The following is a 288,358-nucleotide window of genomic DNA, read 5'->3' on the forward strand; positions in this document are numbered from 1 at the left end:
ACTAGGTTTCAATCAGAAACCTAAATCTGATCAAATCTTTTTTTTTTTTTTTTTACTGTTCTCTAGTACAGGGGGTGCAGTATAAATACTGTTTACAGTAGACTATGATAGAACAGAACATTTGTACAGCATTGCAGTGAACAAAATATCAATGAAACACAAGAGCATTCTGAACAAAAAACAACAGCAAGAAGCCCAAATAAAAAGGAGGTGAACAAAAAAAAAGCACAATATTACTGTGTCTAATCTCTGCACCTGCTCCTCTCAGTGCTCCTGCACCTCTCACTGCATCTCTCCCTGGGCCTGCTCTTGTCCCTGGGCCCCTTACTCTTACTCTTCCTCATCCAGTCATTACAGTAGCCTATTTGTTTTTTTTCTGTTTCTGCTTCCAAAAACATCACCTCCTCTTTTTACTGTGTAAGTGTCAATGTAATAGAGATAAATAACCCCTGCTAAGATAGACTGGAATCAGCTGTGGTTGGCCCAATTTACCCAACATAAATCATCTGTGTGTCAATTATTTGATTGTTTGTTTATTATCAGCTGAGATATATTGCTTTTGAATTGATAACATTGCAGAGGCAGAGGTTTTTATACTGTATCTAAGGTTTGGAATATTGTTTTAACTATTGTGGGATGTTGTGTGTGTTACAGTTTTTCTCAATTGTTTACACACAATTTCTGGTACTTGAGACACAATTCCCATAATATGTAGCTCATGCACCAACCTCCTGAACCGATTTTGCTGAACTATAAGCACAATTCCGCTTTACACTCAAATTGCAGTTCTATAACACACTGATTTCAAAACACTACACACAATTCTGTGCATTAGACACAATTTTCATGAAGAAAATCTCTTGTTTTCACAAAGAACACACTGCCATTCAAATTCTAAAGCTAACTGCCCTACCATGCACACTGAGTCATCAGATGGGCAAACTCCTGTCACACAGCCTTACAATTATCAATCAGAGCATTAGTATTATAGTAGTACAGGCAGAGGCAGAGCCAGAGGAGTGAGAGTAAGAGGAGGAGGATGGGGAGGCCAAGGACCGTAATCTCTGATGAGATCCGAGCCTAGAACATTGCAGTGCTGCGTATCAATACAGTACAGTACCAGACAGTACAATACAGCTCAATGAGCACAGAAGTACAGTATTGCCTGTGGGCTGTTCTGTAAGACTGTAAAAATAAAGTATGTTTCAAGTATTTGGGGAAAGTAATCCTACTTTGTATTCCTACATAGTTTACAGTATTTTACTATTTGTTTGGCAGCCGAAAGATTACCAACACAAGGGCTTCTGTCTCCTGAACAGGAAACTGAAATCATGAGCATTGTCATAGAAAAAACGGCATATAACATTACAGCAAATACAAAGAAAAATAATAGAAAACAATGAGATACTTCAAAATATTGATAGGGTAAGCATATCAACTTACTGTATCAGCTTATCTACTGGTTGTAGTACTGTTTGTAGTGTAACACTGAACAAAAAGGCCCAAGTCATTATAATGAATGAAGAACAAGTGTTATTTGAATTCATCGCAGTGTTTTACACTGAGCACATCAGTGTTCAACTGGTCCTTATAAATGTCTTGATATATGATGGTTTGTGTGTGTCTCTTGAGAACAAAAGAGCATTTTGAGGAGAAATTACATTGTTTTGAAGGTAAAGTGTCATTTTGCAGGAGAATTGTGGAGTTTTGCCCATTGTGTGTGTTGTTTTGGATTTGTGTGGAGAGTTCTGAGAATATGAGGCATGTTTTCAGAAAATGTGTGTTAACAATCGAGAAAAACTGTAACATTCGAAAATAATAGCCTACAAAACGATCCATTATTTTGTTGGGAGGTAGGCTATAGTTTGTCTGTTCAGAAAATGTAAGCATTCTGAAAATGTATTCATTGACTGCATACTGTGTGAAAACAACATGAAATGTGTGAATGGTATGGCCACAAAAGACCGATGCTGTGCTAACTGTGTTTAGAGTTTTGAAAATGTGTCAAATGAATGGACAAACGCTTGTTAGCGATTGAAAAAAACTGTAATGTGTGCTGGAAAACCACTAGAGGGTGACAAATCTGTATTTAAATGCAACTGCTCAGTCTGCATGTGCCATTTCATTGGTGTCCTGTCAGTATCAATAGACCTATCAATAAATTAGGAAACTTACCAATGTGGCATATTGATTTATCTAAATGCATGTGAATTGTCACCATATAATAGGCTACCACCAGTATAGGCAATGCCTATTTTTTTCTTTCTGCTCTTTCATTTCTGTAGGCTGTTGGATAGTCTGCATAACATTAATATGTCACAATGTAATTTGTCACAATGTAGCAGCCTATGACCACGCAGGATTAGCCTATAGTGGGGGGTGTTAAATTGGCTATTCAAAATCTACTTTTAGCGAGACCATAGGCTAATTTTAGAAAATGACTTGTCAGGATTGGCTAGGCAACAGAAACTCATAGCGGTGACGACATTTGCAGTAGGCTAACCATATAGTTCAACACTGGTTTAAATCTCTAAAAGACGCCACAACTTTGTCAATATCAGGATACATTTTACCACATCTACCAACCATGGCCAGGTCGCAGTGAGCTGTCAAAATACCCTTACCCACGGTGCATTGCTTTCCCTTAGCCTCCTGCAATCGGATGGAGCTCATAGACAGTGAAAAGAGGTAGGCTAGTCCTACGTCCACATCCCTTTCTGCCTCCTCTGCCTCCCTCCCCCTCCTCGCTCAGGCGCTGCCTTTCCACTCGGCTTGTTATTACGCTGAAATCGGGATCTTTTTTGCTACAGTACAAGGTTTGCATTGACAATGACGCAATCAGCTGAGGATATGTTATTATAATACGGACCTGTATGTTAAGAGTGTGTCATTCAAGACAGCGATAACAAGGTAGGCCTAAGAGTTTATCATTAATCCATAATTCAATGATTTATTTCTGCTCTCTTTAATCTTAGGATAGCCGTCTTGAGAGTGGCGAGTGATGTAGCGTAGGCTTCAATGCGTGTCATGCTGCTGATGATCTGGGTTTATAGACAGGCTAGGCATAGATGGATGCCCAGTGAAATAGGCTAATGACATGAAGGATGCTCAGCAAAGCCACACAAGCCAGAACTTTATTACTATTATTAAATTATCGACGGTGAACTTACGAAACGGTTGTAGCCCACAAGCACGAATAGTATACAATTTTAAACACCGAGCCAATCCATTTATGGTTGACGAATGAAAACGTCTATACGGCTGTGAAAGACCCGGGTAGGGTTACTAAACAAGTCCCATGAATCCGTGTCAATTTATCAAATGTCTTCACAATAAACTGCAATAAACTGCAGTGTCTATAGCTTATCAATTGCCGTAAAAGATGGCATTTAAGTCACAGGACATTTTCATTTTCAACAGTCAATTTCTCGACTCCTTAGGCCTTACGTGCGCCCGTTACCGGTGCATTTGAACAAATAAGCATGAAAGACTCGTGGTCAAAGGCATGTAGGCCTATTGTGATCATACTAAAGCTGATAGTCAACAGAAAAGTTAGGAGGCCTAACTGCTTCGGACGATACATTAGGCTACGTCCCATCGTCATTTGAAGATGCCAGGAGGTGCCACTATCAGCAAATGTCTCATTGTGGGGAAGCGCACACTTTTCTGTCTCTCTACCACCGACATCCTATCTTTAACAGCCATTTGGCCTAGGCTTTGTTAGCTCTTATATTGTTTACACATCTTTACAATCTTGTGGCACTTTCCTCCTTGATTGGCTGTGACATTTCATCAACATCGGATGTGCATATTTAGTTCATTGCATAGTTCCCTCCAGGGAGGTGAGTGTGAGGCCATATTTTAAAGGAGTCATGTGGACACTTCTCAATTATTTGAATTAATGAATTATTCCCTGAGATTGCATTCCTGAAAAAAAAAAAAAAAACAGGTAAATAACCCATTAATTCAGAAAAAGAGGGCTCTGTTTTTCTGAATGAACAAGCTATAATCTTGTTTTAACAAGATTGTTTTAACCCCCCCGACAATTAACCTGTTCATTTTAGAAAATCAGAGGGCTCTGTTTTTCTTTTACTCAGTTTTTCTTTTATTATCTTATTCATTCAGAGAAAAACGAATAGGCCTGTGTGGTCATTTTGTAGCATCAGGTTGTGCTTTGCTTAATGGATTTTGCTCATAGACATAATGCAGGCTATATCTGCTTTTGCTGTGCACTGCAATAGTAAATCCAATCCTTGTTAACTTCTCAATCGCTGAAGGCAAAAGAGAACAACCATCTTTGTTTCTGGTTAAAATGTATTGTTGTCCGCATCCTTGTTGCCTGTAACAGCAGTGAATGGAGTGCTGGCTGAATCAGAGGTGGATGGTGATCAGTAAACATACATTAATAAAACTGTACTACCCCTAATTAGTGGTCCCATCAGCTTAATTACTGATATGAATTGTCTCTGCCACTGACTTGCCATATCTAAAGTTATAACTGGTCATGCATGGAAACGTTCAAGATAATGTTCAGTCAGAGGCTGTTTTCCTGAATTAACGTCATATTATATCAATAATTCATAAAATCCGAGTCAGTTCTGTTTTTCTGAATAAATGAGATAATAATTTTGTCCGAAAGGTTGATGTTGTAGCACGTGATGAGCATGCTTTGACAGTCTACAATTTTGTAGCTGTGTTTTTTTTCAATGTAGGCTACACAAATTATTTTGCTCTGATTGGCCAACATCTTTAGACATCTTCTAGGTATATCGTTAGATTTCTGATTGCTATTGTTCCATCTTCTAAATTGCTAAGGCTGTTACTATGAAGGTGCCATGTGCTTTTCTAAGGCAGGGGATCACACTGACCAGTGGCAAGCAGTACTGTAGATATTCTACATGTTGTACATGTCACGCTTATGACAGAGGAGCTGAGCGTTGAACTAGGCTCATCAATGCCAGTTTGATGTGTTTTAGGCAGGGATTTGTAACGGTTCTAAAAAACATAACCGGAAACGGGAAAGTTTTAGATAATTGGTTAATAATGGTGTTAATCACCCCCATTAGCTTTTCCTTGACTATTTTTCAAAACTCCATAGGCTTGGAAACTCACCTGCTCACACAGTAGCCACATTTACACTTTTAATCCCATTAGGAACAGAACCACGTCATTCAAGATAACGGACAAGTGGCTTATCAAATCACATGCAAGGATTTTTTACAAGGCCCGCCTTCAGAAATACATCTTCTATCGAGAACAGGGGGTCAGGATTTGGAGGGTTAGCTTCAGCCAGTTAGCATGTCATTTGGCCGCCGACATCTTTGAAAAAATGGCGTTCCAATAGACCTCTGAAGTTCGCCTACAAAAAAGCTGCCATCTTTGAGATTCGGTAGGCCTATCTGGCGATTTTTCCTATGGGAAAATAACATGGGGATTTTGAATTATCGCACCTGTTAAACTCACGCGGGGACCATATAGTCTTAAATAAAGACGTTTTCCTGAACACACTTTTGTCCTCTGCCTTCTTGTGCATTCTGTGATCTCCGGTACGTGAAGTCGGCACACTTTGATTTTTGCTACCCCAGAGCTAACTGGCTAACTAACTTAATGGCAAGTTGCATTGCAAGTTAGCTCTGGGGTAGCGAAAATCAAAGTCTGGCGTCTTCGCGTACCGGAGATCACATATTCCTCTCGAAGGCAGAGGACAAAAGTGTGTTCAGCAAAACACCTGAATTTCCGATTTTGTCATCCCCGCGAGAGTTTAACAGGTGTGATAATTCCAAATCCCCATGTTAATTTCCCATAGGAAAAATCGTCAGATACCGTAACTCCATATATGGGCAAAGATGGTAGCTTTTTTGTAGGCGAACTTCAGAGGTCTATGGCGTTCCAAGCTCATGCACGAGCTGTCTCAGCTCATGCACGAGTTTCGAGTTGGGCACGAGCTTCGTCGCGCGTCCATGTTGATAACGCATTCCAGAAGACATAAATAAAATGAGTGACGACTTGAATTAAGTTACCGATACTTGACTTAATGCCTGTGGATTAGACTGTATCATTATACCAGGCTTTGTGAATAAAAAAAGCCAATGTTGTTCATTATAGTTTACTATTATTTGCATTAGATTATGTATGAGTTGGCAAGGTATTATAAGATATTTTAGGAAATGCGAAGCAATTCTCTAAACCCAATTATTAACCTACTCACTGTCGTGTAGGCTATGAGGACTATTTTAAAACGCTCAGCTGCAGTTCCTACCTGTAGTTCATAACAACGCAGCGTTGTGGGGTCACATAACCTACATAACGGCAAAAGTTTCCGACAGTGACAGCAGACTTAAAATGCATGCTGCTCGAAACACAACACATGGATGCGCGCTTCTACCGGTAAGCCTATAATATGCGTTGGCTTCATTTCGTCTGTCTACAAATGTAGGTTTAAGCTGCAAATTCACACTGGGTGCAGCACAAATAGCATATCAGGTATCCACACGTTTCTTACATCCCATGTCTACTTATTAAGAGTCATTTTCGTCGGGTAGACAGCCTATATGCGCACATAACATCCTAGGCTACAGTCAGTTCAAAGCATTTACTGTGGGAATCATATTTATGTGTATGCTAAGTGAATTCTTGCTCAATATTGACTCGCCATGTTTATTATGACATATGAATATCACATTAGGATTTCGAGACAAGGGGCAAATTTCTCCACCACCATCCCAACTCAAATAATTGAATACATTTGCGCCTGTAACGATAGGAGCGCGTTCACGAACCTTCTCTCACTCTCCAATCTTCATCAACGATGTACCTTATGTTGTCTCGTTGTAACGTGGAACATAATTGGCTCATTCTAGCTGGTGACGGAAATGAACACCCATGGAACGCCATTTTCTCAAAGATAGCTGCGGCCAATTTCAAACTTTTTTGGCTGAAGTAGCTAGCCTAGCATGGGCCATTGAAATGAATGGGGGCGGGACTTAGTCGCTCTCTCCAGTTCTTATGATAGGCTACCTCCATGATCGAGAAGTCCCAGATCCTTGTGTGAAGCTCAGCGAACTACAAGGATCTGGCGAGAATCAGGTTATTCCCATTCTGCCTTGCGCGGTGATTTCATTCACGCTGCTAAGGCAGTCTGGAAACTAATACCCAAATTTTCGCCTAATGTTGGCAACCAATCACAGAACAGGGGAGAAAGTAAGACCATGATGAGCTATGCACAGACTCATTTGATAGACATCCGTGGCGCCCAATGAACGGATCTGGGCATTTTTTCAAATACGAGAAAATGAACGTCTGGTTGCCAGACCACGTCTCATTTGAGAATTGGTAGGCGCTAGCCAGGTTAAAATTATATATGAGTTTCTTTGAATTTCATTGAATTTCATTGAATTTCATTGAATTTCAATTTCCTTTCATTCAAATTCGAACTGTAATTCTACATCCTGTATTTGACTAGCCTGGCAAGCCAAACTACACAGAAATGTATAGTCTGGGGTCGGACCATTCACAGAGTTGAAGCCTGTGGGTGGGATGAACAGTTATCTTTCAAACTGCCTCTGCACGTAATAGGCCAGCATTTGTGACCAATCGTAGCCGGTCGGCAAAACGGCAACAGGGCTGCCAAGTTTCAGTAAATTGCAAGCGACAGTGAGATGCGTTCGTCGAACATTTTTTTGACTGTTGTATGGTAATTGCACAGTAATCGTCTTAAAATTACCCATTAATTATTTGTAATATGTGGTTTAAAAATATTATTACCATCAAATTGCATACATATTAGCCTACCATAACATTACCCACTTATTACCGATCTGTAATGTAAAGTGTTACCGAAAACGCTATGTAGCCTACTGTATTATAGTGTAAAGCATTACCTAGAGGCACGTAAACCTGATTAAAAACAAAACTCCATATCACGAATGTCAAATTTCCGTGTTACCCATCTATCAGACCAGTTACAGCAAGTTATAGGATGGCTAAGGTCACAAAGTCTGCGCGCGAACGATGGGAAGTAAACTGAATTGTTTTCAGTCCCCTCCCACCCTAAATATATATAGCCTAATTGCTTTACATCGTCAGACCATTAGGGACACGACATCAGTTTAAATAATAGTTATTTAGTAGGGTTATTTCCACACTTCACCGAAGGTAGTCAGAAACAAAAGCATGTTTGATGCATACGGGATAAGAACCTTCAATGTTTCGCTTAAATGCCACCTGCCACACAACGTAAATTTCGCCTCGCTCTCATTGAAAATGAATGGGGAAGCGAAAATCGCTCCGGTAGGGCGAAATGATGCGAATTCGCCTCTTCGGGCGAGAATCAAACTTGGCAAACTCTGAACTTCATGCAAATTAGAACCGTTCTGAGCAAATCAGAAGCCTGTGTTGTACACAGAGGCGGTAACAAAAAAATCAGAGAACAATAGCGGTGGCTCCAGGGGTCGTAACTGAAAATATTAAATGTGAATAAAGGTCTCTTGACCACTTTTAATGGTTTATTTTGATACAGTTGTTGTTTATATAAGATAAGATAAGATCAGATAAGATAAGATACTTTATTTGTCCGTAAAACGGAAATTTGGTTTACAGAATCTGCAAGACACAGACACACAACATATCAACATACAGTAAAGATTCATTATAAAGGGTAGTCTGTAATCTATTTAAAATGTTTTAAGTGTTCAGATGATCTCCTCTAGTTTAAGAGTGTGACGGAGTGTGGCACAAAGGAGTATATGCGACGTGTGGCGTTTATGTGGTGTTTCTGTAGAACATGAATTGTTGTCAACATAAAAATATTAAAACTGATTGCTGTATGTATGCCACTTGAACATACTTGGGCTAAATAAACCACTGGATATAATCTGAAGCACTGGACTGACTCACTAACTAACCACTAAGCTAACCTGTTGAGCTACCGTTGACTACCATTTTCAACGAAGGTATCCTGCCTGTCACTCAGCCAAAACGCTAGGTGTGTGACCACTCCTCCTGGGCAAAATGTTAGCAGGCGTTTTTCGCGTGGTGACATGCTCTGTCGAAACCCAGCGTTAGCCATAGTACCAATGATCAGGATGTACACTCTCAGGGTCTGTGAATACCATAATAGTAGCCTACCAAAACCGACATGCAAAGTAACACAAGTAGCAAGAATGAGCCCAACAGGGGAGTGGGTCTTCTAATTAATATTAGTTAACAGCATCATACCGAGCCCGCCGGGGGACATGGGGGGGAAAAAACATGGGTAAAAAAAAAAAAGAAAGAAAAAGAAAAGATCTCGCAAAACCTTTTTTCTACTTTTGGAACTTGCTGGGGCTGGACTTCCTACTTGACCCCAATAGGCCCACAAAGCACTACCGCCAGATGGCAATCATATCAGAGGGCCGAACGAGTGAACCGGGAAGAACAACTGTCTGTCTGAGGTTTCTTCCTATATGTATCTCCAATTCTAGGGAGTTTTTCCTTGCCCCTATTACTCATGGGCTCTCTTTGAATGTTTAACACTCTGTAAAGCGCCATGAGACATGTATAATGTTTTGGCGCTCTAGAAGTAAAATTAAATTGAAATTGAAATTGAACAAACGTCCGTTAAATTTTGTCAATAATTGCATAGATCTTTGATCATACCGTAGCGCTGAGCTTAGTTGCATTGTGATGTTCCTGTATGGTGTGTGTGTGCGTGTCGCAGTTTTCGAAGGGACAGACATACCAACAGAGAAAGCACCGACAGTCTTCTGTCGTGACGTGAACATTGCCTAGGCTTAACTGCAATAGCCTAAACTATGAATTCACTGCTTGACACTAACACACATGGAGAAATATCACGTTAACACTGGAGAGAATCTTTCAGAATTTATGTTTTGTGTGAACGGATTAGCAAAACCATACTTTTGGTAAACGGAGATACAGACTATTGCCCTCATTCATTTGTTTAAAGCAGTCATAGAACACATTTTTTGACCATTACAAATTGATCTTTGAGCCTAAATAATGTCATATGTAAATTTGTGGGGCTGAAAACGCCCCAGGAGCACTGCTAGATCGCCTAATACAAGGTCATAAATAAGCCTTACAATGAAACAGTTTGTTTTTCCCGCCCACTCAGCAAGTTCATGAATATTCAAATGAGATGCGCGCTGATTGGCCGATATGTCCTGAAAGTTGATTGGCTCAATTCACCGGTCTGAAGCTAGAGCAAAGTGAAACTACGTTTACTGCTGGAGTAAATAAAGCTATCAACTATGGATTTATATGGAATACAGCCGTACATGTATGAACCTGAGTCAGAGGAAGGTTCCGATGAAGATGAAGTGCAGCAGATTCCCCAACGGTTGGAAATGAATGTGTTAGATTGGTAAGTTTTATCAGTACATTTCTTAGTATAGTAACTCTCCAAAGTTAGCTGTAATAACGCTAGCATTAGTCTCTGCACATATCTAGATAGCATCGTAAGAGCAGTTTAACAAGAATTACTACTCAAAGGTATGCAAATGAGAAGGGGTGTATTTAAAGGGGGATGGGCGCCTATTACGTGTTATCTGAGCTCTGTTCAGATTGGACCATTTCAACACGGCTGTTTCTATTTTCCAATTTGCATACGAAAGCAGGCGGGAGACGCGGTAAAGTCTTTGGTGTTGTCCTTTGGACACTGCTTGCAGCCTAAATTCAACAGGAACAAGGTGAATGTGGTTTTGAATTCTAGGACTCCTTTAAGCAACAGGCAGCCCATGTTCTGCGTTCAAACCAGCGAGAGCGAAATAAATGTTTTAAAAGTGGTGTCATCACCATAGGTTATTTGCTACGACATTCACTTGGCTAGGCCCATTTCTATGCTGGACAGCAATAACCCGCTTCGATAGATGTTTTAAATTACGTTGTTTGTTGCTTATCCACGTTATCTCGTTATTCTCCTATGTTGGCGACTAACTATTTTTTCTCTCGGTGTTCAATTTGATGACTTCCGATGAAAATCTGTTAGATGGCACTTGTAAATCAAACTGAAATCTTCTAGTTTGCCTTAATTTTACGGCATATATCCTCTTTTCGTCAATCTACGGTTTTGGTCTACTTTTCTACCTTGTGCGAGCAGACATGAAGCTGATTTAAGCCTCGTTTGAGTAAATGAGAGCAAGATGCAGCTAAAGCCTACCTTACGTTGACAGACTTTGCAAAGATTTGGAAAAGATTTTTGAAAGACTACAATCTCAGACCCTCTCACATCTAAAGACAATTCATTGAGTTTCCAGTCACAGTCTAGTCACAGGCCAGTCTCAGATTAGGATTTTGCAAAGACTGTGGGTCATTATTTACAAGACTGCTACTAGATTCCTTCAAATTATTTCCATCGTGCACTAGGCTACCCCTCATCATCAACAGGAACTCATGATAGCCTACTCATATCAAAGTCATTTTTCCGCGTTTCTGCAGCATTGTTTCATGTGTGACATCCCTAACAGATGTCAATTTCAATTCAATTTCAATTTAATGTCGCTTATAGAGCGCCAATACATTACACATGTCTCAAGGCGCTTTACAGAGTGTTAGACATTCAAAGAGAGCCCATGAGTAACAGGGGCAAGGAAAAACTCCCTAGAATTGGAGATACATATAGGAAGAAACCTCAGACAGACCCACGACTCAAGGGCCCAACCCATCTGCCTTGGGTCAGTTACAGTACAGTCATTTGTAGTTTGAAAGTTACAATGACAATGAAAGTTCAAATAGTCCAGTGTAGGGAATAAATTGTCCAGATATAGAGCTGTTCTGTCACGTAGAATAATTAGACTAATCATTTATAAGAAATGAAATAACAAATAATCATATAAACTACAGCTGTCGCCTATTTTGCCCCTTCCTGTTTCGTGTTGGAGCGAGGTCACTATTTCCATGAGCCACGACTGAAAAGACTTCCGATAATATCAAACATGTTTGATATTGTCGTAACGGCAAAACTAGAAAAAGACTGACTCCGACAGACTTAAAACCGCTAAGATTGGCACCTCACACTGAACGATTTAATTGACGGGAGTGTGCCGCGATTCCAGTACAACTCCCATGATTTCCGCCCAATTTTGGAAATTTAGTCACCGACTGATAAAACAGACCAAAATCTTACAATGTAAGCCAGGCTTAACTTGAGTTAATGGAACGGCTTCAGCCTCAAGTGAAAGTTTACACTAATTCAAGCCAGGCTATTTCTGTTGAGCGCCGCCTTCTTTAGCGAGGTTGATGGAATACCCCCCAAGTAGGCTACATGAAAGAGGACAGCTATATTTGCAGTAATGCACTTAGCATATAAGGAAAAGAGTAAAAACAAATCACTTACACTGCAAACAACTGTCCAACTTCTCCCTCTCCTGAATGTATATCCAGCTAACATCATCGGTGTTGTAGCTTTATGTTATATATGTAACTGCTATAGTAATTACTGTTTGTGGGTTAGGCAAATGTATCAATGTACGGAGGCAAGGCTGTGGTACAAACACGTCTTTACCTCCAGACTTCAACAGTCCTAGTAATCGAACACAGCACACACAGGTACAGTAGCAACATTGACAGTGCAACACAATCGAGCACCGAGTGCTCGATACAATATACCACATCCCTCTTTTCCAAGAATAGGAAGCCAGCTACCTAAACTCTAGCCATTAACTCTTATGTCTCAACATTCAACATGTCTCAACATGTTGTCAACAAGGTTTCAATAAACCAATGGCTTCCAATACATCATCACAAATCATTTTTCTTTTATGTAATCTGTTGCGTAAAGCATATGAACATTTTGAACATTCATACAACATTTCAAGGTAAACACTCTGTCTCCCCTATTTCAATTTTTTTTTTTTTTTTAAGTAACAAGGTACATTTATTGAATAACAGCACAAATTGTCCATGAGATCAGTATCCATACCTGGCAGGGCGCCTGACCGCTCTACCACTTCTGGTGTAGCATGTAGGTCTACTGTCCATACTCACAGGAGGAGGATCGTGTGGTGGTGGCTCTTGTGGCGGTGGGACTTGTGGTGGAGGGTCTAGTGGCGATGTCTCAACTGTCTCTGATGTCTGAGAAGTTTGTCCCTCTGAGTCTAAGTGTTCATCAAGGCCAGTGTCTCTGAAGAGACTCGGGAGTATCTTCCTCAGATGTCGCCTGTTCCTCCTGAGCATCCTTCCTGCCAGTGTCTGCACGGTGTAGGAGGTTCATCTCGTTGTCCGATGACAACTGCAGGTTCCCAGCCGCGCCGTGTGTGCATGTGTACAGTGTCACCTGAGGTCAACGCCGGCAGTGGCTTTGCATGCTGGTCATAGCGTTGCTTTTGGCGTGACTGCAGGTCCTGTATTTTGTCGTGGATGTGCTGTGGGGTTGACTGTTTCAGCACGACACTGGAACACAGAAGTGTGCCCGCAAGACTCTTCCCATCAACATTTGGGCCGGTGACATGTTCAGTCCTGTCACTGGTGTGTTCCTCAATGACAACAACACCAGTGGATCAGTGCCGGTCTGCATGGCTTTCTTCAGTGCATGTTTTACTGTCTTTATGGCCTGCTCAGCCATTCCATTTGAAGAGGGAAAACCTGGGCTTGAATGTGTGAGCTTGAATTCCCATGAAGCTGCAAATGACTTCATTTCATAGCTGGCAAATAGGACATGATCACTCAGCAGCTCTCTGGGAATCCCATACCTGGCGAAAACTGACTTCATCTTCTGAATTACTGAGTAAGCTGTTTTATCAGGAAGATTGAGGACTTCAGGATATTTGGTCAGATAATCAACTAACAGAAGGTACGACTGACCGTTCAACTCAAAGATGTCAGCTCCGACTTTCATCCATGGCAGGTCTGGGATCTGATGTGGGACAAGTGGCTCTGCCTGGTGTTTGGGCTGTAGCTGCTGGCACTGCGCACACTTCTCCACCATTGTCTCTATATCTTTCCCCATGCCTGGCCAACAGAGGACTTTTCGTGCTTTGGCTTTTGTGCGCTGCACTCCTTGGTGAGCGAGATGAAGCTTCTCCAAAATCTTTCTCCTGAAGCTCTGTGGTATGACAATGTTGTCTCCGACCATCACAATGTCATTTTGTATGTTGATATTTTGCCGCATTGGCCAGTAGCTGTGTAGTTTCCTGTCCAGACTACGCCTCTTCTTAGGCCACCCTGTCATGTGTTTCTCACACACAGCTTGTAACACACTGTCTGCTGCAGTTGCCTCTTTCAGCTGGATGAGTGTTTCCTCACTCAGGGCGTCTGTGGCCTCCAAGGCATACACAACTCTCTCATCACAGGGGTTCTCTTCAACATTTTCGCCATCCCTGCTCACTGTATCACGTGGGAGTGTCGGCGATGTACATGTGCTTGCCTGGTGTGTATGTGATGTTCAGATCATACCTCTGTAGTTGTAGCAGCATTCCTTGCAGCCACGCTGGTGCTTTGCTTAGCGGCTTGCGTACGATGACCTCCAGAGGCTTATGATCAGACTGCACAGTTACCGGTCTACCATAGACGTACTGATGGAATCTCTTGGCGCCAGGAATTTTGAGAAGATCGATTTCCCAGCTAGTCTGCTGCGCACGTCTTTCGGGAGTAGGGATCGAGTAGTGCTGTCGTTTGACTGCGTGATTCAGGTCGCAAGGGTCCAAGCACACCCTTAGTGCACCGTTTCTTTTCTTTGTAGCAACAAGACTGTTGACCCAGTCTGTTGGCTCATTGACAGGCGTTATCACTTTCCTTTTCTGTAAGTCTTTCAGACCATGTCCACGCACAGCAAAACAAACTCCCCCCCCTCTGTTTTACCTGGCAGCGTTTCAAGAGTATTTGCGTCCAAACGGATCCATCTCAATCGATCTCAATACGACTCAACACGCTACTTCATATTCCAGGCCTTTACGTGGCGCTGTTTCAGTTCACCAAATCACCAAAAACGGAGAGGAAGAAGAAGTTCTATTAGGCGCGTTCAAGTTGGCTGCGCAGCACAAAAACTGCGCAGCACAAGATGCACATGGTTAAAAATGGGAGCAAGGCGTGGCCAGGCGGCTGCTCCGCAAAAGAGCAGCCGCTCTGGAGGTACTGCGGAGCGCAGCAGAGCCTAGACCCAGCCTTCATGACGTCAGGTCTTTGCCCTAATTGGCTTTTACATCCCTGACGTGTGTGCAGGTGTTTAGATGCCTCCTCATATCCACAAGAGTCCGTGCGGGTCCGTGCCTCGTGATTCGTCACATGGTCAAGTCTAGACCACGGGAAGTAGAGAGTGTACAACTTCATAGCAGCGTTTGTATCCCTGCCCCTGCTGCCGCCGGCAAATCTCGCTGCTGCAAAAGGTCAACTTGAACGCGCCTAATGAGACGTCGAGGTGAAAACTAATTTTACAGATTATGAGTGGAAGGCTAGAGCACCTGCCAAAAACTCCTGTTTCCCCCTTGTTTCTCTCCTATCTTAAGGTCATCTCCTGCCGCCCTCCGGTTTTGTTGTTTCTCCCGAAAAACTCTCGTAATTTGCATGGCCATCATACTTCATTCGAAAATGACTGATCCATTCATTTTCTGACAACAGGTTGCCATACACCTGACACAGGTCCAAACGAACGCTAGAGGGCTGCGTATTCGAACTTATGCACTCTGGGACCCGGGGCCTATTGCACAAAACTAGGATAAGGGATTAACCCGGGATATCTTGGTTATCCTGGCTCAATTTATCAGTGATCCAGTTGCACAAAAGCGGGATAGTGGGCAGCAGGATATGTTATGGTATAAGTTACCATGGCGATTTATTCTGTGGAGCTAGCCTGCTCCTGACCAGGCTAACATCCAAGATAAGTTGATTCTAATGGTAATTACATTATCTGATTGGTTCAGCTAGCTGTTATTCAAATGAGACCTCCAGGTGATTTTTTTTAAAGAGCTGTAGATTCCATTTATATATTATTTGCTACATGCATTTACTCGCAAAACACAGCAGAATGTCTGCCTAATACCATATGGATGTCATTTAAATTATGGTGGCCTTATAATTAATAACATAGCCTACTCGTTGTTTGCTTCTTTTTTGACAGATGTTTGATGAATAGGCTGCTGTAGGCTAGTAGTTGATTGGAAGTGGAGGGGACATTTTTCGAAGGTGTTTTCAACTAATTCGGCTTTTAAGACAAATTAAGATACTTTGTGCATCTTTGCGGTGGCAAAGCGCTTCCTTAATGGCGTTGCGTGCCGAGACAAGGAAGCTCTCACACGTGGGTGCATACGTACATTTGCATTCAGTTGATCTGCCACACCTACTCCCGCTATGTAACAGAAATAATCATGATCCCCCATCCAAAAAAGTAAAACTTTTACCTCGTTGTTAGTCTATATCAAAAGCGGTTGTTCACTTTGTGTGCAAGACGCTATTTTTCGCGTCTTTTTTATTCCAACCTCGAGTTATTTGGGGGAGAAACGAGAACGCGCACACATACCGAATAACTTACACCTGGCTTGATGAATCCGTGTCTGCTCATCCTGGATTGGTCTTTGTGCAACCAATTCAGCCGGTATGCTCTTGTTTAGGATTCAGTGATCGCAGCTCAGTAACTTATCCCGGATGTCTTAATTCTGCTTTTGTGCAACGGGCCCCCGGTTTCAGATCGATTCGTTTTAGGGCTATGCGTTTGCAGTATTCGTTTGGACGAACGGCCAAAACGAAGCAAAACAGCTGCGTTTAAACCCAAAATTCGTCTCCGTCTGGACAAGGCCTCAGTGTCTCTTTCAGTGAGTCCATGATAGAGAGGGGAACGTTTCTGCAGGTGTGAATCAAAGGTGTGGCGGTTGGGTCAATGTGTATGTGGTGAACTCCAGGAAACTCACCCAGTCCTGTGAAGACATCTGCGTACCTTTCTATCAGCTCCTCTTTGGTGGCTGGAGGTTTTCCTGGCTGCTGCAACTTTGCTGTGAGCGCCTCCACCCTTTTCACTAGCTGCAGTTCCTCACATGCATCTCCACCCAGAATCGGCTTGTCTGACTGGCTGGTCACATGGAAGTCCAGCACTGCTTCACTTTTGTTCGTCCTGCATTTTAGAGACACAACACCATTCGCAGGTACGCGGGCTCCACCAAAGGCAATCAACACTGTCTCTGTGGGCCGCATTGGAATGGGACCTGGTAGCTGTCGACATGGACATGGGAAGCACGTTTGTGTCGGCACCTGTGTCAAGCTTGAAATTAATCGCAACGCCTCTAATTGTTGCTGTTTCGTGCCACACAGTGCCTTTCGTTCGATGTGCCACTTCTTTGTCATCACTATGAACCATGCCAATGAATAAAGAGTCCACTTCACTCTCTATATTGTGTACAGTGTTTGTCTTGTAGCTGCTGCTTCTTTCAAAAACTGATTTACATACCTTTGCAAAATGGTTGTTTTTTCCACATTTGTGACACACTGCACCATAAGCTGGACACTGACGAGGCTTGTGCTTTTTTGCCACATGTATAGCAGGCAATTGTCACTTGTTTCTTGCTTGTTTTGCTTTTGTTCCAGCTTTCCGTTCGTGTTTGCCCTGTTGCTGTTCTTAATGCGTCCACTGATGTGTCATGGACGACAGGTGACGTCTGCATCGCCTGTATCTGCGTTTTGGCAAGCTCTGCAGAGTTAGCTCCTTATCATGTAGCAGTCTCTCTTTTAGACGAGTGTCATTTATGCTAAACGCTAACTTATCCCTAATCATGTCATCTTCATTTCCACCAAACTCACAATCTTTGCTCTTCTGACGTAGCTCTGTGATGAATCTGTCCACCGATATTCCCGTTGACATCGTGTGTGACCAGAATTGATGACGCTCGAAAACAACGTTCTTTTGCGGGCTGCAGTAGTCCTTGAATGCTTTCAAAACTTCCTCCACCGTGGCGTTAGAACCGGCTGTGGCAATTGTGAGTGTGTTGTACACTTCTAGTGCCTCTTCGCCAACAGTGTGAAGTAGAATGGCTACTTTGACCGTCTCTTCTGTGTCCACTGTACCAGAAGCAATCATATACAGCCGAAACCGTTGTTCCCATCTGCGCCAGTTTTCAGCTATATTGCCTGAGAGCAACAGTGGCGACGGGGGTTTGAACTGCTCCATGTTCGCGCCACCTGTTCGCTGTTGGCTAATCTTCAGTTAGCTTGCTCACGAGAGTACCGTCAGAGAATGTCTAATAAGGGGAGAACTGCCACTGTCGTTATACTTCTGGCTTTGAAATGGTTGCAGTTCCACGCTGGTTCCATTAGAGGCGCTCACATTTGGAGTGCAGAATGAATGGAGGTCTATGGAGCTATGGAGCTTTGTGTCAATTAATTTGAATGTTGTTTTCGAAAGGGGATGCAAAGAAATGACGTATTGCGTGGTGTTTGATTTTCTAAGATAAGAGTAAGAGTCACTTATTTGCTTTAAAACGTCTTTTAAAATGTAAATGACGTCATACACTCAAGCTTCATTAGCAGAATGCTAGCGTGGTATGGGCAACAACAACTCAACCTGTAAGAAATCGGAAGGACCTAAGTACTCGTTTCTATCAACTTTTGACCTATAACCCATGTTGAACTTGCAAAAACTACAATCAAATCCGAGATTTCTCAATGACAATTGGGTGAAAGAGACAAATTTAGCCACCTAGCTCCATAGATTCCCATTCATTCTGCACTCAGGCGATCGCCTCCAGTGGAATTCTGGTGGAACTGCAACCAAAAGACGTTACAATAGCATTTAATAGCGAGTGGCAAGGCTCTCCGTAGACGGGCTCTGGTACCGTCCTCTTCTCACTCCGAATCGCCAACTTCTGACACCATGTTGTAGCTTTATGTTATATATGTTATATACTGCTATAGTAATTACTGTTTGTGGGTTAGGCTAATGTATCAATGTACGGAGGCAAGGCTGCGGTACAAACATGTCTTTACTTCCAGACTTCAACATCAGTAACAGTCCTAGTAATCGAACACAGCACACACAGGTAGCAACATTGACACTGCAACACAATCGAGCACCGAGTGCTTGATCCAATATACCACAATCGGATGTTGATTAGGCCTAAGTGCTCTATTATTAGGCCTATACAGTAATTGTTTACCACATTTATAGCTAACAGGTTAGCACATACCAAGCTGTCAGCAAACTGTTTACCCTAGTTGTGTGTTTTTATCCCAAATGCATTCAATCTCTTTGGTAAGGATAGCTTGGAAACGGCTTGACAAACGTATGGTGGTTCATTTGCTCCGCTACATGGGCAACGGGCTCATTGCAAACTAACTGTTCTTGGGTTCGATTGGAAACGAGCCGAGACCACCTCCTCTAGGGGCGCTTTCACACCCTGGCTATTTGAATCGGAACTGGGAGCGTTTCCCCCAAATATCGGTTCAATTGGGTACATGTGAAAGCAGCAATCGCACTCCGGAACAAAACAAACAGGCCGAGACCGCCTGGAGGAGGTGGTCTCGGCTCGCTTCCAATCGGTTTTTGCGAGATGAAAGAAAGGAGTCTGCTCTTTCTTTTGGTGGTTTCAGTGTTTACATAAAACGGTGAGTCATAAAACTCACTGTTTGGTGAATCTTGGAAAACCAGTCAAAATGCTGTAAAATAATGTTCACAAGTTATACCAGAGTAAGAATATATAGCTAAATCAATTTTGACAAAAATGTCAGATAGAACCTTAGGTCAGTGATTCTTAACCATAGGGCCGCGGCCCAAACCTGGGCCGCCAGCAACCCACTGAGGGCCGCAACAAACTTTCAGTTTTGCATCTGTGGGCCGCAAGGGCCGCGGGACTGCCTTCAGGGGTGTCCAAACCAACTGCGTTCCGCCACGGACTTTAATTCGGCCCGCCGAGCATGCATTAGTTTATCATAGATCCGCCACGCACTTAGGTTATCATTGGCTATTCGCTATTTATTTCTTTTTTTTCAGCAACGACGTTGTGCTTGACATTACTGCAAACTGCCTTACACTCTTCTTAGAGAACGTTTACATTTACAATATCAATATCAAAACAGCATGTATAGAGATGTTTTGATACATAGAGATGATGATGCATAGAGATGTTTGAAATCTCTATTGCAGCAAATCTAATTATGTTACTCATAACGTTACTCATAACGTAGCTAATTGGGGACGTGTTTGACCGCGCATGAAAAGGAGAGAGAGCGCCAGCTGGCTTGTCATTGCTGATAACTGATATCTCCTTTTTATAAGAAACGAAAAACGCGAAGTCAACATAGTTTCACTCCTGAGCAATCTACTGTGGGAGGGCACTGCAGCCACTGAATGGAGCCGGCAAGAGTCTTAGTGATAGATAGATAGATAGATAGATAGATACTTTATTGATCCCCAAGGGGAAATTCAAGGTCCCAGCAGCTTAAGACACCACACACAACATACAGTACAATGTAAACAATGTAAACAGGAAGATTAAAAAGCAAATCAACAATCAACAATCAACAATGACTAAAGGAGCAGTAGAATACTATAGATAAGGTATGCATGAATGTACTGAGGATTGGTACTGTGATCCAGTCTGAGGTGTGTGTCAAGTTGGTAGTGCAAATAAGTCCAACAGTGCAACAGTGCAAGATAAAATTCTAGTGACCAGTAATAAATATGTACAGTACAAAATGTAAGCATAGTAATAATAATAACAGTAATAATATAAATATATGGACAATTAAAATAAACTTAACATAGTAATAATATAAGAGTTAGACATGAGGGTAGACATGTAAGTCATGCCATGTAAGTGTATAAGAGGGTGGAGGTGCAGATATACTATGCATAGAAGTCCAACTCTCCTTTTCCCTTCAGTGAAGCATTGTACAGTTGTATGGCCCTGGGTACAAATGACTTTCTCAGTCTGTCTGTTGTGCATGTCATGGAGCGTAGTCTCCAGCTGATCAAGCTCTTCTGCTGTATGATAATGCTGTAGAGTGGATGACAGTCATTGTCCAGGATGCTGTGTAGCTTGTTCAGGGTCCTTTTGTCTGATACTAAAGTGATGCACTCCAGATCAGCTCCCACAACAGAGCCAGCCTTCCTTACCAGCCTGTCTAGTCGCCCAGCATCCCTCTTCCTAGTGCTTCCTCCCCAGCATGCCACAGCATAGAAGAGGACGCTGGCAACAACAGACTGGTAAAACATCCAGAGGAGCTTGCTGCAGACATTGAAGGAGCGCAGCCTCCTCAGGAAGTACAGCCTGCTCTGCCCTTTCTTGTATATTGCTTCAGTGTTGACTGACCAGTCCAGTTTATCGTCCAGATGTACGCCCAGGTACTTGTATGTGTTCACCACCTCCACATTGACCTCCTCAATGGTGACTGGCAGCAGAGCAGGCTTAGACCTCCTGAAATCTACCACCATCTCCTTGGTCTTGGTCGTGTTGAGTTGTAGGTGGTTGAGTCTGCACCATTGCACAAAGTCCTCCACCAGGCTCCTGTATTCCTCCTCCTGCCCATCCCTGATACATCCCACAATTGCAGTATCGTCTGAAAACTTCTGCATGTGACATGACTCCGTGTTGTAGCAGAAGTCGTGTACAGGGTGAACAGGACTGGAGAGAGCACCGTTCCCTGTGGAGCACCTGTGCTGCTGATTACAGTGTTGGAGAGGCAGTCCTTCAGTCTGACAAACTGTGGCCGCTCTGTCAGGTAGTCTGCAATCCAGGATACTAGATGAACATCCACACCCATCTGCAGGAGCTTGTCACTCAATCTGGGGGATTGGATGGTGTTAAAAGCACTAGAGAAGTCAAAGAACATGATTCTCACAGCACTTTTCCCCTTGTCCAGGTGAGAGTGTGTCCTGTGTAGGAGGTAGGAGATTGCATCGTCGACGCCCACTTTCTCCTGGTATGCAAACTGTAACGGATCTAGTGCATGGCGCACCTGTGGCCTAAGTATCCCCAGAATCAGTCTCTCCAGGGTCTTCATCAGGTGTGATGTGAGAGCAACTGGCCTGAAGTCATTCAGCTCACGTGGATGTGGTTTCTTGGGGACGGGGATAAGACATGATGTCTTCCACAGTGTTGGGACTTTCCCGAGACGTAGACTTTGGTTGAAGATATGCTCCAGTGGCTCTCCCAGTTCAGCAGCACAGGCCTTGAGCAGTCTTGGACACAGTCCGTCAGGTCCGGCTGCTTTCCTGGGATGGAGTTTCTTCAGCTGTCCTCTAACGTGATCTGCCGTTATGATGAGGGGGGAGGGGAGGGGAGGGGGTGAGGAGTTACCAAGGTCTTGGTCACTCCGGGGGGTAGGGGAGGAGGGGACGTGCTGCACTGGGGGTGAGGGGGGAGGTGTGAGTTGGGCAGTTAAGCCAGCAAGAGCAGTGTCCGTAGTTGATGGTGCTAGTGATGTTGATGGTGATGGTGATGGTGGACGACCATTGTCCACTGTAGCAGTTGATGGTGCTGGTGATGGTGATGATGGACGACCATTGTCCACTGAAGCAGGGCAATCAAACCTGTTGTAGAACTGGTTTAGCTGGTTTGCCCTGTCCAGATCGCCCTCCACAGAGCTGCTGCTTTTCCTAAGTCCAGTGATGGTCTTCATTCCATCCCAGACCTCCTTCATGTTGTTCTCCTGCAGCTTCTGTTCTACCTTCTTCCTGTAATCCTCCTTGGCCTCTTTCAGCCTGACTTTGAGCTCCCCCTGCACTTGCCTCAGCTCTGCCTGGTTCCCCTCTTTGAACGCCATCTTTTTCCTATTTAGAAGGGCCTTGACATTGCTGGTTATCCAAGGCTTGTTGTTTGGAAAGCAGCGCACAGTTCTTGTGGGAACAACAACATCCATACAGAAGTTCAGGTAGTCAGTCATGCAATGTGTGGCCTCCTCCAAATCACCATTCTGTAGTACATTCCAGTCAGTGGACTCAAAACAGTCTCTCAAAGCCTCATCTGCTCCTGGGGTCCACTTCCTGAAAGTGCGTGTGTCACATGGTAGCCTCTGCACTTTAGGTATGTACATTGGTTGCAGGTGAACAAGGTTGTGATCTGATTTTCCGAGGGGGGGAAGGGGGGTGGCGCTGTATGCATCCCTCACGTTTGCATACATGAGGTCTATTGTCCTGTTTTTCCTAGTCGGGCAATCAACAAACTGGTAGAAATTTGTGAGGGTAGAATCCAGTGTTATGTGGTTAAAGTCTCCAGAGATCGCAAAGAAAGCATCTGTGTGCTGAGTTTGGAGTCTTGCGATTGTAGAGTGAATGATGTCACACGCTACGTCCTGTAGGGCTCGTGGTGGGACGTAAACACAGACAACAATGGCATGCGTGAATTCCCTCGGCAAGTAATACGGTTGAAGGCTCACTGCTATTAACTCCACATCCTTACAACATGCAGTTTCTTTAACTGTAACATGACCGGGGTTGCACCATCTGTCGTTACTGTAAATCACCAGTCCACCGCCCTTCTTCTTGCCAGAAAGTTTATTGTCTCTGTCCAAACGGGCCACGCTAAAGCCAGGTAGCTCAACGTTAGCAGTAGGGATGGAGCTAGTCAACCACGTCTCCGTGAGACATATTAAACTACATTCCCTGTATAGTTTCTGATTTCTTACCAGGGAAGCCAGTTCGTCAGTTTTGTTGGCCAGTGAGTTCACGTTTCCCATCACCATTGACGGAACTGCGGGCTTAAATCTCCACTTCTTCTCCCGTATCTCCCGTCGCCTCGTCTTCACTTTGAGTCCAGCTCTGCAGCCCCGAAAGCACCATAGTTCCTCCGGGATGTTAGCGTTAGACTCACCGGCATGTATGCGTAGTGCAAGCAGCTGTTTCCTTGTGTAAACAAATTTGCTGCCGCCGAAACGGTGTTGTTGGTCCATATCCATAGGATAGAAATAAAAAATACTCCTTAAGTGTGTAATCCGAAGTAGGAAAGTATGTTTAAGTAAACAAAAAAACACGTAAAAACACGTAAAAACACAAAACGCTACGGAGCTACTAGGTTGCTGCCACTCTCGTCGGCGCCGGAAGCCTGACAGTGCACCATTTATAAATGAATTAAACAGCATCATATTAACCATATTTCTTAACGAATTAATTTTCTACAACAAAGAATTATAATTATTTATACTGCATTGTGTGTGTACAGTTCGGGGGGGGGGGGGGGGGGGGGTAATATTGAATGGGCCCCGGGCCACTTTGTACTTTAAAAATTGGGCCTCGAGGTCAGAAAGGTTAAGAACCCCTGCCTTAGGTTATTATTCTAGGGTAGCGATTATGTTTGTTGTGTTTTATGTTGTGTTTGTTGTGTTTTATGTTGGCTAGTTAGATTAATTATTTAGTAATAACTGTGAACTTGAATTTGAATGCTGTTCCAAGTTATTACGAGTAAATACAATTAATAATGTTAAAGGTATACTATGCAGGATTGGCGATTTCATCGCCGGTTTCGCTTTTCATTTTTGCTCGTTTTATGCTTGCATATTTCTCTGCAGAGCTTCCCCTACAGTATTAGCGTGTATATTTTACAAAACTCCTCAATCGGTCAGTCTGCCGTGCCTTTTCATGAGACTTTACATGACACTTCCTGGAGTAGAGCATGGGTGCATGCCCGAGGTCTCCTGAAGTTGCAAGCGTGGTTCTACCACTACAGACCACTAGAGCGGCCAAAAAAAACACTGTTTGACCGGTAATGACTCATTTAATCATATATAACAGTATGGAACGAATTGATTAACTGAAAAACGTTGCATAGTATACCTTTAATGATAATGATAATATTAATATATTGCATTTATACTATTTGAACTTGCTGATACTACAAATTACATACTGTACTGTAACTGATCCTAGGCAGATGGGTTGGGCCCATGAGTCGTGGTTTCTTCCTATAATGTATCTCCAATTCTAGGGAGTTTTTCCTTGCCCCTGTTTCTCATGGGCTCTCTTCAATGTTTAACACTCTGTAAAGTGCCACGAGACATGTGTAATGTGTTGGCGCTCTATAAGTGAAATTATATTGAAATTGACATTTATATATAAGTGTAAGACTTGTTCGATTTTTGGAAAGTAATGTTTAGTTGGGGAAAGAATGCTAAAGTCAAGCCTGATGCCTTTAGTCTTTTCCATATGGTGAGGTATACAATTTATTAATTCAACAATGGTATCGTATTGTCATTGAGTATCGACCGATACACAGAGCCCAGGCATCTGTATCGGTATCGAGACTGAAAAAGTTGGATCGGTGCATCCCTAAGCCAGTTGATGTTTCGGCCGGAAGTGATAGGCTAGCGACAAACCGCATTGAGAAAAGTGCCTACTTTGCCTATGTCTGTTGCGTTCAGCTTAAAGATTAAACACAAAGACAGAACAAAACATTTTTTTTTTTTTTACAAAAAGTCAAACATAAACAAGAAGCTAGACAGGGCGGTGTGACTTGCCAGCGTACCCGTATCCTAGCAACTCGGATATAACATCACAATTGGCATCATATGAAAGTACACACAAAAGACATAATTAAAACACACAAATAGCATAAACATAAAAGAAAACATCCCTAAAATGTGGCATGTATGTCAGTGGTTTTGAAGAGTTCTAGAGTTAACCTGTTTTCAAGTTCTTCAGTGTTAAATTATAACATTTTATCCTTTCTTAGTCACAGATTCTCAAAGAAATAAACCCAGTCAGGTCTAAAATTCACAGTGCAACTTAATAGAATACCTTTTTCATTAGGTATTCACAGCTTTATCCTTAGGGTTAGCCGGGAATTGCACAAACTTTGCATACAACTTCATGTAAGTATGCATTTCTTTGCATTTTCCATCTGTCTTTTATTACATAAAATGAACATTAATGGTGGTCCCACTCAGTAGATTTCATGTGGCATTGTAAGGCAAAGCACACTTTGGCCTCTCTGAGACAACAAAATGGAAGGCCATAGTGGCACATACAAAGAATGTTAGGCAGACAGCAGTAGGGGTTTGCGTGGGGCCTTACACATTCATCCATGCATTTGGATTCATGTGTTACAGAGCTGCTACTGTGCAAAGTCCTCCACTCTCATTCTCCCTCCTCACAAGGGCTAGCTTTGTATCACCAGCACTGCATCCTTGGCATAAAGATCAGCAAAAGCTGAAGCCAACATGGCATGCTGGGAAATGGACAGAGAGAAACGTATCCTCTGTTTTCACGCCACCTACTAGCAAAACAGCACATGGAAAGCCGAGTGAAGAGAGAGCAGGTGAAAGAAACAGGAGAAAATTCAATATCTTGATGTGACCTTGTTATCACAGATATGACAAGAAAGCGAAGGAGTTGCTTTTCAGGAATGAGAATCAGAAAGCAAGAGAAAAGCTGGGAAGGGCCTTAAATATACCTAGAACTGAAATCGTTCTGGAGAAAAGTCCTTTACTAGGAAAATGGTCCCTTATTCTGATGTAAAATCAATACAGTTTATTTTCTCTTACGTCCCCTCGCAATACCCCCCTTGTAACTTACTGACTAATAATGATGTGGCTTCTTTTGCAAGACCACCTCTGGCCCATTCACCATCTCAGTTAGTTACTGTCCTCTTTATCTCTATGCATGTGAGTGAGTGACACCTTTCCTCAAAGCTCATGTCAAGATGTGTTAGTGATGCAGCAATTATTTACTGGTATTTGTTGACAAATGTGGTAAATAATTATAAACTCAACCGTATTCAGTTCAGGCAACCACTATGGTGATTATCCCTGAAATCTGCAAGCCAGTTGCATGATCCCTCACAACTGGGATCATCAATTTTAGATGCTTTTTAAGCATTTATGTCACGTGCAGGTGAATGTATTATTTTGGTGAACGTGATGCTCACATATTTTAACAAATTGTGAACGAAATCCAAGAGAAATAAGCCTGTTGTGTGAATAGTAGAAATGCCAGAATATTTTACTTCAGTTCATGAAAAATCCAAAATTGAAAAAAAGAAAAAAAAAGAATTCCACAACTCTATACTCATGGGGATTTAGCAGCACTAGCTGCTGCTATCTTTCAGGCATAGACATCCCCTACACATCAAGATAGGGGAATTTTGTCCGTGTTTATATCATCTTAGCAGCTTGCAATATACCTGAGCCGCATCACTCTCTTCTCTCCCAGATGATTCTGCCGTCTAAAGCCTACCTTACATTGCCAGACTTTGCAAAGATTTGGAAAAGATTTTTGAAAAACTACAGTCTCAGACCCTCTCACATCTAAAGACAATTCATTGAGGTTTTAGTCACAGTCTAGTCACAGGCCAGTCTCAGATTAGGATTTTGCAAAGACTGTGGGTCACTATTTACAAGACTGCTGCTAGATTCCTTCAAATTATTTCCATCGTGCAATAGGCTACACGTCATCATTCACAGGAAATCACATGATAGCCTACTCATATCAAAGTAATTTTTTCGCGTTTCTGCAGCATTGTTTGATGTGTGACATCACTAACAGATATAGAGCTGTTCTGTCACGTAGAACAACCGACTAATAAATTATAAGAAATGAAATAACAAATAATCATAAAGGCTACAGCTGTCGCCTATTTTGCCCCTTCCTATTTCATGTTCGCGCAAGGTTACTATTGGTTTTTAATGTTCACGTCACTATTTGCATGAGCCACGACTGAAAAGACTTCCGATAATATGATATTGTCGTAACGGCAAAACTAGAAAAAGACTGCCTCCGACGGACTTAAAACCGCTAAGATTGGCACCTTACACTAAACGATTTAGATGACGGGAGCGCGCTGCGATTTCAGTACAACTCCCACCGATTTTGGAAATTTAGTCGCCGACTGTTAAAACAGACCAAAATCGTGCAATGTAAGCCAGCCTTAATCTGCTAAAAGAAACCGTTCTCTGCTGGTACGCAAGACATGGGCAAAGCACAAGACATTTTAGCCAATATAATTTTCATAAATTAGCATTAGATGTGCCTTCACATCAGGTTAATGATATATTTTGTAGTTTTTAAACCATGGCATACATATTTTGGCAAGGTATGCCAACCAAACAACAACAAAAAAATGCCATTGAATTAAGTATATGCCTCTTTATCAGAGATTTTCACAACAAAACATGAAAGTTTTGAGAGGCCACATTGGTATGGTATGGTATGGTATGGTACCCTCAACGTCACCCACTGCCTGCATATTCATAACCTGAACTTTAACCTGAAGAATAAAACCAAAGATTTTAGAGCCCAGACTCAGATCCATGCCAGCTAAAGCAAATCATTAATAACCATATTTCAATCACTTATAAAACAATTCAGGGCACTGTTTATTCCAGTGTCTGATCCAGTTTTTACTGTTGGTGACCCCCTGCTACTGCTTAGCAAGCGGTCGGATCAGATTTGATTCCAAAGATGTAAGTCTGTGTTGCTTTAAGCATCTGATAAAGCCTACTCACATACACAACACTGTCCACTGTCAAATTTATTTTTCTCAAAGAGGTAACTTAAAATTCTGCCCAATTCCACATCTAACTATGATTTTGTTTTAAACTGGTGTACTCTATGTTTTCATCTTTAAGACCTACAATGCATATAATATACTATTTCTGTGTGTGTGTGTGTGTGTGTGTGTGTGTGAGAGAGAGAGAGAGAGAGAGTGTGTGTGTGTGTGTGTGTGTGTGTGTGCATATTATTTGGTACTATTGGTAAATTCGAAGACTGTATGTTTATGATGCTAATTCAGGTTGTGTCTCATGGTTTGCTGTTGGCATCTTTTTTTTGTTTGTGGCATTAGAAGTTTTTTCCCCTTCTGCTGCTTGCTGAGTGCCTGAAATATTTAACAAGGCTTTTGCTATTTTTGGAATTAAGTGCTCTCTCCCTGTCTCTCTCTTTCCCTCCCATCTTTATTTTTCTTGCTCTCTCTCCCTTCCGTTTTATCTCACAATGGCTGCGTCTTACAGATTGTCTAAGAAATGTATGCGTTTGTTCACATAAAGGAGCAGGCCAATTCTGTCTGTCATATTGACTCCAACCAGAGTAAGCTGAGGCTCTTATGAACATTTGTCTGATTTGTGGTTGAAGAGCCTAGTGGCACCAACATGGTGCTATCATTCGGTCCAAAAGCAGAATTCTCTAATCATCATCTTAGAAGCCTGACATGTTATTGACCAGGATCTATCAATGTTGTTGAAGGCCAAAAATGAAAGATGATTCAATTGATTAAATCTGATAGATGATTATGACCTCCGCCAATATGTTTTCATCGGGGTTTGTTTGTCTGTCTGTCTGTTTGTTCGCAAGATAACTCAAAAAGTTATGGATGGCTTTCGACGAAATTTGACTGGAATGTTAGTTTCGCCTTTTTGCATCAGAGTTGCGACTCGTTTCATTGTTGGGAATGCTGTAATGAACCCATTGCTGCCTTTTCAGCATGCAACCAGCCAAATGTATTAACAGTAGGGATGTCAAACGAAAAAAAGTTGTAACAAATTCATCTTATAGTTAATCGTGATTAATCACGTCTTAAAGGACATTTGCGGGGGGGGGGGGGGGGGGTGGAGATATCAGAACAAGATATAGGCTACATGAGATACTGTACATGACAGTTGATTATTTAAACAGTCTTTGCCGTAGGTATACCCGTCTGTAGACTGGTAAGCAGTGCGGGGAGCGAGGAAGGGAAGGGAAGTTAGACAGTAGTTTTTAAAGAAGCACATTCACTTCCTATTGGTTCATAGGGGAGTGTACCTATGTTCCCCAGGTCCTATGTTCCCCGGGTCCTATGTTCCCCACTTTGTATGGGACCGGGGAACATAGGACCCTTTTTTTTCTTAATTTTAAAAAGGGTCCTATGTTCCCCGGTTTTCCCTTAAAGGGTCCTATGTTCTCCGGTATGTATAGAGATCGCTAAGACATGTGACCAATGTCATCAAAACACAACGAATTATGGGTAGGTTTGGCTCGCCTGATGCCAGCCCATGTAAACTAGTGTTCTGGGTCTATGATCTGGCATGATAATAATGAAAACTAAGCGTGAAAAAGTTGTGTGAAAAACAGAACATAATCTTGCGCTTCCTTACTGCTGCTATCCATGCCATTCCTCGCCTTTTTGTCACCTCTGAAACATGGCGTGTACTATTATTTTTCCACGCTGGAAAATGATAAAAGATAAGCTTCATGTTACTCTATTGAATTTTTTTTTTTAAGTATATTTTTTGGGCTTTTATGCCTTTAATGATGGACAGTAGAGAGAGACAGGAAGTGAGTGGGAGAGAGTGTCAGGGTGGGATCCGGAAAGGACCACGGGGCGGGAATCGAACCCAGGTCGCCGGCGTGCGGTGCAGGTGCCCCAGCCAGTCGCGCCACGGCTGGGGCCACTCTATTGAATTTTATAACACAGCAGGTAAACGGCATTTCAACAACTGCACTTCGTTATTCTCGCACGTCAGTAAAACAACTTAAGTTTTGGGCCACCTATTCCCAAAATGCGTTGCGTTTTACGTCATGTTCTCAATCTCTATTGCAACCGGGGAACATAGGACCCTTTTGGGGAAAACCGGGGAACATAGGACCCGGGGAACATAGGGATGACCCCGGTTCATAGTAGGTTGATTGCATGAATGGGAGGCATTGGCAAAGAAACTGAATCGACTATGATTGGCTAGGAATGATCAGATGACGTAGCGAGCAACTTACTAGTAGTACTTCTCCTGAGCTGTGATTGGTTAGTGATTTATGAATGAACAGTGACTATGAGTCTTTCCTGTAGAACTTTGCTAAAGCTACCATCTCTTGTTTTCACTTACAGTTTACAGCAGCACGCACACAGCGCACTACTGTCCGTCTAACTCAAATTTCTGATCCAATTAACAATTAAGAAGTAATGTTCAGTGCAGTGCAACTGTGTCATTCGCAAATCATCTTTTTACAATATGAGTTCTATGGCAACATAAAGAAAATTGGGGCATATGTGTTTTGACAAGCGGATTGCATATTCACTTATAGCTATATTAAAGGAGACATGGAAATCATTTTTGTCTTAGTTTTTATGAATTAGGAGAGGTTGTGCATAACCAAAGAGCTATCATGAACATGAGGCATGGTTGTGCCCTCCTTCATATAAAAATCTTGAACTTAGAAATAGCCACTAAAAAATTAACAAAACCTGCTTGTGATGTCAGGTATCACAAAGCCATTGAAATTAAATTTTTGTTGCCAAAGAGGGCGCCATTTAGTCAAACCATTTCAATACCCAGCCTAAATATAAGGTTTTAATTGGGCTTGTAAAATTACAATTGAGTTTATTGAATATACTTTTTTAACATCAGAGAACACAGTGCAATACTCAATTCATCCATTCTATGCCCTCATTAAAAGGATATCCTAGGCTGGACAAAAGGATACATTTTATTTCAGCCTATTTATTTGCTAGTGTTCATGTGCCTCTGCTACAGACAGGTAGAGGTGGCCACAGCCTAACCACAGCAGTTAGTGAAACGATTGTGAAACTTGATAGCCATGATAGCCTACTTAGAAGGCCTACTGAATGGCTTGGGCAACGGTAGCAAGATAACTTGGTAGCCAGATAACATGATCACCCATGTTAAGTTGGTACACTCATAATAACATGAGTTGACTTCTTTTAATGGTAGAAGTTACGTACACCTTGCCATGTTATCAGCTGGTTTGTGGCATAAGTTGGTATACATTTGTTATCAATCTAGCAATTTCATTTAGTAGTGGTTCGTTACCCATGTGAAGTTAAGATTTGTTAATTTAGGTTCATTTTGGTGGCATATTCAGGACCCAGTGCAGGTATCATACTGCAGGCAATTTTGACATTTAAAGATGTCAAATACATATTTGAGTTTGTTCATCTCCAGTTTATATCAGAAAGTGACAAATCTGCAAGTGGCTACATCTGTTGAAGAACCGTCATCAATTGTGAAACGTTGTCAACGCAGCCAGTTAACACAGGAGCCATACAACACCAGCAATGCTACAGTAGACTTAAACTGTCACCTCGTGCCAATAAGTTGTATTTCATTTCACGCAACTGTGTGAATCACAGAAAGCGTGATGAAGTAGGCACTTCTAAATGGGACCCACTGTATCATTATTAAATATTATTTCAATATTTATTTAAAAATGAATAATGACATTAATGTGTTCATTTTGACAGCCCTAACTAACAGCATAGTTGTTTTATAAAGGGGTAAAGACTATCAAAATGGTATAGTGGTGGCAGATACTCAAGGTTGGCACATCGGTATTAGTATTTGCCATCCTTGGGGAACGATCAGACAGGACCTGGGTTTTTGCATCAAGGTGCGGCTTTTTTATGTTGTTTCGTATTGGCAGTAAGGATTTTGCACGCTGGTTATGCGCCCAGGGAGCCCCAGGGAGCCCCATTTTTTGCATCTGATGCGCCATGTGTTTTTGCAGAGGCACCCTGCAAAAAGGCGCCTTGAATTAAAAAAGTTTAAGTCCAAGCAGAAAAGTGCCCGCATTTTTATGAAAACATAGTGCATCCCACAGTTTATAAGGGGCAAAACATGTCCTGTCTGATCGTTCCCTTACAAAGGAGACATTATTTTTTTTTTACGACATCCTCCTTTTGTGATGAAGCTTTTGGTTAAGCAACCAGTTGACTGATATTGTAATTACACTTTTTCCTTATGTTGGCTGATACTGATGACTGCTGCCAATTTTGATCTGGTGGAATCACTACAAGCAATCACATTTTTCTATTTTTCTGTGAAAACAAAGCTATTTACTTAATCTCTGTCAGTCACAGTCAGTCACTGATTTTGCAATCACTAGTTTTACAATTACACTTCAGTGTTTATATTCGAATAGACATTGCAAAAGCTCTTGCATGAAAGGCTCCTTGAATAAAAAGAAGTGGTGTATCACAGGACTAAGAGAAGGAAGAGGAGCCTGTAAGATAAACGTAACTGGATTAAGAATGAGTTAAGCTTGTTTTAACTCATTTAGGACTGAGGGCAGATAGTACAACCTAAAACCAAAACGTATTTGCAACTTGTTCATGCTTTTGATCATTCCTCAATGTTAACAGTATTCGTCAAAAAACAAAAAGCAAAAAGCAAAAAAAACGACATAAAGATCAACCATCTGGCTATCAATTATTTGTTACTTATTTGTCTGATGAATATTGCGAAATTGTGTTAGACAGTTCTTTAGCATCACTGTATCAACCTCTTCGGTTAACCGGAATCAAATTCCTTGTTCGTTTATGTAAGCCTGGCCAAAAAAGCTGTCTAATTTATCTTGCCAGATAAATATAGGGTATTTTATAATAATGTGTTTCTTTTAGTGCTGAATTATGAAGTTTATTTTCTTGTGGTATTTTCTAGACATTTTGCCTCAGATAGGATAGTGAAGAGTGGGGGAGATGGGGTGTTGGGAAATGACTTGGGGTGGGATTGAACTGAGGAAATATATTAATGGATAAAAATATCAGACAAATATACAGGTCACATTATAAGTGATTACAGAAGAATTGTATCAATAGCACAATAGTCTGAATAGCTGATATTCACAAATGTTTACTTTTCAAAACAGAAGATGTGTTAAATAGGTAGTATACCTTTTTTTCTGTTCAGGACTGACAAAGATTTCCTGTAAGATGCAACTGCAACCAGTAACCATAACCCTCCTGATTGTTAAAAGCTATTGATCCCTGCCCATCCTCTGCTCAAGCTGTCTGCTCCAGCTGCCTCTCCACACCATCTGTCCCTTCTCTATTACAATTCTCATATTCTCCACCCAATCGTTTAGAAAGAGGAGATGAAGGAGTGAGGCGAATTGAGACAATATAAAGATTCACGCGTCCTATATCCAGACAGGGAGGTCACCAGATGGGGTGAAAGGAAAGGTTAACTGATCAACATTACATAAGATGGGTGGCTTACTTTGCAACCACACCCAGTCAACAAGGATATGGGTTTTACCAACGCAGACATCTACATTCAGGTTTTTCTCTCTGTCTTCAGAGGCACAAACAGGTTCCATAATAGCACATCAGGATAGTGAGCATACACTTTTTGAGTGATCACCAATACAACATCATCGTATGACTTTCCACAGTCATACGATTACTAATAGTCATACTTTTTATAGCCAGTCAGGAACTGTAATCCCAAACATCAATATACAGCTCTGGAAAAAATTAAGAGACCATTTTTCTGATGTCATACTATGGTTGCTAAGTGTCATTTGAATGAGTTGACGGTCATATTCAAATTTGCAGTGGTCTCTTCATTTGGAATAAGACTCATTTGAATGTCACTCAGCAACATGCATGACAGCAGAAAAAAATGTGAAGTGGTCATTTATTTGTTTTCCAGAGCAGTATTTTAATTATACAAAATATTAAGTTAAATAAGTGCTATTTCTAGAAGATATTACAGTGCCCTCCATAAGTATTGGAACACATGCTAAAGTTGACTATATAGAGGAATATAAAATCATCTTTTGGAAATTGATCGTAATGCCTTAAATTAAAAAAAAGAAGGAAATATCCAACTTTTAAGGACATCAATTTCTTTGTAAATGAATAATGTAAGTATTGGAACACATGCTAAAGTTGATTATAAAGAGGAATATAAAATCATCGTTTGGAAATTGATCGTAATGCCTGAAACGAAAGAAATAGGAAATATCCACTTTTAAGGACATCAATTTCTTTGTGAATGAATAATGTATTGTAAATAAATAAATATTTTTCTTAAAATACAACCCCTATGTTAAACCTATGTGTTGAAATTTCCATAGAGGCATATTTTGAAGTACACTGTGATACTGTATAGGTCGTTTTTCATCATATTTGATCCGGTACTTAAAGGAGAATTCCGGTGTGAAATTGACCTTAACTGTACCGAAACATGTTGCGAAGTACTTACATGTGTTGAAGAGCCACCTTCACTCACCCCCTAGCATTCCGAACTCCGCCGTTTTCAGCCAAGCTTGCAGTAGGCTTGAATCTATTAAATTGGGCATAACGTACCCAGCTATGCAGCTAAATTGCTATTTTTAAACCATTAAAAAGGTTCCAAGTAACTCCACACTGCATTGGTAGACTTCTGAGGGTCCTGACATTTAAAACGAGATACTTAGAACTTTTGAAGTGCACAGGAAGACCCTGTTGGTGGTCAATATTAGTATACAATGCCTCCTGCCTGATAGACAGAGGCAACTAAATCAGAAGGAGACTTTTTGGATTTTTAAGCTGCAGGCCACTAAACATCCAGGCCTAAATGAAGACCTGGACTTCAGTGTCTTCCTTTGATTGTGTCTCTGTTGGCTGCTTTCTTTTCTTTACTTTTCTTTTACTTTCTGCTCTCGGTAGTGTTTTCTTTAAACCTGTTTACTGTGTTTATATTTGTGCCATATGGACAGTATGTATGTATGATATTCAGTGTGTTGTATGTACGATGTTTATATCTCACTGTTTAGTAAGGATGACACCTGCTGGATGTTTGGCATACTTACACTTGTCACCTGACTAACACATCTGCAAGGTGGAGCTTTCTGATTGGTGAATTTAGATGTTAAGAACCTCTCCTTACCTGTGAGGAATGTTTGACTCCCTGATGAAGGCTACATGGCCGAAACGCATTGGAGTTTTTTAAAGGTTTAATGTGACCGAGCCGCTACAATAAAGGCTTTTTAACTTTTGTTACATGAGAGTGCCTTGGAGTTCCTCTGGTTTTTCCAACTGAATTTTTTCCCTTCCAAAGAGCACCTCAAACAAACTTTTTCTGAGTCCAAGAAGCGCTCCTAGACAAACGTTTTCTGAGATAATATATTATCTGTGCTTGAAAGGGACTGATTTCATTTTCACAATTATTTGGAATAATATTACAAACATTTGAAAACCTAGTTGTTAGATACAGATTTTAAAAAACATTATTTACAAGTGAGGAGCTATGTTAAACAAAGCTTAGATAAAGAAATAACACATGATGTATTACGTTTTTTATTAAAAAATCAGCGTAAAACTATCAGACGCTTATAAAGTAATGCAAAAAATATAGAATACATAGTAAAACGAAAAATGGAAAAAAAGCTCCTTATGAATATATCCAATGAGTCCTGGAATAATTCTATGAAGGAAAACTTCAAAATAACACAGTCAAAATATTGGAAAGAGTTTGCATGCAAAATAAGTCAGGATTCAGGAGCAGGAACAAATTGCTGGAGAGGATGTGGTGAAGATAAAGCAAACCAGACACATATATTTTCACTTGCCCAATAATACAACCCTTTTGGAAAGAGGTAGACAGAGCTATTAAATATATTATGGACATAAAAGAAACTTTAACAATAGATTTTTTGTAGGTATAAGTAGGCCTATACAAAAAAAGATGAAAGCAAAACATTACAAACTATTTAATATGGTGAGAGTAACTGCGCAGCAGCAACTGACTAGGTTATGGAAACAACCAACAAAACCAAACCATGTGTTGTACCATATAAATGTATGGTACAACACAATACAACAAGTTACGGAAATGGAAAAAATTACACTAATAACTAGGAACTGTTCTGAAACATGTTGTGTGTTTTGGGTATAACAATAACTTATACCCAAAACATATAATAACTAAAATTCATAAGTACTTTGGGGAGAAGGTATAGAATAGATAGCTTTACACCACACATTTTCACCACACATACACATTTACACACACATGCACACATGAGGAATGAGCTATATCAAGTATTTATTTTACTATTATTTTTATTATTTTTTTACAGTCATGGATGTGTGTCTACATTTTTTCCCAAACCTGTTATTTTGTATGTATTCCACCCTTTATATGGCATATGTACTTGTCATATTTCTTATATGTGTTTATCAAATAAAAAATAAAGTAGAAAAAAAAAAGTTAGAAAGTGCAATAAGACAAACTGAAAATGAAACCTGATGATTTTCTAGGCTGATTTGACATGGAACTACACTCTCATTCTGGCGTAATAATCAATGAAAGTTGCAAACGTACTGTGGGCACAATGATATCACACACTACTACTGCTCGTTGCCTATGGGGACTATTTTCAGGTGCTACATGATATCACTGCGCCCATGGTACGCTTGCAACTTTCCTTGATTATTACCCCAGAATGAGAGTGTAGTTCCATGTCACATAGAATAAGATAAGAGTGATATCAACCAGAAACAGACAGTAAGTGGTGTGCTTGTGTGTAAGAGAGACACACTTGTGAGAGAAAGAGATGTTTGAGGGAGGTGTATGTGAGAGAGAGATATGTGAGGGAGGTGAGGTGCTGTGTCTGTCTCTCTCTTTCTGTGTGTGTGTGTGTGTGTGTGTGTGTGTGTGTGTGTGTGTGTGTGTGTGTGTGTGTGTGTGTGTGTGTGTGTGTGTGTGTGTGTGTGTGTGTGTGAGTGAAAGATATTTAAGGGGAAGATGCCATTGTATACCATGTTCAGTCCACGTATCGATATTGTTTGACAAAATAAATATCACCACTGCTAATGCTAGGAAGACACTGCGGTATCACATGACATAAGCCAAAAGCTTTGATGTAGGGCTATATGTTTAGCCTATTGAATAACTTCGATGTGACGATATGACAAAAACTTTGGTAGTGTAAGTAACATGTCGCTCTGTCTGCCACTTGTTGTCTAGCTGTGTGGCATTCTGAAACATACTTACATTTGGGACCATTAGCCTATCACTCTTTTCAATTTGGGACCTTGCAGTTGGAATTGTCATTAGTTTATTCAAAGGCTTAAGTCCAGAGTAGCCTGGGCTATTCAAAGTGTCAAAGATGTGTTTATTGCACATCATTTTGAATGTTTGTCCACGGAGTCATTTTATGCAAGCAACTGCATACAAGAAATCTTTATTGTTGATGTCAGACATGATAATCATCCAGACATCTTGCATCTTGACCCGTGCTGTGCCCTGATTCAGTGCTGCCAAAACTCTGCTTACCCTCTTTGTCTCTGGTCCTTTACTGTGCTGTGTGAGAGGGGGAGTGGTTAGAGCAGTAAAAGCCAACATGTGCTTCTGATATAGAGATATTTCAATAACAGACAGACAGACAGATGGTCTTGTAATTTATAGATAGATGTGACATAATATTCAGTATTCATTATTGAATGCTTAGCTGAAATGATGTTTTCCCATGTAAATTATGATTTATATTTTTAAAGCAGGCCTACATGCGGGCATGTAATTGGTATACAGGTTTACCTGTACGGGTCATTCCATGGCAAACGTACAAATGTCCCCACTCGACCATCACAGATTTGGCTGAAAAAAATCAAGGTTATTCACACACTTCTTAATATATGCAGTCCCAAATATTAGCACTCTACTCCCAACAGTTTTGTCACAAAACATGTTTTAGCAACTACTCCCTCCCTGCATTTTAAGCAGCGTTTTCTGAAGAGCCATTTGGAAATTGCTAATACTATAAAAGTGTTTAAGCTAGCTCATTCAAACTTTCCAGGCTTAAAATATGCTATCATGACTTGAGGAATATGGATTTCCAAGGGGTGTGGCTTAGGTAGCCTATATCATAGTATTCGTGGTGCTTGAATTTGCTTGAAAATTTTACTCTATGCTCTGTGGCAGCATCTTTGAAGGCCTGCGGAAAGCTTAATGTTAAAGCTAGAACCTTGACTTTGAAATACAGACCTTCCAATGTATGCTCTGTATATTGTGTTAAAAACTGTCTCTGTGTTGAACAGCATGAAAGATATTAAAGCTTGAAAATGGATGAAAACCCATTTTGTGCCATTTTTGGCATGCTATTGCAAATAAATGACAGTATCTACCAACATGAAACATTTTTTCTTTGAAAGATCCTTAAAATATCAAAAATTGTGATGGTGTTCTGCCTCATTTTCTCAAAACGATTTTTTGAAAATGTGGTATTTTTGGACACGCCCAGCATTCAAAGGCCTATGGAAGCATATTCAAATGCAAAAACCTCCTGGTCAGTGACTTGACACCTGGCAAATATGTAACCTGTGTTTATGATGGTCATTGGTGGGTTGGAAGCATCAGGGAGGCATCTGAAGGCCAGCAAGATGTTCTCATTCAATTCATACATCCTCACGGTCTAGCAAAAAGTTTCTTCCGACCAGGGAGAGAAGATTTGTGCTGGGTACCTGTGCATCACATCATTTCTAAGGTTGACGTTCCTAACACAACAACTGGACGTAGATATGTACTTCAGGAGTGTGATGTCAAAGCAGCTACATCTTTTATGAAGGAGTTCAAATAAAGTCTTTTGTGCAGTGTAAGCGCTGTGTCATAGATTTTTTTGCACTATGCTTCCATAGGCGGCCTATGGAAGCATAGTGCAAAAAAATCTATGACACAGCGCTTACACTGCACAAAAGACTTTATTTATTTATATTATTTATTTATTTTTTTGAAAATGTGGTATTTTTGGACACGCCCAGCATTCAATGGCCTATGGCATAGGCCATTGAATGCTGGGCGTGTCCAAAAATACCACATTTTCAAAAAAATCGTTTTGAGAAAATGAGGCAGAACACCATCATAATTATTTGATATGTTAAGAATATACATCTAATCTTTCCCAAAACAAATGTTTGATGTTGGTAGATGCTGTAATTTTTTGCAATAGCATGCCAAAAATGGCACAAAATGGGTTTTCATCCATTTTCAACCTTTATTATCGTCCATGCTGTTCAACACATAGAGACAGTTTTTTAACACAATATACAGAGCATACAATGGAAGGTCTGTATTTAAAGTCAAGGTTCTAGCTTTAACATTAAGCTTTCCACAGGCCTTCAAGATGCTGCCACAGAGCAAAGAGTAAAAATGTCAAGCACCACAAATACTATGATATACCTAAGCCACACCCTTGGAAATCTATATTCCTCAAGACATGGTAGCATATTTTAAGTCTGGAAAGCTTGAATGAGCTAGCTTAAACACTTTCTTACTTATAGCAATTTCAAAATGGCTCTTCAGAAAACGCTGCTTAAAAAATGCAAGGGGGGGGGTAGTTGCTAAAACATTTTTTGTGACAAAACTGTTGGAATTAGAGAGCTAATATTTGGGACTGCACCTATTAAGAAGTGTGTGAACGACTATGATTTTTTTCAGCCAAATCTGTTACGGTCGAGTGGGGACATTTGTACTGTACGTTTGGCATGGAATGACCCGTATACATTTTCAGCTATCTACCTAATATTGATAGCCATTCCTTTACAAATGACAAAGCATTTTCCTTTTATTTAAATTTGCAGATGGTACGGGTTGAGAATGCTCCTTTCTTTGCCGCACATCGGGAATGCCAAAGGTGCGGCATTTGTAATTAGAACTGCAACCGCAGGGGGGCAACATAAGACCGCCCTAATAACATGCAGGTTCGGCTCATGCCAGAAAAACACTCTCTGGTCAATGGAGAGGGAGAGAAATGCTTATTAGGCCTACCTTCTTTCAATGAATCAGCAGTGTCTGCTCAACTTATCACGGATATGCTTCATAGTCACAAAAACGAACGCAATGTTTAGGACAGTTTGCCATTAGCTAAACGGGGGTGCCTTTGCTAGGCAAAAAGTAGGCTAGTTATTTTGAACATCTCCATTTTTAAACCACTAACATTGCTCAAAACAGCGCCAAACCTCATCAGTAGCTTGCTCTAGGTGTCTACACATAAAACGAAGCACCAATCAGTCTGTAAACTTTGGAATAGTCAGTATACACGTAGAATCAATTCGAGACCGCAACCCCATCTGAAGCACAGAAACTTTCTGAAACTTGAAACCTTCTGCCACCTGGTGGTTGTTTGGGTACATTGGGTACAAAAAAAATGTCTTGACAGCTTACGGGATTTCTTGGGGATTGCCACGGCAAAAGGTGCATTCTCAACTCGTAACCATGCACTGTAGTGTATTCTCTTTCTCATGATTGAAAATTACTGGGGATTTAACACTTAATTGTCATACTTCAGTGTAAAAGACAGTCATGAACTACTGCTAAAAGTTCACAGACACTGATTAGCTTAAATAAGTTGAATATAAATGGAAAATTGCTTCTATTACATTTTGTATGTAAGATTTTCTAGGGGTGCCAATAATTGTTTAATGTGTTTAAAAATATGTATATCTTGAAGAAAAAATCATTTTTCTCAGTATAAATATATTTTCCTTCAATGTTGTATTTTTCCATATTGTTTTCATTGTGAGACTACAATACAATACACCTAAAGATGTATTTATAGTGCGAATAATTCTATATGCACTGTAGTGTAATGTAAATACTCGAACTTGGTTTGAAAAAAATGCTATCATTTAAACTAGCAACTAGTTTCCAACTAGCTAGCAACATTTAAAAATACATCTGGATTGTTTTGCATTATGTGACTTTCATAGTCTGGCTATTACCATACTAAGCTCAATCTTTTAAGATTGAACATTAGCATGGGGAGTTGCACTGCACGAGAGGCGCGCTCTCTCGGAGGAGGGGGCGGGACTGTCGAGCAGCTCTTTTGGCATCGTTCAAATCATGACTCCAGTACCTTGGATAATCCTTCAACCAATCAGACCTACGATCCGGTGCATCCTTTGGATAAGCTAGTTTGTGATTGGAGCTAAAGGCTCTGGCAGGGAACAGAAGAGATAGATGTGCAGGTTTCCAATCTGAGCTGCCGGGCGAAATCCAAATTCACCGGCAGGTCAGGCAGGTTTCACCCAGCCTATGACTTTCAGACAATAAAACCATTATCATTGAAGATTAAAATATTGTCTAGTTTTGTACCCAATAATGTGTATATTGTGACATGGTCTGTCAAAAAGTACATCTCACTCAATGATATATCTGTGTTGTATGTCGACAGAGTTGTAACGGGAAGACAGAGGTCCCCACATTGTACCCACCAGTTCACCTGCTGACCAGGCCACTTACATGCGTCTCCCTGTGTCAGACTCAAACACTAGAATGAACTGTGAGCAGGACTTTGGAGAAGGGGGCATGAATGTGACCCTCACTCTCAGGCTGCTCATGCATGGGAAGGTAAGAGTAATCCGTTGTGGATGTGGAACTGACCACTTGGTCCCATTGTAATGGCTGTTTTATTTTAACGCATGATCTAAAGCATGTGCCACCAGGGTCTCAAGGGCATTTCCAAATTCACTTTTGCTATTTATTTTTATTGTTATCAAGACATTTATTTTCTGAACCTGGACTTTTACACTTCTGATTGAAGGAGCAGATGCACATCAAAAGGGTTTTTAAGCGGTGATTTGGGGGGGGAACGCTTTCTAGGGCACTGGTGCATCAGTACAAAACATAATGAGCTGTGGCGCAACTGGCTGGGGCACCGGCGGCGACTGGTGTTCGATTCCCGCCCTGTGGTCCTTTCCGGATCCCACCCCTACTCTCTCTCCCATTCGCTTCCTGTCACTCTCCACTGTCTCTGTCACTAAAGGCATACAAAAAAAACCCAAAATACAAAATAATAATTTAAAAAAAGCCACAGTGTGTTTGTAGCCCAACTAGGTTTATAATGGCAATTCGATTTTCACATTTTTCTGGAAATGCAAATGGAAAATTTGCATCACTACCAATGGCCGCGTTTCCCAAATTCGTTAAGAAGCTCTTAAGTGCTAAGAACTTCTTAGGAGCGTTCTTTGAACGTTCTTAGAACGCTCCTAAGAAGTTCTTAGCACTAATGAGCTTCTTAACGAATCTGGGAAACGCGGCCATTGTCTCTGGGTGCATGCCAAATTTAGTAAAATTTCATATCAAATTTCATTTCAAATGTGCTGCAACTGGCACATTTCAATGTTGCTTGGACACGGATGATTGAGTTTGACACAGATATATTTACATTTATGGACTCTTGACAAAGATGGTAGACTGGTTTGCTGCATCTTTCATTGGTATTTGTACATGTTGTAACTATACAAGTCACAAGTAAATAGGAAGATGTTAGAGTTATTTTTGTCACTTTTGGAGTCGTAGGCTAATTGGTTCCCCATCATCATTAGCCCCGTTTATACTACGGGCCATTGGCCCAGGAACTTAAGCCCAGGGCACAAGCACCAGGGCTAGAGTTCTCGGTGTGTTTATACTGGGGTGGCTCTGGGGTGGGCCATGTATAGGGTGACCAGATTTCTCTGAACTAAAACCGGGACACTTTGTGCGTGATCAAATGTAATGTCAACATGCGACAGGTGAAACTTTTTTTCGTAGCCGTCCTTAAGCCCAAATACAATTGGGGGTTCGGGGAATATTTATATATAAATATTTATATATAAATATTGCTGTGTAAACGCACAAATTCTGTGCACTTTCAGTCAGGGGCCTGCACTGTCTGACTCCTATACATTCCTAACCTGTTATCTAGCCTATGCATGAAAACATTTTTTGAAAACGAAACTCAGCCATATTATTTTCTCAACCTTAGTTTACATTATGTGTGATAACTCTAAATAGCTACTCTTGTCAGATGGCCATTATACATCATTAAAAAGCTGAGATTCCAGGCTTTCAGTAAAGGCATGGTTTGCCCCCTTTTTGATAACGACCAACCCCTCTGGCTCACGGACTAATAGGTTATTGAGAATGATGACTTTCTCTTCAGCATTGTCGTAGCGTAACCTGCTAGCCATTAAAACGAGGCAATGAAACAATGTAACGTTGACTTCAAAGATTGTGCAGACTGCGATTGACTGGCACACGATCACACACACACACACACACACACACACACACACACACACACACACACACAAATCATACGTCGGACGCTTTATGCTATACTAGTTTCTACATGGGTTTAGGTAGTGATCGGGCTATATTAAAACCACACTTCAACAGTGGTTGGTGAAAACCGGGACATATTAGCGTCCTGACGGCTTTTGTCGGGACTCGGGACACGCCACTCAAAATCGGGACTGTCCCAGGAAAACCGGGACGTCTGGTCACCCTAGCCATGTAGCCAGCTGTCAAACTTGGATCCATAGAAACATGAACAACATTCCAAAAAGATTATGTAAGCTAGAAAAATATGCAATCATATATTCCCACTTATATACGTGTTCTGTCTATGTCCGGCGCTTCAATGAGGTTGAATTGGACTGTAATTAAGATATCTGAGAAGTTTTCTTAGAGGTACAAGAATATTGTAATATTGTTAACTATGGCAGAGTATGGAATGGCACACTAGACTTTAGAGATATGCAAACTGTGCAAGGAAAATTAGCCATTTATTAGGCATTGAGCCTTTGAATGTAAGAGTAAAGTAATCAGTAAGTATCCTTAAGCAAAGAAACAAAGGAGAAAGTAAACTTAACCTCATAACAAGCAGTAAACTTGAACTTAAACCTTAACAAGTTACCAAGTTACAATGTTAAATACACCAGATAAGACAATGCATCAAATAATGAAATTTACAAACCATAAAGAAACAAAGAGAAAAGAGAGAGAGAGAAGGAATGGGGGAGAGAGAGAGAGAGGCCGAGAGGTCAGCGTGACCTCTTGCCAAGAGCAGAGCAAAGAAGAAGAGAATGAATGAATCGGAGAGCTTCCCTTTTCATTCATTCCACCACCCCCGACTAAGCAGGACTTCTTTACCTGAGAGTGGGTGTGGTGTGGGTGTGTCAATCACCTGTAGTCATTATTTTACAACTATGTATACATTAGTATTAATTATTAATTGAAGACCAAACGAAGAGTTTGATTCCAAAACGCTATATATCCATTTTTGAAAACATTAAAAAGTAATGTTATTTAATTGTGTATTTTAGGTAATATCAATAAAAATGCATTTTTTTTTTTTTTGATTGAGTAAAGATAAATCAACTAAATATAAACCAATACAGTTCCACTGTAAGTACTTGCAAAACAAAATGTAAAAAAAATATTTATGAAAATTCATTGAAATGGTGGATATAGCGTTTTGGAACCAAACTCTTCAAACATGGATGTATTATATTCGCAACATACAATTTACAAGTATTTCAGAAGTTGTCAATTTGACTTTCACTATATAGATGGAGGAAGTGGTGATGGCTGCTTGGTGGGGTGTCGGCCACAGCCAGCTAAAACAATAGCGAGCTATCAAGTATCGCATAGATGTAAATTAGCAACAAAAGGCATTCAGGTCAAATCTGTCTCAAAGAAATGTGAAAATCTGGCTTTACAATTACAAATAAAGAAAACATCACAATAGCTAAAAATAAAAATGGAGCCAAATGAGATACCTCTCATAATTATTTTGTTGCTTCAACATATAGCACATCTCGTCAAATCCAAGACGAGGCAATGATTTGAGGATAAGGAGACGGCGTATGGCGTCTGCTAGCTTGCAGTCTAGTGGCTCACCAGAAATTACCAACGTCAATATATTATTTTACGAGTGGTATAGCGGTGTTTGTTTCTCATTGTAAAATAATTGACCTAGTTTTAATCTATAGGCAATTCAGGGGTGGGGAACTCAAGGGCAAGTTGTTGCAGCTAACGTTAGTAACGTTACACACATAAACTGACCTCTTTCATCCGTCGACAGGAACTGTTCCTCTCTGGACAGCCTTCTCAATATCCATTTTTTGTATCAAAGCTGCTTGTAATACATGCTAACTTCACAGAAGAGCGTTATTATCCATGCGAATCTGCCCCTATGATCTTTCCTGTTAAGTAGGCTACAGTAGATCCCAAACTGTTGCCAGGTGTCAACTTTCTTTAGGCTACTGTAACGTTATCCTGATATTCCAGATAAACCCTTTTACTGTCTATGGATAAACCTCGCATCCCATTTGCATTACAAAGAACTTTCCTTCTCTTCAATAATAAAATCGTCATGCTAAATGTTGATCCTACTACAAGCGTGACACCATGCGTGACACCCACCATTTTTACAGTAGGCTACAGATACGGGCAGTGACCCGGACAGAGTAACAGTCATACAGTGTTGTTTTGGGTATAATCTGTGTATAATAGTCTACAAGTATTTACAAATTGTTTTACAACTGAAGTAATTTTTCAACCTTTTATTTCCATAGCTTTTCAAACGTTTAACCTTTACCTGTGCATTGTTATGGGGATGGGGTGTGGGCTTACAAAAAAAATCCTGTTTCAAAACCGCAGTCTTCTTCAAGTTTGCAAACTCCCCACCTCAAGCTCTTATGCTTAGGCTTATTGTCTGTGCCATCTAAATGTGGCACTATTTGAGCCCATGGTGACGTTTTTGTTTCACTGAATAGGCCTACTGCTGTTGAATATGGCTGAAATTACAATAAAACTGTCCTTATTAAAGTATGCAAAAGAATACCACACGCACATCCAAAAAGCAATAAAAACTGGGTGCTGGACAGACAAGCATAAGTTAGGAAAGAGAACAAGAAGTCCTTTTAAAAGTGCAATGACTGCAATTTGGAAACAGTGAAAGATATAGGTCAAGGTCAAGGTCAAGGTCAAGGTCCTGGCCTGTTGGGTTCTTCACAACCTCTGTGAAGTGTTTGACCCCGAGTGGACTGTGTCAGAGCCACAGTCATAGGCCAGCTATGCTGGATGACGTGCTGGCAGGAGCTGCTTTAATTCAACACACAAAACTCAATAATACAGTTTTTCTCAAATGCTAAAACACATTTCACAAACGTTTCCTCCATGTTCCCCAATGGCCAAACACAATACCATTTTCTAAAGCTACATAAGCACAACCACACCTTCTCACTTCAAAACTCAAACTTTCACACCAAAAGAGCAGCTCGAAGCTTTCAAAAATGTTAACACTATACACATCATTACACACTACAGCAAAACAATTGAAAACACAATGCTCAATTTGTGAGAAGGTTCTTTGTTTCATAACTGCCAATGCATATTTTTAAAAAACTTTAGAGTAACGGATCTTCTTAGATCGCTGCAGAGGATTAGGCATTTGAAGAGTTCTTTTCCAAAACGCTATATCCACCATTTTACTAATGAATTTTCATAAATATATTTTTAAAATTTAGTTTTTCAAGTAATCTCAGTGAAACTGTATTGGGTTATGTTTAGTTACAGTAATTTGTCTTTACTCAATAAAAACAAAACAACTGCATTTTTATTACCTGAAACACACAATTACTGTAAATACAGTAACATGATTTGTTACAGTACAGTAATGTCTATAAAATGGATTTATAGCGTTTTGGAGAAGAGCTCTTCATTTAGAGTTGTGAGTTTCATATGAAGAGTACAGAAAATTCTCCAAGTACACTACTGTAGCACAACTCAATGCAAAAACAGAATCTATTGCACACAACAGTACACAACAGAAAACGTGATCAGGGTGTGAAGTTCTTCATTCACACCACACACACACACACACACACACACACACACACACACACACACACACACACACACACACACACACACACACACACACACACACACACACACACACACACCATAGTCACTGTGCGCATTAGCAACAAGTGTCTTCATTTTTGAGTCGTTGTTTGTAATGAATGATGCCAGGTGTGTTCATTGTGTTCAGTTATTGCTGACTGTGGCAAGCATTTTGCATCACATGAGCTTTCATTTGAGAATATGTTGTGCAACATGTGTTTTCGCAAGGAAAAATGTGCTTAGATTTATGAGAACGGAGGACTGTGTTTTGTGAATTGTGTCTTCATGTGAAATGTGTTTATGGTATTGAAAAATTGAGGCTAGATTTAGTAAATGTGTTTAGACAACTGGCCATTTGGTTTAGAGGATTGGCTTTTGTGTTTTAGCATTTGAGAAAAACTGTAAGAAGGCTCACCAGCATCTCTTCTTCCTGATGAGACTAGAGAAGGTCCACTTGTGTCCTCAGATCCTGGTGAACTTACCGCTGCACCATCAAGAGCATCCTCACCAACTGTTTCACAGTTTGGTATGGCAACTGCTCTGCCAACAACCGTAAAGCATTGCAGAGGATGGAGAGAACCACCCAACGCATCACCCGTTCCTCACTCCCCTTCACCTAGTGATGGGCAAATGAAGCCTTGTGAAGCCTCTGAAGCTTCTTCCAAATTGCAAAATGATCCGAAGCATTGAAGACAACACAGTGAGATCTGATGGTCAGCAAAAATGACCTCAACCCAGCTAAAAGAAGCTTACAACATAAACATAGGAGAGACAGAATGAACACATACATGTATGGCATGATATGACTGAAAATTAAATACATTAATTAGAACTAGGGTATTATGTTTGAATATAGCTGTAAGGCCTGACACTCCAATCTGGCGCAGCTTCCCCGGAGTATTAGACGCGTTCAAGATGTCCACGATGGTCTAGATGGGTGTGTTTTCGACTTGGCAGTCGGTATCACATGGCCTCAACTTATCGCAGGAGCAAGGCGTGGCAAGGCGGCTGCTCAGCAGCCCTCTAGGTACTGCGGAGCGCTGCGAAGCCTAGACCCTGCCTTCATGACGTCAGGACTTTGCCCTAATTGGCTTTTACATCCCTGACGTATGTGCAGGTGTTTAGATGCCTCTTCATATCCGTAAGGGTCCATGCGGGTCCGTGCCTCATGTTTCGTCACATGGTCAAGTCTAGACTACGGGAAGTAGAGAGTGTACAACTTCATAGCAGCGTTTGTATCCCCTCCCCTGCTGTCACCGGCAGCTCTCGTTGCTGCAAGAGGTCATTTGAAGTTGAACTTGAACGCGCCTATTGACACCTGTGACTTGTAATTTGTAACTGGTGTTTGCTCTATAAAAGAACTCATTATCTGTTGCCTCAATGTGAGGTATTGTTTGTTTGAAGAAACTATAATATAAACCTTTGAAAAATTGACCAGTTAACTACGTTTTTGGATTTACGTTTTGGATTACGTTTTTGGATTGTTCACCTTGCTTTTTGGACTATGGCCTTGTGTAGGCTACTCTTTAAGTAAAGAAAAAACAAATTGCACTTAAGTCTGAGAAACTTTATTAAATCATCACAATAGCATAGTGTTTTCTGCGTTGGAATTTGCCTGTGTTCAGTTGGTTTTGACAAACTGCTGCAATAAATGCAGCTTTCTACTGCTATGAGGCAATATCAATTTCCTTAGTAAGTAAGGTAGGTAGAGTAAAGATAGCAGTACCCTCCAGAATTATTGGCACCCTTGGTAAAAGTTGACTAAAAATAGGTATAAAAAATAATCTTTAAGTGATTTATTGTACTCCCACAATGAAAACAATGAGGAAAAATATACCCTGCAAGGCAAGCAAATTTATTCTGAGAAAAAGGAAAATCTCATAAAGAAATAAATATTTTTAACAAAAACAGCTTGCTCACAATTATTGGCACCCCTGAAACATATTATATACAACATTTAACAGGAGCATTTTCCTATGTAAATGCAACGTTTTAAAGTAAATCTGTGAGTGTCTGTGAACTTTCAGAAGTAGTTCATGACATTCTTTTTCACTATGGTATGAAAATGAAGTCCCTCAGAGGCTAAATCCTCTAGTCATTTTTCAACATTGGAGAGACAAGAGAATACACTAAATTGAAATAAAAAGAAATTGTGTTGACATTTGTAAGTAAGAGAATGTCTATGGAAACTAGGTATTTAGTTGAAAATGCCTATATTTCCAGTTAAAATGATGACTAAAAGGTTCTAATCATCTGGAAATGTGGCAAACATGCTTGGACAAAGACCCATGGCTAGTTTGCTCCCACGCACAGTATGGAGGATGGTATGATAGGCAAAAAAATCCATAAGAACCACTGTTGAGAGTTACAGACAAAGCTATCATCTTGGGGTCACCAAGTTCCCCCCAAAAATCTTCAAAAGTGACCTCACTGCTAATAGATTATTTAGACAGCATGTCAGGTTAAAGCCAGTAGAGTCATTTAATGAACAATGTAAATGGCAGGAGTTACTGAATGGTACCATGACATGTCTGGGAGTGTGGTCCATTGTCAGATGAAAATAAAATTATGCTCTTTTGCTAAAAACACTTAAGGTGTCTTTGGCGTACATAGAAGAATGACTATACTAAAAAGAACCCCATGCCTAATCAGAATTATGGTGGAGGGGCTGTGCTATTGTGGGGCTGTTTTAATTCCCAAAGGCCTTGGGAACCTAATTAAGGTGCATGGCATCATGAACACCAAGAAAAACCTGAACATTTTCGAAGGAAATCAAACAATCTCTGCCAAGGCCCTAAAAGTTGGTCATGATTGGATCATTCATCAGGTCAATGAACCAAAACAAATGCACAGATCAAAACAAATATGGTTTACTGAACACAAAATCAAGCTTCAGACATTGCCATAGCAGTCCCCTGATCTAAACTCCATAGAAAAACAGTGGGATGAGTCAACAAGAAGAATGCACAAGTGTGGACCTAGCAATCTGGACGATCTGGGGAGGTTTTGTAAAGATGAATGGTCTTAAATCCCTTACTTTGTATTCTCAATCTTTATGGGGTGTCAGAGAAGAATATTACATGCTGTTTTGTTGACAAAGGGAGGTTTAAGAAGGTATTACAAGTAGGGGTGCCAATAATTGTGAGTGACCTGTTTTTATTAAAAACATTTATTTCTTTATGAGATTTTCCTTTTTCTCAGAATAAATTTGCTTCCCTTGCAGGGTGTATTTTTCCTTATTGTTTTCATTGTGGGAGTACAATAAATCACCTAAAGATTATTTTTTAGACCTATTTTTAGTCAACTTTTACCAAGGGTGCCAATAATTCTGGAGGGTACTGTAGCGTTAAGGATCACAGCTCTAGCGACTAGGGTTCAAACCCCTGAAATGCTCTATAAGTGTTCAGGTATGAACATGGAGTTTCAATCTAGTCAAACTACTGCAATTAAAATGTTGACAACCGCAAAATATCCATGAACAGCATAACAATGACTACTATCCAAGCACGAAACTTTCCGCCCATATTTGCGATTAAACATTCAAACTACCCTTCCAAATCCAAGAATGACAGTTTTAATGCTAAATATTGCGATGGAAGTTAGCCAACTGCCTTTTCTAGCAATACAAACATCTGTCAAAAAAAGAAGCAAACAACGAGTATGTTAATGATTAAGGCCACCATAATTTAAATGATATCCATATAGTATTGGGCAGACATTCTGTTGTGTTTTGTGAGTAAATGTAGATGGCAAATAGTATATAAATGGAATACAGCTCTTAAAAAAATCGCATGGAGGTCTGATTTGAATGACATCTAGCTGAACCAATTAGATCCTGTAATTACCATTAGAATTAACTTAGCTTGGCTGTTAGCCTGGTCGGTACCAGGCTAGCTTCAGAGAATAAATTCCCATGGCAACTTATGTAGCATCTCTTTTGTGAAACCAAGTCAAGGGTAAATTCATCCAGGATAACCAAAAAATCCCGGTTTAATCCCTTATCTAGGTTTTGTGAAATACCCCTCTGGCATTTGAGCTCTCAAGAAATGACAAAACAAAGTCTTACACTTATTTACATTCACTATTGACTGACAAGGGGTTACAATAGAAAAACACAGCTTGAAAAAAGCAACACTTACCCCAACAATGTTCAAATGACTGAATAAAAGCCTGAAGGGCACCATCCAAGCAAACCATGTGTTGCCTGGGACTCATTGCTAAGGGCTAGCTTACATTTTGTGACCTGTGCTTTTCACTTTAGATCAAGTTTTCAGCATTGTGACATTTGTCTTGTTTACCTTTCACAGGAGGTTGGAAGCATCATAGGGAAGGTGAGTATATCAATTTTCTTTTTAAGAATATCATTGTTTCATTGTAATGTTATTGTTCATTTCTTTTATCTATTTCCACATAGATTAAAGGATAAATCCGGTTTTAAATTGTTTTAGATATGTTATGAGTATGACCATAAGCTAGAGTAATGGACGAGGAATGACTCTTCAGACTCAAAATATTACTACACACACACACACACACACACATGCGCACACGCGCACACGCGCACACACACACACACACACACACACACACACACACACACACACACACATTATCAACAGTACATTATTGTCTGCAACAGATGTGCTTTATAAAACTAGTTTCAATTTACTCAGTGTAATATTGACATTTTTCTACTTTTTTGGGAAATGTTTTTGAGTGACGCTTAAACATTGAGGTTGGGCAACATAATTTCTTGGGCAACGTTTTGAGATCATCCAATGGAAGTGCTAGCGACGAATCACATGACCATCTGTGAGCCTCTGAACATTTCAACAAAGATGGTAGTGTCAGGACAGTGAAGTGAGGAAAAAGAGAGGCTTCTTTTTACTCCGCTAAGTGTTTATGCTGGAACCTAAACTGGCTATTTTACTCTACCTCATCAAATCCTTAATAAAAACAACTAAAGCCTACTGTACCTTACACTGACAAGATTTGGGAAAGATTCTTGAAAGATTGTAGTCTTTTAACTAATGCCCCTCATTCAGACTTCACTCAAAAGACAGTCTTTCAAGAATCTTTCCCAAATCTTGTCAGTGTAAGGTAGGCTTAAGAGTCATTGCACGAGAAAACCAGGCAAAACCAACAGGAGGTAGGAAGATGGGGGTCGGTCAAATCGGCTCATACTTTGTATATGTGATAAGTATGTGGAACTATGAACAGCCATATACTTAAAACCCTCTAACTCTTTTTTGTTGTGGAGTTCTGGGGCCCCTCTCAGAGAACCTCAAAAATCCAACAATTCATGGCTGAAAATGACTGAAATTGCCATTTCTACCCTGATTATCCTGATAAAGATATGAACATGAGCTTTATGTTTCCATAGAGCTTAGGTAGAATAGTTTTAAAGACCAAAAGGTGCATTAGGGGGTTATCTGCTAACCTGACTTTCGCCAGATCCTGTAGTTCGCTGTCTGCTTCACACAAGGATCTGGGACTTCTCGATAGGAGATGTATTTCTGAAGGCGGGTCCTTGTAAAACATCCTCGCATGTGATTTGATAAACCACTTGCCTGTTATCTTGAATGACGTGCTAGGCTTCTTCAAGTTCTTGCCAAACCCGGTCGGAAGAAGAGTAAAAACATCCTTGCCACCAATAAATGTCTTCAAAACTATTCTCTGAAAGAATGAATACTCCATAGATTCGACAAAACGGTTGAAATAGCAGAATCAATGCCAGCACAAGACTCCTCGCTGCGTGCCGCCATTGTTATTTGAATCAAACACTCGCTTCGGCGCTCCTGATTGGCTGCTCATTTTTTGAGCACTGGCACAGGGGTTTGGATTGCCCTCGCGTCCAGACCCTTGTGTGGAGCTCAGCGAAACGCCTCTGGTGGAGCATGGCGGAACAACAAGGGTCTGGCGAGAGTCAGGCTAGTTATCTGCACCACTGAAAGCAGAATTTTCATCCCTCTAAAATTGGTCATTTTTAGGAGGCATTATCTCACATTCGCAGTGGCTTTGGTGGATGGTTTTATTGTTGCTGGACAGAGGAACATCTTCTGATTCAAAAACAATTGTCGTCTAATTGGGCCACACATAATGTGCGCCGTGTCAGGAGGGTCTTTGTGGGGTTTTTTCGGGTTTTGGAGTATAATAAACCAGGCAATAATATCTCACTATAGGGTAATTTATGGTAAATTTTTGTGTCACTGTATGACAAATTGTTAAAGAAAGCTTTAATTAACTAGAAAAGCACTCAAAGAGTGCAGACCTCTAGCCTGGTCCTCACCATCCCATAATACTACCATTTCATTTCGTATTATGGTCTGGAATTTCTTTGCTCTGAAGCGCTTGCAGGAAGCGGGAAGTAACGCCCAGTTCTGGTTTGAATTGATTGGACAGCTCTCACCCAATCGGCGATAGTTACTCATAACAACATAGCGCAGGCGTTTAACGTCATCGTCACGAGCGCCCTCCCCCTTTCGCCCCCACCAACCCGTCTCTTCGTTTATTGGCTGCTTTCTGGAGGGGGGGCGTTCTGTTACAATTCTACCGAGCAGAATGCTCCACAGAGGAGCACGGCCAGACTCGTAGTGGAGGCAATCCTTGGCCGGAAGTACGTGGGTGGCTCGCGAGGCTAGCAGACCTCTGCATGCAATGTTGTTCTGGGTTGTCATACATTTGAAACTAGACTATTCAGATCGCCACCGAGTGGCCATACCATGCCATTACATCGCAAACATCTGGCATTACATCTGTTTGTGATGTAATGCCATGGTATGGCCATGTGATGGCGATCTGAATATGGTTTATCATAGGCCAAAACACGACAAATCCTGCTAAAGACCCTCCTGGCACAGCACACATTATGTGTGGCCCAATTAGACGACAATTGTTTTTGAATCAGTAGATGTTCCTTTCTCCAGCAACAGTAAAACCATCAACCAAAGCCACTGCGAATACGAGATAATGCTTCTTAAAAATGACCGAAATTTAGAGGGAGGAAAATTCTGCTTTCAGTGGTGTAGATAACCCCTCGGTGCACCTTTTGGTCTTTAAAACTATGCTACCTAGGCTCTATGGAAATATAAAGCTTATGTTCATATCTTTATCAGGATAATCAGGGTAGAAATGGCAATTTCAGTCATTTTCAGCCATGAATTGTTGGATTTTTGAGGGTCTCTGAGAGGGGTCCCAGAACTCCATAACAAAAAACAGCTGGAGGGTTTTAAGTATATGGCTGTTCATAGTTCCACATACTTAGCACATATACAAAGTATGAGCCGATTTGGCCGACCCCCATCTTCCCACCTCTGCCTGGTTTTCTCATGCAATGACTCTTAACATGTATTTTTATGTGCTGAGGTTGTTGAGAAGACATTGTATTGTTTCAGTAAACTCTTAGCTACCATTGCTCTATTGAGATTGAATGAGATCTAGCATTTTGCAAACAAAGTTAACGCAAGCAAGTTGCAAGTTGTTTGTTGCCCCCCTGCGTCTCACCTCTCACCTGGTTGTCTGTTGCCGACAAAATTGCCACGTGCATCATCAGCTTTACAGTTAGCCATCACATTTTACTTAAAGATGGAAAATGAAATGTCTCATAGCCTATTTTAGTTAGAGGCCTGAACATGGTGAGTGGCACAGAGCCATGACTCATGGGTAGCCTATGAATACATATTATAAACTCATAGAAAGCATGCTTTCTACATTATGTTTATGTAACCTATCGGATGTGTTTCATTTTTGGAAGAGGAAACAAATGCTTCAGATGAAACTATGACACTAAAACAATGTTATCAAATGGAGAAGTAGGGAGCATGCCTATGTTCCCACAGCCCTTTGTTCCCACAGCTCTATGTTCCCACAGCCCTATGTTCCATTTCCAAGGGCTTTATCATCAATTTGTCTAAGATTTTATCCCCATTTCTTGCTAGTCACTTACACCCCTAACCCCATCTTTGAAACTAGAAACATCATGAGATAACATAGGGCTGTGGGAACATAGTGGGAACATAGGGACTAATTTTCACAATTTTCAGTTAAAAAAAAAAAAAAAAACAATCTTAGAAATGTGGGAACATAGGGCTGAACCCGAAAGGATAAAGTTGTTCAAATATTGTATAAGATGTATTTCATTTTTCTCCACAGAAAGGAGAGACTGTCAAGCGAATACGGGAAGAGGTAAGCCTATAAAAACCTTTCAGTATGTAGTGAATGAAAACAAATGTTGCTAGGGTAATTTAAGTGGTTGCTAATGTGTTGTGACTGCCTAGGATCAATATTCGTTGTTCAACTTTCTTTGTTTCTATGTTAAACGTTTATTTAGTGATTGCATCTATCTATTAATGCAAGGAACGTCTGTCTGTGTGTCACTCTGTCTGTCTGTCTGTCTGTGTGTTCCACGCATAACTCTCAAACCACTCATCCAACTGACCTAAAATTTGACACATGTATTGCTAATGACATGCGTGAGTGCAGTGCAAAGTTTGGTCATGTTCGGACAAAAAATGACAAATATATCGTTAAATTAAACAAAATACAACTCTGCCGCAATCCCACAATTCTACCACTCTCTGCACTAGCCACTCCCCCTCACTCTCACTTACTCCAGCATAGAAACAAAAAAGCCCATTTCGCTGACAAACTCCGTGTTCATGGACATTACGATGTCTCACGTAAACAACGGACCGTTTCAAGATTGTTCATGTTGGATAAACATGCTGAGTCCGACACACATGCACCCATGTTGGTAAGCAGGCTGTTAAAGTCACGTAACGTTCACTTTTTTATTACCTTGCAAAGAGTAAAAAGCTCTAACAGCACGGGCCTGATTCTCATCACCAATCTAACATGATCTACCTGCATCAACGTCATTGGGCAACACGTTTCTTGGAAAACATTGTTTGCACGGGCACTGCACTAGTACCGAAAAATCCCGGAAGAGAGTGAGGAGACATGGGGACATTAACCCCATTTATACTGTGGGCCAAACCTGTTGCTGAACTTAGTTCCTGGCCTAGGAAAACATTTACACTTAAAGGAGAACTGGCTGTTTTTAACATGGTGCCCTGTTGCTTGAGGTCACCTATATTGTTGCTAAGAAAAACAGTAAAACAAATTGGTGCTACAGTACGTAATGTGAGTTGGCCTGCTAGCCGCTATGCAGCCAGGCTGCTACAAAGCCATGCTCTGGGGGCATCGCTTTAAACTGTGCCTTTGTGACTCAAAATGTCATCACAAGTGCTGAAGAACATGAACAGGGTCCTTACATGACACCACTATCAGTTTATCAGTTCAACTCAGTAATTGTGAAGAAACAGAAAGCATACAGTGTTTGTACAGGTAGTCACATATAGTGCAACCGAAACGTTTCAGACCCATTGAGGTTTTCTGCATTTTGTTATGTTTCAGACTCATCTTAAAATGGAAACCGGTATTACTATCTCATCAATCTACACATAATACTCTTAATACTGCACAAAAATAAGGTGTTAGGAGTGTTTTATACATTTATGCAAAATAAAAGAGTAAAGCATTCCATTTACACATTCAGACGGTCCTTGAGATGCTTCTACAACTTATTTAGAGTTCACCTACTGTATGCCTAAATGAATTCACTGGACATTATTAGGAGAGTTGATGGTGTATGTGAGAGTGAAAAGCAAGCCACAAGGTTGACAGAACTGTCCATAGACCTGCAAGACAGGATTGTGTTAAGACACAGATCTGGAAAAGGACACAGGAAAAGTTCTGCAGCATTGAAAGTGCCAAACAGAATGGTAGCCTCCATCATTCTCAAATGGAAAAGGAACAACCAACAGTTTAGATCTGGCCGCCCAGCCAAACTGAGTAATTGGGGATGAAGGGTGTTGCGTTTTGTGTCTACTCTGGTGCCACGCTCCCTTGGAAGAGTTGAGATTGGTTGTCCTGTGTGTGTGTGTGTGTGTGTGTGTTTAAAACCCAGGGTTGTGAGGCTCTCACAGCACAAAAAGAGGAGGCACTTTTTCAGTGTATGTATCTGACGCAAAGGCCCCATTTTGACGGGTTTGGGATGTACGAGAGGTTGAACTCGACTGAGGGGCTCTCTATCTGAATCAAATTCCCTAATCTGGGGTTTGGGGTTAATAAGGGTGGATTGACTGAGGTGCTCTCTCTATCAGTATCAGTTGGTCTGCCACTGTGGTTAAAGAGGGGTTTAAAGGTACAATTACAGATATTTGTCTGCCAGCAGAGGTGAAGGGGAGGTTAAAGTGTAACTGCACCCTAAAATATGTTTTTTGAGCTGTTGATTGATTGAAATTACTCATAAGTGGTGACCTACACTATTACCTGGGTTAATATTGACAAAAATCGTGTTTCTCGACAAAAGTAACATTTCCTATGATTTTGTATTGGAGATATTGCTCTCCGCGCCTTCTACAGGTTGAAACATGCCATGGCATGTTGGTCCAAAATGCTATTGGAATGCTGACGTTGTCCTGCAGTTCTCGTCCAACACTACGTCACCGGGTCATTACAAATTAGGAATGAAACGCCCCAACACCTGCTGACCTGATTAGCCTACCTGTGAAAAGCCATGTCTGTAGCATTCCCAGATTGACACGAAATCACCATGGTTGATTGGCTGCAGCAGGGCTGCACTCCTTTCCAAATAGAACGTCCTGCCCATTTTGAAAGCCTTTTTCAGAAATGTGAAGTGGGTGGAGTTATGGGGTGAAGTGACACTGTAAAGGTCCAGGGGTCTCATGTACAAAGCTTGTGTATACACAAAAATGTTGCGTGCACCATCTTTCTCGTTCACGGTCGGATGTTTCAAGGGTGTCTAAATGCCTAGCCTGGCACGCCCTCCCAGTGACGTAACACCTTCGGCTTTTGCTGTCGCTGGTCTGGTCAACTGCTAATCGGGAAGGATTTCTGAGTTGCCGAAATCTGCGGAACTGCCCCCTTTGGTCGAGAACCAATCAACTTTGAGCAGCTCCAACGGCTCTGGGTAGAGGCAAAGATATCGATGGCTTTGGGTAGAGGCATGTTCAAGACAGAGGAAAGAGTGTTGTTATTGGTTTAAACTCGGCAAACCGCTTTCTGACATCGACCAGTAGCAAATCGAGGCACTTAACTCATTGGCTGCCAGCGATTTTCAGTGCAGAGCGCTCCATACTGCCAGACGTTTTACAGCATTTTGACTGTTTTTCCAAGATCCACCGAACGGTGAGCTTTATGACTATGTAAACACCGAAGGTACCAAATGAAAGATTAGACTCTCTTCTTTCACCAGGAAAAAACGGCTTGTTTCTATCGTTTTCCGTTCTTTAGTAATCGTCAGTAGAACATGGGTTAGTTTTGCTAAAAACACCTGTTTTTGACCAAAACATGGAGAAAACGATCTTTTTGTGAAAATCAACTTTTTAACGTTAGCGTTTCAGTAGTATGTCAACCACGATTGCACTGTTATCTCGTCAGTCTTGTCAAGGTTGCTAGGGACTCTGATGGTCGCTAAAGACTCTGAACAGGATGCTAGACTTAGCAAGCTAGCACTAGCAAGGTTGTTGTTAGTCTATATCGCAATATCCAATGTAAATGGATCATACCGTTCACGTGTTTTCCATCCTTGATGTAAGAAGTAAGCATATTTATTCCCTGCATCGCGTGCAAACTAGATCCACTGTGGTCGATCTTCAGTGTGTTTGCTAGTTGTCTCTGTATGACTTGTGCACTCTAGGCAGATACTAATGATCCAAATGGCACTGTTGCCATCTAGAGGTTCGGATCGCTAGTGCAGTCTGTTTACAAGCCTGAAACTCTGCCAGATCGTTCCCAAGCCCACCCAGGAGCCCTCCCCATTGAAAACGGCAATTGACGTCTATAGACGTCAATGGCAGTGAACGCATGTGTCTAAATTGACGTTTAAAGACGTCAATGGCAGTTAATGAGTTAAAGGAGGTGGGTCAACCAGCGCTTGGAGAAACCGTGTTAGCACAGGCTCTTGGTGACCTACACTATTACCTGGGTTAATATTGACAAAAATCGTGTTTCTCGACAAAAGTAACATTTCCTATGATTTTGTATTGGAGATATTGCTCTCCGCGCCTTCTACAGGTTGAAACATGCCATGGCATGTTGGTCCAAAATGCTATTGGAATGCTGACGTTGTCCTGCAGTTCTCGTCCAACACTACGTCACCGGGTCATTACAAATTAGGAATGAAACGCCCCAACACCTGCTGACCTGATTAGCCTACCTGTGAAAAGCCATGTCTGTAGCATTCCCAGATTGACACGAAATCACCATGGTTGATTGGCTGCAGCAGTGCTGCACTCCTCTCCAAATAGAACGTCCTGCCCATTTTGAAAGCCTTTTTCAGAAATGTGAAGTGGGTGGAGTTATGGGGTGAAGTGACACTGTAAAGGTCCAGGGGTCTCATGTACAAAGCTTGTGTATACACAAAAATGTTGCGTGCACCATCTTTCTCGTTCACGGTCAGATGTTTCAAGGGTGTCTAAATGCCTAGCCTGGCACGCCCTCCCAGTGACGTAACACCTTCGGCTTTTGCTGTCGCTGGTCTGGTCAACTGCTAATCGGGAAGGATTTCTGAGTTGCCGAAATCTGCGGAACTGCCCCCTTTGGTCGAGAACCAATCAACTTTGAGCAGCTCCAACGGCTCTGGGTAGAGGCAAAGATATCGATGGCTTTGGGTAGAGGCATGTTCAAGGCAGAGGAAAGAGTGTTGTTATTGGTTTAAACTCGGCAAACCGCTTTCTGACATCGACCAGTAGCAAATCGAGGCACTTAAAGGAGGTGGGTCAACCAGCGCTTGGAGAAACCGTGTTAGCACAGGCTCTTGGTCAGACTAAAGTCTCGCAGAGCCTTTGAAAGTCGATGGTAATCAGGCTACTAAATGCCAACTCTATGTATGGCATACACACATTTCTACTGGTCGTTGCTAGGCGACGTTGTGGCGCTGCTCTTGTGGTGACCGGCTGTGTTGGCATAGTGTTTTTTGTTATATTGTTTGTGTCACAGAAGACGAAGGAAACGAGGTAGGAAAGCTGGTGTCAGAACTAAACTCAAAAGAGAAAGTAAACACCGAGCGCTACCCTCCGTCATCCTTAGTAATGTACGTTCCTTAAGGAATAAGATAGACGAGCTTCAAGCAAATGTAAACTACATGCATGAATATAGGAATGCTTCCATCTTAGCGTTCACGGAAACGTGGCTTGATAGCAGCATAGATGACCATGCACTTTTTATTGGAGGCTTCAACACTCCGTTAAGGCTGGATAGAGACAAATGCAGCACTGGAAAGGCACACGGAGGCGGAGTCTGTCTTTATATCAACAACCGCTGGTGCTCTACAGTCATCATTCGCGAGAGTCTATCTATGCCTGATATAGAGCTCCTGGCTAGGGATGGGCATAATTAATCGACGATCGAGGATTGATCATTAGGAATTTCGTCGATAACATATATTTGTAATCGATTAAACAGTTGCACGTTGCGTTGCGTAGTGAGAGTCTTGAAACAATGATATTAATTTCACTGCGTGGCAACAATTAAACATTTTACCAGTCGGGGGAAATGTTTGACGCAGTTACTGTAACTGCAAGTTTCTGTTTTGATTTCAGTAGTAGCCAATCATGAAGGGGTCACAGTGAAGTGTGGCGTGGGACCATTTTAATTTTAAAAGTGACTTAGTACACTGCAAGCTCTACAACAACATGTATGGTTATGCTATTTAGCATACGCCTTTGTCCAAAGCAAAGTACAACACCGCCACACTCAAACTAGTCTACCACTTGAATATAGCAGTGCATCCTGTAATTTTATTTAGCCTACCAAACAGGTAGAATCTTACTACGAAGAAGAGAAGCAGTCGCTGTAGTGAGACACCAGTCTGGTGATAGTAGCCTAGGCTATGTCGTGACGGCATGCGATATGCTGGATTCAATAAATGTCCATGCTAAATTCGAGTTGATGCTAGGTTGAAACTGAGCGCAATCAAAACAAACTCGCAGGTAACTGAGAGTGGCTTGAAATATTGCCCCTGATTGGTAAAATGTTTAATTGTTGCCACACAGTGGCATTGATTTAATTGCTTCAAGACTCAAACTACATAACGAACACGTTGTGGTTTTGTATTTTCATTGCATTTTAAATAAAATAATAATTCATTTTAATATAAAAATATTAATGATTAAATGATAGTTGATTGTTAATTCTCCCGACGATCGACTAAGAAAATGTAATCGAATGCCCATCCCTACTCCTGCCCGTCCTTTTTATCTACCAAGGGAATTTCCCCAACTATTTTTTATTCTTGTGTATATTCACCCCAAAGCCAATGCGAACACAGCATCTGAAACCATCAAGAACACTGTAAATAGACTTGAGCTAATTTCACCTGACTCATCCAAATTTATTTTGGGAGATTTTAACCACTGCCCAATGGACAAATCATTGAAAAAATGCCAGCAATATATTACATGTGCCACACGTTTTGACAGAGTTCTTGATAAGTGCTATGGTTCTATTTCAGGGGCTTATAAATCTGTACCCCTTCCTCCTCTTGGAACTGCTGACCATAACTCTATCCTCCTTGCCCCTGAATGAATACATAGTAGTCAAGAGAAGAGACAAAGTGGTTAAATCTGTAAAACAGTGGAATGAGGAAAGCATTGATGAATTAAGGGCATGTTTTGAGTGTACATCTTGGGAGGCCTGGCAGGGTATTAAGACAATGGCAGCAGTCAACACTGTGCGTGACTTCAGACCTGTGTCTGTGGCTGGCAGCAGTGATGAATCCCTCCCCAATGAGCTTTACTCTTTTTACACCAGGGGGGTATTTCACAAAACCAAGATAGGGGATTTAGACAGGCTTACTGGGTTATCCTGGATGAACATAGCCTTGACTTGGTTTCACAGAAGAGATCACATATAAGTTACCATGGGAATTTATACTTGGAAGCTAGCCTGCTCCCGACCAGGCTAACAGCCAAGCTAAGTTAATTCTAATGGTAATTGCATGATCTGATTGGTTCAGCTAGATGTCATTCAAATCAGACCTCCATGCGATTTTTTCAAAGAGCTGTATTCCATTTATATATTATTTGCTACTTGCATTTACTCGCAAAACACAGCAGAATGTCTGCCTAATACCATATGGATGTTATTTAAATTATGGTGGCCTTATAATTAATAACATACTCGTTGTTTGCTTATTTTTTGACGGACGTTTGATGAATAGCCTAGTAGTTTATTGGAAGTGGAGGGGACATTTTTCAAAGGTGTTTTCAACTAATTCGACAAATTAAGATATATATAGTCATACTGTGTGCATCTTTGCGGTGGCAATGCGCTTTCTTAATGACGTTGCGTGCCGAGACAAGGAAGCTCTCACACGTGGGTGCATACGTACATTTGCATTCACTTGGTCTGCCACACCTACTCCCGCTATGTAACAGAAATAATCATGATTCCCATCCAAAAAAGTACAACTTTACCTCGTTGTTAGTCTATATCAAAAGCGGTTGTTCACTTTGTGTGCAAGACGCTATTTTTCGCGTCTTTTTTATTCCAACCGTGAGTTATTTGGAGGAGAAACGAGAACGCGCACACATACCGAATAACTTACACCTGGCTTGACCTAGCCGCCTCAACTCATCTGCGCTCAGCATTAGTGAAACGTGTTTTGCATGTTTACTTTGACCAGGCTTGGTCAACCGCGTGTGTCGTCACTTATCTTGGATCTACTTACTCTGGTTTTGTGAAATAGGCCCCAGGTTTGAGAAAGATCACCAGTCTCAGTTGGCGGATATCATCACTAGTTTGACCCCGAGTGACCCTGTCATCATCACAGTTGAGTCTGTGGTGGAGTGTTTGAGAAGGACACAGATCAAGAAAGCCCCTGGTCCAGATCACATCTGTGGTTACACACTGAAATACCGTATACACCCGAATATAAGACGACCCCCATTTTCCAGATTTATTTTATGAGGGGAAAAAATATGGTTTTCAACAGAAAATCATTTTATTTGATTCTAGTGATAATTCACTGGAAAAAAACATTTGAACACCATTCATTAAATATTTGGATTAATGTTTCACAAAATAAACTGCAATCTGTCAATGAATGAGTTTAGAAATAAATGGATGAGGGAATGAATGAATAACCTTTCCACAAAAATGCATTATAGGCTGTATGTAACTGTGGTACTGTGAAGATAGAAAATAACCATCTGCTTTTAATCAAACACATCTGACATTAAAGTCTTCAGGCAAACCTGAACAGCAGTGCAAAGGGCCTTTATGCTGCACATTAAACTTGGCCTATTCCTCACATCCCCTGCCTCGCTATAGGGAGGGAAAGTGAAAACCAGCGCCCCAAGTGGTTGCGTTCCTATCGAAGAGCAGCTCCAATGTTAATTCCCATAGACCGACTTTTCAAATAAATACTACACAGCTATACCAGCGATCTTATCCACCAAAAATATTTTTCAGTCTTCATACTGTAATAATCTACTAACTGTGAAAATATCAGACCCTATTTCGCCTTAATTAAAAAAAACGTAATTGCTCGTTTCATTTCATAAATGGACTACAACTACAAGTGACGTGACACCCTTCCACGACATTACTCGCCTAGCATGGTTTGTTTATTAGCCTGTTAGCTAGTTGGTTAGTTAGTAGACAATCACACTTACTGCCAGCTCTTGTGTGAGTAGGAGCACAACACAAGTTATCCCAACATAAAGGTAATTACCACGCGGTTTACATCGCTCTCTGTTATTACAAAAATAAAGCCAGTTCAGCAAATTGCCGTTTTGATCAGTTGGAGATGAAGCGCCCAAACTGGTGACGTCAAATGCTACTGTAGCTAGTACTGTAGTTCGTTATCACCATGTTACAGACAAACTCAAAACAATTAAACTGATCCTAAAAAATAAAGTATGACCACTGGAAGCAATAGAGCTGACCTAAATGCATAGCATATTGAGGGCGTTTAACTAAGTTCCCATCATGGGCTGAGATATATTTTTTTTTAAAGAAAATCCCATCCCCTCCCGCTAGCCTCTAGGAACGCAACCACTAGATGGCGATGAGATTACTTTCCCTCCTATGCTCACTCTCACTGTCCTCACTATCATGATGCTCCACGAGCCCCTCCCACAGAATGTCATCCTCGCTCCCATCAAGGGCATTAATATGCAGCATTTTCTTAAACCCATGAACGATGCTCTCCTGGCTTATGGCATCCCATGCTTGGAGGATCCAAGTGCAGAGCAGATGCACAGCTGGCTTGTGAAGCTTTCCCGTAGCGTAGGCGTTAGTGCGTGATCGTCTGACAGGAGCCGCTCAGTGTAAGGCTGGGATTATATTTGCTGTTAGACCAAGCGTAAGCGTATGCGCCCGTGTGCGACCTGCTGTGTCCTGTGTACAGACTCGCTGCAGCATTATGCAGCCAACTTGAGGTCTTCACGAGGGGGAGACTATAGTAACATCAGATGTGGATGTGGCCATGTGCCATTGTTTACTCTCATGATTGCCCCCAGCTTCAATGTCGATAATGCATCTTGCAGTCACCTTTTTTTGGAGTGATCGCCCCCTACTTTCTTATCAGCATTGCATCTCGCGGACGCGTCATGTTCACTTGCGACGACGTGCACGACCGACGCACCAAACGACCGCAAAGTACGTGAGGCAGCCATGATGCGAACACGAACGCGAACACGTCACTATTTGCATGAGCCACGACTGAAAAGACTTCCGATAATATCAAACATGTTTTATATTGTCGTAACGGCAAAACTAGAAAAAGACTGACTCCGACGGACTTAAAACCGCTAAGATTGGCACCTTAAGGCTGGCTTACATTGCACGATTTTGGTCTGTTTTAACAGTCGGCGACTACATTTCCAAAATGGGAGTTGTACTAGAATCTCGGCGCGCTCCCGTCATCTAAAGCCTACTTTACACTGACAGACTTTGACAAGATTTGGGAAAGATCCTTGAAAGATTGTAGTCTTTTAACTAATGCCCCTCATTCAAGCTTTACTCAAAAGACTACAGTCTTTCAAGAATCTTTCCCAAATCTTGTCAAAGTCTGTCAATGTAAGGTAGGCTTAAATCGTTTAGTGTAAAGCTTACACTGGCAAGATTTGGGAAAGATTCTTGAAAGACAGTAGTGTAAAGTCTGAATGAGGGGCATTAGTTAAAAGACTACAATCTTTCAAGAATCTTTCCCAAATCTTGTCAGTGTAAGGTAGGCTTAAAGCCTACCTTACATTGCCAGACTTTGCAAAGATTTAGAAAAGATTTTTGAAAGACTACAGTCTCAGACCCTCTCACATCTAAAGACAATTCATTGAGTTTTTAGTCACAGACTAGTCACAGGCCAGTCTCAGATTAGGATTTTGCAAAGACTGTGGGTCACTATTTACAAGACTGCTGCTAGATTCCTTCAAATTATTTCCGTCGTGCACTAGGCTACACGTCATCATCAACAGGAACTCACGTGATAGCCTACTCATATCAAAGTCATTTTTTCGCGTTTCCCGTCATCTAAATCGTTTAGTGTAAGGTGCCAATCTTAGCGGTTTTAAGTCCGTCGGAGGCAGTCTTTTTCTAGTTTTGCCGTTACGACAATATCAAACATGTTTGATATTATCGTAAGTCTTTTCAGTCCTGGCTCACGCAAATAGTGACGTGAACATTAAAAACCAATAGTGACCTCGGTCGACGAACACGAAAACGGAAGGGGCAAAATAGGCGACAGCTGTAGCCTATATGATTATTTGTTATTTCATTTCATATAAATTATTAGTCTAATTATTCTACGTGACAGAACAGCTCTATATCTGTTAGGGATGTCACACATGAAACAATGCTGCAGAAACGCGAAAAAATGACTTTGATATGAGTAGGCTATCATGAAGACATGAATTGTCTTTAGATGTGAGAGGGTCTGAGACTGTAGTCTTTCAAAAATCTTTTCTAAATCTTTGCAAAGTCTGGCAATGTAAGGTAGGCTTTAAGCCTACCTTACACTGACAAGATTTGGGAAATATTCTTGAAAGATTGTAGTCTTTTAACTAATGCCCCTCATTCAGACTTTACACTACTGTCTTTCAAGAATCTTTCCCAAATCTTGCCAGTGTAAGCTTTACACTAAACGATTTAAGCCTACCTTACATTGACAGACTTTGACAAGATTTGGGAAAGATTCTTGAAAGACTGTAGTCTTTTGAGTAAAGCTTGAATGAGGGGCATTAGTTAAAAGACTACAATCTTTCAAGGATCTTTCCCAAATCTTGTCAAAGTCTGTCAGTGTAAGGTAGGCTTTAGATGACGGGAGCGCGCCGAGATTCTAGTACAACTCCCATTTTGGAAATGTAGTCGCCGACTGTTAAAACAGACCAAAATCGTGCAATGTAAGCCAGCCTTTAGTTTGGCCAGCGCAGTTGTCTTTTTAGCGACTGCACAGGCTGAAAACCACCCCAATGACGTCAGTTCACAGTTGTGATAGGGCCGTTTGGAAGGAATCTCCCCATAACGAGTATGACAGGTGTCTCGTTCTGCCTCCTTACCAAAGACTCTAGAGCGGACCAAGATGGATCGATCCATATATTACGAACAGCACTGTAGCCAACGTCTGGGACGACGCTGGAACTTATCCCTATGATCCATCTTGCTCTGTTCTAGATCCTTTGCTCCTTACGTTAGAATGTGCCAAAATGAACAGAAATCGAAGGGATACCTTCTTATTTGTGATTTCTGGAACAGCGGTAGGCTAGCCTACTGAAAACGTGAGGATAGTATGCTATTTTTTTGCTGTTGGTTAAATAGACGAAAAACACGAAAAAACACTTGATATTTAATTAATGTGCTACAATGCAGGCCTGTTAACTGTATGACAACAGTGGTTTATTTAAACACATCATATCAATTTATTCATTTATTCATCATGCTCATTTTAATGAGTAAAAATGAAAGTTATACTATATTTAGTACAAAATCCCGCGATATCCCCCGCGAGGTCTCCCGCAACTGAAGTCAGGCACACGGCAGCTCAGCTGGACTGTCCGGGGCCAGCTGCGTGTGATATTCGATAAGACTCTCAAGCTCTCGTTGACGTAGGAAGCAAGCTTAAGTCAGCCGCAGCTCATCGTGAACGAGCCTATTATAAGAACTGGAGAAAGTGAACAAGTCCCGCCCCCATTCATTTCAATGGGAATGCTAGGCTAGTGAAAATTGCCAAAATTGAATGATTTTTTCAGGCTTCAACATGGCGTTTCAAGGGGCTTGTTTCCGGTGCCGTTTTACTTAGCCAATTAAGTGCCAGGTTACTGATTGACATAAAGTACAGAAGGAGAGCTTGTGCCCAAGCTAAGTGGAACAGCCACCAATCAGCATGAGGAGAATATAGGAGAAACGGCACCGGACATGATGTATTTCTGGAAAATGGCGACGAGTTATTGCCTTGATAATCGGTGAAGCTAATCAGTCAAATCCTGACCCCCTGCTCTCACTAGATGGGTACTTCGTTTGGCGTGATTTCCAAGCGTGCATCGATGCATCTTTTTGGCCTCAGATATCCCATAATTCATTGCGCAGCGCAGGTCAAGCTCCATACGTCATGCAAATCATCAACACACCCCCTCCCCGAGTCAGGTGACGCAGGTAACTAGTTAGTGCTGTCCAAATGTAGGTAGGGACGCATACTGAGGAGCAAGCTAACTGAGGCGCTACTGGAAAGAAGGTACGATCCAGCGTGCACGCTTGACTTTTGGACACAGCCCTAGTCCCGTCCGAATTGGACATTTGCATTACAGAGGTTATGTGATAAACCTGCATTAGCCTACTCTACATCCCCCTGTAAAATAAGTCCTGTCCGAATAGGGCTTTAGTCTCCTTTGGCATAGTCTTACGTTTCAAAATCACATATTATTATCACATATTACATGGGGGAAGTTTGGTCCCATCAGCGAGACATGTCAACATTACAGTGATTCGTTTTTTTTTCCATTTCCAGTAGATCGCACAATAACTGATTTGTACCCTTTCATTGCAACAGTGACAGATGTTGGCATGTCAAAAAACACTGGTGTTTGGTCAGGATTCTCTATCTGATCCAGGGGGTATGAGTGAGTCTTCCTCAGTTTAAAGAGAAACTATGCAGGATTGGCGATTTCATCTCCGGTTTCGGTTTCGTTTTTCGCTCGTTTTATGCTTGCATATTTCTTTGCAGAGCTTCCCCGACAGCTTTAGCGTGTATATTTATACATATGCTATAAATATATAAATTGCAAGCGTGGTTCTTATTGTTCCTTACGCGTTTCAGCCTTCCAGATGTAAACAGGAGTGATCGCCTCCTGAACAAACTGCAAGGTTGCAATAGCGGATAAGGACACTGGGGGCAGGAGCAAATATTACTGTTTTCGATGAAACTGGTCAGTCAAGCAAAACAACGATTTCTTTATGACTATGAAAAAGTTGCATAGGGTCTCTTTAAGAACATATCGCTGAAAAGACAGCAACTTCTCCTCGAAGTCTGAGGGCAGGCGCTGGGCCAAACTTGTTCTACAACGCAGTGTCAGCCCTTTGCGCCGCATCATTTGTGTACACCACCCAGTGCCAGCTTTGAGTTCATCTGTCAGTATGTTCAGCTCCTTCGCAATCTCCAGCCCTCAGTCGAATTATTAGGGCCCGAGCACCGAGGTGCGGCCGCTGTAGCAGCGGCTGCACCGTAGGTGCAAGGCCCTATTGTTTTTGCTCAGATTATCATTATTATTACAGTGCATGGAAATGCACTGTATTGTTATTCCTAGGCTTTTTCTTTTTATTATTTTTATTTTTATTATTATTCTTCCAGGCCCTAATTTGACTCTAACCGCTTATCGTAGGAACTTGGTTCAAACTTTGTCACGTAGCTCTTGCATCAAAGTTTCGGCCTATTACTTTTCATATTTCTACGACTTTTACTTTTTGAAATATTGAATAAAAACTAAACTTAATTTTGCCATAGACTTAACATTGGCTTTGTGACATCATAATTAGCTTTTAAAGAAATAGAATGGAATCAACTTTGCCAGTGTTCTCTCACTGACTTCAGCAACTTCAATGGAACTTCTTCTCTGTGTGTCTCTCCATTGAACTGGATAGCTCACTTGTCATCCCCACTTTCTTTCACTTCTTTTTCTTCACTTCCTCTCACTTTCTCTATCACTCTCTCTATTTCTCCCAATTTCAATAACTTTATCAAACTATATTTAAAATAACACTTTTTATAGCAAAGCAACCACTAAAATTACTTAGTAACAACCTAGCAACCACTTCCATAATGACACCCTGGCAACCACCATAGCAACCCACGTGATTTCCCTAGCAACCAACTTGATTTCCCTAGCAACCAACCTAGTAACCACTTTTTATAGAATAGTAACCACTTTATTTAGCCTAGCAACATCTTAGTAATCACTTTAAGTACCCTAGCATAATCCTAGCAATAACTTTCCATGCACTGGTATTTCCTTCAGGAAATGCTTTTCTAGTTATTATTATTATTCTCTCATCCTCTTACCCGTGCCACGTAGGCCTAGGGTGTGGCTCAGGGACTCTATACCGCCACCTACCTCGCTGGCTGTTGTGGTTGACACATACATCCACGAAAATGAACCATATTTGGTGGGCATGTGTGTGTTATTAATCTGAACAACTTTTACATTTAAACTACATAGTGAAGCTTAGACAAATTTGAGTTATGATTATGATTATGAATTTGGCAGCTACATGTGGAATTGCTACCGTTAGTCAGAGACAGAGCTTTGGCCTAAGGTGTGGCTTTGGGACTCTATAGCGCCACCTGGCAGCGTGTAGTCTGTTGTGGTTGACACATACATTCACGAAAATGAACCAAATTTGGTGGGCTTGTGTGTTATTGCTATTGCTAGTCAGAGACAGAGCTCTGGCCCAGGTTGTGGCTTAGGGACTCTATAGCGCCACCTAGCATGTTGTGTATTATGGTTGACACATACATTCACGACAATTAGGTAGGCTTGTATGGTATAAAATCCTCGCCAAAAGTTTTGTGTGTCTGTAGAAATATTTTGAGTTCGTAAACATGTTTTGTGCACCAGCAAAAATATTTTGTAGTTGTCATTTTTTTTTGTGCATGTAAAAATTATTCGTACATCTGCAAATCCGTTTTGTCACTGTGTGGAAAAAAGTTTTGTGAGTTTGCAAACGTTTTTTGCACGCACAGATTTTCCCTTTGCAAGTGCGTATCTGTTTTCTACAGACACGAAATAGATCTGCGGGTACGAAACGAATTTACAAGTGTGCAAAACTTTTTTACCAATCGCCAAAAGTCATGTGACCTTTGCTCATCTATGCTTATTCATCTATGCTTTTTTGTTTATGTAAAGCACATTGAATGACCTCTGTGTATGAAATGCGCTGTATAAATAAACTTGACTTGACTAGTCAGTTTGAGAAGTGGGAAGTTAACTTGGCTAGGCTGCAGCAAGAGTTGCAGTTCTGATGACTGATTTGTTTATAGTCGTGCATTATTAATAGTTTGTTGGATAAGTTAACAAAGTTACCAGTGAGAGTTGCAACAGTAGAAATTAAGGGGAAAGAACTAGGACCCAGGCTTATAAGCATTCCAGCAAAAGGTCATTTGAGAGATTAAAGAAGAGATTTATTTTCAACCAAAGGATATCTTTCCACTTAGGGAGATTGCACAAACTCATCTCATGAGCTAGCTGCACACACCTTAGAAACTAGATGGTAATGTCCCCCAGTTGTGCAGAGCAGCAAGCAGTAAGTCTGAAATATCATCAAAGAAGCTAGTTGCTACTTCCATTAACGTCAATGAATGCCCTGTGAGAACCAACTTTTACTGTCTGGAACGAACGACACACAAACGAACAATGTCTTCTTCAGGAACCCTCTGACGATCAATCTGTACTGTATTATATTACTAGACTGTTTGCTTTGTCTGTATTTATTTATTTATTTATCTTTCGTCCTTCATGGACTTATGCCTGTGTCCTGGGAACCATTGACGGAGGTCAATGAGAAAGAAAAAACAAAAAAGATGTTTGATAATACCTAAAGCACTAGTTGAGTTTATATTAAGATCAGTGCTGCAGGATTTACAGCAAAGCACAGAGTCATCAATGGCTACACTGGAGGAAAAAAGAGAATGTAATGGCACCTTTCTCACCCTTGCCCCCGCTTTCAGAATTTGTTTTCATAGACTATACAGTGAGGAGAAAGTGTATTTGATACCATGCTATAGTTGCCTAAAAAGAGGAATATAAAATCATCATTTGACAATTGATCTTAATGTCTTAATTAAAAAAATGAGTAAAAATAAAACCGTTAAGTACACCAATTTTCTTAGTGATTGAAGAATGTATCGTAAATAAATAAATGTTCTTCCTAAATGCTAGGGGGAAGGAAGTATTTGACCCCCAATGTAACCCTATGGGAATTTAACACATAGGGTTAACAACATAGGGGCAGGCAGTTTTTTTTTAAGGCCAGCTATTTCATGGATCCAGGATATTATGCATCCTGATAAAGTTCCCTTGGCCGTTGGAATTAAAATACCCCACATCATCACATACCCTTCACCATAGCTAGAGATTGGCATGGTGCTTTTTCCAGTAGGCCTATTAGCCTGTTTGATGCTCATTGAGCTCAATGCAAATCAAACAGGCTAATAGGCCTACTGGCAAAGGGAACTTTATCGGGATGCATGATATCCTGGATCCATGAAATAGCTGGCCTTTGAAAATAAAAATCTGCCTGCCCCTATGTTAACCCTATGGGTTAACTTCCCATAGGGTTACATAGGGGGTCAAATACTTCCTTCCCCTAGCATTTAAGGAAAACATTTATTTATTTACGATACATTCTTCAATCACAAAGAAAATTGGTGTCCTTGGCGGTTTGATTTTTACTCATTTTTTTTTAATTAAGGCATTAAGATCAATTGTCAAATGATGATTTTATATTCCTGTTTTAGCATGGTATCAAATACATGTGCTCCACACTGTATATCTGAAAGACAACAGACAAAAATACAAGGACATATCAGCTGAGCATGACATTTTGAGCTAGAATAAAGACACACATGTACTCACAAATGAATTGTGTTTGTTATGTCTGTACAGAGCAGTGCCCGCATCAACATTTCAGAGGGTTCTTGTCCAGAACGGATTATAACCATCACGGGCCCCACTGAATGTGTGTTTCGAGCCTTCACCATGATCACAGTCAAACTGGAGGAGGTACCTGATGTACACTTACACACAAACATGCATGTTAATCTTTGACAGGGAATGCTACGCCATCAAGGTATCCTGGAGCTAAGCATACTGCCCAGTACAGAGAACAAGAGTCTCAGTGACAAGTCATGGATCCTCCAAAAGGATAACGACCCAAAACTCACACCTAAAAGCAACTAAAAATGGCTAAGTAAAGCAAAAGCAAAAAAAAACAATGGCCTATCCTGAATTGGCCCTCTATGAGCCTTGATCTGAATCTCAAGGCTCTTTTCCATTGCCGGACCTAGAACTTGATTTTTACGATTTGTTTAGCAAAACATTTCTATCAGGACCACTTAAGTCAAAAATACACAAGAGAGAAATATCTTTAAAACCAGTTCTATTTTGTATTTGCCGGTATGGCTCTGTTCAGAGGAAGTTCCCTGTCTTTCCATGAGCTCCATGGAAAAGCCTAGACAGGGAACAGCAGCCTCCTCAGGGGACTACCCTCCCAGATTAAACTGGGAGAGTAACTATATTTCCCCCAAACAGAGCAAGCAACAATGACAACAGTGTGTCATTATTTTTAGTTAAACCACTTTGAGGTGGAGATGGGGAGGAGGTGGGTTGCAAAGCAGCGAGCAGAGAAAGCAGTCCAGACTGACGCAGCTTAAGGCTGGCTTACATTGCACGATTTTGGTCTGTTTTAACAGTCGGCGACAAGGTGGAAATCTTGGGAGTTGTGCTAAAATCTCGGCGCACTCCCGTCATCTAAATCGTTTAGTGTAAGGTGCCAATCTTAGCGGTTTTAAGTCCGTCGGAGTCAGTCTTTTTCTAGTTTTGCCGCTACGACAATATCAAACATGTTTGATATTATCGGAAGTCTTTTCAGTCGTGGCTCATGCAAATAGTGACGTGAACATTAAAAACCAATAGCGACTCGGTCGAACACGAAACAGGAAGGGGCAAAATAAGCGAAAGCTGTAGCCTATATGATTATTTGTTATTTAATTTCTTATAATTTATTGGTCGGCTATTCTACGTGACAGAACAACTCTATATCTGTTAGTGATGTCACACATCAAACAATGCTGCAGAAACGCGAAAAAAATACTTTGATATGAGTAGGCTATCATGTGAGTTCCTGTTGATGATGACGTGTAGCCTAGTGCACGATGGAAATAATTTTAAGGAATCTAGCAGCAGTCTTGTAAATAGTGACCCACAGTCTTTGCAAAATCCTAATCTGAGACTGGCCTGTAACTAGACTGTGACTAAAAACTCAATGAATTGTCTTTAGATGTGAGAGGGTCTGAGACTGTAGTCTTTCAAAAATCTTTTCCAAATCTTTGCAAAGTCTGTCAATGTAAGGTAGGCTTTAAATAAGGCGCCCTTATGAGAGAGACTAATTGCGAGCGAATGAAACAATCAGCTGAGTGGAACAGCTGATGTGGGCTGTGTTGTATCCTTGTTTAGTTACGTATATAGGGTTTGGGGTTGTGTTGGAGCGCCCTCTGCTGGTGAATAATATATGTGAGATACGCTACACCCTGTACGTTAGTTCAATGAGTGTGTTGCTGGAATAAACAGTGAACTGAATGCCGTCTCCGTTTCTTCAAGTATAGAGAAATATAACAGTGGCGACGAGGATGGGATTATTGTGCAAGTAGGCTAAAGAAAACGAACAGTACTTGATAAGGAAGACGGAAAAAAATCTTTCAGGAAAGACAGCAAAGAAAAGTTCAGCAGTAAGAAAACTGGGAAGCTAGCGAAGTGGAATTAGCAAAGTAGCATCATGGCATCTTTCCAAATCGGGAGTATTGGAGAATATAAGGAATCAGACGAGGACTTTGAGTCATATTTTGAACGTTTTGAACAGTGGACAATAGCAAATGAAGTGCCCGATGACAAAAAGGTCAGTACATTTCTGTCTACAATTGGGGCAGAAACTTATCGTTTATTGAAGAACTTAACAGCTCCGATAAAGCCTAGCACAATGACGTACGTGCTGCTCTGCAAGGCGCTAACAGACCATTACAAACCAAAACCAATGGTGATCGCGGAGCGATTTCGTTTCCAACGGAGAAATCAGCAAGAGGGAGAAAGTGTAGCTGAATACATTGTGGCGCTGAAACAGCTTTCCAGATACTGTGAGTTTGACGGATATTTGGATGAATCTTTAAGGGACAGATTTGTCTGTGGTCTGAAAACAGAAGCCATTCAAAAAAGACTGCTGACAGAGCGTGACCTAACTTTTCAGGCTGCTTGTGACATTGCGAGCTCAATGGAAATGGCATCTAAAAATACAGTGGAAATTGCGGGGAAACCAAAGGAGGTGTCAGATGTACATCAGATATCCAGACAGAAAACAAGAATTGATCACCAAACTAGACGTTCAGTTCCAAGTGGTAGCCAGCTGAATAGATCGGTGGTGGACATGGGAAGGCAGCCTTGCTATCGTTGTGGAGGCAGACATACAGCCACTGCCTGCAGGTTCAAAACAGAAAAATGCCACAATTGTTCAAAAATTGGACATATTGCTCGCATGTGCAGGAGTGGAAAAACTGTGACAACACAATATGTTGAGCAGGAGGAAAATAACGAAGATGAGGTTAGTGAGGGTGAAAATGAACTATTTGGTGTATACTCAGTCTATACAGCTACAGATGGAAAAGATGGCATTGGAATAGACTTAAACATAGAAGGTGCCTCAGTCCGAATGCAGTTGGACACTGGAGCTGCAGTGACCTTAGTGCCAGAAAAAACATACATAAAGACCTTGTCACACTTACCCTTAAAACCATGCAACTTGACATTGATCACTTTCAATGGGGACACCATTCCTATAATGGGCCAAATGACTGTGGCAGTGACATATGAGGCTCAGAGACAGACATTACCACTGGTCATAGTGAAGGGTGACCGCCCTGCACTGCTGGGGAGGAACTGGCTGAAGAGGATTAAGATAAACTGGGCAAACATATTCACAGTGCAAAGCAGAGGGGACAGAGAGCCGGAGGTATTGGCACTGATGCGACGCTACCAGTCAGTGTTTGACGAGGGGCCTAGTACAATCCGTGGATTCAAAGCGCACATCAGGATTAAGCCAGAGACACCGCCCATCTTCAAGAAAGCCAGACCCCTGCCCTATGCTTTGAAAGGGACAGTTGAACAGGAACTGGACAGACTGGAGGCAATGGGAATAATTTCAAAAGTTGATCGTAGTGACTGGGCCTCCCCTTTAGTTGTCGTCCCAAAATCTGACAAGAGCATTCGAATTTGTGGTGATTATAAAGTCACCATCAACCAGAGTGTAGAGGAGGAAACCTATCCTCTACCCAACACAGAAGATCTCTTTGCAACATTGGCAGGGGGTAGATGGTTTTCGAAGCTGGATCTGTCACATGCGTACCAGCAACTCGAACTAAGCCCAAATTCAGAGAAGTATCTGACAGTCAATACTCACCGTGGACTGTATAGATACCATCGCCTATCATATGGGGTCTCCAGTGCACCTTCGATTTTCCAAGGGGTGATGGACCAAGTGTTGCAGGGTCTGGATGGAGTCACCTGCTTTTTGGATGATATATTGATAACGGCAAGCACAAGAGAAACACACTTAAAGAGACTTGAAGAGGTCTTGAGCAGGCTGGAGAAATATGGAGTGAGAGCCAAACGAGCAAAATGTCAGTTCATGAAGGACCAAGTGGAGTACCTGGGACATCTCATTGATGGACAGGGGCTACATCCCACTGAGGAAAAAGTGGCGGCCATAGTCAATGCACCTAGGCCGAGCAATGTGACTGAGTTAAGATCGTACTTGGGCCTCTTGAACTACTATGGACGTTTCCTAGAAAACTTAGCCACACTACTCCAGCCACTGCATGCATTGCTGAAGAAAGATGCTCCATGGGAATGGACTCCAGGCTGTGAGACTGCCTTTAAACAAGGCAAGGAACAGCTACTGAGAAGTAAAGCACTTGAGCATTATGACACAAAGAAAAGGGTTAGGCTTGCTTGTGATGCATCACCTTATGGGGTGGGTGCTGTGATCTCCCATGTGATGGCAAATGGGGAAGAAAGGCCAATTGCATTCGCATCCCGCACTCTGACAGAGGCGGAGAAGAAATATGCTCAAATCGAAAAGGAGGCGCTGGGGATTATCTTTGGGGTTAAGAAATTTCATAAGTATCTCTACGGGAGGAAATTCACCTTGATTACAGACCATAAGCCATTGTTGGCCATTTTAGGGCCCCATTCAGCCATTCCGACATTGGCGGCGCTGAGGATGCAGCGCTGGGCACTGATCCTAATGGCCTACACCTATGACATAGAATACCGCAGATCAGAGGATCATGGAAATGCTGACGCATTGTCTCGGCTGCCAGAAACAAAGATGGATGACACAGCTGCTGAACAGGGGATCTTTTATTTCTCTTATGTGGATGAACTCCCGGTACAAGCCTGTGAAATAGCAGAAGGCACAAAGAAAGATTCAATTCTCAGCAAAGTGCAGCATTATATTTTGGAGGGATGGCCGGATGAGCTCCGGGATTCTTCACTGAAACTCTTTTTCAATAAGAGGACAGAGCTGTCAGCTGATCATGGATGCATCCTATGGGGACTGAGAGTAGTCATTCCACCAATACACAGACAACGGCTGCTGAATGATTTGCATGAGGGACACCAGGGCATCTGCCGTATGAAGGCGTTAGCCAGAAGCTGTATGTGGTGGCCTCAAATTGATAATGATATCGAAAATAGAGTGCAGGACTGCCAAGCTTGTCAGGCGGTACGACACATGCCGGGAGTTGCACCATTGCACTGCTGGAAGTGGCCTTCCCGAGTGTGGCAAAGAATCCACATTGATTTTGCTGAAAAGGATAAGCAACATTTCTTGGTGGTGGTGGACAGCCACTCCAAATGGCTTGAAGTTGTGCACATGACTGTGACAACAGCATTAAAAACCATTGAAGTCCTCCGTGGTCTGTTTGCTTCTCATGGCCTGCCAGAAGAATGTGTCAGTGATAACGGACCTCAATTCACCTCATCAGAGTTCCAACAGTTCTTGAGAAATAATGGTGTCAAGCAGACCTTGGTTCCGGCATACCATCCTGCCTCAAATGGGGCAGCTGAGCGGTCCGTTCAGACACTGAAGGCATCTTTGATGAGGCAGGTACTGAGTGAGGATCAAAAAGGCCCAAAATGTTCCCTACAGCATCGCCTAGCAAACTTCCTCCTTATGTACCGCAGTACGCCACATTCTGTCACGGGATGTACTCCAGCCGAGCTGTTTTTGAAACGTCAGCTGCGGACCCGTTTCAGTCTCCTCAGGCCGGACCGTGCCAAATTCATGGAAGCCCAGCAGGCAAAACAAAAGGCACACCATGATCGGTCTTCCTCTACCTTGCGGACCTTGAATGCAGGTGACTTGGTCAGAATGAGAAACTTCCGTGAGGGGAAGGAGAAATGGAGTAGGGCTACAGTTGTGAAGCGTCAGGGCCCTGTGACCTATCTGATTAATGATGGTGTGAGAGAGCGCACTGTCCATATTGACCACCTGCTGTCCTCCAAGGAAACCATGGACTTTGCGCCTGTTGACAATGACCCCCCTCATGCCCAAACACCAGAGCACCAGACACCGGAGCACCAGACACCGGAGATGAACTTACCGGGAACTGCAGGAGCTACTGAAGCCATCAGTAGAGACAGGATCATGACACCAAGACAACAGTTGCACACACACACGCCTGCAAGTGCAGTGATCACCACACCCACAGCATATCGAACGCCACTTTCAACACCAGTCAGAGCACCCACAACCGAACCTGAACCAAGAAAATATCCACAGAGATACCACACAGCTCCAAAGAGACTGGACTTATGATTTCTATGTTTCCTTTAAGTGAATGGCCTCAAAGGCCAGGGTTTAGTCATGAGTTCGTAGCCTTGAAAATTAAATAAAGAGTGTGAGGTTGTTTAGTTTTGCATGAGTTAAAAGGCAAGCAAATTATTAACATTATGAGATGCTAACCTGTATTCCTGTTTTACAGTAATGTGTTTACAGCATTTTTATAGTAGATGATTTAGTTACTAAAAAGGGAGGAGTGTTGTATCCTTGTTTAGTTACGTATATAGGGTTTGGGGTTGTGTTGGAGCGCCCTCTGCTGGTGAATAATATATGTGAGATACGCTACACCCTGTACGTTAGTTCAATGAGTGTGTTGCTGGAATAAACAGTGAACTGAATGCCGTCTCCGTTTCTTCAAGTATAGAGAAATATAACAGGCTGGGTTTGGCATAGCCAATAAGAAACTGACAGCTGACAGCGGGCTTGACTACGCGGCCTGCCAGAACTAACACTAGTGTTGCCACTAGTCCCGGTTTCACCTGATTGTCCCGGTTTTTAATGGTCTGTCCAGGGGAAAAATAATATTCTCCCGGGACATTGAATGTCCCGGTTTTTCTATGCTGTCCAAACTACGGCCCGCCACGCACTTTAATGCAACCCGCCGAGCATGCATTAGTTTATCATAGATCTGGCCTGCCACACTTAGCGAACAGCCAATGATAACCTATTTCTTTCCAGCAACGACGTTGTGGTTAACATTACTGCAAACTGCTTTACCCTCTTCTTAGAGAACGTTTACAATGTCAATATCAAAACAGCATGTTACATACATAGAGATGATAGCCTACTCGTTGAAATATCTAGTGCAGCAATTCTAATTTGCGTTATGTTAGCCTACTCATAACGTAATTGAGAACGCGTTTGAGCGCGCACGAAAGGGAGAGAGAGCACCAGCTGGCTTGTCATTGTTGATAAGATAACTGATATACATATACCATAAAAAACGTTTAAAAGAGAAATGTGAAGAGTAGTACTCCTGAGCATTGTAAATTGCGAGCGCCACTGACTGTCAAGAGTCTTAAGGTGGCAGTGCACCATTTATAAATGAATTAAACAGAATCATAATAACCGTATTTAACCAAATTAATTTGTCATTATTATCTATATCATTTGAATAATATATTCATATAGCCTATATAATAATAATATATATTGGACAACCCAATCTATATGATGCGTAAAATTAACCTTTTACCTGTGCCCACCAAATCAACCAAAATAATAAAGATTAGACATATTGAAAGCAATTAACTCTAGCAGATGAATAGTATTACAATTATATTACTAATAAAAACAAAATAATATAATATAATATAATAATAGCATATAGTAATAATATTTAGTAAACAATCTGTTTCGCTGCAGTGAGGCAATTTTTGTCATGGGTAGATGTGTGAAGGTCCCGCTGCTTATAAGTAATAGGCTTGATTGGGTTGCCCAAATGTCCAGGATTTTGGTCAGACATAGGTGGCAACCCTAACTAACACAGAGTGCTTGATTAGGTGGCAACCCTAACTAACACAGAGTGCTTGATTTGTGTCTCCGTGCATGCATTGCTGTAGTTCGGCAGCACCCCCGCTAGGTTACTGTAGCTTCAAGCAAGATGTTGATTTAGTGTATTCTTTACTGAACGTAGAGTTGTATACAGAAGGTTTAGCTGTGTTTTTAGTGTCACATTTTCTCAGTTTGTGTACATTAGACACAATTCAATTGAAAACAGTTGGAAGCATCTTCCTTTTCATATTTACTCCTCTCTGCTTCTGTCACTCAGGATCTTACTGCTCTTGTGGCCAATGGTACAGTCTCCAGCAAACCTCCAGTCACCTTACGCCTGGTTATTCCTGCCAGCCAGTGTGGCTCACTCATCGGAAAGGGTGGTTCAAAAATCAAGGAGATCAGGGAGGTGAGTTGTGAAGAAAATGTTTATTTTTTTCTCCTCCAGAAGACCTCTCTCTCTTTTTTTCCCTAATTGTTCGCTGTGCTGCATAGTTACATTGCATGTAAATGCAATGTACTGTTATCCCTGTTCTTCTTAAAATTATTATTCTTCCTCCGACCAAAATCAACGATCAAAGGCTCTAAAACCACTGAACCGTTTGACGTCGTTCAACCACTCCTACAAAGGTCTTGAAACGGAGATTTGTTCTATGTATTTTTCACATTTGTGAACTTTATACATTTTGAGATATTTACGATAAAAGTGTTAAAAACTTCCATAGAGTTAACGTTGAGACGCTTTGGCGGCAAAGATGTATTGTTACGTAGTGCTCATTAAGCTGTAGGCAGCTGTAACAAGATAGGCTACATGACCTTCATATCCTCCGCTCCGCTTTAAACTTTTCTGACTGTAACGTTAGTGACTAGAAGAAGCAATCTAACAGGGGAGCTACACCAGACACGTAACTGAAGCGTTCCGTTCGCGACGCGTAAAATCCATTTTAGAAGATGGGTCTATTTTTTTCGAATGTACGCGCCACTGTTGCGTCTGGTGTAGCTACTTCCATTGACTACAGTGATAATTAACTGCTGCGACCGGCTGCAACATACGCGGCGCGAACGGAACGCTTCAGTTACGCGTCTAGGCCCGATCACATTACAGGCGGCATGCGCTATGAAACCCATTCATTTCAATGGGTTGAGAGCGCAAAAACGGGTCTGCCGCTGTGCTCAGCAAAGCGCAGCGCCGGCGGCATTTTGCCGCTTTGCCGCTGTTGCGCTTGCCGCGGTCAAAGTTGAAACATGTTCAACTTTGACCGCGGCGCGCTGTAAGTGAATGGTCTTTTGCGCGGAGCCCAGCAGTAACCATAGAAATAGCAGCGGTAACAGCAACAAAAATCGTAGAACGTTATCTCAACCAAGAGCAACCTAGCGGTGAGCGCAGCGCATGCCGTCTATAATGTGATCGGGCCTTCTGGTGTAGCTCCCCTGTAACGTTGAAACCATGCCACAGAACGTTATCGTCTTATCTCCTGCAGTAGCCTACTCTCTTGATTTGCTTGTCATTACAGTATCCGGTTAGCTCTCGGTGACGTTATCAATCGTTATAAAGACAATCAAACTTTACCTAACGTTAACGTAAGCACTATATTTAGCTAACGACAATCAGCTCGCGGCTAACGTCCTAACTCAGCGACCTAAGTGAAGTCCAATCTGATAGATGCGAGTTGCACCATTTAGGTTTAAAGCTGCATTCACATACGTCGCTACTCGCCCATCTCTGAGCGAGAACTGTCAATGTAAAGTGAATGTGTTCTAGCTGAATGTGGCCAGGACAGGCGATGCGAGGACTAGCGATGCGATGTGGGCGGGTACAAAGTTAAAATAATTTTAACTTCCAGCGATGCGAGTGAAGCGAGTGAAGCGAGTACCAAATCAGAATGTAGAATAGAGATGATTGACAGTTAACGAAAGCGAGGAGCGATGTGCGAGTAGCGACGTATGTGAATGCCCCTTAAGCCTTCTTCTCACAGTCGTTTCTACAGTAGGCTACAAACTACATTGCTATCATTCTCATGTTTGTTGTTAGCAAGCTAGCAGTCGTTATGTAATATGTTTGTGTAGCCTACATTAAAATATCCTACCATAAGCTAACGTTACATTTGTTATATAATTTCCTAGGCCTACCTGTTGCTGCATAGCATCATCGTTGATTGTATTCCGTATTCCAATGGGGTCTAATCTCTTACACCGTGTCCTAACCGGATCCAAGCGAGCGACTGTCAATATTGTCTGTCTACACTGAATCCGTTAAATATGCCATTGTGTTGTGTCACGGGATTCCATATTTCTCATTCAGAATAGTAGAGCAATGCGAGCGACAAAAAGAAAATAGAAACGGGGCGTCCGACAAAAGTTCTCTTAAAAACGTCGCGCTGCTCGCGTCGCTTCAGTCTGGACACTCCAATTGAAAACAATGGAATTAAATGGATTTTATCGCTAATGTTCGCTCGCATCGCGTGTCCTAACCGAACGCGATGCGAGCGAACATTAGCGATAAAATCAGTTTAATTCCATTGTTTTCAATTGGAGTGTCCAGACTGCAAGCGACGCGAGCAGCGCGACGTTTTGAGAGAACTTTTGTCGGACGCCCCGTTTCTATTTTCTTTTTGACGCTCGCATTGCTCTGCTATTTTCAATGAGAAATATGGAATCCCGTGACGCAACACAATGGCATATTTAACGGATTCAGTGTAGACAGACAAAATTGATAGTCGCTCGCTTGGATCTGGTTAGGACAAGGTGTTACACTGTCAATATTGTCTGTCTACACTGAATCCGTTAAATATGGCATTGTGTTGCGTCACGGGATTCCATATTTCTCATTCAGAATAGTAGAGCAATGCGAGCGACAAAAAGAAAATAGAAACGGGGCGTCTGACAAAAGTTCTCTCACCGTGTCCTAATTGTAAGCAACTGCGCGACTGTCGCGTTGCGCTGGATAGTTTGTGTCCACATTGTAACACCGTGTCCTAATTGTAAGCGACTGCGCGACTGTCGCGTTGCGCTGGATAGTTTGTGTCCACATTGTAACCGTTAACATTCTTTAATGAACCTTTGTTACGTCGTGAAGAAGTTAATGTCAAGGCGACGCGACGCGACTAGAAATAGAAACGGACAGAGCGGCAAAACAGGGTTGAAGAAGTCGCGTAGCAAAGCAACTTGTCGCATTCGGTCGCATCGCATTCAGTCAGGACATTCCAATTGAAAATACAGTAATGGAACTGAATTTGTTGCGCGCATCCGGTCGCGTTGCGTCGCTTGCAGTTAGGACACAGTGTTAAAAACGTCGCGCTGCTCGCGTCGCTTCAGTCTGGACACTCCAATTGAAAACAATGGAATTAAATGGATTTTATCGCTAATGTTCGCTCGCATCGCGTTCGGTTAGGACAATGTGTTAGCCTATGTATACTTTTTACCTGCATTAAAGTGTAGATATTTATGTAAGCTTAGCTATCCTACCAGTCGTTTCACTGTAGGTGAACTTCAGTAGCCTAAAGTGTCAGTGCTTGCAACTCATCTGAAGTTGGCAACTTCATTTCAGTCTTTTATTCTAATAAATTAAGAGTTATATTCCAAAATAGGGCCTAGCCTACTGTCCACAATTTGCCTTTTCATAAATCACTTTTCAAGTAATTAAATAATTCAAGTAATTTCAGTGGAACTGTAATTGGGTTAGGCTAATTATTTATCTATTCTAGCCTACTGTGTCATATGTTGTCTTTTTAACAAATACAATGTTTGACACACAGCAACCTTTTTACATTTACATGTAATGGTAATTCCTTCCATGGAATTACATTTTCTAGTTTATACATTATGATGCCAATAAAGCCTAATTTACTTTATATTTATTGTTCTATTTCTGACAGTAGGAATGAGGTAATGTGTAATGTAGTGTCAAGCCAACTTTTCAGCTTCCTCTGATGCAGGGTGTGGTGATACTTATCTAATCATGAGAGTGGTTTTGCACAAAATGCTTTTTTTCCAGTGCGAAAGCTCACCAGACCATATATCTGCTCTTCTTTCTGGCAGAGCACAGGAGCTCAGGTACAGGTAGCTGGAGACCTCCTTCCAAACTCCACTGAGCGAGGTGTCACAATATCTGGCACACAAGACGCAATCATCCAATGTGTCAAACTTATCTGCACTGTAATATTGGAGGTAGGATTTATACACCTTCTAGACATTTTTTTTTATCAAGAACACATAGTTGGTAGCATGGTTTACGTGGCATGACCAGAGCTGTTTATTGGGCTCTACGAATGTCTTATCAAATGCATCTGTATGTATACAGATCATAGCCAATGGTATTAATCATACCAGGTGACATATGTGTTTTAATACTTCAAAATAACATTTGATAAATTAACATTTTAGTTTACACAGTAGTGATGGGTGTGTGTAGATTTGAACAAAAGCTGGCTTGGTTCTTAACCAAAACACAAGCTTCGGTGTGTCGCATAGACGTCATCACCGTCTTGCTGTATCCCGTTCTGTAATTGGTTCCTTTGCTGGGGCGAAAATCAAGTCCATGGAATGCAGGCTGCCTAGCAGCGCAAACAAACTGGTGTGCAAGGCAGCATGGGTATACCCAGGCTAGAATATTGCATACTTTTGTTCTTTATGCTTATCTCTCGATTTGTGTTTGTCTTCCAAGTCCCCCCCAAAAGGAGCTACTATTCCATACAGACCGAGCCCAACACCTGGAGTGCTTCTTGCTGGAAATCAGGTACAAAGATTTTACCAGGTTTATGGTGGTGAAAGTAATGTATCTATGCTCTACATACAACCCAAAATCAGAAAAGGTCAAGACATGGTGTAAAATGCAAATAAAACTGATTGTGATAATATCCCATATTTAACCCATATTTAACAGCAAAAAGGACACAGACAGCATATTGTTGAAAATTACTATTTCATGGAAACTATGTGATAATGTTTTTTGTAATGCCAGCAACATGTTGGGACAGGGAATGTTTACTACTGTGCTGCTTCATTCACCTCTTCATTTAACAAAATTCTGTAAATGTTTAGGAACTGAGAAAGCTAGTTGCTAGAGTTTTGAGAATTAAATGTTGTCCTATTCCTGCCCGATATTAGCCTGGTTAGCACCTACCACTTCTCAAATGAGACGTGGTCTGGCAACCAAACGTTAGGGTGTTTTCACACTTGGTCCCTTTCAGCCATCTAAACGAACTCAGATTGATGACTCAGCATTTTTTTGCGCATATGTGAACACTCCAACCGTACCCAGACCCCTTTAAAACGAACCGAACTGAGACTACCTCGGGAGGTGGTCTCAGTACGGTTCGCTAAAAAGTCCGCGGTACAGTTCGCCTAATCCATTCGCCTTTTTGCACTGTGGTTTAACCTTCTCCGTTTGCCGTAGCTTGGTCACGTGACCGTCGCAGCCGGGACTCAGGATTCAGTCAAAGATCCTTCATTACTATCAAGATACTGCAACACAATACGTTACTTTGGGAGCAAAACGGGACTGTAGTCACTAAATAAACTCTATCTCTTGACATGATAAGAGCAGATAAACATAATTGTGTTTACAGTATTACTGTCTAAAATAATGCATGATACCAATGAATCATTCTATAGGACACGCACTGAATAATTTAATTAGTCTGTGAACCGAGCTAGCAAATGCCAGCTTAAAAAGCGATGTAAGTGAATGGCATTAACCATAACAATAGGCTACAGCTATGCGCTGCCAGGTCATATGGTTGAAAGACTCTGCTTAAACTGTATATACCGTTGCAAGTTCATTGGAGTATAAACTACCCACTTTAACTAATGTCACTAATGTTATTCAGGTAGTTGTCACTTCAAAGAAATACTGCTCCGTTTAAAATGTTACCTTAGCTAAGCGGCTAGCTAGCTGGCTAGAAACCAGACAGTAATCGGCAGCAGCATAGTCTGATATTAAGTTATTTTCTTAACAGATTCATACACTAAAAATTACACTATTAGGCTTGAAATGATTGGAACAACTTACAGATCATGACAAAATTTTCCAAAATGCCGTCAACAAATCCAGAAAGCCATAATGACCAATTTATTGATAACATTCCACAAGTCTCCCATTGACATTAATGCAGCGAGGGCGTACTCTGGTCTGCATAGGGGGATTCCCTCCCAACACCATTGAAATAATAGAACGCGGAAATGGTCGAACGTTGGGGCCTCTCTCTCCGCTTTAACCCTCTCTGATTCAGTGCAGTAGGGGTCTGAGTGCTCTAGAGGACCTGGTGTGAACAGAAAGAGGACTGAGGCCCCAACAAAGCTTAACTGGACCAGGGAGAGAACCCAGTCCTCTTTCTCAAACTCACAGAGTGAACACAAAAAGAACTGAGTTCTTTTTCTGTTGGTCCACTTTTTGGTCCACTTAAAGAGGACTGAGTTTGGTTCTTTTAAAGGGGACCAGGTGTGAAAATTAAATTTTCAAAAAATGCCCAGATCCGTTTATCGTTCATCGCACGGATGTCTATCAAATGTGTCTGTGCATAGCTGCATCTCCTCATCGTCTTGCTTTCCCCCCGTTCTGTGATTGGTCCCCTCTCTCAGGCAAAAATTAGGGTGATAGTTTCCAGACTGCCTTAACAGTGTGAATCAAATTGTGCGCAAGGCAGCATGGGAACACCCAGGCTAGCCTGATATAGGGTTTCAGTTGCTCTACAGTATGAGGTATTCTTAACTCATTCACTGCCATTGACGTCTTTAAACGTCAATTTAGACACATATACGTAGACGTCAATTGCATTTTTCAATGGGGAGGGCTCATGGGTGGGCTTGGGAAAGATCTGGCAGAGTTTCAGGCTTGTAAACAGACTGTACTAGCGATCCGAACCGCTAGATGACAGCAGTGCCATTTGGATTATTAGTATCTGCCTGCAGAGTGCACATGCAGAGACATACAACAAGCTAACACACTGAAGATCGACCACAGTGGATCTAGTCTGCACGCGGTGCAGGGAATAAATATGCTTACTTCTTACATCAAGTATGGAAAACACGTGAACGGTATCCATTTACATTGGATATTGCTATATAGACTAACAACAACTTTGCTAGTGCTAGCTTGCTAAGTCTACCGTCCTGTTCAGAGCCTATAGCGACCATCAGAGTCCCTAGCAACCTTGACGAGACTGACGAGATAACAGTGCAATCGTGGTTGACACACTACTGAAACGCTAACGTTAAAAAGTTGATTTTCACAAGAAGATCGTTTTCTCCATTCTTTGGTCAAAAACAGATGTTTTTAGCAAAACTATCCCATGTTCTACTGACGATTACTAAATAACGGAAAACGATAGAAACAAAGAAAGAAGAGAGTCTACTCTTTCATTTGGTACCTTCGGTGTTTACATAGTCAAAGAACTCACCGTTCGGTGGATCTTGGAAAAACAGTCAAAATGCTGTAAAACGTCTGCCAGTATGGAGCGCTCTGCACGTAAAATGGCTGGCAGCCAATGAGTTAATCATGCTTTTCATTCCATGATGCACCTTATTTAATAGGTCTGGACTGTAGACTTAAGCAATAAGCCCCAAGAGGCCATGGGTTATACTGTATAATCGAACAGCTAAGGGGCATTGTTAGGCACGACGCGAAGCGTAGCTGTTCGATTATACAGTATAACCCACGGACTCGAGTGGCTTATTGCTTTTCTAAAACGGTTACTACGTCGATCTAGCAAGATTTCATGAAACGAAGGCACAGCTACGACAATGTAACAATGTATTCATAGATCATCTTTCTTCCGCCAAGAAATATATTCCCTCCATATGAATGGTTGCCATGCAACAACAAGATGCAGCCACTCTAACTTTTGTGCTAGTTTTGTAGTAGCGCATTACTATAGAACGAAATGCGGTCAAGGTGTGAGTTTATCGTGATATTTACAACGACACTAGCATTTCTGAATTGAGTATCAAACTGTGCTCATGGGAGATGGTTATCAGAGGTTTTCCCCTAATTTTTTGACATGTAGATGTTTTGTGTAAAAGTCAGGTCTCTATACATATGAATATTATTGCATAAAGCTGTTCTATCAAGCGGCTTGTCCATGCAGTATTTCAGAATCAGTGCAGTTGTTTGAAAGGCCACGTATACATATTTGGTATGATGATGTATACATGTACATTAAAAATGTCATTATTGACACAGTGTGTCACACAGTAATTCCTGTCTCTTCTCTCCTTTCAAGGTGTTTGAAAGCTCTGAATTTGGATCACATCCTCTCTTATCAGTCACTCAAGGGGGTCTGGATCTGCAACAAGTGAGTATATAGTTGAAGAAAAACATTTGTCACTGTAAAGCACACTCTATTCGGTTGTTAAGTCTGACGTCATAGGCTCAACAGCTATTTTGTTCAAAAACATTTTCTAGCACAGCCGGTTTTAACAGCCTGTAAACTGGGTCTCAAACTCTCAAGAATAATGCCAAAAAAATTGGATATTTCTGAAAGTGCAGTGTTTTTTCCCTTTTTCAAATACTGTATAATACAAAACTGCAAACAGAAAGTGCAAGTCTTTGTCTTTTTTTAGACACCTGTGCTAGCAGCCGCTTATTACAGTTTTTCTCAAATGCTAAAACACATTTCACAAACGTTTCCTCCATGTTCCCCAATGTCTAAACACAATACCCTTTTCTAAAGCTACATAAGCACAACCACACCTTCTCACTTCAAAACTCAAACTTTCACACCAAAGGAGCAGCTCGAAGCTTTCAAAAATGTTAACACTATACACATCATTACACACCACAGCAAAACAATTTAAAACACAATGCTCAATTTTTGAGAAAGTTCTTTGTTTCATAAATGCCAATGCATATTTTTTTTATTTTCTTTTAAAAAACTTAAGAGTAACGGATCTTCTTAGATCTCTGCAGAGGATTAGGCATTTAGAGTTTGAGTTTCATATGAAGAGTGCAGAAAATTCTGCAAGTACACTACTGTAACACAACTCAATGCAAAAACCAGAATCTATTGCACACAACAATACTCTTGAAATCATGATCAGGGTAGGGTGTGAAGTTTTTTTTATTTTCTTCATTCACACCACACACACACACACACACACACACACACACACACACACACACACACACACACACACACACACACACACACACACCACAGTCGCTGTGCGCATTAGCAACAAGTGTCTTCAATTTGGAGTCGTGTGTAATAAATGATGCCAGGTGTGTTCATTGTGTTCCGTTATTGCTGACTGTGGCAAGCATTTTGCATCACATGAGCTTTCATTTGAGAATATGTTTTGCAACGTGTGTTTTAGCAAGGAAAAATGTGCTTAGATTTATGAGAACGGAGGATTGTGTTTTGTGAATAGTGTTTTCATGTGAAATGTGGCTAGATTTAGTAAATGTGTTTAAACAACTAGTCATTTGGTTTAGAGGATTGGCTTTTGTGTTTTAGCATTTGATAAAAACTGTAATAAAATAATGATGAAATAAATAGAAAAACAAATTATAAAACAAACAAAAAAGCATAAAAAACAGATATATGTGTGTATTTCACACCAAATAAAAATATTTTCCTCTCATAATATAACTTATTTATTGAAAATACAATTTTCAATTTAATTTCACTTATAGAGCGCCAAAACATTACACGTCTCATGGCGCTTTACATAATGTTAAGCATTCAACAGGGGTCTTAAAGAAAACTTTTGGCAACACTGTTCATGGGAACACAATGAAATGGAATCCCAAGGAATCCCATGTCTTCATTTGCCTTACTGTTTCAGTACTTTGGTGCTTCACATTGATCTGACATGTGTTGTGTTGGAAAGAAAAACATGAGTTAGCTACTGGTTAGGGCTTCGAGCTTGTAACTGGAGGGTTCGATTGTACAGTGGGTACGGGTTGAGAATGCACCTTTTGCCGCTGCAATCCCGAAGAGATCCCGGCTGTCAAGCCCATTTTCTTCGAGGCTAAAGCAATGTACCCAAACAACCACCAGGCGGCAGAAAGTTTCAACCCGCATTTCAACTGCATTTAATGATGAAGACCGCATATCCGTCAGTAGTCGACTCCTTTAAAGGAATAGTTCGGAATTTTGGACATAGGACCTCATTTCCAACTTAGTCGGGGTGATATAGGTCGGTGAAGACCATTTTCAGTGAATTTCTGCCCTTCCTTGAGCTGCAGCGTTCATTTCGTGCTAACCTGGTGCCGAGATAACGCAAGTCAACAGTAACATCCAGCTTGCCACTGAAAACACTCCACAGAACCCCCGAAACAAATAAATAAATTATAACGTCAGACTATCGATGCACATGCCTGTGTTGATAGAACAATGTTAGAAATAAAACTAACCTTGCATCGCATTGCAATAGCCTACTTTGTTCCCTGTATGGCAGTGGCGGATTGATATTGAGAAACTACAGTGGGTACGGGTTGAGAATGCACCTTCTCCCGCGGGACTCCCGAAGAGATCCCGCAGTGCGTCAAGCCGATTTTTTTCGAGGCTAAGGCAATGTACCCAAACAACCACCAGGTGGCAGAAAGTTTCAACTGCATTTAATGATGAAGACCGCATATCCGTCAATAGTCGACTCCTTAATCTCATTGAATCATTAAAATGAAGGTGATGACTGGCGAAATTATTCAAACGACACTTCAATGAACCATTGTTGAAATGAATGAAAATGGTTATAGAAATCGCCTACAGCCAGCGTTATAAGAAATATATAAGTAATAGTTAAAGTCTTCTTCCGTATTAAACAGATAGCCTACGGGACGCTCTTTGTTCCGTAGGCTATTTTAAGGAACTACTCAATGCACACACACTGGGTAAACTGGCGCGCTACAAACATCAAAATGTCAAATCATATTTATTTCTCTTTGTCGCCATGATATTGGGGGAAACGCGGAGAGGCGAGATGGTCAGTCCTCGTATTTGTTCTTCGCGTTTCGTTATAAGAAATATATAAGTAGCCTAATAGTTAAAGTCTTCTTCTGTATTAAACAGATAGCCTACGGGACGCTCTTTGTTCCGTATTTTAAGGAACTACTCAATTCACACACACTGGGTAAACTGGCGCGCTACAAACATTAAAATGTCAAATCATTTTTATTTCTCTTTGTCGCCATGATATTGGGGGAAACGCGGAGAGGCGAGATGGTCAGTCCTCGTATTTTTTCTTCACGTTTCGTTATAAGAAATATAGGTAATAGTTAAAGTCTTCTTCTGTATTAAACAGATAGCCTACGGGACGCTCTTTGTTCCGTATTTTAAGGAACTACTCAATGCACACACACTGGGTAAACTGGCGCGCTACAAACATTAAAATGTCAAATCATATGTATTTCTCTTTGTCGCCATGATATTGGGGGAAACGCGGAGAGGCGAGATGGTCAGTCCTCGTATTTTTTCTTCGCATTTCGTTATAACAAATATATAAGTAATAGTTAGTGTCTTCTTCTGTATTTAACAGATAGCCTACGGGACGCTCTTTGTTCCGTATTTTAAGGAACTACTCAATGCACACACACTGGGTAAACTGGCGCGCTACAAACATTAAAATGTCAAATCATATTTATTTCTCTTTGTCGCCATGATATTGGGGGGAACGCGGAGAGGCGAGATGGTCAGTCCTCGTATTTTTTCTTCGCGTTTCGTTATAAGAAATATATAAGTAATAGTTAAAGTCTTCTTCTGTATTAAACAGATAGCCTACGGGACGCTCTTTGTTCCGTATTTTAAGGAACTACTCAATGCACACACACTGGGTAAACTGGCGCGCTACAAACATTAAAATGTCAAATCATATGTATTTCTCTTTGTCGCCATGATATTGGGGGAAACGCGGAGAGGCGAGATGGTCAGTCCTCGTATTTTTTCTTCGCGTTTCGTTATAAGAAATATATAAGTAATAGTTAGTGTCTTCTTCTGTATTTAACAGATAGCCTACGGGACGCTCTTTGTTCCGTATTTTAAGGAACTACTCAATGCACACACACTGGGTAAACTGGCGCGCTACAAACATTAAAATGTCAAATCATATTTATTTCTCTTTGTCGCCATGGTAGGCCTATTGGGGGAAACGCGGAGAGGCGAGATGGTCAGTCCTCGTATTTTTTCTTCGCGTTTCGTTATAAGAATATATAAGTAATAGTTAAAGTCTTCTTCTGTATTCTCTGCCACATTCGACAACAGCATTCAAGTTCCTTCTCAGCACGAAGACGTGACTTTGCTTGCTGTTGGCCCAGAACAACATGCTCGAATTCACCAACAGAGTCGCGGCAACGTTGGTAGATACGGATGCCTGCTCTTCAGAGCCATCACCACAAAGGAGCACTACAGAGCCTGGTGCAAAACCACCAACTGGGATGGATCGAAGGGCAAGCAAGCACTGCCACACAACGTCAAGACCTTTGTGTTGTCAACACTAAGCAGAAAGTTTCCTACGATGGGGAGAAGTGGCCGCAAGGACTGCATCGATAAGATCAACGAATGCCTTCGCAAGCCCCGAAACCCTGGCGATACATTTTCTTTCCTTTAATTCAATAAAACATTGTTTATCTGAAGAACTTTTCCGAGGTTGTCTTGTCTACCAAATCCTAAACTTAAATAGAGTAAACATTTTATCTTATGAAAAAACTCTTAGGGGGAACAGTTAGGCAGCCCTTCCTCCATTATCGTAGTAGGACTATAGGCAATTTATTAGAGGGGTCAAAAAAACTCATAAAGTAGGCTAGACTAAATGTGTCACTTTAGTGATTGGCTCTTTCAAATGCAAATTAGGTGGATGGGCTTTTGAATGGGCCTGCTGCAGGTGAGAGGACAAATCCTAAGAATTTATTGTTTTTAGAAAGTGCCATTATCATTGCCATATTCTCTTAAAACATAGGCTATATATTTGAAAACGAGTTGATTAAAGGCTTCTAATGGTGTTTCTATAATATGATAAAAGCAGAGATTGAGATGTGTGTTTGGAACAGTTTTTCAAATCCCCCGGGGATATTTAGACTCCAGGGTGTTAAGCACTCATTCACAACTGTCCCATCGCTAAATGCTCTCTTGTGTTGCGTGATCACACAAGTATACCTGTCGTAGTGTGCTTTTAATTTGATAGGCCTAATTATTATCTCCGCCAAGGATATAACAAAGTCTATGGATTTGCTATCCAGTAGCCTAATAATTAGGCTATGTGCCACGTCCGATTTCGCAAGTGGTGTAGTAGGCTACATTTAAAAATCGACAGCCGCCTGTGAGATTCATTTCATGAAGAGCAATTGTCTTGTGCGATCATTCCCCCTCCCCCACACTCGTCTAACCAGTTCACTACATTATAGCCTATATGCGGCACTGAGGACGACACTTGACCCCGACACTATGTCAATGTAAAAATGTGTGTGAGTGCGCGCTGAACCACAAATTAACATATTAACTTTTCTTTTCAGCAGACATCGCAAACATAAAATGAATCTCAAAACAGAAAGTCTTTCATTTTTTTTTAATAAATCGATGCATTTTGTTTTGATGATTTCCGGAGAGGTTCCTCGACTGGGTTTCGTACCCCGGTCGCTGGCGTACGACACCTATGCTTCAACCACTTGCGCCACAGTTGGATGTGAACCTCAACAGGCTTTATTCGGCACATGTACTTGAAACGCCGATCAAAAGTTCTGACATGTTAAACTGACGTTAGTTATTAATTCACCACATGATAAAATGCTGTCATATAGCTTGACGCCCAGCAGCCTATGGTAGTCTATGCCTATCTCTGAATCAACATGAACATGCATACGATACATACGTTGCTAGAAACTTATTTTGCGGAGCTAGGCCTACTAGTCGATGGTTACAATGAATTACCCTCACTGCCCTATCGCATATCTGACCATCCATTGTTACAATGTTACAAAATGCGCGATCTTCTCCATGCATGTAGCCTACGGTTATAAGTAAAGTGACAAGCATAGGCATGTATTAGAGATTTCTGTTAAATACATTTTATTTTCAGTCGTCAAAAGTGGTGGGGACAAAATCTGTGATAGTGCTGGCTACCCAGCGTCGCCGGTTAAAATGAACATGCCTCCGTTTTAAAATAGCCTACACATTTCTAAGTATTCCTAGCATGTAAATGTTGCCAAAATGTCCATCTTGTCCATCTCTTTCGTCTTCGCCTTGACGTTGACAATAATAGCCTATTCACGGAAATGCGGTCTTGTAACCGTAATGAATTCATGAATTAATCTAAGGTTGCCTTTCGAGTATTTCAGGTTGAATTGAAGGCTATTTCCTTCTGATAGGCCTATATGTTTCTAAAACCATTTTCATTAATTTCAACAATGGTTTATTGAAACGTCGTTTGATTAATTTCGCCAGTCATCACTTTCATTTTAATGATTAAATGAGACGGATATGCGGAGCATTTCTCTCCCTCTCCATTGACCAAAACGTTGCTCTGGCATCTCTGCTGGACTGACTGAGTTATAGGCTACGTCGAGTGAGAGAGCTGTGAGGTAGGCTGTAAACATTCGAAAACTCTGCAACTGCAATCTAACATGCCGAGCGTCATGTCTCTTTTCTCCGCTTGTCACCAGCGCGGTGTCCTCGGGTTTTTCCATGAGCCGAACCTTCATATTATTAGGGCGGTCTATGTTGCCCCCTTGCGGTTGCAGTTTTCCCGATGCTTCGGGAGTCCCGATGTGCGGGAAAGAAAGGAGCATTCTCAACCCGTACCATCTGTAGTCCCTCAAAATGTAATAAATCATTGAGTTGCAAGGTTAGTTTTATTTCTAAAATTATTCTATCAACACGGACATGTATATCGATAGTCTGACGTTTTAATTGACTTGTCTCGGGTGTGCTGTGGAGTGAGTAAGACTGGTTTGGATGTTACCGTTGAAATGCGTTAGCTCAGAACCAGCGTTAGCAAAGGGGAACGCTGAACGCGATAAAAACGGTCTCCACCGACCTATATCACCTCGGTAAAGTTGGAAATGAGGTCCTATGTCCAAAATTCCGAACTATTCCTTTAATCTCATTTAATAATTAAAATGAAGGTGATGACTGGCGAAATTAATTAAACGACGTTTCAATAAACCATTGTTGAAATGAATGAAAATGGTTCTAGAAAATCGCCTTTAGGCCTATCAGAAGAAAATAGTCTTCAATTCAACCTGAAAGACTCGATATGCAACCTTAGATGAATTAATTCATTCATTGCAGTTACAAGACCGCATTTCCGTGAATAGGCTATAGTTGTCAAGGCGAAGACGAAAGAGATGGACAAGATGGACATTAGGCTACATTTATATGCTAGGCCTACTTAGAAATGTTATTTATAGGCTATTTTAACCCTTAGGGGTCGGACATCCCACCGGTGGGATTTTTTGGTCTGTTCCAAACACACATCTGACACGCCGCAAGTTTTTATCCTAGAAACATGTGAAGCCTACCTTACATTGACAGACTTTGCAAAGATTTGGAAAGATTTTTGAAAGACTACAGTCTCAGACCCTCTCACATCTAAAGACAATTCATTGAGTTTTTAGTCACAGTCCAGTCTTAGATTAGGATTTTGCAAAGACTGTGGGTCACTATTTACAAGACTGCTGCTAGATTCCTTTAAATTATTTCCATCGTGCACTAGGTTATACATCATCTTCAACAGGAACTCACATGATAGCCTACTTATATCAAAGTATTTTTTTCGCGTTTCTGCAGCATTGTTTTATGTGTGACATCACTAACAGATATAGAGTTGTTCTGTCACGTAGAATAGCCGACTAATAAATGATAAGAAATGAAATCATATAGGCTACAGCTGTCGCCTATTTTGCCCTTTCCTGTTTCGTGTTGGAGCGAGGTCACTATTGGTTTTTAATGTTCACGTCACTATTTGCATGAGCAAGGCACTTCCTCGACGCCATTAGCAAGGCACTTCCTCGACGCCATTTTCCAGAAATACATCATGTCCGGTGCCGTTTTCCCATAGTTTTCCTCATGCTGATTGGTGGCTGTTCCACTCTCAGCTCATGCACGAGCTTAGTGTGGGCACGAGCTCTCCTTCTGTACCTTATGTCAATCAGTAACCTGGCACTTAATTGGCTAAGTAAAACGGCACCGGAAACAAGCCCCTTGAAACGCCATGTTGAAGCCTGAAAAAATTGTTCAATTTTGGCAATTTTCACTAGCATAGCATTCCCATTGAAATGAATGGGGGCGGGACTTATTCACTTTCTCCAGTCCTTATAATACCTCCATGTTTCAAACCAGATGCGGAGAATTGCGCAAAGTGACTGTTCGCGTCTTCATCCCGCGAGTTTTGAGTGACGTGACATGGTCGCATTTTTGTGACATGATCACAACTTTTCTTCAAGTCGAACAACACGTCTAACCAGCATGCACTGCATATGACTCAAATTACGTTTCGACTGCATGCGTTTGCAGCCGACTTGACATGTCGAGTGCACCTAATATCAAACATGTTTGATATTGTCATAACGGCAAAACTAGAAAAAGACGGACTCCGACGGATTTAAACCGCTCAGATTGGCACCTTACTCTAAACGATTTTGTTGACGGGAGCGCGCCGCGATTCCATTACAACTCCCATGATTTCCGATTTTGGAAATGTAGTCGCCGACTGTTAAAACAGACCAAAATCGTACAATGTAAGCCAGCCTTAAGCTGCAATGGCTGCATTAGAAATGGGTGAAAATCTGGTTGCTTCTGTTCACTAATATAACTTGTCTTTTTTTTTTACAGGCATACACATTACAAAACCAATATGGCATTCCACACTCAGAGGTAAGACATGCTGGTGAGAAACATCCAAAATGTTTTTGACATGCAGAGTATGAAGAAAAAATACAGATTATTTTAATAATTATCTCTTTAACCTGTTGAGGGGTACGGTCACAAATATGTGATTAGAATGTTCGGTGAACTGAGAGTTCCGCATTATGATGAGACAATTACCCTCCGAGATTTCCCCCACAGACTGTATACAGAATACTGAAACTATAGATTGTTTGCATTGAATTCTAGAAGGAAGTTGAAAAATAATTCACTCCTCAACAGGTTAAGAAGATACACTATATGGATAAACTCAACCATGTGTTTCGTTCAGGCCCATTGCCACAGGTGTATAAAGTCAAGCATCTAGTCATGCAGTCTTCATTCACAAACATTTATAAACATTTCTGTCCATTAACACGGAGCTCATTTGATCATGTTGTAGGTTGAAAAAAAAGAGAAAAATCGGTGCTGTCTAATGCTAGGTTAACCAGCTAGTAAAGTGCCTATAAGTTATGCTAGGGGGGGCATGAAGACTACTTAAGTGTGCCAAACAGACTCAAAACGTCATGAAAAGTACTGTGCAACATGAACAGGGTCCTTACACCACTGTGCATGTTCAACCCAATTATTGTGAAGGAGCAGTATACATCCTGTGTTTGTAGCCTACTGTCACATAGCCTACCTGTTTCCCTCTGTTGTAGCGTAAAGTCCAAAATGACTCATGCCTTTTCCCATTTTCATGGTGACCAAAATGTGAAGTTTATTTCCAAAAAACTCCAATGATTCAACATTGCAATGGATGAGAGCTATAGCTGGAACCGCAACAGACTACTTAATGGAATATGGAGAATCAAAGATGACAGGATAAATAAATAAATGCAGAAATAAATGATGATATGTACAAATTAATAGATAAATGTACAGTTTGGTCATGAAACCAAGATAGTTATTCAAAGAATTATGTATTCATTTATTTCTGTGTTTCGGCATGTATTTATTTCTGTCTATCTATTTCTTCATGTATTTATTTATGTATTTCCACATTCATTGATTGATCTATTTTTCCATTCTACATTTTGTCATTTATGTAGACTATTTATGTAACCTAGGCTATTGTCTTATTCATTTAATTATGCATTTCCATATCGTTCAATCTATTTACTATTAATATATACTGTGCATAAATGATGGAGAAATTAGGTAGCCTGATTGCAGAGACGAATTAAGCCATTTGTTAGCCTGGAAAACCAGCGCCAACTGCTGGACGGCAAAATGTTTTGCCTGCATTTGGGTCTGGCCTCGGACCATTGAACATTTTGAAAACACTGCCCTGAATCTGGCAGATGGCATCTAAACCAATCACAACGCAGAGATGTGTTTTGAATCAACGCGGGCGGGGCAGAGGGCTCTGGGGCGGGGTTTTGAGGGAGCGTTGGCCTATAGGCACAGACACGGTTTGAAAGACAACGGGTTGTGCTCATCAACAATGTTCCGTTGTATCCATTCATCGGGGCCAGACTAAATTAGACATCCAATCCATTTAGGCTGGTTTATCAGGCTAGCCATTTGTAATTTATTTATTTATATTGTTGTTTGGTCCTGTAACATGCTGTCCTATGAGCTGTCATAACATTTTGAGTCTGCTAGGAGGCACAGTTTAGTACAGTGGTTCTGAACTGGTTTGGCCTAGGGACCCACAATTCCCCATGGTTATTAGGTCGCGACCCACTTTTTAAAATATGGGCAATTCCATATCAGTTGGAACAGGTCCGACACCATGGTCCTCAGTTTTTCCTGATTTTGGTCCAAATGTTCCTCCATGTCTCATTAGAAGAAAACCAAAATTTTAGCTGGGTATCTTGTTTAGTTTCTGAGATATGGCTCTTCAAATGTGGTTAGACGCGTCCTAAAAAAAGGCTGAAAATTCTGGATTTAATGAGCACCACTTTTTTTTAAACCCCTCTCCTCTCTTAAGGCTACCATATTATTTTCTAAAAATTTGAACACTGGGGCAGTACCCTGTGTTGTTGTCCAAAATCATAAAGGAATTACAGTCCTTCCCACCATTGGAGACTTATTCATCGAAACAAACCCATATTTGTTTTGAAAGCAATGAAAAAAAAAACCTGTTTTTGTTCTCTTATGGTCATGAATGGCTAGCACTCACAGTTTTAATACTCTACATATATATAGTCCATGAGTAAGAGAACATGTTGACAAAAAATTGAGAATGTTAGTTTTCGTATTTCGAGGCTATGAGCCTTCAAAGTTGGCCAAAATGGCGTTTTTTCCTAAAAATGCCACTTTTATTGCCTTTTTCCAAGGACAAGATGAAATGCAAATCCAACATTTCTTTTTTTCTGCAATAGTGTGGCACTTTGTAGATCATGTGAATGTGGTAGATCCAACCTGTCCATTTTAATATCCCCACAGCACATGTCTGAAGTTAGAAAAAATGAAAAATAGTCTTGGCTGAAGGAGGTGTTGGTTTGATTTGTATGAACCTCTTAGGAGGACAATATGGGGTGTAAACCCATTTTGTCTTTTTGAGGGATCAGCATGCCATCCTGTTAACAGGATAAAAATCTTATATCCCATTTTTACTCTTTATTGATCCCTTAGAATATGTCCAAAAGTTGTCATAAATGAAAAACTTTAAAGGACTGTAATTCCTTTATGATTTTGGACAACAACACAGGGTACTGCCCCAGTATTCAAATTTTTAGAAAATAATATGGTAGCCTTAAGAGAGGAGAGGGGTTTTAAAAAAGTGGTGCTCATTAAATCCAGAATTTTCAGCCTTTTTTTAGGACGCGTCTAACCACATTTGAAGAGCCATATCTCAGAAACTAAACAAGATACCCAGCTAAAATTTTGGTTTTCTTCTAATGAGACATGGAGGAACATTTGGACCAAAAATCAGGAAAAACTGAGGACCATGGTGTCGGACCTGTTCCAACTGATATGGAATTGCCCATATATATTCAAGAACATATTTCTCAAAAAATATTACAATCGACAAAATAAAAACATTTAGATTTACAAAACAAGCATTTCAACATTTAGATTTAACATCACACTGGATGTGACCACTGCAAATAACATGAGATGGCCTAATAGGCCAGGTTTAGAATGAAAAGACCAGAGAACAATGCGCAAATTAGGCCTACAGTAGGCGTTGAATTGTGATGGCCGTTTCTCTCACGCTTTGCCTGATAAAAGGCTCGTTATACTCACCATTCCCGACCTGTCGTGCAACAATGTGATGTCATGGGGAACGCATACTTGCGCGTGGGGGTCGCGACACTATATCTCCTGAAAAGAAGTGTCACTGAAAAGGCTATTGCTACCTATTACACTGTAGACATGTATTGTTCATTCCAGACAGTAAAGTTTGTTCTCGCAGAGCATTCATTGATGTTAATGGCAGTAGCAACTAGCTTCTTTGATGATATTTCAGACTTTGCTTGCTGCTCTTCAGAACTGGGGGACATTACCATCTGGTGTGTGCAGCTAACTGATGAGATGAGTTTGTGTAATCGTCCTAAATGGAAAGAGAATTATTTCAGGTCTTAGCAGATTGGTTGAAAATAAATCTCTTCATTACCTTTCGCTGGAATTCTTATTTTGTGCCTGGGTCCTAGTTCTTTCCCCTTAATTCCTTGTGTTGCAACTCTCACTGATAACGTTCACTTATCCAATAAACTATTAATAATTCACGACTGCAAACAAATCAGTCATCCAAACTGCAACTCTTGCTGGTATCCTAGCCAAGTTCCCACTCTTCTCAAACTGACCATTCAAACTTCCTGGCTACAGTCGTTTTATTTAGGCTAAATAATGGGTTTATTTAAGATGAGCTAGGGCTAGGCTATATGAAATGCCTGAATGTGTTTTATGTGGTTGATGCCTGTAGAAGGACACCAGGGGCCTCATGTACAAAGCCTGCATACGCACAAAAATGCTGCGTACGCTTACTCTAACGCTCACGTCCGGATGTACAAAGACTGACTTGAACGTGAGAATGTGTGGTCCTCCACGCAAGCTTCATGTCTGGCGTATGCACATTTCCAGTGTGTATCGTCAGTTGGCGACACGTAGAGGCAATGGAGCGCAACAACAAGGCCTTTATTTGAACAGCATATTGTGAAATGTGGGCTATTAAAAATAGCACTTCGAAGTAGGCATATGTTTCTAGATAAATGGCCATGCAACATGCGTTAATAGTACCAAACTATGCAACAGCCTATATCTGCAATTAAAACTGTAGTCCTATCAGAGGATATTAAGAATTAGGTAGCCTAATGTGAAACGTATAGAGATAGTGCCTAAATTGAGTTCCATACATGGTTATTCACTTGCTTATCAAACATTTCAGATTTCGAAGAGCTTTCCTTCCTCGAAATCGGTGATGAATGGGGTCGGCTTCACGCATATGTCCATGCCTAAAACGTTTTCCGGGTGTTTTCACATATTTCCGACAGTTTTCAGTAAAACAAAATACAAATGGGACATGATCCGCGTGAATAGCTTAGTGCGAATTAAAGCAATTTCCCTGACTGACTGCATAGGCTACTTTGACTTTCATCGAGTAAGCATTCACATTATTGTTATCACACTTGTGCAAAATATAGGAATATGATCCAGAAATCGTTGTGGCAAAGCCTGGATAAACTTCTATGGGTGCACGATGCGTGTTCTTATTCGTACACGAGTGATTTAATGACCTTTTAATTAATGCAGTTATTTTTTAATGCTTGAAATGCCCACCAAACCGCGTTATGTGAACCTTGTCACTTGCAGACTGGCCAATGAATCTGCCACGGTCTCTGACCCTTGTAGCCACTGCCACACTCTGCCACTACTGTTTTTTTGTTTTGTTATTAATTACAGATGATAAAGACGTAGGCTACTGTATCTTTACCATTTTGTCTGATAAGAGCACTTCTACCTCGCAGTCGCTGGTAATAAACTCTTAAAACTTTTTTGATATGATTATTTCAATTATTACATTTTGTAGCAGCACATTTTCGACAACGGATGGATCCACAAATGAGTTTTAACTCTTAAGCCTACCTTACATTGACAGACTTTGCAAAGATTTGGAAAAGATTTTTGAAAGACTACTGTCTCAGACCCTCTCACATCTTAAGACAATTCATTGAGTTTCTAGTCACAGTCTAGTCACAGGCCAGTCTCAGATTAGGATTTTGCAAAGACTGTGGGTCACTATTTACAAGACTGCTGCTAGATTCCTTCAAATTATTTCCATCGTGCACTAGGCTACACGTCATCATTAACAGGAACTCACATGATAGCCTACTAATATCAAAGTCATTTTTTCGCGTTTCTGCAGCATTTTTTGATGTGTGACATCACTAACAGATATAGAGTTGTTCTGTCACGTAGAACAGCCGACTAATAAATTATAAGAAATGAAATAACAATTAATCATATAAGCTACAGCTGTCGCCTATTTTGCCCCTTCCTGTTTCATGTTCGCGCAAGGTTACTATTGGTTTTTAATGTTCACGTCACTATTTGCATGAGCCACGACTGAAAAGACTTCCGATAATATCAAACATGTTTGATATTGTCGTAACGGCAAAATTAGAAAAAGACTGCCTCCGACGGACTTAAAACCGCTAAGATTGGCACCTTACACTAAACGATTTAGATGACGGGAGCGCGCTGTGATTCTAGTACAACTCCCAAGATTTCTGGCCGATTTTGGAAATTTAGTCGCCGACTGTTAAAACAGGCCAAAATCGTGCAATGTAAGCCAGCCTTTATTAGGCTGCGTTCAGACTGCCAGCCAAAATCCGATTTTTAGCCCATTCAGATTTGTATCGGATGTCACTTTAGAAGTCTGAACAGTGACAGGTCACATGAAATCCGATTTTTGCGAAACGGTAGCAAACCACATCCGGGAGGTAGTTTCATATCGCATTCGTATCGGATATGGACAGATGCGTCTCAGTCTGAACAGCTCCCAACACTCAGATCGGATTTTCTGTCCGTGACGTGACTTTACGTGCGTGACCGCCCACCTATTTCGAGTTGTGGAGCCACGTTATGTCTTTTGACCATGTTATTTTAAACGTGACTTAACAATACTCAATGCTAAATAGAGCATTATACAGTCTCTGCTCTGTTTCTATGGAAGTTGCAAGAATCCACATTGTTCTATTAAATGCCGTTAAATAATTAAATAGCCTTCCAACAGTTTGAAGCGGAGCTTGCCACTGATTAGTTTCGGTTTCTGTCGCGCAAATGCGCACACGTATGCATGCATTCAATGAACACTCACCTAGTTGTATTGTTCTATGTTTAATCACACCAAATTAGCAAGTATTTCCTGATGGCAGAAATGTTTGTTTTCATTGCTACAGCAACCTGTCAGATCTGTTACTAATGTGACCCAGTCTGAACAGAGCCATATCCGATTTGGACACTTGCTAAAGGCAGTGTGAACAGTCAGCCCTAAAAATCGGATATGAGAAGGAATCAGATTTGAATCAGATTCGTCTGCAGTCTGAACGTGGCCTTAATATTGTGGGATAAGCCATTTTGCCTTTGCGGAGGTCTGAGTTTTCGAGTGGTCTTCTAGTTAGCATATTAAAATGAGTCTGATTGAGGGAGGAGAGAGGGTGGAGTATAATGCTTGTGCATGTGCGCTTATAGAGTCACTTCACCCCATAACTCCACCCACTTCACATTTCTGAAAAAGGCTTTCAAAATGGGCGAGATGTTCTGAAATTTGTAGAGGGAGTGCAGCACTGCTGCAACCAATCAACCATGGTGATTTCGTGTCAATCTGGGAATGAGTGCTGCAGACATGGCTTATCACAGGTAGGCTAATCAGGGAAGCAGGTGTTGGGGCGTTTCATTCCTAACTAGTGCAGTGCCCGTGCAAACAATAGGTGCATTCGAGTTCGGAAACGGCTGACTTCGGCTGACTGCATACGTCAACGAGAGCTTGAGTGTCACCGGGAGGGGCGAAAGTTTTAGGTGCAGATGGTCCCGAACACGATTTTGCAAATTTGACAGACGTGATTCGCGTGAGACCTCGTGGGAGATATCGCGGAATTTGTGTGCATTAAATACCGTATTTATCTTTCATTGTTACTCCTTAAAATGAGCATGATGACTGACGAAATAAAGTGATATGAAGTAGTTTAAATAAACCACTGTTATCATACAGTTACAGGCCTGCATTGTAGCACATTAATTAAATATCAAGTGTTTTCCGTGTGTATATGTAACCAACAGCATAAAATAGCAGAATATCAAAACCTTTTCAGTAGGCTAGCCTACCGCTGTTCCAGAAATCACAAATAAGAAGGTATCCCTTCCATATCTGTTCAACTTAGTACCTTCTAACGTAAGGGGCAAAGATTCTGCAACAGAACAAGATGGATCACTTTTGACAAGCTCAGGTGTCATCCCAGACGCTGGCTGTGCTGATCCTAAAATGTTAACTGCATCCATCTTGCTCCGCTATAGAATCTTTGGTAAGCAGGCAGAACGAGACCCCTGTCATAATCGTCATGGGGAGATTCCTTCCAAACCTGTTCCAAACGGACCTATCAAGTCCTTGAACTGACGTCATGGGGCGGGATACAGCCGGTTGCATGCACGAAAAGGCAAATGCAGAATTCGACTGCAGGTGTCTTCATCCCGCGAGTTTTGAGTGACGTGACATGGTCGCATTTTTGTGACATGATCACAACTTTTCTTCAAGTCGAACAACACGTCTAACCAGCATGCACTGCATATGACTCAAATTACGTTTCGACTGCATGCGTTTGCAGCCGACTTGACATGTCGAGTGCACCTAATGTTTTCCAAGAAACGTGTTGCCCAATGACGTTGATGCAGGTAGATCATGTTAGATTGGTGATGAGAATCAGGCCCGTGCTGTTAGAGCTTTTACTCTTTGCAAGGTAATAAAAAAGTGAAGGGGAAAGGCGTTTGAGTTGCAGCTAATGGCTATTAGACACATTACATACCCGTGCGTTTTTGCTGTTGTTGGGAAATGATAGCCTAAAGCTAACCGCATGCATGGCCCGTCTATGCGATGGCCATGCCAGTGCTATGAAGCGCAAGGCAACCGCGGTTGTTGATGAGTAGCCTATGCAACGTTACGTGACTTTAACAGCCTGCTTACCAACATGGGTGCATGTGTGTCGGACTCAGCATGTTTATCCAACATGAACAATCTTGAAACGGTCCGTTGTTTACATGAGACATCGTAATTTCCATGAACACGGAGTTTGTCAGCGAAATGGGCTTTTTTGTTTCTATGATGGAGTAAGTGAGAGTGAGGGGGAGTGGCTAGTGCAGAGAGCGGTAGAATTGTGGGATTGCGGCAGAGTTGTATTTTGTTTAATTTAACGATATCTTTGTCCTTTTTTGTCCGAACATGACCAAACTTTGCACTGCACTCACGCATGTCATTAGCAATACATGTGTCAAATTTTAGGTCAGTTGGATGAGTGGTTTGAGAGTTATGCGTGGAACACACAGACAGACAGACAGAGTGACACACAGACAGACGTTCCTTGCATTAATAGATAGATTTGTAACGACCCGGTGACGTAGTGTTGGACGAGAAGTACAGGACTTCGTCAGCATTCCAATAGCATTTTGGACCAACATGCCATGGCATGTTTCAACCTGTAGTATGCGCGGAGAGCAATATCTCCAATACAAAATCAGACGAAATGTTACTTTTGTCGAGAAACACGATTTATGTATATTAACCCTGGTAATAGTACAATTCACCAAATATTTTAGGGTGCAGTGACTCTTTAAATTCACGTTAATCGGGATGTACAAAGGAAAGCTGTGTGGATTGCTGCGTACGCATGGTTTCATACATCTGAATTTTTTTGTGCGTACGCTTTTTTCCAGATTTTTGCGTACGCAATGTTTTAGTATGAATTCCACGCAAGTCTTTGTACATGAGGCCCCTGCTCCCTGATCTTGGCTTCATCCTCCTGCTTGTCATGCGCCACTGAAGAAAAAAAAAAACTTTGGCGCAGGACATTAGCCTAGAAATCACCGAACCAATTGGAGAGGGAATTTGAAATACAACTGTTTGTCCCACCCCTCCGATTGAGCCCTGCCTATGGTGAGTTCCCAGACCCTACATCTTGATGTGGGTCTGGCTGGGGGGTATTCCATCAACCCCGATAACCGTAAATCGCAGCTAACTTTGATAAGCCTCACTAATTTTACAGAGAGTTCGGTTCCATTACTCCCGCTAACAGGAATCTTAGCTGAGTTGCTGGGGTAACATATGCTTCTGAACTAAGCTAGTCGGTGGCAGGCTAACTGCCGAGCTAAATTAATCCGTGTTGCAAAAAAAAAACACCTGTCGGAAAACGAGTCCCAAAAGTTGGTTCCGTCAACCTGTGCTTTCGTCACCTATAGCCTACAACTTAGAAAATAGAAGGAGAAACTTTTTTTCCGACAGTGTTGCAAGCATTGATTAAGGCTACCTATTCACTAGTTTCAAAGAATTTCTGAAAATTATGCAACTTACATTGTTTGAACTTGATCTGTGTGTGGTCCAAGGATACTTGCGGCTCTGCGTAAGGTGTGTCTTTCATGGTGTCGTGCGCAGCGTGACAGGAAATCAATCGAGTTATGTTTTGCGTGTTCTCGGGTTCAGTTCCCATGCGATACATTTACATAGGCTATGTTAACACATTAATAATGCCATGTTTAGTTATACTCTTTAATGAAAGGCATATCACTATTGATAAAGGGTCATGTACAGTAGCTTGTTCAGTGACAGTAGGCAGGCTGTCAGTGGGCTATGATGCAAGGCAAGCCAGCCTATAGCCTAATTCTGTAACCTTTTAAAGGCTATAATAATTAAAACCGCTTCATAGTCTATTGATTAGGCCTAGGCTATAGTTCATGGATATCAAATCAACTGTATTACACAAATTAAATATTAAATGACAAATTGAATCGAACTGAAATCGTCTAGTTTGCCTTAATTTTACGACATTATATCCTCTTTTCGTCCTCTTATCATCTATTGTTTCGGTCTACTTTTCTACCTCGTGCACGAGCAGACATGAAGCTGATTTAAGCCTTGTTTGAATAAACGAGGCCAAGATGCAGCTAACATAAGTTAATGGAACGGCTTCAGCCCCAAGTAAAAGTTGGCGCTAGTTCAAGCCAGGTTATTTCTCTTAAGCGCCGCCTTTATTAGCGAGAATGATGGAATTACCCCCCTGGTCAGGCTAGGCTTAACCCCTTAATCACAACAAATAAAGGGAACCCCTGACCCCCTGGTGAAGTGTACCTTAAAGGGACACTTCACCAATTAGCATTAAGCTTTGTCTTTAGAAAACCAGTCATGTTTTTGAATGGTCGTGCATCATTCCCTCCGTTTGCCTTGAGATGGGAGAAATACGGATTTCAATGAAACCCATGAATAGGACTTCCTGCTTTCAATGATGTAAAATGATGATTTTTACATCATTGAAAGCAAGAAATCCAACATTGAAAACCGTATTTCTCCCATCTCAAGGCAAACTGAGGGAATGATGTAGCCTGGCTAACGCCTGTTGTGATATGTATTAGGAGCTATACCGCCCTAGGCGGAGTGATATGCACTACACATGCAGCGTAGCAATACCTGTGTGTATTCTATGTGTGTCCTCTGGTACTAGTAAAGTTACGTTGATTTACCTCAAGTCCTCGTCATTCTCTACTGGACAATACTGTAACGCCTACCACTTCTCAAATGAGACGTGGTCTGGCAACCAGACGTTCATTTTCTCGTATTTGAAAAAATGCCCAGATCCATTCATTGGGCGCCACGGATGTCTATCAAATGCGCATAGCTCATCCAACACGGTCTCACACCCAACTCGTCGAACGAGGACGCATGCCAAGCCCCCTGGCGTCAATATCGGAAGCCGAAGGTGCCCCTGCGCGTTATATGCAACGCGAAGGGCTGCCATTGACATCAGTGTAAATCCTTTGGCGTCGAATGTAGGCGAATGAAGAAGGCAACGGAAACTTCTCGGATGTTCTGTGATTGGTTACCAACATCAGGCGAAAATTTGGGTGTTAGTGTCCGGACTGCCTTAGCAGCGTGAAAGAAATCACTGCACAAGGCAGGATGGGAACACCCAGGCTAGGAATGATGCACGACCATTCAAAAACATGACTGGTTTTCTAAAGATACAAAGCTTGATGCTAATCGGTGATGTGTCCCTCTTCATACTCACACCTTAAAATTATATTTTAAGGTAAAATGAAGGGCCTGCTTTACAAATTAAGGACCTCAAATCTAGTGTTTTCAGGGGCAATTTAAGGCAAATTTGAGTACATCATGTTATGTAGTGTTTGCAGTAAATTATTTCAAGTGGTAAGTAACATTTAACTATGATATATTGACTTAATCGGCTATTCTGTTTCCATAGGTGGCTAAACTGCACCAGTTGTCCATTCAACAGAGTATTACCCCCATGGGCCAGCCTGTCCCTCCAATTCTACCTGGTAGATGCACTTTGATACATGCTCCATTCTTCTTACAGGGATTTAAACTTAGAACCAGTACTTTTTTTTTTTAAAGCAATGGGACTTCGCTTAAATTGGCCAATCTAAGATACAATGAAATTCACTTATGATCACATCCCCTAAAGCAGTGGTTCCTAACTGGTTTGGCCTAGGGACCCACAATTCCCTATGGTTATTAGGTCGCAACCCACTTTTTAAGATATATTCAATAACATATTGTATTTCTCAAAAGATATTATTATATATATATATATGGGTAGATGACATGACATGGCTTTTTCACCGTCACAAAAGATAAGATATAAATAATTTCACATTTTCATAATTTAAAATACTGTAAAAGATTTAACATTTTCTTGTTTTACATGAATTTGTTGTTTTAATACCTGAGTTATTTATCGTTTTTTCAGAACTTTGACCCAAACCTTAAAGGTATACTATGCAACGTTTTTCAGTTAATCAATTCGTTTCATACTGTTATATATCATTAAATGAATCAATACCGGTCAAACGATGTATTTTTCGGCCGCCCTAGTGGTCTATAGCCGTAGAACCACACTTGCAACTTCAGGAATCTTCGGGCACGCACCCATGCTCTACTCCAGGAAGTGTCATGTAAAGTCTCATGAAAAGGCACGGCAGACTGACCGATTGAGGAGTTTTGTAAAATATACACGCTAAAGCTGTAGGGGAAGCTCTGCAGAGAAATATGCAAGCATAAAACGAGCGAAAATTAAAAGTGAAAGCGAAACCGGCGATGAAATCGCCAATCCTGCATAGTATACCTTTAAAATTGTCCTAAGTCCAGGTTGGACTTCACTTAGAACGCTGGGTGAAGATCGGTGTCGTGTAGGCTGTTCTGTCGAGATGGCTAAAAGCTCTCGTGTAAGCCCTGTTGGCTGCAGCCGACCCCAGCGTTAAACGTTAGCCTGGAGCAAGTTATGTTTAATTGTTGTTAGCTAAATACAGTGTCTACGTTAATGTTAGGTTAAATTGTCTTTAGCTGTTGATAACGTTACCTAGAGCAAACCGGTTACTGTAACGATATAAGCAAATCAAGTAAGGAGTAGCCTACAGCAGGAGACAACACACGTCTGGGTTTACCAGCTGTGGTATGGTAGAATGTTTTCACAGCTGTTACAGCTTAATGAGTAGACTTAACAATCGATCTTTGCTGCCAAAGCGTCTCAATGTTAACTCTATGGGAGTTTTTAATTATTTTATCGTAAATATCTCAAAAAGTATAAAGTTCACAAATGTGAAAAATACATTAATCAAATCTCCGTTACAAGACCTTTGTATGAGTGTTTGAATGACGTCAAACGGTTCAGTGGTTTTAGCGTCATTAACCGTTGATTTTGGTCGGAAGAAGAATAATCTTAAGAAGAACAGTGATAACAGTACATTGCATTTACATGCAATGTAATAAGAAGCCTTGGAAGAACAGTACAGTGCATTTTCATGCACTGTAAAAAGTTGCAGAAGAATAAGAAGACTTGGAATAACAGTACAGTGCATTTTCTTGCACTGTAATAATAAGAAGTAGAAGCCTAGGAAGAACAGTACAGTGCATTATAATGTACTGTCATTACTCTAAAATGGCCAAGACCTCTCCGGTGAAGTGAAATTGAATAAACCAATCACATGCAACCAGTGTTCAATTCTGATCTATCTATCTATGTATCTATTATCTATCTATATTTTATTACTTAACTCTGCGCTTCTGACTTTGCTCTTGCCACATTGTGCATGCATGTACTTTTGCCAAAATACGCCATCAAACTTGCACACCATATGTTCCTTTTGCAATTTCTTCACTGGATTATCTTAGCTCTTTTTCTTTTTTTACAGCAGTAGAGCCCAACTCCCAGACCGCATCCCAGGAGCTCCTCATTCCAAATGACGTAGGTAGAAAGCAGACAGAATGCTCCTTTTCATATATTCATTATAACCCAGTCTGTTTTCCTCAGTGACAACCAAAATCAACCTATACGATCTTATTAAACATATTTTTTTCTTGAAACTATTATTTCTGTCTAAGATCTGCAAACCCTATAAACTGATGGCTTTTCCTAGATATGATTGAACTCTTAACATCATTAGCTTGTTTTTCTTAATTTGATCTCCTGAGAAGTAGCTCTCCTCTTGTCTATATCCAAGTCTAAATTTAAGTTCAACTTTAAGGATAAACTCCAGTCCAACAACAACCTGTTTTTTTTTTTTTTTTTAACTTAACTTTGAACTTTTTTGGGTGATGTGTAAATTGTCATTTGGGACCAAAATAACGTCATTTGGTGCAGTTTTGATAAAACCAGAATACACATTTACAACTGAATAGCATATAGCAAAGCCTTTTGGGGGCAACTTTGCTACATCAAAATAAATTGTTTTTAAAAACCATTAACTAGGATAGGCATTACTTTGCTCTTCTCCAGGTCACTGCCATCTTGTGATGTGATGTTCCCAAACTCTTCTTCTTTTGCATTCATTTGCAGTGGCTTTGTAGCGCATTCAGTGATTGTCTCATAGACTTTCGCTAGACGCACAAACAGTCATTTTGTACCCTTCTATCCTTATATCCAAATACTGAGGCAAAACACTTTCTCGTTTTGAACCTAAGCGAAAATTCATGTCTAATCCAATCATCCCCAAATAACGCCTAGGTTGTTGTTAGACCGGACCTTTAGCGTGGTTAGCATGCAGACCTTGTCAATTGGAATTGAGAGTGGGTCTGGAAAAGGGTCACTGACTTACGACTTCCAGCAGGGGCGTCACTAGCAGTGAAAATAATCTGAAATTGGTGCATTCAACTCTTACCATATTGTTTCAGAAGTACAGCAATCTTGTAAAGGAAGGTTTTTAAATGCAGTTGTTTACCGTATTTTCCGGACTATAAGTCACACTTTTTTTCATGGTTTGGCTGGCCCTGCGACTTATAGTCAGGTGCAACGTATATATGAAATTCAACATGCTTTTGAATAATTGCTACATGAAAGAGAGAGGGTAAAAGTGGAGCGGTTGGGATCTTTGAGTAAACATTACCATATATGACCGCTAGATGGCGCTCTAGGCTTGTGATTACTGTGCAGGGCTAACTGGGCTGGAAAGACTGATAGGCCTATGACCACAGATTGGATAGTTCTAAAATCAAAATGCCCCCAAAAAGAAAGTCATACAGAGCTGATTACAAACTACAGGTAGTAAAATACGCAGCTGAAAATGGAAATAGAGCAGCAGAAAGAAAATTTGAGTGAGTGAAAAACTTGTGAGGGACTGGCGAAAAGTAGAGGATAATCTTAAAGCAATGAAGAAAACAAAGAAAGCTAATCGCGGACTGAAAGCTAGATGGCCAGAGCTGGAGGAACGAGTCCACAGATGGGTGCTTGAGCAACGTGCTGCCGGGAGAGGCTTGTCAACTGTACAGGTAGGCCTACGTCTCCACGCCCTGGCGGTAGCAAAGGAGATGAATATCATCGAATTCGCAGGCGGGCCATCTTGGTGTTACCGTTTCATGCAACGGAACCGCCTTTCTATCAGGGCACGGACAACAATAGCCCCGTTTATACTATGGGCTGAACCCGGTGCTGGAACTTAAGCCCAGCCCAGGTAGGAGTTTATACTAGACGGGGCTGGGCTGAAACGGGGCTTAACCTGGAACTATTGCCCTGACAACAAGCCCACCTCAACGGTCAGGGCCACGATCCAAGCCCCAGTGCTTACACGTCACGTCGAACTGGTTACTACGGCTACCGTTCTATTTACTAACTGCCCGTGCCTGCTGCCTGTAGAATGTTGTTCACGTTTCTATGGATCCAAGGTTGACAGTTGGCTACATGGCCCACCCCAGAGCCACCCAGTATAAACGCACCGAGAACTCTAGCCCTGGTGCTTGTGCCCTGGGCTTCAGTTCCTGGGCTTAAGTTCCTGGGCCAATGGCCCATAGTATAAACGGGGCTAATGTGTCAGAAACTTCCAGCAGACCTCCAAGACAAGGTTGACAGTTTCCGTGAGTTCGTTGAACAGAAGGTAACTGAACACAACGTGTCGCCGGACCATGTTATCAACATGGACGAGGTCCCCCTCACGTTTGACATCCCCTTGGGCCGAAGTGTCGCAGAGAAAGGGGAGAAAAGCGTGAATATAGTGACAACTGGTCATGAGAAGTCACATTTCACAGTGGTGTTGGCATGTTGTGGAGATTTGTTGTTGTCGAAATTACCACCGATGGTCGTTTTCAAACGAAAAACCATGCCAAAAGATGAATTTCCACGCTCAGTTGTCGTGGCTGTGAATGAGAAAGGATCGATGGATCAGGAAATGATGAACACTTGGCTTACGCGATGTTACAGTAAGCGTCCTTATGGCTTCTTTAAAACACGCAAAGCCCTGCTGCTGATGGATAGTATGCGAGCGCACATAACGCCACATGTTAAAGATAAAATAAAAGCTTGCAACTCCATACCAACCATCATCCCTGGAGGCCTAACCAAAGTACTCCAGCCACTCGACATATCAGTGAACCGGAGCTTTAAGGCCGTCTTGCGTCGCTTGTGGGAGGAGTGGATGGTGGATGGAGAGCACAGCTTCACGGCAACCGGGAGAATGCATGCGCCATGCAACTTTGCAGCAAGTCATTAGATGGATCGACACAGCATGGAATTCAGTGACAACCGAAACCATCCTGTCGGGATTTAGAAAGGCCGGAATAACTGCAACTGATGCTGAGTCTGACGACAGCCCCGCGGAAGAGGAGACGGCGATTCGTCTTCCTCCGGAGTTGGCGGAGATGTTCAGGAGCGACACAGAAGATGAAGATTTTAATGGATGGTGAATTTCTAGACATAGACACAGATAGAAACTCACACACATTCTCAATCTCTCTCTCTTTCTTTCTCTCAGTCACACACAGCCACACGCACACACGCAGATAGAAACTCACACATTATCTCTCTCTTTCTCTCACTCACGCGCACACACACATTCGCTCTGTAGTGGCAGAAACTCGTGTTTGTTTGTTCCTTTGATATGAAATAGTGTTGTATTGTAGGCCTATGTAGGCCTATCTTGAATTTCTTCATTAAATTTCTGTATTTTTCTTGGACGTTATGAAATAAATTTCTAAATAAGCCTCCCTCGAATATTTGCTCTGCCGGCTTAGAGTCCACATCGCTGCATTGCATTCTACACATTTTTAGCTAAATGTTCATGTATCACATCAGCATGGTCGTTCATTCAATCTTTTGCCAATTGCTTTACAATTAACGTCGGGCCCGGCCTGGCTCGTCAGCTTTGCCATTCATTCTTCATGCGCGTCTTTTTAAACCAGATATAGGGCCTATATATATTTTTTTATCTCATAAGCATTGAACGCAGATCCGTATCAATTCTAATTCTAATCGAATGTCATCGAGATCCATCCATACAATTTTAAGTTATCTTACTAACAAACAGACAGACAAACAAGCCCCTATGAAAACAACCTATTGGCTCGTATACGGTAATAAGCCTCCTGCGAGTATTTGCTCTGCTGCCGACTTGTGACTCCACATCGCCCAAATAATTGATTGCATTGCATTCTCCACATTTTTAGCTAAATGTTCGTGTACAACATTAGTATCTTCGTTCACTGAATCTTTTGTAAATTGCTTTATAATTAGGCGTCGGGCCCTATTGCTCGCCTCAGATTCCTTTGCGCGTTCTTTTAAAACTGCGTCTTTTTACCTCGTGAGTATTTCATCTGCTGCCAGCTTGTGACTCCACGTCGCCCAAAATGATTGATTGCATTGCATTCTCTACATGTTTAGCTACATTTTCGTGTACCACATCAGCATTTTCATTCACTTATTCTTTTGTAAACTGCTTTACTATTAACGTCGGGCCCATATGGTTCCCTCAGCTTTGCATTCATCCTTCCTGTGCGTCCCTTTTTAGTATTTAACCTGCTGCCAACCTGTGACTCCACATCGCCCAAAATTCTTGATTACATTGCTTTTGCCACATATTCAGCTAAATGTTTGTGTACCACATCAGCATTTTAATCCAGCGAATCTTTTGTAAATTGCTTTAAAAATACCGTCACTGCAGCAACGTTGTCTTTCATCCTTGCATGTCTTTTAAAACCACATTGCCCGAAATGCTTGATTGCATTATAGACTATTCTCCACATTTTAGCTAAATGTTCCTGTACCACTTCAGCATTTTCCTTAAGTGAATCTATTTAAAGTGAATTGCTTTACAATTACCTTCGGGCCTTGGTGGCTGCCTTCATATCGCTGCCATTCACTCCTTCTCCTCATTAGGCTAATATTAATTAATTAACTCTTTGTCACAGCCTCTGCCTGTTCTTGGCTGAGATTTTGTGGAATACATTTCTAAATAAATGTGACTTATAGTCCGGTGCGACTTATATATGGCTTTTTCCTCTTCATGACGCATTTTTTGACTGATGCAACTTATACTCCGGAGCGACTTATAGTCCGGAAAATACGGTACTCATTTCCATAGAATTTATGTCTATGCCAAATTAGTGGTAGGACATGCCCATGTTTTAGGGACCTTGGAAATCGGCTTCAATGGTCTCTTGGCCAGACAGACTTGCAGAGCAAATCCCAAATTTGCCAAAGGTTTGTATGGGGTATTCCCAAGATACTGGAGCTTCCCTTCAAGATCTCAAAACTGTTTGGCGTCTCAATCTTGTCTTGTTGCTCCCTGATTTCTCCGAAGGGTGGTTGAGGGGAAACAGGTGAGATCTCAACAAGATATTTATTCTTAATTTCATGTTCCTAGACTGTTAGGTTAGTTGCTTTGTGAACTGGGTAGACAATACTGGAAAATAAACAGACATTGGGTCTTTTATCCATCCACACAACATTGTCTCTTTCTCTGTTTGTCTCCAGCATCCTGCATTTCCAGTTAACTAGATCATGTCTTCTCTCATGTCTGACGTCTATATAAATAAAGCAGACAAAAGCTAGCCTGTCCAATGTTGAAATACACTTGTGACCACACCTCCCTAAATACTTCAGTACAGTGTGTACTGGCGTGGGGCCTGTTATGTGGCTCCACACATTTTCTGTGTCAAGCTGTTATTTTAGGACATGCAGTCCAATTTAGAACGGGTCTCTGTATGCAATTACTGTAATGACACCTGGATCAACAGAAGTGCTTGTCAATACTAAGAACATATTTTGAAATGAAAATTATTAATTTAATGCAAAAGCAACAGAATGATACAAGGTGGACATCCCAAAAAGTTTTTCGTTTTATTGGTTTACAGCTAAACAGTTTTCACCACTGTGCTTGTGCTTGCCTGTCAATTCTTCACAGAAAGAGTTATTCTGTTATTAAAAGCATCTGTATGGCACAGATGTGAGGGAATGAACCATCACAGAAACATAGTGCCTAGTAGACAGGTTGTTTATGCAGTGAAATCAGGTCACATTCCAGATAGTACATTCCTACGCTCTCAAGGGCCATTCACACCAATAACGTTAACCATAACAATAACGGCAAAGAAATATCATTCTAGCTAATTTGAATGACAACGTCCGTACATAAACTATAAGAAAGACATAAATTACTATATGAGAATGATAAAAAGCTGATAGCCAACCGAGATCCATCAACTTTTAGCCATCAACACGAGGAGAGACTTTTCTATGGGCAGAGATATGTGCCACCAGAAACTGAATTTGAATCACATAATTTGAAATTGTATTTTTTTAATTTGAATAATTGAAAAACTGGATCTGAATAGTATCATTTGAAATTGAATTTATTCGTTTGTAACAAAATGATGATGAATGAAAATTCAACTATTTTTATATGCTCATGTTCAGTTCTCGCAATTCAAATTCAGTTCTCAAAATTCAATTTCAATTTACTGTGACAAACATCCGGGTAATTTAAGGATGAAGGAAGAGCAATCGAGCTCAGATATGCAGGACGCAATATTTTTTTTCGTAGGCTAGATCCGGGAATCTCATTAATATTCATTCATTTTCCCACTGCTGTTGTAACCTAACAGCCGAACACACAACAGGTTCTGTAAGCCAAAAAACAAAGGGGGAAAAAGACGATTGGTTCAACTCCACAAGCTATCTTAACACTAGAAGCGCCGCGCCGTTCTGACCCACTTATACCTAGAAGCGCCGCGCCCCGGTCATTGGACCACTTTGATGTCTTACTAGAAGCGCCGTGCTGGTGTGAACTACTTAAAGCGCGGCTGAGGCGGTCAAAAGACCGCTGAGTCCGTAGACTGGGACGCTGTTACTTACACATAATGATAGGCTAGCTAAATGGCGCTTCGTGCACAAATCAAATCATTTGGTCATAGATTCAGTTTGCACTAAGCCATGTGTCATTCGTGTCAGACCGTGTTGATAGTCTGGTTGTTTCATTATGACATAGGCTACAGCACGTTTGAGTTATCTGTTCATTTATTTGTGTTGATTTGTGTTGTTTGAGGTAAAAACTCTGGAAGAGTTCTCGAACAAACCTTAAGCAAACTTGACTTTCAACTTTTTCATAGTATTTTATTTTTTAGATTTTGTTTTTACATTTTGTATGCTACTTAGAAATGTTATTTATAGGCTATTTTAAAATGGAGGCATGCGTTCTGTGATTATGAGCCTGACCCGATGGAACCGAGGGATGAACAATTTCGACCCAACACCGGTGTTGTTCGATCTCGAGATCCATAACACTGGCCCGCAGTTCGGGTTTCGGCAGATAATCTAAGCTCTAAAATGAATGGGTGGCTAGTTTTAATTCACTCCCCAAATTCACTTCTATTCATTTATATTCATCTATGTTCGCGCAGCCGAAAATGACCACGGACCTGACGAGACGAAGCCTAACCTAGTCTGGTTTCAATAACATAGTAGCCAGGATTTTATATGCCGCATTTTACAGGCTACCGCGGCTACTTTCTAAAACAATTTTCATTAATTTAGGGAGAAGCATCTTGTTCCTCGGAGGGAGATAGAGAGAGCAATAGGCTATGCTGAGCAGGCATAGGCACGAGTAATTAAGTAATTAAACATGATGAGTGAAAGATGTTCTCCGTTTTGCGAATGTTGTAGCCTATGTTTGCGATGTCTGCTGAAAAGAGCTATATTTTGTCTACATTTTAAGCTAACTTCTATGTGAATTCGTGGTTGAGAGTTCAGCAAATTTTCTCACACTGGTGGGGCAGAGCCATGGCCTAATGGTTAAAACTTCGGGCTTGGAACCGGGGGATTGCCGGTTCGATCCCTGACCAGGTTATGGCTGATATTCACTTCAGCATGGTATCATAAAAGTATAAATTATATTCTATTCTTTTCTATTCACACACCTACACGCACGCAGGCGAATTCGAACATTTTGAAACGTTCGGCATAATGCGATCACACATGATTGCGTATTCTTCCACGAGATGCCTAAACAGCCAGCATACTGCTCTGCCTCACAAATCAAACAACTAATAGGCCTAGCCTAGGCTACTAAACGATGCAGGGGAAAGGGGGGGTAGTTGTCCTCAATGCCGCATAGGTGATGTCCTAAGTGAAGTGGTTAGACGAGTGTATGGGGGAGGGGGAATGATCGCTCAAGACAATAGCCTATGCTAATTGCTCTTCTATTGAATGCCTCCATGTGTGAAGGTTTCAAATATGGATATTGTGTTATGTAGGCCTAAAGTACTGCGCCGATCATCGGCCGTCTGAGAGCGTCGTTGTGCCTCTCCGAATCCGATGGAGACTGAACAATAATGATAGGCAATAATAACTGAACTGAACAATAATAATAATAATAAAAACGATCGTCTTGCTCTAAAATGGGGTGTCAAAAATGACAAACTGTCATTTTGTCAAAATGGCAAACTGTCCTAAACATTGCGTTCGTTTTTGTGACTTATGAAGCATATCCGTGGTAAGTTGAGCAGACTGCTGTTATTTAAAAAGGGTAATAAAGAGGGTAATAAGCATTTATCTCCCTCTCCATTGACCAAAAGACTGAATCTCCATTGACCATTTGTTATCCGTACAGCGTCAAGTGGCGCAATGCTTTCTCTCTCGCTTAACACTCAATCGACCCGGGTTCATTACCTGCCATGAGTGGGATTTTGGAGCTTACATTCACTGAATTCGTTGACCGTTTTTTAACGACGACGAACAATTATTTTTCATTACTGGTAAACAGTAGGCCTATTGTGATTTCTATCCGGACCTTGAAGAGGCGGTGTCGTGAACTTGGACTATGCAGGAGGCAAAATCAGTCGGACATAGACAATGTGATAGCCTTCGTGCAGGAGGTCTATGATCTAATCCTACTTAGGATAGTTGGCGTCTTAACTAGGGTTGGGCACCGAAAGACGGTTCTAGTATGGAACCGGTGCCGACGCAAACGGTAGTAACCATATCGAATAACAACGTGAATTTCGGTGCTTCATTTAAATGGCGTTTTTTTTTTTTTTTTTTTTAATACGATGCATCACTGCACGTCATGCGCCATATCTAACTTCTTGCTCTGATAGCACCACATCCAGATACAGTTAGCCAACATAAACACTAGATGCTTAAAGCAGAGGGATGCAGCACGTAGATTACGTAGATTAGTGGACAGTGTTTGAGAGCTCACGTGAGCCCATGTCAAGTAGTTCCTGTCAAAATCTCGCAGTACACAAAAGGCTATGAAACAACACCAGCAGTATAGCCTACTTTACTCAATAACCTTGCTAATGAGCTAACTGGGATCTATTTGAAATGTTATCAGCGAACTGTAATGTTAAAACGTTAATTGTTTCACGTGTGTTCCTTACAACATAAACATTAGGCTACATTATTTTTTCATATGCATGAGGCTGATATAGGCCTAGTATCACAATGAATATGAAGATCACGCTAAATGTTAGCTTGCAAAACCATAAATATGCAGGTTACAAACATACCTCTGCGTTGATATCCCGGAGCTGTCAAACAGGCTAACCATCTCCGGCGTATCGCTAATTAAGCTGGTCATACAGGGGTAGCCTACAGTATGTTAGCGCATTGGCTACTATTCTTTTTTTTTTTTTTTTAAATGCCTGCGCTGGGAATCAAAACACTTCAACATCAGCACATGTAACATGTTTAAAACTATTCCGTGTTATGAGGGAGGACATACTTCTTGAAGCATTTGGGAACACACTGAACGAACTTGAAAGTCCCTCAACGTTACTTAGAAATGCGTTTGACCTGGCAGTTCTATGACAAGCCATTTTAACTTCGCCTACCTTATAGCAAGCCACCTAGGCCTACTGAGGTACTTGAACAGCCTTCCTTGCATATAGCCTATTCATGCTAGACCATTTCATTGTAAAAAAAAAAAAAAATGTACCGGTTCAGGCACCGTTTTGGCACCAGCACCATTTTAAAAGTATCGATTTGGCACCGGTACCGGCAACTGGTTTCCGTCATATGGCTTCTCATGAATATAAAATATCGCTTCCTGCATATCTGAGCTCGATTGCTCTTTCTTCATCCTTAAACTACCCGGATGTATATCACAGTAAATTGAAATTGAATTTTGAGAACTGAATTTGAATTGCGAGAACTGAACATGAGCATATAAAAAGACTTGAATTTTATTTTATTTTTTTTTAGATTCCAGTTACAAACTAATATTCAATTTCAAATAATACTATTCATATTCAGTTTTTCAATGCAATGATTAAAATAAAAAAAATACAATTTCAAAATATAGCCGCAAGCGGCAATGGCAGGCGGACCTGTGACATTTCAGAATCTAACAAAGCAACGTGTGTGGGTTGGTGCAACACGCATGCCCACTTTTGGTTTGATTACTGCTTTGCACACTCTTGCCATTCTCTTGATGAGCTTCAAGAGGTCACCTGAAATGGTCTTCCAACAGTCTTGAAGGAGTTCCCAAAGATGCTTAGCACTTGTTGGCCCTTTTGCCTTCACTCTGCAGTCCACACGGTGGTTGGAACCAAAGATCTCAGATTTGGACTCATCAGACCAAAGCACAGATTTCCACTGGTCTAATGTCAATTCCTTGCGTTCTTTAGCCCAAACAAGTCGCTTCTGCTTGTTGCCTGTCCTTAGCAGTGGTTTCCTAGCAGCTATTCTACCATGAAGGCCTGATTCAGGCAGTCTCTTCTTAAAGGGATATTCCGCCATTTTTGGAAATACGCTCATTTTCCACCTCCCCTCGAGCAAAACAATCGATATTTACCTTGTTCCCGTTCATCCAGCCATTCTGTGAGTCTGGTGATACAACTTTTAGCTTCAGCCTAGCATAGATCATTGAATCGGATTAGACCATTAGCTTCTCGCCTGCTAGCTTCATGTTTAAAAGTGACTAAGATTTCTGGTAATTTTCCCATTTAAAACATGTCTCCTCTCAAGTTAGAAAGTGCAATAAGACCAACTGAAAATGAAACCTGGCGTTTTTCTAGGCTGATTTGACATGGAACTACACTCTCATCTGGCGTAATAATCAAGGCAACTTGCAAACGTACCATAGGCGCAGTGATATCGTACGCAGCAACTGAAAATAGTCCCCATAGACAACAAGCAGTAGTAGTGCCAGTAGCTGCAAGTTGCCTTGATTATTACGCCAGATGAGAGTGTAGTTCCATGTCAAATCAGCCTAGGAAAACGCTAGGTTTCATTTTCAGTTGGTCTTATTGCACTTTCTAACTTGAGAGGAGACACGTTTTAAATGGGAAAATTACCAGAAATCTTAGTCACTTTTAAACATGAAGCTAGCAGGCGAGAAGCTAATGGTCTAATCCGATTCAATGATCTATGCTAGGCTGAAGCTAAAAGTTGTATCGCCAGACTCACAGAATGGCTGGATGAACGGGAACAAGGTAAATATCGATTGTTTAGCTCGAGGGAAGGTGGAAAATGAGCGTATTTCCAAAAATGGCGGAATATCCCTTTAACAGTTGTTCTAGAGATGTGTCTGCTGCTAGAACTGTGTGGCATTGACCTGGTCTCTAATCTGAGCTGCTGTTAATGTACGATTTCTGGTGACTCGGATGAATTTATCCTCCGCAGCAGAGGTGACTCTTGGTCTTCCTTTCCTGGGACGGACAGTTTCTTTGTAGCGCTTGATGGTTTTTGCGACTGCACTTGGGGACACTTTCAAAGTTTTCCCAGTTTTTCGGACTGACTGACCTTCATTTCTTAAAGTAATGATGGCCACTCGTTTTTCTTTACTTAACTGCTTTTTTCTTGCCATAATACAAATTCTTACAGTCTATTCTGTAGGACTATCAGCTGTGTATCACCCCTGACTTCTGCACAACACAACTGATTCCCAACCCCATTTATAAGGCAAGAAATCCCACTTATTAAACCTGACAGGGCACACATGAGAAGTGAAAACCATTTCAGGTGACTACCTCTTGAAGCTCATCAAGAGAATGCAAAGTGTGTGCAAAGCAGTAATCAGAGCAAAAGGTGTAATAACTCACAAGCTCACTAAATTTGATTCATTTTTGTGGAAGTATATGTCAACCACAACAGACAATGCGCTAGGTGGCGCTATAGAGTCCGTAAGCCAAACTCTAGGCCAAAGCTCTCTCTCTGACTAGCAATAGCATTAACACACAAGCCCACCAGATTTGATTAATTTTCGTGAATGTATGTGTCCACCACAACAGACACTACTCTAGGTGGCGCTATAGAGTCCCTAGGCCAGAGCTGTCTCTGACGAGCGGTAGCAATAACACACAAGCCCACCAAATTCGGTTCATTTTCGTGAATGTTTCTGTCAACCACAACAGATAACGTGATGCTGGGTGACGCTATAGAGTCCCGAAGCCACACCTTAGGCCAGAGCTCTGGAATGCCAGGTTCGTGAAAAAAGGCAAAACGTGGCCCAGAATAAATTTAATCTGAGCAAAAACAATAGGGCCTTGCACCAGTGCAGCCACTTCAGTGGCCGAACCTCGGTGCTCGGGCCCTAATTATGTGTTTCAAATTCAGTTTCTGGTGGAACATATTTCTGCCCATACTTTTCTTACTGTTGGTCATTGTGGATGCTTTTGTCATTATAGTTAGGGCCCGTGCACCGAGGTGCGGCCGCTGAAGCGGCTGCACTGTAAGTGCAAGCTCTATTGTTTTTGCTCAGATTATGTTTCTTCTGGGCCACGTTTTGCCTTTTTTTACCAACTTGGCATGCTCTAAAACTCTTGAAATTTGGCAGCTATGTGTGGAAATGGTAACGCTAATCAGCGACAGAGCTCTGGCCTAGGGTGTGGCTCAGGGACTCTATAGTGCCACCTAGCGCGTTGTCTGTTGTGGTTGACACATACATTCACGGAAATGGCCCAGATTTGGTGGACATGTGTGTTTTATTAATCTAAACAATTTTACATTTAAATTATATAGTGAATCTTTGGAGAATTTGAGTTATGATTATGATTATGAATTTTGCACATCACATATTTTGAAACACTTCTCTTAGATGGTTTATCGAGATCATGTCATAAAGCACTAAAATGATCTTGAGGGGCTGCTCAAGAGGAATTGCAAACAGATTTTTGAACTTTCGAAGTATATTGAAATGGCAAAGGTTTGAACTATGGCGTCTTATTAAGAAACAGGAAGTTGGTGTTATAGGCAGAAAAAAGGTTATAAATTGATGTGGAATTGCTTCTGCTAGTCAGAGACAGAGCTCTGGCCTAAGGTGTGGCTTCGGGACTCTATAGTGCCACCTAGCAGCATGTTGTCTGTCATGGTTGACACATACACATTCACGAAAATGAACCAAATTTGGTGGACTTGTGTTTTATTGCTATCGCTAGTCAGAGACAGAGCTCTAGCCTAGGGTGTGGCTTAGGGACTCTATAGCGCCATCTAGTGCATTGTCTGTCATGGTTGACACATACACATTCACGAAAATGAACCAAATTTGGTGGTCTTGTGTGTTATTGCTATCGCTAGTCAGAGACAGAGCTCTAGCCTAGGGTGTGGCTTAGGGACTCTATAGTGCCACCTAGCGTGTTGTCTGTTGTGTTTGACACATACATTCCTGAAAATTAATCAAATGTGTTGGGCTTGTGTGTCATTGCTACCGCTAGTCAAAGACAGAGCTCTGGCTTAGGGTGTGGCTTAGGGACTATAGCACCACCTAGCACATTATCTGTTGTGGTTGACACACACATTCACAAACATGAACCAAATTTGGTGGGCTTGAGTGTCATTGCTATCACTAGTCAGAGACAGGGCTTAGGGACGCTATATCGCCACCTAGTGCATTGTCTGTAGTGGTTGACACATACATTCACGAAAATGAACCAAATTTGGTGGGCTCGTGTGTTATTGCTATCGCTAGTCAGAGAAATAAGCTTAGGGACTCTATAGGGCCACCTAGCGTGTTGTCTGTTGTTGTTGACATACACACTCAGGAAAATTAACCAAATTTGGTGGGCTTGTGTGTTATTGCTGCCGCTAGTCAGGTGCTAAGGTATGGCTTAGGGACTCTATAGCGCCACCTAGCGTGTCATCTGTTGTGGCTGACACATACTTTCACAAAAATTAACCTAAATGGGTGGGCATGTGTGTAATTGCTTCCATTAGTCAGAGACGAGCTCTGGCCTAGGGTGTTGTTTAGGGACTCTATAGCGCCACCTAGCGTGTTGTCTGTTGTGGTTGACACATACATTTACAAAAATTAACCAAATTTGGTGGGCTCGTGTGTTGCTAGACTCCGAAATGTCACAGGTCCGTACCGCAGGTGCTCGGGCCCGCCATCGCCGCTTGCGGCTATATTTATAGTTATCGTTATAGTTTTCGTTCCTGGTGTGAACAGCCCTTTAGAGCCTGCATCCACCAATCACGTTATCCTTTGCGCTGACTGCGCCCTCAACCTTATTTTCAGAACACTTCGATCAAGTGTTTATTGTTGCTATGTTTCCAAACAGCATGTCTTTTTGAAACGTTGCCTAATGCTAACTAACTAGCTAACTAGCTTTAAATTGCAGCAATCCTTCGGGACTCTACTCACTAAAATGTGACTTTGATAGAAAAAAGGAGCTCATATAGCATTACAATAGAATAAGTCATTTTTTCTTAGGCTAATTTGCATTCGGTTTGTAGCAGTGGTTTAATATTTACTCACTTCCCAGATAGCAAGCACGCGTTGCCATTGGTTGGCAGTGTTGGAGGTGGAATCTCAACCTTGAAACAATGTCACAACAACGGCAGCCCTTCAAGCAATTGTATAGAATGTACACAGAACATGGCATTTATAGTCATTTAGCCAACAGCTAGTTGTCTTTGTCGACTTTGATATTATATAAGAGGATTTACAACATTGAAACACTGTCCCAACGTCAGTCCACGACCATGATTGTCAGTAATGCAGCAATTCAGGATTTTCATCAACTGAACAGATCAGTTAGGCTGGGTGAACCCTGCTTGACCTGCCGGCGAATTGGGATTTCACCCGGCAGCTCAGGCTGGGAACCTGCATATTTATCTCCCCTGCTTCCTGTCCACAACTAGCTTATCCAAAAGGCACACCGAATCGTGGGTCTGATTGATTGAAGGACTATCCAAGCGTACAAAGTCATTTGAACGATGCCCATTGATCACACCTCTTGTGCAGTAGAAATAAAGCGCAGATTCCCCATACTAATATATTCAGTCTTAAAAGATTGAGCTAAGTATGGTGATAGCCAGACTACAGTTCAGTGATTTTCTATTGAAATGGCAACGAATGGCAACGTCAAAACAATGTTACAACACTGGACACTGGCTGCTATGCCGTAGCAACAATGTTGCGCCAATGTTTTCTTGCTATCTGGAATAGGACTTGTGGACCAACATTGTTGACAGTGTAAGTTCAGCCCCTTCCTTGATTTTAATTGGCTATCAAGAGAGAAATGACATTGACAAACCCAGCGCTGTTTTAAAAGCTGAATAGATTTTAACTTTCAGCACTCTAGCTGGTGGCCTAACCAGCTACACCAGCAATAGCTGGAAGAAAACCAGCTAAGACCACCTTGTTTGACCACCCTATGATGGTTGACCAGCTAGACCAGCAAAACTCTTGTGAAAACATACCTTCAGCCGGTTTACCCATCTTGCGATGGTTATTCAGCTGGTTTCGCTTGTCGTACCACTTCAAGTTGGTTATTTTAGTTGGTGGTGCGGGTCTTCATTGCTGTGTTAACTGGCCATGCCAGCATATGTCGGTCATCCTAGCAAACCAGCATGACCATTTCAGTCAAGCTTGGCAGGCTGGTCACCAGCATGACCATCTTAGACCAGATGTATCCTAAATGACAGGCTGGTCACACCAGCATGACCAGCTTCGTCAGATGTTCACGCCAGCATGTCCACCTGGTGACCTAACCAGCTACACCAGCAAAGACCAGCAAAAGCTGGAAGAAAACCAGCAAAGACCAGCTAAAACCAGCTTATGCTGGTTGCTAGCTGTTTTTTCTGCAGTGCCCCTCTAACAAATTTTAGAACATCCAGAGTTGTCATCAATTATCAAATACATCGTTAAGTTAAAGTTTTTCTTTCTTGGCTTTCAATTGATTCCCAATCAAAACATACTGATAGGAATTGATTTAGCCTATATCGCTAATATGGACTTCTGGAAAGTTCAGAAATGCAAAATAATAGAATTCTAATTATATGATAAACTATGTGATTAATTGTGATAAAGAAAATTCATTTGACAGCCTAATGGTCTTACTTTTGCCCTCAAATGTTCAGGCCATCAGCTGTCTACTCTGCCCACACCCTTCTCTGGCCTTTTTCATTCTCTCTCATGCAGCTTATTGGATCCATAATTGGCAGACAAGGCACCAAAATCAATGAAATACGGCAAGTTTCAGGGGCACAGATCAAGATTGGTAGCCAGTTGGACAGTACCAGTGATCGGCACGTCACCATTACAGGCTCCCCCATCAGCATCAACTTGGCCCAATATCTCATCACCTCCTGGTAAGACTTGACAATCAGCCTTGTAAGAAGGGCTCAGCACAGACAGCCAGACAGAACACCCACCATAAATATGTGGTAACAATATTTTTATTTTATGGAAGTTTAAAAAGCATATGGTGATGAAAACGCCATTTTTATACTTTTTCAATCTAATTATTGTTGTAATACAGTTATGCTAGAATCCTCCACACTCAGCTCCTATGCTCACTCAGAGGCAAAGGTAATTACATTAATTATGTTAATAATGATCACATAGCATATCTATTCACATTGGTGGTGGTAAGTGAGGTTCCCCATGTAATGTGAAACGCTTTGTGTCAAAAAAGGCCAGAGATGTAACGTGTTGGTTGTTGGTTATTCAACAATTGTAGGAGAAAGGAATTACTTTTTGATTTTTGACACTCTTTGCATAAATACCACTGTAGCTTGTCTCAGATGTATTTCCTCCTCCCTGTATTAAATAGCCTATGTGAAATTGCAGTTGGCTCTTGGTTACACTGACTTGGGAAGTCCAGAAGTGTAATAAAGCTGGGCATACACTGTGCAATTTTTTCAATTGCGGTATTCAGCTGCTGCTCATACAATACGAGTGAACTCGCAGGGGTAGCTCACGATTCCTGTTCTCACACTACATGATCCGATGTTCGGATGCAATCTGACTGCTCACACTGTACGTCCATGTCCAACTCGTCGGACTCTTTTATCTGGAACTTTATCAGCTGTGCTGCCTTGCGGCCCCGTGTTGTCTACTTGCTTTCAGTGTTGCCAGGTCACGTGAGGAGAAATAAGCAGCAGGTTTCTGAAAATAAGCCATAAAGACACAACCCCAAAAAGTTAGCATCCCCTCCCCGAACCCCTGTTAGATTTCTGGGGTGGTCTTGTTAGAGGAGCCTACAGTTACAGTGTAGAGTCGACGCAGCTGCATAGGTTCAAAATGCCTCTGTGTAGGCTACGTGTAAGCGCTGCGTGCAAGCAGCAACTTCACACAAAATCAAGCCCAAGTCACTTAAAATAAGCAGACTATGGCAACACCGTTTGTTTTGTCGTCCGTATCTGTGTTCGCGCATGTGTAGTGTGAAAGGTTGAGGTAAATCGGCTCGTAACACTGCTTCAACAGTGCGATAGACTCACAAGGGGCGACCAGGATTTCAAACAGGTTTGATATTCTCCCGATCGATCGGGAGGTGGTCGTGAGGTGGTAATCGCTCCTCGTTACCCCATGTATACTACACGATGCGAGACGCACGACTGAGCCAAAATTTGGCCCGATCCCCAAAATAGTCGCAGGACTCAAAAATCGTGGCAAAATGGGCCAAAAATCGCACAGTGTATGCCCAGCTTAACTTTCAGCAAATGTATAATCATTGCAGGGGTGTTCAACTCGCAGACTGGAAAATAAAAGCAGTGGTTTTGATCCCCTGTCCTCTGTGAGGACTGACGTTTACTGAAAGTTGAGTTTTGAAGATAACACCTGGCATCAGAACCCACCAATGTGATTAATTGATTATAATGAAATCCCAGCTTTTGAATTTTGTGCATATTTTTGCAGCACAACTACGTGAAAGCCTCACCTAGAGGCGATATCACTGCCCAATCAAAGCTATCACTTTGCTAATTCTTTCAAAGAGTCTGCATATTGAACACACCCTTTTCAAACTCATATCAATGTGAATGATTAGTGACATGTTTCACATTAGGCTGAATTGCCCACTTCAGATGTGTTGATGCTCACATGCTCAAGTCAGTCTACCATGCTGGCAAATGCATTTACTGTATATTCACCGATCATTCTTGGGATGTAGTCATTTTGAGAGTGTGAGGAAAATCCTAATGAGTTTAAAACCATTCTGTCTCCTCTCCCCCCAAGCCCCTACCCAAGCCATTACCCTGAATTAAACAGCACCTCCCTCATGAGTGCCAAGGTCCCCCCTCAAATAATACGTTGCAACCTTCAGCAAAACACGCCTCTCTTATGATTTATTTGTTTTTTTAGTTTAATTTATTTTTATTTCCAATTTCTTTAACATGTCTTTTATTTAACCTTCTAACCCTTCTCCATCCAAATCCCTCTCCCTCTCCCTCCACCCTTCACCCCCCGTTGCCAAATGCAGTTTAGAGACCGCCAAATCCACCGCCCAGTCCTCCTCCATGTCAACCCCTGTTGACCTGAACATGAGCTTCACCCAGCCCACCTCCCCTGCCTCGTCCTCCGCTGCAGCACTGGCAGCGATGGGTGGTCTTCCCCATGCTCCAATCCTGGGTACCCCCTATGCCCTTCCCCTCTCCAGCCTCCTGGGAATGAAATCCGTCCCCCTCCTGGCACTTTCCACCCCCACTGCCACAGCTGCTGCTGCTGCCCCCACACATGGGACCCTGGCATCCTACACCGCCAAAATCTCCTCAGCCAACGGGATCAAGAAGCCTGAGAGACAGAAGTTTGCACCTTACTGATGTCTACACCTACTCTTCCCTTCCTGGTCTGATCACACCCACGTTCCTCCTCTGTGATCCCAAACTCTCTTCTCCTGACCCCCGCAGGTGAAGTGTTGGAACCAGGGTGCATTTCTATGGCGCTTCCTTACTCTCCATCTACTGCAGCCATTGTAGTCAACCTGAGACAATACTACCAGTCCTTATCCTTACTCTTATTTCCAAAGGACCGTACAACAACAGTGGCTGACATAGACAGAAACAATGTTTTCTGGCTAAAAAGCCTCTAAAGCCATAAATTGATCCTCCTAACCTCCCTCTCAACACCTCAGTTATCCCCAAATCTACTGTCTCTATTGATCTTATTTATTGATATTAATGTATTATCCCCTTACTATTTATGACACTAGTGACTGATGTGCAACTCTCTATATCAGCTTTTTTATGATTGCAGTGCCATTCACATTTATTGGCACCCATGGTAAAAAAAAAAAAAAGAAAAATGGGTCAAATGAGGTATTCAAAATAAAGTTTTGCCATTTTATCTTAGTTTGACAATAAAACAGTGAGGAAAAATCCAACCTTGAAAGGAAGAAAATTCAGTCAGAGAAAAAATCTAATCCACATACCACAATTATTGACACCCCAGTGTTTAATTGTTTTTAGTCTCCATTCACAATTAAAGAGCTCTTAGTCCTCTCCTATGACATAAGTTGTCTTTCCCTTTATTTAAATTGTGTATCCTTTTGTCTTTCCCATGTTGAAGAATTACCATAGGGTGTTTACTTTCTGTGTGACTTAATTAGGGTCTCTTAAAGGGGTCATAGAATGGATGAACAGAGTATTTGATTTTGTTCCATGTTAACATAGAAGGTGTGCAATTATGATCTGTCAAAAATGGTCAGATATTATATTTACAAGTCCATTTAAAACCCTACAATTAGGCTGGAGAAAAAAACGGTCCGTTTTAACAGATTTAGCGCCCCCTCATGGTTTTCTGGACATCCACATGAATAATTAATTGTCTTACAGCCAATGACAATGAGCTGAGCATCATTGAGTCAGAATTTGAGAAGAAAGAAGGAGGAAGATTCAGTCCCTCAAAGATTGGAATACAATGTTTCTGAGTGTCTTTTGTACATTCAGCCAAGACACAAAACATAACCATACCCTAGACACTCTTGCTGTCTTGTAATAAAGGTATCTAAACGTGGGCGAGTTAGCAAGTAAGGTTTGAAACCAAAAAAAAAAAAAGATTTTTGCCGTCTTCTTGAATCTATCTATCTTAGAATTACCAAAAAAATTTTTTGAAGGCGGCATTGATGCTCACTTCATGTTTCATACTACCCACAATCCTTTGCAACAACATCTGAAACAGCTGTGAAAACAAGATGGCGGATGACATAGATAATGGCTGCTGAATCTGTTGAAAAGTGATTTGTGTGACATTATTATTTTGCTTAGATTTGTAGATTTGTAGCGAAAAATAAATGCGGTACTATCTGATTATACCATTATTGTAACCATTAATAGCGTCTGGTCTTATATAGGTACTGTATGTGCCGCCCATCAAACTCATTTCTACTGTTAGCCTGCTAGCTTCTGTAAGCTAATTTAGTTTAGCGTCCGGCTTAAGTCATACCGTGTTGACCAAAGATTCTAGAGTGCTGCGCTTATTCTTAAAAGATGCATTCAATCCAAAGTCACGTCTAGTGAGAGAGCTTTCTATTTAGGGAGGGAGACAGCAGGCAACTGTCTTCTGTTTTTAACAGCACTGTTATGTTGCTTGGCAACATGAAATCCCAAGGCTACGATTATCAAAAAAATTGTTCCCGGAGGATGAACGAACAAAAATCTAAATAAACAGTATAGCAGAAAACAATTTTGTATCTTAAAACAACATTAGTTGGTAATGAGACTGTTGTATATAAAAGCAATATGACACGGATGGTTGTGGTTGTGGGGTTGGTAAAGGGCATCGCCCCGGCTGTACTTGCCTGCTGCACTCGGCCTTACAGTCATGGCGACCCTACTCCTACTCGTGTCATATTGCTTAAATGCCAAGGTCAACTTAGTTTTAAATTCTGTAAACAGAGCATTGTGAATTTCTGTTTGAAAGTATAGAAGCAATCCGATTGCCCTAAAGAAGTTAAAAAACATTTCAGTTTAATTTTACTTTTTCTTGGGGTGCCAATAATTGTGGCATGTGGGTGTTTGTTAAAAATATTTATTTCTTTATTAGGATGTTTTTCTTCTCAGAATGAATCTTTACATTTGGATTTGTTCTCATTGTTTTCGTTGTCAAACTAAGATAAAAAGGTAAATAAATTACCTTTTATACCTCTTTTTACTTATCTTTACCAGGGATGCCTATAAATATAGAGGGCGCTGTATTGATGTTTTCCTCTGTACACGAGTTTTGTTGATGATATTTGAATGATGTAAAAACAAGATGACAAGAAATTTTAACTTTTATATTTGTAATGTGTTCACATTCATTTTAAAAAAAGTTTAATTTATTTTATTTATGACATTTATTTTATTTTCAGTTCTATTTCATATGTATGGGTGTACACTGATTTAGACTTAGTTCATTAGTTTGATTATGATTTAGGATTTAGGATTTGCTTAATTGTACTAAATAATTTGTAAACTTTACTCATATTAAGACTAGGTCTTTTCAAACAGACCAGACAACAGAAATTAAAGAGTTGTGTAGTTTTCTCACATGAAATATTGGCATACGTATGGTTACTGTGCATGGTACCAACCCCTCTGAGAAACTATTGCTGCATGTTGACTGACCACTCACACAAGCTTAAGTATACAGGAAGGCAGAGTCTCTGACAGAGTCTATTGGCAGAGTGATAGAAAAGCAATACTTGGACTGAGAGAGTCAGGAAAACTCTTCTCTCAGAAGAACAAATTGATGAGTGGAATAACAAAGATAGATGAACATGACTGTTTCATTCACTTAAGTATGTAAAATGTATCTGGTTTTGCTTTTTTCGTTTTATAAAAACTATAAATACAAATTCACTTATTTTTGTAAGCCCAGTATCCTGTTGATCAGAAGTAGTCACTATGACTTACATATTCATACATCTCAATTCAAATATAACGCACTATACCCTTGTGTTGTCTCCTAATGTCTCACTTTTTTTGTTTTCTAATAATTTGCATGATTTGAATTTAGCATCTATGCAAAACATGTGTATGGTTCTGAAAAGTTACTGTGTCTAGTGCATCATAGTAAGGTGGAAAATCAGCAAAATGATGGATCTTTTAACTTTGCAAACCATACCGTATAGCATTACATATACAATGAAATACTGTATAATATAATATGAAATATTGTATTTATTCCATATCATACCATTTAACAAAACACACTATCACACAAAATACATAGAACATTGCACTTGAACATGATGATTCCATGTTGGCCAACAAAACTGTGTGTGTTTAACTGCTTTATGTTTACAAATGATTTAGGTTTTCACTCAGGCTCAACATTTATACTGACCTGATGTCTACTATCTCTCTCATTCCTTTCATTCAGCCAGGCCATTGTAATAAATAAAAAAAAAAAAATACTGTATTAACTTCAAAGTTGTGTGAGGTTTTTCTTTCCAGTGTTTCAGTAACAGCATAATCTCAACTCACTAAAGCTAAAAGGTTGCTAGTGAAAAAACACACCACAGGGGCTATGTGTGTTCATATGAGGCAAAAGGAACGTCTTTGTGTACCCAAATATCAAAAGTTCTGTTATTGCTTATAATCAATTTACAGTCGGCTCTGTTGGAGGACAAGCCTGTAGAGCACCAAACATTCAAAGTCAAAGAGTTGAGGGGTAGACAACTGTGACACTGATTTGACATAGACCTGTGTTGTGTGATTTGCCGTTGTGTTGTGCACTTCGGGGCCGTGTTTTCTCTTTTTGTGTTGTGTTGTCTCTTTTTGTGTTGTGTTGTGTGATTTGCCGTTGTGTTGTGCACTTCGGGGCCGTTTTTTCTGTTTTTTGTGTTGTGTTGTCTCTTTTTGTGTTGTGTTGTGCACTTCGGGGCCGTGATTTCTCTCTTTGTGTTGTGTTGTCTTATTTGTGTTGTGTTTTGCACTTCAGGGCCACCGTAGTTTTGACTAGGAGACTGGAAGGACTAGAAGAGTGCTTTTGACGAGTAGAGTCAAGTAGAGTCGTCTTCTGCTACTCATGTTGTGAAAAAAATCCTCTAGCAACTCCTCACTTAAAATTTCGAGGTTGTTTTTGTCGCGTTCTGCTGATGTCACTGCGACAACCAATCTGCGCGAGGTAGCCACTAGTAGTAGAGAGTAGTCTTCAGAGAGATCGTATGTTTAAAGCCAGAGAAACTGACAGTTGGCCGGCCACCTGGCATCAGATTCTAATTGCTGCCATGATGTCATAATGGGTAATGTTAAGTCTGGGGGAAATTGTAATAGTTTTTAACTAATAGTTTAAAAAGTATAAAAGTTATAAAGTTGAAAAGTCATAGCACACATGTCCCAAGTAAGACCTACGTAATACAGTTTGAATGAAGTTTCTACGTTAAACGGTTCAAGCTGAATTGCGTGCGTAAGAAGAAGAAGAAGAAGAAGCAGCTTAGGAAGAACAGTACAGTGCATTTTCATGCACTCTAATAAGAAGAAACCGAATAACAGTGCACTCTAATAAGAAGTTGTCGGAAGAAGCCTAGGAAGAACAGTACAGTGCATTTTCATGCACTGTAATAAGAAGAAGCAGAACAGTACAGTGCATTTTCATGCACTGTAATTAAATTATGTGTACATTTAGTGACTGTACACCAACTGGCTTATAGATGGCAAGAGACACTTTACTGTGAATATATAGAGAACCAAAGGGCCTAGGGCCATGTCAACCCATCCCATAACCACTCATTTAATGTATAGCACCACCTAGTCAAAATTAAAAAGTAAAAATAAGGCATTGTAATCACAGGTATCTTTGGTTGCCAGGTTCAAAACTGCACAAAATGTAAAGTGTAGGATCATTACGACATCCTCTGAGTGTAGTTTTGTGTAATTTGATTCATGAGGGACCATTCAATAAATGAATATGTGTACATTTAGTGACTGTACACTATGCACACGCATGTACAAACACATTTAGATAGATACATGCACACATATGCAGGCACACATACACACAGGTACGCACACACTCACATTCATGCACGCACACACACATGCATAAAAGTTGCAGCAGGGGATGGAGTAGATGGAAACAAATTGACAAGCGTGATTCATTTTTGCAGAGAGAATGTGCAGGACTCCACGGCGGTCATATGTTGTACCACTTTGCGGTACATCTAGTTCAAACACAAGCGCCTGGAGTCAACTGATGACAACATCAAAAGCAGAGGTTTAAAAGTCTGGCCTCAGAAAGTAAAAGTCCTGCCACATTATTCTTCCATCCATTCACTTAATCAGCTGATTCTAATTAGCACAACTTCTAAGCCAGGTAGATCAGCTAATCCATCTGTATAGGGGAGACAGCAGAGACCTCTGAAGTTTACCTACAAAAAGGATCCAAAGCTGCCATCTTTGCCAATATAAGGAGATCCGGGGGTTAATTGAAGCTAAATGCCTATGGGAAGTTGCATTGTAAGTTAGCTCTGGGGTAGCAAAGATAAAAGTGTGCCGTCATCACCTAACGAAAATCACAGTGTCCACTCGAAGGCAGAGGACAAAACTTTGTAGTACAAAACATCTGTATGTCCAATTTCTTCGTCCCCGCGAGAGTTTAACAGGTGCAATAATTGAAAATCATTTATTTTCTCATAGAAAAAAAATCTCAAGATACCGGATCTCTTTATTTGGGCAAATATGGTAGCTTTTTTGTAGGCGAACTTCAGAGGTCTGTGGCTGAACAAAACAATGTAGCCATGTTCTGTGATGTTAACAGAAGGCATGCAACTTAGGTAAGTCCAAGAAATGCTCAGATGTTATTTCACAAGCCCAGTTACAACCCTTTAAAGGGTAACTGCACCCTAAAATATGTTTTTTGAGCTGTTGATTGATTGAAAATACTCATAACCGGTGAGCTATACTATTACCAGGGTTAATATTGACAAAAATCGTGTTTCTCGACAAAAGTAACATTTTGTATGATTTTGTATTGGAGATATTGCTCTCCGCGCCTTCTACAGGTTGAAACATGCCATGGCATGTTGGTCCAAAATACTATTGGAGTGCTGACGTTGTCCTGCACTTCTCGTCCAACACTATGTCACCGGGTCGTTACAAATTAGGAATGAAACGCCCCAACACCTGCTGCCCTGATTAGCCTACTGTACCTATGATGCCCAGGGGATCAGGATTTGACTGATTAGCTTCGCCGATTAGCAAGGCACTTCCTCGTCGTCATTTTCCAGAAATACATCATGTCCGGTGCCGTTTTCCCATAGTTTTCCTCATGCTGATTGGTGGCTGTTCCACTCTCAGCTCATGCAGGAGCTTAGTGTGGGTACGAGCTCTCCTTCTGTAACTTACGTCAATCAGTAACCTGGCACTTAATTGGCTAAGTAAAACGGCACCGGAAACAAGCCCCTTGAAACGCCATGTTGAACCCTGAAAGAATCGTTCAATTTTGGCAATTTTCACTAGCCTAGCATTCCCATTGAAAAGAATGGGGGCGGGACTTGTTCACTTTCTCCAGTTCTTATAATACCTCCATGATGATGCCTATGATGTCTGTAGCACTCATTCCCAGATTGACACGAAATCACCATGGTTGATTGGCTGCAGCAGGGCTGCACTCCCTTCCAAATTTCAGAATGTCCTGCCCATTTTGAAAGTGAGTCTTTGGCTGTGTCTGAAACATCAGTACGCACACTGGGCAGTGTGCATTTTCCGGAAGTTACGTCAGAATAGACTGTCCGAAAGTCAAGCGCTCTCACTAGTTGGGTACTTCGTTTGGCGTGATTTCCAAGCGTGCATCGATGCATCTTTTTTGCCCTCAGATATCCCAATCCATTGCGCAGTGCAGGTCAAGCTCCACACATCATGCAAATTGTCAACACCCCCCCTAAGCTAACTAAGACACTACTGGAAAGAAGGTACTATCCAGCGTGCACGCTTGACTTCTGGACACAGCCTAAAACTAGGCTGGAGACTGAAACAGTCCATTTTGGCAGATTTAGCGCCCCCTCATGGTTTTCTGGACATCCTCATGAATAATGAATTGCCTTATAGTAGGGGGGATTATCAACAAAAAAGGGCCTAATCGTTACGCGTCGGATAGAAGCACCAAAATTGGTACAGACACTCTTTATGATGTATCTCATCATATCAGAAGGGGTACCCCACATTTCTGGTTCATTAAGGTCATTTTTTAAGGGAAAATCCAAGATGGCTGCCAGAAACGGCCTTAGGATAATAAAACATTGCATAGTTTGGGCATCTTGATTTATTCTGCTACTTTATCATTTCACATTTAATATATAGAGATGGTTAACAAATAATATATGCAAGATAACCCATGTAAACAATCTTACATGTCTATTATACAACTTTAAAGTGGAAAAAACAGGCTTAAAACAGTCAGAATGGCATGACTCCCCCAGTGAATCCTCACCTGAGTAGTTAATTATTCATTTATGCATAACATTAATATTCTTAAAAACTTTTGGGAGAATCACTTAATCATTTTCAAAAGACAGCTTATTGTTTAATTGTCCACATGAGCAGAGATCTAGCCCTAAATAGGAACACAACTCATGTTATGCTAGCGTTAGCATTAGCATTAGCCAATGTAGACCCACCAGCTGGGTTGAGTTAAAGCTGGGCAAACAAAGATTCCTAGGCTAATTGTGTCCCTGTGATCACTTGGGGTCTTTTCTTGCGTATTTGTGCCCTTTGGATCTTCCTGGGGGGTATTGTCGTATTCTTTTGGGCATAATGTTATAGGAACTATGAAATTTAGATTTGTGTAGACAGTAATGGTAGCCAGCTACTAAGGTGTGTAAAATGTACATTGAGTAAGGCTGTGTCTCATTACACTTACTTCCGTCAGTACACTGCTAATGTGCACTTACTGACGTACAGTAGTGCTCACTTTTGATGGTTAGTACTGTCCCAAAAGGGGCCTTCCCCAAACTTCCCACAAAGGTGGGAGCATGAAACATTCTAAAATCACTTGGTTAAATGCTGAAGCATTCAAAGTTCCTTTCACTTGAACTAAGGGACCAAGCCCTGTGCACCAGTGTACAAAGCAAGGTCCATAAAGGCATTGATGACAGAGATTGGTGTGGATGAACTTGACTGGCCTGCACAGGGTCCTGACCTCAACCCAATAGAACACCTTTGGGATGAATTAGATGGACTGAGAGGCAGTCTACTCATCCAACATCAGTGTGTGACCTCACAAATGTGCTTCTGAAAGAATGGTAAAAAAAAAATCCGATAAATACACTGTGGAAAGTCTTCCCTGAAGCTGTTATAGCTGCAGAGGGTGGACCGACATCATATTAAACCCTATGGATTAAGAATGGGATGTGACTGAAATATGTGAGTCAAGGCAGGTGACCAAACACTTTTGGCAATTAGTGTACAGTACTTAGGTTGCTTTTGGTATAGGGCAAAACTTTCAGGAAATACACATCAATAGTGTTTTCAAAACCTTGAGGAAAAGAGCAAGTTCGGCTCTCCCAGGTTTTCTCTCTTTTTCAGGTTGTGATACAACCTTTAGGGCAAAAAGTCAGCATGGGCTGCATGGAAATAATCTCCAGAAGTAACAGGTGCCTTCACTGCTATGACATTAAATCTTTTTCAATTACTTAGCCAGGAAACAAACATATTTGCATTGCTGGAGAGGTACACTTGTGTTCTTTACGATAAGACAACCAATCTTGAAAAATTCAATGATCTCAGGAAGGATTTGTTTTCTCAAAAATGTCTCTCAATGGAAAATACCCCTACCACACAGGCTGCACTGATCCAGCATTCAAATAGTGCAGTGTACTGTACCAAGCTAACATTTGGTCCAAAGGTCTGCAAGCTATCCAGTCAGTGCTTTCTCCTGAAAAATATGGATGGACTAAATTAGATGATTCTTGGACACCTTTATGGACACTTTTACCAGAGGCAGCGAAAGTATGTAGAGAACTTCTTAATGTGACAGCAAAGCTGAGCCTCTCTGCCGAGTGCCGATGCCAGGATGCTGGGTTGCCTTGCACAGCATTATGCCAATGTGCTGGAGCATGTGAATAGATGAAAATATGCAGTATGTAGGCTATGACTAATGTACTACTGTAATCTTACAAAGTTACAGGGGACATGTGTGCATCATTTTATGATTTTATGAGATCTGCCTGAGGTGCTTCTCTGTGTTTACAGTATCCTTAGGTAGCCATAGTGTATTTCTTTTCATAATTTATTTTCTTTTAAGACAGTTCTTCTTACCCTAGATAGCCCAAGATATTTGGGGCATTCCTTCTAGGATGTCTTAGGATCACCCAAGGAACATACCCAATTTCAAGCTTTTTAGAGGTTGTTTAGATGGTCTTTGAATTAGCTGTCAATTATGTGGCGGGCACGACCTTAGCGCAACCTTTTTCAATTTCTTTAAAAACTCACTACCTGTTAGAGATAGTTTTGGGCACCCCTTCTAGGATGTCTTAGGGTTATTTCGTTTTTTTATCATATCCGCCTTCCTTCCTCGGTTCTCCGGCTTGTTCCCACCGATCTATAAAGAACACTAGATAGACTATCCCATTGTTGCTGCCCCATCATTCTTTAACTAGGAAGGAAGGAAGGGATGATATAAAAAGATGAATGAGAAGAGCCTTTAGGATCACCCAAGGAACACCAAATTTCAAGTTTATTAGAGGTTAATTAGGTGGCATTTGAAATAGCTGACAATTTTGTGGCGAGCAGCACTGCCTTTTTCAGTTTCTTTAAAAACTCACTTCCTGTTAGAGACATATTGGACACTCCTTCTAGGATGTCTTAGGATCACCCAATGAACATATACCAACTTTCAGGCTTTTTAGGGGTTGTTTATATGGTCTTTGAACTAGCTGCCAATTTTGTGGCGGGCAGTACAGCCTTTTCCAATAGTTTTTGAATCAGCTATCAATTGTATTGGCGGCCATTTTTAATTTCTTCAAAATCTCACTTCCTGTTTGAGATATTTTTGGGCACCCCTTCTGGGATGTCTTAGGATCACCCAAGGAACATGTATACCAAATTTCAAGCTTTTTAGAGGTTGTTTAGGCAGTCTTTGAATTAGCTGCCAATTTTGTGGCAGGAAGCGCAGTATTTTTTAGTGTTTTTCAAAAACCTCACTTCCTGTTTGAGAATTTTGGTGAAATCTTCCAGGATGACTTAGGATCACCCAATGAACATATACACCAAATTTCAAGCGTTTAGGAGGTTGTATAGGTAGTTTTTGAATCAGCTTTCAATTGTATTGGCGGCCATTTTTAATTTCTCCAAAATCTCACTTCCTGTTTGAGATATTTTTGGGCACCCCTTCTGGGATGTCTTCGGATCACCCAAGGAACATGTATACCAAATTTCAAGCTTTTTAGAGGTTGTTTAGGCAGTCTTTGAAGTAGCTGCCAATTTTGTGGCAGGAAGCGCAGTATTTTTTAGTTTTTTTCAAAAACCTCACTTCCTGTTTGAGAATTTTGGTGAAATCTTCCAGGATGACTTAGGATCACCCAATGAACATATACACCAAATTTCAAGCTTTTAGGAGGTTGTATAGGTCGTTTTTGAATCAGCTATCAATTGTATTGGCGGCCATTTTGAATTTCTCCAAAATCTCACTTCCTGTTTGAGATATTTTTGGGCACCCCTTCTAGGATGTCTTAGGATCACCCAAGGAACATATCTACCAAATTTCATGCTTCTATCCGCCGCGTAACGATTTTTCACATAATCTCCCCTACTATTAGAGTGGTCATTCTACTGAAACTGCTCTTCTATCTGTGACTGAAGCATTGAGAGTAGCTAAGTCCTCTGCTCAGTCATCAGTGTTAATTCTGTTAGATTTATCTGCAGCCTTTGATACGGTTAACCATGACATTCTCCTTTCTACACTATATGAACTGGGAATTTCTGGGAAAGCTCTTGACTGGTTCAAATCTTACCTTAAAGGGCGTTCTTTTAGCGTGTCTTGGCAGGGACAGACATCAAAGTCTCATGACCTCACTACAGGAGTCCCTCAAGGATCAGTATTAGGGCCCCTCCTCTTCTCTATTTACACCACTTCTTTAGGTGGGATTATTCGCTCTCATGGATTTGAATATCATTGCTATGCGGACGACACTCAACTTTTCCTATCCTTCCCACCTGAGGACTCTAGTGTTTCCCATCGGATCTCTGCATGCCTGAAGGATATTTCAATCTGGATGAAGGATCAGCACCTTCAGCTTAATCTTTCCAAAACTGAGCTCTTGGTGTTTCCAGCAAAAACAGCCATTCCCCAACAGATGAACATCCAGCTTGATTCATCCTCATTGACTCCAACTAGATCGGCACGTAACTTGGGTGTCATAATTGATGACCAACTTACTTTCTCTGAGCATGTTGCCTCAATTGCAAAGTCATGTCGGTATACCCTGTACAACATTAGGAAGATCAGACCTTATCTGACACAAGATTCCACTCAGCTTCTTGTACAGGCAATGGTTATCTCCAAGCTGGACTACTGTAATTCCCTGTTAGCTGGCCTACCTGCTTGCGTATTAAGACCACTACAGTTGATTCAGAATGCTGCAGCACGACTGGTCTTCAATCAGCCAAAGAGGACACATGTAACCCCTCTCCTAGTTACTCTCCACTGGCTCCCTATAGTAGCCAGAATTAAATTTAAATCTCTCACTCTGGCCTATAGGACACTGACTGGATCTGCTCCTAGCTACTTCAGTTCTTTGATGAAGATGTACATTCCCAACCGCCCATTGCGATCTTCTGAGGAGCGTCTGTTATGTCGACAAACCATACATGCTAGGTCAATCTGTAGATCCTATTCTTCAGTGGTTCCGTGTTGGTGGAATGAGTTGCCCAGTGCTCTCCGTTCAAGCAACAGTTTTGGATCTTTTAAGAGGGGTCTTAAGGCATATTTGTTTAATATGCACTTAGTCTTTTGAGTGTTTGTTATGTGTTATGGTTTGTATAATAGTTTTGTTTTGTTATAATTTGTCCATTGTTAAAATGTTACATTTATTCTGCTATTGTCCTTAAATTTAGCCATACCTTGCTATAGTTATTGTTATTAGATAATTAACTGAGTGACTTATTTGATTGCTTTTGTCATTTCATTGTTTTATTTCTCATTAGATTAGTGCTTAAATGATTGTTGTATTGATAATATTGCTATTCTCCCTTTTTTGTAATTGTTCACTGTTATTTAATTTGTATTGCTATTTATTTGTATGTCGCTTTGGACAAAGGCGTCTGCTAAATAACCATAGCCATAGCCATAGCCATAGCCATAGCCATAGCCATAGCCATAGCCATATTAGGATTACTCACTTCTCAACACTCTACGAACTCCTGTGCAATAGGTGGTGGTATACAACAAATGAACAATTCAATCTGCAAATACACTGAAGAACACTCGCTTCAAGATCTGTGTTGTTATCAAATATTAAAATGAAATGTTTCTGACTGTCAAGTATTGTTCTTTTGAAGACCTAGGTTTCCTCTACTGGCAATTCAGCCTAGGTACAAAGCAGACCTTCAAACAAATGTAAAAAATATAGCCAATTTTAACCATCTGCCAACTCAATAAAGTAAACCAATCCTCTGCAAACTTAAATAGACTGTTCTAACCTTACCCAAAATTGTAAGATTGTGACATGGCCTATTCATTGTTGAATTGCATTAAAGGGATATTCCGCCATTTTTGGAAATACGCTCATTTTCCACCTCCCCTCGAGCAAAACAATCGATATTTACCTTGTTCCCGTTCATCCAGCCATTCTGTGAGTCTGGCGATACAACTTTTAGCTTCAGCCTAGCATAGATCATTGAATCGGATTAGACCATTAGCTTCTCGCCTGCTAGCTTCATGTTTAAAAGTGACTAAGATTTCTGGTAATTTTTCCATTTAAAACGTGTCTCCTCTCAAGTTAGAAAGTGCAATAAGACCAACTGAAAATGAAACCTGGCGTTTTTCTAGGCTGATTTGACATGGAACTACACTCTCATCTGGCGTAATAATCAAGGCAACTTGCAAACGTACCATAGGCGCAGTGATATCTTACGCAGCATCTGAAAATAGTCCCCATAGACAACAAGCAGTAGTAGTGCCAGTAGCTGCAAGTTGCCTTGATTATTACGCCAGATGAGAGTGTAGTTCCATGTCAAATCAGCCTAGAAAAACGCCAGGTTTCATTTTCGGTTGGTCTTATTGCACTTTCTAACTTGAGAGGAGACACGTTTTAAATGGAAAAATTACCAGAAATCTTAGTCACTTTTAAACATGAAGCTAGCAGGCGAGAAGCTAATGGTCTAATCCGATTCAATGACCTATGCTAGGCTGAAGCTAAAAGTTGTATCGCCAGACTCACAGAATGGCTGGATGAACGGGAACAAGGTAAATATCGATTGTTTTGCTTGAGGGAAGGTGGAAAATGAGCGTATTTCCAAAAATGGCGGAATATCCCTTTAAGAGATGGCACAACAGAATTGGTTATACAAATGAACCTATTTATTGGTCACAAGATGAACTTATTGCAATTAAATGCAGTTATGTTGGGGTGCTATTGTAGTCTTCAAAAGAGTTGTGTTCTGAAAAAAAAAAACATAATGGAATTTTAAATGTGTTGTTGTATTTCATTACACAACCCAAAACAGGAAAAGTTGGGGTGTTGTGTAAAATGCATACAAACAGGGTCATTCCATGTCAAATCAACCAACCAACTGTCTGTTACTTGAAAAGTATTGATCTTAGCACAAAAACATTTTACAGAGTGTCTCCTGGGTAACATAAGCACGCATGGTATTTTTTCAGATTTTTTTTAGACGCAAGTGCGTGCACTCTGGTTGATTTGACGTGGAATGACCCAACACACATTTGACGATTAAGGTGCTGTGTCCACCAATCACGTTTTTTACGCTGAGAGCGCCCTCAACCTCCTTTTCTCTGCGCTTCGGTAAAGTGTTCATTGTTCATGTTAACAAAACCAGAGATGGTTTATAAAGAGAAGTGACATTGACGAGCAAGCGCTGTGAACACTGAGCTACTGTACATGGACTTTATATTGAAAATTGTCGCCGTCGGCGCAAAAAACACAATTGGTGGACACAGGCCCTAACTATTTCATGGTACATTTCATGTCCATTTTGAATTTGATGCCATCAATACAAGTTGGGACATGTTGGGGTACATTTTATCTCCATGTAAAGATAAGACTGTAGGCCTCGTGAAGATAAAATGTTGTTCATCTGTTTAATGGTGGGTTAGACAGAGCAAGAAAAAACATTATTGGAAAACACTGACATTCACTTTCACTGTTGCTGGAAAAAGTAGGAGGGGGAGGCATTGTCATCTGCTTTTCTGTGTTAAGAAAGAAAGAAAAAGAAAAAAAACATATATAAGTAGTAATTATTAATTAAATATTAATTAAAACTACAACCACTTGCAAAGTATTTAATCAGCCTTTAAAAACATCACCATTACTTTTTTTAAAGGCCCTGTGTACCTTTTTCTGCTCCTTTCTTTTAATTCTCCAGAGAAAGAGTTAGCCAACAGATCATTTGAGGTATATTTTGTGGAGCTATGATTACCTGATTAGCTGGCATTCTTCCACTGACTTGCATTTCATTCAATAACACATGAAGTGAGACTGTAAGGGAAGAGCCCTTTCTGACATTAGGTCCATTTTGAATCTTTGAATGTTGTTTCAACATATCACCTGACAACTCCATTGAACAGAATGTAGTTGTCACCTTCTGATAAACTAATTAAAGTTCCACCGTTAACATATTGCTTATAGGCTACTGTGTAAACTGATGAGATGTCAGATTGTATGGAAAAGGCCCATTCTTTTGTTCCTGGTAAAGAAACATCTTTGAAAACCCTTTTTTTTAAGGTCTGACACTTGCTTGTTCTGACAATCTCCTGGTGATCTGTTGAAGGGCTGTAGGGGTCCTATCATTCTTTTAATGTGTATATAGGAAGTTCTCAAATGGGAAAGCTGAGAAATATGCAGCACAGCGACTAAAATTACTAACAAACTAGGCCAGGACAGAAAATGTAAAGAGAAGGAAAGGAATGCCAGTGCAAAGAGTGTGCTGTGTCAGAAAACAAGTATGCATAGTATACTGTACATTTATTGTAAACAAGTACAATATTAAAACATTTTTTTTGCAGAAATTGCTTGTAGCTATGTTAAATGAGAAGATTTTTTTTCAATTTCAATTTAATGATAATTGATCCCACTTTTTGAGAACAGTGTCAAACCACACTTGTAAAATAGTGAGTTTTAAAGGATAAACAGACCCCCTTTGTAGTAGGCGAAGTCATATTAGCCTAGCCATTTCTTAATCTAGGCCTATACTGTCTTTATGTAATGTATTAATATGGATTTCATGCATTAACATGCAAATCTTGATCTAATTTTAGTAGTGTTTTCTTAGCTTATATTGATAGTAGAGGAGTTATGCTAGTACTGTGTCTTGTGTATTTACGCTGGAATTGGATGTTGACATTCCAGTTTGCCTTCAAATGTGTATCCTCTATTTTCACATTTTCATGAAATCATTTAGACGGAGCTTAATTTACAGTATAGGCCTACAAGGACCTAAACCATGCTAGATTTAGATGTATTTTTTTTGGGGGGGGGGGGGGTTGCTTAAATTGTTTGAAAAGGGATGGAAATAGACATTCAACTTTGCCTTCAAAATGTTAACCCCTCATTTTGACATTTTAAATGACAGTATCATTTAGGCTCCAATGTAGTGCCAATTTACATTGAAACTAAGCTAAGATGGATCTTGCTTTCAACTCGTTCAATACATTATGCAATTGGCTGAGGTGCAGTGGCTGCGGGACTACACAGTGAGCGAGAGATGCAAGAGAACAGGACTAGATATTGTAAAGTACTGGATTTGACACCATGGTTAAACTTTTTGCTCATATGTATAATAAGAACATTACACTTCAAGGGCCGCTACAAAATATCTCAGAGGGCGGATCCAGCCCGCGGGCCGCCAATTAAAGAGCCCTGGCCTATACTGTAAATTAAGCTCTGCCTAAATGATGATGTCATTAAAATGGAGAATGGAAAATGGAGGGTACAAATTTGACCAAGTGGAGTGTCTATTTCTACCCCTTTTCTATCAATTTAAGCAAACAAATCAATTTCAACATCCAAATCCAGCGAGAATACACAAGACACAGTACTAGCTTCTTAATTCTTTTTTTTTTTAACTTAAATTACGCAAAATCTCATTGGTTTGATGAGTCACATCTTCATCAGAGTCAAATAAATCCACTAATCAGCTCTGTGTAGAAAGACACAAATACCGCACAACATGTCACTTAACAAAATGTAAAAAGTAACCAGGTAATGTAACAGCACCAAGGAATGATATGTTGTTCAAGGTCTGTCAGAAAAGTTGGTTCACATTCATGACAGCTGGACTATTCAAATCCTTCCCCTTGAGATGGGAAAGGAGGTGAACGATTTTTGTCTCAGCACATACAATGTTTTTAAATCCCTACATGGCAAAGCAGTTTACAGCGTCGGTACAGTTTTCAGTGGCCAGAGATAACCAGGGGAGTCGTATCGGTCTAGCCGTTAAATGATTAGTTCAGCGCAAATAAACTACTTCCTACGTCATGTTTAGCAATTTAGCTGCACACAGGCGTGACCTGTATTTAATCAAAGACAAATGAAAATATTTACTGATTTAAGGTAAAGTGCACATCTGCATTTTGTGAGGTAATGCAATAGTATATAGCCTGCAGGGCATTCCCTTATATTACGCGCAATTTCATTCATGGTGGCGTTAGCCAGGCTAGGAGCCTGCAATGCATAATTGGCCTAGGCTACACCAACAATAACTGTCAAACCGGTTGTTTTGGATGACTTGCCCGTTAGGCAGGAAATGCAATATTTTAGACATGAAAAACACATTACACTAGTACTGCTCTTCACTGCAGAACAAGGCAGAGTGGATATATCCATGCTACTGCAGAAGCACTGTGCTTAGTTATACTGTACATAAAACATTAGTGCACTGCATAGAAAAGCTGCTGTTTGTCACGTGAACCATAGTTCTTTTTGTAAGGACAACCCAGCATGTGTTGTCACGGTATAGTGCCTTTAGGGTGGTTAGGGTGTTCAGGCCTTTGTAGGTCAATCCAATGTATTTACCATCTCAGACAATCCTCTAGTGGCTGCTGGAAGCTTCAACTCGGGCCTACCTACATCCCATTTTACAAACCAATAAAAATGAGGAGACAGTTTAACACAATGACATAGTGTTTACTTGACATTTTGCATACAGCATAGTTTATAATGACTTAAAATATCAGAATGCTTTGTATTAGAATGGAGTGTTTGTAGAGTTTCCCTTTGTAGAGTTCAACAATAATAAGAACAAGTTTCAATAAGCATTTTGTGCAATTGAAAGAGGAATGTGAGCAATGTCAATTCTACAGCAAAAACTTTTTACACACTAGAGGGGTATAATTCGTCCAGAATAGTTTTCTGAATTACACACTCTTGGGATCGTAGTGTAGTTTCCAACATGTTAAACTTTTAGTTAACATTATATTCCTGAGGAAATCAAAAATGGTTAAAAGATCATCATAATTATTAAATCTTGATAATAGCTGTGGAAATTAGAGACACTTCAGGTTAAGTGAGCTCAAACCTACAAAAACAAGTTTGTTTCTTTTTCTTCCTGATTGACCAGATTTGCAGGATACAGTGGAGGCAGTAATGATCAATATTGCCACTGAATATTTGTACAATTGGACACTAGAAGACCCCGGAATAAATGTAACAATGTAAAAATTCTCATTCCTGCCTTGAAGAATGATCACACCAATAAAACAACTGCAAGATACAACAATATTGCAGAGGTAGATAAGGGCCTTTGAGAGAAAATCCCTTGCCTGTCTACTTTAAGATTACTTCAACAGTTTCTTGTGGCCCAAAAGCAGACAGTTCCATAAGGCTGTTCCTTGCTCAGTACATACAAACATATAATCAAAAGAAGTCAGTGAAGTTATACAGGGTGTGTGGCTGTGATATAGAGCAATATAGCAACATTGATTAGATCCAGAAGAAACACCATTCACAGTCAGTCACTTCCCGACAGACATCCATTAAAACTGGATCAGTCAAAAATACCTCTCAAAAATGCCCTCTTGCATTATAAAATACAACTTTTACTTGATGGATCAAGTACTGGACCACTAATTACAAAAAAAGGTAAAAATTAACAAACAGCCTTTAGGTTTCACAGACAACATATTTTCAAAATACATGTGAGATGACAAATCACCATCTTCACTACAGTCTGCAAATACCCGTCAGTCATGTAAAATGCAACCGATTCAAACGGGCAGCTGTAGGACAAGCAGATCCTTACACCGAGGCTGTAGGTTTCTCTGAAGAATACGGACTCTTCTGTCTATTTGGATTTTTCATGGCTGAAGGGTTTTGTCTCCTCTGCCTCACCTAAAAAAAAACATACTAAGACAATATTGTTAAATAGTATCTTTCACAATCACAATGACTAAGTGTTCCTCCTCCACTTTGCCTGAAATCCTGATGGCATTCTTCAGGTATTGCTGGGCAAAGTCACATGGTGGGAAAGCATACAACATGCCCCCACCCTCTCCCTCTTTGGACCCTCCCAACGGCAGGCTGATGACGCCTGCTGCCTGTTTGTTTCTGAGGTATGTCACCAGGTTTCTTAGCAGTCGCTTCTGTAGGCCAGGTTCAGTAGGGAGGAGCTCTCTCTCCATAGGGGCTTGAAGGGCCAGCAGCACAGTATAGCCCTCTGGTCCACCCAGATGAATGCGACGCATTACCTCATCCAGCTTGGGCTGGTCCAACCGCAGACGCTGGGCGATCTTCAATTGGCCAGTGCTGGTGGGCTTGTTAGCTGCAGGGTCCCGCAGCAAGGTTAGCGCAAAAACAGAGCTCCCCTCCAGCAGGTACATGTAAGTGGGAAAGCAACTGTTTTTCAACACCAATGATCCATGCCAAACCTGGCTAAGAGACTGTGCAAGTTCAAACAGTGTGCCTGTAGGTTTCTGGTTCTTCTCTGTCTGCGAGTCAGCATCAGTCTCACCATCACATAGCTTTCGTTCAAGCAGTGTGGGGTGTTTTTTGTGTGTGGCTGAAGGCTCATAGCTGTCTTTGCTGATTTGCTGGTTTGGAGAATGGAGCACCGCTTCAGGTGACTCTTCCTTAGGCTCAGAAGTGGAGTCTGGAAGTCGTGTGCATGCTCGTTCTGGGCTGTCCTCTGGTGACACCTGGCTGCCACTGCCAGATGCTCTGGTTTTAGAACGCTCCCGGTCATCGAAGGGCCTCTCACTGGATTGACTACGGCGTTTGCGTCTCTCTTCCCAGCTCTTTCCTCCTCCTCGCTCCATATCCCGGTCCTTTACCCAGCGTTCCCTGCTACGGCTTCTGCTGCGTGCACGAGTGCGACCAAACACCTCCACTGCTGCCGTCCGCCGCTCCGAGCTTTTGGGGGGACTCCAATCTTTCTCAGCCACCAGGGGACGTTCTCGTTCAGAAAATAGTGGATGAGTGGGAGAGTGCCCTCGTACCCTCAGCTCCCGCTCTAGGCTTCGGTGGTGGCTGTAGTTATCTGCCAGGTGCTCATAATGAGCTGGCAGGCCTGGTTGGTATTGCTGAGGGTATCCACGGGGAGAATCCTCAGCTTTGGCAAAGTCCACACGGAGCCGCCGGCTGGGCCCACCCAGAGGAAAACCCCTCATTTGTGTACAGGCAGCCTGTGCAGCATCTAGGCTCTCATACTGAACATAGGCAAAGTTATCACCTTTCACATAGTCAATGGTGCGGATGCTGCCAAAGCGGTCAAACTCGCGTGCCAATGCGGCAAGAGAAATGTTAGGTCCAAGACCCCCAACCCACAGACGTGTTGTAGGGTTTGCCTTACCATAGCCAATCTTCACAGCATTGCCTCCAATGACACGTCCTTGCATTGCTAGTTTAGCTCGATGTGCCATGTCTAGGTTCTGGAACTTGAGGAAGGCATAGGCTCCTCCCTGGCCTCGCGCGGGTCGCTTTATCACCACCTCCTCTATTATGCCATATTTATCAAAACCTTGTCTCAGCTCAACCTCTGACACACTGTGTTCCAAATTACCAATGAAGAGGTTTCTGGTAGCACGCTGGTCATCCTCTGGCTTTAAGTCCTCATCTGGTACTTGGTAAGTGTAAGGACGTCCTCGTTCATCCAACACATTGTAGTAATCCAAGACTCGCTCACGCTCTCTGCTGAGGCCCAATCCATCAACTGGGTAATGTCGGGGTCTTGTATCTCTAACACCAGCCCCTGGGGAAAGGGACCTTTGTCTGTACTGGTAGACACTATGTAGGGGCACATACCCGACATCAGGCGGCGTGCAGCTGCGTCGCCTCATATACATGGGCTCCACTTTGAGTGGGCGATCATACAATATTAACCTGGCTTTCATGTGCCTTGCCTCTCGTGCGTTCTCTGTGTGTCTGAAGTTCACATAAGCAACACGACCCAGCTCCGGAGTATGTGACAGCTTCACACTGACATCTCCGAACTTTTTAAACTCGTGAAATAAGCCGTCTTCCACATGTTCGTCAGACAGCTGTGATCCGAGGTTGCTAATCAGTAATGTTTTGTATTCTAGCCCGGCTGTCGTTCGGCCACCTAACAATTCGGCGGATGATTTACCTATCACAGATGCAGTTCGCAGAGGTGGGCGACCGAGCAAACCAATTTCATGATGAGCGCGATGCAGTAAATCCCCGACAGCACTCCTCTCCTCACGCAGCCGTGGCTTCTCTCGCTCCCTGCTCCTGCTCCGTGCCTGATGCTTATGATAACATCTGGTATCTGCAAGCGACACAGCAAGCGACGTGGGTCCATCATCTCTACGGCTCTCTTCTCGTTCTCTCTCCCTTATTCTCTTTGATATTGCTCTTGCAGGACTTGAGTCTCGCTCGGCTTGTCTTTTCATTTTTAGGCGATGCTCAACTTTCCCGTGCGAATTTAAAACAATGTTTGCACGCAATCCCTCCAATGTAACGACACGTTCACATCAATTTCGTCTTGTGCGCCAATCGGAAAAAATGTAGCGGGAGTGCCACCATGAAATGGCCAGTAAGGCGATGTAATCGACACAAACACATTGACAACGTATTAGCATCCTCGAGATCTTATTCAATCCGCCATCTTGAACAATAGCAAATGTGTGCGCGCGCTCTTGGTTGAGGAAGGAGATGTGAGCAGACGTCGTCGGAGGGATATGACATCACTTCCTAAGAGGCTAAAATACAGGTTTTCAATGAAACCCATGACTACCCTTTACCACTGGTTACGATTTCGCTCCACAAAAGCCGAAATTAGAACAACACATAGTTTATAATAACACACGATCTATTTGGAACTTTATCCCGGATAATTTAAGTGGTGTTTCTAATGTGTAGCTAAGGTTAGGACCTACAACATGTAAGATAATGTTAGTCAATTTCTCAAACAATCAAAATCAGAATCATCAGTTTTATTGACTGATCAGCCTAGGAAAGGATTCAAAGGGCATTGTTGGACAGCTTCACTGAGCTGAAGCAGCTGAGAGACCACTTCCTCATCAAGTAGACACAAGACTTTGACTTCAGTAGATGTTAAAACTCTGTAGGCTACATTAACAAGTACATGTAGTATTGCAAAAAACATTTATGTTTATAAACATTCAAAGAATAGCCTACATGTAGGCCTAGGCTAGGCCTACAACATGTCATAGGGAAAGTAATCTCATCGCCATCTGGTGGTTGCGTTCCTAGAGGCTAGCGGGAGTGGATGGTATTTTCTTTTAGAAAAAATATATCTCGGCCCACTATGGGAAGTTAGTTAAATGCCTTCAGTATGCTATGCATTTAGGTCAGCTCTATTGCTTCTAGTGGGCATACTTTATTTTTTAGGGTCAGTTTAATTGTTTTGAGTTTGTCTGTAACATGGTGATAACGAACTACAGTAGCTAGCTACAGTAGCATTTGACGTCACCAGTTTGGGCGCTTCATCTCCAACTGATCAAAACGGCAATTTGCATAACTGGCTTATCATATTTTTGTAACAACAGAGAGCGATGTAAACCGCGTGGTAATTACCTTTATGTTGGGATAACTTGTGTTGTGCTCCTACTCACACAAGAGCTGGCAGTAAGTGTGATTGTCTACTATCTAACCAACTAGCTAACAGGCTAATAAACAAGCCATGCTAGGTCAGTAACGTTGTCGAAGGGTGTCACGTCACTTGAAGTTGTAGTCCATTTATGAAATGAAACGAGCAATTACGGTTTTTTTAAATAAGGCGAAATAGGGTCTGCTATTTTCACAGTTAGTAGATTATTACAGTATACAGACTGAAAAATATTTTTGGTGGATAAGATCGCTGGTATAGCTGCGTAGTATTTATTTGAAAAGTCGGTCTATGGGACTTAACATTGGAGCTGCTCTTCGATAGGAACGCAACCACTTGGGGCGCTGGTTTTCACTTTCCCTCCCTATGGGCTATACACTAATCCAGCGAAACACGGAAGTAACACACCTGCGTGAAGCTGGCCCCCTATGTTATTCAAAAATGATTAAAAACACTGTTATTCGTTTGTGCTACGTTTGTGCCGGTTTGTGCCGTAAAAATGATCGTTTGTGCCGTTAAGGGTTTTTAAGTAATTCAACTTTACATTTTCTGGCCAGTGACGTCACTCAGCCCCCCATACATGTCCAAATTTCCCCAAAATGGTCTCAATCGTTTGTGCTACGTTTGTGCTGGTTTGTGCCGTTAAAAGTAACATTTGTGTTGCTATGTTTTTTAAGCTATTCCACTTAATTTGTTACACGCGTGACGTCACCCAGCCCCCCATCAATGTCCAAATCTTCCAAAAATGGTCTCAATCGTTTGTGCTACATGTGTGCTGATTTGTGCCGTTAAAAGAAACATTTGTGCTACTATGTTTTCCACGTTATTATGGTTTATTTACTCGCGTGACGTCACCAGCCCCCCATCAATGTCCAAAACTCCCAAAAATGGTCTCAATCGTTTGTGCTACGTTTGTGCTGATTTGTGCCGTAAAAAAAAATAACATTTGTTCAGCTATGCTTTTTAAGTAGCCTAATCACGCTTTGTTACAGGCGTGACGTCATTCAGTCCCATTCAGCGTCCAAATCTCCTCAAAATAGTTGCGCTCGTTTGTGCTACGTGCGTGCTGATCTATTTCATTAAATGTTTGTGTTGCCTACTATGTAGAGGTTAGCCAGGGGGCTTGTCCAGCAGTTTTAGCTTATGCTAGACATCACCCAGCCCCATCAATGTCCTTATCGATTTACGGTGCTACCCTCTTTACTTGGCTGTTTCTGCTGCCCAGAATTTTATACACCAGTTGCTGGTGCGTAACGTCAGAATTGCTATCGCTACTGTGGATTACTGCTACCTGAACTCTGTGAGCTAACTGTGGCTACTTGTGGACTCTATCTAGCCTGGAAAACCAGCGCCAACTGCTAGGCTGGTTTATCAGGCTAGACTCTATCGCTACTGTGGATTACCTGAACTCTGTGGGCTAGCTGTGGCAACTGGGACTCCCCGAACTAACAGGCCTGTGTGTGTGTGTGTGTGTGTGTGTGTGTGTGTGTGTGTGTGTGTGTGTGTGTGTGTGTGTGTGTGTGTGTGTGTGTGTGTGTGTGTGTGTGTGTGTGTGTGTGTGTGTGTGTGTGTGTGTGTGTGTGTGTGTGTGTGTGTGTGTGTGTGTGTGTGTGTGTTGTGCGTGTGTGTGCGGGCATAGTTAGCCCCAGGCCGGGGTTAATGGCCAGTCCCTTCCCCTAGCATAACTCCGCCATAGAGAGGGCTGTTTTTGGTCGGTTGTGTGTGGATGAATGCAGGGTGGGTGCATTCGGGAGGTTGGGTTGTGTGTGTCAACTTTAAATAAATTGTAAACGTGACTCCCTGTCTGTGTGTGATTTGACTCCTCCTCCGACCACGAAACAAATATTACAATATTCTCTAAAATAAGCAAAAGTTTTTGTTTGGCCTATGCATCAAAATGACAGAGCGTTGCGCACTGCCCGCACACAAGCAGCATTTAGGCAGCTACTTGAAGTCGTCTCCAAGGCCACCAGTTAATTCTGGTTACAGCAATTCTGACGTTACGCACCAGCAACTGGTGTATAAAATTCTGGGCAGCAGAAACAGCCAAGTAAAGAGGGTAGCACCGTAAATCGATAAGGACATTGATGGGGCTGGGTGATGTCTAGCATAAGCTAAAACTGCTGGACAAGCCCCCTGGCTAACCTCTACATAGTAGGCAACACAAACATTTAATGAAATAGATCAGCACGCACGTAGCACAAACGAGCGCAACTATTTTGAGGAGATTTGGACGATGAATGGGACTGAATGACGTCACGCCTGTAACAAAGCGTGATTACTTAAAAAGCATAGCTGAACAAATGTTATTTTCTTTACGGCACAAATCAGCTAAAGCCTACCTTACATTGCCAGACTTTGCAAAGATTTGGAAAAGATTTTTGAAAGACTACAGTCTCAGACCCTCTCACATCTAAAGACAATTCATAGAGTTTTTAGTCACAGACTAGTCACAAGCCAGTCTCAGATTAGGATTTTGCAAAGACTGTGGTCACTATTTACAAGACTGCTGCTAGATTCCTTCAAATTATTTCCATCGTGCACTAGGCTATACGTCATCATCAACAGGAACTCACATGATAGGCTACTCATATCAAAGTATTTCTTTCGCGTTTCTGCAGCATTGTTTGATAGTGTGACATCACTAACAGACATAGGCTACAGTTGTTCTGTCACGTAGAATAGCCGACTAATAAATTATAAGAAATGAAATAACAAGTAATCATACAGGCTAACAGCTGTCGCCTATTTTGCCCCTTCCGTTTTCGTGTTCGCGAGAGGTTACTATTGGTTTTTAATGTTCACGTCACTATTTGCATGAGCCACGACTGAAAAGACTTCCGATAATATCAAACATGTTTGATATTGTCGTAACGGCAAAACTAGAGAAAGACTGCCTCCGACGGACTTAAAACCGTTAAGATTGGCACCTTACACTAAACGATTTAGATGACGGGAGCGCGCTGCGATTCTAGCACAACTCTCAAGATTTCCGCCCGATTTTGGAAATGTAGTCGCCGACTGTTAAAACAGACCAAAATCGTGCAATGTAAGCCAGCCTTAACCTGACTTTCGCCAGATCCTGTAGTTCGCTGTCTGCTTCACACAAGGATCTGGGACTTCTCGATAGGAGATGTATTTCTGAAGGCGGGTCCTTGTAAAACATCCTCGCATGTGATTCGATAAACCACTTGCCTGTTATCTTGAATGACGTGCTAGGCTTCTTCAAGCTCTTGCCAAACCCGGTCGGTAGAAGAGTAAAAACATCCTTGCCACCAATAAATGTCTTCAAAACTATTCTCTGTTAATCTTTTAAAGAATGAATACTCGATAGATTCGACAAAACGGTTGAAATAGCAGAATCAATGTCAGCACAAGACTCCTCGCTGCGTGCCGCCATTGTTATTTGAATCAAACACTCGCTTCGGCGCTCCTGATTGGTTGCTTATTTTTTGATCACTGGCCCAGGGGTTTGGATTGCCCTCGCGTCCAGACCCTTGTGTGGAGCTCAGCGAAACGCCTCTGGTGGAGCATGGCGGAACTACAAGGGTCTGGCGAGAGTCAGGCTACAAATCAGCACAAACGTAGCACAAACGATTGAGACCATTTTTGGGAGTTTTGGACATTGATGGGGGGCTGGTGACGTCACGCGAGTAATAAATAAACCATAATAACGTGGAAAACATAGTAGCTCAAATGTTTCTTTTAACGGCACAAATCAGCACACATGTAGCACAAACGATTGAGACCATTTTTGGAAGATTTGGACATTGATGGGGGGCTGGGTGACGTCACGCGTGTAACAAATTAAGTGGAATAGCTTAAAAAACATAGCAACACAAATGTTACTTTTAACGGCACAAACCAGCACAAACGTAGCACAAACGATTGAGACCATTTTGGGGAAATTTGGACATGTATGGGGGGCTGAGTGACGTCACTGGCCAGAAAATGTAAAGTTGAATTACTTAAAAACCCTTAACGGCACAAACGATAATTTTTACGGCACAAACCGGCACAAACGTAGCACAAACGAATAACAGTGTTTTTAATCATTTTTGAATAACATGGGGGGCCAGCTTCACGCAGGTAAGTAACACAGCGTCGCCATTACTGCGTGGCTGGCCGCTAAGAAATTAGCCCCTTGGTTCCATAGTTGGCTGTTGCAGAGGTTATCTATCATTAATACACGTCTTAATACCTATGTTGTTAATAAATTACCTTCATCGGTAAGTTTTAATTGGCACAGTCTGACATCATTGATCCAATGTTCCCTTTCACATTTTCTTTCATGAGCGGGATCTCTTGTTAGACATTCTCTGACAGGATGCTTTCATTGAAAAGCACAGGCAGTGTCACTCGTCATACTCGCAGCGCCCATAAAGTTCGCGCTGGATTAGGCCTAATGTATAGGCTACATTTGGGTGATTCCTGTTTTTGATCACTTTGATCACTTGCAATTTTCTGAAAATTCAAGTTCTTGTATTTTAAGTTTTTAACATTTTATCAGAACAGTGCCATGCTAAGATGTGAGAAAATTATGTTGGCCAAGCTCAGGGGCTGAAAATATTAGGCCTATATTGAGGCTATTATAGGCATAGCCCAAGGCCATGGGCAGCCGTGGTCTACTGGTTAGGGTTTCGGGCTTGTGACCGGAGGGTTGCCGGTTCGATCCCCGACCAGTCCACGGCTGAAGTGCCCTTGAGCAAGGCACCTAACCCCTCACTGCTCCCCCAGCGCCGCTAGTTGTGCAGGCAGCTCACTGCTCTGGGTTAGTGTGTGATTCACCTCACTGTGTGCTGTGTGTGTTCACCAATTCGGTTAAATTGGGTTAACTGCAGAGAAATGAATTTCCCTCACGGGATCAAAAAAGTATATATTCTATTCTGTTCTATTCCATTGATATTTCAAAGTTGCGGCAGCCGTTGACTTCACTGTTAGAGCGGTCACGTGGTTAGTGGTAGTCTCAGTAGTTCCTTTGGTCCCTGGTTTATACGGGACTGACAGCAGCGATCACATTTCTATTTACGGTAAATACTCAATGAAAATTAAAAACTGCATTGCCACATACATATATTAGCCTACTCACTGAAAATGCATTATTATGCATACGACCATAAGAGAAAAGTCATGTAGAAAAGTCTTATGATAACACCTGAGATATTCATTCATTCCCCAGATGAGAGGAACTACTGAACGACCCATGACATATACCGGATGTGCCGCCATTTTTTGTACACGGGAGTGAATGGTTGTGTCGCAACTTTGAGATATCGATGGCTTTGGCATAGCCTACGTAGCCTAACAGGGTTGAACCCAACAGGGTGTTTTTTTTTTTTAGTCAAGTTAGCTCTATAGCTCTGATTGCCCTACATTTAGCTAACACACACTCAGATGAACAGAACTTAAATAACTATTTTAAAAATATTTTATCCGATAAACATTTTCCATAGGCCTACACTAACACGGTGGAACTTTAAGGGTGCCTCAAACAGGTGTGTCATATGAAATTGGGAAAAAAATAAAGGAGAAAGTGATTGTTGGGGCTTTCCTCAGTTTTCCAGTTGAAATCCCTTCAAAAACAAATGTTGACACTTCCTGCAAATGGCTATATGGATTTGTAGTCCTTTTTGGGAAGCAAGAAAATACAGTCTAGGAATAGGATTTCAGGGACATATAATACTATAACTAGTTTAGTTTCACCAGATTTATTTCCTTGATTAAAGAAAGTGTACCCTAGTCTGTCAAAGCAATAAAGCATAAGTTGAAGTTTTATAGTTTATATTTATTGAGGAAGTTGATTACATTGCATTGAAGACATGCTGAATTGAACGAATGTAGGCTACCACATATAAATGTGCCTTAGAGAGAGGTAAAAAAAAAGGTCATTTATCTGTGTTTTGAAGCAATAGAAAACACCTAAACATAATAAAAAAGATTTTTAAAATTAATATTTGTCTAATTTTATTAAGAATAAGAGTAAATCATTGGGACATGGAAATCTGATCCAAAACAGGAATAACCCACAGCCTATGTAGGCACATAGACATACTAGGCCTACATAAGCCCTTTAAAAAATACAACATGCAAATAAGCATAGTAGTACACGTGGACAAGTACGTATTGCTTGGTCCTAATCCTTAGGCCTAGGCTATAGGCTATAGTATAACATCCCCCACATATACTGCCTGTAGAAAGTCATACCCTTTTGAAATAGTTTTTTGTCTCACAGCCTGAAATCAAAACCCATTTTTTTTTTATCTTTTACCAGTTTTATTTACAAATTTAGCTGTACAACATCAAAATAATGGGAAGAAAAATCAACTGTTCTGAAAATTAATAAAAAATTAAAACTAGAATAACAGGGTTGGAAAAGTCGTCATACCCTGACTTAATACTCTGTAGAGCTTCCTTTTGCTTTCATTACAGCCATCAATCTGTTTGGATATGTCTCTATTATAGCTTTGCACACCTAGATTGGGAAATATTCGCCCAATCTTCCGTGCAGAATTGTTAAAGTTCAGTCAAATTCTGTAGGGAATGGCGATGGACTGCTCTCTTAAAGTCACATTGCACAGGAATACTGAGCAACTTCATCTTTTCAGCATTCTTTTCAGAATTGTATTGATTTAATGCACATTTAAAGAGGTGTTAACAAAAAGCATGCTACACACATTTTGACAATGGTGAGAGGAAAGGAGTACCATTAGATCAGGACAGTATAATCATGCGAAGGAGGTCTGGTGTCATTTCTTTCCGAAATAAAGTGTTTTAATGCGTGTTAACCCTCCTCATGGTCAAAGTTGGTATACAAGGACTCAACGTCCCGGTAATTAAGTATTGGGACTCAACATTGCCTAAACTAGACAAACTATTCAACACATCCACAGTAGGCTATCCTCAATAAACGATGGGAGAGTCCTATCAAAAGGCTTAATGAAAGAGTCAACAAACTTGAACGCTGGTTCCGTAAGTGTACCATTACCTGAAATAATGGGTCGCCCCAGGGGATTATCAAAAGGAGGTTTATGTACCTTCGGAAGTAAATAAAATGTAGCCAAGGCAGGGTGTTCAACTGTATATTTCATTTCACCCTCAGTAATCCATTCAGAATTTTTGGCATGGATTAAAATGTTATGAGAAATAGTGGTCAGTTCAGATAATGGATTACTGTGAACTCTTTCATAATGTCTAGTTTCTAGTTGTCTTGTCGCCTCTCGAATATACAGTACATATCGATAACACCACTATTCTTCTCCTTGATAGTGGTTTCGAGTTTGAGTATTTCCTCTCTGATCGTTTAATGAAAAGGAACCTGTTGGTCCAGAGGGCTAGGTAAAGAAGATTCGATGTCTCTGATACCGGACTGGATTTTTTCCCTCTCTTTTTTGCCATCTTGTATGAGCAGCAGCATCAAATCCATTGAACATTTATTTAAAATTGATTCCCATTTCGATTTGAATAGAATAGAATATATACTTTTTTGATCCCATGAGGGAAATTCATTTCTCTGCATTTAACCCAATTTAACCGAATTAGTGAACACACAGCACACAGTGAACACACAGTGAGGTGAATCAACCAGGGGTGCGTTTCTAGAAGAGTTACCAACGGCGTTGTTAAACCACCGTGGTGCGATGCAACTTGCGATCAAACAACGACAGTGTTACACCTGTTTCCAGAAAGCATCGTACTTGTGTCGCAATTCGCTACCTCCGGTGTTCGAACACCGTTGTTCCAACAACGTTGTTGAGGACGCAGCGGCACATTTCATTGGTGGAAAAAGTGTCAACGTATAATACCCCACCCACTAGAAATTCTCTGTCACTGGATGCCTATCACTTGTCTTTTATAGATCCTCCTTTCCTTCCTCGATCCTCGTCCTCACTGAATGATGGGGCGGCAACAATGGGATAGAGGACCGAGGATCGAGGAGGGATGTTGAGAGGCACCCACTATGTGTCGACGTGTCTAATTTAAACCCAAAGTGATTTATGCTGGCATTATCTTTGCTATCAGGAAAAACGTAAACCTATGCAAGCACATGAAACAGTTTTCTTAAGCTGTCCAATATATGTACTTATTTGTGTGAAATATCTAAAAAATATCTGTACAAAATATATATGGCCTAGACTAATTACAAATTATCACAATACTAAATCGGTGTCTGGTGGTTCAGCTGTTGCATGTCAGTACATTGCGCGCGCGGCCCAAGTTCGCATCTTACCTCTCCATGTCACTTTTGAGTAAGAGCAGGCATACCACACACAACAATAGGTTAGACCCTAAATATATTTTGCTTTACATCGAGTGGCCAGGAACACGACATCAGTTTAATAGTTCCACGACATTACTTATTAGGGTTATTTCCACGTTTCACTAGTCAGAAACAAAAGCATGTGTGATGCATACGGGAAAAGAACCTACGATGTTGTGATGATAAGCCACCTGCCTTAACCACTATACTAATGAACGGTGTGCTTGACTCGAGGGTTTGTAAATATCATAACAGTAGCCTACCAAAACGCAAACCAACACGCAAATGAACGCAAGGTAACACACGTAGCAAGAATGAGCCCAACGGTATTTTAATTTATATTAGCCTACAGTATAGCGCAATCATTGAGTCACAAGAAAACAACATCTTAGTGATTTTTGGTTGGGCGCTTGTGATTTTTGGTCAGGCGATCTTGCACTGACGACATCACCAACTGGAACTCCCAAGGTACGACACAGGTGCGACTGCCCAGGGGCAGTAGTTCAAACGACCAAACTTTGCGTCCTTGTTTGCGATTGAGAGTTTGAACTACCTTTTCTAGAAACACCAAATTTAAGAACGACGGAGCGAACTGAGGAGGGTCGGTCTGCGGCATGGGCGTTACATATGTGGCAAGAAACTCCCCAATTAGGCGTTCCTGTCGTGAATAGTCAACCAATCAGAAGGAGCTTTGCACTGCATTCTGGGAAATCCTTAATTTCCGGAGTTTCACTTCCTTTTGTCTGTTTGTAAAAGTCCTCTGAAGTCCTCGTCGAAGCCACGCAGAAGCTACGATAACAGAGAAACTGAAGCTAAACCGATGAAACGTAAGTAACTTCTATATCTATAACTATGTCTTATACTACCATTTAAGCAATTCCAGCGTTATATTAGAATATGGGTAGCAAGGCGAAAGTAAGCAGAACGGAGGAATAGATTGTTTGCTTGTGATATGTTGCTTGTTTGTTTGTATGAAAATATGTAGGCCTAGCCTACTTAAAATGGTACGTGATAAAATTAGTCATCGTGTTTATGTGGTAACGTTAAAAGCATGCCAGCAACGCACATTGTTTTCAACTAAACCCATATAAAGTGAAGACGTAACGTAGGCCTAACTAAATTCGGTACTTTGGGGTTAACTGTAACTATTTTCTGAGGCTGTTGAGTGGTGAACAGGTGGCCTGTTGATTTGGTGCGTTTTAAACGGCCTCAAAAATGGTTACAGTTAACACCAAATTACCCTAAATTCTGATTAGAGTGACTGTAGTGGAGCTGAATCGAGCTGAATTTGTTTTGGCTATGCCGAAGATCCTTGCAATGATGTGATGCTTTTGCTACATGAGTGATGCCATAATTAAAAACCAAAAGGTTCATTTGTTATGTTCCTATTGACATAAAGAATTATTGAGAGTTGTCATGTAAAACAAAGACATCTAGGAGTTCTACAACGTTTGACCAGTACAATTACTAATACTGTATTCATGGGTTTCATCGGGTCCCTTTACACAGGTGTATACAATCAAGCACCTTGATTATAAATGCAGACTGCATGGTGCTTGATTAATACACCTGTGGAAATGGACTTGAATTCATGGGTTTCATCAGGTCCCTTTGCACAGGTGATAATCAAGGTGCTTGATTGTATACACCTGTGGAAAGGGACCTGATAATCCATGAATAGTCAGTTTGACTTTAGAGGCCTGTTAGTTGATCACTACTAGAATCTTAGCAGAAGTTGGATAATGTTCTCTAATAAGTTAATGTTCTCCATATGTCTTCCTATCACTGCAGTTACATTCTTCCATACTGTCTAGCGGTCAGAAGCCGCAATTACGAAGTTGTTCAGACCCAGGATGCACGCTGCTCCACTGCCCTTTCTGCCCAGAGTACAAGGGTGACTATGCCAGGGTGGAAACGCACATGCAGAGCCATTTCAAAACGGTGGTACATTATGGAGGTATGTTTGAGATTGATAGTTAAGCCCTTAGCCCTGTATCATGGTCTTCTATGAAACTGTATGGATTGGTTCTGAAATTACAAAAGGTTCTGAAAGTAATGTTATTAGTAATGAAGTGAAGTTGCCACAATTGTTTCATGTAACGTTAGCAGGCTATTTGATCTATTTGATCTTTGATCTTATCTATTTCTTATTTAATTATTCTTTTGTTGTTCAGAATATGTGATCTACAAATGCAATTTGGGCTGCAGAAAGGGCAGTCACCACCACTGCGGTTGTGGCCTCACCTTTCCCAGGAAGAGTAGCTTTGAAATCTACAGGATTGCACATTTGTTCTCTGCCAACAAAAGTTGGAAAAATGCATGCTTGGTGCTTAAACACAGGCTATGGGAGGTACTTGGTACAAGATGTACAATTTCCAAAGTAGCTCCCATGGCACACGCACACACCAACACACAGACGCACACACTAACGCACGCACGCACGCACACACACACCAACACACACACAGGCCAAGATTTTGTTTTACTTTTATTTATTTTATCTTGCATGGCCTGCAGAAGTTTCTCTTCTGTGTTTGTTCTACAACAAAGTATTGGCCGAAATCTTCAGGATTGCGCATTTGCACATTTGTTCTCTAACAAAAGTTGTGAAAATGCATGCTTGGTGCTTAAACTGTTATGAAACATGAAAAAAGTTGATCTCTTCTGGGTTTGTCCTATAATAAAGTTTAGGCTACTTTGCAAATAAATGGTTGTTGTGTCTTTATTGAACAATCCATATTGAGTATGAACTTGAGCTATGCTGTCTGATTACATAATGCTCCATATACCTTAAACACATTTGCTCAATGACCAGGATATTAATCAATATTTTTAATTTGTTGGGATACACAGCCTGGGAATAGTGAAAGACATTTGACTGTAGTCAGCCTATGGACTACTTCATCGGAGAGGGTGCTGCAGGGATGGAGGATCAATGTAAATGCAAAACAATATTATGAGACTGTAATGCTTTGCCAGCTGATCTGTGACTCACAAAGGAGTGGAGGGAAAACACTACTGCTGCATTTTTGTGTCCAAAATATTGTATTGTACTGTAGGCCTATCCTACAATCCACTGTCTGGTACAGAAACACCACACAGGCTGAGAGAAGGGCTCTACAACATGTTATAAAGTCTGCAGAGAGGATCATAAGAACAGAACTTCCCTCTATGGAAAACATGTATGCACAGCGCTGCCAGAAGAGAGCAGAGAGAATCAAAGACTCCTTTCACCCAGCTCACTCTCTGTTCAGACACAAACACTGCACATACAACTTGTGACAAACCTGTAAACATGTGGAATATGGGAAAAGTGCAATACTACAAAGGGGAATAAGGGCAATATGCAATATCTTATACTGTACTGTATATGGGACTACATGCAAGGCTAACAAGGGGACAATGTGCAATACTTTGTCAGTGTAATGTGGAGATTATGTGCAATACTAGGGACAATGCAATATCTTGTGCAATACTATTAATGGGACAATGTGCAATATGAATCAGGTGCAATACTATTAGTGGGACAACTGTGCAGCAACAATATGACTGAGTAATATTCTAACAGTGGAATGTGGGGATCATGTGCAATATCAATATTATTATGGGAAAATGTTTATATCGTGTGCAATATGGAAATCCGGTGCAATATCAATGGGACAACTGTGCAATATATCTAAACTGCAATATGAGAAGTATGCACTTGTATCCACATGGGACAGGGTGCAATATCTTGGATGTGTGACACTTGTGCACGCGCGCGCACACACACACACACACACACACACACACAGTCTCAGGGACGCAGGATTTACACTGTAGGCTACTGTAGCACTTAAACTACTCTACATCTGTGGGACTGTAGGCTATTCTTAGACTGGGTACACAGTATAATTTGACGTCAATGTTTGCCTGATGTCTTGTATGAATCATGTTTTTGTCATGTATGCTTTTAAATATTTGTCATGTCTGCTTTTAAATATTTGACTTGAAGGGCCTGCACAAGAATTCCAATTTGTCTATGGTTTATGCACAAATGGCCAATAAAGAACTGACTTTTGACAATTCAGTAGCATGGTGCTTATGCAGCGGTAACTTAATGAATATCGTTTTTTTCGTATCCAAATAATTGCATTAACTATAGGCGTTGATGTGCAGTAATTCTGTAATTATTATAGGAAATACTGTCGTGATACTGCAGTACAATACATTTTTTTCGTAACGGATAATCTATTTAACAAGTAGGCCTACAACAATGCACTGCACAACCATTTTCAACTTCTTCTGCTGGATTGCGTTTAAACTTAGTTCTGCTTTACTAAGTTTGGTTCAATGCTAATGGAAAGCGGGCTGTGCCCTTACTTTGACATACATGTTAGACCGGATGTTAATAGTTCCTTGAAGAAGGAGAAAAAGAAAAGGGGGGTGTTTCCGACTTAGATAGAAACGCCTATTTATGATTCCGCAGACCGACGATATTCAGCGAACTCCCAAGATTGCGACGCAAGTTAGCAAACAACGCTTTCTAGAAACGCACCCCAGAGCAGTGAGCTGCCTGCCCAACCAGCGGCGCTCGGGGAGCAGTGAAGGGTTAGGTGCCTTGCTCAAGGGCACTTCAGCCGTGGACTGGTCGGGGATCGAACCGGTAACCCTCGGGTTACAAGCCCCAAGCCCTAACCAGTAGGCCACGGCTGCCCCCAAAAAGTGGCATCCTCTGTGTGGGCGGAGTAATTTTACAAGGCGTAGTCCGCGAGGGATGCACCCTTCCCTCCAGTAATCCGAGAGTGAGACTACATGCCATTTGAGCTTCATATCTTTCTCTAAAGGTTTACGTAGTTCATGTTTCTTTGTTGAAGAATAAGTGCTCAACACATTCTCATCTTGCGTGAGTAAAGAGTCTGTGACAAAAATATTTCTTCCTTCATCCATAGAAAAGGAGTATGTCTCCATAGTAAATAACTCCCCACAGAGGTTTACACAGAGTGCAAATACCTCCACATCTATACTTCTGAGAGACACTCTTAGTCATCATGTCAGTACACCTAATTAGTTGTGAAATGTTCCTCTTGTTGTCTATCACAAAACTTTTCCATCCTTTTATTGCCCCTGCCCCAACTTTTGAGACTTGTTTTCCATGGAATAGTGAAGTTTGTCATTTTCAACGTTTGATATATTGTCTGTCCCTTTTCCAGCTATGTGGGATTAAGAGGTTTAAGATATTTTTTGTTTACATAATATACAGGCTTTTGTTTATTTATTTATTTATTCATCTTTTTTAAGGAAGACCATGTTATTTTGTATTTATTTATTAGGGCATTTTAATATTTTATATCCTCAATTATTGTCAAAGTGCTATAATGTGATCTCTTGTCATTCTGTACTTCTTATATTTCTATTTGATTGCATTCCATTGATTGCATTCAGGGCTCTAAATTAACACGAAGTGACAGTGCACCATCTATAAATGAATTAAACAGCATCGTATTAACCGTATTTCTTAACAAATTTATTTTCTACAACAAAATGACTTTCTCATTGTTATCATTTAAATAATTCTATGATAATAGGTTAATATTTAATGGGTTGTGGAGAACAAAACAAAACAAAAAAAAGAATGTGGCGGTGGTTGGGGGGTTCGGGGTGTGTGAGTGGTAATGTTATGGGCATGTCTAATTTTGGTCAGAAAAAAAATGGCTAGTTGAATTTCTGATTGGCTAGTAAGAAAAAAGATCTACTAGCCAAGTTGGCTGGTGATGAAAAAAGTTAATTTAGAGCCCTGATTGCATTTTATCTCCAAAGTACTTTATACAGTATATACTTAATACACACACACACACACACACACACACACACATATATATATATGGGTAGATGACATGAAGTGGCTTTTTCACCGTCACAGAAGATAAAAGATCATAAATTTCACATTTTCATCATTTAAAATACTGTAAAAGGTTAAACATTTTCTTGTTTTACATGAATTTGTTGTTTTAATACCTGAGTTATTTATCTTTTTTTTCAGAACTTTGAGCCAAACCTTAAAATTGTCCTATGGTGTGATGGTAGATAACATAATTATATACATTTTAACTTTTATAAATAGAGGAATAATGTTTAAAAATGTTAATGAACGCTCCTGGCACAATTGTGCAAGTGGCAATCACTTTTCCCATACATACATTTCTAAAATGGTAGGAACTCCGTAAAGTTTGTCACAGAAAAAAATTTCCTTTGATGTTATGCAATGACCTGATGTTAAGTTGGCCAATATCATGGACAATTTAATTGAAAGACCCCATTCAAGGTCATGTGACTGAAGACCCCAATGAAGCCAAGGAGCAGTGAACATGGTGAGTATTTCTCTCAGAATTGTTCAAATATTCAACTATGTTTTCAGACCACTGAAGTTGTTAAACATTTTTGTCCTTTGGTGTGACACCCCTAAATGTCATTTTTTAATTCAAATTTGTATTTTTAACAGCAGGACTATGTAATATTATGCAGTCAGTTGCTAATGACAGTTCAGTTAGTAGCATGGTCATTAACTGCCACAAAATGTCCTTTGGGGTGACAGGAAATGTCCTTTGGTGTGACACGTAATAAGACTTAAATTTAAATATTTATTGCTGTTTTAGAGATGACATACAATGTTCTGACGTGTTACTAAACAACTATAATATAAAGTACATAAATCTAAAACTTTTTTTATAACAGAAAGAATCTCCCTGAAAACCTGTGGCCCAACCTGCCCCAGAACTTCCAGTGTTGCCACCAACGAATAGAATGTCATTGTAGTTGATTGTGTCAAGTATGATTAAAAACTGCTCTAACAGCTGAAAAAACAGCCTGACCAGCTTAAGGTGGTTTGCTGTTTGACCAGCTTGTTAACCAGCTTGTTTGACCACCCTATGATGGTTAACCAGCTATAGACCAGCAAAACTCTTGCAAAAACATACCTGCAGCTTACGATGGTAATTCTGTTGGTTTTGCTTGGCGTAACATCTCATGCTGGTCATTTTAGTTGGTGTCGCTGGTCTACATTGCTGGTTTTTACTGGTCATGCCAGCTTATGTTGGTCATTCTAGCAAACCAGCATGGCCATCTTACACCTACAATGTCAAGCTTGGCAGGCTGGTCACCAGCATGACCATCTCACACCAGCTGCATCCCACACGACAGGCTGTTCACACCAGCATGACCAGCTTCCTTAGATGGTCACGCCAGCATGTCCACCTGGTGGCCTAACCAGTTATACCAGCAAAGACCAGCAATAGCTGGAAGAAAACCAGCAAAAAACAGCTAAAACCATCTACCAACATAAGTTGGTTTCTTGCTATTTTTTTCAGTAGGGATGTTTTAGATAGAGTGGACTACATGAATGTTATGCAATGTTTTAAAATGGATTTTTCTATTGAAGATTATGGTCCCTCTTGGCGATCAAAAACGGATGGTCAGAAGCACGTTTAGACATTAAAGCATGGCAGTCCACACTCACTAATTTAATGGTGTGATTTTGTGATCAGGTACTGTACACAAAAGGATTGTTCTTATGTCTCTTAATCAGTCATGGATGTGTTTTGGGCTTAACATCCTTTAAACCAATGAGAATAATATCGATCATTCGCTTTAACAGCAAACAATGCAACTTCAAACAGCTGCACATTTGAAGGAATCGACATGCACACAGGACTATATGGAACAGGGATTCCACTAAACCTTGCTTTACTAAAAACCTGTTTGTGACTAGCAGAGTATAGCATACATGCATCTGCACTCACTTATTATTTGAACACATAGACAAAGTGAAACTTCACCGTGGTTTGTCATAGTCGACAAATTAGTTCAACACAGTTAAGCGCCATTACTATGGACGGACAATGGATTATCATCAAAACAAATAGCCTGAAAAAAGTAACACTTGTCCAACAAATGTCCTCCTTTATCACTGTTACAATAAACACTACATATATTCTGACTCATTTCATGCAATAACTATCTTTGTCCTTCGGTGTGACATTTTGTCCAATAGTGTGACAAGCATAAAACAACAGAAAAACATCCTTAATTTCAAAATTTATTTTTTTTAAAGGCCAGGTTTGGCATTAGGGGAGCTCCAATATTATCTCCTCTTAGATAGGTACAATCTCAAACAGTTTTTTAAGGTTGGCGGTGGAAAAAAATGTATCGACATTCATAGGAAAAAGTCAATCAAGTTCATCTATTCATGGTGAAAATGATTGTAATTAGTACTTTTATGTGAAATAAATATCGAAAAACATGATTTAATAATGTGAACAATTCTGTTTCATGTATTTGTTTAATGTTATTCAATATCATTTCTTAGTACTTTTTAAATGTCACACCATAGGACACATTCACAGTGCAGACGAGTGTAAATGTGGAAAAAAATAGGTGAGGTCATTGACGAAATGAGTGACCACTATTATTTTCTGAAACTACAGTTTCCATACTACATAAATATTTAATTTTTTTCTTAAAAAATGATGTTTTCCAAAAAAAGCACTTTTTCTTGGCCAGATGTCAACTACCCATATGTAATATACAATTACAAAAAAAGACTGGGGTGGATGGTTATATACAACGTATATAGGCCACATCCAAAACAAAACAAAAGTCCCTGTGACAACATACAACACTTGTCTGGTGGTACTGTGCGGACTAGTCACACCTTCAGTCACAATGACTCTAGTACATTGTAGAGTTTTTATGGTTTTAATGAAAAATTATAGTACAACTGGGATAAACTTATGTTTTGTACAGCATAGATCATGATACAAATCAAACACATTTAGCAAAACTTTCAACCTCATTCAAACAGGAGACCATTTCTGGAAAAGATCTGCAAGACGGTAGGGTTCAGAAAATTCTGGGATGTGCTCACCAGGCCACAGTACGTTTTGCTTCTCCCAAAGAATAATTTCAACTAAATGAGTTACATTAAAATTCTGTCCGTGCCTTGGCTGCATTTGGAGCATATTTAGGCATGAGTTCCTCGATTTTGCGGATGAAGTCGGTCTTCTCAACACATCCTTTACACGTCTCATCCCAATGTTCTAGGATTTTCTTCAACTCCTTCACCTTCAGTGTTTTCAATTCCACTGTGCTTAGGTCCAACTCTTTCTCTGTAGAGAAAGAATACAAAACAACATTTAAGTGGTCTATACAAACTAATACTTAAAATCTTGAATTAGATGAATTCTGATTACATGAAAGGAAGGATATGAGATAACCAATCTTATTCAATCTGGATGGCTGCTTAAAACACAATGGCCCTCATTTATCAACCGAGCGTAGAAACCAGCGTACATCTGACTGCACAAATCATCTTACGACGGGGCTCACGTGTGATTCATCAAACTTTCGTATCACTCCAATTCCAGCGTAAGAATAAAAGTGTGTTGATAAATGTGACGGCTGGAAACAAGCGTAATTTAAATATCACGCCCCTATACAGTACCCTCCAGAATTATTGGCACCCTTGGTAAAAGTTGACTAAAAATAGGTATAAAAAATAATCTTTAGGTGATTTATTGTACTCCCACAATGAAAACAATGAGGAAAAATATACCCTGCAAGGCAAGCAAATTTATTCTGAGAAAAAGGAAAATCTCATAAAGAAATAAATATTTTTAACAAAAACAGCTTGCTCACAATTATTGGCACCCCTGAAACATATTATGTACAACATTTAACAGGAGCATTTTCCTATGTAAATGCAACGTTTTAAAGTAAATCAGTGTGTCTGTGAACTTTCAGAAGTAGTTCATGACGTTCTTTTTCACTATGGTATGAAAATGAAGTCACTCAGAGGCTAAATCCTCTAGTCATTTTTCAACATTGGAGAGACAAGAGAATACACTAAATTGAAATAAAAAGAAATTGTGTTGACATTTGTAAGTAAGAGAATGTCTATGGAAACTAGGTATTTTGTTGAAAATGCCTATATTTCCAGTTAAAATGATGACTAAAAGGTTCTAATTATCTGGAAATGTGGCAAACATGCTTGGACAAAGACCCATGGCTATTTTGCTCCCAAGCACAGTATGGAGGATGGTATGATAGGCAAAAAAATCCATAAGAACCACTGTTGAGAGTTACAGACAAAGCTATCATCTTGGGGTCACCAAGTCCCCCCCAAAAATCTTCAAAAGTGACCTCACTGCTAATAGATTATTTAGACAGCATGTCAGGTTAAAGCCAGTAGAGTCATTTAATGAACAATGTAAATGGCAGGAGTTACTGAATGGTACCATGACATGTCTGGGAGTGTGGTCTATTGTCAGATGAAAATAAAATTATGCTCTTTTGCTAAAAACACTTAAGGTGTCTTTGGCGTACATAGAAGAATGACTATACTAAAAAGAACCCCATGCCTAATCAGAATTATGGTGGAGGGGCTGTGCTATTGTGGGGCTGTTTTAATTCCCAAAGGCCTTGGGAACCTAATTAAGGTGCATGGCATCATGAACACCAAGAAAAACCTGAACATTTTCAAAGGAAATCAAACAATCTCTGCCAAGGCCCTAAAAGTTGGTCATGATTGGATCATTCATCAGGTCAATGAACCAAAACAAATGCACACAGATCAAAACAAATATGGTTTACTGAACACAAAATCAAGCTTCAGACATTGTCACAGCGGTCCCCTGATCTAAACTCCATAGAAAAACAGTGGGATGAGTCAACGAGAAGAATGCACAAGTGTGGACCTAGCAATCTGGACGATCTGGGGAGGTTTTGTAAAGATGAATGGTCTTAAATCCCTTACTTTGTATTCTCAATCTTTATGGGGTGTCAGAGAAGAATATTACATGCGGTTTTATTGACAAAGGGAGGTTTAAGAAGGTATTACAAGTAGGGGTGCCAATAATTGTGAGTGACGTGCTTTTATTAAAAACATTTATTTCTTTATGAGATTTTCCTTTTTCTCAGAATAAATTTGCTTCCCTTGCAGGGTGTATTTTTCCTCATTGTTTTCATTGTGGGAGTACAATAAACACCTAAAGATTATTTTTTAGACCTATTTTTAGTCAACTTTTACCAAGGGTGCCAATAATTCTGGAGGGTACTGTATATGCTTGTTTTAATGGCCTCGCCCCTAGAATGTACGATTTGAAGGTGCATTATACGTCCAAAAGAGATCATTAGTATCGAGCCACAGTGACGTCCAGCTGAACCTTGTTAATTTTGACAGCTAGAAGCGGTCATCAAGGAAGGCGGGAAACTAGAGCGATTTAAGCACAACAGACTTTATTTTCGCAGAGAGAACACATCATACTATAAATACATTAATTACAAAACCATATGACACTGAAATCTGCCCTTTGAAAATAATTGTAGAATATATAATTCATGAATTTTGCGCTTACCAAAGAGAAAGTATTCATCTCCTATATGGCTATCCTAAGCCATCAAATGTGTCAACGTAATATGCTACATTACAGAAAATAGCCTACACATGTACAGGAACGGTGTTATGTCCGAGATATAGTCCATAAATTCAACTCATCAACTTTCTAATCCACCGCCGATTTACTTCTGCACGGTGCTATGCCGCCTGAAAAACTTGCGTACGCAAGTTCAGACTAGACGTGGGATTTGAGCGTATAGCACCGATCACTTTCACATTGATAAATGCCATTCTTTGCCTGGAAACAAGCGTACGCCTGTTTTTGGTCGTACGCACGTTTCATAAATGAGGGCCAGTGTGCTGAAACAGCACCGTGTATTTGATTAATAAAAACAAGTAAAAATCTTGGCATTTTAGAAGAGGTTGAAATTTACAAAAACTGAGAGGCAAATAACACAACACAACAAATAACATAACAATCAATACAAAATACATTGCAAAAAGAGACAACATATTTCCACCAGCCAACAATATCCCAGAAAACTGTACAGACACGATGGGCCATATGCATCACTAGCCCCTTCTACTGGCATGACATTTACACCAGAGACAGTGTGAGTGAGACCAGCCGAAACTAGGTTAAAGGAATAATTAAGCAAAGAGTTGTTACATCCCTGTGTGTTTCTTTCAGTGTGTGCTTGCTTTGATCTGCTTGTTTCTTTCTGTGTCTTATGTTTCATAAGTCTACAGTTCATTTCAGACGGTCCAGTGTGCAAACAGCTCCTAATTGCTGGGCGCTGTGATTGGGTTTCCGCCCTTTAAAAGGGGGCTTCCCACGTCAGAGAGGGAGGTTCATGGGCATTCGCGTCCTTTGGATTTTGGGTTGGCCGCTACACCGCTCTGCTGCTTCGCCCTAGGTTTTTGTGGTCACCGTCACTCCGGCCTGCTCTCCGAGGGAGTCAGGGAAAAGGTTGGGGATTGCCTGGGCCTTCTTTTTGAGGCCTTTGGTTTGGGCAGCCTTATTTTTCGTTCCTCTATATTTTTCTTCTTATTGTATTTTTCCTAAATAAATACTTTTGAATGTATTGCTCTGTTTTGCCATCTCCTACTTTTTGTTCACTTTTTGTCAACAGACCCCTAGACTGGGACCTGACAGAGTAAATGCAAAGGAGTAAAGCTAACACATTTCTATTTGTAACACTGTCAGGGCATTTTAGGTTTGAAGTTCCAAAAGCATGAACATGGGCATAGAGATGTTTAATTAAGGGTTGCATCAGCGATTGCCCAAACATAAATTATCTAATCTTTCCTCACAATCCGCTAGCTGGCCGCCCCATATGCAGGCCGTCAAAAAAACTCATCTCTGTAGGCAGCCTAGGCTCCGAGATCTGTACACAAAAACAATTGGTGCTCCCAACCACTCAAAACCAAAATAGTGTTCCAACCAATCACTATCTACATTTGACCGTTTTCAAAACTTCCAAATTTTCAAGGATTTTGACATTTCACATTTAGGTCTAGAAAACATTTAAGGTGTATGTAACTGTTAATGGATTGAAGAAAATTTGACCATTTATCAGTTTCGTTATTTAGAATGCAAATTTATATATCTCAATATCTCAAAACCACTCACAGAGAGCACAAATAGAACCTCGTAATTGTAAAGTGTTGCCATTACTACATCGAATGTGTTTTGAGCCAAACCATCATCCCCTGTAAGCTTGCATGTAGCATTGGCTCTGCTTGACTCAACAGTTGTTTTTATTGTTGGTAAAAAAACAACACTTTGTGGATAATCAACTGGATATTGGACAAAGCACAGCACTGGCATGTATTTCAACAGAAGATACCATGCTTGTATCTCTACTAGTCTAGTAGTAGTAATAGTAGTAGTAGTAGTAGACAAACTACGATAGAATATTATATTTATAGCACCTGTGTTAACCCTGAAGCCTGCATTAAAATGACCTTACCAAAGGCTTTACAACTATTTTGGCAAAGTTACTTTGTAAAATAGCAACTCACCATATTTAAGCTCACAGATTTGACTGTCTTTCTTCCTGAGCTTATCACAGATCTTCTCAACTGGCACATGGTAACTCATGGGCTTCGAAACCTCATTGATCATCTTAGTGGCTGCATCACTCGTTGCTCCTATGTAGTAACACTGAGTAGCAAAACAAAAACAGGACATTGTTAACATCAAGTACATTTAAGACATTCTTGTCTATAAGGCATAACTGCAATACCAGTTTGCAGGGAAAGGATAAATATGGTGGGGAAAATACTTACCAGTCTGTTCTCCTTCCCCTTTGCATCCTTACATGTTTTCAGGAAAGCTTTTTCAATTTCTGCACTGTTGAACTTGACTTCACCGTCTTTCAGTGACTGATAAAATCTTCCCAGGAAACTTACACACACTGCAAGAAAGAAGTCGATACTAACAATTACAACCACATTTCCAACACCAGAACCAAGCTCCGCAGCATAGGTGATAGAGCATTCTCCTCTGCTTCTCTGAGCCTGTGGAGCACCCTCCCTGACCACCTGAGGGCCCCACAGAATACATACGTTTTTAAACTAAACGATGCTGGTGTAATAATCAAGGAACGTTGCAAACGTACTATGGGCGCAGTGATATCACGCACTACTTCTGCTTGTTGCCTACGGGGACTATTTTCAGGTGCTGCGTGATATCACTGCGCTCATGGAACGTTTGCAACTTTCCTTGATTATTACGGCAGATGAGAGTGTAGTTCTTTCCTATTCGTTAAAATTAAGTGTTTTCTGTGTGACATTGATATACAGTATAGCCTACCTCAAAAAATCAACATCAACAAGCTTTCAGTAGTTGTTTTGCTGTAATTGGCATGGTCTTACTTCAGTTGGTCTTATAGCTGGGTTTTATTTGCATAGAGATGACCTTATGGAAAGTCCCTCATGCTTATCTCTAGGTATGGGTATGTGATGAGGCTGTTTTAATTCCAGATGCCAACTTTATCAGGATGCATAGTAACCTAGATCCATGCAATTACTGGCCTTTAGGACATGTAAGCTTGATTATTTCACGCTATTTTATTTATTTATTTTTTAAATCAAGGCATTAAGATATTTTTTTTATTTCCTCTTTTCAGCCCAGTTTAGCATGGGTTCATAAATGTACACAACTGTGAGAATTGGATGAGAACTCAAACATAGTAACTGGCAAACCAGTTGTGGACAATTACATGTTCATGTGTGGAAAATGTTCATTTAGTGTAGAAATGTCTGTCTTTTTTTACATTTGTAACACAGGGCTACTTAAATCAATAGTTGAGATTACAAGCTAGATCATGGCTACAATGTAATTAACCTGTGTGTGTCTGTTTTAGTGCATTTAGATAAGAACATGGACCTGTTCCTGAACACACAGAGGACCCTGCCGTTCCCTGGTCCTCTCTATCAGCATGATGCAGACCCCACAGCATATGCTAATGGGGACCTATCGATCAAGGTCCAACTCATTGAAGCTGGAGACCCAGGTAAGATAATGGAAATAATCATCATAAGCCCTATTCGGACGGGATTCATTGGGGACGTGGGATGATCCAATAATCTTCTGCCTTGACAAGGTGGCCAGGAAGTAGTGGACCTTAGTGGAGGGTTATAAGAAAGTGGAGGATAACAATGCCAGTGCAGGGAAGGTCCCCATGCGTTTCCAGTTCGTCATAGAACTGGATGATCTGCTTGCAGCCCAACATGATGTGGTGTTCCCTGTTGTGGGAACAACAGAGGGGCTGGATGTCCGAAGATCAGAAGCAGTAGTTCGCACTGAAACTGCCTCCACATCCACACCAATGTCACCACCTCACGCACAGACACCCAGCCCAACAACCAGCAAAGCATCTCACCACCTCTCGATTTCTTCCTGAGATAGGTCCCATAGTGTCCATCGGAAGGGGCGGGACTCTATTTTCAACTTGCTTTCCAGCGCTTCCGACTTATTGGACCTCGGAGTTATTTTGACTGAGTGCAGTAGCCTAGTTCACGGTTATGTTGACGCTAGCGTTACATAGATCGCATTCAAGAGTGACGTTTATTCACGTAATGTAGCCTACACACCCACCCATAAGCAGACATTACAATATAATATGCATAACATTACTAATAGAAACGAATAACGTTAACTGTTAGCCTACACACCATCATTGAGGTTAACCATACCGGCTGGCTTACAGCTACGATTGGTAGCATCGACAGCCTTGACAAAGTAAAACCGTAAACTTACAGTAGCCTAATTCAGATATCTTGGCTGATCCTAGACCACGATAACGTTACCACCATATCTAACCTTAATCTGCAGGTTAATGTTAACGATGAAGACAAATATGTAATGTTAGCTACTCACCTTCACACTCTCCGTCTTTTAAAGCATTAACACTGGGTACCAAAGCAAGAGTTACCGCTACATATAGACCGCTTAAATAGAACATCGTGAGTCCTTCACTACAGTAACTACAAAGTAAGTTTTGAGGCATCCAGTAACACAATGTACCTCTATGCCGGTTCGTGAGCAAGAGACGCACTAATTCAAAGCTTCCTACTCAAATGGGCCCGCCCCGGTAGGTGATCTCACCACGGTTCAGGAAGTAATTGGTCGAAATACTAGTCCGTTCCACGAACAGTCTACCGATAGGTTTACATGGATTCATTTCGGGGACAGAGTCCAGTTGTCGCCCTTCGATTGGCTGACAGGGAAATGCTTCTTTCTTTCCATAAAGGGCATGTTCAAAATAAAATCGTTTTGCACCAATTTGCTAACGTTACGCTTTCTTGATCGAATGACGCGCAGCTTATACTGGGTGGTTTACTCAGATGAAACATTCTATCTTCCACCGAACAGTTTTGCAACTTTTGTAACAGAGAGGTGCAAACGTTCGACAACTTCCGCGTTCGATTATTGCAAAGGGATTGGGAATCCCCCTTTATGCAGACCAGAGTGAAGGGATTCACATCAAGAACGATAACGATAACTACGGTGCCGTGGAGGGGACATGGTGGTGAAATTATATATATCGTACCCACGTTTAATTAAACGAGCGCACGATTAATATAACGAGCGAACGATTAATATAATGAGCGAACGAAGTAAATAAACGTTCGTACGCTTTAAATACTTTGTTCCCACGTTTTAATAAAACGTTCCCACATTTAATTAAACGTTCCCACATTTTAATAAAACGTTCCCACATTTACTTAAACGTGCGTGCGTTTAAATTACTTCGTTCCCACGTTTAATGAAAACGTTCGCACGTTTAGTAAGTCTACCTTCGCACGGTTTGCTCAACATCGATCAGCAACCAGTATGGATAGAAGCGATTTAATCAAGCTATACTTTGATATGGGTTTAACCCATCAGGAGATGTCGAGCACACTTGCTCTCCGTGGCTTTCCGGTGAGCAAACGGCACCTGAAAAGGCTTCTTAAGGGTTTAGGATTATACAGACGGCAATACACTAATTTAGTGGACGGAGTCAACTTCATCGTTGGTCAGTTGGAGCAAGGCCTTGGGGAACATCATGGGTATCGGTGGATGTACCGCAAGTGTTTGGAGGCAGGTATCCGCGTTCGGACAGAGGACGTGAGGATCCTTCTCTCCGTGCTGGACCCCGAGAACTCAAAAGCTCGCCAAAAACGACGACTCAGACGAAGGCAGTACTATTCACCAGGTCCAAATTATATATGGCATGTTGACGGCTATGACAAATTGAAGCCGTACGGTCTTTGCATCAATGGCTGTATAGACGGCTACTCACGCCACATTGTATGGCTCAGGTGCGCATACACCAATAGTGACCCGAAAGTCATTGGCGGTTACTTCTTGGAGGCCGTGAAGCAAACGGGAGGATATCCTAGGGTTTTGCGCACTGACATGGGCACAGAGAACGCTCTAATTAGAGACATGCAACTCTTTTTACGGCGAAATGGTGAAGACGACAGAGCAGGGGAGAAGAGTTATATCACCGGGGCAAGTACGGCCAATCAACGCATTGAAAGTTGGTGGGGACAGATGCGCAAGCAAGGCATTCAACATTGGATTCAGTTGCTGGGAGAGCTGAAGGATGAAGGGATGTTCAACGGTGACCTCTTGGACAAAGCACTTGTCCAGTTTTGCTTCATGGCAATAGTTCAGGTAAAACACAACAGAGCACGAAAGTGCAGCATATCGGTCATTGATCATTTTATTGAATTTTCAGCATATCGAACATGAAGCATATGAATCATAAGAATATTTCATAGTTGGCCAATAGTTGGAATTTAGTGTGATCACAGTTTAGTGTATCTTGTCCAATGGTGGTTTTCCATAAGTGTGTAGCCTAGGCCTATACGCACGCACACGTTTGATTGTTTTTAGCTTGGTTTTTATTTACGCACGGTGGATAGATTCCCTTAGCTGGAGGTCTTTAGACGTCCTGTTACGCTATTAACATGGTTAACTTTCGATAGACCTATATGTTGTTTGTTTCCCGAAGATAGGCTTAACCTATACATTTACAAACAATTGCCATCTTTCATAGATCATTGCGTCCTTCTGTGCGTAAAATGTATCCCCGCCTATGCAAGCCTCACGTGACGTTGAACAGAAATGCTGTAATTTCAAAGCGCGTGCATTGAACAAATGACGTAAGAAAACGGACATAGAAGATAGCAGAGCATGGCAGTATGCCTATGGCCCATAGCACAGTCAAAGTTGCCCATTCCATCACGAGTTTCAGTAACCACCCTTTCCCTTTTCTTTTGCAGATGGACTTAGATCAGATCAAAGACGTGTGGAACAGACATCGTATTCGGCCTTCTAAAAACATCAATGTCCCCTCAGGGATACCAAATGTCATGTATTTTGCACCTCACTTGTGGGGCGCAGAGGAACTCATTGTCCCGCTTACAGAAGATGTGACAACTTGCAAAACCAGTTGCAAGTTCCTCAATTCCATCCCATGTGATGTGGATATTTTTGATTTGTGCACTATCATAATGGAAGAATCTGGCATGGGTTTCCCAACTACTAGGTCACAAGCACTTGACTTGTATCTGTCTTTGAGGAATGCTGTTCGTTCGCAATTAGATTAGCCTATGATGAAACGGCAGTCACAATCCCGACATATTTCATTCCTTATATTTTCTATAGCCTATACAATTTGATACAATTATTTGCCTATTGCACATTAGTAATTGCTTTCAATTATTAATGACTAAAATGTAATGTGTAAACATGTAAATAAACACGTGGATGACACCTGGGCATGTTTTTCGGCACAGCCTCTTCACCAATTTTTTCCCCCCTTATTAGCCCCTATTTTAGTGGTTTGATTTGCATAAGCCTAAAATATATAGGTTCTAGCCTATCCAGAGGCGTCACTAGGAATTAAGGTTTACTCGGGCACTGCCCCCACCACAAAAATAGCGCATTCCTACATCTACTGGTATAGTTATTAATGAAGATGTTTATCCAAGCTAAGAAAGTAATACCATTTTAGTCCATACTAGGATAACGGATTTACATGTAAAATGTTGTTCGTTTTTCAAGAAACTTTGTGCTACCTTACCTCTCTCGAAGCCAAAAGTGCAAAAAACTCTATGCATTGCATGTTCCACCCAGACCAATCAGAAGTTAACCTTATGAGGCCTAGGCTGTTAAAGGGCATTTTCACTACCTTCAGTTAGTGTTAAGACCCTGGGTCTTAGGACTGTTTAGGAGTCTGACACTTGCTGGGGCTCCGCCCCTTCATTCTACGTGTGCCTATCTCTTTGTCCTGCAGGGTGCTGAATGCATGGGTGGCGCCTAGGAGTTAATGGGCTGGACTATAAGGCCTGGGTTTCGATGGCTGCTCTCTCTCTGCTTGCTCGCTGCTCTGCTTGCTCTCTGTCTGCTGTGCTGCTGCTGCTTGCTGCTGCTCTCTACTTTGCTTGCCATTCGGTGGTGTGGTCCGTTGGGGAGAACATGGGGGAAGCTGTCTCCGACCGAATAGCCCTTTGCGGGGAACTCCCGAAGTCGTTGCGTTTAGCTTTTGTTTAGTTATATTTATTGTTACCCCTAGACAACATATCGCATTACACTTTGATTAAATAACATATACTGACTTTTCTTATGTAAATAAATATCATTTATACATTGTACACTACGGTGTGGTCTCCCCATTTATGTCGGGTCTGCTGTGAGCCAAGCGGTCCTTGACAGTTAGAAACATTTATCCTGGTCATTGTAAGTGCCATTCACACATGCTACATATTGTCAGCACAGTCTGGGCTACCCAGATCTGCCACAATATCATGTATTATAACTTGCATTTATTTGGATTTTTAAATAATAAAAATGCGAAAAGCATACAATATACAAATTATTACATTTTGACATGTATCTCACCACAGCAAGCTGACAGCTCGACATGACTTTCATGTTTGTGTAGGTCTGACTGTCCTGAAAATGGCAATATAAAAACCATGGTGGATGGGATACTTTGGGGCTGAGCAATTTAAGTCCATTTAATATCTATATAAGCACGAATCCATCCATCCATCTCTTGTTGATGAATATGACCCTTCATAAGAGAAGCATGCATCAAGGCCTGTTAGTAGCCTAATTAATTCATTTCGGCGTGCCAGACAAATTATATGTGCACAGTGCTTAATTTGTAAAGTAGTGGGCATTCTCATATGTCTGCTTTCTTTATATCCATCTTGCGCAACATTAGGGTGGCCTACTTAATTTGGGTGTGCTTAAGTTCGCCTTATGTACCATAATTCTGTTAATCTTAATAATGTTATTATACTACTACACAAGGAATTCAGTGTGCCCAATGAAGCATACATTCTTCATTCCCAAAGAAAATAGGAAGATGAAGGAGATGTTTTGAACTCCACCGACCCAGCCATTTATTGTCAAGTTATTGACAGCCAATTTAGCAAACACATTGCTGTAATTTATTAACCTTTTTACCAAAAAAATGGCATAACAGTTATGTATAGTAAAATTGTTGATTTATATAGCAAATATAACAAATATAACAATCCATACGTGACTAAAAACACATTTCTGTAATTTCATTAAAACGTTTACCAAAACAATTTGGCAAAACAATTTACAGTTAGTAAATAGGTATAACAATTCAGAGACTAGAAGCATCACTGACAGATACAATATCATGTGCAATATCAAGCCTCTACAAGACAAAATGTAATTTAATCTTTTAAAATGACAGAACATGAAATGCAAAGGCAAAAAAAGAAAATCCAGATGTAATATTTACCGGACTGAGATTGTAAAAGGCCAAAGCAGAACCTAACAAAGTCTTCCAAAATGTGTCTGTGTAAAATTATTCCATAACCGTTTCAAGAGTTAACTTACTTAACGTTTAAAACATTTTCAATTTAAAATGTCAAACTTTCTCAATTCCAGAGACCACTTATTTTTCAGAATCAAATTCACTTGCATCAAAAAACATTGAAATCCATTCATTCATCTCCTCGCAAACACTTATCTAGCTTAGATTATGTCCATCACCCAAACAGAGCTGGTGAGTACACTGTTGAAATCGCTGCGCAGCTCTGGATAATTGTGGTACCCTTCAGGTAATTTTAAAATGGAGGCACACGTGTGTGCTTGAGGCCTCCGTTGAAAGTCTGAGGTCTCAATGAACTCCACCTCGATATTTTTGCCCTCAATCAAATTAGACCCAGTACAGAAGCGGAGGAAGAGTTGTAGTGTGCCCACATCCGCCTCTCCTACGTATCTCTTCAGATATCTGGCAACAGCTGTTTGTTGAGGAGACATGTTACTTTGGAATGCCAGAAGAGCCTTCACAGCCCTTGGAGTGGGGGTTTTTTGGTGGATTGTGCTATGTAACATGTCTATGGGCATGGCCGTGGACAACTTTTCAAGGATAGGTCGCCAACACTCGATGACATACATTGGTGCCTGTACGAGGGCCTTGTGTCCCATCTGCGAGAGCAGAGGGAGAAGATTTTGTTTAGTTGGCATTTGCAAGCAATCATGTGCCTCGAGAGCATCAAAGAGTGCCTCACTTTCCACCTCATCAAAATTCTCCAAGGCCTTGCGGAGGACCACTCTTTCATTATCTGAAGCATACTGCAAGAAATTTTCTTTCATGCTGCTAGTAACTGCCCCATACATGGCCGCCTCAAGAAATGGCAGTGCCAATTTTATCGGAAAATGGCGGGCAAGCCTCCAGCCAACAACCATTATCCTGGCAACAGCCTGCCACTCCTCGCACTGATAGTCGTGGCGGATGAACGGTACCTTAACATCTCCCCCAAGTGTGCATCGTTCATAAAATTCCCCCCAAAACTCCGAAAGGCAGTCCCTCATCACACCACTGCCCTCTCCCTCTTCCAAAGTCCCGTTGGGCAGCCGCATTTTAATGAACACCTCCATTTCCACAATTTCGGGATTTTTGAATGCCTTTATAAGATCGGAGAGGCAATGTCCCCTTCTGATTATCAATGACACTGGCTCCCCAAAAGGCTGTAATGGGTCGCCCAAATTCAGTTGTGGCTGCTCAGCTTGAGGAGAAAAGGTCTCCTCTTCGGGCGTCAGAGGTTGGTGGTCTTCAAGAGGAGTCAAGGCTGTATGGTATGGAAGAGTTCCATCAGCATTGATGTTTTCGACACTAACCAATGTGACATCATCCTCCATGGCCTCCTGAAGAAATACAAACAGATCATGTTCTTCATGTACTTCAGTAGAAGTAGACAACTCACCAATTCCACTGTGTGATGAAGTACTTCCATCAGTGGCTGCATTTCCTTGATTGCTTGATGAATCAGTCCCACCATTTGTATCTGTCGCCTCAGTCCCACTGCTTGTTTCAGCTTCTCCCTGTCTCTTAGTGCAAAGATACAGTCTCAGCAGTTTGACTTTGCTCTCTGCATATAGATCTGTCACTGTGCTTGAGTGGCTAGTATGCACCTGAGAGGATTCGATTTCAGTGGAATAGCTGGAGAGCAATTGCTTTTTTTGGGATATTCCATCAGGGAAAAACAAGTTCTCGGCCAATTTCTTCATTTCATCAACAGTTTGATGTATGTTCACAACTACATGCCTTGTGCCACCACCATTGACCGATTTCACCTGCTTGTATCTCTTCTCTTTCTCATCGAAGTCCATCCATCCCAGTTCCACTCTTCTATTTTCTCTCTTTGCACTTTTGTTTCCCATCCATTTTGACGATTTTGCAGGGGACTTGTCTTCTCCAGACTGTAATCTTTGCCTCAGCCTTGAAAGTAGGCCCTCTCTTCTGGTTTGTGATTCATGTGCAGAACTGCTTTGCCGGCAGAAGGCAACTGTGGCAACTCGATCACCAATTTTTGGTATATACTCTGCCAGGTCAGAATCTGACATAAGGAGAATGACAGTTGAATCAATCTGTGGAAGAACACAACAGGATAGATTATTACCAAGCCTACAAACCGCATTACATGATTACACTATTCATTTTCAATATGATAAACATAGTAGGCCTATAACAGATACACTAAATAAAAGAAATTGCTTTATTTACTTGATTGTATCATGTACATACAAGGATACAAGGATACAATGGTGTGTATTTGTCACATGCATATGATTACTAAATGTAAAGAATGCAATGAAAGTGTCATTTCTTTCACCTCAGTCACCGTTTGAATGATGTATGTGGTGTGTGTGTGTGTGTGTGTGTGTGTGTGTGTGTGTGGGGGGGGGGGGGGGTGGACCAAGGGACACCCAGGAGCAACAGGGGCAAGGAAAAACTCCCTTGTCTAGTCAACTCCCTTGGGCAGATTCATCAGCTGCATATGAACAAAATGTCTTGATTCATTCCAATGAAGTAATTCCAATGAAATAGATTAGGATTACATGATATATTCATGGAATTTCAATGTTATTGTGTTATAAAGGTGGCATGTAGCTGAGAGTAAGCATTTTAGGTGTGACAGACCGACAATTGGGTGTCCCAGGCATACTGGGTCTAGAAGATTTATTTTATTGGTATGCAACTATTAAGAGTAAGGCCATTAACCGACCTAAACTACAGTATATCTAAAACCACACACACCTGTCCACTAAGCGGACCTGGACTGGGCTCATTTTTTCCAAAGGGGCAGTACCAGAACAGGGTGGAATTACGGATCAGAGACAGATCTGGCCTAGAACAGTTGATGTCATATTTCACATCTGGGGCTCATCTGGCCCTGGTCTGTGGTTCATATTTAGGTTATCTGACAATTAAGGCACAGCCAAATACCCATATAATTGATCATTTTCAAGATATTTTCTTTATTTTAAAAAGGCAAAACTGTAGAACATTACAGTAAAATGTGGGCTCTATCATTTCAATTAAGTAAAATGCACTTGAAGGCACAAGACCAGGCTCAATTCATTTCTGCATCGGAAAAGTGTTCATAAATCTTATCTCTCCATTAACAGATGAAAGGGCACATGAAAACATGCATGTCACGTACAACAATCTGACTGTAAAACATGCTTATATTTTGAATTATGTTGATAGTTTTAGTTATGTTCATACAATATGAAATTATCATGAAAGGAAACATCTTCTTTTTGTCATCTTATTTGAAATTATGGTACAATGTGTAAAGAAACAATGGCTTTAAAATAAAACCGATTATTTATGAGATTAGATTAGATTCAGCTTTATTGTCGTTGCAAAAGTAAGCACAGCCAGTACAACGAAATGCAGTTTAGCGTCTAACCAGTAGCCTAGTTCAATCATTAAAAAGTGATTATTTTCTTTATAGCAGTACATAAAAAAAAAAAAAAACACAGAATGCAGCATGATCCATTATGTACATATGTGCATTGAGTAATCAGACAGTACATAGTCCATTTATTCTATAAAATAGAAACAGAATGCAGTACAGTCATACAGTCATATAAAGTGCACTGATGAAGCGCATTAATAAAGTGCAGCTATCAGAGGTAGTCAGACAGTCCATAGTTCATGTGCAAGGGCACAAGGGACTAGTAGTGGGTCTTGGTGTTGAGCAGCGTTATGGTGTTGTGAAAAAAGCTGTTTCTGAGCCAAATGGTGTGACTCCTAAGGCTCCTGTAACTCCTGAAGATATTAACAAGTCAATGTTAAATGAACGTGGGCTATGAAGATGCGGAAATAAGCGTAATTGTTCAACTTCGTAGCTTCCTCTGCGTGCGTTAAAAACAAACAAACAAAAAAAACGGGCACGGCAGCCACCCCCCGGTCGCCAGCCAGATTAAACCATCCGGTGGTATGTTGATTGATCCCCGGGTCAGAGGCTTTGTCTGTTATGTGATTTTTCCTCGCTGCACCTGTAAGATGTAGAAAAAGCACACAAAGCAAACAAACAAAGAGTACATATTAGATTCAATATTAAAAGATTCTTTATGCACAAATAAATAATAATACATGTGACTAAAGTGGTGTGCAGTGCTGAGTGAATAATGAGAGTGGTGATTAAGACTGAGTGAAACCAAATGACCTTAGTTGCCAAAATGGGGTTCATGTGCAGTAAGCATTTGATTGTCAGTGTGCATTTTGGAGAGCTAAAAGTCCTATGGGGAGTTAGAGCATTTTAAAAACGCATGAACATACCGTGGCAAATAATGGTCTACAGCACTCATATTGCATGCTATATTGATCTACTTTTGCACCCAGCTTCACAAGACCTGGTGCTAGGGCTCAATTGTGTTTCTTGGTCATTTGATATGAACTAAGAGGACTGATATTTGGTCAGATTACAGACAATAACTGAAATAACTGGCAACTCACATTGCAGTTTGCAAAGGGGGCAGGACCCGGTCAAAACCTAAAGAAAGAGAGAGATGAGAAACACATATTTTTATATTTTATCTACACAAAAGATTCACCTCTTAGACCCTGTTTACACATAGCCTAGTCATGGACGAAAGCATTAGCCTACCCCTCAGGTTTGGTTTTAAGCAAACTTCACACACTTATGGATATAAAAACAGCATAGTAAAACAGCAATAGATTACATCCAAATTCAATAAAAATAAATCAATAATTATAATAATGAAAAAAGAAACACCATCAAATATTGTATCCATATCGCGGGACAGGTGCCTACATCATACAATGTAGTGCGTTTGCACTAGGTGTCAGAGCGGTAGATAAAACTTGAAGTGTACAAATGTGAAGTTGTCAAGAATAAGGGTCATGTGTGACCCGGAAGCACTTCTCAATGTGACAGTGAACTGCGTTTATTAATGCAATGAAACTAATGGAGGGCAGCATATCCGGACTTCACCCGGAAGTAATTCCTTTATTATTGTTGTAGCAGGGATCATAGCAGTGTATCGTAGCAGATGTTCATGAGTGTGGTTAGACAGTAAACAATATGGTGCTAGATACCTATTGCGGTAATAGGTTCATAGTGGGTTAATGTTGAAGACTATATGTGTATAATATAGTAAGACTGGACATTGTACTGACGTCCGAACTTGTTAATATATTCATTTGGACGTGGGAAGCAATTTATTTGTTATTATTGCAAGGCGCTAGCAGTAGCTAGCAACGTGACCACAGCACGTTCATGCCTTAGTGCATTAAATAATACAATTGCAGTAATAGGTTCATGGTGTTTTTAATAGTAGCCTAATTTGTATACTACAAACTGCAAATGTCCGAACTAGTTAGTGTATTTGGAAGAAATAATCCAAACTGCAAACGTCCATCGTTAGTGTATTTGGACGTAAGATCCCTACAATTTCCCTAGAAAGAGGGAAAACTAACGGGGGAAACATAATGCAACATTTAGAAACATTAATAAAGGACTTATTTACAATTACGTAACAAAGACGCATTAAGATTATTAAAGTCATCGTCAGATGAGCTTGGATTTCCCCTTGGGGCTCAACAAAGTATCTACCTAATAAGCTACTGTGCATGCATAGCAAGACAACAGTCATTAGTAGGAAATATGTTTTATTTTGTATACATCCACAAAACACAAATGTTGAATATAAATGTAGGCAGCTCACACAATATTGACTGAAGTAAGCATTTTGCTACTATGTTATAACGTTAGCGTGCTATATCCCCTATTATAGCTACTGTAGCTGGAATCTAGCTCTTAATTACCTTTCAACTCAAAAGCCACTCACTCGACTTATTCGCTCCGTGGATGAAGAATTGTCAAAGGACAATGTAAAATCGGAATTCTCAGACATTTCTTAAGAGATATATGACCAAATAGGGCAATAGCTCGATCACCGAAAGATCACCGATTCAGTCTTAAAGCCTATCACAGTTCTGAATGAAAGAACCTAGCTACCAGTTCCGTAGCCAAGCCAGTCTGACACCTCATCAAATCAGTGTAAACTAAGCTTATGAACAATATGTTTATACTGTTATGTTTAATATAAAGATGTAACAGACTAACAGGACATCAACACCAGTTTTTTTTACACTTGACTTGTTTCATGCACACTCACTTACCATAATGACAAAGACGTGCAGTCTTCCACTGCATAGAGTCAGAGTTGCAGTTAGCTGCTAGATCTGCAAGCGTTCCGTTAGATGAGGCTCATTCGGTCTCCGCTGCTCTAGAGCTGGTTCCTCTGCTGTAACGTTAACGTTAGATGACGTGAAAAAAGCGACAGTCGAAAAGCAATCCTGTAAGATGATCTCACTCTCCTTCAAAACACCTCTTCGGATCTGCACGACTCACATATAAAATGCCTACAAAAGCCTCCAAAAAATGGGGTAAAAAGCAGCCTGTTCTGTTATCGTCACAGAAATGCATCAGCGGCGGGAAGACACGATAGAGTCTGGTAAGTTACAGCTAATGGACTTTAACTCACCAGTGTCAAAGTTGTTGACTAAACAAGCATGATCGGAGTATTAATTGAGACGTTAACATTAAATAGGCTAATGATCGGTGTAGCATAAAACCAAATATTGTCTTGTTACGTGGCTGTATAAACCATCTCTGATATAACTTTTAGCTGCTACTGTATGTCAAAAGCAATTTACTGTATGCTGCATTGCTAGGCTAACATCGGAGATATAATAATGCAATATGCATTCATTTAAGTGAAACATAGCCAATTTAATTCATTTTTAATTTGCTCATTTGATTCCACTATGCCTTACTTTTTCTTCCTCCAATTTTGCGATTATTTCTGCTGAAACACCCCGCTGGCTCAGGAACTCTCTCAGGTCCATGACTGCACTGCTAGACTGATGGTAGCAAGTCTGACACAACATACAAGAAGCGGGAACAATGCCTATTTAAACGTGCGAACGTTTTCATTAAACGTGGGAACGAAGTAATTTAAACGCACGCACGTTTAATTAAACGTGGGAACGTTTTATTAAAATGTGGGAACGTTTTATTAAAATGTGGGAACAATGTATTTAAAACGTACGAACGTTTATTTACTACGTTCGCTCGTTATATTAATCGTGCGCTCGTTTCATTAAACGTGCGTACGATGTATATAATTTCACCACCATGTCCCCTCCACGGCACCGTAGATAACCCATTTAAGCCCACATTTTCCCCAGACATGCAAATATGCAAACCATGTGTTATAAGCAACCCTTTGAAATAATCAGTCATTATTTTTTATCATTTTTTTTTTTTTAAAGTATAAGTGAAAATGTGTGTTTTATTTCCGGTCACAATGTCTTTTTTTGTTTGTTTGGGTTTATTTTTATTTATTTATTTATTTATTTTTTTATCTCATCGCCATTTAGTGGTTGTGTGGGTACCTGTTCTGCATGGGTTACCAGATCTGCATGGCGCGTCATCAAACACATTCTGATTGGTCTATTAGCCGTTACACTTCGAGAATTTCATTGGTCAGAATGTTGTTTGCTGTTCGATAATTCGCCTGAGTTTATTGATTTCTGTTGAAGGACCCAACGTACAGGAACGCACGAGCGTCTTTGAAAATATTAAACTAGCCGGCTGGCTAGCTACCACAACACGTAGATAAGCGTACTGGTTTACCAACCGGATTTGTCAATTAAATCAAGAAAACATTTGTTACCATATTAAAATTAAATAACAAATGTTAAGCCTGTTAATAACTACCCAGCTAGCCACCCAACAACGATGCACTGTTATGTTACCTTTATTGTAATTTCAAACACAATACACTTACCTACCACGTAACGTGTTTACAAAGAAAGCATTTATTGCAGTATTAAACTTCTTCTAAACTGTTAAAGCTTGAAATGTAGAAGTAGCCTACCCAACTAGCCACTAAACGTCGATGCATTGCGTTACGTATCGTTTTTGTAATTTAAACAAACATCGATGTGTTTACCTACCTTTTATGTCATAGGGAAGTACCGTTTTCACAAAGAAAGCATTTGTTGCAGTATGAAATTACACACTTCTTCTATCCTGTCAAACCTTGAAACACCAAACATCGATGCACTGCGTTACCTAACGTCTTTGCAATTTAAACAAAGAAATCATTTGTTGCAGCATTAACTTGCAAAACGTCTTCTAACTAGTCTGTAGTCTCTATTTCTTATCCTGGACTGCCATCTACTGGATAGAAAAGGCAACAGCCTAGTACAAACCTACATGTTTGAATTACCAAAAACATGACTACTAATCATGGGGGTATACTACAGTAGAACTTTAGTTATTTGCATTTATCATGCTACAAATCTGAAATCAAAGGTGAAATTATAACGGAGTGATTATTTGCACCCGGGTGTAAATAGTGGAATAGACCTCTGAAGTTCGCCTACAAAAAGGATCCAAAGCTGCCATCTTTGCCCATATAAGGAGATCCGGGAGTTAATTGAAGCTAACTGCCTATGGCAAGTTGCATTGTAAGTTAGCTTTGGGGTAGCAAAGATCAAAGTGTGCCGTCTTCACCTGCCGAAGATCACAGTATCCACTAGAAGGCAGTGGACAAAACTGTGTAGTGAAAAACGTCTGCATTTCAAATGTCATCATCCCCGCGAGAGTTTAACAGGTGCGACTATTGAAAATCCCCATGTTATTTTCCCATAGAAAAAATCTCAAGATACCGGATCTCCTTATTTGGGCAAAGATGGTGGCTTTTTTGTAGGCGAACTTCAGAGGTCTATGGAGGCATTAGGTCAGAGCCCCTTTAGGGAGAGCCGGTCCACTTCCTATTAACTCCATTGTACCGGATTGTTCCTGCAATCTGTTGAAATTCCGCTAGGGACGTTGCCGAGCAAGTGATAAATGAATTGTGGTCTATGGGGCTAAGCGGCTAGAACTCGTTTTTTTCACAGTTGACAACTTCATTTCTTAATGTACATTGTCGTAGTAGCTACCTGAGTATAGGTTTTCCACTGGAAATGAAATAAAAAGTCACTCATGTCCTTTCTGCTTTTCATAGGATGGGCCGTTTTCCCTGTAACATGCTAGCATTTAGCTCATGGATGCTCGCGACACTCGCGACCGATTACGACCGTCGTGAAGCTGAACCTTCTTTTAGGTCTATGGCCGTAAAGTGGTTCGCTTCTGTCACGTGACATGAAAACTTTGAAAGGGTTTTTAGGAATAACAACACATATTGAAAATGTTATTGGTCAGCTGATTGTCAAGTCAAGTTATCCTGCATCGCATGCATTAATGCAATTTTAGGAGAAAAAATTATATAACGACAAATGTGGTACTGGGGGGTTCAGCTCCATTGCTACCCATTCATTCATCACTTGCTCGCGATCGCCCTCTAGTTGCAGTACCATGCGGAAGTATTTCGCTAGTGGTCCTTCTCCCCTTATTAGACATTCTCTGATTAGGTGCACTCGACATGTCAAGTCGGCTGCAAACGCATGCAGTCGAAACGTAATTTGAGTCATATGCAGTGCATGCTGGTTAGACGTGTTGTTCGACTTGAAGAAAAGTTGTGATCATGTCACAAAAATGCGACCATGTCACGTCACTCAAAACTCGCGGGATGAAGACTCGAACAGTCACTTTGCGCAATTCTCCGCATCTAGTTTGAAACGCCTGCAACCGGCTGTATCCCACCCCATGACGTCAGTTCAAAGACTTGATAGGTCCGTTTGGAACAGGTTTGGAAGGAATCTCCCCATGACGATTATGACAGGGGTCTCGTTCTGCCTGCTTACCAAAGATTCTATAGCGGAGCAAGATGGATGCAGTTAACATTTTAGGACCAGCACAGCCAGCGTCTGGGATGACACCTGAGCTTGTCAAAAGTGATCCATCTTGTTCTGTTGCAGAATCTTTGCCCCTTACGTTAGAATGTACTAAAATGAACAGATATGGAAGGGATACCTTCTTATTTGTGATTTCTGGAACAGCGGTAGGCTATCCTACTGAAAAGGTTTTGATATTCTGCTATTTTATGCTGTTGGTTACATGTACACGGAAAATCACACTTGATATTTAATTAATGTGCTACAATGCAGGCCTGTTAACTGTATGACAACAGTGGTTTATTTAAACTACTTCATATCAATTTATTTCGTCAGTCATCATGCTCATTTTAATGAGTAAGAATGAAAGTTAAATACTGTATTTAATGCACACAAATTCCGCGATATCTCCCACGAGGTCTCACGCGAATCACGTCTGTCAAATTTGCAAAATCGTGTTCGGGACCATCTGCACCTAAAACTTTCGCCCCTCCCGGTGACACTCAAGCTCTCGTTGACGTATGCAGTCAGCCGAAGTCAGCCGTTTCCGAACTCGAATGCACCTTATTTGCACCCAAACCGGAAATGCGTGCTATCCAACATAGCGGGACCATCTTGGCAGGAGATGGCCTACCTAAATCTAACAAGTTAGGATTATTAAATCTATATTTGAGATGGGAAAGTGGTGCTAAATTTCCACAAACTTTATTCAGTGAACGGGTAAAGCCGTCCGTTTGCAAGCACAATCAAGAAACACGATCTTTTTGTTTTGTTTACCGTTACCTAGCAACCCCAACAAGTGAGTCAATAATTAGTATTCTCCCCTTCGTTTTCAACGGGGCGCAGTACAGCGGTAAAGTGACTGATTTACCATGCTCGAGGTGCTGAGTTCGATCCTTTGATTAATTTTTTTTTTTTTTGCCTGCCAAAGTACGCACCATGACTTCTTTTTTCTTAGATGACGTTACCTCGCGGCAAATAAGAGTTTGTGCTTTTTGAACCTGTCAAAGATTTCCTGGTTTTATTTCAGTTATGAGTAGAGTTAAGTAGAAGTAGGCTTCAGTAGTTGTTAGAAAGGTTGTGTTTTGACTTTGAGCCCCCAACGCTGCCTGGAAGGCGCTTAGGCGTGGGTTAAGGTTAAGGTTAGGGTTAAGGTTAGGTTAAGGTTAGGGTTAAGGTTAGGAGTAGGATTAAGTGTTTTTAAGTCAAGTGGCAGCGCTGCCTGGAAGACAACTCAGAAAACAACTCTTTAAAGTAGCTTGTCTTTGATGAAGCTACCACATGACCACTCATTACCCTAATATTTGTATAATCACTTCCAAGTAACCCAGACATGGCAAAACAGCTAAAAACTGTTCAAAACTATTAGGCCTGGCCTACTGTAGAGCTGGTAAATACACAGGCCTATTGACAGAGAACATGGATGTTAGACATCGGGTGCAAATAGTATTGTTGATTATTACACTATTTACACCCGGGTGTAAATAGTAATGTTGATTATTTGCACCCGGGTGTAAATAGTAATGTTCATTATTTACACCCGGGTGCAAATAGTCTCTGCCAAATTATAATTTAACTGATTAGCTAATTAACAATTAACGTTCTGCTAACTTTCACTAACGTTAGCTTTTGGTTCCCCTATGGTTCGTTTTTCAGCAACCTACTAATAACGTTTAGAGAACGTTATCTCCAGGTTGTCAAAACAAATAACGTTCCCCTAACGTTTTAACAACTAAAGAAAAAAACGTTATATTCTGGTTGAATCCCAGCAAGCAAATAACGTTAGCCGCTGGTTCTCCTGTGGTTAGTTTATCAGTAACCTTCTAATACCCTGGAGAGAACGTTAGGTCCAGGTTATCAAAGTTTCCCGAACGTTATTACAACTAAAGAAAAAAACGTTATATTCTGGTTGCATTTCTCTTTTCACACAACGTTGCTACTTAGTTGTTTTTAGGTATCTTATTTGTATAACCATATCGGTATTCTCTGGTTATGTGCGTGGGGTTGATTGATGAAAATCGCCCCAGAGTTTCTATGAGTTTCCAATTGAACACGGCCAGCAGCCACACTGCAAAGTCGGAATAATTTGTTGCAAAATCGACATATAGCCCTATTCTATTCTTCCCCCCTCTGTTGGATTGATATTCGGCCGACCAGAGCCAGCCCGTCAGCTAAAGGGGCCAGCGAAGCTAGGTTGAGAAACTTCCATCTCGGGTCCGTGAGTTCTGGGGTGTTGGTGTTTTAGCAGACTCAACCTCGCTAACTTTAAGACATTTGGATAACACAGAGATAAAGTTACTCACGTAGGCTGGCTGTATGGTATCGATCACATTCTTCACATCTCCATGCACTTGTTCCATTAAGTCCAACAGGCTTTTAAAAAACACTGTACAGGGTAAACCGGGTGGAAGAGCTAGCTAGCCATAGTCCCAGGCAGGCACACAACGATTTCATGCTAACTAATCTGACGAATAGTTTTGGATTAATCCATAATCGATTAGAGTGGCACCTGAAATGCATTCATGTTTTTAAAGCTTTATTTGTTATGAAAATATGATGAGGACTCCAATGAATTCTTTCTCAAACGTTGAGACTGCATCTTAAACAGCACAATGTTCCCGGGGGAGAATTGTTTTATATTAACACGTAGTCCAAGTTATAGCCTATGTTACTGTGCTGTTCACTCAGCCTATCCCACAACTCCCAGTCCCAATTTAAAACAAAATAAACCAAAATCCATCATAATTCTGAACCGAGGACTTTTAATGGCATACGATGCAATAAAAACAGCCTGTTTTGAATGTTGAAACAGTAGGCTAGCGCCTGCTCTGCTTATGTTTTGATCTGACTAATCGTTTATTATAGGAAAAGACACCGTAGACAAGAAAGTATTAGACCTAACCGCATTTAAATACTTAGCTGACACTCAGACATGATAACAAGCCGTATTCGTCGCAGTTCAGTAAGCAGCTAATGGTAAGTGAATTTACATGCGTGTGGTAGCCTATAATGTCATTGCCTTAGTCATCAGAGACGTTCGCTCTCCCAGGTTGCAGACAGGCTGTCGACGCAGACGACAAGTGTACAGCGGAGCCATGCCTCGATGTCACGATAATTCTACATTTTTTTTCCCCCTTTACACTTTGTTGCTGGGAGGTTAGGGGAACGTTAATGCAACCAAATATAGTAAAGTTCCCTAAAGGGTAGGAGAACGTTCTGCTAACCAAAATAAACAACCAGAAAAAAACGTTGTATTTTCGTCAAGAAAACTTTCCTGGGGAACCTTGTGGCAACTTTCGCAACTTTCAGGCAACGTTTTCCTAACCAGGAAAAAAACGTTCTAAAAACGTTCTCCTAACCAGAAATTGTTAGCTGGGTAGGCTGTCCCGAAAATTAGCCTCAGATCAGAGTCTCAGCCTAGCTAGCCTATGTCTGATAGGCCTACATTTAAAAAAAAAAAACTGTTCATTTAAGACTGCTCATTGCCTGTACAGGGGGAAGTGTGTGTAGCTAGCCTACTCTCGCGAATTGATAATATTTTCATTCATTGTTGGCATGGAGGCTACCCAGCTAACAATTTCTGGTTAGGAGAACGTTTTTAGAACGTTTTTTTCTTGGTTAGGGGAACGTTGCCTGAAAGTTGCGAAAGTTGCCCCATGGTTCCCCAGGAAAGTTTTCTTGACGAAAATACAACGTTTTTTTCTGGTTATTTATTTTGGTTAGCAGAACGTTCTCCTACCCTTTAGGGAACTTTACAATATTTGGTTGCATTAACGTTCCCCTAACCTCCCCTAAATATGTAGATTTATCGTGATATCTAGATATGGCTCCGCTGTACACTCGCCGTCTGCGACGACAGACTATTAGTGACCTGGGAGAGTGAACGTCTCTGATGATTAAGGCAATGACAATTCACTACACGTATGTACTTTCACTTACCATTAGCTGCTTGCTGAACTGCGGCGAATACGGCCCGTTGACTTACGTATGTGTCAGCTAAATATTTAAATGCGGTTAGGTCTAATACTATCTTGTCTATGGTGTCTTTTTTCCTATAATAAACGATTAGTCCGATCAAAACATCAGCAGAGCAGGCGCTAGCCTAACACACTGTTTCAACATTCAAAACTGGCTGTTTTTATTGCATCGTATGCCATTAAAAGTCCTCGGTTCAGAATTATGATGGATTTTGGTTTATTTTGTTTTAAATTGGGACTGGGAATTGTGGGATAGGCTGAGTGAACAACACAGTAAACAGGCTATAACTTGGACTACGTGTAAAACAATTCTCCCCCGGGAACATTGTGCTGTTTAAGATGCAGTCTCATCGTTTCAGAAAGAATACGTTGGAGTCCTCATCATCATATTTTCATAACAAATAAAGCTTTAGAAACATGAATGCATTTCAGGTGCCACTCTAATCGATAATGCATTAATCCAACACTATTCGTCAGATTAGTTAGCATGAAATCGTTGTGTGCCTGCCTGGGACTATGGCTAGCTAGCTCTTCCACCCGGTTTATCCTGCAGTGTTTTTTTAAAAGCCTGTTGACTGTTGGACTTAATGGAACAAGTGCATGGAGAACGATGTGAAGAATGTGATCGATACCATACAGCCAGTAGCCTACGTGAGTAACTTTATCTCTGTGTTATCCAAATGTCTTAAAGTTAGCGAGGTGGAGTCTGCTAACACACCAGAGCTGGCTGTTTTTTTCACGGACCCGAGATGGAAGTAGGCTTTTCTCAACCTAGGTTCTTCTCGCGCTGGCCCCTTAGCTAGACGGGCTGGCTCTGGTCGGCCGAATATCAATCCAACAGAGGGGGGAAGAATAGAATAGGCCTATATGTCGATTTTGCAACAAATTCCGACTAAGTTGCAGTGTGGCTGCTGGCCGTGTTCAATTGGAAACTCATAGAACTCTGGGGCGATTTTCATCAACAATAATCAACCCCACGCACATAACCAGAAAATACCGATATGGCTATACAAATAAGATACCAAAAAACAACTAAGTAGCAACGTTGTGTGAAAAGAGAAATGCAACCAGAATATAAAGTTTTTTTTCTTTAGTTGTAATAACGTTCGGGGAACTTTGATAACCTGGAGCTAACGTTCTCTCCAGGGTATTAGAAGGTTACTGATAAACTAACCACAGGAGAACCAACGGCTAACGTTATTTGCTTGCTGGGATTCAACCAAAATATAACGTTTCTTTTTTTACTTGTAAAAACGTTAGGGGAACGTTATTTGTTTTGACAACTTGGAGATAACGTTCTCTAAACGTTATTAGTAGGTTGCTGAAAAACAAACCATAGGGGAACCAAAAGCTAACGTTACTTAAAGTTAGCAGAACGTTATTTGCTTGCTGGGTAGGCAGCTCCGGGATCTGATGAACATGCCACTAAAAAGCACAAACGAGACGCACAAGTTGCAGCCGTGAGGAGGACAGGGAGCACGACAAGTGATTGGTCGTATAAAACGAAAGTTACTGATGTCTGGGTTAAGCTATAAACAACAACACATTTGTTATGTTTTCCTAATGCAAAAAGAGTACCGCACGCACATCCAAAAAGATAATGGGTGCTGGACAGATGCAGGGCTGTCCTGCATGTCTGATGAAGGGCCCGACACGTTACACGTCGTGGTGATTTATCATTAAAAAACACTGAGGAGCATTTTCTGGTGTGCGGTCAAATTCCGCACTTGTCAGTAGGCTAATGATCGAGGGAAGTAGCCTAAATTGTATTTAAATCGCCCTAATACCACTGAACAGTTTGCATCTCAAACACGCTGCTGGTAATGCAAGGATAACCCCACAGCCTACTCCCTAGAAATTAGATGTGAGCAAGTGGGTATGGACTAGCCTACCAAAACCAGTCTGCTTAGCAGGCTAGCTATGTTGTAGGCTACGTTGCTTTGGTAGGCCTACAAACCCAGCTGGTAAAATGTAGCCTATGTTTTTTTCCAGCACCTGTTTATTGTAATATAAACCCTTCCTTAGCAACACACTTTAACGCAGCCATTCAAAATTAAGTGTGTAGACCGAAGCGAGATATCCAACTCCCGAGGTTAGTAGTATTGCTGCAGGCTGCACTCTCTCACAAATTTAAGTGTCTTCGCAGAAATAAGGTTCGTTTTTGTACATTTATTATGGACACGTCAATAGGCCTACCATACGTTTGCGCAGACTTCTGTGTCTGTGTCTTCTTGGTTTTATGATTGACTATTTGTGGAATCAGTAAATCTGCAGTAAATAAAGTAAAACGCCTGCTCGTGATGTGCTAAGTTTATCACCAGTTGATCCCAAATCCGTAGCCTACACCGGCATAGTTTATTGGCGACTTGCCTAAAAAAGTTCCCCATTCTTTGTCTTCCTCCCATCAAGATAGGCCTAGTTTAAGATGTTCATGTCTTTTAGAGTAGAGCAGAAACAACATCTCCTCATCCGTCCAAAAATAACTATTAGCCTATATGTCTCTCCATTGGGGTGTCCTACGAAGCTCGATTAGTGCGAGGTATGTTGCGCTCAAAACCAGGGTATGCTGTCATACGAAAGTGGATTTGTTTTAGTCGCTGTATCACCATGGTATCTTATGCTCGCAACCAAACCTGGTCGGGAGCGGGTTGTGCTTAGTTATATAGCTCAAATAGTGAAATATCACCGCCCTCTGACCAATTTTAACCAATCCATTATCTTGAAAAACGAAGTTCTCACGTGTGCTAATCTGTCATACTTTGAACAGGTCCAGCCCCGCCTCTGCAAACATTTTGAATCTCGAAGGCGCTTTTAACTATGTTGTGCGTGCAAATATGTCACTACTATGGACATGCATGCCATACAATATCTGATGACCATCGACTTTTTGATGTTATAGGTTAGACACTAAAAAAGACCACCCTAGATTTCGCTACCGCTCATAAATGCGGAAGTAATCGTTTTTAAACCTACCCAGATAGCAAGCAGTGGTTGGCCTTACGTCACCCGCCAACAATGGGCCAACGTCACTTTGGACGTCGGGGACACGTTGGACCAACGGCATAGCAGACGTTGGCATGAAGTTGGCATGACTATGGGCCAACGTCATTTGTGCTGGCCATTAATTCAGTTGGCTTATGACCAATTGCCAACTTAAGCCATGTTTTTGTTCTTTTGAAATTAAACCTAGAATATTTGAGCTTCTATCTTACAGAGGTCCATTCATATTCAAATAAGGAAGAAAAACAGAAATGGGAATAATTTAAATAGCCCAGCTTAAATGGGAATAACTTAAATAGCTTAAATGGGAATAAGGAAGAAAAACAGACAGCAGTTATAACCTACAGGTAACAATATAATTTATTAAACAAATAAATGGATAAATAAATAGGCTAGTCTTCATCAGTCTTCATCATCCGTGCTGCTGCTGTCCCTGGATCTGGATCTGTCCCTGGATGCTGGATCATCACCTGAAGTAAAGAAGATGTTCATTAGACCTACAGATCGGGATACGTTTGGCTGCAGGTAAATGTTTGTGCCTTCTAATAAAGTTGAAGGGAGTCAATTGGCCTAGGCTACTTAAAAATAAGTTTATGAGATATATAAGTCAAAATTTTGAGATAAAATGTCACCTACAGACCCTTGAACATGGAGTGGCATCGTTACGTTGAAGATTATTTCAAAGGAATGTACACTAATGATGAAATTATGGCCGTGGTTCTGTGCACAGTATTTACCAGTCATTTGTTATGTTAGAGCGCTATCTACTGGCCTTAATCAGAATCTACTTTGGAGTGTAGTAATAAATACTTCTTGCTTAGCCTTCATACCATAGACAGTCTATGGCTTGTATACAGTCTATGGCTCATACAAACAAGAGAAGTCAATGAAATTATAGAAGTATTAACTCAAGAGCATGGTGTGACTCCACCACACCATGCTCCTGAACAAATACTGCCATAATTTCATCATTAGTGTACATTTGTTTGAAAATAATCTTCAACGTAACGATCCATGTTCAAGGGTCTAGGTGCCTTAACCATTAGTGGTTTTATCTCAAAATGTTGACTTTTTAATCTCAAAATTATGACTTTTTTTATCTGAGAATTTTGACTTTTTATCTCTTTGCCTTAGCATAAACTTATTGTTTTATTTCCCTGGCGGAAATGAGCTTCCATAGATAAGGCTGTCATAATGCATAGCTGCAATGTTGTGAAGTTGAGGACAGAAAACAATCATATTAGTTGATTAGATTTTTTGTGATAAAAAGAAAAAGCGCTGTAGTTTTAGCTTATATTGCAGAGCTAAGACAGTCAGTGTGTGCACAATATGCGTCCTGATCGCGACATGTATGATTACTATAAAAACAATAGTCTAGGCACATAAACAAACTAATAACTGAATAATGGGGGGGGGGGGGGGGCTGGGGGGGGTGACTGGCTGTCACTCGCTGCACAGCTGATGCACCTGAACAGGTAACATTTTATATATATATATTTTTTAACTCTTGGCAATGTAGTACAGCAGAATAAACCTCATTAAATGCACAACCACAAGACACTTAAGTCAGCAATAGAGTGATATGGTTACACACCTCTTATTACAGCTGTGGTTTTTAGGGCTGCAAACGCCTTCTTCCTCCCCCCTCCTCGCCCCAGCCAGTTGAATTTCTGGGCAAATTCATCTTCCATAATATGGCGTAGCATTCTCCTCACCACATCCCCAGGGTTGCAACCACCCATGGTTGCGAGGTATGCAGTCTACAGATAAGAACATAATGGATACTAGTGTTTCAGAAAGAATAACTTACTGTGATATATACTGTAGTTAAAATAAAGTGATAAATGAACAGTGTTAGTCATTTCTTAATTTTAATATTTGTTTTATGTGAAGAATTATTGAGAATTAAGGAGAATTATTAACTAATTGTGACCATACCAGGGCTTTCTGTTGTTGTTTGTTTATCAACAACTCCTCAACTCTACTGAGGTCCTCCTCACAATTGCCATCGGGAATCGGAATTCCTCCGATACCTGGCTGGAGTTGTTGACAGGCTGCCTGCTGGCAAGAGCCTGTAGAAGGAGGGTGTTTTGCCGGACCTGCACCTTCAGCTCCTCCAGTGCCCGTAGAATGACCTGATCACGATCTGTAGGACGGAAACAATTCTCAAGTTATTGTCTTCATGCTTAGCATACATAGTCTTAGTGTTCTTGCTGAAATCAAGATTCCGTTTCCGTACCATATTGTAGGCCTACGGGGGTATGGACCCTGGGCGGAATAGCCGATGATGAGGGCTGGCAATGTACTGTAGATAAGAAGAGAAATGCTTTATTGCCAGTGGACATATTGGTTCAGTGATACGGTTACATGCACAGCGAATTCCGAATTAAGTCAATATTCTGGTTAAAACAAGATCAGGAATAATCTGTTTATACAGTATGTGTGGAACAGTATTGTGTTCCCGGAATATTCTCACATAGCGATCTCTTTATTTCAGTTAGATGACCAACCTAGCTGACGTAGCCTACTTGCCTTGTTTTGGTTGCGTCATGACCTCATTTTATGAATGAAGTTGTCTCGTAACAACTAACAAGTAGTAGGCCTAGTAGCTGCATGTACACGTAGTCACTGTCTTGCTGAGTGGTTCAATGGCAATAACATGTAATGTTCATACACCCCGCCCTGAATGGTGGTTTTGTCTCATAGACTTCTATTCTCACTCAGAAACACATCAAAGTCAGATTTAGTTTTGTCTTAGTGAAATTGCAATTTTTTGTACCTGTGTCTTCATTTTCATTCTGAGGCACGTGGTGAAAAACGGGAGGTGGCTGGAGCTGGGGATGTGGTTGTGCACGGGGCTCTGGACGGTTCTTTGCAGCGGGCCTGCATTGGGACAAAAAACAACAAGAAAAACATACAAAGGCATTAACTACTCTGCAATGTTGGAGAGGCTGTTATCTAGCCTGATTATCTTATTATCTGCTGTGTGATATCAATGAAGGAACGTTTTTGAGCACCTCTTTTTGGGCAAGGAAGGGGACCGCTCCTTCAGTTTTGTAGAAGGCCTGCAATAGAACAACATAATTTAAAATTATGGCAGATTTTTTTTTTTGTGTGTACATGTATGTATGCCTTCACAGTTCTTACATTCGCACACGTTTGGCTCCCTCGTCCTCTGATGTGAGGGATTTTTTTCTGATTGCTTTTGGCAGTTGCTGCCTTGCTGCTTCGTAAGTACCTGCATTTAAGAAAAGAGAAGCAAAGGTGAAATTCAGTGCAAAATCACATAGGCCTATAGGCTACTTCCAATGAAACTATACATGGATTTTTTAGTAGATGTTGGTATGAACCCAAACAGTTCATATGCTATATAGACTAACCCATATACACTATATTGCCAAAAGTATTGGGTCACCTGCCTTGACCCCCATATGAACTTCAGTCACATCCTATTCTAGGGTTTAATGATGTCGGTCCACCCTTTGCAGGTATAACAGCTTTAACCCTTCTGGGAAGGCTTTTCACAAGGTTTAGGAGTGTGTCTAATAAGGGATTTTTTTAGCATTCTTCCATAAGCGCATTTGTGAGGTCACACACCGATATTTGAGGAGGAGACTGGCTCTCAGTCAGTGTTGGCCCAACGTTGGCATTCCAACTCTTGACACTGCCATTTGTGGGTGTAATGCCAACGTTGGGCCAACACTGACCCAACGTCAGCTGCCCAACCACTAATATCAAATTTCAATTGGTTGGGCAGCTGACGTTGGGTCAGTGTTGGCCCAACGTTGGCATTCCAACTCTTGACGCTGCCATTTGTGGGTGTAATTCCAACGTTGGGCCAACTCTGACCCAACGTCAGCTGCTCAACCAATAACATCACATTGCAATTGGTTGGGCAGCTGAAGTTGGGTCAGTGTTGGCCCAACGTTGGAATTCCAACTTTTGACGCTGCCAACCGTTGCCAACCATTGCCAACGTTGGGCCAACCTCTGCTTGCTATCTGGGTAGGCTGTCTTGTGCGTCTCCACGTTTCCCGATTGGTCAAAATCACCCCAACCACGAGAACGTGCACAGATCTGAGCTGAAAGCCTAGTTTGACAAATGTATCACATACCTGCTGTCGTAGGATCACTTAACTTAATACCCGAGTTGAGGCTTTGTGCAGCCTCGATGTGTCTAGATAACCTAGATTTGTCTAACTTGCTTCGTAGGACACCCCACAGGTCTGCGACGTTAAACAAACGGATTTCGCAAACTATTTTGTGTTGACTGTGGGGGTCGCGCGGAAAGGAATACTCCAACTGAAATCGGAGTATGAGTTACATGGCAGAAATACTCAGATTTCAATCGGATACTCCAGTACATTTTTTCGGATTTCTTAAACTCCGATCAAACTCCGAGTTCTTGCGTTACATGACAATTAGAAATCGGAGTAAAGCGAGTAATCGGAGTGAAATCCAAGTATTTATTTGCATGTAACCGCACTGAATTGAAAAAACAACATTGAGTGAAACAGAGGGGTATTTCACAAAACCTAGATAAGGGATTAAACCGGGATTTTTTGGTTATCCTGGATGAACTTACCCTTGACTCGGTTTCACAAAAGAGATGCTACATAAGTTGCCATGGAAATTTATTCTCTGAAGCTAGCCTGCTCCCGACCAGGCTAACAGCCAAGATAAGTTAATTCTAATGGTAATTACATTATCTGATTGGTTCAGCTAGCTGTCATTCAAATCAGACCTGCATGCGCTTTTTGAAAGAGCTGTATTCCATTTATATACTATTTGCTACTTGCATTTACTCGCAAAACACAACAGAATGTCTGCCCAATACCATATGGATATCATTTAAATTATGGTGGCCTTATAATTAATAACGAAATCGTTGTTTGCGTCTTCTTTTGACCGACGTTTGATGAATAGCCTACTGTAGTAGTTTGTTTTAAACAAGCCCTCAGAACAAGCCTGAAACAAGCCAATTTGTGAACCGGTGTTGTTCACGGTCACTGATCTATAACGAATAACTTATTATTTATAGATCAGTGTTGGGTGTACCAACCACAAAGCTATACATTAGGCTACACCAAAAATTAATCAGACCAACGAAAACGGAAATCTAGGCTAACGCTTGGCTGATGTGACCGCACTGGTTGGCCCCGTGGATGGGAAATTTTGTTACAAAAAACGAACGTCGACACGAGCATGGTTGTGTGCAAGTTATGCAACAAGGAATTTGCATATCACTGCATCACATCGAACCTTAAGTATCACCCCAGTGCAAAACATATAGCAGCTAGCGTGGACAAAGTCTGTTATGGCTTGTGAAGCAAGAGAGATGTTTTCTCATAGTCAGGGTTTCCAATGTTCTGAATGTACTGGGTCATTCCACGCCAAATCAACCAGAGCCCACGCACTTGCGTCTCAAAAAAATCTGAAAAAAATACTATGTGTGCCTATGTTACCCAGGAGACACTCTGTAAAATGTTTTTGTGCTAAGATCAATACTTTTCAAGTAACAGCCAGTTTTACAGGGGGAGGGGGGTGTCAAATTTGTTCTGCCTCTTTTTTTTGTCAAAGTTCAAAAGCTCATTGCTCAAGAACTAGAATCTGTAGGAGGATCAAATGTTGCAGGCTGGTGCATAAATAGGAATAGTATGCAGTAAAATCACCACGAGTAGTCTGGATGATCCTGCATGGTCATAGCAGTCCCTCAAAGTTGATCAAAATTTTATTGGAGTTTTTGGCTGGGTTCTGTTTAGGCCTTCAGAAGACACATTTTTACTCAACATAGACTCTTGGGGGGTTTTTCTTATTGAGATAAGTAGAAACACTCTCCGAAAAAGCAATGAAGAGAAAGGAAAATCCATCAGGGACTGAACAGCAGACCTCACAAGTTTGAAAAATACATTTGGATCTCATATTCAGAGCACCCTAACACCTTGTGGGAATATACAAAGATTTTTTTTATATTTTTTTCTATAATCTGCATTACCTCTTCTATTTAAAAACACCAATTTGACTTGTCTTATGCAAATCTTTCTTTTTCATTTCCCACCCTGAACAAGGGCAAAATGCACCATAGAGATCTATTGAGAGATTTGTTTTGTATAGAGTAACCACTAGGTGCCACTAAAATCACTGAATCACTGAAATTGCCGGGTGGGGACAAAACATATTGATCTCAATGGTGCATTTTGTCTATGTTTAGGGTGGAAAAAGAAAAAGAAAGATTTGCATAAGACAAGTCAAATTGGTGTTTTTAAAAAGAAGAGGTAATGCAGATTATAGAAAAAAATATTTAACAAATCTTTGTATATTCCCACAAGGTGTTAGGGTGCTCTGAATATGAGATCCAAAATTATTTTTCAAACTTGTGAGGTCTGCTGTTCGGTCTCTGATGGATTTTCTTTTCTCTTCATTGCTTTTTCGGAGAGTGCTTCTACTGATCTCAATAAGAGAAAAAAAATCAAGAGCCTATGTTGAGTAAAAATATGTCTTCTGTAAGCCTAAACAGAGCCCAGCCAAGAACTCCAATAACATTTTTATCAACTTTGAGGGACTGCTATAGAGAGCCGAAGTCCCGCCCCTTCCGATTGCCTCCATGGGACCTATCTTTGGATTTTTTTTCAATGGCAGTCAATGGAGAAATATAAATTATTTTCTGGTCCCGATTGTCTTGTGCCTTGAATTACCCATATGATGTTTGTCAATTTTAATGACAATTTTTCATGTAAAGACATTTGAAAAGTATGTCGTAACTTACAACATTGTGAAAGATCGTGTTTCCAACGACTACAAACACATCAGTCGCGTTAGTGACGTTAGACCAATTCACAGCCACGGGCGCCAGCAACAGGTCTTATTTGAGCTTCCCCCTTGCCGATGAAAATATCATGAGTCAGAGGATTAAACACATCAGATAAGTTGTATTTCATTCATAGACTGTACAAACACTACTGTTAAGTGACTTAGCTGGCAGCAAGATGTAACCGTTAACTAGCATAATAGCTAGCTAACTAGCCAGCCTCTCGTTTGCTAGTTGGTGGCTCAGTTGGTGACGTGCATCGTTTGAGACGACAGATGTAGTCCACTGAACGGATTCGCACAAAACTTAGATAACTTTTAAAGTCTAATGAAAAACAGAACTTTATTAATGTGAAAAATTATCTTTTAAATTCCCACACATCATATGTGAAATGCACGGTCCAACTCGAACGGGACCAAAAAATAATTGTTATCTCTCCATTGACTCCCATGCATAAAAAATCGTAAAATAGGTCCCATAGACCGGAAGTAGAAGGGCGTGACTTCGGCTCTCTATGACCATGCAGGATCATCCAGACTACTCGTGGTGATTTTACTGCATACTATTCCTATTTATGCACCAGCCTGCAAAATTTGAGCCTCCTACAGATTCTAGTTCTTGAGCAATGAGCTTGTGAACTTTGACAAAAAAAAGAGGTAGAACAAATTTGACACCCCCCTCCCCCTGTAAAACTGGCTGTTACTTGAAAAGTATTGATCTCAGCACAAAAACATTTTACAGAGTGTCTCCTGGGTAACATAGGCACACATGGTATTTTTTTCAGATTTTTTTGAGACGCAAGTGCGTGGGCTCTGGTTGATTTGGCGTGGAATGACCCTACTTGAAAGTGTTGTGATACTCCAGACACTTGAGGGAAACTTCCAAGCTTTATTTATTAAACAAATAGCAACCGAGTTGTTGTTACAGCCACAACTCACGCTTATGTCCAACTTCACTCTCCGCACCACACACACACACACACAAACACGCGCAAGCTCACACGTAACCCCCCCCCCCCAGTTCCCCTTAAAGGGACACAACAATTTCATGAACTCAACTCAAGGTAACAGGTAACACCAAAGTCCTTTTAAGTCATATACAGTATAAGTGTCTCTGGTAACACATTACACACAATTAACAGGATGTCACAGTATTGTGTTTTACTTAAGAAAAAACAAAGTATTATAGTTTACAGAAGGTCTACCTATCTATAGGCTACCTGCATTTCTGAAATGTACTATATTTCTAAATATGGTATTGCTTAGGGCTGGGCGATATGGCTAAAAAATAATATCTCGATACTTTTAGTCCATTTCACGATATACGATATATATCTCGATATTTTTACATTTTGAATCTTGCCAGTAGCCTACTATGAATGTTTCTCATAGGGAAACGTGTGCATGCAAAAATTTCAACACACCCATGGTACATCAATTGGTTTATTTTAGCCTATTTGCAGAGCATGGCCTGTTATTTGGCTTTATCATTCTCTCTTCTTCTTTCCCTGCCTTCTTTGAGAGGCCCCTCTGCCTATACACTCTTAAGGATAAAATGTTAACTCACTTCTCTTTTTGCATGGCTTCATGGCTTTAGTTGACTTTACAAATAAATTAATCTGCTTTTAGGGCGTTTTCACACCACTAATTTGATTATTTGGTCTGCTTCAGGCAGTGAAATTGTTATTATGTAGCATATAAACTCCAGTGAGGTCCGCTTTCACACCAGAAAACGAACCAAAATTAGCCTGATTGATTTTTTCTCTATGTTTATCTTCCGGTAGAAATCGGCGCCAATTTTGACTCACTATTTTGACCTACAGTCTATGGTTTGGACCCCAGTTCGCGTTCTCACCAGAGGGACTGCACCAGAGGTCGACTTTTGGTGCGGAGTCAAGCGGACCGAGACCTCCTCTTTTTGAAGGTCTCGGTCCGCTTGTTTTGGTGCGCGCCTGAGTGCGATTAATGCTTTCACACCAACGAAAACGAACCAAACTAAGAGGTTTTGGTACGAATGGACCGTTTGGTGCGCAGCCAAGCTCATGCTCATGCATGTCTTGCAGGAGGAGATAAGCCCGCCTGCTACTGTGAAAGACAGTCCGGATGGCTCAGTCTACATTTGGGATGCTATGGCTCTTGTACAGCAGCTAAAGCCTTTGCCAACATTTGGGCAATATGCTGACCATGTACTGAGGACACTAGTTCTGTGACACATACAACAACCAAAGCATCAAAAATGCTGAGCGAAGTAGACGCTAGATAGGCCTATCATACCTGTTGCTGCATCATCGTTGAAGTTGTTCGAGATTGTATTCCGTATTCCAATGGGGTCTAAGCCTATGTAGTCTATCCTACTTTTTACCTGCATTAAAGTGTAGCCTATAGGCTACCTACAGTGTGTAAGCTATCCTACCACTGTAGGCTAGTTGAACTTCATAGGCTACTAAACAAAGTGTCAGCGCTTGCAAACCATTTAGAGTTGGCAACTTCATTTGTCTTTTATTCTAATAAATGAGGAGTTTGCCTCGGCTATTTTTTAAAATAGGCTACTATCCACAATTTTAATGCATTTTCATGAATCACTTTTTAAATGTGGGGTTCCAAGTAATTTCAGTGGAACTGTAATTGGGTTACTGATTATGTAGCCTATCTATTCTTTACTGTGTCATACAGTAAGCCTATGTTGTCTTTTTAACTAATACTAACTCTATGGGATTTTTGAACTCTTTTATCGTAAATATCTAATATTATCGTAATATATCGTAAATATAAAAAGTATAAAGTTCACAAATGTGAAAAATAATAGAACAAATCTCCATTTCAAGACCTTTGTAGGAGTGCTTGAAGGACGTCAAACGGTTCAGTGGTTCTAGAGCCTTTGATCGTTGATTTTGGTCGGAAGAATAATAATAAGAAGAACAGTGATAACAGTACATTGCATTTGCATGCAATGTAATTAAAAAATCAATCGGGAGAACGCATACGAGCATGCACTGTCGTTTCGAAACAGTCAGACGTGCAGGTGGGCCAAAGCCTCGTATCTGTGCAACTGTGGAAAAAACGAGAGGGAGGTAATGTTTTTTTTACTATTCAGTAGGATGCATTTATTTTAAGCGATTTGCCACTTGTTGCCACTGACGTCGTTTAGTAGAAACTTAAAATATTAGTTTTTTGTAACTCTTACTGGCACAGGCGAACGCCGTGGTCGCCAATGTCAATGTACCAATAGCATAGTACGAATCTGACATACGAATATTACCAGCCTATCAGATTTGGCTATACGAATCAGCTGTTGGACAACAACAAAGTTTTCACACAGCCGCCATAGAGCTCCACAGTCCCGCCCCTCCTCCGAGAGAGGTGCTTGCCCGGGAGTAAATTTCTCATTCATTTCTCCCATTGACTTCTGGAAAAATCCGAATATAAAGAGTTTTAGACCATGCCTTAGTCTAACCAGCTAGGATGTGACTCATAAGCATATAACTTATAATTTCGAGTGAAAAAATGAACAGAAAATGTAAAAAAGGCGAAAGGTACAAGACTGTGTACATATCTTAAATTCCGAGTTAGAGAACTCAAATCCCATGATGCTTTGCAAACGTACACACATTTCCAACATTTGCAGCCTAACGATAGTTTAACATGGTTCCATATTAATCTGAGAAAAGAAGATTACTTCCTACCGTTTCCATTGAGTAAATTCAACCTTCAAGATGAGAAAACCGTTCTTTTTTGGAAGACCACACATCGGTCCTGACAGCCCTGCAGCCATTTTAAGTTTTGAAGTTCCAGCGAGACAATTTATTTTAGGTCTATGGTAACGCCAAGCGTAGTTTATTAATGTTTGCATTCTTAGTAGGCTAGTGCCGGTTGCTAGCTTGCCGAGCTAAAAATGTCTTGAGGTACATTTATTTTGAACAACTCCTCCGTGTACAAAACATCTGTGATTAAGTTAAAATGCAGTTGCTGTTATCATGGAACGATCCATTTACAGTGCAGGCCGTATTGACAAGATGGCTATTTAATCGGCACATGTGCGATGTCTGGAAGATGTGATGACTTAGTGACAGTCTTACAAATTAAGTATAGGCTAAGTCTTATGTCAGTGTTGCATGCATGAAAACAGACATGGCACTTTCAAAAAAAAATCTAAACATTTAATTAACATAATGTTTAACCAAATAAACAGAGCTAATAGCTCAAGAGTTGGACTTGTTCAGGAGAATCACTAATCATTGTTACAACTGTTTTCGCACATTGAACATTGGCACAGGTCTGTACATGGGAGATTATGCTGTTTGCATGTGCATCTCCCCTTGGTACACTGTGTCTTTTGGCATCCACAGTGCACCAGTGCCAGGACAGCCTCTGGAGCTGGTGGCAACATCATCCACTCCACTTCGTAGCCATCTCCAGTCATCTTCCACCCATGGTTCACGGGAAGTGGAATATCCGGCTTGGACTCAAGGCTTCGGCGGTGTACTGCAGTCTGATAACTTGCCCTTTGGATGTGTTTCAGCAAGCAGTCCTTATTTGGAGGCAAGTCCCTCTCTGAACATTTACCTGCCTTAAAAAGTTTGGCCCTGGCAATGTTAACTTCTTTGCAGTCTTGATCAAACAGGTGACATGTGAAGCCCTCCAATGCTTCACAGAGGTCTGAAGATGGGGTGAAGCTAGCTCCTAGGTCTTGGAACAGACGCAGGTACTCAGGTTTTGAGCATAATGTTTTATTATAGGCTTTTCCTTTGCCAATTTTATGTAGAGCACTCACTGTATCACACCCAGAAAAGGCATGCAGACCTACAATGGCATGACATTTGTCCTCACCAAGATGGCTGTGTAATTGGCTTATATCTGTAACGTGTGTTTCTTTTCCCTTGGCTGTGTGGAAGTATAGGTGACTGTCTATCTGTGGACAAAATGCTAGAGCCAGCACAAAAACATCAGTGTCTGGACTCCTAATCACCAAGTCACTGCAGGATTTGGATGCATAAGTTGCATGCAGCAGAATTCGTGTATCTGCCTCTTCCTGAGTAGTCTCAAGGTCTTTGATTTCAGTTACATCAAGAACAGTGTCATTTAGCTTGATTGCATGACACTTGTGGCCATGTGTCGTGATGATGGTAACATTTTCAATTATATTTTTTGCAGATGTGGTCCAGTGTTGGAAGAAGTACTCAATCAAATTGTTTTTGTTCTCTCCACATTGCAGGAATTTTTTTCCCATTGTTTTGGTGTTCTCTGCTCTTCACCATAGATTTTTATTTTCTGGTAACCGTGCTCAGCCCGTCTACTTCGCTCAGCATTTTTGATGCTTTGGTTGTTGTATGTGTCGCATACAAAATGGAGCTCTGTTGACTTCACTTCTTTTGCTGAGAGAACTAGTGTCCTCAGTACATGGTCAGCATATTGCCCAAATGTTGGCAAAGGCTTTAGCTGCTGTACAAGAGCCATAGCATCCCAAATGTATACTGAGCCATCCGGACTGTCTTTCACAGTAGCAGGCGGGCTTATCTCCTCCTGCAAGACATGCATGAGCTTGGCTTTATTGTTTTTTGCCAGGGAGCCGTCAACGTTTGCGAGAGCCTGTGGAAAAGGACCTAAACAGTAAGTCAACATTTCTTCAATATTAAAGGGATAACCCAGAGTGAAATGCACTTTAGATCAATTTTTCGGACTATTGGGAGTACATACGTTGAGTTGACACCAAAATCATGTCATTCGGATGTATTTTGAGAAAGTTCGAGTTCACCGTTTTTAGCCAAAACTCGTTAGCCTGGAAGTGACCCGGGCATGTCCTTTCGCCACTCAAAACGCTATTTTTATACCTCTTCTACTGTTCCAAACAACACTACACTTCCGTGGTAGTGAGTAGAGGGTCCCTAAAGCCAAACCGAAGTATCCTCACGTCTTTATGTGGTCGGATAGAGAGTCCAGAATGAATTTAATCGAGTCAGTACCTTTCCGGAAATGTCGCTGCTGCAGCTGGCAACGCTTTAACAACAGTTTAATAACATTTCCGGAAAGGTACGGACTCGATTAAATTCATTCTGGACTCTCTATGCCATTTAATCTTTAAATCTTAAATAACACTGTCTCTCTATCTTTAACATCGATGTTGCAATACTATACATCTGAATGCCTATTCTGAGTACATGCCACTGTATAACTCAATCATGTTGGAATCATAATAATATTTCATGTATGTCTAATTAATTTAATTGGAATTAAAGAGCCTACTTGGTCAAATTGGTTTATCACAACATGAATCAATTTCATGAACTTAAATAAAAATTCTGGACTAATTCTAGACATTTCAATTAAGTCCAACCGATGTACAGATGAGTGATTTAATTAAGGCAAACCAACATTATAGACTTTAAGGTGAACTATGTAAAAAAATTTTTAAGCTTAATTTACCTTAACTGATCAGCTTTGGAGTTACTGGAATGGTTATTTGACTTATTCTGGGGTTGATTATGGCTGTCTTGCTTCCCCCTAGCACATATGAGCAGCAAAACCACACTTGGCATACAATGACATTTATTTATTTTATATATTAACTAACAACAAAAATACTCAAATACTCGAATAGAGTGTGTTTGTGTGTGAGCGAGTGTGCGTGTGTGTGTGTGTGTGTGTGCGTGTGAACTACACACAGCAAAAAAAAACTAAAGCTCAAGCAGGTCCAGGTCAAGGTCCTCCTCCTCCTCCTGGACCTCCTCCTGGACCGCTTGGTCGACAGCCAGTTCCTGTTGAAAATTAATAAAGCAAAGACAAGGACAAAAATGAAGAATGAATATATACTTTCACTGCATTTCTTTCTGCCAAAATGATGTGCATGAAATGTGTAGTCTCACCTCAAAAAGTTTTTGGGGGTTGACCACCAGGTCCCCCTTCAGGTTCAGCTCAATTGTAATAGGCAGCCTCCTGAGGAATGCCTCTTCGGTTCCCTCCCATTGCTGGGCTGGAACCTGTAGCTCCAGCCCATTGTGGAGCATGAGGCACACGCACTCCGCTCCTGCCTCTACCCCAACAATGATACAAGTCAAGGAGCAAGGAGCTGCCTCAATGAGCTGTAGAAAGACAAGACAGTCATTAATACCACTTCCATTTAAAGGTGCTAGCTGATGCTGTAGAAAGACAAAACAGTCATTCATACCACTTCCATTTAAAGGTGCTAGCTGATGCTGTAGAAAGACAAAACAGTCATTCATACCACTTCCATTTAAAGGTGCTAGCTGATGGTGAGGTGATGTTTGCTGTATGTGTCAAAACATGTTTAGATACCGGAACATTGATTAGAGCAGTTCTCAAACTGTGGTACGGGTACCACTGGTGGTACAGCCTAATGGTGGTAGCCTAGCCAAATTAGCTACTGTATTTTAATGCTGGTCATAATGGTGGTAGGCTACTTGGAGTCAATTGTTCTCTGAGGTGGTAGGCCTACTCATTGTGAAAAGTTAGAGAACCACTGGATTAGAGCACCTTTAATATAGAGAGCCATTGAGACAAGGGTGTAACAAATAATAGCAAAACCAAGCACACAGAGGCCTTGTTGTCACACATGTCAAATAATTCATGGAATTAGACATACAGTTTCCATTGTAGGCCTATTATATACACTATATTGCCAAAAGTATTGAGTCACCTGTCTTGACATCCCATTCTTAATCTATAGGGTTTAATATGACATTGGTCCACCCTTTGCAGCTGTAACAACTTCAACTCCTCTGGGAAGGCTTTCAACAAGGTTTAGGAGTGTGTCCAACATCAGCGTGCAACCTCACAAATGCGCTTCTGGAAGAATCCCGGAAACACTCCCAAACCCTGTGAAAAACCTTCCCAGAATAGCTGAAGCTGTTATAGCTGCACAGGGTGGACCAACATAATATTAAACCCATGGATTGAGAATGGAATGCCACTTAAATTCATATGCAAGTCAAGGCGGGTGACCCAATAGCCTACTTTTGGCAATATATATGCTTTTACATGTAAAATAATAACTATAATTACATTTAATATTCTTTGACACCTACTTTGATTACACTATAAGTTGATGTGTTCAACTTAAATCCATAGCTGGGGTGGTTTGTTGGTCTAAGGTGTGACACCTCCAACCAGGATTCTAACACCACATTGTGGAGGGCATTCTCCCTCCAAAAGGTTACAGGAGCAGAGTGCCCTCCTTGGTCCATCTCTAACTCCCTCAGTGGAATGAGAGAGCCCTTCATTGTCACCTGGTGGATGTCTGACACCTGTAAATGAAAAAGGTACGACTCTCAGTGCCTGTTTACACAACGTTTTTTCCAAAAACTGTTTTTTTTTCATTAGTTAGGCCTTTCGTTTACACGACGACACCGTTTTGGAGGCTGAAAACGATGGTTTTTGAAAACTGCTTCCAAGGTGAAGGTTTTTGAAAACCCCGTTTTCGTTTTGCTGTGTAAAGGCACATCTGGGGTTTTAATGACGACATAGCCCCACCTAGTCCAGCCCCCGCGCTTGACATCACCTGACTAGACCCTTAGCAGAACAACAACAATGTTGGATCAAGGAATCGTGTGTGTGCTGCTGCACTGCACTTGATGTGACTTGGCATGCATTGAGATACTTCTATCATACCATATCATTAACAATCATTTTGTTCTATAATAGAGCTCAACAGTCCCGCCCCTCCTCGAGAGAGGTGCTTGCCCGGAAGTAAATTTCTCATTCATTTCTCCCATTGACTTCTGGAAAAATCTGGATATAAAGAGTTTTAGACCATGCCTTATGGTGCATTCCAGACAGCATTTAAACTAGTGGGATGTGGGATTTATCCTACCTCCAACTACGAAAGATGTACTGGAACGCCTGTCGAAGTGGGAGCTCCTACTCGCGAACTCGTATGAGCTCAACCTGCCCAGACCTCAACAAAATGAAGTGGGAGGATTATGGCGGCGCCCATGGAGACATGCTCCGTGAGGAGTAACTTCAAGGAATACGCTATAAACTTTAGGGTAGGGTTGTTTTAGACACGGTAATTAACTTGTTCTTCATATTATGACTTAAAATTGTGTCAACAAAGAATACAACGTATTGTGAAAGTATACGTTATAACGTTATACAATTAGCCTAGCCTAATATGCTAATGTTACGACGGTATGCTAACGTTACGGTGGTCACCCATGTTTTCTAAACCTCCCACTCCAAAATGCTTGGAATGCTTTGAAGTGGGAGGTAGAACCTTTCAGGTAGGGTAGGTCCCACCTCCCACTCGTTTGGATGAGGTCTGGAATGCAGCATTAGGCTAACCAGCCCATGATGACGAATGAAGATGGATCAGAATGCAGGTAAGTTTGAGCCATGCTGTGTAGGTTAGCTTATGCCTATAGCCTACTGCGATTTTGCAAAACTCTTTCAATTAAAGTTGGACTTCTGTCATAATCTATAGTCTCATATCTTAGGCTACTTAAGCATATATATATGGAAAACGCTCCTGGACTAGCTTAGCTTAAGCTACTATTTATTTTCCTTATATGACTAGGCTAGGCCATGATAGAGTATCTATAGGCTATATATTATATTAGGGGCACATATGAGGGACAAAAAATGGGAAAAAGTTGAAACATGTTTGCTTTAAAAAAAAAAAAAAAGTTTTTCTTTTCGACATTCAAAACCAGTTTGAAGAGCGAGTCATCTAGTTACACAAGAATTTATGTTGAGTTGTCGGCCATCTGATCGAATCTGAGACTGACTCAGACACAGCTCTCTGTGGAGCGGTTGCCTGCTCTCTCCAAACTTGTTTTCAATGTCGAAAGACGAGATGTCGAGATTAAAGTCGATGTTTCAACTAGTCTCGAACTTTTTAAAATCGGCATATCGAGTTAGTTTTTATTATTATTCACGTGTGACCATAGCCTAGGCCCTACTCCGTTGACTTGTCACTTTAGCATTCGACATGGCACTCTACATTGCCACCACTCACTAAAGCTAGCGAATTACCTCAGAGCAACATTGTAACAAGTAGCTTAGTCCCCTCTCCAAACTACATTTGAATGTCGAGAATAAAGACGACATGTCGAGATTAAGGTCGACATAATGTTTCAACTAGTCTCGAACTTAAAAGTTTGAAGTCGGCATGGGCCTATTGAGTTAAACATATATTTTTTTTTCTTCATGTCAGCCACTCCGTCGACCTGTCACTTTAGCAGACGATACGGCACTCTTGTTGCCACCACTCGTTAAGATAGCGAATCACCTCAGAGCAACATAACAAGTACTATAGTCCCCTCTCCAAACTACATGAATGTCGAGAATAAAGACGAAATGTCGAGATTAAGGTCGACATATTGTTTCAACTAGTCTCGAACTTAAAAGTTTGAAGTCGGCATATGGGCCTATTGAGTTAAACATATATATTTTATTTTCATGTCATAGCCACTCCGTCGACCTGTCACTTTAGCAGACGATACGGCACTCTACATTGTTGCCACCGCTCGTTAAGATAGCGAATTACCTCAGAGCAACATTGTAACAAGTAGCTTATAGTCCCCTCTCCAAACTACATTTGAATGTCGAGAATAAAGACGAAATGTCGAGATTAAGGTCGACATATTGTTTCAACTAGTCTCGAACTTTAATTTCAACTAGTCGAACATAATGTTTCAACTATTCTCGAACTTCGACAAAATGTTTCAATCCGTCGACCTGTTACTTTGGCAGACGACACGGCACTCTACATTGTTGCCACCACTCGCTACAAGCTTTATACTTATACTTTTTAAGTATCCATAACCTAGTTTGGTCTTCAGCCAGAAATGGATGTCAACCTTATAATAGTCTACAAAAAGTGGCATATTTTGAGCTAATAATTCAGTCACTGCTATTCACTTGGGAGGCTCAACCCACACCATATGATAGCCTACCTACTTTGCCGTTGCCTTTATCAAGTGCTGGCTTTTAAAAACGTCTGTCTACTTTTAATTGTAGGAATGCTATATAATCCTTCCTTCTAAATTAAGTCTGTAAACATTGTGAGTTGGCGAAATTAAAATACACATAGCCTACAGTGGGGGTTGGTTGACATTGGCCGCTTTCACGTGAGATTCTCATGAGACCTCACGCGTGAATCACGTGTATTTTATTTATTTTTCCCAAGTGAAGCTGCAATGACCCAAACAACCACCAGGTGGCACTTGTGAGCAGGGTTAGGAATGTCGGCATTTACCACTAGCCAAACAATCCAAAAGTGAATTAAATCCTGAAGCAAGCTGAAGATCTTTTCTGCTTTTAACAGCTTAGTCTCACGATAAAACGTGTTATTGTTTATGAAGGTGTCTTCTGTTGGCCTATTGTATGAAGAGGCATCTGGCTGTTTCGTTTAGGTTGGTTTTGCTGTCACTAACGGTTTCATGAGGTCACAAGACCAGTTTCCACTAAAAGCATAAGCCTATGTCCTTATGTTCTCGTTTTTGGGTCAATTCATACATTTTATTTCAAATGTGCAGATAGGCTGATGGATTGTTTTCATGCTGGCAACAAAACAAAATGGTTCACGAATGTTATTCTTGATTCTAAATGCGGGAAACAATTAAAAATAAAATGTCCCATTTTCCGACGCACCACAAACCTCTTGCCTAGGCTATGTATACATTAGGCTATATGTTTATTTGAAATGTATAAGCTGGCTGTTGTCAAATTTGTCAAAAGGCCTATAGGAGAAACTATATGGTTTATGCTCTCTGCTGTTTCATTCCGAACCAAAAGCGAAGGAGGGAGAATGAATTATGAACGTTTCACTTTTGCACAAATAATTCCTGAACGGTTTTGATCAGGCGGGAAACAATTAGGCACCACACACATCTTGTCTATTTAAATATTCTATTATTTGGGCCTATTATAAAAGGTAGGACTTTTTCGTTAGAAAACATTTTCATTTGAATTATGGACTGCCTTTGAATGAAGTTTGATCGGACTTTCAGTTCACAGAAGAAAGTTTCAAGACGCTAAAACACATGTTTGCCCCGTCGCATTAACGGTGACTTAATTTATTTCAAAAGGATATGACCTCATGAATCCTATGGTTGTTTGTGTGTTCTACTTGTCTTTTTTGATCTATAATGATTATAGGGGATGCATCTCAGTTGTTAGATTTGCACATAATATGGTCACCCGCGGTTATGGGTTAAGAAAACATATTTTTAATGATATTCGGGTCATGCTTGGTCTGGTCGGTATAAAAAAATATGCCGTTCATTTTTTGTCATTTATATCGTACTTAATTGTCTTTAGAAGAGGAAAACATAATTTGCAGCATTCCCACTGAAACGCGATTCTATTCCCCATATTTTGTCACGAACATTTATGCACTTGTTGTTTCTGCGTACAGACCCTCGGCTACACTTGACATGCAGTTGTGTTCTGTTCTCAGAGCATATGCTTTCTTTGTCTATGATCTGCAACTTTTTTCTCGAACTGCATGGCCTCCTCGATTCGGCTGCTGAGCAGCGAAGTTGCCGATGCCATGCGTGCTTCTCAAGTCTGATAATTTGCAGCAAGATCGAATGGTGGAACCATGGACTGAAAGACAAGGCATATAGCCTACAATTGGTATGAGCACGCAATGTGCGTCCTTGCGCAACTTTTATTTATTTATTTTTTTGGGGGGGGCTTTTGTGCCTTTAATTTTGACAGGACAGTAGAGAGAGACAGGAAGCGAATGGGTGAGAGAATCGGGGTGGGATCCGGAAAGGACCACGGGGCGGGAATCGAACCCGGGTCGCCGGCGTGCGGTGCAGGTGCCCCAGCCAGTTGCCCCACGGCTGGGGCCCTTGCACAACTTATAAAGTGGCTCGTTGGAAAGCCCCGCGTCTGCTCTTTCGTGCAATAAAGGTTTCATCTTGCTGCAATTTATAATCGCGAGCAATGACGCACTCAATCGGGCTCTATGGGTTTTGGTTTTGATTTTTGTTTTGGTCCATTGATGAAGACGTTAATAAAGAGTTTCTTAATAGTAATACTGTAATATTCTATGTCTGCATTTCATGCTTGGGAGCCTCAACGCATTCACGTGAGGAACGGCTGAAACAGAATTTGTATAGGAAAATCCTTAGGCTAATTATGTTCAATGTTGAGTCAAATACCCTAATTTTTGGATGAATGCTGACACGGAACAAAAAAAGGTAGGCCTAGACTAAATGCATGTTTCCCAAATTCTGAGCAATCACTAAGCTATTAGGCCTATATTGTTTACATGCATGAGATACCAGTTTTGCGTAGCTCAATGACGCGACAACTAAGTTAGACTAATTTTTACAATGAGCGGGTCGGGAAGCGGGTCGGGTACAGTATTTCAATAATTATTTTTTGCGGTCCGAGTTGCGGTCGGGTTAGTTGTAAACGGCGGGGCGGCGCGGGCCGTTCAGACACGTACCCGCGCATCACTGGTGGGCACCAACTTTTTTGATGAATTGATAAACATTTAAAAAGTGGTGGGGACAAAATCGTTCGTCATGAAAAGTGTTGGAGACGTAGGCTACCCGGTCCCTGGCGAAAATGATGCTGCTGTTTCCGAAAGCCGAAAAGGAGTAGGCTCACTGTTGCAGACGCACACTCAACATAGTGCTAATGATGTGTGAAACTGCTCTTGGGGGTTGGGGGATTTTTTAATTTGTGTTCTAAGGCACAGAGGTCAGCTCACAGAGGGGGGATGGTACAGTTAGCTTCCAACGCTCTAAACTTATGTATTTCCAATCGGCTTTCACAATCATCTACAGCTGTGCTGATGATCACCATGGAAAACTTGCAATGTCTATACAGAACTGCTTTCACTTCCCCGAGTCGCGAACGCAACATACACAACAATATACCGATATTTAGCAAACACATGTATTTCCAGCTCTCAAAACCGATGAGGTCCAGATCTCAGTGGCCTCATAGCTGCCTACAGCCATGCATAGTAAGCCTAATGATAGCCTTGCCAATTGGTCATCAGTCACACACCCCTAATCGTGGGGTTGACCTGTTCCTTTCACACTGAGCCCCGATGAAAACAACCTCCTTGGCGGAGATAATAATTAGGCCTATCAAATTAAAAGCACACTACGACAGGTATACTTGTGTGATCACGCAACACAAGAGAGCATTTAGCGATGGGACAGTTGTGAATGAGTGCTTAACACCCTGGAGTCTAAATACCCCCCGGGGGATTTGAAAAACACATCTCAATCTCTGCTTTTATCATATTATAGAAACACCATTAGAAACCTTTAATCAACTCGTTTTCAAATATATAGCCTATGTTTTAAGAGAATATGGCAATGATAATGGCACTTTGTAAAAACAATAAATTCTTAGGATTTGTCCTCTCACCTGCAGCAGGCCCATTCAAAAGCCCATCCACCTAATTTGCATTTGAAAGAGCCAATCACTAAAGTGACACATTTAGTCTGGAAAAAGTAGCAGGCTAGCCTACTTTATGAGTTTTTTTGACCCCTCTAATAAATTGCCTATAGGCCTACTACGATATGGAGGAAGGGCTGCCTATCTCTTCCCCTTAAGAGTTTTTTTATAAGATAAAATGTTTACGCTATTTAAGTTTAGGATTTGGTAGACAAGACAACCTCGGAAAAGTTCTTCAGATAAACATTTTTTTATTGAATTAAAGGAAAGAAAATGTATCGCCGGGGTTTCGGGGCTTGCGAAGGCATTCGTTGATCTTATTGATGCAGTCCTTGCGGCCACTTCTCCCCATCGTAGGAAACTTTCTGTTTAGTGTTGACAACACAAAGGCCTTCACGTTTTGTGGCAGTGCTTGCTTGCCCTTCGATCCATCCCAGTTGGTGGTTTTGCACCTGTCCCTGAGTTATAGTCTATATGAGTAAGCGCTTATGCTCTAACCGCATAATAAAAGAAGCACCTGCATTCCACAGCAGTGCTTATGGCAAGGCTATTAACACCTGTCACTGAGCTATGGACAAGCAGTTATGCTAGAAAACTATCATAATAACAGACACACCTAATTGTATGGCTCTATGTTTAAACACATCAAATTAGCAAGCATTTCCTCCCGATAGCAGCAACGTTTGCTTTCTTTTTCTGTCGGTCCGCGGTTGCTTGGTCAATTGCGCAGCAAATTATCAGATGAAACACCGGACCTAATTTCACTCCATGTCTCGCGGACCAGCAGTAGTCTCCACGTTTCGCGGCCCATAGTTTGAGAAACGCTGCATTAAAGTGTCATTAGGTTGTAGGCTATATGTTTAGTGTTTTCTTTGTGTGTTTTTCATTGTAGTGTGTGTGCATTGAGTAGTTCCTTAAAATACGGAACAAAGAGCGTCCCGTATCTGTTCAATACGGAAGAAGACTTTAACTATTACTTATATATTTCTTATAACGAAACGCGAAGAAAAAATACGAGGACTGACCATCTCGTTTCTCCGCGTTTCCCCCAATACCATGGCGACAAAGAGAAATAAATATGATTTGACATTTAAGCTGATTGTTGACAAATTTGCCACACAATTCGGGAGAAGCGGCGGACAGGAGCCCCACCACAAGCAAGCACTTCTAGCCCAAATTAACATGGTAACGTTGCCTATGACTAAAGTGTCTAAGTAGGCTAGTCCTACTAATATTACATTTGATTGGTAGCATGTTTGTAGCGCGCCAGTTTACCCATCCCCTACATCAAAACAGCTTAGAATCAATCAAAGAATCAGCTGTGTCGGCGTTAGGCTGTAGGCGATTTTCTATAACCATTTTCATTAATTTCAACAATGGTTCATTGAAACGTCGTTTGAATAATTTCGCCAGTCATCACCTTCATTGTAATGATTAAATGAGATTAAGGACGGTCGACTATTGACGGATATGCGGTCTTCATCATTAAATGCAGTTGAAATGCGGGATGAAACTTTCTGCCACCTGGTGGTTGTTTGGGTACATTGCCTTAATTAGCCTCGAAAAAAATCGGCTTGACGGCCTGCGGGATCTCTTTGGGAGTCCCGCAGGAGAAGGTGCATTCTCAACCCGTACCCACTGTAGCTTGATATTGATTTTTTTTTACTGCTAGCAATCAAGTGTTTTCAGACATGTTTAGTCTAACAGCAGAATTACCAGTTTCAACTGTCATTCGACCCATAAAGGTATATGAAAGTCAGCTAGCTACTTATTTTCCACTTAGCCTCCTGCCTTGTTAACGTTTAGGTGCTGTGTCCACCAAACGCGTTTTTTGCGCCGACGGCGACAATTTTCAATGTAAAGTCTATATAGCTCAGCGCTCACAGCGCTGAGTGCCCTCGGCGGAAAAAAGCTGTCGGTGCCGACCGTTTTTTGTCGCAGCGCTCAGAGCGCTCAAAGTTGAAATCTGTTCAACTTTTAGAACAGCGCCGGGCTCGTCAATGGCACTTCTCGTTATAAACCGTCCCTGGTTTTGGTAACTTAGCAACAATGAACACTTATTGAAGCGCCGAGAGAAGGAGGTTGAGAGCGCTCTGAAAAGCATCTCGCTGCAGTCCACGGGAAGGCGGGGCTTGACGTCAAGCCCCGCCCACATCCAAGACAGCCATTTTGTTTTTGATTACGTCACTCGCAGGCACTTGTCAAATTCATAGAGGTCAAATTCCTGGATTACGCTATTTACCGAAGTAGCTGCTACAGCGAAGATAGTACCTATCTATCTGCAGAAGAGTTGAAGACTCAAATATGTTGGTAAGTAACACATATGATAGAATAAAGAAGTTTAATTTTAATTAATTGTGAATTGGTTGGAAATTGTGTTTGTAAAAAAAAAAAAGATTGATCTTACTACTGAGGCTCGTAGCCTAGCACTAGGCCTACATTGTATACTTTCTTACACTTCCACACGTTATCATCGTTTTAAAGAAAGCGGTCCTGTCTATATGGTTCATACCGAATATCCGTATTTATTTTTATCCATATTTATTCTGTTAAAACCTTTTTACAGTGTATGGTTAAAACCAGCTCGTCAGTGTCCCCGTCCGCCGGCGGTGGGCTCTGTATGGAGGTGCATTTCTAGATCGCTGCAGCCTTTGGGAAGGCAGGGCTGTAGGAAGATTTGATTTGAAACTTCTTATTAATTACAGATTCAAATACGTTTTATATTAGATTAGACTAGATTAGAAAACAACTTTGTTGTTTTAATGTTATATCGTCCAATGCTAATTTATAAATGTTATACTGCCCGTGAAATCGTGTGCTTTTCGAACATTCTATCACCTCACAAGAGGAGCGCAAGGCTCACGATTTCGCGGGTAGTAAACATTTACAAATTATTTTTTGATGATGTCTTAAACAAACAAATGTACACAGTAGGCCTACACCCAGACAGTACATATTTGCCAGATCCGTTTTCGAAATAGCCAGATTCGCGCAGAAGACCTGCACCATAACATCTGGCTGTGAAAGTCCGTCAATTCGTCATCGACAGAGCGGTGGATCCGGTGATCAGAGAGAAAGTGGATGGCTTCTGTTGAAAGGTAAGAGCTAGATTACAGGTAGCTGAAATTCTAGGGGATACATACAACCGAGTGTCTCTGATACAACATAAGCATCATGCTTATTTCAATCAATGTTTTTTTTTACAATAGAGAGAGAAATAATTTCATTGGTGTGAGCTCTAGGATTAAAACATATGTTCTATATTGACTGACAAGGCTGCATAAATGTATTCAACATTTGTGTTTGTGGATGGTGTAAAATAAAACATAGCTGCTACATTTCCTAACAAAGTGACTGTTGTCTTGCTATGCATGCACAGTAGCCTATCTGATGGTTTTAAACTTTATAGGCTTATAGGCCTACGTCTTTCTAGCATACTTGTAAATAATGTTTCTAAATGTTACTCTACAGTACACGTAGTGTACCCTCTTCATAGGAAAAGTCTAGGGATTACGTCCAAATAACCTACACCTACACTAACTAGTTCGGACGTCTGCAGTGTATTATGAAGTTCTTAAACAACATGAACCCATTACTGCAACATTTGTGTTATCTAAAGCTATACATGACATGAACCACACACAAACATATACGTAAGGGATAACGGCCGACGAGGTGACCGGTTCGATGGAAATAATGGCTAGGTGGAGGTCTAGAACTCCGGCGACGTGCGAAGCACGGAGACGGAGTTACCTCCGCCGTGCCATTATTTCCATCGAACCGGTCGACCTCGAAGGCCGTTATCCCGCTTATCTCCCGTTTGTATTCATAACCTGTATATTTAGAACATAGTTTTATTCCACCGTTGCGTCCGTTAACATCGCTAAAACTGTCTTGACCGTGGGACTACTTTCCGCCACATATCAACTTTCTACTTGCAGGACAAAACTGCCGTTACTAGTTCTAAATGGATAGTTGCTATGGCCAAAAGCCAGTCGTTAGTTCTAAATGGCTGGTTGCTACGGCCAAAAGCCAGTCGTTAGTTCTATCTCTGCCGTTGTCAAGCGGGCATTTCCCAGGATTCTGATTAACTTTAACTTTGAAAGATCGCTACTTTTATAGCCTACATGGCATCCAACTAGCTACAATCCACCTCCGTCATATGCTACAATGTTACTATGGTTCTGCACGTCTGTATTTCAGCTTGGATGCAACGTGACAGTTCATTTAAACTTCGCAACGAGTTTGGCGAATTAATATTCAAGTGTGATACGGGAACTACTTCGAAGGTAGCAGGTTATACGAAGTTAATGGCCACCCCATTAGCCAATCAGAGAAGAGAATTCCATTGTTGAGGGAGATAATGTGCAATGATGTGCTGACCGCTAGCTACTAGCGCCCGCTGCTAGCTATAGCGTTTTGCAACAATAACAAATGAATTAGCATTAGGCTACTCCCTACGTCCAACAACATTAGCACGTGTGGACGTCAGTGCCATATCCAAAGTCTGACTGTATTTTATACATCAACACAACATGAACCCATTACTGCAACAGTTGTGTTATGTAAGGGATAATGTATAGAATGTCATTATCGGGAAATAATGTGCTACAGCACTGGTGACCGCTACTAGCTAGCTAGTAGCGCTTTGCAACAATAACAAATGAATGACCATTAGGCTACTTCCTACGTCCAAAAACAGAGCCATAAAGTCTGACTTTATTTTATACAACATCAACACAACATGACCTATTACCGCAATAGGTGTATTATCTAAAACACAAGGTATTAGCCACATCAGAGAATGTCTGATAAAAGACGTGGACAGACAGTAGCCTACTCTGACCACACTCACAAACATGTAACAGTCCGTGCATGTGCAACGGTAAGTCCTCTCGTGCTGTCTTTTTTTATATATATCAATAATAAAGGAATTACTTCCAGGTGAAGTCCGGATATACTTCTTAGCAATTTTTCTTTTTCTTTCTACTTGTAAGAGCTGGCACTCGTGTTAAACAAAGGAAGATGATATACAATACTGATATTAAAAAACACAATGCTGTGCTACTATCCTCCAATAACTTATTTACCAACATGTTAAAGGGATATTCCGCCATTTGTGGAAATACGCTCATTTTCCACCTTCCCTCGAGCAAAACAATCGATATTTACCTTGTTCCAATTCATCCAGCCATTCTGTGAGTCTGGCGATACAACTTTTAGCTTCAGCCTAGCATAGATCATTAAATCGGATTAGACCATTAGCTTCTCGCCTGCTAGCTTCATGTTTAAAGTGACTAATATTTCTGGTAATTTTCCCATTTAAAACGTGTGTCCTCTCAAGTTAGAAAGTGCAATAAGACCAACTGAAAATGAACCCTGCCGTTTTTCTAGGCTGATTTGACATGGAACTACATTCTCATCTGGCGTAATAATCAAGGCAACTTGCAGCTACTGGCACTACTACTGCTTGATGTCTATGGGGACTATTTTCAGATGCTGCATACGATATCACTGCGCCTATGGTACGTTTGCAAGTTGCCTTGATTATTACGCCAAATGAGAGTGTAGTTCCATGTCAAATCAGCCTAGAAAACGCCAGGTTTCATTTTCAGTTGGTCTTATTGCACTTTCTAACTTGAGAGGAGACACGTTTTAAATGGGAAAATTATCAGAAATCTTAGTCACTTTTAAACATGAAGCTAGCAGGCGAGAAGCTAATGGTCTAATCCGATTCAGTGATCTATGCTAGGCTGAAGCTAAAAGTTGTATCGCCAGACTCACAGAATGGCTGGATGAACGGGAACAAGGTAAATATCGATTGTTTTGCTCGAGGGGAGGTGGAAAATGAGCGTATTTCCAAAAATGGCGGAATATCCCTTTAAACACAGCTTCACTTGACGTTGACAAGTGGTTCCGGGTCACACATGACCCTTGCAGAGAATGTCTAATAAGGGGAGAAGGACCACTAGCGAAATACTTCCGCATGGTACTGCAACTAGAGGGCGATCGCGAGCAAGTGATGAATGCATGGGTAGCAATGGAGCTGGACCCCCCAGTACCACATTTCTCGTTATATAATTTTTTCTCCTAAAATTGCATTAATGCATGCGATGCAAGATAACTTGACTTGACAATCAGCTGACCAATACAATTTTCAATATGTGTTGTTATTCCTAAAAACCCTTTCAAAGTTTTCATGTCACGTGACACAAGCGAACCACTTTACGGCCATAGTCCTAAAAGAAGGTTCAGCTTCACGACGGTCGTAATCGGTCGCGATTGTCGCGAGCATCCATGAGCTAAATGCTAGCATGTTACAGGGAAAACGGCCCATCCTATGAAAAGCAGAAAGGACATGAGTGACTTTTTATTTCATTTCCAGTGGAAAACCTATACTCAGGTAGCTACTACGACAATGTACATTAAGAAATGAAGTTGTCAACTGTGAAAAAAACGAGTTCTAGCCGCTTAGCCCCATAGACCACAATTCATTTATCACTTGCTCGGCAACGCCCCTAGCGGAATTTCAACAGATTGCATGAACAATCCGGTACAATGGAGTTAATAGGAAGTGGACCGGCTCTCCCTAAAGGGGCTCTGACCCTTGTCAGAGAATGTCTAATAAGGGGAGAACGACCACTCGCTGAGTACTTCCGCATGGTACTGCAACTAGAGGGCGATCGCGAGCAAGTGGAGGTGAATGGAGTTTCTCTTAAAATCCACTTTTCTCTGGATATAATTTTTTGTGTAGAAATCAGAATGTTGCATGTGAAAGGGGGGTCAAGGAAAATGCACACGGTTGAGTATTAGATTTTTTAAGTCCCTTAATTGCTCTAAGAAGCCTTTCAAACGTGTCAATGACGTCATTCATTAGCAGGGTGCTAGTGTGTTATGGGCAACAACGACCAAGCCTGTGAAAAACCAAAGGGCCATAAGTAATTGTTCATTCAACTTTCGACCTATAACCCATATGAGCTTGCAGAAACTAAACTCCAATCTTCGATTTTTTAATGACAATCAGGTGAAAAAGACCAATTTACCCATCTAGCCCCATATAGCCCCATAGACCCCCATTGTTTGATCACTTGCTCGTGATCGCCCCTAGTGGAACTGCAACTGGAACTGCAGGTACAATGCAGGTACAATGGAGTTAATAGGGAGTGGACCGGCTCTCCATAAATGGGCTCTGCCCTTGTTCTTGACAACTTCACACCCCTGTCCACTAGCATTTCATTGTAGGCTAAGATACACTGCAAAATATAACTAACGCAATGTAAGGCACAGCATGGTTTGATGTTCTTCAATATAGTAATAAATAAAATTATGCGTGAGCTTCATTTTAACTATTTTAAGAAGAAAGACGATTTTTATTTAAAAAAAACTACACTACATTGTACACATTTCAGACAGTAGGTGTCAGTGTTTACCAAGGTTGAGATGAAATATTTGTTCAATGCCTGTGGGAAATAACCTGACTATTCTGCTCTGTTTGCTGTCATATTTCAACAATATTCTTATCATATCTCTAAATTCAAAATGTTGTTTTTGTAGCTGCTGACCTCCATATGCAGACATCAATGGAGAACATGAAGCAACAGCTGAACCAGCATTTCCATGAACATGAGTGTGGTCCGAATAGCAGTCGCTGAACCAGGTGTGGAGATGCCAGAGGAGATCTCCCTGTCCCTAACCTCCCTCTAGGACTTTGATCACTTTGAAGGACGGTTACAAAATCCAGGCAACATAGCCAAGAAGCAGCAATTGTGCCTACACACCACACACACAAACAGTTAATTTGTAGGCCAAATACTGTATCTTGGCCTACTTTTTGCTTACTTTGAGAAAAAGACTGACCAAATACATGTGTACTTACATGTGTATTTTATATTAAGCAAGCTAGGCTTTAAATAATGGTTTTGCCTAACCTATGTTAATGTTATACTATTTGCTGTACATTGTTGACCCCTTTTCACAATATAATGTTGCCATAACTAGTCGTCATTGAGCAAATGATGATAGACAATGATATATATATATATATATATATGTACAATGACTTGAAGAATCTGAGATCACATTCTTTTGCTTTTAATTCTCTCTACATACACAGGCCTGATGGAGTTCAGGCGTGGTACCTGAATTCAGGCTTGAGCTTGGCCATGTATGATGTCAAGAAAGGCTATTCTCTATATTGTCTTTGAATGTATTTGATAATTTCAGGCACAGATAATTTCCTGCCCCATCAGCCCTGCATACAACTATTAGTAAGTTGATTTTGTCCTTGAAGGAGAAAGGCTCAATTAATGTCTATGGCTTGTCCATTGTCCTTATCCCTCACATTAAATACTTATACATATACATATACATCCCATATACATCGTGCACTTCCACTCCATGTGCATTTGTCTTGATACTACACTAATATGTGTATTCTATTTTGGATATTATACAATATGTCTTTGTCCATACATCTATATTGTTGTCTATATTGTACAGTATGTGTCTTTATTACTACTGTTTGAATGTTTACTATATATATATTCCACTACTACATGTGTAATTGTTAAATGTATAGACAGTTTTAACACCTGCTGAAGTCAAATTCCTTGTATATGTAAGCATATTTGGACAATAAAACTGATTCTGATTCAAATGGCAATGCATTTTGCTTTACTGAAACTACATTGCCCACAGTTTATTGTGGTCTACAGATTTGCCTTTTTAAAACAAAACAAACATATTTTGAAAAAAAAAAAAAAAATGTTGGGAAGATTACAAATTGTATGGGTATTTGTGTAGGTCTTAATTGTTTGATAGCCTAAATGTGACCATTCATAGCGAAATCAGTCGTTTTGCGCACAACGTTATTTTGAGAAAATCAACAATAACAAACTTCCGGGTTAAAATGTTGAATTTCACGTTTTCGCCTCATTCGACTGTATACAGTCTACAGTTTCATATCGTGAACGCATTTCACGGAAAAACATAAGTTTTGACTGTTAAACCCGGCGAAGATTCAACACATTTGCTGTCATTCCCGTTGTGCACGCGCTGCTTAAAAAGGTGATTTCTCCTCTTCTGGCATATCGTGACAGGAGAACCATGTCAACTTTGGATGCTGTTATCTTAGCGATAGTTTGTGTAATACCCTCGATATACATATCGTTGGAAAGCTTAGTTTATGGTCGTTCACGTGATAGTCCAAGAGCATTAGCTCAAAATAAGGTCAAACCCGGAACAAATTAGTAACAAGCTGAATTTTTCAGGATATGTTCAGAATACCTTTAGGAATAACATACTAAAAGTCCCCGTGAATCCCCCTTGTGCTCTCTGAGATATTCAAGATGGCGTCCAAAATGGCCGCTATTTGGAGATTTTTCCACATCTCAGGCTTAAAACCTAATACAAATGCAATTAAAAGGTCAAAATATATGTTTTTTAGGGGAAGTAAGTCAAGTTCATCATTAGTTTCTTGAATGGAGACATTTCATAATAATACAGTTATCTCCATAAGTATTGGGAAACATGCTAAAGTTCACTGTATAAAATCGTCTTTTGGAAATTGATCTTAATGCCTTAAATGGAAAAAATTAGGATACATCCAACCTTTAAGGACATCAATTTTGTTTGTGAATAAGTATCATAATGGTTTTATTTCAGTTAAGCTATTAGCTGGTTTCATTCTCATTGAGCTCAATGCAATTCAAACCAGCTAATAGGCTAACTGAAATACAACCATGCTAATCTCTTGGTATGGTGAAGGCACACACACACACACACACACACACACAGATGCACAGTACACACACACACACACACACTCACACACAGATGCACAGTACACACACACACACACACCTACACACACCTTACACACACACACACACATGCACAGTGCACACACACACACACAGATGCACAGTGCACACACACACACACACACACACACACACACACACACACACACACACACACAGATGCACAGTGCACACACACACACACACACACACACACACACACACACACACACACACACAGATGCACAGTGCACACACACACACACACACACACACCTTTGAGTAAGTTTTGTGAGACCACCGGAGCTGTGAAGTGAGTGTGTGTGTGATGTACTATAGCCTGTGTGTGTGTGTGTTTGTGTGTATGGGTGCGTTTATGTGTGCCCGTGTGTGTGTTTGCATGTGTGTATATGTGTGTATGTGCATGTTCTGTGTGTATTCTGTATGTGTTCTCTTTCTTTCTCTCTCTCTCTCTGTGTCTGTGTGTGTTCTGTGTTGTCTGTGTGTATTCTGTGTGTGTTCTCTCTTTCTCTCTCTCTCTCTGTGTGTGCCTGTGTGTGTGTGTGCGTGTGCGTGTGTGTGTGCGTGTGCGTGTGCGTGTGCGTGTGCGTGTGCGTGTGTGTGTGAGAGTGTGTGCCTGCGTATGTGTGTGTGCACTCGCGCGCATGTGTGTGTGTGTGTGTGTGATCTGATATTGGAGTGACAGTGACGGCAGAGAACACAGTGAACATATACACATAGAGACACATAAAACACACACACAAGCAGACACACACACACACACACACACACACACACACACACACACTCATAGACAGAGAAGCACTCATACACAAAAGCAAGCGCACATGCACACACTCATTTACATACATAAAAGTTGCAATAGGGGATGGAGTAGGCGATGGAAACAAAAGCGTGATTGATATTTGCGGAGAGAATGTGCAGGACTGAGCGGCGGTCATATTGTGTATCGCTTTGCGGTAGGCTACATCTAGTTTTCCAACATTCCTGTCACACCGGTGTGACGGTACACTCTATGAAAAAATGAGGAAATATCTTTCTGAATGAATAATGTATCGTAAATAAATAAATGTTTTCCTTAAAACACAGGGGTCATAAGTATTGGAACGCCTATGTTAACCCTATGTGTTAAAATTCCCATAGAGGCAGGACGATTTTTTATTCATTTATTCATTTGAAATAAATGGATCCATCCAGGACACTATGCACCCTGATAAAGAACCCTTGGCCTTTGGAATTAAAATAACCCCACATCATCACATACCCTTCACCACCAAGAGATAGCATGGCTTTATTTCAGTTAGCCTATTAGCTGGTTTGAATTGCATTGAGCTCAATGAGAATGAAACCAGCTAATAGGCTAACTGAAATAAAAACCATTATGATATTATTCACAGACAAAATTGATCTCCTTAAAGGTTGGATATTTCCTATTTTTTTCCATTTAAGGCATTAAGATCAATTTCCAAAAGACGATTTTATACAGTCAACTTTAGCATGTGTTCCAATACTTATGGAGGTAACTGTATTATTATGAAATGTCTCCATTCAATAAACTAACGATGAAATTGACTTACTTGCCCTATAAAACATATATTTTGACCTTTTAATTGCATTTGTATTAGGTTTTAAGCCTGAGATGTGGAAATATCTCCAAATAGCGGGCATTTTGGACGCCATCTTGAATATCTCAGAGAGCACAAGGGGGATTCACGGGGACTTTTAGTATGTTATTCCTAAAGGTATTCTGAACATATCCTGAAAAATTCAGCTTGTTACTAATTTGTTCCGGGTTTGACCCTATTACTACTGGACTATGAGCACAATAACTTAATTTAATTCATTTTACCGAAACGACTGGTTCCGCTTTACAGGGTCACAAATATGAATCACAGATATTTGTTGTGCAGATAGTCTATCTTATAAGTAAGTATAACTATATATACTCTTTTGATCCTGTGAGGGAAATTTGTTCTCTGCATTTATCCCAATCTGTGAAGTAGCAAAACACGCACAGCACACAGTGAGGTGAAGCGCACACTAACCCAGCGCATTGAGCTGTTTGCTCAGCAGCAGTGCTCAGGGAGCCTTGCTCTTTTCATACATTGTGCATGTTGCATTGCTATATATTCATTTTGCTCTCAAAACGTAACTGCTAATACACTGCACACTTTCATATTTATTTCATGGTACTCTAAACCACCTTCTGTAAACCAACTGTATAGTACTGTCTACACTGCCCTGTCATGTCTATGAACCACCTGTATATACTTGGTATATCACATAGCACTTTTCTGCTTTTTTGCAGTTCTGGTTAGACGCAAACTGCATTTCGTTCTTTGTAAGCTTTTACTCCGCACAATGACAATAAAGTTGAATCTAATCTAATCCCAATTCCTCCAGCACTCAACCCATTTTGAGGGCCTCCCAGACCCAGGAAAATTCCTTGAGGGAGGATCCTATATCTGTCCATGTTGCTACTATACCACCAATGTCTTGTACAAAATAAGATTACACATTGAAAATCATGTGCAGCTGGCAGTGAAACACAACGGTAGGGTTTGTTGGAATGGACAATATGCTTGATGTTGAGCACCAGTCCCAGATGCATATGTAAAGGATAATGAATGATTTATTTTGTTTATTTATTCACACTCCGTTATCCCATACATAAAGGGCTAGTGGTAATTCCATGACATTCCTGGATTTTTCAGATTTAGTGACGATCTTAATGTTTTACAGGGTTTCTTATCTGCAAATGCAGCAGGTCTTGCAGGACATCTGCACATTTTCATTGCTTTCACTGCAGTGTTACAATTGTAAGAAAGGACCAGTTTCAACAACATATCAGCAGTCACCAGTCACCACCCTGTGCACCTGCCTCTGTCACAGCGTTTCCTGCCCCTGCATCGGTCCCAGCGTTTCCTGCCTCTGCTCCTGCAGCTGTCCCAGCGTTTCCTGCCCCTGCTCCTGCATCTGTCCCAGCGTTTCCTGCCCCTGCTCCTGCATCTGTCCCAGCGTTTCCTGCCCCTGCTCCTGCATCTGTCCCAGCGTTTCCTGCCCCTGCTCCTGCCTCTGTAGTGCCACCTCCTCCACCACTCATCCGGAAGAACAAAGAGTCAGTTGTGTGTCCACACTGTGGTCTAACTTTAAACAGAAGAAATCTAAGGCTACATCTTCAGAGACGCCACGCCCTGGTAAAACCAGACATCAACGCCCAATACCACCTGAACTGTCAGTGTATTGATTTTGAAAGTGGTGTATTTGCAGTTGCAAAATCTTTTGCCACCCCCAGCACACCAATCCACGTGATTAAGAGGACTTGGGGGCAAAACCAAAACACCCAATGTGAAATGGATAACTGCAAAATTAGCATGGACTGTGCAGAGAGATCAAATTTAAGAACATTTGAATGTCCTCACATTCAGTCCCTGTCTTATTGCCCTCCGGCAACAGTGAAGTATCCTGCTCTCTCCGAAGAAGTCCTCCAGCTGATGGTAGTCAAGAAGTGGTTTGGGCAGGACAAGAGAGACAGGTGTCTGGAACGGCAGAGGGCAGCCGTTGAGGTGGGGACTCCACTCTCCTGTGTTGTTACCACCTCCGGTCCACCTTCAAAAAAATACATATCAGTGTTTGAGCCAACGGTGGCCTATTACAGCAGGCTTGGTCGGGTCATGGTCAGCTTTGACACAAAGAAAATTACCTGGCACTGTCCATGTGCAAAGCCCGACAGTCTTGCTTACATAAATATGTTGCCAAGTGGCATTTGTTTCAAACAGACAAGGATCTTTTCTGCAAAGCCAAATGTCTTGAGGCAGAGGAGGGAACCATGCCCTGCAGTCCAGACATGGACTGTGCAGCACAGGATGAAGGGGCACAGTATCCACCAACAGGCGATCTTCTTGTTGACATGGTGAAGGACATCTATTGCAACAAGAAGATCCCTGCAGTCCTTCCCCGTGATGCTGTTCACACCAGCTCATTCCCGTCTGCCTTAATACCACCAGAAAAACTTTGCAGACAATGTCCAGACCATCAGCTGCTGAGTGAACCGGCGCTTATCACATCTAAAGCGAAGATTTTAACCATGACGGATGTCATAGAGGGTAGGTCCTTCTTTTTTTTACTTAGTTGTACTTTTAAAGCCGCATAGGTTCACGTTTAATCCAGCCCTTCCATTAAATCAACCTTGAACAGGAATTTCAGTGTACAGCAAATGGTGCAATACAGTGGTCGGATGGTGTCCACAATTTTGACGACGTCACACCGTTGTCACTGCACCTTTGTGTCTTCCTCAGAAACGCTCTTCAGGTAGGACAATCATTCACTCACTAACTTCACTGACAGATCTGTTGAATTTCAAAAGCATAATGCCAATGTTGATTTTGCAGACTCACCAGGCTGTTGGGAGCGTAGTAGAGGCACTGGAAAAAACGGCTGGCAAACGCTACCCATCAGGTCAAAGGGTTCTGCAGGCTTACCTGACATTTGAAGCGCTGTGTCAGGGTTGCCAACTCTCACACTCCCGCCGTGACACTCACGATTTCAGCATCAACCTCACGCTCTCACGCAGACACAAGAAATGTCACGCCAAAATCCATTCTTCTTTTTCTTCAAACCGTTCATAATCAGTTGGTGACTAGACCACAGCAGAGCATATTGTAGACAGAAGACGAACTCGAGGCATGTATAGGCTCTTTAGATCAATAGCAGGTATAGATCTAATATCTGTCTTCAATGTTCTCAGCGCAGAGAAATAATTTGTGGCGGGTGAAGTGCAAAATGCGCACCATTCGTTTCTATCGGATTGCTCACGGAGTTCACACTGATATGAATGACACTTGACAGAGCGCGATCTTTCTGATGGCAGCCTATTATTATTAGTAGGGCTGTCAATCGATTAACATTTTTAATCTGATTAATTACATACTCTGTGATTAATTAATCTAAATTAATCACATACAAAATGTAATCGCAACATCGCAATGTCATATGCAAATTCTGTGCTGCAGACATTGCAGAGGACTTTGTTTTAATCAACACTTTCTTTTTAACACCGTCAGGCTGTTTATTTTTTCAGTAAATGTTCCAATCAATGATTCAGGCAGCACATTCTCGTCTCCCCATTTTACAGTCTAATGGTAACTGACTAGAATGGCTCTGGATCAAAGGTCATTGATTAATCTGCGTTAATTTTTTTAATCAGTTATTTTGTCTCAAATTAATTAATCTAAATTAATCAGTTATTTTGACAGCCCTAATTATTAGGCTACATTAATGCAATTAATTTGTATAATAAGCCATTCCCGAGTAGCCTATTCCAGTTTTTAAATTGCAATAGGCCTACATTTGTACTTTTTCTCCAACTTCAGGCAGTAGGCCACTGTAGTAACAAAGGTAGTTAAGTTATGTCCGCTTTGTTAACTTGACAGGGAGTAGGGATGGCGAAAACTAAACATTTTCTTGACCGACCACCGAGGCTCATTAGCCGGTTGAAACCGGTTAACCGATTCATTTAAAATAAATTATGCTATTTGAAATAACAGCCACGTAATTTCGCAACTCTCATCTCTCTGTCCCACGCTCATACACACAGCCCCGGCGCCGCCCTTTCACTCACGTCACTTTTTTAAATCGTACAGCGCCAAACATGAGTCCTGCAAACCAAGGAGCTTGTAAGTGGAGGACAAATGGTTCCTTTGCTCCGAAAATGGTTTGGGTACAAGGTGATCGCGTTGCAAATAAAGGCGTTTGTCTAGCGTTAGAAGCTCATTTGAAGCTGAAATGGCCGCGGCTCACTTAAGAAAGTGACAGCTCCGAAGAGACGCAGCTTAGTTTGAGGAAGTGCTAACAACAATAACGAAAGATGATCATTACCTTATCTGTTACCATTGATGATCCTTCCTGAAATGTAGATGTAATGTATTTCCAAATCTAAGCCCATCTTATGCGGAAAGTTGCCTAGACTGCAACACCATAAAACCAATAGATAAAACAGCACACTTCCAGATTGCAAAAGACGCACCGGCCACCGCTGTGACCTCGTGCCAAATGTTTTTATTGGTTTATTACGTAGCCTAGCCTACAAGCAGGCGTTATGAAAAATTGAGTGTGAGGGATAATGTGTTAACTTCACGCAAAAAAAGATCTTCTTGGAATGAGATGGCTAGCTGTAGTAGCGTTTAGTCCACTGTCTTTAGCCTAATTTAAAGATGCCTTTTTTTTTTTTTTTTTTTTTTTTTTTAACCGACTAGCGACAACTTTGGTCGGCTAACGTGGATACGGTCAACCATCGGTCAAACAGTCACCGGTTAACATCCCTAACAGGGAGCGAAGATATTCTATTCTGTCAAAAGTAGGGCCACTGCTGATGAGCTATTCCACATTCACAACAATTACCCTAGTCTACCTGGCAGAATATGACATCAAATGGGAAAACTGTGAGGGACTCGGATGGCGCACAGACGCAGAAGAAATGGGCTGCAGACCGTAATAGAGGATGCGCAACGGACGGACAAAATAATTAACTAGGCTACTGCTCTTCCACTTGTTTCTTTTTTTTTTTTTTTTTACTAGAAAACAATTATTAGCATCCCAAATCAAATCAAGAAATATTAAAGTTCTTGACTGATTGTCAATATCAGAACAATTGTGACACATTAAAATTCTTATCATTTATTTTTCACTGGCTATGGCTCCTAACTGATGCATGAGATAGATAGACCTAAACATATGGATGGATAGATGGATAGATAGCCTACAGAACATATATGATTCTGTAAATAGCTATATTGTATTGGATGTGAGTTGTATCGGTCTACAACACTATTAAATGACATTGAGAACCCCATACTGGTATATTATATTCACCTGTGTAACAACCAGTTAGTATATGTTGTGAGGCTATGGGCCCGTGTCTCTGGCAAGGGGCCTGCACTTAAAGATTGTGCCCCCCCCCCCCCCCCCCAACTTCACAAAATCTCACTCCAGCCAAACACCCAAAGTTGGCAACCCTGCTGTGTGACCACAATTACACATTTGCGTGTGTGTCATGCGGATACCATCCTGTGACCGTGGTGATGGACCTGCACAAAAAAGGTGTATTCAGCATGCCTGGTAAGTGTATGTGTGTATCTGTGTGCGTGTGTGCGCGCGTGTGTGTGTGTGTGTGTGTGTGTGTGTGTGACTCTGACCACATATTCGACTTGCAAAGAGTATGGCATGACTGTAATTTCCTTCAAAGTGAGCAGTATTGAGGAACCACCAGCAAATTTTGATGGCAAGATCGATGCGGAAGATTTCTGGGAGAAGGTGGCAATGGAAGTGATTTCCCGTGGGTTGGTCCCCAGTGAGTACATGGACTATTCCTGAAAAATAAATGTTTATTTATTTGGTCATGTGCCAATACCGTGGCATTAATGTTGCTTTTGCACAATGGCAGGGTTGGTAACTCTCCTTTACAAATTAAATCCTAAATTTTTCCCCCATTGACATTCCTAGATTGTGTCTGCTATGTTCTCCTGTAACTCCCAAAATCATAGGTAATAAGGAAAACCCTTTCACAGGACGTCCTAACTACCACAATTGGGCACCTTGGATAGGGCCCCACACAAGGAGTGGCAATGTAGTACTCAATACAGAGTTCAAAAAGTTGCATACCCCACATAGTCCAACAGAACAGCTGGAGTTGAATGTCACAGAGGACAGACTTACTGACGAGCTTCTCAAAGTCAAGGTATTAAAACTAACGGGTGTAATTCTGTCCCTGGCTTCACATACTGCCACCCAAACCACCCCCCACCCATACTCCTACAACCCACATGATATTACAGTCTGCATTACACACATTATATTCTAAACACACACCACATCACACCACCAAAGGCTTGTACAGAGTTCCACGCCTAATGCGGCCAGTTAATAACAATCCATAATGAAATTTACCAAGTGCTGATTCTCTGCTCCCATACTGTGTGTTTGTGTGTGTGTGTGTGTGTGTGTGTGTGTGTGTGTGTGTGTGTGCATGTTTACATTGCGTTTTACAGATGGACGATCTGCGTGGCTTGTGTGGGCAGTGTGGTGTGGACCCCCGGGGGTCACGAATGGACATCGTTAGTAGACTACAACAACAGATGGAAAACAGACAAAGTTATGACAAGGTGTTCTCTCAAATCTGGGGAGCTTCAGGTAACTGAACCTGTCTTGCAACCAAGTGTTTTGAAGTTGTACTGCAAGTAGTACAATTGGTCTGTGGACAGCAGTAAAGGCAAATCCATCAGGGCATCTAACAAGGTTATGTTCTCTCTCTCACTCTCTCTCTCTCTCTACCTGTCTTTTTGGTTTGTCCTTATAGGTGGATGGGCAGTGGTAACCTGCCCATGTGCCGTGGTGTATGCCGTGAAATTCAATATCAGAGCTGAAAGTCCACGCGACTACACCGATATGCTGCTTTCATTCAAACATTTTCCAAATATTGCCCTGTATGATTTTGCCCGTGGTCTCGCATCTCATGCCAACAACAGAGTGCCAGAGACTTTCCGCCCACATGGTGGCAGGTTGACTGAAGTCAACGACAGCAATATTTCATGGGCCGCCTCTGGGGAATTGAAAGTGAATTTGCCATGGTTAGAAACCAAAAAAAAAAATCCAGACAATGATGGACACCCTCTAACTGGGTCATCGGATCATTACGCTCTCTACGATCGCTTCCACGAAGACAATACAAAAGACAGTAGAGATGTCTTGAGAAAAGTTGAGCTGGTGCCACAGATCTGTGGCTGGGTCAACAGCCAGTGTGCTGAACAGCTTTTTGCTGGGATGAGGAAGAACAATCATTTCCTAAATATGATGACCCCATCCTCTCATGTCTTCTTAATGAGAAACATTTTGCAGCACTATAACAACAACAAAAATGCTGAAACCATGGAGAACTTAAAGAAGACACTGGGCCAGGACATAACTGTCAATTGTTATGGCCAAGCAGTGTTGAGTATGTATTTAAATTCACACAAAAATTGCTGTTAACATGTGAATAATATGGGGCCTTCATCAAAAAGTCTAATGCGCACCAAAAAAAAAACGTATCGTCTCTCCGCCACCCTAGCATAATAAGCAACTGCTACACCAGTGATTAAGTTACCTGGAACGCTTGTGCCATCGTGACCTCTGACCTAACTAACACCATACTGCCACCTAGACCACCACCAGAACAACAAAAACTAGTTAATGGCTCCCACATAATGTGTCAACAGATCAAGGCCCAAGACCAGAAGAAGAGCTGACCGATGTGGGTACGTCCACACTTGAAGACACCCATGGACCAGGTACATCTATGTTTTCTTGTTGTTGAAGCAGTAAATATTTGTTTCCCGTATGAATCATGGATGTTGTACCATGTTGTGTGTCGATACATTAATAGCTGTCATACAGTATAACATTGCACAGAGGTATTTCTTTTGTCCTTCATTATTCTACAATTTTATGAACAACAGGGATGCCGTGTGGGTCTCACTGTGCGAATGTGACAAGTGTAGGCTCAATAGAGGCCAAGAGGTCGTGCTGGTCCTTTGAGTTGCACCGTGACCAAGAACAAGTGGTACTGTAACTGTTGATTGTCATAAAAAAAGACTTTTAAATGGTCTTCGAAGTTTTGACTAAAAAGTGTGTAAACTACTAAACTAAACTACTTTGTGTTTTACAGCTACGCTATGTTTTGGACACCAACAGACCGGGCCATGAACTCGTAGTGCGCACCAATAACACCTGTCTGACTCGGTCTGATTTCCAGACACTAGGCCTGCCTCAGCTGATGGAGTCAACCGTAAGTTGCTTTTGCCGCATGGAGCAGTGAAATTAATAACCAGGTGTCCGCATGTAATAATCAACTCTTTTTATAGATTGGGAATGCCTGCTTTGACGTAATCAGGAGGATTGTGGTATCCAAGGTGCCATATGCTTTGCAGAACTGTCTATCAAACTAAATATCCACTAAGTGTTGAGTTACATTGTCATTGTAAGTGTATAAAGTACATTTCAAATTAATTCAAGGTTGTGTTTCAATGCTTGATCAGGGAAAGAATATTCACATTGTGGATCTGTACGTCTTCCCGACCTGGCTGCCACCTATCAGCATGAACCCTATGGCAAGTATACCTGTAAGTATGGGCGTTATATATTGGAAAATATTTTAAACCTACAGTAGCAACAAAATGTTAACAGCATCGATGATCTCCGTAGGACAGCTGTTTAGGTGTAAGAATATCAAGTATTTGACCGTGAGACTTTACCCAGGAAGCTGTCATTTGAATATATGCGCCGAAAGCACGAGCCTGTTCACACTAGTCATTAAATGCGTCTTGGGCAAATCTGATTGCAAGTGATCAGCCAAGACGCATTTTGTTCACACCAGTATCCTGGGGAGGGCTATGGAATGTTCTGTGGACACCGCAGAGGATGTGGCTAAAGCTTGTGTGGCTCTCCCAGGGGGTCAAGGCCGTGTTGATTAGCTTCGGCAAGTTAGCAAGCGCCATTTTCAAGTATGGCGCCTCATGGAGCATTTAGAACCAGCTCCGTGCACGAAAATCCGTGTTGGGCACGAGCTCTCATGCGCGTACATGTTGGTGGACGGGTACCTACAGCCAATCACTACTCTGTGCGACACTCCACTGGACTCAGGTGTGCGTTCCCGAGCAACTTTTTCTGCTTGTTGTTACGCGGCAAGCAAGTATGTGCATTATCGCCATCCTCTGAACTGGAGTATGACTCCCTTTTTCCAGAATGTCCAATAGAAATCAATGTAGGTCCATGCGTAATTTCCAGCTTGGGAACTTTGCGCATGGTCAGAGCCGACTGGCGCTGGATCGGAACGCCAGTGTTCAATATGGCGTTGACGAAAATTGGCCGGATTTACTAGCCTAGCATCGGCCATTCATTTGTATGGAGGGCGGGACTTAGTCACGCTCTCCAGTTATATATAATACCTCCATGGGCTCTCCACAACTTTTTGTCCAATCGAGACCCTACCCTGCCAGAGGAGAACAGGTACATACCACCAGGGATGACTGACAGCAGGGATGGTGCGCCTGGAGAATGGCGCCAGGTGGTCCAGGGAGATACCAACTTCACGAGTGCCCGCCGCATCACGGCTGCAAGAGCCACCCAGGATGGCATGGCGGTCAGGGAGATATTCAAAGAGTACTTCCAGATGGATCAGGGAAGGATCGACTGGCAGGATCGGCATGTCAGACGTGGCACTCACTTTGATGTCTAGTGTCAATGCGCTTTCTTGTAAAAATAAAAAAAGGTATTCTTGTAAGCATAGTTACAAGAATACATAAATAACAACAAAGAAATTGTATTAGAGTGCTATTTTTTTTTTTTATAGCACTAAAGTGCAACAGTAGCCAACAGCAATACAATCAAAGGCATTAAAAAAAACAGTACAAATACTACAATCTGTGTTCTTTATAGATGGCGAACAATAGAACAAAAACAAAAATGAATTTGGTGTTCTATATAGATGGTGAATGATAGAACATTTTACATCTGTATTCAGTACGTGAGCATCATGGTCTGAATGTCTTTCATCAGTTTCTTTGCGTCATTTGGAGGGAGGTCTTGAAGAAAACTGTTTAGGTAGCTTGTGAATGTGCTATACACATTTTTTCCCTCTCGCCTCAACTCCTCCAGTCTTTCCATGAGTGCTGTGTCGACTGGGTCCAGCTCTGTAGTTCTCCTCCTCCTCTTTGAGGCACCAGGCTGGGGGCTCTGAGAAGGGAGGGAGGGGCTTCTAACATCAGCTGGTGGTGGTGGTGGTCCAGGTGGTGGCGGTGACGACAAGGACCCATGCGCTGCCGGCACTGCAACACCGTCCTCCTCCTCCACCTCCTCCATTGTCATCATCATCTTGAGTCTATAAGTACAAGATATATCATTACTCCAACACAAAATTCATTGTTTATACTATATGGTTTACAAAGACTGACATATATTTGGGTCAATTTGGTAGGAGAGTCGAGTTTTACCATATTTAACATATGGATGGGTAAGGTTGTGAATGGTTTATGGCTCACAGTTAGAGACGGCTTAATAAAACTTAGCACAGGTGATCTCATCAATTAGCTGCTCTACATAGCTGAAGAGTTGTGCTAATTAGAATCAGCTGGTTTAAATGAATGGTTGGCACAGATATGTGGTAGGACTTTTACTCACTAAAGCTGGAGTTTTCCACCTCTAGATATGTTAATGTAGGCTGGCAGACGTGTGTGTAAATGTGTTTCAATCGTCGTAGTTCTCAAATAAACTGCTCAGCATTGATCATTTTACAAAGCAGATATATGAAAGACACTTACATTGAAGTTTGTCGAGGTATTTCTGTGATTGACGTGGACTCTCAGCCACGCCAAGCGCTGCAAGATTGGATGATCTGATCCCCCGGCTGCATCCCCGCTTCTTTTGGCCATTGCCTTATTATGGTAGCGTACAAATCGATCCCTGGCCAGATTCCACTTTGTACGCACCGTTTTGACTGGCAAATTAAGTGTGTGGGCGATCTCCTCCCAGCTGTTTTGACAGCGGTGCTTGTCCCGATGACCCGGTACCGAAGCGTCATACAAGTGTATATATCCCCGGACAAGCTCACAAATTTGATCTTCCAGATTTTGCGCCATTTTTAAATATCCAAATGTCTCTTCTTCGTCGATTTTTCGCGAAATGTTGGAATTTGACTCTATACTGCCGCCGCGATTTCCAATGGTATTGCTCCGTCTCGGCCGGAGCACTCCGGATTGATAAGCTCTCTGGCTACGGACCACCTGACGGACGAAACCACATCCGGGACCGGACGAAAGCGTCCGTATCCGGCTCAACCGTAGGCAGTGTTGGGGAGTAACGAAATACATGTACCGGCGTTACGTATTTAGAATACAAATTACAGTAAGCGTTACTTGAGAATGGCCATTTCACTCACGCTTTGCCTGATTCACGTTCGCCGTGAAATTTATTACAGCTGCATTACAACTTACCGCCACTAGGTGGCAGTACAGTCCGCTGTAGCATTGCTGCGGTGTGATTGATACTGTAGCTCAGTTCTACTCATTCAATAGGCGGCCAGGAAGCAACCTCTAGTGGCCCAGCCCATATAGTATATTTCGGAAATGCCAACAGAAATCCCTAGGAGCCTAGTCACCTACAGACTGCAACACTACAACTCTTTTGTTGTTTTGTTTTTTCGGGTGTTTGTCAATTCAGTCTGGCACTCTGAAAATGTTCGCAAGGCTCTTTACTTCGAAAAAGACGAGTATGAACTAACAAACTATTTGTCATAGTTCAAAATTGCCATTAACACAAGCAGCAGATTGAAATAAGACTTTATGTTTCATTCGAGAGTTTGACAACAGTGAGGATGATTAGCACTATGCAAACAAGTTTTATTGAGTTAGACTGCGTCTCTATAGTTCCGTAATCTGACGTAGGCTATTTCCTCATGAATGTAATTCTGTAATTTCTCTTTGGATAGCTATCTATCTATCCAAGGGCGTCAGTTTAGTTTTCAGGGGACAAAAACGCTATTTTACAGCTTGGTTTGATAAGTGCTGGGGACATACATTTTATATGATCTTAACGATGTTGAGGACTTGTTGCGTTTCTGACTCTGCTGCGCCGTTGCCGCCAGAACCAGTTTTAAACGCACGCCTAGGCTATATTTAGGTTACTTTATCAGCTTCGTACTTAAATGGCTCATTCCGAGGAGAATGAAGGCTAGTTCGCTGGCTTCTATCATGTCCTCAGGACTCGGCTCGCGCAAAAAAAAACGAAACCAGAGCCAGAGTGATGCTGAAACTGGTCTGTGTCCCTAGTTCATTCTAACTCCACGAAAATTACCACCGCTGGTTAGTTTGCTTTACTTTGTGGAGTAATCCATATGGATTGGTGAATATGTAGGCTTTAGACCTACTTTCTCGGGGGGCAGAGAAATTTTTCAAGGTGGTGTAGGCCCTGAAATACAGTAGCCAAAGCATAAATATTTTAATCGTAGTTGGGCTATTCGAAATTGCGCTCTGATCAGCGGAGGACGGGAGCAGTCAATCTAAATAGGCTATTGGTCGTTTATCGAAGAACAGTAGCCTACCATGCCTTACTATTATCTTTGATATTTCATGCACATGGTTTTGAATATTTTAACAGTTGCCAAAAAATATAAGGGATTCAGTCAGTCGAGGATATTTGATATTCGCGGCATAGGCCTACACTGGAAACGCACGATCAAAACGTGTTGTTTCTGCGTAGACAGACCCTCGGCTACACTTGACATGCAGTTGTGTTCTGTTCTCAGAGCATATGCTTTCTCTGTCTCTATGATCTGCAGCTTTTTTCACGAACTGCTGACCTCCTCGACACTCGACAGAAAATTCGGCCACTGAGCAGCGAAGTTGTCGATGCGTGCTTCTCAAGTCTGATAATTTGCAGCAGGATCGAATGGTATTATGGAATACTAAATGGAATAAACTAGCTAAAGGTTTCTCCAATCAGGAAATACATCTTAATATACATTTAAATTCTTTAATTTAAATAGCCTAGGCTACTTAATTTAAATACTTCTTAATTTAATCCCACTGTCAACTCAAATTGGTGAGGGTTCTGTTACATCTGCGGTCAAGTGATTTGAAACATAGAAAACATTATAACCATTAGTCTAGTCTAGTCTTTGACTTTTGAGTCGTTTTCCAAGCATCTGCCGTGCCGACTGAGGCATTCCATTCAGATGGCTAGCCTACCAGAAAGCGAGCCATCAAGTGTTGGAAGCTAACTGTACCATCCCCCCTCTGTGAGCTGACCTCTGTGCCTTAGAAGACGAATTAAAAAAATTCCCCACCCCCCAAGAGCAGTTTCACACATCATTAGCAATCTTATGTTGAGTGTGCGTCTGCAACAGTGAGCTTACTCCCTTTCGGCTTTCGGAAACAGCAGCGTCATTTTTTGCCGGGGACCGGGTAGGCTACATGTCTCCACCACTTTTTTATGACGAACGATTTTGTCCCCACCACTTTTTAAATGTTTATCAATTCATCAAAAAAAGTTGGTGCCCACTGCCCAGGGCTACAGATAAACCTATTGTGATCGACAATGCCAACGCATGATGGACCGAAATAGCCGAAACAATGTGTTGTCATACCTGCAACAATGTAGGCCTTTTCCAAAAACAATTTCAGTTACTTTAACTGGAAGTGAAAGCTAGGGGTATTTAAGTATCTTTGCCTCGGTCTTGTCTTGGTCTTACTGTCTTGGTCTTGCCGTCTCTGGTCGACATAGTGGTCGGGAGATTTGCAACAAATTACAAACAACAAATTGCTGGCGTAGAGGTGTTTGCGGAAAGAAAAACAAATCAGGTTCGCGGATAGAACTCGGTCAGATTAGCGCGATAAGGCATTGAACATTTTGACATTTTTGAAAATAAAATACATAAAATGTTTCCCTCACATCCGTCTTCCTATGTGTAGCAAGGTGAAACTTTGTACAGAGCAGGTGACCCAAATGAATAGATAAGAGGAGGCTGAATTACTCAATAAATAAATACTTTATTTCTCTTCAAATGCTCCCGGAGGGAGGGACAAAGACAGGGGGTAGCTGTGACCGCCTCAACCACATCGCTCCACTAAAAGGTAACAGTTGTCACACAAAAGTTGCTGTCACAGAGGTGTTGGTCACACAGCAAACATTAAGAGGCATATCATTACACTACAAACATCTGGGGCCGGTTTCACTAAGATAGACTGTGACTATAACTTAGACTAAGGGTATAGTCAGACTTAGCATAAGCCGTTTACTGACTGCACAGCTAGCCGGCGATGCACGGGCTTTTAGCCGGCTAGTCCCGATTGTACTCACTGATAGCCGGCTAATCGACGAGGTGATTTACGCTGCCAATTGTCCTCCCCTGAGGGTACACATATTCTCGGCGCGACTGCAGTGAGCACGCGAGCCGGCTATGCGGCGGCTTGCTGAGACATGGGCGGAGCTGTCAACAACGAGAGTTGTGCACACACTGCTGAAAGACTTAAAATCAGCAAACAGCTGACTGTATGCTGAGCACAGCTATCAGATCATCATCATACTGTTCACATATTAACACTGGTCCTTGTGGTCCATTTAGCACACTGTTCTTTCAAATGTCAATGGCAATTAAATCGCCAAACATCTCAGCATTTATTTATTAATTAATTATTAAACATATTGGGAAAAACATAGCCTATCCTGCTTTATGTACAGCCAGGATAAATTAGCTAGACCTTGGCTAGCTTGCTCAAATAACCATTGACAACGTATTTCGTTAAAGCATGTAGGCTAGGCCTATTCATCCCACCCTAAGGTTTAAGAAACATAACAACGTTGTCCAATTTTAGTTTAATGCATTTTTCTGAATTGGAGAGGTCTCCTTATGAGGGTATCTGCATTTTAAATGGCTAATCGCTAATCGCGATTTGCATCGTTGGTTTTAAACTTTGCAGAGCTGTTTTGTTGTTATCACAAAAATACTGATTGTAACTGCTGTTAGGAAGACAGTTTGGAACCTGGCAAACGTGAGGCAGTGAAAGGTATAATGCATAGTCCAAGCGGAATGAGTGGAGAGTTGATATTGTGACGAGGCAAGAATTACTCTGTTAGGAAATGTTTATTAGGCTACCAGATGAATATGAGGAATGACATTACATGGAAGTGGCCTGTTTAAGATCCCCGTGGCTATATCCCACAACATGGGTGGCATCCCGTAACATAAACCCCTTATCCCACAACACATCAGCTGACTAGTCTAGTACACCTATATAATGCGTAACCGTCAATCTTATGACAACAGGCTGCTTAACCATCTTAGCCGTAGGCTACATTTCCCCCTTGCATGAACGTAACACAAGCATATCCGAGCCGCGCTACAATATTGTGTCACATCGAGCTAGCAAGTCTAGCTAGCCACAAACAACAGTGCATACCAGACTGTATAGAACCGTATAGAACAGGTGCATCCTGCATAGGCTACTAATGACACTTTTTTACGGTCAGTGAATAGCATCGAGTGAAAATCAATGTTTGCTTTATATCTAGTGACAGTGGTGATGTCGTCAGTTTGGATTAGTCAGAAGATCTAGAAATATCAAACGGAGGAGCAGAGAACTTGACAGAGAGCTAGCTGCGCTGCTGTTTTGAGAATGACAGTAGTGTCGCGAGACTTCGACGCCTATGTTGTTGTACGTCACTGTTCAACTTCACACCCAGTTCTTACATGTTTACGCCTACACCGAGGCGGCTTTGGAATATCGTGCCTCTTGTCCTCACTGACCTAGCCGGGGAATGGCCGGTTAAACCTAGCCGCGGATGAGCCGGCGTTCAGTCAGTTAACGGCTATAGACGTCTAAATAATAGTGTTGTACAAAGCAGTTAAGACACCGACTATCCTAAGTAGGACTAGATGCAAAGAATTGTGGGTAATCTAGGTACTTTAAGACTCTTTTCAAAACAAAAAACATGGCCGACCGAGTGGACACTAACCACGTAGCTTTTACTCACTCAGAGAACCTGTGCATTTTGGAGCAGTTTTACACGTATAAAGACTTTTTTGTGTCATGCATAGATTGGCCAGTGTGATTGTCGTTGGTGGCTAACGTAACGGATAAATATTTTGCAGACGCTGTAGGACTGAAGCCCTGCTAGCCTGCTTATTTCAAATGGATAAGCTAACGTAATTTAGCACCTTTTCTGTTGTTACAATGGTGATATAGCACTTAAAGAGGAACTATGCAGGATTGGCGATTTCATCTCTGGTTTCGGTTTCGTTTTTGCTCGTTTTATGCTTGCATTTTCTCTGCAGAGCTTCCCCGACAGCTTTAGCGTGTATATTTATACATGTATAGCCTATATTTAAATATATAAATTGCAAGCGTGGTTCTTCGTCTCAGACTTCCAGATGTAAACAAGGAGCGATTGTCTCCTGAAGAAAGTTGCATAGGGTCTCTTTAAGACCCATATTAGCCTGGGGGTGAGGTGTCTATTTTTTTAAGTCTAAAATTAGATAGTCTTAACTTTTGTGAAACTGGCTTACTTGCATTAGACTGGTCTATAAAGAAACGTAAGACCTATCTTAACCCATAGACCAGTCTAAACTACCTTAGTGAAACCGGCCCCAGGAGTGCCTGTCAGTCACACACACGTGAGATGTTCAAACCCACACTGGCCACGTTTACATGATGTTTTTAATTCTGAATTAGTTTATTTAGAATTAAATAGATCGGAATTAAAATATTCTCCTTCAAGTTTACATGGAAATAATAATTCCGAATTGGCGTTTACATGGAACATACGTTAATTACGCTTTATTGTATTCCGCTGAACGTCTGAGGGTCGGGAAGGGTTCCGATTGGACAGGCGGCGCATGAACGTAGCCTAATAAGGCCTACCGGAAGAAAACAAACTTTAGCTGGCTAGCAACTTTTTTGTCATCTCGGGTTAACGTTACAGCATGGACAATAACATAATGAAAACGGGTTTCACAGTAATTCTGATAATAGGCCTACTATTTAACAGGCAGCTCGACAATATTGTCAAGCTTCACGTTTGCTAGCTGAGGGGGGAGAAGACTGTCGGAGAAGGGGGGAAGAAGACGGAGCCGAATTAGCAATGAAACGAGCATGCGCGTCTTCTTCCTCCTTCTACGAGCATGCGCCAAACAAACGGAATAAACTTTTAATCGGAATAAAGGTTTACATGATCAAGGAGGGGAGTTAATTCCGCTTTAACATCGGAATAAACCAACCACTTAAATCGGAATTAAGTTTGATTCCGAATAATCATTTTCAAGCGGAATAAGCGTTTACATGGTCTCTTTTAAAGCGGAATTAACTTTTATTCAGAATTAACTTGGTTTTATTCGGAATTAAAGCTCTCATGTAAACGCAGCAAGTGGCCACTAGGGCATTAAGTGCACACTAAGGTGGAGCTCTGTTAGGAGTGTAGCTGGAGGAGCAAGTCACAGCCAAGGGACCGGAGAAATAAACACAAATACAAAAGAAAACTAAATTTAAACCGGGGGAGGAGTTGAAATAAAGAGGGGAATGTAACTAAGCAGCCCTTGTCTCACGACAGGAGACGTGCTGAACGGGCTGCTTCAAGAACACTGGTCAACTAGACCAGTGACGAGAGGGAAAGGGCAAACAAACTAATAAAATAAACCAAAATACAAACACAACAAAGGTGGCTGTAAACACAATTAGCTAACTGACTAAAGACACAAAAATAAGTAGGGGAAAACAGTGGTCATGCTGCTGTGATGCCAGTCAGCTGCGATCTTCAAAACACTCCGCTCTCCCACAATGTGGCCTACTCCCAGCGACCGGCAACTTGCACTCTATACCAGTCTCTTCTTATATCTCTGGGAGTGCAGTGCTCATTAAGCCTCGTTATGCCACAGGTGGATACAATTAGGATCCACCTTTCAGAGAGGCCTGCTACATATGTGCAGAAATGTGTTAAACTCCTGACAACAAAATATGTGCGTTTAAGCTATAGGCTATTGTGTCAGCGCAACGATGCAATAGGCCTACATTTTTAAAAAGTTGTCCATCCACCGTTGATGCAATCATTTTTCTGCATAAGAACATAGCCCAAACTTTCATAGGTAGATTATACCAATAGATCTCATGTTGCAGTTAAGTAGCCTATAGGTAGGCCTAAGGTAGCCTACTGTTTTCGATGAAAAAGGCAAGAGCTGATTTTCATGTCAATAACCCTCATTTGCGCTATGTTGATGTTAGGCTACACGCGTTGATTAGAATTTCATTTAGATAGGTCCACAGGACCTGTTGTGTTTTGTTCTGTTAGTTTGGCCATTTGTGGTTGAGCAGCTATGTTCATTTAATTTCAAGTGGCTATATGATTGGGCTTCTTGTGCGTGCCTGTGTTGGCGCTTGTTGCCCCGTGTGAGCTTCTGCGCTCACCTTTTGACATTTCTGAATGCCTTCCTACAGTTGCTTGATTACTAAATCAGGCTTTCCACACAAAGAAACGTATTGTCATAGCCTAAGTATGAGAAACCATCAAGAGAATGACATTTTAACTGTATTGGGCTCGGACAGAAAAATCCGCACACACAGATATCCGAATCTACCCTCTGACTGATCGCATGGCTGATTTTAAAAATCGCTCATCCACTCGTCATCGCTCATGAGCATCTAAGCTATCTTATTGTACACGGCATCTCACCAGAATTCTTGAAATTGTCCATTACCCATGCAAACATTTATTTAGTAGCCTATTTACAAACTCTCTGTTTATTTTCAATTTCTCTCGTTTCTCTGCGTTTCTCTCAATAGCCAACTAGGGCGACAAAGGGAAGGAAATATGATTTGACATTTAAGCTGACAGTTGTCAAATTTGCCGAACAAGACAAGACAAAACAAAGACAAAACATGTGTGGCTTTCAACTTGTATTGATTGAAAATAGGCCTAATGTTACGATTTTCAAACCTGTCAATATTCAATAGGCTTACACTGCAATGCAGTGATATATGAGATGCATCCCCTATAATCATAGGTCAAAAAAGACAAGTAGAACGGCAAATAACCGGATTCATGAGGTCATATCCTTTTGAAATAAATTAAGCCACCGTTAATGCCACGGGGCAAACGTGTTTCTTAGCGTCTTGAAACTTTCTTCTGTGAACTGAAAGTCCGATCAAATTTCATTCAAAGGCAGTCCATAATTCAAATGAAATTGTTTTCTAATGAAAAAGTCCCAACTTTTATAATAGGCCCAAATAATAGAATATTTATAGGCAAGATGTTTGTAGTGCTTCGGAAAATGGGACATTTTATATTTAATCAAAACCGTTCAGTTCGTAATTCATTCTCCCTCCTTCGCATTCGGTTTGGGAAGAAACAGCATAAGAGAGCATAAACCACAGTTTCTCCAGTAGGCCTATCTTATTTTACAAATTTGACAACAGCCAGCTTACATTTCAAATAAACATAGCCTAGAGGTTTGTTGTGCGTCGGAAAATGGGACATTTTATTTGTTAATTGTTTCCCGCATTTAGAATCAAGAATAACATTCGTTAACCATTTTGTTTTGTTGCCAGCATAAAAACAAGCGTACCATCGGCCTATCCACACATTTGAAATAAAATGTATGAATTGACCCAAAAACGAGAACACAGTTGTGCTTAGGACATAGGCTTATGCTTTTAGTGGTTAGGCCTACTTCATGAAACCATTAGTGACAGCAAAACAAACCTAAACGAAACAGCCAGATGCCTCTTCATAAAATAGGCTAATAGAAGACACCTTCATAAACAATAACAAGTTTTGTCGTGAGACTAGGCTATTAAAAGCAGAAAAGATGTTCAGCTTGCTTCGGGATTGAATTCAATTTGGGACTGTTTGGCTAGTGGTAAATGCCGACATTCCTAACCCTGCTCACAAGTGCCACCTGGTGGTTGTTTGGGACATTGCAGCTTCACTTGGGAAAAGTAAATAAAATACACGTGATTCACGTGTGATTCTCATGAGAATCTCACGTGAAAGCGGCCAATGTCAACCAATGCCCACTGTAGGCTACCGTCAGAACGATCCAAAAAAGTGCTGAAACGTTGACCATTGTGATTCAAAATTGACTTGCCTATTGTTTTGACAAATAACAGTTTTGTTTTGGAGTCGTGGGAGAGAGAAGTAGCAGGCTTCTGCGATGTTTTCTGAGGGAATAGTGCTTTGGAAGGTTAATAATTCCTCCCAATAATATCAAGCTTTACACATGCAGTTTAATAAATACAACTATCTAATCGTAAATTGTTTTTGAACGACAGTTGTAACTGGCAGCTTTAGACTTTTAGACACTCTTTAGGGGAGTCTAACAACAAAGTCTACCTACCTGCCCCCACTGAAGTTTCGCTTGCCGAGAATGTTTTGGCCAAAACTTCGAATTTCAGCTGAAAATAATTTTTACCCATGTAGGCTGTGTAAAAATCTTGTAGGGATCTTGTAGGGTCTATAGCTACCTCGGAGGGGGGGAGATAGAGAGAGCAGCTAGCAGGCATAGGCGCGAGAATTAAAAATGATGAGTGAAAGATATTGGCCGGGTTTCCCAAAATTGTTAAGAAGCTCTTAAGTGCTAAGAACTTCTTAGGAGCGTTGTAAGAATGTTCTAAGAACGCTCCTAAGAAGTTCTTAGGACTTAAGAGCTTCTTAACGATTTTGGGAAACCCGGCCATTATCCGTTTGGGAATGTGTAGGCTATGTTTCGATGTCTGCTGGAAAAAAAAAACTATAGGCCTATTGTTTCTACAATGTACGCTACTTCTATGTGAATTCGTGATTCGGGATTGAGACACACATTTTAACATCTTGACGCGACAGAGCTGTAGCCCACTGGTTAGAGCTTCAGCCCCTATGCCCAAGAGTGGCTGGTTCGATCCCCGACCTGTGTATGGCAGAAGTCCTTTTGAGCAAGGCATCAATAAAGTATTCTATTATTTTCTATTCACACAACTACACCCCACGCTGGCGAATTCGAACATTCTGAAACGCACATATGCGATGAAACATGATTGTGCATTCTTCCACGAGTTGCATGTAAACAACAAACCAGCCTACAGCCTACAGTATGCAGGGGGCAGAGAGAGGGGGTGGGGGTGGGGAGGCAGTTGTCTATGCCGCAGTAAAGGGCTAGTGATGTCTGTAGCCTAAGATCATGTCCACACGTAGCAAAACGACCCCCCACACCCCTCCGTGAACTGGTTAGACGTGTATGGGGGAGGGGGAATGATCGGTTTCCAATAGGCTATGCCAAAACAGCCAAAACCTAAATGCTGCTGCAGCCGCCAAAGTTTTCATGGCTGATAATGGCTTTAGTTGCCACTTCATGTACAGAACATGCAACTGAGTCCTGTGTAGCCTATCGTAGCAACGAGCACAATAGCCTACTGATGTGGTGTATCCAGTGGGAATCGTTTATAGGCTATCGTTTATTTTTCGCGTGTGTCTCTAAGATATAATTATTTTTAGATGCAAAAAGTCTAACTGGCTTAGCCAAAGTTTGTCAGATGGCGGCTCAATTTGGATTAGAAAATGATTGGTGGCGAAATTATTTTTTGTTAATGGTAAACAGTATTGTGATTCATCCGTTTATTTCAGATAGTTTGTTATTAAAAACCATTAACAAAAAATAATTGTTCGTCGACGTTGAAAAACGGTCAGTGAATTCAGTCAATATGAGCTGCTATATTTCGCTCCTGCCGAGTTGTGAATCCGAGTCTCCGGCGTCGCAGTCAGGGGTGTTAACGCTGCGCCACTTAACATTTTATACACTTTCGGATAGGTGTTTGACGTCACGTAACTCAGTCAGTCCAGCAAATATGTAAGAAAATGCTTATACATTAGTCTGAGCTTTAAAAGATAGCCTACAAATAGAAGATAAGATATACAACTATGAATGTACGTAGGCATACGCGCCCTACGTAGGCCTACATAAATAGGCTACGACGAAAATATTTTTTACACATATAGGCCTGCCTAATAGAACAACGTCGCAACATTTTCAAAACAAACTCGCATTTTACCACTGTAAATCGCCTCCATAGACTATGCCATGTAGGCTAAATGAAAAATAGTTATTAAAATAAATCACATATATTATATATATTGCACATATATAAACTATATGTTTATGGTAAAATATTATTCTCATGCCCGACTGATAGGAAACCCTTGCGACATCTGCTGTGAGAAAAGAGAATAGCAGTCTGGACAAACATGGCCAAACGCGAGACAACATAGTGTTCACATAAGCTCACATAAGTGAGCGCAAAATAGCTCTAAACTAGCTTGTACCGGTGTGCTTTTGATCATGTAAAAATTCTGGGTGACAAAACACGCGTATTTAGGAAAAGTCGTGAACGTAGGGTCCTGGGGCCTCATTTATAAAGGTCTGCGTAGATTCCACCCTAAAACATTGCGTACGCACAAACCTTGCAATTTGCGTACGCCAAAAAATATTCTGATTTATAAAACCGTGCGGCGCACAAGTTTACGCAGGCGGCTGTTTATAAATACCAATCTGAGTTGAATTGTGCGTGCGTGCACGAGCACCACACTCCTCCCATTGTCGTCCCACAATATCCCATAAAAGGTCCATGCAAAACGATTCATGAATATTCTAACATTTATACCGATCATTTTATTGGCTATCGTTGACATGATAGAGACGTCACATCAATCTGAAGAAGGAAGTGAAAGTTGGTCGACAGCGATATCACATTTGACAAGTGAAGCCTACCATGAAATAAGGCTACCGAGTGATATAATTCTGTATCAAAATAACTTAATAACCCGTATCGTAGCCCACATTTTGCCATTTGGGTTCACCATTTGGGGCCTACAGTGCACCATAGCATAAGGTGCAAAGTATTAATATTTGTAGGCTACTGAAACAAATACTCTTATGGCTAATAATAATTATTTATTTATTTATTTTATGTCAGATGAGTTTCTAGTTTCGGAATACCTTGCAGCCTAGTAATCTGTGGCCCAAACGAGAGAAAAGACATAAGGTGAGTTTAGCGATGCTTGAACACTATGCGTTAATAGAATACAACTTGTAAGAAACAATTAGGGGAAAGGTTTTATGCCCGCTTATTATTATAGGCGCTTATATTTGGTTCACGAAAGCAATATCTCCGTACACATCCGTGGGTGTCAATGTCAGCCGAAGTCAACAGAAACTAATTTGCATTAATTCGAATGAATTTCGCATTAGGGTAGCCTACACTATGATCATGAACTGTATCTCCGCCAAGGAGGTTATGTTTTCATCGGGGTTTGTTATGTTTACCTGTTTGTTAGCAAGATATCGGCGCTCTCGGAGTAGCCTACTTTTCTAGACTAGCAGCGCAAGTAGCCTCGCACTGCCGGGGAGAGGCATTTAGGCTATATTACTATTATTAAGGAACATCAATATCAATATTACTAAACGTGATTTACTGAAAACTTTTGCAGTTTAGTGTAGACTTGGGCCTATTTGTCGGCAGCCTTATAGACAAACCTCATAGCCTGTTATGTGAATGAATGATTAGTGATCACGAAGGTAGTAACATAATGAAATGTTGAGATCTTTTCAATGCCCTCTGAGCTTTATTTTGTGATTTCACCATTAGATGTCGCTTATTTTCATGCGTGAAAAACTTTGCGTAAGCTTTACGGACGGTCCAAAGGATGTGTAGAATTGCGCATCTTTTCACGCATAGATTTTCTTTATAAATCTTGACGGTGAAAGGTGCGTACGCACATTTCAGCCCCGTTCACGCAACTTTTTTGTGCGTAGCAGTCTTTATAAATGAGGCCCCTGGAATTTAATCAAGTGAAAAGATTTTTTTTTTTTTGTAATCACTGCGGTCAAATGACCGCAGCCCGGCAGTTCTAGGTAGGCTATATCTAGGTCAAACCTAGTAATACGCGTCAGCGGTCAAATGACCGGCGCTTGTCGCTTCTAGTGTTAAAACCACCTCCATTGTGCCGGTGCCAAAACGCTCCACTGTAACGAACCTTAATGACTTGCGTCCAGTTGCACTCACCCCCATCCTCATGAAGTGCTTGGAGAGGCTGGTCCTGCCCCACCTGTAGACCTGCTTACCACCCTCACTGGACCCCTTCCAACACACAGAGGATCTCATCTCTATGACACTTCACTCAGCCTTGAAGATAGCAATATGTGAGAATGCTGTTCATTGGCTTCAGTTCAGCATTCAATACCATCATCCTCTCTAGGCTGATGACCAGACTCAGTGAACTGGTTGCCATCAGACAATGTCTTTTTCAGGGAAGACCTTGAATATTTTTGGGGAAAACGTTCCAAACTGCATTTTGCATATTACAACAGTATGCATCCATAGTAGAAGGTACTAAAAATACTGTCTGTAGTCCAGACCTGTCACATTGGATACATCATGGAATGAAAAACAATTAAGATGACCCCAGACTCTTGAGCAGCTGAAATACTATACTGTATTTGCCTGAATGGGACAGCATTTAATTCTTAAAAACCCAGCACGGGTCTCCCAGCTCCCAAACATTCACAGACTGTTTTTATAAGAAGAGTTCAAGCATCAAAGTGGTAAACATGCCACTGTCCCAACTTTTTTTAGACATGTTGCTGAATAGATAGTCTTCACACATATCTCTATTAAATATCAGTTGACATGACTTGCAATTTTTTCCATTCTGGTTTCATACATTTCACACAGTGTCCCAACATTTTTGGAAATGGGCTTATACTACAGAATTGTTGTAACAAGAAATGTATAATATAATAATTATAGTGACTTATAGTCATTTTATTTCATTTCATCAATGTAATATAATGTTTGCAAGCCTCTGTAATTCTTACCAGAACTCTATGGTATAGATTATCAAGAATATACAATGAAGATTTACTTATGTTATTTATAATTTAACAAATTTCACACAAATATGGTGTGAAATACACAAAAATGGAAAGCATAGTTGCTCTGCTGATCAGTGAAATAAAGGGTTGTTTTTAGGTACATATCATAAGTACGTCATCTTAAGCTATGCCTGTTACACGGCAAAATACAAAATGTAAAGAAAAGATCATATTACCAAATTGATCAGATAGAATAAAATCTTTACTCATTTATGACATCAATAACATATCCAGAAATCTAAGTTCTCACAATGTTTTCCATACAATATTCCCATGACAAATTTTGGAAACAACATTGTTGATAAGCCTTTGCATTATTCATACTCTTTCCCTATCCTGTTGAAGGAGCTCATTGATGTGCAGGGCATGTTCAGGCTCCTTATTTTCAGAGGCACCAGGAAATGGCAACACAGTGGCTCATTGTTCAACAAGGGGAAAATCTCTCAACTGACCATTCTATTTTGTGTGAGAATGTTTTGCATCCTGTTTCAACTGAGCTCTGGATAACCACTGATTAACTGATTAACCAATTGCTACTCCCCATACTGTGTGTGTGTATATATATATATATAAAATATACAGTCTTATAATATTGTATGTATGTGTGTGTGTGTGTGTGTGTGTGTGTGTGTGTGTTTGTGTGTGTATGCATACATACATACGTGTGTGTGTGTGTGTGTAAGGATCCTTCTCTGGTGATCTATGGAATCAGATCATATTAGGCTACACTGCATATCAGTTATATTAGAGAAAAGCCCATTATTATGTCAAATGTTGTATTCAGGGGAAATTGACTGAGCATTAAGCTCTTTTTACAAATACATCTACATGTATGTGTGTGTATATGCGTGTTTGTGAGAGTGTTAGTGAGTTTGTGTGTGTGTGATTTGGAGCCTAGGCTAATAGTTCACTATGAAACGCAACCGCAACCATCTGTCTAGACATAAATAATTATAGATTTACCCACTTAAAAGCAAATTCCTATGTTAAACCAAGACAGGTAGGCTATACAGTCACTGCATTCAACACTGAACAATTGTGTTTGATGACGACTCTTCATAATACTTTGGAAGTAGGCCTAGGCTACAACAAAATAGTGTTTGAAATCTGAAACTGTAGCTTTTAATTTTCGGTTTGAGATAAAGAAACTATCCCCAAACATTACGCATAACCTCCAGATAAATAGCAACTAGTAAATCCAATATTATTACATTTGTTGGCAGAAGCAAGCTATTACTCAAATCTTCCTTAGCATGCCAGGAAATAGCATAGGCCTAATTGTTAACTTGTTGGTATGATCTGACTCCTCAATCCATTGAACTAATGCAAGGATGTTTTCCCCACTCATATAATATATGAAACAAATCTAGGTCATTTCACCATCCAAAATGGTATTTCTAGATCTGTAAGTTTATTTAATTCAGATACAAACATACATTGATGGACATTGCCAACTTGTTTAATGCCATAAACAAATAATTCTAATATACAGTGATTAAAATATAGCATAATACACAAAATCTCTTTTTTTTCTAAGAATGCAATCATGATATATTTAGAATGCTTAGGCCACTTCTGGATTAGCCCATCCATGTTAACAATAGGTTACCAGTTAAAGTCATGGAATATCACCATGTTGTCCTTGCTTATGGGCCTAAAACAGACAAAACACTAAGCAGCATTGGACATTAAGTCAGTCACCAGTCTACGTGAGAGTCATCTAGAACTGATCATTCAAGTCTAGGGGGAAAGCATTTAAATATAGCCTAGAAATATTTAGGCTACATTGATATCCTTAAAACAATATCCTCTTTATTGTGGCAATTGCCTACATGTAAAAGGGAAAAAAATATGTTAGTTATTTTACAACTGACTCATAACAGTGTGTCTTTCTAGAACCTCAAGGTAGTCCGGCTGTGTTTTAAATTTCCCGTGTAGCCATGTTTGGTCGCTTTTAGGCTGCACATTAAAATATTTCCGCGGTGTTCCATAAAGTGCCGTTTTGTTTAAACGATCCTGATTGTTCCGCCTTACTGAGTCGTATGATGGCACGACCGATCTTTTGGGCAATGTGCTGAAGTTGTAGCTCAGGGGTCCGGCGGTAGGAAGTTCCTTCACTCTCTCTCCAATGTTCTGATACAGTTCAGGGTCTCTGTTTGACTGATATTCAACTGTGCTAATAGAAAAAGTAGGACTCTGTGCTAGCTCATCCTTTTTGAGGTCAGTGGTGCTGAAGGAAAGTCCTTTCAAATTTCTATAAAACGTAACGTGGTTGCTGTCTTTCTGTATATAAATTGGATTCTGACACATCTGACCCACATGAGGAACGTAAGTGTATTCATGACTATCCATCTTGTCCCCTCGTGACTCTATGCTGTATGAGCTGTACTGTATCTGATAAGAGTTCAAATCTAAATTGTTCACGTTTGTGTGGATGCTTTCAATCCCCTTGCGTCTCTTCAAGACGAAAACGAATAAGCCAGCTCCGAAACAAACTGAAAGAATGAAAACCACCAGCAACCCCAATATCAATACCGACAAGGGCACCTCAGCGTGCATTTCAGGTAGACCTACATGACTCTCTGTGGGGGTGACATTATTTATAAAGCGAGCGGTCACTTCAGTGCTGGAGGAAGCAGTAAGTCCGGGCTGCTTGGTAGCTGTAACTTGGTTGGTTTCGGTGCATATTGCATCATTTCGCAAAGACCTGAGTAAACGGCCAGCATGTTTAGAAGGCGAGTCGCATGTGATCTCATTTACCACCACACTCGTACTGGACAACTCCATCCAGTTTTTCAGGGCAATGATATCACAGGTGCAGTCCCATGGGTTTTCCTGGAGGTCAATCTGAATGAAAGGAGAGAGCTGGTCGAGGACGCCTTGCACCGGCAAATGTGAAAAATGGTTGTTTCGAAGATTAAGTCTCGTTAGCATTGTTCCTGCGAAAACGTTATCAGGAAGGGATCTCAACAAGTTGTTATTCAAGAACAATAATTGTAGATTGTGCAGTGCATTGAATGTTTGTGGCAAAATGTCTTTGATAATATTGTATTCCAGGTATAGATATTGTAGACTTTGAAGACCACTGAATAACGACTGAGACAGACTCTCGATGTAATTGCCATTTAAGTACAGCCTGCGTAAATTAGAGAGGTTCTCGAAAGCCCCCTCCATAATGACAGAAAGTCTATTATTTCCTAAATGCAGGAGTTCAAGTGAGCTATATTCCATCAAATCGGTTCGATATATAACCTGCAAATAATTTCCAGTCAAATGCAGTTTCTTTGGATAGGATGGTTTGGGTTGCAAGTCTGATATATTATGTAGCTTCCGTTCTTGACAGTTGATATTCAGTCCGGTGTCTGAATTCTGAGATGTGCACATGCACACGCTTGGGCAAGTCAATGGCACGGGTGCGCGTGTCTGATAAACCATAATAGGCCCGAACACATGTTTATCTTTACCTGACGTCACTCGTGGTGTGGGACGGTGCCTCATTTTTGGAGGACGGGATGCTTTAGGAGCTCTCGTTGGGGTAACGCGTGCGCGTAATGTGGGAAGTGGGATGTGGTACTGCGAATCAGAGGAAGGTTCCATTGCGCGGTGAGATGAGTCGCCTACATTCCTTCGGGGACAAAGGTCTTGCTTGATTAAATGAGTGACGTCTTTTCCGTGCAGGCGAAAGGGCGTTTCACATACAATATCACCAACGAAGACTGATATTGTATCCAACCAGGCTTTCAGTGGAATCAGATCACAAGTACAATTCCATGGATTCTCTTCCAGCTGAATCTCCATGATGCCGCCAATATGTTCTAAAACACCAGTAAACGGAAGCATTTTCAACCGGTTCCCCCTTAAATCCAAGTGCGTCAGCATAACGAAGCGAAATATGTTGTTGGGGAGAGAAAGCAATAGGTTGTCATTGAGAATTAAGACTTTAAGCTTATTCAGTTTATTAAATGCTCCCGCTTCTATGATGCTAATATAATTATAATCCGCTTGCAAATACTCCAAATTGTCTAATCCAGAAAACGTCTCTTCTTTAATAATTTCCAGATTGTTGTTGTTGAGATGAATGCGCTTGAGATTTTTCAAACCAGAAAATGCTCCTGTTTTGATCTCCTGCAATCCGTTGTTGCCTAGGTGAAGTGATGTAACGTTGCCGTAGTGAAAAAAATCATTTGTGTTTAATCGTGTTAAAAAATTCCCATTCAGAAAGAGCTGCGATATTCTGTTCTGCGGAGGCTGGATTTGACCGATCGTTGTAAATCCCTTGTTTTCACAGTTAATATTCAATGCATTTTCTTTATCCTCACAAGAGCATAGATTCTTGCAGATATCTTGATCAATTTTGCTGGTTTCTGTCTTTGACGATATACTGATCACAGTTAAGACGCTAAGCAGCAGAACGTTGCTCAGCATTTTGGCTAAAAAAATATTATTTCCGTCTAGATCAAAGTATGGTGCTGGTAGGCTATGGATAAATCGCAGTGAAGGCATGCATGCAAAAAAGCTTATGGTCCAAATCTGAGAAGCACGTACCGGGTTGTGGTGTTCCCCTTAAACCTTAGTCTGAAGTCAGAAGGTAAAGGAGATAAGAATGATATCACATTCTGACGGATGATGAACCGAATGCATCCTTGTTCTCAAAATGTAGCACAGAAATCCGTTTCATGGACGACTATTCATGCTGCAGAACTCGGAACATTTCCCTGCGCTAGGAAAAATAATCATCTACTTCTAATTGTGCCACAGATACTTAGCATATTCCAAATACTCATTAACACAGACATTTGGGGTAGGCTACTGTGTGAAACCTGATATCTGTAAGTAGGCTAGAACAAAATCCGAAGTCCTCAGAATTCATTATCATGCAGAGGCGGATGCATGTCTCTGTGGTTTGACAGAATTTTTCGTTAGCATCCTCCCACATCGAAGACAAGGCGTCCTTGCGTCACACATGAGCTTTCGTTCCGTTAGTAGCTTAATGTGTTTAAAGGTAGGCTATGTATCAAGTCAAAATCAGTATTACAGATTTTTCATAAATCTTCAGTCAATCTTTCAGTAGCCTAAGCCCGTTGCCAAATTTAATCTAAGTCAATTGTGGCAACAAAAAATACTAGACTACTGAAAACATTTTTGGTCAAAAACTACTGAGATGGCGGCTTCTGTGGGTAGGCAGTTTATATAGCCTCTACAGTTGAGGGACCAAGCACCCCATTCCACAGCAAGGCCGACTTTGCATCTCCTATCGGCTATATGCCTACAAGTCTGTAGAATGACAGATGATGGAACCTGTATGATAATGTAGGCCTAGTAAGCAAAGTGACTTGGTGACTATCTCAGGCGTCTGATGGTTGTTGGCAGGGGTGATTGTAGGATCTGACTTTTGGGGGGGCTTAGCCCCCAGGAGCTGACATCTGCTCTTGACGAGGAATTATGAGGCTACACAATTTAATACAGTTTTTACATTTCTTAGGAAAGGCTAAGATTTTTCACAAAAGCATATAACAAGAATCTTTGATTATCCAACCATGATCTATGTACAAGTTCCACTGATATATACAACCCCCCACTAAATCAGCCATTCACTGAATGAGAGTTTAATATTCTAAACTGAGGAAAATGCACAACAGACCACAAAAAAGCACCATCTTGAATTTTAGGCTATTTTTAAAAACCTATGCCCTCTATATGGGATTTAATATACATTGAGACATGAATCACCTTCCTCTATGCCATGCAGGGCCGTAAGCACAAGATCCTGGGCCCCTGTAGTCCTGATGCCGCAGATGTTTCTTTTATGAGCAAATATTGTTCCCGCCCGCTTACTATTCAAGCCAAATGGTCATGAGTTGAGAGCACTTGCATGCGTCACTCTATCAGTATGGATTTCTAATGTATGCACAATCATGGATACTTCAGAGCCCTCCAGCAAACATCATCAGGATTTCAATCGTGTTTTCCAATTGTTTCCTTTATTGACTTATTGTAGCCTATGTGATCAAATGTAATGTTCAATATAATTTCTTAGTACTTTTTAAATGTCACACCATAGGACACGTTCACAGTGCAGTGAAAATGTGAAAAAAATAAGTGAGGTCATTGACAAAATGAATGACCACTATTATTGGCCGCGTTTCCCAAACGCGATCTTTCTTAAGGACTTAAGAATGCTCCAAAGAAGGAATCGCTAAGAAGGAGCGCTAAGATACGGGTGTTTCCCAGACGCCTTCTTAACTGCCTTCTTAGGAGAATCAAGCCAAAGAAGCTTCTTAAGAAGCTCTTAACGAGAGCTGTTCACCACGGTGGTGCTGAAACTGAATCAATCGATGCCAGGCAAATCGATCACCCACCCCTTTATAAGCGCACAAGTCACACACAGCGCCTGTGTTCCCCCTACAGATGCAATTAGGCTATGCATACGTATCGTGTGTGCGTGTGTGTGTGTGTGTGTGTGTGTGTGCAGGCCCGGGTGGCTAATCGGGAGATTTGGGAGGATTACGGTGGGCCGTTAACGTTTTGGGCCGGTGTGAATATCGTGAGCTTACAGTATACTGTATTGTTCCTGAAGATAATTTGCTGCGCCCTTGCGGCACTTCTGCAGCCTGGGCTGTGCGGTCACGGCTCCTTACGTCTGCCAAAAAAACTCAAACTAACTGATAAAACAGGGTGATTATCAATAGGCCTATTTTTTATAAGCTCAGGCCATTCATATATTAACTCATGCAAGACGCATCCCATCTCTCTTATAGATAGTGTGGTAGTAGGCATGTGATGTAGGCTAGTCTACTTTAATATATCCAAGAAGATGTTAACCCTCCAGCCCATGTAGCCTGCGAGTGGGGTGCACGTATGCATTAATGTAAACCGGACTTTTACATGGCGGACTGGCAACGTCTAGAGTACTGTAGCAGGTGAAGCCTAATTGGATTAGATTCATCTTAGTTCAATTACATCTGTTTCCTTGATATCTGTGAAATGCCACAGGGTTGTTGATGTTTTTTGTATGTGAAGTATTAAACTCATATGCAGATGTGTTGAAACTTAAACGTGTAATTCAATATTATGTTTCTTGCGCCAGTGGTCCACAGCCACGAGTGCATTGCAACATTGAAAATTGTTTTATTTTTAAGCGTTTGTCCATTTCATTCATTTGACACATTTTCAAAACTCTAAACACAGACTCACACCTACAAAACACGATTGGCCAAATGGATCATTTTCCTCTCAAAAACACATTCCATGTTGTTACACCACATTTTGTTACATATACACTAACTCGCAGTGTTGGGAAGGTTACTTTAGAAATGTAATGTGTTACAGTTACAAGTTACTCTGTTTAAAATGTAATAGTAGTGTAACTATTTGAATTACTTTTTCTGAGTAACGTAACTAATTACTTTTGATTACTTTTTGATTACTTTTCCGATTTTTGAATGATATATATAGTCCCCAAATTCATGCGAAGATTTTGGCCTTGGTTTCAGGCTGCCGAGCAGTTCTGTACAAGCGCACAAGGCAGCAAGGCAGCATTCAATACATGAATTAGCATCACATTTTTTGTGAGGATAATATAATGATAATCATAACACGTTTACAGGCAGGCATGTAGGCCTACGCTGATGGAGCTGTAGACGTGATAGAGCCTATCAGAAGGTCCAGTATCAAACTATGGCTGTGGAGGGAAACAGTTCTTTTTACATACAATATTATTTGCAAAGTTTTGCTGACAATATTGAGATGTAATTCAAATTGTAATTTTGAAAATTTTCAAAAGTACCTGTAATTGAATTACATTTTTTTCTACAGTAACTGTAATATATTACTGTTACATTTATTTTGTAATTAAATTACGTAACTTAATTACATGTAATGCGTTACTCCCCAACACTGCTAACTCGTCATTTCTCTGCACACACTAACTTCACCAAAACACTGGAAATTTGTCTCAAAATGAAACCATTCTGTCAAAGAATAAAACTTGTTTTCACTTCACAAGATACATGCAGTCAGTCAGAGTACACTAGTGGGGTATCCTACGAAGCAAGTTAGACATATCTAGGTTATCTAGACATATTGAGGCTGCACAAAGCCTTAACTCGGGTATTAAGTTTTTTTTTTTTTTTTTTTAAAGTATATTTTTTGGCTTTTTGCCTTTATTAGTACAGGACAGTGAAGTGGTAGACAGGAAGCAAGTGGGAGAGAGAGATGGGGTGGGATCGGGACATGACCGCAGGCCGGATTCGAACCTGGGTCCCCGTGGGCACTCGGACCCGTAAATGGTACGAGCGCTGTAGCCTGCTGCGCCACAGCGCCCCCAACTCGGGTATTAAGTTAAGTGATCCTACGACAGCAGGTATGTGATAAATTTGTCAAACTAGGCTTTCAGCTCAGATCTGTGCGCGTTCTCGTGGTTGGGGTGATTGGGAAACGTGGAGATGCACAAGACAGCCGAGGTTAAACAATGATTACTTCCGCATGTATGAGCGGTAGCGAAATCTAGGGTGGTCTTTTTTAGTGTCTAACCTATAACATCAACAAATCGATGGTCATAAGATATTGTATGGTATGCATGTCCATAGTAGCGAGATATCTGCATACGCAACATAGTTAAAAGCGCCTTCCAGTTTCAAAATGTTTGAAGAGGCGGAGCTTCAAAATAATTGATTGGTCAGTAGTTAGTAGGATTAGTCAGAGGGCGGTGATTTTTCACGATTTGAGCTATAAGTTAGCACATAACCTGCTCCCGACCAGGTTTGGTTGCGAGCATAAGATACCATGGTGATACAGCGACGCTAAAACAAATCCACTTTCGTATGACAGCATACCCTGGCTTTGAACGCAACATACCTCGCTAAGCCACTAATCGAGCTTCGTAGGACACCCCACAGGTTTCAAAATACTGGCTATTGTTCACATTACAAAAACTGCATAGACTTATGTTTCAGTTTTACAGGTATGTGCATGCAAAACATGCAATCCACCGTTTTTACACAAAAGTTCTTGGTTGGGAACTGCATATCCACATGTAATGTTCACATTCAAAAGCATTCCAATAAAAAGCAAATATTTTGTTATTATTTTACTGTTTATACAGTACAGGAGGTACAGTAGAAATGTTGTTTACAGTATGATAGAACAGAAACATTTGTACAGTATTGCTTACAGTGAACAACATATGCATGAAGCACACAAGAGCACTCTGAACAAAAAAAAAAGAAAGCCCAGGTAAAAAGGGGGGAACAACAACAAAAAACATCAACATTGCATCTGATATTTACATGTATTATCACCAGCCTTTCTTAGTGAAAGGCCTAGGTTGATTACATGGGCAATGATAGTGGCACAAATTTCAACACTGACTACTGTTCTTGCAGCCCTTGGAATGCCACCACCACACATTCTTGCACCTCTACCTTGCCCTCTCCTTGGGCCTACTCTTCTCCCTGGCCCTGCTCCTCTCTCTGCTCCTGCACCTCTCACTGCTCCTCTCACTGGTCTGCCCTTCTTCCCGGGCCCCTTGCTCATACTCTTCCTCGTACAGACATCACAGTGTTTGTCTTTTTCTGTTTTTGTTTCCAAAGACATCAGTCCTCCTTTTACTGTGTTCATGTCATATGAAAAAAATAACCCCTGCCACTGAGTCTAAGCCAAACTGGAATTGGCTGTGGTTGGCCCAATTTACCCAACATCATTGTGTGTCATTTTTTCAATTGTTTGTTTATTATCAGCTGAGATACTGTATATTGCTTTTGAACTGATATCATTGCATTATTTACATTTGTAAATAATAGAAAAACGATCCATAATTTTGCTAAGAGGTATAGCTTGTCTGTTAAGAAAATGTAAGCATTGTGGAAATGTCTATGTCTATCCAACGTATAAAGGGAAAGGTGCATTTGCCAGCCTATTACTTAGGCAGGTGTTCTCCTGTGTGTCTCTTATACACATTGTACTGTAGACAAACCTTTACTCTGTGCAGATTGCAGAATGATCTATGTATTCCTCTGAACTGTATAGATAGAGAATGGAATGGAGCCTTACTGGCATTTAGAGTTTAGGAACACTCTCGGGAAAAAATGGTACCGCTCAGTACCTTAAAAGGTACAAACGCTTGTCTCTGTGGCAGTACCTTTAGCGGGTACAGAGCAGTACCTTACAAAAGGGGTACATATTTGTACCCTCAGATTATGTACCTTTAATGGTCCCATCTGTACCTTCAGGAACTATTTTGTACCTTTCCTCTATGGTACAAGTTTGTATCATCAGCAAGGGTACAATATTTGTACCATTAAGGTACCACCACAGAGACAAGTCAATTTGTACCTTTAAAGGTACCTATAAGTTCCCTTAGACAAGTCAGTTTGTACCTTTAAAGGTACTTATAAGTTCCCTTGCTGGACATCAATGAAAACACAGTGTGACGTCCCTGCTTGTATTGGTCCGTCTGTGCGCCTCTGCTGCTGTTTGTCTGTGTGTTTGCAGGTACTGGCGGCGTGGGCGTGGCTAGCGCACCTGTGGGTGCTGACTGGCCGGAGCATAAAGGGCATGGCTGTACCCCTGCTACGAGGCTTGCGGGGCTGCTGTTTTTTGGGCCTTGTCGTGATTTTGGATGGCTTAGTTTCCTTTGTCTATGTTTTCCGCATTCACGCATTTCATTCTCCGTCCATATCGCATTCACGCACTTCGCAGACACACTGATTTCTTCATTTACTGACATGGATAGTTACGTTCATTCTTTTTATTAGTTATGTAAAATAAATATAATTTGATCCTTCGCACTTGTCCTCCTTTGTTCTGGTTATGGCCTTGAGCCAAGCCGTAACAACAGTATCTTTTAAAAAACAGATTTATTGTATACAAATACAAAACAGTAAACACTGATTTCATCACATGGTACAGACAGAGAGAGAGACAAAAATATTGAGTAATCAAGTAATGTCAGTAGGGCTAGTGTGGAGAGAGAGAGAGAGAGAGAGAGAGAATGAATATGTGTTACATTTAAACATGTTTAGTGTGCATGAGTTTGTCACCAGGGTCAGTCCTTTGCATAAAAATAAGAATGTTTTTGTTGTGGCTGGAGTCATCCACCTTGATACGTAGTTGCAGGGAGTCACCAATCGCTGAAGGCTTGTCTCCAGTTTGATGTGCCAGGCATCTGCACAGTCGGATAGGGTGTAGCTGGATCTTCCTAAATAATTTCAATTCAATTTAATGTCGCTTATAGAGCGCCAATACATTACACATGTCTCAAGGCGCTTTACAGAGTGTTAGACATTCAAAGAGAGCCCATGAGTAACAGGGACAAGGAAAAACTCCCTAGAATTGGAGATACATATAGGAAGAAACCTCAGACAGACCCACGACTCAAGGGCCCAACCCATCTGCCTTGGGTCAGTTACAGTACAGTCATTTGTAGTTTGAAAGTTACAATGACAATGAAAGTTCAAATAGTCCAGTGTAGGGAATAAATTGTCCATTAGTAATCCATTAGTTATTTCGGAAGGTGATGGGTCGCTGGGATCCGAGGGCCAAAGATTCGGGCAGGGAACCACAGCAGGCGATGTTAGGGCAGTCATAGGGATGGCGAAGGCAATGGCGATGGTAGGGCAGTCAGAGGGATGTGACTTCAGGTGTGATGAGGGACAGGCACAGAGATGGTTGATGGCTGGTAATGGTTTACCTCACAGGTGAGGTATAGGGGAAAGGGAAGAGAAATAGAGTGTGTTAGTATTACTGTAAGTCATATTAAGTATTAATAAGTATATCAATGGTGATATAAATGGTTATACTATAGAGGGTTTACAAAACGCTTTTACACACCTCTTTTGTGGGGACAGGTGCGTAGGAATAGGTTACCCAGTTAAACCCGAAGAGGCATCCCGCACATCGTCCACCACGCATGCAAACATCCACCCACCCACCACGCACGCAACATCCACCCACCCACAATGCCCCCCCCAATAGACAAAAAATAACCACTAAATTAGTAAAGAAATCTGATTCATGAAATCAATTTACTTCACATAAGATTCTGTTTTTGGAATGTCATATTACAGTTTTTACAATCACTTTGCTACTATTTTCAGAACCTTGATGTCATTTTTCAAAACTCTAGACACAAAACTCAAAACGGTTATCACTTGTAACACAGGCTGTCTAATGCTCAAAACATTGGATTGTGCATTCACATCTTCAAAGAAATCTTGCACTTGCACAATCATTGATTTACAGTGAAATACCACGGAAACATACCTATAGATCACCTGCACACAAGCAACCGATAGTTTCATTGTGTCATTGTTCATACAATCATTGAATATTGTAGAACAAAATACAGTAGGTGATACAGGTTTCATTATGGTACAACATGTACAGTACAGTAAATACATCTCCGTGAAAGACTGCAGTAGTAGAGAGAATACTACCGGCACAGTGGAATCATTCAACAAAGTTTGTAATGTATTGATGCAAAACACTACAGTACAATCACTACATAGGTTTATCTGAATTAAAGTAAAAATAATTGGCTATGAAATAGAAAAGAAAAGACAGCCTGATGAAACATTGTAAAATATTAGGCTACATCCATGGATATAGTAGTCTAATTGGTTCATGCGCCACGCTAATTGTTGACGGTGAATCTTGTTACAGTATCTTGAAACTTTCATGATTTGCAGTAAACATGGAAGATTGTGTGTCTGTTTCCATACAACTATGCATTAAGAGTAATGCAACAGTTACTTATTTTGAGCAGTTGTATCATAATAAACTTGTTCATTACCTGTGAAACTCTGATTTCTGATGTCTGATTTCTACATGGCAGTTAAATTAATATTGTCTTTTTAGACCATTGGTATTAACTGGTTTGAGTTATTTTATTAGTATAGGCAAGGGACTGTTTTAAAACTGAGCAGCACTGAACATTGACGTTTTGCACACATAAATGTATCATTGTGAATGATTTAGGATCTCCAGTTGGCCACCCTAAAATGCACCAGAATGCAGGAAATCACACGACGAAATTCAAAAGGTAGGGATCTAACATTACTCAGTGCTTTGGTGACATTTAAGCGGAGTTGGGATCACGTCAAGTGTTAATTTATTTTAAACCAATGTTAGAGCTAGCTAGTTAATCAGAGTTTCACAGGTAATGAACAAGTTTATTATGCTCCAATGATTTTAACATTTTAACTGCTATGAAACAGTAATCCAGGTCACAACTTAGAAACAACAAAACAAAGCAAACATATAGTTCATCACTATTTTATTGGTTAATGTGTGTGAAACATGGTGTGTATGTGAGTGAGTGAGTCAGTGAATGAGTGTGAGAGAGTGACAGAGACAGCCAATAAAGCTTATTGAATTGAGATAGCAGGTGTGTGAGTGTGAGTGTGAGTGCGTCTGTGTGAGAGAGAGACTCTCATTTTTAGAAGAACTTTGTGTGTGTGTGTGTGTGTGTGTATGTGTGTGTGTGTGTGAGAGAGAGAGAGAGAGAGAGAGAGAGGAACTCTCATTTTTGAGTGAGTCTGTGAATGAGTGTGAGAGTGACAGAGACAGCCAATAAAGAGGTGTGTGTGTGTGTGTGTGTGTGTGTGTGTGTGTGTGTGTGTGTGTGTGTGTGTGTCTGTGTGTCTCAGTGTGTGTAAATGAGAGGGATAGAAGAGTGTTAGGCTATTGCATTACTTATACTGAAAGTTAGCTCGTCTCTCTTTCAATGCAGCAAAGCGATCAATAACTTTCTCATTGAAATCAGGCATATTACGCACTAGTTCCCTCTCCATAGACAACATGCCTAGAGCATTCAGGCGTTCCTGACCCATGGAATTTCTTAAGAAAGTCTTAATTCTTTTTAAGGTTGAGAAACATCTCTCAGCTTCAGCTGTTGTCATGGGAGTAGTGATGACAATGTTCAACAGAGCCACAGTCTCAGAGAAAGTCTCCTGAAGGTTGTATCCAGAGCCAATGCACCACAACAGTGCTTGAATTCAGGATTCTCGTAGATGAGAGATAATTCCGTCTTGAGCTTTGCTTTGTTCAACATAGGGTAAGCTTTCACAGTGGTATTCAGAGCTTCGTCAGGAAATGAATGGTGGTACCTTTCAAACATCTCTCCTTGTAGTAAGGTAGCACTCACTAGATGGTCGGTGAAAGAGAACCTTTCCTTGGTGTGATCCAGGATGGTGTCGCAGACCTCTTTCGACAGCCTTTGCTTCGCTTCCTCTCTTAAAGCGGTCCTTGGTCTTGTGTGTTCTGCTTCTTCAGGTGGCAGCTGAGAAGAGTCCCTGTGGGCAAGTAGACCAACAATGTATTTGTTAAGCTATTACAGAACAGTTCAGATGCAAAACCAAATTCAAAACTATTTATGTAAACAAAAAATATTAATAATCAAGCTGTAGTTGTGTTGAGATTATAAGAATTACATTAATATCGATTTAAAACACACATATCTTTAATTTAAATAGATTAAACATGTTTAAGCTTACCTGACTGCCTGTACACTGGTGGAGAAGCTCTGGAGAGCATGTCGGATGAAAACAGCGTCAATTTCCCTCTTCTGGAGCTTCTGGTACAGGATGTTGACGTGAAGCATGATTTTATGAAAAAGCCACAAGAAAAAATTGAAATCGCCATCCTTCAACATTCTCACGTAGCCAAATGCCTCTCTCACTGAAGGCGTGTCAAATGATCTCGAAGTCATGATGGACTCAAAACACTCAATGAGGTCTTCTCGGTTCTCGTACACAGTACTGACGATTCTGCTGTTGAAGTTCCATCTGGTGGATGAAGCTCTGGGCAGCCTACGTGCCACAATCTGATCAAGGACGCTGGTGCGTTTAGGAGACCGGGAGAAAAAAGCAGAAATTCCGCTCAGATCGGAAAAGAAAATAGAGACAGGCGTGATGCGAGACGTGGCTTGTTCCATGATCAGGTTCAGTTGATGTGCATAGCAATGCACATAATAGGCATTCTGGAAATGCTCACGGATCTTGAGCTGCACTCCAGCTTTCCTTCCCCTCATGACACTGGCTCCATCATAAGCTTGTGCAATCAATTTCTGTTTCTCATCGTCGGGGATAAGACTGTTAAGTCTTTCCAGGAGGGCACTGGCGATTGAATCAGCTGTTGTGTTGGTGATGGGAATAAACTCATAAAAACGCTCCTGCACCTTATAGCTGTTGTCGATGTACCTCAGCACAAGCACAAGTTGAGTTTGTGTAGACACGTCTGTGGTCTCGTCCGCTTGAATGGCTACTTGGCTAACTTCACCTCTTCCAGTATACGCTCCCTCACGACCGCTAGCATACACTCCAAAAGCTCGTTTTGTACTGTCTTAGACGTTCCTTTGAAGACAGTAGCATGTTTCAGATGCTCATCAAAAATCTCATCTAGTTCTGCGACGAAATCAACTAGGCCAAGAAAAACACCAGGGTGACTGGAGCCCTCAGTCTCATCTTTGCCTCGCAAGGCTAATTCGAACACTCCACAAAACTTAACACATTGGATGAGACGGTTTAAGTTGTGTCTGTTCTTGCTCACCTCATCATTGTGGCGGCGAACTGCTAGCCTGTAGCCTTCATTCAGCTGTGTAGCAATGTTCACTCTTCCAAAAGCAAAAATTTCAGGCAGCTATCCATATGTACCTTTGATGACTCATGCTTTTTAATTTTTTCTGACAAATGGTGCATGTCTGAAACACCAGTAACTGTCCAAGCGACGTTGTCTGTGGAGCCACCTCCAGGATGAAAGAGTAAGCAGGGATAGCAGAATACTGCGGTTGCCACTTCGCAGCCGGCTAACCAAGATTTCCTCTCATACCATCTTCTGGAAAAACCTTGAGTGTACGATTTTCCTCCCTTAGACGAAACTAGTTTTATATTGACGTTTGTTCTAGGGGGTCCTTCTTGTTTCGTTGCCAATTTAGCTCGATCTGAACGCTGACTAAAAGGGATTTCTTTTAAAGACTGGACAGAATTGCTGTCCACATTTACCATCTTGACAGAACTGACCGGATCGAACAATTCAATCACCGCGCGCAATTTGGCAGTGACGAAATTAACTTTAGGGCAAGCCCACCCGGATACCATAGAGACTGCATTAAAGTGACGGTTACGTGAAAAAAAATAAAAAAAATACATGAGAGTCTATCAGAGAACGCTTGGGCGATTTTCAACGTAACTGAAATCGCCCGAAAAGGGGTGGTACTTAGAAGCAAGACTTCACCCTGATTGGATAATGATATCCACAGAGAGACAGAGGAGATCAGCTCCATTGAAGAAGGGGGGGAAAACTTTTTTTTTTTTCTCACATTTGGCAGTGCGTCGCCCAATCGCCCTTATGAACAAACCGCCCCTGCATAAAAGTGACACCATTAGAAACCTTTAATCAACTAGTTTCCAAACATATATGTTTTAAAAGCGAATGTAACAATGGCACTTTGTAAAAACAATAAAAGAAAATCCTAGGATTTCAGTCCTCTCACCTGCAGCAGGCCCATTCAAAATGTTTTTTTAAATTTTTTTTTTTCATTTGAAAGAGACACTCACTAAAGCTGGGCATACACTGTGTGATTTTTTCAATCGCGGTATTCAGCTGCTGCTCATACTGCGTGAGTGAATTCGCAGGGGCAGCTCACGATTCCTGTTCTCACACTACACGATCCGATGGTCGGATGCGATTTGACTGCTCACACTGTACGTCCATATCCAACTCGTCGGACTCTTTTATCTGGAACTTTATCAGCTGTGCTGCCATGCGGCTCCGTGTTGTCTAATTGCTTTCAGTGTTGCCAGGTCACGTGAGGAAAAATAAGCAGCAGGTCTTTGAAATAATAAGCCATAATAAGTCATAATAAAGCCATAATAAAGACACAACCCCAAAAAGTTATAGCATCCCCTCCCCGAACCCCTGTTACATTTCTGAGGTGGTCATAGAGGAGCCTACAGTGTAGAGTCGACGCAGCTGCATAGCCTAGGTTCAAAATGCCCTCTGTGTAGGGCAGGCGCTTCGTGCAACCAGCAACTTCACACAAAATCAAGCCCAAGTCACTTAAAATAAGCAGACTATGGCAACACCGTTTGTTTTGTTGTCCGTATCTGTGTTCGCGCATGTGTAGTGCGACAGGTTGAGGTAAATCGGCTCGTAACAGTGCTTCAACAGTGCGATAGACTCACGAGGGGCGACCAGGATTTCATAACGAACAGGTTTGATATTCTCCCGATTGATCGGGAGGTGGTCGTGAGGTGGTAATCGCTTCTCGTTACCCCATGTATACTACACGATGCGAGACGCACAACTGAGCCAAAATTCGGCCCGATCCCCAAAATAGTCGCACGACTCAAAAATCGTGGCAAAATGGGCCAAATATCGCACAGGGAATGCCCAGCTTAAGTGACCCATTTAGTCTGACTTTTTCCCAATTAGTAGTAAAACTACATAACATTTTTTAATGTTCTTTTTACTAGCGCCGTTGTTTTCAAGGTTCAAACTTCAAAAGTCTTAGCTCGATACATTTATAGTGTCTTTTTTACCATTGACCTTTAACCTTTGAAAATCATTTTTTAAATAGTTGTGTTTATACTGAAGTAGGCCTATAATAAAAAGTAATTTAATTACATCCACTTTACTCTCATATAATTATTGTGGAGGACCTCTAGAATATAACTATATGTGCCACTTTTGCATCTGTTTTTAGTTAGATGAAAAAATAGGCAAAACATATATCTTTCTCTTTCAGTAGGCCTGTTGCTGTTTAGGCCTATATCAGACACAACTGGGAATAGTTAAATCTTTTAATGACCTATGATAAGATGGGCTGGTACTTTGGATTGATATTTAAATAATGATTGGGTATAAGGTTGATTGCATTGTTTACTTTAAGTGGCATTAGTTATTCAAAAATATGTAAAAAATAAAAAATAAAAAAAACACAAACACCACCATATACAATGGACTCACTTCCCTACACAAGAATTGAAACAAGAAAATCTTGAATGATTTGTAAATCAGGCCACAGAGCATTAGACCAGTTCTTCTATTTGATAGGCTACTGTAGGAACAAGATCTCTGATCTAATCTCTACAACATCTGCCTAACCAAGACCTCAAAGCGTGCAGGGGCCTGTACTACGAAGCGGGGTTACTGGCTTAGCTGGGTAACTTCGAGAGTAAGTTGATCACGTGTGGCGTAACTTCCCGGTTAACCCGTACTACGAAAGGTGGATAGGTTTTAACCGAGGTATGCTGCCATGGCAATTTACGCTGCATCTCAAACCTGCTCCGAGCAGGTTATGATCTTGGTTAACCCGAGGTTTGCGGTTAACCACACCCCACAATGTCGACGTAGGCTACTTGGAAGATACATTATTGGAGCGCAAATTGTAAGCGCCTCTCTTCGCAAGGCGAGGGTTTTTAAAAATCGCCAGAATATTTCTCCATATAATATTTTCTATGAAAGATAGCCTATACATTCTCAGCCGAGGGAATTCGTTGCATTTGTCAGCTGATCGAGGCAAAGTGGAGGCTATAAGCATTGGCAATATAACATATTTTCATAATTAAGAAATATTAATGCAAGCTATAACTAGGCCTATAAACCTTCTGCATGTTTTTGAGTTTCATTTTCACCTGCTGCCAGCGGCACTGCCGTTGCATCTAAAATGTTCACAGGATACACTAAATCAGTCAATGGGGCTAAACATTCAATTATCCTTTATGAATATTTATTGATATAGCCTACATGGCATGAATTGTGTTGCATCTGTAGGACTCTTATGAACTCAAAATGTATTTATTTCAACACATTTCAGACATTCCGCAAGCTATTAATCCTCCGTAACATAGGCTATTTAAGGAACATGAAATAAAACTTTACTTTCATATATCCGATCAGCAATAGCCTACGTTGCCAACAGCCTTGTCTTGCTTTGTTTGCTGCCGACATATTTGATGTATCGTAAAGTGGGTTTTAATTCCTCGCAACTTTTTATAATCATTGCGCATTTCTTATCCGTAAAATAACGTGATCACGTCATCATTAAAAGTGGTGATTTGCGCTGCAACCCGCCCATTTTATGTGAACGCGCACCAACTCCGATGAGGTTAACCCCAGTTCAACAAATCAACTTCTTACTCAGCGTCGTAGTACCGATTAACACCAATGAAGATAACCAGGTTTTGTCAACCCCATCTGGGTACACTGTAAAAAATAAATGTGATATGTCAGGATTTTACTGTGTTTTTTTTACAGATTTTGTCTGGAATAAATTATTTTTGGAAATGCCATTTATTTTACAAAAATAGACTGATTTCACATGTCAAATTTAAAATAGCAAGAAATCACTGTAACTGTGAAAAACACTATATTCATGTTCTTTTACAAAAAAAACCCATCAGAAATGCACATATTTCTAATTGAAAAACGTTAACAAATCTTTCGTAATTTCAGATGGTTTGACACATTGAAACTATGTTGAAGCCTGATGTTGAAGTGATATTGAAAGTGTCCCCTCTGTATAACGTTGAATCAACATTGGATTTTCAATTATACTGACACATGTGATCTTGTGAAGTGTTGTCCCAATCTCAAATACCTATCTGAGATCCCATAGACCTCTGAAGTTCGCCTACAAATAGGATCCAATGCTGCCAAATTTGCCCATATAAGGAGTTCCGGGTGTTAATTGAAGCTAACTGCCTATGGCAAGTTGCATTGTAAGTTAGCTCTGGGATAGCGAAGATCAAAGTGTGCCATCTTCACCTTTCGAAGATCACAGTATGCACTAAGGCAGAGGACACAACTTTGTAGTGCAAAACGTCTGCACTTGCCCTCGTGAGAGTTTAACATTTGCGATAATTCAAAATCCCCATGTTATTTGAGAAAAAAATCTCAAGATGCCGGATCTCCTTATTTGGGCAAAGATGGTGGCTTTTTTGTAGGCGAACTTCAGAGGTCTATGAGGCCTCACACACTTAGCACCTGAGATCAATTAAGTCTGAGTCTTTAGTCCTTAGTACTTAGGGCTCACATTGGCTGAATCCCAGTACAGCAGTTAGGGATTATGGGTAAGTGTTAGTTTCTTGTTTCTAATGTTGAATTTTTCCTCATTACTCTTTATTGTGGCTTTTTGGGATGTGTACTGTATGTCATAGAACAACTGATTGAACATTCCACAGAAAATGACTGTGTAAGGGATTTGTCAGGATTACCACTATAGAGAAGACCATGATTAAAATACATGGACATTTTGGAGAGAATGTGTATTTCTTCTTGGGTGCAATGCGAAATTGAATACTTTTTCAATAGCATTCCTCTACCCCCTTGGCAGTGTCACAAAGCTGGGCACTCAATGCTAACTTGCATTATGTGTCTGCAGGGGCGCTGCTGGAGAAACCCGGGCCCCACGGTCCGTGTAACGCTTATCAGTTCAATTTTCTATCCAAAACTTAAAAATCGGAAATTGGAAAATGTATTTCAACTTCCTAATATTGTGGTTTTTTTCGCCAGGTAAAAACGTCAGTAAGATTTTGGAGTCGTGTTTTTTATTTTGCATATGTGTTGAGCTTGATAGAAAATTGGATAATTGAAAACATAGAAAATCGGAAAGGTTTGTTGTTTGAGCCTCTAGGCTGCTGGGGAAGCCACCTCGCGCTATTCCCTGATCAGTGGCTGCGCGTAGAAAGCGCAGGCGACTCGTTGCGTTTCCGTGGGCTTTACACGGGCGAATGTTTAGTATATCAGCTCATGTATGTACATTTTGGCTGGTAGTTGTAAAATGTAGTATGTGTGTGAGGGGGGGCGGTGTAGGCCTACCGCTGCATTAAACATAAAAGTCCCCAATTCTAAGTGACGTAGCTGGTCCCTACTTTGCGTCAAAAGAAATGCGTGATGCTGAACCTTGGGGGCTATTTAAGCCCTCCCTGCTCAATATGCTCCAGTATATGTGTGGGTCAAGCAGTATTATAAGTCAATTCATGATTGTCTCTCACTTGTCACTCTGCTCTGCTTGTGAAGCTAACCCCAGGAGGATTCCCCTCAGCAACATCATTAGTTCTGCATTACAATTGTCTTTACAACAGGCAGAGGGGCATGACCACTGCAATTGCAGAATCAATGTTACTATTGATGTTGACAAATATCCACATTTTGTATTGTTACACTCAAGTGAACCGTCCCTGTCTTCATGGCCTTGTGCCCAGTTTAACTTCATCATTAAACTGTTGATGATCAAGCAGTTTTATGTACATGACAATCAATGTGAAATTTGCACCAACCCAGGACCTAGTGAATTAGAGGTTGATGTTTGAAATTACTTACAAGACTATGCAAATAATATCTTCCATAATAATGTGTGTTCGAGCAAGGAAACAAAGCTGTGGAAAATTAAAGGGACTGTATACAACATTGTGTGCAACATTACTTGATGCTCTGTTTGCGAACAACCTGCGAACACCCAGAGTACCTCTGAACCTACTTCCACCTGCAGAAGTTGTGGCAGCACATGACATCCCTGAAGGCAGGTACCTGACCCAACCCATGGACATTGGGCCTGACCCCCTGTAATGGAGCGCAGACCTACAGGAGCTGTGGGACATTCGCTTTTCAACAGTTTATCCCAGCTTTGAAGACATCTTTTACACACCAGCCCTGCTTTCATACATTAACATTACAAACAGACTCAGTGGGAATTACTTTTAATCTTTCCATGAAATATGTCACATCTGTTGAATTAGCTGGTGGTATTGATGTGGCCTGATCTAGTGTGTGTGTTGAGGAGGGGAGAGGGGGGGGGGGTGAAACTTAAATGTTGGTGTGACAGCCTGTGGGCCTCTGAGCCTGTGGGCCTTTGGTGTTGGAGTTGGAGTTTGGGTGCCAACCCTTTAACTGAGTAATATCACCTAGCTACCTGACATAACCATGAGCTGCCTTAACCTTTTCCTTAGTTCTTCATTTAGGCCGGCGGATAGTTGGGTGGTAAGCATGCACCCTATTGCTAAGCCTTGGAAGTTTTTGCTGTCTTTCCCCTTATTTTCCATTACAACTATTGACTACCGACCTTTATACTGATCTGATTGATGCAGATGGTACATGATATAATGTAATGATGTATATTTAAGCTCAATAATAAAATAAATAAAATGTGAAGGCAGCTACTGCCTCCGTTTTTCCATTGTGATGACCATAGCTCAAAAGCTTGACCACAGTCCCCCACAGCATCCACCGCCAGCTAATTCTCTTGCAACAGATGGAAAGATTAAAAGTAATTCCCACTGAGTCTGTTTGTAATGTTAATGTATGAAAGCAGGGCTGGTGTGAAAAAAACATTGTCCCACATGACTGTGCTGTAAAAGATGTCTATAAAGCTGGGATAAACTGTTGAAAAGCAAATGTCCCACAGCTCCTGTAAGTCTGCACTCCCATACACAGGGTCATGCCCAATGTCTGTGGGTTGGGTCAGGTACCTGCCTTCAGGGATGTAATGTGCTGCCACAACTTCAGCAGGAGGAGATAGCTTCAGAGGTACTCTGGATGTTTGCAGGTTGTTAGCAAACAGGACATCAGGTAATGACAGATTTGGATCATCAGTAATAAATCATGCAAAAGTCACGCAGGTGACTGCAAAGCATGCAAGATTTGATTCAAAATGTGGCTGCAGAAGCCACTGTCACCAAATGCCAAAGCAGACGTACATAAAAACAAATGATGATTGTCTTTTGTGCGAGTCAACAATGTTTGGCACCTTATTAGTTTTGTTAAGAGGCGTGAGTGAGATTCTTATCAAACTGTCTATGCACAAACATTACACATGATGTTTGGGCCATTAAAAACATCTAGTTCGACCTGTCCCTATTGTCTGTTGGTATTTATTTACATTTGCGATGACTTATTACTCTATGTATGTACTCTAACACACATTATTATGGAAGATATTATTTGTATATTCTTGTAAATAATCTCTAACATCAACCTCTAATAGGTCCCGTGTTGGTGCAAATATCACATTGATTGTCATGTAGGGCCTACACAAAACTGCTTGATCATAAACTGGGCCAGAAGACAGGGAGGGTTCACTTGAGTGTAACAATACAAAATGTGGACATTTCTCAACATCAATAGTTACATTAATTCTGCAATTACAGTGGTCATGCCCCTCTGCCTGTTGTAAAGACAATTGCAATGCAGAACTAATGTTGCAACTGTTGCCGAGTCCATGCTATTGAATCCCCCTGGGGTCAGCTTGAGCTTCACAAGCAGAGCAGAGTGACAACATCAGCAGCCTAGTGTAGTCTGCAGGATGAACGGCCTAAGTGAGAGACATGAATTGACTTATAATACTGCTTGACTCACACATATACTGGAGCATATTGAGCTCGGAGGGCTTAAACAGCCCCCAAGGTTCAGCATCACGCATTTCTTTTGACGCAAAGGGACCAGATACGTCACTTAGAAGTGGGGGACCCCCCCCCCCCCCCCCCACACACACACACACACACACACATACTACATTTTACAACTACCAGCCAAAATGTATACTGTACATGAGTTGATATACTAAACATTCGCCCGTGTAAAGCCCACGGAAACGCAACGAGTCGCCACTGATCAGGGAATAGCGCGAGGTGGCTTCCTCAGCAGCCTAGAGGCTCAAACAACAAACCTTTCCGATTTTCTATGTTTTCAATTATCCAATTTTCTATCAAGCTCAACACATATGCAAAATAAAAAACACGACTCCAAAATCTTACTGACGTTTTTACCTGGCGAAAAAAAACACAATATTAGGAAATTGAAATACATTTTCCAATTTCTGATTTTTAAGTTTTGGAAAGAAAATTGAACTGATAAGCGTTACACGGACCCCCCACAATAATGTTGGTATTATTGTGTAAGGGTTTCTAACATATGGCGTTATTGGGGAGGGACCTCTAAATATGTATTTGATGGGATTTTAAAATTAACAGTAAATTATTGCAATAGTAAACCCAATATCATGTTTTTCCACATTTTTGCGACATGTTTTGAAAGATGAATCACATTATTTTGTGTGTGATATACTGTTATATCACATCAAATATAAATTATAATACAACCAATATCCATGAAAACCAACTAATAACAGCACATTTCTGTAAATGTAAGCATTATTATCCGTAATACAACATTTATTAACCATATTTGTAGGTAATTTCATTGTTTTAAAATGTGAAAATGTTTTTAATTAAACATTAAAAACATGAAAATGAGGCAAAATATTTTTAAAATTACAACTACAAACTGTATTTTAATCATGAAAAATAACCGTATTTTTACGAGAAAGTAATTTTCCGTTACTTCACAGAATTTTTTTGGTACCGCACAGTATTTTTTTGGCGCCCCAGCTGCCGGAAATTTACTGTTTTTTTAAGAGTTTTTTTTTTACAGTGTAGGTTGAGCTCCCTTCGTAGTACAGGCCCCAGTTCCGTCAATTGTTGTTAAACACCATCTGATGTAATATTCATTTCATGATCCACCAATGAAAGCCAGTGTTGTTCTAAAATAGCTCCTATAGGCATAGGCTACTGGGGCATTTTTGATGTGTTTTCCCGAACCTATGTTACTCTTGGTTCATGGCCAAATCGGGACTTTTCCAGGTACAAGTTCACCCGGGGACAAGGCATCAAAAAAGGGGACTGTCCCCGGAAAACGAGGACGTCTGGTCACCCTATGTTAAAATATACTTTATTATTCTGCAGTTCCATTGTGTGAACAGCCCAGTTAGGCTATGTTGCAGCTGAATTGTTTTTCATTTAGTTGCATAAATACTGAAGTGCATCGTTAAATTAATACTTATTTGTAAGCATTAATTTTGAGTAAAATACACATTATTTTGCTGTATTAATGTCAGTTTTGTTTGGTTATTACATAATGTACCAATTGTTACATTTTGCCATCTGGTATGGGGGCTCTGACAGTCGCATCAAGAGGAAATTAGAGAGAGTTGTCACCAAATCCTCGGACATCACTGGTTGTGACCTTCCATCAGTCCACTCTTTGTATGTTGAACGCAGCTTGAACCAAGCAACCAAGATCATCAAAAATGAATTATGCACTAGACAAGACAAATTTCATTGAACTTCATTTTTCATTGAAATAGACCTACAGTACAGTGGAAAACACACTTGTCAGATTTCTTCACCAAAGAGGCAAAAGTAGGCTACTTAAATGTGCCTTAGATCAATATTTGCAAACAGCAACACAGAGCAGACATGGGATCTCTTATGGACAATGAATGATTGCTGATTGAAGAATTGTGCAAAGGAGATTCACAGGTGTATCAGAGATTCAGACTTTTGGAAGTATTATTTTGTCTGACCAAAACGATGCTGTGATAAACACATTAAGCAGAGCTATAGAACTCAGATATTATTGTACAAAAGAAATATATCACCCCATGTGTCAATGAATGAAATAGAATAAACTGACCGAACTGACACCACACAGGTTTGATGTAGATTCCAAGCTACAGATTATTTAGATGGCATGCCAGGAAAAAAGTCATTCCTGACATTTAATTAGCCTGCAAGTGAGTTGTAGAATAACTGGGACTTTGCTTGGATTTGTGTTATGGTAAGATGCATTGAAAATGTAGCTCTTTGGCAACACTCAATGGCCGGGTTTCCCAGAATGGTTAAGAAGCTCTTAAGTGCTAAGAACTTCTTAGGAGCGTTGTAAGAATGTTCTAAGAACGCTCCTAAGAAGTTCTTAGCACTTAAGAGCTTCTTAACGATTTGGGAAACCCGGCCAATGTGGGTTTGGTTAGAAGAATGATCCTACTGCAACCCATACAGGATAAGCCTAGGGTTTGTGATGTTGGTAGTCTATCAAATAAAAATCTGTTTCTCTGCCAAGACACTAAAATGGGTCATGATTTGAGCATTTGATGTCAATGACCAAAATTTATGTCCAGATCAACACAAAAATTGTGGTAGCCTACACTGGTATGCTGGAGGCTGTTTTGTTTGTAAAAAAAAAACAAGTAAACCGCAGTAGCCTGCATGGAAGCGAGTAACTTGCTAAAAAAAAATGTCTCTCTCTCTCACACACACACACAAATAAAATAAAAGTGACCTCTTAACTAGCAAGGATGAGGTTGTGCACAAAACTCATATGCTATTGAATGCTTCACTAAATAAAACCTGCAATAATTTCCTATGTTGAGCATTTGCATAGTTTTAGCCAACAATTCACCTTGATACTATTTAGTGAAGATGTATTGACTACACATCCCAAAACATTTTCATTGTTAATTCTATGGGCTATCACCATTCCTGTTTCATTCCATGCGTCTGACTGCATGTCTGTGTGTATGGGTGTCTGCTTGTCTGCGCAAAGAAAATTGATAGTTAGTAGCTTGTTGTACTGCGTGAAGATTGAACACAATTTCGTCCAATTGTGACTGTCTTAAGATCTCAGAAGGTTGATGGCGTTCTTAAGCCGACCACTCGTTAATTCGTTGTCGTTCGTTTGCTCAACTGGGTGCTGAATCCTACATAGTAGACTAGGCTAATACATTTAAAAGAAGCAAGGGTCAGTCAAGCAGCAGTCGCAGATTTATAACTTTTCGTTGTGCGCCCAAAAAGTTTGAAATCTGCGAGTGCTGTCCTTGCTTCTTTCTGACCTCCTAGCCTATGTGACGCCTTGTGATGCGATGCTGAATGCATTCAGGAGTGGCACACACACACACACACACACACACACACACACACACACAGTCCTCTGCCCTCCCTACACAAAATTTCTCTCTTCATCTTCAGCTAACATTTCGATTACTTCTTACCGGGCTTACAGTAGCTATTCTGACCTCCTCCTCAATCTGTCCCTGCTGGGTCACGTCTCTCACCTCTTCCTCCTCCGAATCAATTTGAATAGCTACTCCTTCCTTTGTGTAACTCTGTTGCACACTCGCGTGTGCCTCTCTGACAGCCTTTGCACTCGATGCTGCTTCTACACTGCTGCTAGATGTCGACGGCCCTGCACCTGCAGATTGAACTTGTGGTGGCAACTGGCAAACATTTCTGTAATTTTAGCACATTTTGCTGCATCCACTTGTAGGCTTTTGCCTTCTCTCTCGCAACTTCTCTGCGCCCCCCTTGCGCTTTTGTGGTTTGTCTTTGTACATTTTCATATACGGACGGTATCAAACTCCGGTCGAACTCCAATGGCAGATTTTGATACCCTCAGTCATAAGGGAGATTCGGCCGGGAGGAAGTCAGGTAGGGGCCTGCGATTTCATTGGACTAGCCCAATGTCCATTAGGGCCAATGGGCCGCGATTCGCTGCCATTGCAGCCGTACGCTATAAAATATATTTGAATTAAATTATGACAGCCTCTGCCCAAAAATATGCGTCGGCCCACCGGGCATTGCCCGGTATGCCCTATGGTCAGTCCATGCCTGGGTCAGCCGTTGGACCGCCATCTCTTTAAATTTAACTTTAACTAAAAAAAGATTTTAGACCAATAGTGGCAAAATATTGGGGCATTTGTCGACAACCCGGCAGCGGACCACTACAGAACCAATGAGATATACGCCAGCGGACCACCAGATCTGCCACAAGTGGGCCAATAGTGGGCCGCCAGCCTCTTGCTATCTGATTAGGCTACTGTTTAGGGGGTGTGGGGCAGGGGGTTAAAATTGACCCCATAATCTTCCAGTAGCTTTTTTCCGAAGCTTCATGCAGGGAGGTAGCCTGCACCACACTAACATCTCAGTAAAATCTGTTTGTTGATCAGGCATAGGCTAAGTCCCAGCTCTGTAAAAGGTGTCAGGGTGGGGGTTGAAAGGACCCCAACAGATACTCTGAATGTTGTCATGGAAATGAGAGTGTACACATACGCCTTGTTTCAAAGTCTATGTCGCTGTAGCCAAAGACGAGTGAGTGTTAGCCTAAGCAGTTCACAATTCCTATATTAATTACCATCTATCGTCGTCACTGCGCAATCCACGAAATGTTTGCGTTGTGCACGCTACAAACCTCAACTTTTCGAATCAACTCTCACTTTGTGCAAAGCAGGGTCGACACAAGTTAGGCTACTCTTGAACCTCTGGACGGATTCAGGAAGATGGCCAGAATGAACCAAGACGAAATTGTACAGAACCTGTCAAGATTGCTTGCCGTTATCTGTGTGGTGGTGACTCTCAAGCCTGCCAGCGCCATTGATACAGGTATGTCCACAGCTAAAGGCCCGTACAGACCAGATAGGCCTACGACACGAATTTGCGGTGCGAAAATGCGAAAAATTCGTGTGCGAATTCGTGCTCACGTCACGCAGCGAATTTCAGTAAGCAGGGCGAACTCGTAAAATCATCAAGATTTGAAGCAGATTGGTAGCTTTTGATAATTCATGGGACGTGCATTGTCTTGAGAGGTGCTGGGGAAATTAAAGTTTATACGGCCATCGTTCCCATCTGTGTAGTGCTATTGTAATTGTGCAGTCGAACCACAACGTTGGTTGGGCTCATCAGTAGGCCTACACACACACACACACACACACACACACACACACACACACACACACACACACACACACACACACACACACACACACACACAGACTCAAACGCACACGCCTGCAGGTGTAGCCTACATCTGGACTGTGCGTACCATGAGGCTACTCATCATTGACGAGAGAAAATGTTCCATATGTGTATTCACACCAAATTGGCCTATACCAACTATGCACAGTAGGCTATCCCATTAGCTGCATGCCACCAGGCTATTTACAATGTTCTAGGCTATATTAAGTAAAGTTACTGTAGTCAACACGTTATCAAAACTAACTTACAGTAGCCTAATGCAGAGCTATATCCACGCACACGTATTTTGTTTGAGCAGGAGAGATTACGCACGCAGGCGCGCAACTAGGATATTGTTCAGTTTTACTTTCTGAAGCTGGACTTTTCCTCCTCTGCTACTTGGGTAGGCTATAGGCCTCATTTACAATATTGCCAGACAAAATGTAATGCCAACACGCTATAAAACGGCTATAGCGTACATGCACGAAACCATTTCACACGCATGCAGCTACAGCCTACAGTGGGCTTACGTCTCTGTTGTGAAACGGAGGGCATGACATCTTACAGCCTGTAGTAGAGCATGGAATAAAATCGCACTGCTGCTATGAGCACTTGATCAGCTTGCATGGCGATAATCAACAAACAGCAAACACTTGTCTTGAGAGGTGCTGGGGAAATTAAAGTTTATACGGCCATCCTTCCCATTTGCGTTGTGCTATTGTAGTCGAACCACAATGTTGGTTAGTCTCATCAGTACACACGACACCGAGACACACACACACACACACACACACACACACACACACACACACACACACACACACACACACACACACACACACACACACACACACACACACACACACACACACACACACACGACTGTGCATAGCCTCATGAGGCTACTTATCATCAACGAGAGAAAATGTTCCAGATGTGTGTTCCAAATTGGCCTACCAGCTATGCACCGTATCCCATTAGCTGCATGCCACCAGGCTATTTACAATGTTCTAGGCTATATTAAGTTAAGTTACTGTAGTCAACACGTTATCAAAACGAACTTAATGCAGAGCTATATCCACGTGCACGTATTTTGTTTGAGCAGGAGAGATTACGCACGCAGGCGCGCAACTAGGATATTGTTCAGTTTTGCTTTCTGAAGCTGGACTTTTCCTCCTCTGCAACTTGGGTAGGCTAGCCTACTTCAGTTTACGCACCAGGCAACGTGAGGCAAAACTACGACCCTGGACGTAATGCTTTTGTCAGTAGCATAGCCTATATTAGAGTATAATAGCTTATATTACATTATGATGAACAGCATCCAACTATGGGTTCAGATGCCAACGCAATGGCCTATTCCAAAAACTTAAATTTCCGTGAATTAATGTCATATTTTCTTCATGCAACTCTGTGCAGTGAGAGCTCTGTTCACTGCTGTAGTAGTTTTTTTTATTTATTTATTTTTGGTTGAGTGTGAAATTGTAGGACGGCGGTGGGAAGTGGGGAAAGCTGCCTGTGAGGAGTTCGTACTCTTGAACACTTTTGTAACGTTATGGCCTAGTCATCGCGGGCAGCAAGATCGCCCATTCTGTCAGCCTTTTCTGCTCGTCGTATTTAATGAAACCCAGATAGCAATTAGTCATTGAATCTACGTTAAATCAACATTACCTCGTCAACACTTGAATAATTTAATCAACATCGCACTGCAACGTTGATTCTACAACATTTTGCACCGTTGAAAGTGTAAACAAATCAATGGAATTTCAATGCTGTTTCAATGAAAATTAATATTGAAACATCGTTGAAATTACAGCCCAACTAAAGTTCAACGTGATTTTAATGGTAGGCTATTTCAATTGATATTAAACCACAGTAAACCAGTATTAAGCAGGCAAAATATTGTTAAATTCATATCCTGCTTTATCTACAGCCAGGATAAATTAGGCTAGCCAGAAGCTAGGCTGTAGGCTATGTCTGGTTTAGGCTACACAAGCTTGCACAAATAACCATGGACAACTTCTTATCAGTTTGAAAAGCAAGTGCATTTATTCATCCACTCTTAATTCAGAAATCCACTTGTGCTTCACTGCCATCCATTCCGTATAGCATCCCATACACCTCCCGGTTGCAGTCATCGTCCACCTGATGGCTACCCAGCTAACAATTTCTGGTTAGGAGAACGTTTTTAGAACGTTTTTTTCCTGGTTAGGAAAACGTTGCCTGAAAGTTGCGAAAGTTGCCACAAGGTTCCCCAGGAAAGTTTTCTTGACGAAAATACTACGTTTTTTTCTGGTTGTTTATTTTGGTTAGCAGAACGTTCTCCTACCCTTTAGGGAACTTTACTATATTTGGTTGCATTAACGTTCCCCTAACCTCCCAGCAACAAAGTGTAAAGGGGGAAAAAATATGTAGAATTATCGTATATCCTTGCATGGCTCGCTGCACACTCGCCGTCTGCGACGACAGCCTATCTGTAACCTGGGAGAGCGAACATCTCTGATGGCTAAGGCAATGCATAGTAGGCTATATGAATCTTCACTTACCATTAGCTGCTTGCTGAACTGCGACGAATACGACCCGTTAATATGCCTATGTGTCAGCTAAGTATTTAAATGCGGTTAGGTCTAATACTTTCTTGTCTACGGTGTCTTTTCCTATAATAAACGATTAGTCAGATCAAAACATAAGCAGAGCAGGCGCTAGCCTAACACACTGTTTCAACATTCAAAACTGGCTGTTTTTATTGCATCGTATGCCATTAAAAGTCCTCGGTTCAGAATTATGATGGATTTTGGTTTATTTTGTTTTAAATTGGGACTGAGAATTGTGGGATCGGCTGAGTGAACAGCACAGTAACATAGGCTATAACTTGGACTACGTGTTAATATAAAACAATTCTCCCCCGGGAACATTGTGCTGTTTAAGATGCAGTCTCAACGTTTGAGAAATAATTCATTGGAGTCCTCATCATCATATTTTCATAACAAATAAAGCTTTAAAAACATGAATGCATTTCAGGTGCCACTCTAATCGATTATGGATTAATCCAAAACTATTCGTCAGATTAGTTAGCATGAAATCGTTGTGTGCCTGCCTGGGACTATGGCTAGCTAGCTCTTCCATCCGGTTTACCCTGTACAGTGTTTTTTAAAAGCCTGTTGGACTTAATGGAACAAGTGCATGGAGAACGATGTGAAGAATGTGATCGATACCATACAGCCAGCCTACGTGAGTAACTTTATATCTCTGTGTTATCCAAATGTCTTAAAGTTAGCGAGGTTGAGTCTGCTAAAACACCGACACCCCAGAACTCACGGACCCGAGATGAAAGTTTCTCAACCTAGCTTCTGGCCCCTTTAGCTGACGGGCTGGCTTTGGTCGGCCGAATATCAATCCAACAGAGGGGGGAAGAATAGAATAGGGCTATATGTCGATTTTGCAACAAATTATTCCGACTTTGCAGTGTGGCTGCTGGCCGTGTTCAATTGGAAACTCATAGAAACTCTGGGCCGATTTTCATCAATCAACCCCACGCACATCACCAGAGAATACCGATATGGTTATACAAATAAGATACCTAAAAACAACTAAGTAGCAACGTTGTGTGAAAAGAGAAATGCAACCAGATTATAACGTTTTTTTCTTTAGTTGTAATAACGTTCGGGAAACTTTGATAATCTGGAGCTAACGTTCTCTCCAGGGTATTAGAAGGTTACTGATAAACTAACCACAGGAGAACCAGCGGCTAACGTTATTTGCTTGCTGGGATTCAACCAGAATATAACGTTTTTTTCTTTAGTTGTAAAAACGTTAGGGGAACGTTATTTGTTTTGACAACCTGGAGATAACGTTCTCTAAACGTTATTAGTAGGTTGCTGAAAAACGAACCATAGGGGAACCAAAAGCTAACGTTAGTGAAAGTTAGCAGAACGTTAATTGTTTGCTGGGTAGCGCCTGCTCTGCTTATGTTTTGATCTGACTAATCGTTTATTATAGGAAAAGACACCGTAGACAAGAAAGTATTAGACCTAACCGCATTTAAATACTTAGCTGACACTAAGACATGGTAACAAGCCGTATTCGTCGCAGTTCAGCAAGCATCTAATGGTAAGTATATTTACATGCGTGTGGTAGTGTACAATGTCATTGCCTTGGTCATCAGAGACGTTCGCTCTCCTAGATTGCAGATAGGCTGTCGCCGCAGACGGCAAGTGCACAGCGGAGCCATGTCATGATAATTCTACATATTTTTTCCCCCTTTACACTTTGTTGCTGGGAGGTTAGGGGAACGTTAATGCAACCAAATATAGTAAAGTTCCCTAAAGGGTAGGAGAACGTTCTGCTAACCAAAATAAACAACCAGAAAAAAACGTTGTATTTTCGTCAAGAAAACTTTCCTGGGGAACCTTGTGGCAACTTTCGCAACTTTCAGGCAACGTTTTCCTAACCAGAAATTGTTAGCTGGGTAGTTTACCAGTGAATAGTATGATAGAACTACTACAATATGAGATGGAGATGAACGGTCAGGTTATCATGAGCGTGACAGTCACGCAATTTGACCCAATTCTCATACAACACGCCATACTTGACATTTCTCACACTTATTTCCCCCCTTTCAGTATATATTATTTTCAGGATAATAAACTTTGGTCCTTGTCTTGCCTTGCCGTGGTTCGAGCAACTCTGATTGACTGACCGCAATAACCATGCAATCATCAGTCCTTTGTGCCTAAATCTAACCAACCACGGAAGGCAAAACGCAATATAAACCATTCAGAAGCAACGGGCGGGTCTTGGCGTTGAGCGCTGAGTCCTACATTTAAAAAGTTCTCCTACTTGCTAGATTTTGTTCACTGTTGATTCCCTGTTTCTCCTTGAGTTTCCAAGTTAACATAGGCTACTGAATGTTGCAGGCTGTAGGCTAGGTCAGGAGACCGCGCATAAGGCTACTGAATGAGACAGCCTGCATCAGTAGCCTAGGCTATGTAATCAAAAGACTGTATGGTTTTTGGCAAGTTTGATTTAGCAATCGATCAAGAAGGCTTTATTTCTCGTGTATCTTACTGAATTGTGTTCATGTAAAGAATATCACTGCCAATGGGAAAGTAGTTTTCCCATCACTAATGGATTGACATTATATGTCACTATGATTAGGCTGTTCACACCAATGATTCCCGAGTTGTAGCGGTGTGAATTAGAAGTTGCACGTAGTTGCAAGCCGTCGCAGAGCATTAAACACGTTAAAGGGATATTCCGCCATTTTTGGAAATACGCTCATTTTCCACCTCCCCTCGAGCAAAACAATCGATATTTACCTTATTCACGTTCATCCAGCCATTCTGTGAGTCTGGCGATACAACTTTTAGCTTCAGCCTAGCATAGATCATTGAATCAGATTAGACCATTAGCTTCTCGCCTGCTAGCTTCATGTTGAAAAGTGACTAAGATTTCTGGTAATTTTCCCATTTAAAACATGTCTCCTCTCAAGTTAGAAAGTGCAA

At 41.1% G+C, this 288,358-nt stretch overlaps 7 protein-coding genes and 1 long non-coding RNA gene across 8 annotated transcripts in view; 5 read left to right on the top strand and 3 right to left on the bottom strand.

Annotated features, from left to right (window-relative positions):
- Nucleotides 1-2,789: 2,789 nt before the first annotated feature.
- On the top strand, nt 2,790-132,265 carry pcbp4 (poly(rC) binding protein 4). Its single transcript, XM_062544837.1, has 14 exons — nt 2,790-2,910; nt 41,768-41,943; nt 51,576-51,599; nt 55,420-55,452; nt 72,447-72,563; nt 80,222-80,353; nt 83,983-84,111; nt 84,608-84,679; nt 88,164-88,235; nt 96,705-96,746; nt 108,191-108,266; nt 110,139-110,191; nt 126,072-126,241; nt 128,353-132,265. Exons 2-14 carry the CDS (start codon nt 41,836-41,838, stop codon nt 128,690-128,692), a joined length of 1,368 nt encoding a protein of 455 aa, XP_062400821.1. The 5' UTR covers nt 2,790-2,910; nt 41,768-41,835; the 3' UTR covers nt 128,693-132,265.
- Nucleotides 75,085-78,426, top strand: LOC134092076 (uncharacterized protein K02A2.6-like). Its single transcript, XM_062544878.1, has one exon. It carries the CDS (start codon nt 75,085-75,087, stop codon nt 78,424-78,426), a length of 3,342 nt encoding a protein of 1,113 aa, XP_062400862.1.
- Nucleotides 132,266-146,133: 13,868 nt separating the features above from the next.
- Nucleotides 146,134-150,089, bottom strand: rbm15b (RNA binding motif protein 15B). Its single transcript, XM_062544841.1, has one exon. It carries the CDS (start codon nt 149,871-149,873, stop codon nt 147,387-147,389), a length of 2,487 nt encoding a protein of 828 aa, XP_062400825.1. The 5' UTR covers nt 149,874-150,089; the 3' UTR covers nt 146,134-147,386.
- A 9,858-nt stretch (nt 150,090-159,947) lies between these two features.
- LOC134092342 (uncharacterized) lies at nt 159,948-162,016 on the top strand. The gene is made up of 3 exons (XR_009940207.1): nt 159,948-160,135; nt 161,100-161,265; nt 161,483-162,016. It is a non-coding gene; the product is annotated as an uncharacterized LOC134092342 (long non-coding RNA).
- Nucleotides 162,017-167,305: 5,289 nt separating this feature from the next.
- manf (mesencephalic astrocyte-derived neurotrophic factor) lies at nt 167,306-175,257 on the bottom strand. Its single transcript, XM_062544842.1, has 4 exons — nt 175,067-175,257; nt 172,972-173,099; nt 172,705-172,846; nt 167,306-168,451 (listed from the first exon to the last, which is right to left on the bottom strand). The coding sequence occupies exons 1-4, from the start codon at nt 175,194-175,196 to the stop codon at nt 168,267-168,269; spliced, it is 585 nt and encodes a 194-aa protein (XP_062400826.1). The 5' UTR covers nt 175,197-175,257; the 3' UTR covers nt 167,306-168,266.
- Nucleotides 175,258-212,945: 37,688 nt separating this feature from the next.
- On the top strand, nt 212,946-239,091 carry LOC134092712 (uncharacterized). The gene is given in 16 exon segments (XM_062545740.1): nt 212,946-212,951; nt 230,715-230,899; nt 230,980-231,539; nt 231,542-231,928; nt 232,036-232,133; nt 232,214-232,322; nt 234,813-234,938; nt 235,066-235,170; nt 235,364-235,557; nt 235,868-236,009; nt 236,176-236,811; nt 237,074-237,145; nt 237,356-237,417; nt 237,523-237,642; nt 237,893-237,968; nt 238,853-239,091. Coding segments are annotated over 16 exon segments (3,117 nt in total).
- A 16,578-nt stretch (nt 239,092-255,669) lies between these two features.
- Nucleotides 255,670-258,723, bottom strand: slitrk2 (SLIT and NTRK-like family, member 2). Its single transcript, XM_062545141.1, has one exon. It carries the CDS (start codon nt 258,721-258,723, stop codon nt 256,162-256,164), a length of 2,562 nt encoding a protein of 853 aa, XP_062401125.1. The 3' UTR covers nt 255,670-256,161.
- Nucleotides 258,724-282,290: 23,567 nt separating this feature from the next.
- ldlrad2 (low density lipoprotein receptor class A domain containing 2) overlaps nt 282,291-288,358 on the top strand; it is a 45,243-nt gene continuing 39,175 nt past the window's right edge. Inside the window, exon 1 of the mRNA XM_062545142.1 lies at nt 282,291-282,506. Within this exon, the coding sequence (XP_062401126.1) occupies nt 282,404-282,506 (103 nt within the window). The 5' untranslated portion in view covers nt 282,291-282,403. The remainder of the gene's footprint in view (nt 282,507-288,358) is intronic.

This window comes from Sardina pilchardus, chromosome 9, assembly GCF_963854185.1.
Source record: "Sardina pilchardus chromosome 9, fSarPil1.1, whole genome shotgun sequence".
In the NCBI taxonomy this organism is placed as follows: Eukaryota; Metazoa; Chordata; class Actinopteri; order Clupeiformes; family Clupeidae; genus Sardina; species Sardina pilchardus.

Bases quoted from the DNA above. Each gene is read 5' to 3' on its own strand.
- rbm15b (XM_062544841.1), bottom strand. From the start codon at position 149,873: ATGAAAAGACAAGCCGAGCGAGACTCAAGTCCTGCAAGAGCAATATCA.
- manf (XM_062544842.1), bottom strand. From the start codon at position 175,196: ATGCCTCAAAACTTACTTTGTAGTTACTGTAGTGAAGGACTCACGATG. The intron at 173,100-175,066 runs GTGAGTAGCTAA...TCTTTCTTGCAG, and splicing joins AAAAGACGGAGAGTGTGAAG to TGTGTGTAAGTTTCCTGGGA. The intron at 168,452-172,704 runs GTGAGTTGCTAT...CTTTCTCTACAG, and splicing joins AATCTGTGAGCTTAAATATG to AGAAAGAGTTGGACCTAAGC.
- LOC134092076 (XM_062544878.1), top strand. From the start codon at position 75,085: ATGTGCAGGAGTGGAAAAACTGTGACAACACAATATGTTGAGCAGGAG.
- pcbp4 (XM_062544837.1), top strand. From the start codon at position 41,836: ATGCGTCTCCCTGTGTCAGACTCAAACACTAGAATGAACTGTGAGCAG. The intron at 84,112-84,607 runs GTAGGATTTATA...TTGTCTTCCAAG, and splicing joins TCTGCACTGTAATATTGGAG to TCCCCCCCAAAAGGAGCTAC. The intron at 126,242-128,352 runs GTAAGACTTGAC...TGCCAAATGCAG, and splicing joins CAATATCTCATCACCTCCTG to TTTAGAGACCGCCAAATCCA.
- slitrk2 (XM_062545141.1), bottom strand. From the start codon at position 258,723: ATGCTGAGCAACGTTCTGCTGCTTAGCGTCTTAACTGTGATCAGTATA.